This window comes from Acipenser ruthenus, chromosome 21, assembly GCF_902713425.1.
Source record: "Acipenser ruthenus chromosome 21, fAciRut3.2 maternal haplotype, whole genome shotgun sequence".
Classification (NCBI taxonomy): Eukaryota; Metazoa; Chordata; class Actinopteri; order Acipenseriformes; family Acipenseridae; genus Acipenser; species Acipenser ruthenus.
The window spans coordinates 29,701,136-29,938,933 of record NC_081209.1 but is presented as its reverse complement, the minus strand read 5'-3'; the positions used below and the strand labels follow the sequence as shown (position 1 = coordinate 29,938,933).

General features: G+C 41.2%; 7 protein-coding genes across 12 annotated transcripts; 6 read left to right on the top strand and 1 right to left on the bottom strand.

Moving 5' to 3' along the window:
- The first annotated feature begins 42,781 nt into the window (after positions 1-42,781).
- On the top strand, positions 42,782-78,217 carry LOC117427608 (ras-specific guanine nucleotide-releasing factor 1). Of its 2 annotated transcripts, XM_058995518.1 has the most exons (27): positions 42,782-43,381; positions 54,355-54,461; positions 56,694-56,841; positions 58,302-58,394; positions 59,894-60,147; positions 60,874-60,953; positions 62,021-62,214; positions 62,503-62,612; positions 63,216-63,334; positions 64,096-64,256; positions 64,753-64,816; positions 65,011-65,153; positions 65,285-65,367; positions 65,623-65,871; positions 67,029-67,399; positions 67,994-68,113; positions 69,994-70,164; positions 70,529-70,635; positions 71,227-71,339; positions 71,657-71,717; positions 72,481-72,584; positions 73,071-73,155; positions 73,472-73,669; positions 74,066-74,145; positions 74,394-74,511; positions 74,955-75,023; positions 75,252-78,217. In XM_058995518.1, exons 1-27 carry the CDS (start codon positions 43,106-43,108, stop codon positions 75,342-75,344), a joined length of 3,771 nt encoding a protein of 1,256 aa, XP_058851501.1. In that variant the 5' UTR covers positions 42,782-43,105; the 3' UTR covers positions 75,345-78,217. The 2 variants fall into 2 exon arrangements, with proteins under 2 accessions (XP_058851501.1, XP_058851503.1); XM_058995520.1 differs by lacking the exons at positions 74,066-74,145; positions 74,394-74,511; positions 74,955-75,023; positions 75,252-78,217 and having other exon boundaries at positions 73,477-73,669.
- Positions 78,218-79,508: 1,291 nt separating this feature from the next.
- Positions 79,509-84,215, top strand: LOC117427928 (pro-cathepsin H-like). Its single transcript, XM_034901668.2, has 12 exons — positions 79,509-79,917; positions 80,063-80,094; positions 80,728-80,833; positions 80,953-81,023; positions 81,207-81,311; positions 81,455-81,541; positions 81,634-81,689; positions 82,101-82,182; positions 82,377-82,445; positions 83,093-83,199; positions 83,599-83,724; positions 83,937-84,215. The coding sequence occupies exons 1-12, from the start codon at positions 79,761-79,763 to the stop codon at positions 84,010-84,012; spliced, it is 1,074 nt and encodes a 357-aa protein (XP_034757559.2). The 5' UTR covers positions 79,509-79,760; the 3' UTR covers positions 84,013-84,215.
- A 1,519-nt stretch (positions 84,216-85,734) lies between these two features.
- LOC117429717 (recQ-like DNA helicase BLM) lies at positions 85,735-97,629 on the top strand. The gene is made up of 22 exons (XM_034901582.2): positions 85,735-85,941; positions 86,401-86,499; positions 87,250-88,055; positions 88,154-88,313; positions 88,473-88,567; positions 88,819-88,951; positions 89,214-89,953; positions 90,297-90,476; positions 90,766-90,884; positions 91,024-91,137; positions 91,293-91,391; positions 92,062-92,210; positions 92,409-92,515; positions 92,811-92,971; positions 93,282-93,477; positions 93,768-93,958; positions 94,268-94,412; positions 95,253-95,452; positions 95,559-95,754; positions 95,996-96,118; positions 96,274-96,487; positions 96,828-97,629. The coding sequence occupies exons 2-22, from the start codon at positions 86,402-86,404 to the stop codon at positions 97,021-97,023; spliced, it is 4,422 nt and encodes a 1,473-aa protein (XP_034757473.2). The 5' UTR covers positions 85,735-85,941; position 86,401; the 3' UTR covers positions 97,024-97,629.
- Positions 97,630-99,153: 1,524 nt separating this feature from the next.
- On the top strand, positions 99,154-106,803 carry LOC117427966 (WD repeat-containing protein 76-like). 2 transcript variants are annotated; one of them, XM_058995515.1, is made up of 14 exons: positions 99,154-99,686; positions 100,528-100,866; positions 100,973-101,065; positions 101,393-101,454; positions 102,043-102,154; positions 102,491-102,583; positions 102,834-102,877; positions 102,987-103,140; positions 103,393-103,551; positions 103,769-103,884; positions 104,153-104,251; positions 104,470-104,622; positions 104,791-104,844; positions 106,221-106,803. In XM_058995515.1, the coding sequence occupies exons 1-14, from the start codon at positions 99,618-99,620 to the stop codon at positions 106,471-106,473; spliced, it is 1,800 nt and encodes a 599-aa protein (XP_058851498.1). In that variant the 5' UTR covers positions 99,154-99,617; the 3' UTR covers positions 106,474-106,803. The 2 variants fall into 2 exon arrangements, with proteins under 2 accessions (XP_058851498.1, XP_058851497.1); XM_058995514.1 differs by having other exon boundaries at positions 99,155-99,686; positions 100,510-100,866.
- Positions 106,804-107,944: 1,141 nt separating this feature from the next.
- On the bottom strand, positions 107,945-193,986 carry LOC117429499 (FERM domain-containing protein 5). 2 transcript variants are annotated; one of them, XM_058995517.1, is made up of 15 exons: positions 193,602-193,986; positions 132,274-132,378; positions 129,992-130,034; positions 129,288-129,366; positions 125,560-125,657; positions 124,697-124,820; positions 121,029-121,116; positions 120,671-120,759; positions 119,477-119,540; positions 119,176-119,267; positions 117,890-117,964; positions 117,164-117,232; positions 116,781-116,887; positions 112,613-112,974; positions 107,945-112,433 (listed from the first exon to the last, which is right to left on the bottom strand). In XM_058995517.1, exons 1-15 carry the CDS (start codon positions 193,701-193,703, stop codon positions 112,386-112,388), a joined length of 1,545 nt encoding a protein of 514 aa, XP_058851500.1. In that variant the 5' UTR covers positions 193,704-193,986; the 3' UTR covers positions 107,945-112,385. The 2 variants fall into 2 exon arrangements, with proteins under 2 accessions (XP_058851500.1, XP_058851499.1); XM_058995516.1 differs by having other exon boundaries at positions 107,945-112,974; positions 193,602-193,979.
- Positions 193,987-198,282: 4,296 nt separating this feature from the next.
- On the top strand, positions 198,283-218,979 carry LOC117428257 (protein GOLM2-like). 3 transcript variants are annotated; one of them, XM_058995512.1, is made up of 10 exons: positions 198,283-199,423; positions 210,838-210,892; positions 211,311-211,413; positions 211,781-211,871; positions 212,229-212,367; positions 212,973-213,056; positions 213,305-213,541; positions 214,381-214,524; positions 215,115-215,201; positions 216,534-218,979. In XM_058995512.1, exons 1-10 carry the CDS (start codon positions 199,097-199,099, stop codon positions 216,608-216,610), a joined length of 1,344 nt encoding a protein of 447 aa, XP_058851495.1. In that variant the 5' UTR covers positions 198,283-199,096; the 3' UTR covers positions 216,611-218,979. The 3 variants fall into 3 exon arrangements, with proteins under 3 accessions (XP_058851495.1, XP_034757901.2, XP_034757902.2); XM_034902010.2 differs by having other exon boundaries at positions 215,115-215,282; XM_034902011.2 differs by lacking the exon at positions 215,115-215,201 and having other exon boundaries at positions 198,285-199,423.
- A 1,960-nt stretch (positions 218,980-220,939) lies between these two features.
- Positions 220,940-231,001, top strand: LOC117427717 (CTD small phosphatase-like protein 2). Its single transcript, XM_034902468.2, has 13 exons — positions 220,940-221,185; positions 225,558-225,766; positions 226,114-226,252; positions 226,703-226,852; positions 227,235-227,450; positions 227,680-227,770; positions 227,876-227,987; positions 228,112-228,198; positions 228,773-228,835; positions 228,969-229,048; positions 229,265-229,391; positions 229,526-229,621; positions 229,850-231,001. Exons 2-13 carry the CDS (start codon positions 225,581-225,583, stop codon positions 229,928-229,930), a joined length of 1,428 nt encoding a protein of 475 aa, XP_034758359.2. The 5' UTR covers positions 220,940-221,185; positions 225,558-225,580; the 3' UTR covers positions 229,931-231,001.
- Positions 231,002-237,798: the final 6,797 nt, after the last annotated feature.

The window sequence follows — 237,798 nt, the reverse complement described above, 5'->3', positions numbered from 1 at the left end:
TTAGACCAGTGCACCTAATTGTCAATGCTTTGCACTCAGTGTCTATGTGGTATGTCAGGCCCATGTGCTGTACACAAAGCATTAGCATACACCTGCTAATACATAGCTTTAACATCCCGTCAATAAAGGACTTTATTAATCTATAGATAGGAGTTCAAGAGTGAAGCTCCCAGGTGTATCTGCTTAGAGGCAGTGGGGACCTTGGATGCTATATTTCTAATATGATTATAAAGCTTTACTTTAAATGTGCATTATAGAAAAAGCACCAGTCAGATCGAAACGTGGTGTACTGAACTGAGTTATTCTGAAGCATGAGAATTCTGGAGGCTGTTCCTTGATTGCCCTAGGAAAACTAATTACACAGTGTCAGTACATTACACCGAAACAATGAAAACGAGCAGAGATATACACATTATTAGTTTACTGGTGTGCAGTTTTGAGGGTAGTTCTATACATCTCTGTAGTGTTGAGTACAGTTCTCTTTCCTATAGATCTCTCTACAGCTCTGGAGAAATAAAAGAGTGAATCTAGGTCACTTCACCTGGATTCCTGATTATGTAGTGTTCTTCAGAATAGGGAGGGGGTGGGGCAATACTTTATTTGAGTGCATTTACAATCGGACTTTGCTGACTTAAAGCTATCCTTAAAGATTTATGTTGGAGGAAAGAAAAATAGCAAAAACATGTGCACATCTTGTGATTAATGATCCTTTAGCCCCTGTGGTGCCAAGAATAGGCAAGGAAAGAGATCTCATAATAAGCAGTGCCACTGGACCTCCAGCTGTACATTGTTTAGTTTGTTTTAAATGAAGAAGTGGAGAAGCGTTTCATTTGTACTGGGATATAATGTCTACCCCTGGAGTCTTGTGTCAATCACACAGGGCAAAAAGAACATGCGTCTTTGACAGCTAATAACAGAATGCCCATCCTCCTGCAGAGTAAGTCTGATCCAATGTGCAAGCTAAGAGTGCTGCTGTACTTTGCAAACACAGTGATCCAATGTGCTAAGAGTTAAGAGTGCTGCTGTACTTTGGAAACACAGGGATCCAATGTGCTAAGAGTTAAGAGTGCTGCTGTACTTTGCAAACACAGTGATCCAATGTGCTAAGAGCTAAGAGTGCTGCTGTACTTTTTCACTACTTCTCTTCATTCTATCACATGTGTTGTTAAAGTGCGGTTTCTGTTAAACTACATACATTTCATGAATGGGCATGTGTACATGTATGCTGTTCACTTTTTATTTTAATGTGTAAATGTGAAAATCTTTCTGCACAATATAAGCCTGACTCTAACTCTAAACCTAACCCTGACCCTAACTCTAAACCTAACCCTGACCCTAACTCTAAACCTAACCCTGACCCTAACTCTAAACCTAACCCTGACCCTAACTCTAAACCTAACCCTGACCCTAACTCTAAACCTAACCCTGTCCCTAACTCTAAACCTAACCCTGACCCTAACTCTAAACCTAACCCCTTTCTGATACAATTGTGTACTTGCATATATAGTGCACAAAGATGTCTACATTAAGTAGGATGTGACTATGCATAACAGCATTGTAATTACGTGGAAGTACACATGTATTTACTATGTAAATACACAGTAATATAGGTGAACTTTCTGCCGGTTTGGTTTCCTCAAGTCAAGGAGCTAATGTAATTCATGAAACTGGTCATTTCCATCTAAGCTGCAGTATTGCTGTATGCCCTCACTTTAAATGAGAGCAAAGAAAAAAAACTTAGGATTTTGATTACTGCTTATTTATTTGGATTACTTGCTGTAATGCAGCATATTTTAATGCAAAAGATGTTTTAAGTGCCCAAAGAATCGGGCTAAGTTAATAAATGATGTCAAACAAGGAGCTACATTTTTGACTTGCAGTCTGAGCAACATCTTCTGCTTGATTAGTAACAGAGAGTTTAAGTGTCCGTCACAGCAATAACGTTCAATAAGCCCCAGTCTTTATTTATGTGCACACATTTAATACTCAGAGGAACAGATGAGAGGTACTGAATGAAAGCGAGTTAGATTTGCACAGGGCTGTATGAAAGAGGAATGGCCCTTGAAGTCCAGTAACACGGTGCTCTGCAGAGCTGTGGCAGGGAGTCCCGAAGAATAATGTCATTCTAATTAATAAAGTGATTAAATAATCGATCATGATATCTGTCTTCTTTTGGCATTAGCCTGCATTGAATCTTAAAAATTGTACAGCTTTAGGAATTGGACAAAAAAACAAAAATAACTATTATGCAGTTATTAGGTTGTATGTGAAAGCTTCTACTGTGCACATGCTTTGCCAGTGAACACACATTTCTGATTCAATTAGGTAACAGCCAAATGCCAACGTGACTCGCTCTCCAAGGCAGGAAGCCACTAAGCCTGGTGTCTGGAGATTGAGATAAGAGGCAGGAGATACAGAGACGGAGCAGGGACTCTGCTAAGGCTACCTGTGCACAGAGAGGCTCTATGGGAGCAGGCAGCTGCAAACCTGTGCCATTAATCATCCTTCCCTGGGGAGCAGCAGAGATGAGTGTGGAATTTCAGGATCACCACATACAGTACCTGCAGCTCTTCCACTGTGCAAATCAGCTAGAAGCACAGGTTGTTTTTCTTCATCGAGTTCTTACTTTTCAATCCTGCTCCCCAGCTCATTCTTACAATTCCATTTAAAAGATGAAAATGTTCTGAACTTAATGAGGACATTAAATCAAATCCCATTATATTATGACACATGAAATTCATCTTTTAGAGAATCGCAATAGAGAATAATCGGAAACACACATAATCGGATATTACAATTCTGAAAATGTAGAAGGTATGAAGCGTGAAGTACTCAGTTCATAGTGAAACCTCTACGGTCTGTCGGTTTAGCTGTGTGTGTGTGTGTGTATGTGTCTGTCTGTCTGTCTTCATCTGTACTCTCAGTCGGGTCTATCCTCATTAATCCCTCTCCTGGTCTACGCTCGAAACAAACATTATAAATATTCATGCAGAGCAAATCAATGCAGAATTATTCTGTTCACTCCCTTGTGAGGTTTAATTTTAGAAACTCTTTTTCACTCAGTGTTGAGAGAGAGAGAGAGAGAGAGAGAGAGAGAGAGAGAGAGAGAGAGAGAGAGTGAGAGTACAGGCAGCACTTACCTGGTTTTAACTCCAGAAGAAAATCCGTCTGCAATCCATGCCAGGCATGACAATCCCGTTCCATGTAAGAGGAGTGTTAAATAGAAAGACGAGTCTGGTCCTCGTGCTCACGTTCAGATCAGAGGAGATGCTCTCAGCCCTGTTTTAAAGGATCTCAGCCACAGTAAAAGGCTTTAAGCCTTTCAGATATTTTTAGTCAGTAGACCTGCTTGTGGCAGCTGATTTTATTCTGTAATAAAAACGTTGTCCTGAATGAATTTGTTATCAAATTCCATCTTGTCTTGCAAGTAAGTGGCTTAAACATCAAACACAGAAATGAAATTGCAGGAGGGACATTTCTATTAGTGTGCCGAAATCACAGCAAGAACCTTCCAGCTTGTTTTTCTATCTTTCAAACCCATAGCATTCATTAAGTATCTGCAGCAATTTGTATTTCAAGTGCTCTCTTGTTTTTTAAATGCATTTTTCACTTTCTTGCTTAACAGACTGGGAGGTGATGGGGAACTGTGGAGGTCATACACGGTAATTCCAGACAATGTGCAGTGCTACCCACATTACGGATATAACCTAGAATCCCATTCCATGCTGACCCCTATGCTAGGTAAATGTTTTCTATTTCTAAAAGAAGCACAATTTCCAGGAACAATGCTGCTGTGAATATCCGTACTCTCCCTTTAAATAAGAGCAGGCCCCACTATGATTGGCAGTGCTTTGAGTAGAAGAGCCTCTGTGCCGGTAGACAGGTGGCCTCAATTCCTATTGGAGCCGTGCTGGAGACCATTCCCCCTGCGCGGCTCCCCCATGCTGGTATTAAAGATGCTCTCTTAATGGAATCCTCCAGTCAGGGGTTCCACATCAGCTTCCACTTTTACTAGGCATGGAGCTCTCTGTCATGTACATACTGAATGATGCATGGCTCCCATTGTCTGATTATTGACTGATTTGGAAGATGACTTCTTGTGCAGTTGCAAAGACACATGTGTTGCTTTGTTTGGGGGTGGCATTGGATATTGCTATACTGCAGAGCTTTGAGAGGACCTGGTCTTGAAAGGCACTATATAAGTGTGTTCTTGTACATTGTAGACCATTGTTTTGTATAGCTTGGAATCCTAACAATATTAGAGTCTAGAAGTGCACTCTTGTAAAAGTGTGTCGACTGCACTGAATTGAAGAGAGCGTCTTCTCCGGTGTCATTCCCTGAGGCGTGTGTGAGATGTTATGTGAGAACCCCTGGCGTGGCTCAAGAGGTGATGAGGATCTCTATAATAAGATAAGGAGCGGAGCGCTGCGTCCGGAGATTTCCACTCATTCTGCTTATCAAGCTGTAGGCACTGCAGTCTCTGCTTCCTGTTCTTTCAGGGTTGGTTGTGTGTTGGCCTTTTCTTTTATTCTCACAAAGGAATAATGATTGAATCCACTTCAAGCTGTTCCTGACTGCACCATATTATTAATCTACTTACGCTTCATCACAGCTAGTTTTTTTTTTTTTTTGCAGGCTCTCATTTCACAGTATAACTGTTGTTTTTTTTAAGAGTAATTACTAAAAGCCCCAAGTGAACTGCACCAAAAAGACACACAGATGATTTTGTATCTTATGTTAGAAGGAGCTGTTAATATTTAGAATATTTGTCTTTTTTGTGCAGAGCTCTTATATCATGTCATGTTAATGTATCGTGGGTAACACTGCACCTCTAGACTATGAGAATCTACAGAATGCACTTGTTGAAGTGGCTGTGGGTTCATGAAATCTTGTTGTTTTGAGTACAGAAGCTGGTACTGGAAAAATATACTTTTGACAAGCTGTGTCTCCAAAACTTGTTGTGTGATGAACTGCTGTTTAGGATTCTGACCCCTGTCTGGTGAAATGAGGTTAAAAGCTCTATACCGACTAAAGCAGATGCGCCTGGCTGTTTTGCATAGTGGTTAAGACACTTGTTGCTGGGGGTGTGGTCACCAGTTTGCACCCAGCCTTACAATGCGCGTTCGGACATGCAAGCTAACTTGTTATCAATGTATTTCTAAACGTGGCTCCTCTTTCACAGTTTAATAAACCTGATTAGGCCAGAAGACTTGTGGAAGGTGTTGAGAAAGGTATTGCCTCAGGCACAGAGCACGGCACACGCTGCCCAGCTGCTCGGATAATTTGCATAAAAGTGAATTTTCTAAATAAATGAGCTTGCATGTGAGAAAGCAAAACCTCCCCCAGGAAAGAATAATCTTTAGCAGACCATCAGCACATCTTCAACCCTCTGTAATAAGCATGCAGAGTAGAGGCCAGTCCAGACCTTGAAATAGATGCATTTCAATTACTCTCTTCACCGTAGACTTTAATCTGGTCTCCAAACGTAAAGCATTTCTATTACCGAGATCATCTATTGAAAGTGATGGGAGGCTTTGAGGTTTTAAACTATTGCATTCATTACGAGGGGCACTGACACAGCACTGGGGACGAGCCTGACACAGCACTGGGGATTCCATGACACAGCACTGGGGACGAGCCTGACACAGCACTGGGGATTCCTGACACAGCACTGGGGACGAGCCTGACACAGCACTGGGGACGAGCCTGACACAGCACTGGGGATTCCTGACACAGCCCTGGGGATTCCTGACACAGCACTGGGGATGAGCCTGACACAGCACTGGGGATTCCTGACACAGCCCTGGGGATTCCTGACACAGCACTGGGGATTCCCGACACAGCACTGGGGACGAGCCTGACACAGCACTGGGGATTCCTGACACAGCACTGGGGATTCCTGACACAGCACTGGGGATTCCCGACACAGCACTGGGGACGAGCCTGACACAGCACTGGGGATTCCTGACACAGCACTGGGGATTCCTGACACAGCACTGGGGATTCCTGACACAGCACTGGGGATGAGCCTGACACAGCATTGGGGATTTCTGACACAGCACTGGGGATTCCTGACACAGCACTGGGTATTCTTGACACAGCACTGGGGATGAGCCTGACACAGCACTGGGGATTCCTGACACAGCACTGGGGATTCCTGACACAGCACTGGGGATGAGCCTGACACAGCACTGGGGATGAGCCTGACACAGCACTGGGGATGGCAGGTTGGGTCACTGCATTGTTTTATTCCCCACTGAGAAACCACTGATGAGATTTTCATACCTTCAAAAACTCAAAAACAATTTGCCACTTGCTAGCTCTGTGTTGTTTGGTGCAGCCTCATACCCATCACAGGACACAAGCCTAGGAATTCATTTTCTAACAAAAGACTGCGAGAGAGCTGGATACATCCTGTTGGTAGCTGATAAAAATGTCGAAGGTGACAGCGGCAAAAAGGAATAGACTCAATTAACTCCTTATTAAAGAGGCTGTTGAGAGCCTGGGCATTATCTCTACAGTCCACTAAAGTGGATCTGGAGGTGCCCAGTCTAGAATAGTGGAGCCCTATTAACTAAGCTCACAGCTTCTTGTAATAAGACACTGGGGATAAAAAACAGCATGGTAGAATGGAGGGCTGCAATACGATTTGCAATATTACTAAAAATAGGTTTGTTATGCTATGAACTTCAGAGATTAAAAATAAGCCTGTTGGGTGTCTGAGGTTCTGACAAACAGATGTCTTGCTGGAGCTATTTTTATAAGATCATGTATAAAACATATCCTGAAGCAGTGTTTTTCCTCTACAGCCTGGATTAACCAGACTCAATTCTCCATCATCAATCGACATGTGCAGCTGGTAAACTTTAAAGGTACGTCAGATCCACAAGCTTATATGAACATACTGGTGCACTGCATAGTGTACAGTGCAGTGCAATTAATGACATACTGTATTATGGAATATTTAATTCATGCAAAATCCCACTCTGTTGAATCAATTCTTATTAACAAAGCACAGAGTCTGCAGAACACACTTTGAAATCCTGTTCCTAAGGGGTTAATAGCGAAGGCTGCTCCTCTCTTTTCTTTTCCTGACCATAGTGCAATTCTTTCATTTTCCGATTGTGTTTAGCATTCTGTTGTCATGGTGATTAGATTTGGCCTTCATTGAGCTCTCCACCTGACTGAGGATCACCATCACATCTCATCCACTCCATCCCCGCAGGAGAGCGGCTGAACAAACACACTGGCATGACCAGTGCCACTAACGGCTCACTATTCACAGGTAACACTGTGCATTCAGTGTATCGGGTACTATTCACAGGTAACACTGTGCATTCAGTGCATCGGGTACTATTCACAGGTAACACTGTGCATTCAGTGTATCGGGTACTATTCACAGGTAACACTGTGCATTCAGTGTATCTGGTACTATTCACAGGTAACACTGTGCATTCAGTGCATCTGGTACTATTCACAGGTAACACTGTGCATTCAGTGCATCGGGTACTATTCACAGGTAACACTGTGCATTCAGTGTATCTGGTACTATTCACAGGTAACACTGTGCATTCAGTGCATCGGGTACTATTCACAGGTAACACTGTGCATTCAGTGCATCGGGTACTATTCACAGGTAACACTGTGCATTCAGTGTATCTGGTACTATTCACAGGTAACACTGTGCATTCAGTGCATCGGGTACTATTCACAGGTAACACTGTGCATTCAGTGTATCTGGTTACAGTTACTTACTGAATACATGTGCACTTACACACAATTGAAACGCTTTGAAAATATGGCCCACTATGCCCTTCACATGCCCAGTACACACTTCATATAGACCACAGGCTAAAGAAACGTATTAGTAATCTGAGGCATGCCATGCCACATTTTACAAAAAAACTTACAATTGCAAGACAGTCCCTTGGTAATACAGTTTCTATGGTAACTAAGCAAAAGAAAAAAAAAGAAAGTTAGTGGGCTTGGTGGCATCTAATTTAGGCAGGGTTATAACAGGGTCTTGTTTGTCTGTGTCTCTCAAAACATACAGGCAACTGCAGAGTAACAGCCATAGAATCTCCCAGACCTGAATCCTATGGATTGATTGATGTGCAATCTGCTAGGGGAAGTAATAGTAAGGACACTACATTATTTAATTAATAATATGCCTTGACGATTTACTGTAGAGATTATACAATGAAGGTGGTTATGGGGGGTTGCTATAACTGCAAATCTGGTCCGATTTAAAAAATAATGACTGCAAATTTGTATGAATGTCAATATAATTCCATTTGAGTACCATCCTGAATTTTCTAGGGTGACTAGCTTTAAAAAGCAATGGCACCAGATGTATAATATATATTTATATTATACGAACACAGCTCTTAGAATCCATATTGGAAACACGTTTGAATGAGTAAACTACGCAGCTCCCTCATTTAAAAACTAGGCTTAAGTCAGACGTAACTGTGCTTCTGCACATAAAGAACAGCACATGAAGTGCACAGCAATACATGTGACACAACAAGCAAACTGAGGCTTTCTGATGTGGCTGCCTCATGATGAAAATGAGACAAAGAGCTGGCATATCGGTGCACACGCATATACCACAGAATGACCTCGACTAATCTCACTTTGAGTGTATCTTTAACCCCTTTCACCTGGCACTCCTACCCGGGTCCGGACCTCAGGATGTGGGTCGACGCGCTTTGACCCGGATTGAGTGAGACAAAAAGCATGACAGCCATTCGTAAGCTGAATAAAGAACACACAGCCACGTCTGCGTGAAGGCTTCACTTCCGCAAGGAACGTTTCTGTTTATTCTGTTTAGTCATATTTTTGATGATTGAGACACAGCATGATCCAGATTGCAGCAGGATCAACATTTGGGCCAACGGATCAATCCAGAGACGCTGGGATGGAAGTGTCAGTAACAAGCTGCTTCCGGGGCATTGATACGCACATTGTGTACTTGTGTCTGTCACCCAGGTCAACCCTGCTTGACACCGGGTCCTGACCCGGGTAGAGCATGCCAGTGTGAAGGGGCTTTTGGTTACTCTGAGTCATTAAATTTAGGCTACAGTATGTTAAAAGAACAGGACGGACAAAATGATGAATGCAGTGTATGATTCATTCCTATTGCGAACCACAAAATCTTCTTCTTCAAGATTAGCAACAGCAACTATTTTTGGTATTATGGATTTATGGTTGGTGATTATATATTGTATTTAAGAATCGCATCACCATAAGAATTGATTACATAAGCAAAAGGCATAGTGTTGTGTAACACCCTGCGCTAGATTTGTGCAGAAAAAAAGGTATCGTTCTCCACTGAAACATCAAATACAGGGAGCAGAACTTGATGGATTCCTGAACTTCTAAGTCATGAAAGAATTCTAAGGAGTCAAGATTCTAAGATTAGACTGTATTGCTGGGGGGGGGGGGGGGGGGGGGGGGATGATCCTGGCATCTCATTGGCTAAGACAATGCTTGAGATTTATGGGACTGGGGAGGTTTTTAAAGCATGTACTAGTTAGTGGTTTAGTGTCATCATGTGGTATACCAGTCCCTCGAACACTAAATCCGGTATCTGTTACAAACTACAATGCTGTTCTTGATCAAGGCAATTCCCCCCTCCCCTAAAAGAACCTCGTGCATTTGATTTCGTACCATGGTGAAGACTGACTAGTTTGCACGTTTTAATTATTTTTTAATAGGAAAAGCCAGGAGCCCTTGAAAACGAGCCTCCAATCTAAACGCGCTTTTCTGTAGTCAGGTTAACACATGAATAAATCTAAAGGATCAAAGGCGCATTTAAAAGTCCTCTATGAAGAGAAAGCCAGGCAGAAAAGCATCCTGCAATTACAATCAGTTCTGCCAGGGCTGAAACCAATGCCTCTCCTGAAAGAGAATGGTGATGAGCCACTGCGATATCAGTTTAGCAGAGCAATCACACAATGGAACCGTATTAGACTAATAGAAGGTTAGTCTACTACAGTCACTCAAGATCCGCGGCTCCGCTGTGAATGGTACTACACAGATCGTTTCGAGGCCACGCTTTGTTGTAGTTCAGGTTTTCATTATGAGCTGTCAGTTGCAATTTAAAAAGCATGTTGTTAATTACGCCATTACTTTTTTATATTTTTTTTAGAGATAATAACCCTGTATCATATCTGTCGTCATTGTAACATATGAATGATACTAGTATATCTTATCACACGATTCAGACAGCGTATGTGACCACCTATACGTTTTCCAATTTTAGTTAAAGTCGAAAAAGCCGCAGAACTGGTGAAATGTCAGCCTAGCAATCAGCGGCCATGACCCAGTCAGCGGGAGCACACAGCATCACAATCACATGAATGTGTAATGACCGCCCGCACGAGCTTGGAGGGAAGCTGGAACATGAAGTCCTGGGGGATGAGGCGCACGGCTGCAGCGCCTCGCTCGGGGCAGAGGTGCCTGCAGATCACTGCAGCACGTTTAGCAGCTGTTAGGTCTGTGCGCCTCTGGAGCAGACAGCACGAGGAACGCAGAGGGACGCTAATCCTGCACTGACACAGAGCTAGACTTGAGGAGGGGATCTGGGGGCTGTAACTCAGCATCTCACCCAGCCTGACCCCAGGGCTTGCAGCTGAAGCTCTGAATCCATTTCCTTTTAGCTCAGCGCCACGGAGCTGGCACCAGGGTCAGTGACAGATTCGGTAAGCAGCAAGGAGAAAACACAAGATCATTGAGTGATTTCAATCCCGAGTTGCAGATATGCACCTGGTTCAAAGCAAGTCTAACCATAATAAGCACAACATATTACAAATCACAAAACAAAGACACATGGGAAGACTGGTAGATCAAAGTCGACTTAACCACGTTTAAAAAACATGCGGACGATCTATAGGAACCCTCATAGACAAATAAAAGATTTTTTCTCAAACTTGTTTCTCTCTCTTGATAAGGGAGATAGCCTTGTTTTAAAAGGCCTCTGGATGCTGTCTTTCTTTTGCAATTACGCGGGTGCCAAAAACTTCCTCAGCTGTTCATGTGTAACCTGGCGCTTCCCACAGAGACGAGTGCCACCCAGCTCACTGTCCGTGAGTCAATTCGTTTTAATTTTTCACAGCCCGGTCTGTGAAAAGGAAGTAAAACAGCTATGCATTTAATCAACGTGAAAGGTCATTATGAAGGCGATGAACTGCTCGTGTTGTGAGTGAGCCCGGCTGGATACTGATGGAGTCAGTGGAATAAATCATATGTGATGGAGGCTGAACTGTGGGAAACACACACACACACACACACACACACACACACACACACACAGTCCAGTCAGTTTTTAGATGTAGATCAGGCTTTATTGAATGGCAATGTAGGTAACCGTTGCCATCTTGTGGCTAAAGATAGAACTAGTCTTAATGTGCAAGTGTAGCGTGAACGGGGACGGGGTCAGAGCCTGATATCTGCTCCGGATTGAGTCGTTTTTTAATCAAAGAGTTAATTCTATAGGGTGATGCAAAACTTTTGGCTATAGCTGTACATGGTTTCTGACAGATGTCGGTTCAGTGGATATAGGATTATATGAATACACTATAAAGTTCCTGGTCGTGAAATAAAACTGATGCAAGCTGACATTTTATTGTAAAAATTACAACACAAAGATCATTGAAGAACAGTATTTAAATGTGGAATTACTTTAATGACATTATTGATTTAAAATCATTAAAACTACAAATTAAAAGAAAGCTCCCCACAGTGAAAAGCAAGCTTGAATATCAGAGAAATGACACGTGTCTATGCAGTCTCCTATGAAGTCAAACACAACAGCAATTATTCCCGAGTTATTCAGATGGAATGTATTGTCAATCCGTCATCATTATTTTTAAAGCTACCTGAATTACGGAAATCAATATGGAATAAGCTAAATTAATTTTCCAATTTGAAGGAAGCTAGGAGAGGCTTGGCGATGCTCCTTTTCTGGTCCACTGTCATATTTCTTATATTTAATATGCTTAAATATTGCATTCAGAAATTCAAACAGAATTTTATCCAGCTTTTAATTTTATTTTCAGTCCAGGCATGTGGTAGAAATCACTCCACTAAAACAATATTGTTTTGGATGTTTTTTTTCTTAAAAGGAGCATACAATTGTGTTCACAGTAAAATCTGTCGTTTTTTAGGTACATGAAAAGATAATACATCCTCTAAATTAGTAGGTTTTTATCCCCAGAAAGTTAGAGAATAATAGAAGGTAGGAGTGTGTGCAATTTTCAATAAATGACAAACCAGTAAGTCTAAGTAATGGATTCAACAATCTTAAATGAAACAAAAGTGTTAATAATAATTTAAATATACAAAAGAAAAGACATGCTAAACAACTCATTTGACAACTACTGTACTGCACAGAGAGAAATCAATATGGCATGCATTAACATGTCTAATTACTGAAGAAGACATTCTCCAATTAAAAAAAAACAAAAAAGCAACATTAACAACACACTCAGCGAGTCTCTCTCCATGCTGGCAGCAAGTGTCAAGCACATGCCCTTATCAGTTCTCCGTCCAACGGATACAGGATATGAAAGCTGGGCTGGAAAAGTGATAAGGAGATGTGGGCGACTATGTCAAGAAGAAAACTCCAATAAAGTACCAACCCGAAAACTCTGGAGCTGGAAAGCACAGCTCCCTTTCTTCTCCTTTCTCTTCTCCTTCTTCTACAGGAGTTTCAGACTGCTTTGCACTGCCGAGGCGATGAGGGACTGGTATGTGTCTGACAAGTTACCTGTCCAAGCTAGAAAACTTATCACGCTGTCTTCAAAAAACTTAAAAAAAAACCAGTATTTATATCTTCTAATAATTCTTCTTTTTGAACCTCTCTCACAGGCAGGCAGTGGCATTCAGAGATCTAGTCTGAGGAGGTCACAGCATGTCAAGCACAGAGATATCCACTGACTGACTATCTGTTCTTTCGCAACTGGTAACCAACTTTGTAGACACACCCCGTTGATCAATTTTAATACACAGATGCCCCGCCCTTTTTGTGTCTCCTAAAACTTTCACTTTGTCAGTCCTATGGCCAAGATCCAATAGAGACAGAAGGGAGTGGCTCTGAGGAACACTTAATTACACAGAAAGGTGTAGGCTGTCTGCTAAGCACAGGTGTGGCATCACCTGACCAATACCTGTCAACTCGAGGGAGAACCAGAAACGTCAACATTCTGCCTGTGGGAGAAATGCAGATCAAGAGTTATGCAAGTTAAAGACACCCCTTTCAGATTTTTGGAGAAGATTTTTACCTTAATAAATGCTCAAACGATCGGCACTTGTAGGTGTTTCAAATAAAGCACTATCACAGAAAAGAAAAGCAGTAATGGAAACAAACTGGACTGTCCACAGGCTCCTGATAAAGTGAGTTCACACAAGGCTGAACAGTTATGATCCTACCTTAAAGGTACAGGCCTAATTGTTGATGTGTGCACAGTGTGCATTCGGCCACAATAGCACACATTGAAAGGTAATACAGAGCAGGGTTTTCTAGCACATTCTTTGTCATTCTTTTCTGGAATTTACTTTAAACTCGAGTGTTCTTGTTGAATTCTCTTCCGTGGAAGTTGTTGCTGGTGGAGAATGCATTTTGCATGTACAAATCCCAATAAAATCCTTTTGGAATCCATTTTGAATCCAGTCTAAAGACAAAGGTCCAACTAGAAGGATCCTGAATTAAAGGTTTGGGGTCTATGTGTTGTGGGAGTGCCCCAGCCCCCTCATCTTGAATTGAATTGCCCTTAAACAGGAACTGAAGTTTTGTTTCAACAGTAATGAAAACTAAACAACTATTCCACGGGAAGAACACATGTTTAAAATGGTGCTGCAAGAGCAGAGCCAATATTTCAATTATATAGATGGGTTGTTTGAAGCAAAAACATCATGTCCACTTGCAAAAACGAAATGACATCTCAGGTTATTGTTTAGATGAGTGTGAGACGCTGGTGCCTGCAGTGTAATGAGTTTAATGTGGTTCTGCTTCTAGTTGTATAGCTGCTGTGTGCCTTGCTATTTTGACAGCACTCTTCTTTAACACTTAGTTTTGTTTTGCTGGTGTTGGCTGCGTTTCTGCTGCTGCTGGATTCAGAGATGTGTACAGAGCATGCCCAAGGCAGATATCAGAGCACAGGTTTACAGCATTCCAGCGTTTATCTGCCTGCTTGAGTAATATGAGAGTATACAGCCAGCCCTTTCACAGGACTGGGCTTGTAGGAGGCACAGCCACACAATCATCATATGGGCTGTTATGGAGCCAATTGATACATCTGCTTTTATTACCAATACAATTTTAGCTGTATATACATATGTGCAGTGTCATTGAAAGTGAACCAGCAGCACATTCAGACAGCCAGGTGATTGATTGATTGTCTGGAGTCACAGGGAGTGACATGCACAGCCATATCTGGGAGTTTAATATGTTTGAAAGGTTGTTAGGAAACAAAAATCTGTTTTTTGCCCCAAAGGGTATTGGTCACAAGCGGCCCTGCCTTAGCAAGGCTTTCACACCTTTGCTCTTTTCAGATGTAGTTTCCAGTCTCCTTCCTCATACCTCTCTGGGCAATGTGCTTAGGAATGCTGCTGAAAGCTCCACCTAAACCACTAGTGTGTATCAGGGTCTGTTCAGATTCGAAGCCTGCCCCCTGGGTATCTCACGTCGATTGGAATGAATATGCACTGCAGCGAACATGCACACACACACACACGCACACACGCACGCACGCACACACACACACACTCACAAGAGAAAGAAATGCTGACTCTGCTGTGCACTGAGCAATCTCTGCTCACAGTGCCCCCACCCCCCACCCCCCGGGAAGAGAAATTCATACTCTTTATACACCCACGAAATGTGTGTAAAACACGTAATGAATCAGCATGAATGTCTGAATGTCTGAACTCATGTTGAAAAACACTTCTCTTCAAAACACAGAGAGCTTTTATTATTTATCTTCACTAAACAGCTATTTCCATTCAGCGGTATATTGCACTGCCTGGTTCACTGAAACGCTTTCAGCCCACAGTCACGGCACAGGAGCTAAAGCTTCACAACAACAGTTCACTTTTTTTTATGTAATGTTGGAAAAGGCAATGTTTCACACCCGGGAAGTTTATTAGAAAGAAAATGAAAAAAGAAAAAGAAAAAAGTTCATCCCAGACAGTCCCTGGTAATTCCCTTCTGCCTGACTTTGCATTTGCTCTTTGATATTTTCTGATATCTTATCCATTGTAAGTGGCAGGGCAGTGGTCTTTGCATGCTTTGTTGTCGATTATTTAGTTCAGTTGCTGTCGGCGATGTGAAAGTTCTGTGCTAAACCAACACAGCCCTCTGTCTCATTTGTGAGTTCCGGCCTTCTTCATAACATCAGACTCCAGGTCTGCTAAACACAGATCAAGAGATACATCAAACACCCAGCCCCCTTTCTGCTCTGCAGAGAAGCAGCTTGCCAACAGGCTTAACTGCATTCATATTGCTATAGAAATATGCTTTGAGAGCACGTCAATTACAGTAGAAATCTGAACGTACAATTTTAAAATACACTGGGCAGCACCAGATTATCAGATGAAGAGGGAGAGAGAAGGCGTGAAATAGGATGCAATTGCTGCAACCTTACCAAATGATCTTCACCGGCAATGCAAGGCTCTGTACTAACACAAGGGCAGCTATTATGAGCCACTGGAATGATACTGCAGTGAGAGAGCTTTTTCTGTTTTTTGACATACGCCCGAGTGGAGGCCAGGAGGAGAGTGTTGTGATAGTGCCCGCGGATGCATAAATAAAAGGACTTTCAAAGTCCTGTCACAATCTGGTATTCTACTGGTCCACTCTGTACAGTCAGCAAGTAATGAATAGGCTGTGGGAGTGTGGGCAGAGGGGTCCTCTTCGAGGATGCGTGCAGAACACTGTTGACACAGCACTGGGGCGTCTGGAGAGGATGCCTGACTGCGGATTATGTCTGATTTACTCTGTCCATGGAGTCAGCACTTTTACAAACAGCTACTGCTTTCCCGTAATCCTCCCCAGCACTCACACACACTCACTCACACACACACACACACACACACACACTCACACACACACACACACACACACACACACACACATTTTACTTACAGTACTTTTAATGACAAAAATACACTTCAGAGGCTCACACACACTGTTTGAGATGCTGGTTTTGTCCCTTTCTGTTAAATGTGACAATACTTATTTAAACCCTCCCAAATAACAAAAGAACAACGCTCCAGGCACAGTGTATCTTCATTGCAACTCTGCATGACCTCACAGCTTCTAGAATGCTTGTCGTAGCACGCACATGCTTTTTACTGCAGTCTGTCTGGGGGATATCTTTTGCCACTCTTCTCAACAGATGAGTTTCAGCTGTTCAGTACATGGAGACTCTTCTATCCACCTGCTGCCTCTCCCTCTTCATCCAGCAGAGTGTTTGATTGGACTCAGAACTGGGGAAGATCTGTGAACCACCAAGACCGAGAACCTCGATGCTTCATCGCAGTGTTAAAACATTTAGAAATCAACAAATCAGCATTCACTGCAATACTTTCAATGCGTATTGGCATACCAATGCTCCCCCCTGTCCCCCCCCCCATCCCCCCCTCAATGTAACAAGTATTGGCACCCTCTATGAATTGAAACAAATGGTTTAGAAGTACTGGTATTAAAACAATAAGTGTCAGTCCAGTTTCAGGGTGTTATCATTGGAGAACAGCAAAAGCTGTTTCATCTCATTAGAATTTAAAGCCAAACTGTTTGTTTTCTGACAACAAAAGCATCTACATACTGTGCTATACCGGTTCGTTTTGTAACTGGGAATGTCATATTTAAACAGGCTGGTTACCAGTGCAGCTCAGTATGAATAGCCATAAAAATGACAACAACTGGAGGAAAATATAATTCATCAGCTGCAATTACACGCTTCACCACAAGATGGAACTAGTAAGTTAACTTTCAAGTTAATGAGCAGTTGAATTGAGTTGGATATTAAGATGCTTACAGGTTATGGAGTGTGATTGATCTCTCATGGTACTAACAGCTGTAATGTGTAGCTGTATCCCAGTGCCTGTCCAGTACTGCCAGGGGATAGGCACTGCTTGTTATTAACACATCATGGTAGCAGGGTGGGGCTAGAGAAAGTGCTAAGACTTGGGTTGTATAAGAACCAGGGAGGCATGATATCAATTCAGCAATCTCCTTGGATTAACTCAAACTGCAGATTGCTGTATATAATAATAACAGTACGATTAAACCTGCCCATCTTGACATCATATCTATATATTGTAACACGGCCACACTCATAGGTGTTCATTTGGCCCTTTTAAAAAGAGACCCAGCACACAGAACTGGAGGTTTAGCGCTTACCAACACTTTTAATGAAAAATAAACAAAATAAACTCCTAGCTCCTTCGGAGCGCTAACGAAACGTTTGTCAGGAAGCTATTTTAATAACCCGGACAGCTAAGCTGTTTACTGGCTGAAAAAACACACAGTCTTTACAGATGAACTCATTGACTGCTTTCCTTGAATACCCTGCACCTGGCTCTAATTTACAACAATCCCTAAACATGCACAGATAGTCAACTACACGCATTTAGATTTTTTTTTTAATTATTATAAAAAAAATTTGCGAGCAGACTTCTATTAAAAAGAGTGGAATTCTATTCAGAGTCGCCTCTCGCTGAAACAAATACAGTACAGGAGTGTTTTATGCCAATGTGATCTTTACAACGCCTCCCACTGTTCAAACCTAAGGCCCCACACACAGTTCAATATAGAAATCCCAGAAGCCCAAATAGTGCATTGCATGCCCCAGTATTGACAGAAAGCACGGGTCTCCGGAGAAACAACTCCTATAAATAGCTGGGAATCTCAGGGCACATTGCAGCGTGAAATCCATCTCCCCTCCGTGATTGCATTCTCTAATTGTCAAATGATGACAGGCAATTGTGTGGGAGAGACACCGCGGACTAATCACAGCCAAACCACTCATTCTTTAAAAGTGGCAGAGAAAGGCAGTCAATCAGAGGCTTCAGGGGTGCAGGAGACTCTCTGTAATGAACACAGGACAAGTTCCACACCGGTGGTGGTCTCTGTTATGAAGGGCAGTCATTGGTAATTGAAAAGGTGCTGAGCCCATAGTACACAACCATACAGTTGGAAGCCACGGCTAGCAGTGATGTAAATATTGAGTGTGTTTATAAAGCTTTGAATTTCTTTGTATTGTTTTTATTCATATGACCAGTTTCATGTGTGTTTGCTTTGCAGACAGGAAGGTGATGTCATACCTCTCTTCCTCTTGGAGATTAAGCTGTTAATTAATATCTTCCACTAGGGGGCACTGGACCAGCTTGTGAAAATGAAAAGGTCTCTTTTCCCCCCCCCCCAAGACAAATAACGCTTTTCTGAGAAGGCCTGGTTGTGCTTTAAAAAGCAGGGCACTTGAGTTTAAAAAGCACAGAACGTGTTTTAAAAGCATGTTTGATTTATGAAGTGTTCCTGAATTGTCACATGAGAGAGAAGAGTATAAAAGCACTCACAATCACGTCAAGAAACATAACATGACAAAGGAAGCAAGCTGTACCATCGATAACATTTACATCCACCCTGCCTTTTGTTTGTCTCTAAATACTCAAAAACATGTTCCTGTCTTTTGATTGCAATTGTTAAAGACTTAATCTATCTATCTATCTATCTATCTATCTATCTATCTATCTATCTATCTATCTATGTCAACAACAAAAAAGCCCACGTAATTACTTGATGAAGTAGATTCAGTCTTGGGAAGAGATCCAATTGGTTCAGTGTAATAGCTGAGGACATAGTTGGAACAAAGACCTGGAAAGAACGACATCCGCTTTAAGATGTCTCGACTGCAGGAGTGAAATCAAATCCTGCTGTGAGCAACAGATCCACTGAAGGATAAAATCTGAGCGCTGAGGGCTGCCAGCACAGATCAGGACCCTGACATGCCATTGCAGCTCACTCGAGTGAAAAACATAAGAGTTTCTGCACAGCATGCAACACACAACGACCACAACAAGGCTGCTCTGGATTCCAGGCGGAAGGCTTCATATTCATAGTGCGTGACCTGGCTTTCCTTTGGGTAATGTCATCGTGCTGAAATCTCAGGTTTAGAGGGTGGAGTCTGGAAAGAGCATTCTGAGGTATAGTTACTGAATGCACCCATGTAAAAACTCATTTAGCAGTTTGATCATGCTCTTCTGTGCTTCTCCTGCGTACATTTACCGTGATAAACCACAGTGTAGTGCTCTTTTTACCATAGCTCTGGTACAGCTCTGCTCTTTATCAAACAAGGGGGTACACTTTACCATGCTTTCAACATGCAGCGCTGCTCTGTGTTGCTTTTAGCTGGCAAACATAAAATGGGACTTGTTGCAAACGTGTAAATTCAGGTAAACTGGATCAGATGGGAATTGATGTCAAAATTAATATTAGCTATACTGTTTAATTAATTTTATTTTGCTATATATATATATATATATATATATATATATATATATATATATATATATATACAGATAGTATAGGGTGCTGTAAGAATTTCACCCTACTTTTTAATTCTGATTTTACATCTTTTTATTGATTTGTTTATGCAGATTCAGTCAAATAAAATAATTAATAACTTTTCTGTTTTGTACAGAGCCTTTGCTCTACACAATGAACCCGACTAATATTGCAACACAAGACTGTCTCACGAGGAGTTCATGCGAGGGGATCTGCTGCCAACATACAGCGTGCGACATGAAAGGCTTATAATAGCAACACAATACGAGCAAGGGAGAGTGGTTTTGTTCACATTTCAAAAAGGCCATCAAACTTGGATGCAGCATTCAGTTATAGAACTTTGTACAAATGACCTTCAAAATAATACCCTCAATGGGAAACACACACAAAAAAGAAAAAATATCACAAGGACTTCTTCATTTTAACCAATTAGTATCTATTCACTAGTGTATACTGCACGGGGCATCAAAGCGCTAAATATTACTTGAGAGAGACCAGCAGACACAAAATTTCACACTATTGCTCAGAGATCACCATGCAAAAAGTTTGCAGCATTTTGATGTGAATCAAACTGCTAATGTTGCAGACCCAGCATGACACTAAGGGGAATGCAGGCGCTCCTAATTGAAGTGACAGAGGTATCAATCTCAAGCTTTGTGAATACTGCCCAGGATCGGATTCACTTCACAACGCTGTTTCAGACCATCCTGCCTGGGTGGGTCTGTCGGGGATCGCAGTGGGAAAAGGCCAAAGCTATAAACTGGCGCACTAATCCTCTATGCCACCTCGTCCACAGCAGAATTGAATTGCAAACCCTTCCATCTCAACTCGCTGCTCTGAAGCCAGCAGTGTGCTAATAGATGCAGACAGTGGAATGCAAGCAGAAAATATTATAAACCCATCATTAGAATGCTGACACATTGATGTGGCACATGCACTGGCCTGCAGGGAGCCGCCAAACAAAAACATCCTGATTGCACTTGACAGATTGAGAAATTATAGAATTATATATATATATAAATATTGCATTCAAAGTGCTTCACCCAGGCGCTGTGAGGACACTCTTGAGCCAGCTCATCAAGGAGGTATGATCAGTGATCAGGGTGATTATAATACAATAACAACAAGAGAAGGGTAACATTCTGCACCCTTTCTAGGATACTTGAATTGGTCATTTTTCTTTGCAGAATTAAATTTGGTGATTGTATACAATAGAACAAAGCAGCAATTGTTTAATTGCTGGATTGACAGTTTATAGAAAAAACTGCTATATATATATATATATATATATATATATATATATATATATATATACTTTCCCTTATCTTTTTGTCTCATCATTCATTGTACCAATATAAATAAACAAAAACATTATTTTTGTGATTTACATAAACAGTGTATGTATATATATATATATATATATTTTATGCAGCTTGTCCATTACAAACTTGTTGATACCAGTACTCAGAAAAAACCACACCCAACTCCCATTTCACCAAAGTATGCATGTGCCTCCCTCTCTTACCAAGAGATGGCGCTCACACTCAAACCATCCTCATCACTGCCAGAACTTTGCAGCACCATGGCCGGCATCATTATTGAAACAGATGAAACTGCACCTCATTTATAAAGCGAGATGCTGAGCAAGGGCAGAGAACACAGAGATGTGAGCCCTCTCACTAGTTGCCAAAAACACACATGCATTATAAAATAGATACATAGACAGGAAACAGCACATGGTACAATTCTGTACACAGTGACTGAAGGGGAGATGTTGTGCCCTGACTGGATCGGCACAATAGGACTACAATAGGATGGCAATATTACCCATTCATATAGGGAGAGTGTTTTCCAGAAATAGAATCAGAACAATTCAAGGCTAATTGCATGTACTTCTGGTGTATTATATGGCCACTTTCATACACGTTCATATGAGGCTAAATATATTGCATATATGCATTTACATACCCACAGTATATAAAACCACATGTGTGCATATCCAATTGAATTCGTTTTGTTTTGTATTCAAATACTCCATGTGCCCATTCTACAGTGACCACTGTATAGATTAGATGCAATCTCTCTCTCTTGCTATTCTGTCTACACACCGTATATTAGATACACAGCCAGACAGATCATTGGTAGATAGATATGCTGTATATGAATGGAGCAAGGTAGATACTAGCCTTCCAAACCATGAAAATCCAGACTCTATGATCACACAATAGACCCACTCTAGGCATTGGGAAATCAACAGGCTGCAGCATCAAGCAGGACTCTGAATTTGTTGGAATTTGAAAAAGCCCTGGTTCAAAACCCCACTACAATACAGTAAGCCTTCAGTTGAGCTACTTTTTTTGTAGTTACATGACGTTTTTGTTCCATTTTTGGTGTGCTGGCGTGTTGTTTGTGTAAGTCTATGCTTCACCACACAACGCTACCCACCTAGCTAATGAGCAGGGACAGTGCAGAGGAATGTGTGGTAGCCAGAGGTAACCAGCCAGGAGTTACTGTGTGACTGGCTTCACCTCATTATATTACCTAGCGAGCACATTGCAAGAAGGCTACAAACACTGGTCCCTTCATCACCAGTTATGGTTTCTCCAGCATGCTTTCTCAAAGCAAACACATTGCATAATGCAGAGGTCAATTTGGTTCTGTTAAATTTGGCTGGTACACAGTCAGCTTCCTTATCAAAACCTGTTTATAAGCCACTCAAGTATGTACACCAGCGCCACCTTCTGGATTATTTTTTTTTTGACGCATTGCAGCTCACTGTGAAACGTGACAGAAGAATAAATAAATAATGTATCTACCCTGAACGCAGGCTAGAGACCAGAGGCGAGTTGGCAATCCCGATGTGCAAAGACTCAATGAATCAGAGTCCCTGTTCTGTAATGTGGGCAGTAGACACAGCATTACATGTGACTCTTTGACTTCGACACACTCTTCTGATTAATATTACTCATCCTACAACAGGGCAATGGTAAACTGAAATGGAAATGTGTTCTGAAGTAGTGCTGCAGTAAGAAAGCAGGGGGAGGCGGGGGTGCATTTAGGATCACAAACTAGAATGGAGCCGCGGCTCGTTGCTATGGAGACTGCATCCTCTTGCAGGAGTGCACTTCCTGCTGATGGAAACGATGTGTTTTCTCAATACACCTCTGTCAGCAGAACACAAATAAATATTAAAAGACCTCTATGTAGCCGGGAAAATAATTGTCAGCAATCAGGAGTTATTCTAATGACTGAATGCTGAATGGGAACTTCTAAGAGCCTCTTTATTCACCACTGAATCAATGTTCAGGAGAGTGAAGTACGGCAGCAGTGACTTGTTAAGCCATTTACTTTGTTATTGTTTTATTGACTTGTGTAAAGGTGATAGTGATAGGTGTAGGCTTGTAAATCAATGTACGTATGATGCTATAAAATGAGATGAAAGACTTGGCTAATTCTTTCATCTGTGAAATTATAAAAGGTATCAGACTAATTTTGCCTATTGACTCTGTTTCTTATACAGTAGTTTTAGCATGGCATATTTAACATCACAGCTGTACTTTAATGAGATGAAGTTATGAATGAAACACTCTTTACAATAGCACAGTGGTGCTATAATTTGACATCCTTGTAATTGCATAGCATATAATGAAGTGACTCCATTCTGTAACCTATATATATATATATATATATATATATATATATATATATATATATATATATATAATGAGCCCTGGCTACTGCAGAGCATGGACCAAACGTTCTAATAATAATAATAATGTGATGTTCCCAGGACTGTGCAGTGGAATCAACCCTAAGGTAGTACGTCACATAATAAGAATGGGAATTACATGTCTAAGTGTGCAAGTGGGTCAAGAAAACATGATTGAACTGCATGCGTACTTTTGTAAATAATAGCAAATAAAAAGTCCACTATTTAGCATCCGTGTGCTTATTGGGTTTGACTTCTTGTAATTAGATTGTGTTGATTTTTGCTTTTAGATCCACACCAATAAGCCTGTGGCATTCTCAGATCTACAGGAGCATAGTGCACCCTGCACAGGCAGCACAGCATGATGTGCTAATCTGAGATGGTTTAGGTGATTAGACCCAGATTTCATCAGGCTGTCCAATGGAATTGCCTGGTACAGCAGAAGCAATGCCATGTTATACTGTACGCAATGTATATGCTCATGGGGCCACGTACTAGAAATATTTAATAGTGTCAAAACGTTCCAAGACTAGTGTGAATTCAAAGGGCATTACCTGTGAACATTAGCTTGGATTGTATTCCAATGTAATAATCCATTAATGATGAAGAAGTCGAGATTCACATGAGCAGGATTTTTTTATACAAACTGTTATGTTATTCCAAGTGTCCGTAATTTAGTCATTGCACATGAAGTAGCATATTACTTCATGTGAAATAATCACCAACTGTGCATTCGCTACTCATTCTCATTGAACCCTGATCCTATACAGAGCTTATTTTAAAGCGTCGCTGAAGTTTCTTATAATTTACATCTTCAGCAAACAAGGGAGTCTCCTGGTAGAGACATAGATAGGAAGCAAGCTCTTTATCAAGCTGCTGCACTCTGAAATATTTGTAGATATCACTAAGCCTGAGGAACAGTACCTGTTTCAGCTGATATTTGGCTCTGTATTTATTCATTGTGCTGGCTGCCGATGCTGCTGCTTCCCTGCTTATTGAAGAGAAGGCCGCATGGTCCTAATCTCTAGAATCTTCACACAGATGTTGCACATTTTGGGAACTCTGCCCTTACACCTTTATCCTGGATTCTGTTGAGGGGTTTTGTGAATGACCGGTAAGACATTTGGAAACCTAATCCAGGGGTGAAAGGTTAAGAGCATTAACCCACTGAAAGATTGTTGTGGCATTCGACACGAGCCATACTGGTTAAATGTATGACCTTGTCCGCTATTTCTGTACAGTATAGGATTGGCCTCCTACCAGTTTTCACCCAATTATAAATCTGAAATTGTAAATAGAAAATATATTCTCTACAAACCGTTATATAACGCCAGGGATCTGTGCCTTGAGAGAAATCTGCTCGTTGAACACAGTTTTCTGTGCTCGGGGTGGAGTTCAAAAAAAGTAGCAAACTCCCCCTCTTTCATTTCAGACTGGCTTGCTTTTGAAGATTCTGAATGGGAGGGCAATTGGCACAATTGCCATGGTCTGCGGCCGTGTCTGATGTCTGATTGCAGTTACTGTGTGTCGGTTTCTATTAAAGGACACCTGGTTCAGCCCAGTCCTGCCTCACATCATCCCAGTGATGTGCACCCTGCCTGCCAGTGCTCTGTCCGAGGCACGGCCGGGAAACAGGAGCTTCATTTAGCAAAGCCCAAAGCTCCAGGTGCATTGTGTCTTGGGAGAAAAATAAAACGCTGCTGTTTCTTCCTGTTTTCAGACAGACAGCAAGGTCTTTTTTATACTGCTTCATTTCAATTTAGACCGTTAGTCTTTGCAGTACTGTCCCCCAGGAGCTAAATGCACTACCTATAAAGGGAGGGGGCTGGGGTAGCATGCATTTAACAGAGTCTCCTGGGCAAAAGCAAGACAAATAATCATGCCTTGCCCTTTCCGTAAATAAAGTAAGCATCAGTGGAGATGAATCTGTGATTTTCCAGTAATGCGTGAGTGGACTGGATCAGTAAGTGTGGTGCTGTACCTACATCTCTGACACAGCTTTTGCCAAACTAGCCATAAGTTGTAATATATATCATTATAGATATAGCATGTATATAACCTCTAATACAGGAACCCTAAAATAAGATTCCGTCCCATAGTCTTACACTGAATCACTATCGCCTGTTATATTACTTACAACCATCTAGTGTGGTTTATAACATTCTAACATATTTATAGATGCATTATTTATTGTTTATAACTAAAGCATAATATGAACACCTGCCTCTTACTACAGAAGCATGGCTCTGTCTTTGCAGGGACACTGCACTTCCAATGGAAGATCATTTGGAAAGGGCAGGTGTGTCTAATAAGCTGATAGTTAAGCATGGAGTGACTCAGGGGTATACAAAGGGGATCTTATTTGTACCCCTGGATTGGTTGCAGCGGTCTGCTTGTTGTGGTCCCCCCCCCCCGTACATTTACAGTATATAGTACGAATTCTAAAACTATAAGCTATGTAGGAATAGTCTATTTGTAAACTGCCGGTTGTTCCTGTATGTTGGTTACCGTGCCCCCCCCCCCCCACACACACCCCCGCACACCCCCGCACACCTTTGTTTCTATCTGTGCATTCAAAGCCTGTTCATGAGAGCATTCCAGGCCCATGGATTATATCACAATTCCAATCAGCTGCAGCACAACGGAGGCCAGTGACAATGCCTTCCATTGTGTTTGTGGGTCCCTCTGAAGTGAGAGCTCATCTGCAGTGTAATTAACAGGTAAGCTGCGTGCACCATTTAGCTGCACATTGAATCGGAGTGCACGTCACCACCAGCGGTGACAAACACTTCAGTCAACGCAACTCGCCACCTGCATTCAGAGATTCCAGTTATCGTGGATATTGATTTGACACCTTACAAATATAGCCACCCTCTGCAGCCATTGTCTTTCCCATCAGGTCTCCTCCAACCCCGTGTAGGCGGATCAGAAGCTGTCTTCAGCTGAGAGACCAAGAGACAGATGTTTTAAGTAGTCACAGGCACTCGCTGTCACAGACCTTTCAAACTGATAAATCCCCAGTCCTACTCATTTCACACCCTACACACTGACCGCTAACTGCTGCAGATCTGTTATGCACATCCAATCTAGCACACACTGACCGCTAACTGCTGCAGATCTGTTATGCACATCCAATCTAGCACACACTGACCGCTAACTGCTGCAGATCTGTTATGCACATCCAATCTAGCACACACTGACCGCTAACTGCTGCAGATCTGTTATGCACATCCAATCTAGCACACACTGACCGCTAACTGCTGCAGATCTGTTATGCACATCCAATCTAGCACACACTGACCGCTAACTGCTGCAGATCTGTTATGCACATCCAATCTAGCACACACTGACAGCTAACTGCTGCAGATCTGTTATGCACATCCAATCTAGCACACACTGACCGCTAACTGCTGCAGATCTGATATGCACATCCAATCTAGCACACACTGACCGCTAACTGCTGCAGATCTGATATGCACATCCAATCTAGCACACACTGACCGCTAACTGCTGCAGATCTGATATGCACATCCAATCTAGCACACACTGACCGCTAACTGCTGCAGATCTGATATGCACATCCAATCTAGCACACACTGACCGCTAACTGCTGCAGATCTGATATGCACATCCAATCTAGCACACACTGACCGCTAACTGCTGCAGATCTGATATGCACATCCAATCTAGCACACACTGACCGCTAACTGCTGCAGATCTGATATGCACATCCAATCTAGCACACACTGACCGCTAACTGCTGCAGATCTGATATGCACATCCAATCTAGCATTCTGTTCAGTTTGTTTGCATTCCGCTCTTGATTGGTTATCGATTTGCTGTATAATGAAGTTTTATATATATATATATATGTTATATTTGAAGAATGAAACTAAATGGGGAAAAAAAGTTAAACAACGGAGTCCTAGTATACTAAATATGAACTTTGACCTCATTTGGGGATTTTTTTTTTCCTAGTCTCTGCCTTGTCCAAATCTATCTGTTTTTCAAAGAGTATTGTGCGCTCCAGGCAGCCTGTGTTTGGGTTTCTCGTCGCTTTGAGACTAACCAAGGCAGACTACAAGAGGCTGATTATTCCCAGCACTCCAGCCTCGGCTCCCCGGGCAATCGGAGGGAGCCTGAGCTTTAAATAGCTCTCTGAATGTGAATTCTCTGATGTATAAAACACAATAAAGACCCCCGCACTGCTTAATGAAGGGAGAAAGCATTTCATGGAAACAAAACATGACGTTTGCAGTGCTCATTATTAGCTTTTTTTATTAATTTTATTTTTTTATTTAGTTATGGTCACATACAACAATCAGCTAAGGGACATTATAAAAAAGTAGAATTGAAGACATGCCCTTTGACTGTTGGGACTGTATAGCATACAATATTAGGGTTATTTCCTGGTATTCAACATCCAAACTGATGAAATGCATCTATCTATGGTCATCATGTGTAACACTCCCAACATTGTCATTGGTGGCATCAGGGTCATTGCTTCAATTGTGCCTCCTAATCCCTGCCAGTAGAAGGCGATCTCTGCTTTGGTTCTGCAGCCTGGCTCCTGTCCTGGGTGTCTTTTACTCTCATCAAGCTACTGCAGACAGCACACACCAGTATAAAGAAGGGACTTGGTGCAGTCAGCAGACTGGCATACCTGAGAGTTATCACACTGCCTCTGTGGGCTTGCTGCTTGTGAGAGGAAGGCTGGGAGGAGAGAAGGGGGTTAGGTCACGATAACTGTTTGAAACCAGCGCCATGGTAACTGATCTCACACTTGTGCTCTTCAAGGCTGTCAGCTCTTCAGGAAGAGGCTGATGGAGCGACACTGGAGATTCTACCACTGCAATACAGTCTGAACCTGAAATGAACCTGAGAAAGGAAGTGAGAAGTGGCGGTTGAAACCCTTTGGTCCATAGGCAAAGTCTAGATTTCTCTTTTTATTATTTATTTCCAATTCTGTCCCATCTTCAGCACGTGTAAAGGCACATTTTAAGTGAAGGGAGTCGAGGGACCTTAAGCTTGGAGGTTGTGATTTGTAATTGGACGTAAATCTTCCTGTGTAACTTTCTTGTTAACATTAAAGGCCAGCTGCAGTGACATGAGCTTTTATGGCAAGTATAACCTGTAAGTGATACTGCTCTGCAAGGACATCAATGCCACAAGTCACGCTAGCCTCCACTGATGCCTGGCCCATAGATCAATCTTTAAAAGAAGGTCAATGTCTTTGTAAATGAATCTCCTGTTGGGCTCACTAAAACACTTGCATGATGAAGTAAGAAACGCTGGGTTCATGATTGTCATGCAGAGGTGCTTCTAGAATGCACAGGAGCGGATGGGTGTTTTATACATCACACAGACAGTGACAGGAACCAATAGTCCTATCTGTATGTGACTGAAGCATTACCTGAGGGCACTGGATTTATTTGGTCAGATGGACAGTTTGTGTCGATTTGTCCTAGAAGTTTTCAGACTCCTCTATTTCTTTTGCTGTGCATGCTGATCAGTAAAATAACCTGCAAACATGTAGACCTCCTATTTTGTGCAGCGTTGTTTCACATGTCTGTTTTAATGCAGATTGTTAATTCAGATAACAGACCCCCTGACTTCATGCTTGCGCGGGTCCCTTTGTGCTGCTGAAGAGGGGATGGGGAGCTGGGCCCCGGCTCCTGACTCCTACTCAGTCCTTTGTCTGCGAGTGATTGCAGAGCTTCCATTGACATCACCTGCCTGCTGGCCTGAGGTACTTGCTAGGAGGAGTATCAAAGCCCATCAAGCTACTTTGCATTTGATGAGCTTCATCCCCGGGTTCATTATCAGGAAATTAATATAAAGGAGAAACTGCTGAAAGAGAACGGATGTAGTTGAAACATGAAGGTCATTAATGAAGTTTTGGGGATCGATTTTGTCGTTTGGTTCTTACAATTGACTCAAATATTCAGATACTAGACCCCTGACTGTGTTGAGGTGCTTTTGAGCTACACTTTAGTTCTATTAACATAGGCTAGATCAGCAAAGGATGCTTTGTACTGTAGAAGAGGCAGCACTATCTAGCGATCTGCCACTTTGGATAAATGGATAGTGGCTGTTCAAAAAACAACAAGAATGCTCTACAAAAACACACTTGACTTTTCAATTGTTAATAGACTGCTAAGGAAACTTTGTTATGTTAGATTTGATTGAGATGACTCATGAAATCCTACTCCATGAGTTGCATCTTACCCCCACCACCCCAATCTTTAAGATTTCAAAAGGCAGGGCTCTCAAACCTTTTATCCCCCAATCCCAAGACCAGCAGGGTGCTTTCTGGAAATGACAGCGCCTTAGCTGACCCAAAGGAAGCACACTGAGAACGTATAATGCAATTACATTTCACAGCCCATCTTCCTGGGAAAAATCAATGTAATCTGTAATAAAATCAGATCAGCCAGCTGGAAGTGCCACTGAGCTGTCACTAAATCAGAAAGAATTCTCTCTCAAGCTGAAGGATCCTACCTGTTTCACCACACAGAGTAACTTGTCAGTTTTAGTTGGGATTACAGGAGTCTGCGCAGTCAAGCGGATGTAGTATGTTTTTTCTTCCCCTTGTGTCTCCTCTAGAAGGCCATGATATATACAGGTATGTAATATATACAGTATATATGTGTGTGTATATATATATATATATATATATATATATATATATATAACATCCCACAGCCCATATCACAAGGATTTGCTCTTAAAGAGCTACAGTGCAAGATGTCTTGGATTTAAGAAATGAAGCACCTGGCTGGAGATTTGTTTAGGAGGCCCTGCAAGGAAGACACACACACACACACACACACACACACGCAAAACAAACGTTTTCAAGAGATCATTTCATTTGTAACCCATTTGTGCTATTTTATCGCTCACTCGCGGCCCCAGGATTTGGAATTTAAATGTCGTGAATCCGTTAATCAAAACTCTCTTAGAGGATTGCAGGGAATACATTTCATTAAAAAAAACACTTCTACTTTTTTGCGCTAATTTCAGTTCAGCTAATTTCAGTTCACTGGAACAAAAGGCTCTCTATGGGATCATTACTCGGTTTTTGCCTCAGCGGTTATTGGGAGTGAAAAAAACACTTGTCGCTTCCTTGAAAATGCAACATTCCGACATTTAATATGACTGAGAACTTCAGCCCTTCGTCTCGTTATTTTTATTTAAGTAAAACATAATGTGACACAGAGTAAGAGGAGTCAATACAAGTCTGCCCCCTGTGGTTTAAATGAGGTAATGCAAACAAAGACAAGTATACCATGTCTATAACTGCCTGTGCAAGCTAGCCTGGCTCTCTTGTACAGTGGGCTGCCTTGTTCTCCTAATACTGTAATGTAGGAACCGCCTGCAGACAGACTAGTCGTCAATCTTTTCAACCTAAAAGAAGGAGGGCCTCTAAATTCAGTTTTGTGTACAAAATTAGCAGTTTCCTATTTTGCAATCTGAAAGCTCTGAAAAGGGTGTTGATAATTCATAGTTATGGTGTTCACTGGGTGTGACAGACAGACAGACAGACAGACAGACACACAGACACGATCAGTGCAGAGTAAACTCAATTACACCTATAGACAATTGACATCAATTGTTCCAGACTAGATCATCATACACAATTAAAATACATTATTCTCAATATCATATGAACAGTCATTTCTCAAATACACAAAATAGTTGCACAAGGGGAAATAATTATATCTATTACCATTTTCAAACACCCAAAAGTAAAAAAAATAAAATAAAAAAATGAATGGCAGTAACATTACAGAGATAAAAAATCTAAAAACATGAACCTTTGCATGTACAATAGCTGTTGACAAACACTGTGCTGAGCATTGCATGTATGATCCCATTAAACTGCAGAACAATCCTAACCCGACAGCTAATTAGCTCCTGACACTACTGTTTCTCATTGCTCGTCATGGAAACAGTTCAAAAGGGCAATATTTTAATATTCAGAGGTGTAGGAGCAGGCTGCGTGCTTTTGTTTGTTGTACTTCAGGTGCGTGTAGGAGTGTTACACAGAGAAGTGCTATACAGAGTCTGATAAAGAGAGGGCTTAATGTCGTAATTGGCAAGTGCCTTCGAATGCAATTCTAAAATGTATTCAAGGAATTATGCACTGCGTTTTATACAAATGACCCAGAAATCGAATACAGCCCAGGCAGAAGCACTTGAAAACCATTTCAGTTTCCTGAGTTCGGCGATTCTCAGCTTCAGCTCCTTATAAAAGTCGACTGTGGTACACTGTGGTATGAGCACAGCAAAGTGTAGTAAAGTGTAGCAGCTGTGTAGTGAAAGCATGCTAAAGTACACACACCCACACATTGTAAACCATATAAACCTTTGGTAATGCATAGTAAACCCATGCAAAGTCATGTGCAGGTAATACGGTATATGCATGGAAAACATATACCCCATGACCCTGCAACATGACGTTAATGAGAGCCCAGTACTGCATAGTATACATCCGAATGGTGTCTTCATCTGAACTGAATGACCACGTTACATAACTGCAAGACGTGTTTACACAGTGCTGCAGTATTCATGTCTGTAGAGGCTGATGGGAAGAGAAAGGCTATAGGGCACCCTGGGTATTTCAACTTTATTGATGCCACTTCACATTAATGTCTGTCTTTACACTCACCAGTGATTGGCCTATTTCGTTTTCTTTTTTTTTGTTTTTAAATACAGTATATAATCCTTAAATACAACAAAATGAAAATGTGTAATTATTGTCATCAGATCAAGGAACATTTCAAATCATTACACAAATCTGTATTCCTGCACAAATACAGACAGAGGTGGGGAGTTATAGAATATATTGAATTATGTACATATACATACAGTGCCTTGCGAAAGTATTCGGCCCCCTTGAACTTTGCGACCTTTTGCCACATTTCAGGCTTCAAACATAAAGATATGAAACTGTAATTTTTTGTGAAGAATCAACAACAAGTGGGACACAATCATGAAGTGGAACGAAATTTATTGGATATTTCAAACTTTTTTAACAAATAAAAAACTGAAAAATTGGGCGTGCAAAATTATTCAGCCCCTTTACTTTCAGTGCAGCAAACTCTCTCCAGAAGTTCAGTGAGGATCTCTGAATGATCCAATGTTGACCTAAATGACTAATGATGATAAATAGAATCCACCTGTGTGTAATCAAGTCTCCGTATAAATGCACCTGCACTGTGATAGTCTCAGAGGTCCGTTTAAAGCGCAGAGAGCATCATGAAGAACAAGGAACACACCAGGCAGGTCCGAGATACTGTTGTGGAGAAGTTTAAAGCCGGATTTGGATACAAAAAGATTTCCCAAGCTTTAAACATCCCAAGGAGCACTGTGCAAGCGATAATATTGAAATGGAAGGAGTATCAGACCACTGCAAATCTACCAAGACCTGGCCGTCCCTCTAAACTTTCAGCTCATACAAGGAGAAGACTGATCAGAGATGCAGCCAAGAGGCCCATGATCACTCTGGATGAACTGCAGAGATCTACAGCTGAGGTGGGAGACTCTGTCCATAGGACAACAATCAGTCGTATACTGCACAAATCTGGCCTTTATGGAAGAGTGGCAAGAAGAAAGCCATTTCTTAAAGATATCCATAAAAAGTGTTGTTTACAGTTTGCCACAAGCCACCTGGGAGACACACCAAACATGTGGAAGAAGGTGCTCTGGTCAGATGAAACCAAAATCGAACTTTTTGGCAACAATGCAAAACGTTATGTTTGGCGTAAAAGCAACACAGCTCATCACCCTGAACACACCATCCCCACTGTCAAACATGGTGGTGGCAGCATCATGGTTTGGGCCTGCTTTTCTTCAGCAGGGACAGGGAAGATGGTTAAAATTGATGGGAAGATGGATGGAGCCAAATACAGGACCATTCTGGAAGAAAACCTGATGGAGTCTGCAAAAGACCTGAGACTGGGACGGAGATTTGTCTTCCAACAAGACAATGATCCAAAACATAAAGCAAAATCTACAATGGAATGGTTCACAAATAAACATATCCAGGTGTTAGAATGGCCAAGTCAAAGTCCAGACCTGAATCCAATCGAGAATCTGTGGAAAGAACTGAAAAATGCTGTTCACAAATGCTCTCCATCCAACCTCACTGAGCTCGAGCTGTTTTGCAAGGAGGAATGGGCAAAAATTTCAGTCTCTCGATGTGCAAAACTGATAGAGACATACCCCAAGCGACTTACAGCTGTAATCGCAGCAAAAGGTGGCGCTACAAAGTATTAACTTAAGGGGGCTGAATAATTTTGCACGCCCAATTGTTCAGTTTTTTATTTGTTAAAAAAGTTTGAAATATCCAATAAATTTCGTTCCACTTCATGATTGTGTCCCACTTGTTGTTGATTCTTCACAAAAAATTACAGTTTCATATCTTTATGTTTGAAGCCTGAAATGTGGCAAAAGGTCGCAAAGTTCAAGGGGGCCGAATACTTTCGCAAGGCACTGTATGTGTAGAGAAAGTTACTGCAATGCTACAGAACTCAAATACCAATATAAAAAGTATAATTTATACAGCTGCACACTGGTTTGTCTCATGTAAAATACAGGAGGAATGTTAACATAATGGTTAAAGCAGAATCTAAAATATTTATTAAAAATCAGTCTTTAAGGATCAGTTCACTGAGCAGGACTAACCCCATACATGCACTGCTCATGCATGCCAATGGATCTACAGGAATGAAGAGGTTATTCATGCAGCGACTAGAAAACACTTCCAACAGACGGAGAGCAATACACTGAACTTTAACCCTCAGGCACAGCTGGGCTGAAGCCCATTGACTTCTCTCCAGGTGTAAGCATCCTGAAGTCAAAGACAGAGCCTGGATAACGCTACCAGCAGCTTAGAGAAGAAGAGCCCGGGGGACCGGCACTCGAGGGCACTTCTTTTCCTAATCCTTTATGAATTCACTTTCATCAGTTCCGAAAGGATTCTTCTTTCTTCTTTCTTTTTTTTTTTTAAAAAAGGACAAACAGTTTAGTCTGCAACCAGTTTCAATCACTATTACTGAAGTAACAGGTAAGGTTCATGAATTTGGTGGTTTTCAGAAAAGCAAACGGTAGTTAACTTCCCTCTATCTTTCGGAGATCGGTGTTTCTTATCCTTGGGCCAATTCCTGAAGCCAATTCAGTCAACACAGTAGTGGTTTGAGTTCAACTAGTTGCAGAGGTTAACTACTGCAGAGTAATGTGGATAATGCACAGAGATCTCCAAAACAAATGGGATCTTCAGATTTCCCTGGGTCTCCCTGTTATCACAGCGTGCCCATGCCACTGCTCACAGCTATCTCTGAGGTTACAGAAAAGTGCAGATAAAGGATCTGACCTTGAATAAAACACTGGCAAACGATCAAATCTAGCGCAAATCATAACTTTGATGTTTTGCAACAACTTGAGAATGCATAGAGCTTGGAGTGAAAGTAGTCTTGTAAACAGGTGTTCTATTCAGCATGAAGAGGAATAAACAAGCTAGTCAGGCTTTGAAAGATAACTGCCTAAAGGGGAAGAGATTTCAACCAGCTGCTGGCTTTTTTAAAAGCACGTCCACATTGCCTTTATTAGGGCTCCTATTCAGCTGGGCAGGCTTCTCCTGGGTCCCAGCGTGTTCACCACTGGAGAGGATGACTGACAGCCCCTCAAATGGGTCTTGACTAAACAAGGTCGACCTCAGTAGTGAAGATGCCTTTATTTATTTAGTTATTTTGATCAAACTAAAGTGTAAATGGGTTACATCAATAGAAATGCCAGAAGGAAACATGATTAACAATAAACTACTTTCTTACAGGTCTCTTTTTTAAACAACTGTTAACAAATCCACCATGGTCAAATGTAGGGGTGTGCCTGAAGCTGCAACCCAGACCATGCCGAATCTGGGTGCGTTCAGAACGAAACAGGAACTGTGAGGATTTAGTGTCTGATTCTTCTCTTACACAACACAACTGCAATCAGATAGCACAGTTATGTGACTCTGCTTTATTTGGGTTCTCACTACAGAGCTTAGTGCACTGACTGTTAATTAGAACAGGAACAAATGCAGTGCTTTCCCAGATCTGATTGACATGTCCTTGTGGCAAGACCTCCCCTCCTATTAGACAAAGAAAACTTATTTTTGTCCAAAGATGATTTAATGTAAATCCAAGCTGAGCCCTGAAAATCCATACCTCTGAACCCAAGCAGCACCAGATTATATATAATAAACCCTATGCACTCCCAGAGGAGACAGTGCAGTCCCTCCTGGTCAGGTGATGGGCTTCATCAAACTGATTTAAAAGAGCATTACCTATGTGAATGAAAATATGTAATCTCTTTCCATTAACTAAAATGCAGTTGAACAATGCTAAATTCTCCTATTAACTGATCAATCAATATCTCATCATTATCTGCATCAATATCTTGGTAACTGACTGAGAGTTGCTTATTGGCTCGGCCAGGGTTAAAACCTAAGGCTTGTAAATGAATAAGCAGGACCTCAGTGCTCTGAGATATGTGAATGGAGCAGTGGCTTCTATCAGACAATGCCGTGCTTCAGTATCTAAAACCCTTGTTGCGGGGGGGTCGACAGGGCTGTAGCGTTACCTGAAGCCATTTAATGCATCGCTTCCAAGATCTGAAGAGAACGAGCTGAGAGACAGGTTCTGATGGAAATTATTACTGCAATGCAGCTTCCTTCTCACTCCCTGGCCCCCCTCCCCTTGCTTTCCTTCTCCCTCTGAAACCTTAGTGTTGCTTTCTATTAATAATACAGTGTGATATTAGAATATAGTTCTTCATTTATTTTAATCTGGAGAAAGGAGATGCTCTTGCTTTTTAAAGCCCCTGCAGCATTCTCCACCCCTGCTGTTCTGATATGAAAAAGAAAATCAATCGGTCACACAACTGGGGAAAAAACACAAAGATACAGAAGGGAGTTTAAATAGGCAGCGTGGTAAAATGGAGGCGAAAACTGGTGCTATAAAAAGAAGGTAGCAATTAGTGGAAGTTGTCTGAGTGGAGCAGGGAAATTCTAAACCAAGCTTATCTTATAATTAGGGACAGACCTGTATCACACAGCAAAACTGGTGAGCTGAAATACCAATGCAAGTGCTGTGCATGCAGGCAAGTGTGGGCTTCATGTAGCACACAGAATCTGCTGTTTGGGGAATGCACTGCCGATGCAGCTTCTTACAGTTCTGTTGCGTGCATTTCCAGGCATACCAGTGCTCTCCAGAGCTGCTTAATTAAGGAATACAGAGGTGGTAAGGTTCAGGAAGCATTTGCAGGCTGGCACCTTGACAATCCTGCGAGTGCCTGTATTACTGCATTATACAACACATAGCAGCCCAGTCTTTGCATGCTTTACATGCGATACAGTACACACCAGAGCCTATTGAAATGATCTGCAGGGCGGCAGATCTAATGCCTACATCATTAAAATAGGGCCCTCCTAGGATCGTCCTAGGCTGCTATTGTAATGATCTAAGCAGGGCTGGTACTTAGATCTGCACTGTTTAGATCACTGGAATAGACAGACTCTTCTAGTCTGAACAGTGATTGACTATACAGTAAGTGAATCAATGCACATAACTAACCTGGTAGGATACTGATAATGGCAGATGCAACTTTCTATAGTCTATTGATTTCATATACAATATTTATTAAAGCATAAACCACATAAACATCATCCAAAATTGCAGAGGAAATCTGGATTTGTCCCGTGGGACTCCCGTGCTTGTAGGAGTCAAATACAAATCCACAAAGGGAAAGTGATTTCAGAGGCAATACCTGAGCATGGGTTACACATCTACAGTATGACTAGACACACTGAAAATTCAGAAGGGCGTCCGTGATTAAATCTGTGAGGTTTTGTTTTTTGAAACCCAAGCTGACCCGAATGCTGCTCAGATTCAGACCTTGAAGGGCATCCATGGACCTGTCCCAACTGGGTTCACCTCGACACTCTCCGGAACATCTGCACTGGCAGGGCATCGGATTCAGTGAAGAGGCACACAAAGGCTCCTCGTGGATAATTATGCAACGCACAAAGGGGCAATCAAAATGCTACCACCACACTCATTTTGTTTGGATAAGCGGATCATTGTAAGTACAACAATAACATTTAAAAAAATGCTTTCCAGCCACCTTGTTCAGTGTGATTAAAAAAGATCCTACATAATACATAACATAATAGCCCCTCTTGTCACAAACACTTTATCACGAGTGTCTGAAATTGAAACGTAATCACCTGTGAGTTAACATAGTGGTATGATTTCATATCATTGTGATTCTGAATTCACGTTGAATTCTGGTCCTTTTGGCACAACGCTCTTTCAATGAGCCTGACACAGCCTTGCTCGAGAGAGATTTCTGCAAGAAGCCCCTTAGGGTTAATAAAGACAGAGGTGTACTGTGGAGAGCTTATCAAAGGAACCCCCCAGACCCCAGCCTGCAGCCTCCCACCCCCTGGAAGAGGATCAGCAACTTTACAGAATAGTACATAAATAACCCAGGTAAACCACCCAGGCATTGCCACAGTCTGAGTGAACAGTGAACCTCTCCGAAGCTTTAGGAAAACAATAATCCTCCCCTAATATCAGGGGTTAATATCAGCACACCAGCCACATTCTTTACAAAGCAGAGTGCTGTAAAATGTTTGCCACAGTGGATGTGTTGCGGGGACACAGGCTCAGCAGTAATTACATCAAGACTAGCAGGAGATACACTCCAGACACTAACACAATTCCAGCGGCTCTGCCTAGGGGAGAGGGGCAAGGCTGATGGGAGCTTTCCAACGCTAATAGAAGGAAGAACCCGTAACCAGAGTGAAATTGAAAAGAGGCGACTCATTTAAAGTGTTCTGAACACAGATGTGCTAAACACAATGGGCTTCATTTTCGAAGCTTGTTTAAGTTCAAAGCTTGTCTCTCAGCCTAAATGCACTTAGACTAGCCTCCCTGGACTGGAGAAAAACACTGCCTGAAAGTAGGGCATACAAACTGTCAGCTTCCTTTAACCACGGTATAGCCAGGTATGATTTTCTGCGCAAAGTTATTTGATATATAACTGAGCAAACTGATCCATGTATGATACCCCCGATTGACCTCTTTATTTAGTAATATTGAACCAGAATGCTAATGAGCTGAACCATGTGGATTGAATTGTGACCGTGGAGAATTCAGTGGCTGCGTCTTTAGAAACAGTAGCATGTTACACACACTTGATGTGGTTTCTTTTCTTCTTTTTCTTCCCCATGCTGTCTGCTGTGGTGCCATCAGACTGATGCACTGAAGCATTGCCTAAAATAAGTGTCTAATTTCTACAACAATAATGCCAGCCTTGCAAGAGCCTGGCGGTGTCTGTATATGAAATCTTTAGGCAATGATGCATCTAGCAGTCCCCACTGCTGTAACTCAATTAAACACATTCAGCACCAGTGGAAGGGTTTCTGTCTGTATTCCCCTTTATGCAGGACGTTCTTGTGATATTGAGGTGAAGGAGGAAAGCTCTGGAGAAGAGACCCCATAATGAATGGAAAGGACAATGCAATTACTGTGTGAGAAAGTGCATGCAGTAGTGTGAATAGAGGCGTCCAAAGTGGTCTGTTTAAATGATCTCAACAGACTTTAATACCATTGTCTTTACATTCAGAATACCTCTCCTGCAAACTCTGACCACATTCTGTTTTGCTTCCCTAGGCTAAAACATTAAATCTCAGTCAGTTTGCAGCTTTCTCATGGTTATAATATGTATTTGCCATAGTTTACTCTGGTTTGCCATGTTTATTTAATTAAATATTTTCATTATCAGGGCATGTGTTTTAAAAAGCCAGTGTTCTGTTGTGCATTGTACTGCACAGTACAGCGTTGTGCATTGGAAAATGAAATAAATCTGGCGTTCCTTTAAAAGCTCCTTGTTAAGACAGAGCGTGTGATCCTATGCTGTCCAATCTGTGCGGATTCAGTTCCTAGAACCAAGAGGAGCAGCGCAGGGCAGCACATCTGCCCGCTGTAGCGTACACTCATTTACTGCTGGGAATACAAGAGGGGCTTGACATGCAATCTAACACAGCCGCAAATTAGGGCTCTTTAATATGTCCAGGGAGACTCAAGGGAGATGCTGTTGCATGGTATTTATTTGTTAATCTGCATACGGGTATGCATTGACTAGTTCTTTAAGAGACCGCACTGTCGTATGCAATAGCTTAGGTCATGACACTGGAATTATCACAATATGAAATGTATATATTTCAACAGGATAGAACCCTTGAGATATACATCTCAATTTCAATTTGTGTTTTAATTAGGCATCTTACACAACTTCTAAAAAGTCTCATGCATTTTACCATGTGTGGGTCTGTGCTCCTTTTCTCTCACTATTTTAAATTAATTGCATGTGAGGCCTGTTAAAGTCATCCGTTAAATCAGACAATCACTGATTTGTCTATTTTGACAATTTTCCAGGTTTTTCAGTTCCGGTGGTTTAATTTCATATGCACAGCAAATCAAAACAGCAGAAGCAGTATCGACCTCAATGTAAAATACTAAAACTGCTACAGTGTAAATAGCTAGCATGACTGTGTTTCCCTGGAGCTGGCTTCAGCAGTGATGTACATGTGATCCAGGATGAGAAGAGCCTGCAATATGTAGTGCAAGGACATGAATAGCTGCATTGTTACGTCACGACAATGACTCAAACTGTATGTTTCTAGTATAAAGAATGCTTTCCATATTATCCCATGAAGCTGTGACCTGACCGACACCTCAGTGCAGAACATTCTGTGCTTTAATATTGCAATTGAGGTTTCCGAGAAGGAGCTGAGCCTGCTGAGAAACCTTTTCAAGGTGCATAACCCCAGCTGTCTCCACGGAGAGGTGAGCGCTAATGAAGGCAGGGAGGAAACTCACTCCACACCAGCAGGAGGCTGATTAAAATCAATGTGAATACTGCTTACCCACCGGCAATCAGAGACACAAAGGATCTTCCATCTGATACATCAAATGTGCATTATACCCAAAGTCAAAATGAAGTGGACATGGACCTTTCGAGGCATACAGTACCAAGGTACCATGCAGGTGTATTTTCAAACCTACACAACATTCACCAGGACAGATCCAGGAGAAGAGTACATGTACCAGGAAATTAGCTCCCACCTCTTAAGATGTTTCACTAGTGCCCTTTTGATTTCTTTATTGACCATGGGGGCTGATTTGGGTCCAATTTGGGTTATAAGAAGAGTAAGGTTTTATATGTAGCAATGTGATAGATCAGCCTGGAACAACACTCTTAAAAACAGGATTCTTGTGCATTCTAGAACTAGAACTGCAGGGTTCCTTCAGAAGTTCCTTCAGAATGTAAAGTTCTTCTCCACAATGACGGGAGCAATGAACACTGAAAACAAAGAATCAAAGAATCTATGACTTAGCTGTGTGGCACCGGAGTTGTAGCTGACATTGCAATAAAGAAACAGATTAGCTGTGAATAGAAGAACTTCAGAACGCATCCCCATCTCTCTTATCAGGCTCTGCCAGTTTACCTGTGCAGCTGAGCAAGCTCATGAAGAAAAGAGCTTTGCCTTGAAAAACTTTAGCATTACAAGCATGGTAAATCCCAGACGTGAATGGAAAAACATGGAAAAGCAGGGCATTAAAAATACCCAAGTGCCCCTGTTTATTTGCTTTTTCCTGAAGTGGAACCAAATAGAGAAACACACGAATGCAATTGTTTGGAAGAAGGAAGCTGTTGCACTTGGGTAAACAATGGTGCATCTTAAAACAAGAGATACTAACAAACATGAAATTCAATTGAACTGTATTCAATATGATGATTCCATGAAAGCAACCCAGCAAATGTTTAAATCAAATTGCCATTCTGTGTAATAGTGCACAAATAACACTAGGAATCCTGCTTTAAACCTATCGACAATTGCTATTTTTTCTTAGAGGTCAAGTTACAGTAAATAGGAATACGAATTCAACAATGAAATCAATGTCAGGTTACAGTAAACATTAATACAAATTCAACAATGAAATCAATGTCAGGTTACAGTAAACATGAATACAAATTCAACAATGAAATCAATGTCAGGTTACAGTAAACATGAATACAAATTCAACAATGAAATCAATGTCAGGTTACAGTAAACATGAATACAAATTCAACAATGAAATCAATGTCAGGTTACAGTAAACATGAATACAAATTCAACAATGAAATCAATGTCAGGTTGACAATGTAGTGCAGGGTTACTGTTTTTTGGAGAGTTCATGGTTTGCTTGACATATCCCCAGTATGGGTAACAGTGGCTACCCTTAGCCCCATCTTAAACACCAGCAATCTTTCACACTGATGTCATCATGACGTCATCAGATTCCCAGTAAGTTGTTTCATAGTGACTGTGTGTTTTGGGCGTATGGTCGGAGATACTGTTTTGGTAAGAACTGTGGTTTCAGGTTTAAATACCTACATACGTCCTTAGGATTTTATACATGGGTGTGTGTGTGTATATATATATATATATATATATATATATATATATATATATATATATATATATATATATATATATATATATACCCATGTATAAAATCCTCTATAATATAAAACAAGACTGTCTTATGTTATATAATGCGTCCATTAAATCAACATGACGTTAGGTAATAAAATCTATGCAACTATGTGGGCGAGAGGCATCTAAAAATAAATAAATACATACATACATAGATAAATACATCTGCAGAGCTGTCCTGAAGGTTTGCAGCAGACAGCTCTTCTCTGTCAGCTCGCTGAAGCTCTCCTTTCTGTATCTGAGAATCATTTTTGTATAATTATTGGGGTTATTGATATTATTAGACACCAAAATATGTTTCGCAGTTAAAGAGCACGATACCAATAACACTATCCCGAGTCAGTCCTTTATTTTAAATAAAACAACCGCTGATCCAAGTCTTACATTGCGATTACATAAGCACATCTTTTATTGCAGTCTTTTTAACTTGTCCACTGGAACGATAATATTTTAGTTGGTAATATCTTACAAATTAATATTTAAAATATTAATATTGATTTAAAAAAAAAGAGTCCTTCTAAATTGGGCACATTGTGGTTATTGTTTGCTGTAAGTGAATAACACTTTTAAACTTGCTTCTTAAAAACTGGAACAAGATAATGACTACCTATACATGAAACAAGAGATCAGACTGGTTTCAGTTACAATAAAGTTACACGATCTGTATAGATTTCTGGTCATTCTATTACAAATTGAGTTCATTCTTAAGGTATTTTTAAAAAATACATATATTAATATTATTTTTTAGCATTATAAAAAAATGAATTCACGATCACCGTGGAAGCTATGCTTATTAGATTTTGGTCACTGGAATGCGAATGTGATTGTGCCTGTCGGTCGTGAAGTGCCTCTGTCCGAGGTGCTGAAATGTCACATGACTCCTCTTCTTCACTCACTGCAATACCGTGAGCTCCTGATTCTGTTGAGACTTTCCAACAGAACTGCAATCCACACAGCGTGTTATTCTCCTTGGTTAAAAGCGCTTTACTCATGGAACGGAAGACATAAACTGTCCAGAAATGCGGGCTCTAGAATCGAAACCAATAAAAGGCTCATATTTTGGATTATAGATTTTTAAAATATTTTTTACAGAGACAGCAGCGTGAGTGCAGTGAATGGGTGTACAGCAGCTTAGTGGTCCGGCTGATTAAGACTGCACATCTTTTGGGGGTCTGCTTGGGACTGAGAAGATGTAAGGATCAACACGCTCTCTCCTCTTGGCTTTGAAACAACCATGCAGAAAGGAATTCGACTCAATGATGGCCATGTTACCTACCTGGGTCTTTTGGCGAAAAAGGATGGCACAAGACGAGGGTATTTGAGCAAGAAGAGCTCCGACAACACAAAATGGCATACCAAGTGGTTCGCTTTGCTGCAGAATATGTTGTTTTATTTTGAGAACGACTCCAGCTCCAGACCCGCGGGATTGTACCTGTTGGAAGGATGCGCTTGTGATAGAGCACCCTCTCCTAAACCTTCTCTGTCAGCCAAGGAATGTTTAGAGAAGCAGGTAAGGGGTGGACCGGTGCCTATTCGCGCGATGTGTGTGTCTATATTCTCCAATATGCTTATTGATGTACAGGCTAATGGAATTGTTATTTCAGGAGAAATGTGCAGCTTGAATTATTTCGTTGGGGGGTTGGGGGGGGGAAGGGGGTTCGTGATGGGGTTGCATTGAAATGTGGACTGATGTTTTCAGACGCATGGAAAGCGGTCGAGAAGCAAATAGACACTTGAACGTTATAACAGAGGTGCGTTTTACAAAGTACTTGTGTTATATCTGGCATAAACATTTCGTAAGCGTGCGCTCTAATGTCATTTTGGGGAGTTTAATCTACAATATAATTGCAGTTATCTGAAATGTATACTGATATGTTTAAAGTCAGAATGCGATAGTTAACGCTGGGTATTGAAAGCAAAACAGCTATAAAAACTCCAGAATAATAAATAATTACAATTGTAATAATAATTATTATAACAATTGAAAGTTCATTAAAATAAAATATGCGCTACTTTTGTAGAGTGCTGTTGCCTAATGTCATGTTGTCTTTGAACATGTGATTATTACTCATTAAATGTTAGATATTTTAAAATGGAAATATTAAGATACATTTTCCAGTGGTCTTTAAAACCTCGTAAAAAACCACATCTATCTATCTATCTATCTATCTATCTATCTATCTATCTATCTATCTATCTATCTCTCTATCTCTCTATCTCTCTATCTCTCTCTTTACATATGGTAAAAGTCGATTGCATTTTACATTATGACATCGCCAGGCACCATAATCAGATGTTGGATAGTTGATTATGTTTCTATGCTGTGTTCTCAGGTTATATGAGTAACAAAGCTTGATTAGGTATTTTGTTCCATCTCAACTGCGCCACCTGGTGAGGAATATGTGTAGTGCCTATATAATTGATATAAATAGAATCTTACTTGACAGCTTCGTCTTTTTTGCTGGTAACCACAGTTTTAGATTGGATTTTGCAAAGGATTAAAATTATTTGGTCAATTGTAAATTGGTAAATAAACAAACTAAAAGCCCTTAATGATAAAATGGGTCATTCTGAGACTAGCTCAATTATTGACGTGTACACACCTTGTAAACACACACAATTGATGCTGTTTGTGCTTTTTTATGAAGGATAAAAACAAACAAACAAAATAGACACACCAACCAACAACTTCTTTAGTTGATTTGAACTGGATTTATTGCCTACTCTAGATCAATACTGCTCCTTGTTGCATCATCCTGATTTGTTGCAATATCTGCAGGGGGTGGAACGTGCAGGATAGACCCATCACATCCTGAAACAGCCCTTTGCTAAGTATTTCCAGGCAGGACTGTGAGCATTTTATGAGGAGCAAGCAGTAAACCTGCAAATAATATGGCGCATTTAAATACAATATCCATATATATAAAAATAACTGTCACGTGTTGTAAAAAAAACAGTACTCAAGAACACAGACCTGCAGGAGGGTCAGAGAACTGCACAGAGCTTCTGCAATGTTTAAACATACACCTCTGTTGAGTCAGTCTTGGCAAAACTAAAACTGATTTAGATTATTTTCATTTTATATGTAGGTGGATCTCTGTTAAAAGAAGAGGGAGGGCTCTTTCTTTCTTTCTTTCTTTCTTTCTTTCTTTCTTTCTTTCTTTCTTTCTACAATGTGGTCATGTGGTTTGGAAAATCATTTCACATAACACAGTACATACATTTGCATTAAAATGAACACAAAGCATGTCTGATGATAAGCAAAAAACTGTTTTGACACCCGGGTTGATGACAAGAATGCTGTACAAACACATTTTATATTGGCTTTTTGCTTTTTTTTTCAACCACTCTCTTTGAAATAATTATAAAAATAAAAACATTTTGTAAAACAACGGAACCCAATTGAGACTGGTGATACAACAAGCATCCATAATACGCGTTAATGAAAATGTAGGAAAGAAATGAGAGAGCGTAACAGGCTTCAGTTGAGTGGCAAGGGAGGGCATCGGTGGGCTAGTGATGATAAGAGCCCTTGACTGCCGTTTGAAAATCCAGGGGGCTCAAGCCCTGGCTTAGACATGCTTACTCAGCCTTCCAGCTTCAAAGGAGCTGTGAGTCTGGGGAGTGTGGAGAGGCCGAGTGGGCAGGGGGCATTGTTCCAAGAGCAAGGCCCGCTGATAAGGACCTCTCACTGAGCAGAAGCTGCTTGCATGTGGGCTTGAGGACTGACAGCATTTATAATTAAAACATCACTAATGTGGGTAGAGAATGGCCAAGGGATAATGATAGAAAATACAAGGGATAATGATAGAAAATACAAGGGATAATGGAAAGTGGTCTTGGTTTTGAAATGTAACCACAAGCTAATACTGTGGCATGTGAATGGAAAATGCAAAGAAGAAAGCATAATCGATAGAATTACAGTATACTAGGACTAGGAAGGATAATGTTAAATAAACTTGCTTTTACGTACAACAGTAATACAGAGAGCACGGTATAAATATTTAAACTAGCGTCAACAGTAAATGTATTGTGTCGCTTTTCCATGTCTAGCACAAAAGATTCCAAATGACCTGCTGAATGATTTAAGGACATTGCTGTACAGTACAGTTATATGTACAGAAGAGGCTATATTACTGTGTATTGCATATGCAAGGTATACGTCTGTCAGAAAAGGTTAAGGCATGAGTGTGCTGCTTATCCAAGCACAGGGCTCTATTGGGATCAATCTTTTTTATACATCAGTCTCTGCTACTCATTTTGAAGCGTTGCTAACCTAGAGCAGTGGTTTGTGGAATAAAATGCTGCTGAGATAGTCTCCATGTTTGGATCATAACTACTGTATAATTGTTTCCATGACACCCCTTTTCTGCAGAGTAACCTACTTATTGAAATTGCTGGTTAAACGTTGGTGGAAGCACAACTTATTACTGCAATCTATGTCTTTGTAAACTGACATATCAAGTGGGAAGGAAAGCAAAGTTGTATTGAATCTGATTGATCGGTGCCAGTAAAGCTGTGTTTCCAGCTGCACTTGAAACCAGTCTGCTCAACTCAATCCATTATTAAACTGGGGAATCTTCCGGTTCCACCTGCAGTCTGCAGTCCGATATGCAACCAAGCAATTCTTAAGGGTTCTGTATCGCCCCCACCCCTCTCCCATCCTGAGCAGTGTGTGCCTTCAGCTTCATTACTCAAACCCTTCCTTATTTTATTGACTTTGCACTGGCCTTACAGAGAAGATTACTTTTGGACAAGGAGATAAAAAAAACAAGTCAATCAAGCGGTGTTGCGGACAAGAGTTAAGACAGATGGTCCAGAAGAGCTTTGTTGATAATGGAGAACTTTCATTGCATGTTGTCTGAAAGCCACACACAAATGGATTTCCCCCATCAAGTTAATAAGGTTACATTGTTCAGCTAAACCTGAGGTTAACCATCAAACTAAAGCATAAAGCATATGGGATCATTCTGGTGCAATCATACAATATGTATTGCCAGGTACTGTTGATGGCAAAGGTTAGCTAGCCAAATAACACTGAATATCCCCATGTTAATTCTCCTTCCCAGTCTTAGTGACATATAGAGTTCACATGCTTTCAATACTGTAAGAGCACTATGTTGTAATTGCATTGCTGGAGTGTGTTATTGGTGTGGGAATGGGCCCACTTTGTGTTGTATTACTGAGTTCTAAACGATAGCTGCTTATTACACCTTGGAGACAGAGAGAGATCCATTCTGGTGCAGGATAAAGTACACTGTAATGTCAGGCTATTCGATGACATTGATTAATTAGTAAGCTATTAATTTAAACATCAAACAACAGGCATTGCATACTCTTTAAAAATACAATGCTTGGAAAAGGCATCAGGCGTATCCCTGAGTGACCCTGCATTCTTTGAAAGTGTTTCTCAACCCGCAGTATTACAGCTTCTGTGCAGGCAGATTATCAGAATGCTTGCTTCGATGCATTCATTAAACACTACAGTAAAGTGCCAAGAGGACAGGCATTTGACAGATATTATGCCACAAGTCTGTTTCACTATATCATGATGTTTAGAGACTAATTACAGACATCTACCTATCCATCTACTTGTAGTTCTTCAGAGTGGACCTGTTCTCTACGCCATATTGGGGTGCAGCGTGTCAGTATGGTGTTCAGAAGACAGTCCCAAGGCTGGTGTACCAGCCAGTAGGAGCATTATTTTGGGATCAATGCCCAGGTTAATAATGAACCACAACATGAAAGTCTAAAAACAATCGAGATTGTGTTTTAAAAGGCAGCTCACACAGGAGGCAGTACTGCATGCCTTGAGTGTCCTATAGCGCTTTCATGAATATGATTCACAATAACCTGGCTCTTGACACTTCTGTTAAGCCCCAGCAATGATGGAAAACGAGGCACACAGGGCTACACTCAACACTGCCGAGAGTACATTTAGCCTCTCAACAAGCTGTTTCAGTGCTTTGAATCATGCAGATGTGTTCCTCACAGCATTACTGTAAGAGTGGCGGATCTTTGTATCTTTGTCATACTTTGAGTTTTTCAGACAGTTTTTCTTCAACGCTGATTCCTCAATTAGGTAATTCAAGTCGTGACAGTGAAATCATAGCATTTATTAAAAGTTTTACACAAGCTAGAGATTCACGCCTGCGGTTTATCATTTCACCAGAACCCTTTACTGCTTATTATTTAGCAACATTATTATTATCATTATTGGTAGTTGAAACAAGATTTGTCTTTTCAATTATTTGGGGTTAATGAATGTCTGCCTAATTGCACTGCGTGTCTCAGAATGTAGCTAACCCTTTTAAAATGGGTCTGTACGTTCCATTACAGCAACAAGTGTCACAGTGCAACCATTTTACTGGTTTTGAATTTAAAAGAAAAGGACAGAACTGTTTGTTAATCTCCCAAAGAAAACCTGTTGCAGCTGCAAGTCTGCAAGTGTTGTTCAGTTTTCAAGAGCCTGTAATTAAGCAGTGATAAAAGGCAATAGTATCTGCGTTGGGCACCGACTGTCCCTAGTCAATAATCAATACTGGGATTGCCTGTATTTGACGACAGATGAGGGCAGGGTGCAGAGTCAGCAGGTTTGTTTCTCATCTTGAGCGTGGTTGGACGTTGCACATTCCCCCCCCCCCCCCCCCCCCCGCTTATATTTAAAAATAGCTGTATAGGTGCACATCGTTTCTATGGCAACCTCAATTAGCATTCAAGAAAAGGATGCTGCTCTGCTGGTGTATTAAGAGCAAGTGCATCGGATATGGCTTTGCATTATACTGCATCTGTAAAGGACTGGAGGGAGTCCCATGCTATTTTTAGTATTTAGATAGGTGGGTTAACAATGCAAACCTGATAAGGTTTACCACAGTGAATCTGCATAGCATTCAGTATGCATTACCATGGTTATTACAATGCCATGCATGTTGCGTTTTACATTGCCTGCCCTGATTTAGCATGCCTTTACTATGCTTTGATACAGTGCTTTACTATAGCATGCTTTTACCAGGCAGTATACCCGAATAACCTTCAGAAGGAAATTCCATCTGGACATTGCTATTGTATTTACATTTATATTTAAGCTATCAACAGCAGTCTTGTTTAAAGAACTCCCCTGTTCTTGACAGACTCTATTTTAATTCTTTGACACAGAAGGTCGTCTCTCCTATCAGGAAGTTTGAAATATTCAAACATAGTCATCCTTGTTCCAAAATCTTTGTTCAAAAGGGCCAGTCTGTAGCTTACGGGACAAACACCTTTGCAAGAGTCTACAGAAACAGTCGATTGGCTTAGGTGTACAGATTGTAATGAAACGTTTACACAGTCAATACGGACTCAGAGAAACCCAGGTCAGGGTACCAAAGAGAATACCAATTCCCTGGTACTCATGCGAAGGCATGGGCCACCGCATTCGCTTTACTGACTGGTAGCGCATACCCAACATAGCTGCTGCAACTCGCTGGACTATGACCCTGGTTTGAATTCCACTTTATAAAAGCATGTAAAACACAGGGGCGCGTAATAACACATGGTTATAAACACAGAGTATTAAACTGGGTAACACAATTATTTGTATTTGTTTTGCGTTACCTGCACAGAACCACCACATTCTCTGTTTGTTCTACTTGAAAATCATGAAAATCAGAGCTTAAACTTCCGCTGTTAAAAAGGAAGTGGAGAGCTATAATGCTTTGCCTCGATTTGCCCCAGAAACAACGTGCTGGCGGTGTGTTTGAGACGTGTTTTTCTCTGACAAGTTGCCTATCGATTTATGGAAAATCATTTGGCTTTGGAACACCCACACGCGTAGGATAAATATTTGCTGGTTTCTAATGTGTGGAGGGTTGTTATTTTTGTCTTGTCCAAAATAAACATTTTTATTTTTTTGCATCCATTTTGATAGATTTTTCCCATATTCCTTACTTTAATTCCAACCTCTTTAGGCCAAAACTTCAGTGAATAAAGTGTTGCAGTAAAATACTGTGTGCCTAAGATCTCTCGTTGACTGAGTAAGTTTCACTGAGAGAGAGAGAGGGAGCGAGAGAGAGAGAGAGAGAGAGAGAGAGAGAGAGAGAGAGAGAGAGAGAGAGAGAGAGAGAGAGCTAGCATACTATCATCCTTTATTTCATCTTTAAATGCAAATTGATAAGTGCATTGGACAGGTCTTAAAGAGGTCATTACAAACGGTCTTGAAGAAGCTGGGTTTGTACCAAGGCCAGTAATACTTAGAGGCAGGTTTGTTTGTAGGGGATGTTACAGAGTTGTTTTATTTGAACCTTATCTCTTTAGCAAGGGTCAGAATCTGTAATGTCAGTACATCATACAGCACTGCCTTTTACACAAGCGCCGCTGAGGGTAATAACAGCCCAGGAAGAGCTAACCAGCTACTAAAGATTTAGATGTGAGGGGTATTGAATAATGAGTCGGCATGCGTTAGGTTTGCAATCTCAAGAAGCACTCCGCGGTGCCGGTATCTGAAGAGATTGATGACATTGTGTTTAATGACAGACTGATAAAAGCAGACACGTGTGCGCACAAGGTATTTTATACATTCCATTCCAGGAGGAGGTATCTTCTTCATGGGAAATGGAGAAAAATGGACGGTCGGACGGAAGTCTTTTAAGCTTTGTATTGATTCCTCCTGTGAACAGCTGATCCGTATGGAAATGTAATACATTGCACAACTATAAGTGTGATAAACAGTAATTCAGCATTCATCAAATAATATTCTACCACGACATATCAGATTACAGTTATAACATTATTATGAGATACTTACGATTAAATAACAAGATATCAGGATGCCAAAAAGAAATAGACCAGCATCACTCAGTGCGAGGTTCATGTCCTTTTTACCAACAATTTATATTAATCATAGTCTATCATTGTAGGATCAATGAGGTTGGATGAAGTTCCCTGCCAAATCAAGGTATTGCTTTGTTGCAGTTTGCTGTGATGCTGCTGGGTGTGGATGTGTTTGGGTGTGGTTACCTTCAGGGACTGACACTCGTAAGGGATTTTTCCACAGCTTTTCTGGCTTCTAAGACTTAATTTCCTTCCCCAGCTGTAAACACATTCTGAGCACACAGGACCTACCCAGATGGGTTATACAAAGCAGAGGGTTTGCACATTAATAACTATTGCAGTGTGCTTTCAAACACACACACACATTATACAAAGCCAATGTTATATAGAAAATAAAGCTTACTGCAACAGAGGTAGCATTTCCATGTTTCCCTTTTTATTGTGAAGAAGAAATAATTGCAAGCCAAGGTAATTTGTATGCTACAGTGGAGGGTGCAGGGTGGGGGTGGAGAGCAGCACTCACTGCATGCTCTGTGTATATATCGCAGTGGCACGGGCTCCATTTCATGGTATAGTGTGTGTATGCTACAGTGGAGGGTGCAGGGTGGGGGTGGAGAGCAGCACTCACTGCATGCTCTGTGTATATATCGCAGTGGCACGGGCTCCATTTCATGGTATAGTGTGTGTATGCTACAGTGGAGGGTGCAGGGTGGGGGTGGAGAGCAGCACTCACTGCATGCTCTGTGTATATATCGCAGTGGCACGGGCTCCATTTCATGGTATAGTGACAGGCAATGCAGGAAAATCCAGCGGCATTATCAACCTGCTGAGGATCTGACTCGTTAAACAGGCAGACAGGAAATTGCATTTGAAATGGTTAAGATAGCCATCTGATGCGGCGCTGGAGACATGCAGGCGTAATGTCACTTAAGCAAAGTGTGGCTTGATAGCTGTAACTGATGTCGACAAGGAACCTGTTTGTCTTTGGCATGCCATGCGGCTGATGGTATACAGCTGGTATGCTAGTTTTTGAGGTTAAGGACTTGAATTTTACATCACATATTTGATAAAGCTGTAGTACCATGAAACAGCGTGTCTCTGTAGACATTAGCATGGCTATGACAGGGCTACACATGTGACCTCAGGGTTTATTAGGCTAATGATGCAGCGTAGGTCTGTGGAAGTGTAGTGTTTCTGGTAACGCTTTATATTGGGTGACATAAATTAATATTAAATAGATATGCAATTGAATATTAAATTAATATTTAATAAATATACAATAGCTGGTTTCTTGCTAAATGTTAATCAAATGTTGATTGAAAATTGCATATCACATCCGTTTATATTACGTTTTGTTACCCTTGAAAATATGTCATAATTTCCCATTGTTTGCATGTTTTTAATGAAAATACAGTTAATCTGACTTCAATGTTAATGGAAAGTATCAAGGAATAATTGAATGTAAATTTAATATCAATTGCATATCTATTAAATATTAATTTAACATTAATTTGATCTGCAATTGCGTATCTATTTAATATTAATTTATGCCACGCAATGTAAAGCGTTACCATGTTTTTAAGCTTCAGTTCAGTGGTCTTGTTTTGGACCAGTACGGTATGTGTTAATATGTGGATGCTGCTTTATTGCTGGGAATGGGAGAGCACCAGAGGACCAGGGCATGACAATGAGACACAGCAAGCTGATTTGCTTCCAACAATAAGACTGGGGGGGTCCACAAACCCATTTAACTCCAAAAGAAGGAAAGCATTAGACTTACTTACAAGTCCAGAAATCAAACATGTGAGTTGTTTATTTGTGGTTATTTGCTAATAGAGTTGGGTACTCGATTCTCTCCTGTCTGTAGATCGTATTGTATTTGACATGTTCACTTACTAGGAGTATTTCTATAGTATTCATTTAGTGATGTCAGTAAAGGATCAATAAATCACTACTTTATATCAGCATTGTCTTTTTATTTGCAATTTGCAACGCCATAAGAGATTCAGAGATAAAGGACAAACAGGACAAACGTTGCATACCGTTATGTGCAGTGCTGCAACAGTCATTGAAGTGAGCGGTTAAATGGCATCTGAATACTAGGGGAGGGGGTTACAGTCCAAGACATCAAAAACTGTGTCATGTTTGTATAACGAACAGGAGGAACTTCACAACAGCATGACCAAGGGCTGAATGATTATTAATGACAAAGGCCATTTAAAGGGGAGAAAGGCGGAAACCTTTTGCTAAAAGAGGAAAATGAGTTGCTAGGTAACAGGAAAAGCTGAGTTATGTAATTGCCACCCTGCAGGAAGAGTGAGGAGGAATATCTCTGTGGAAAATAAGGCTATAAACAGCTCTGTAGCTCAGTAGCTGGTAGAGGTTTTGTTTATTATGCTGAACTGATCAGAACTAAAAAAGCCTGAATCAGGGTCTGAATGAGGGAACCTGGGTGCTATAAATACATAGACTTGTACTGAGGGGCAGGCAGAGACCGTGAATCAAACAGGAGATATATATTCTCTAGAACGCTCATTTATTAGTTAAAGGAGCCTTCCAGTAAAACAGATATTCAAACTGGCATTCACCTTGACATCACGGCACTGTGTGTGCCAATGCATCAAAACGTAGTTCATTTTGAAACACAATGTCCAGCCGACATTGCTCTTAGTGTTCTAAAATGAAACGCTGCTCTCTTTATAACTATCTGAGGTCATGGGAGGTTATAGAAATTCAGCTTTTAGAAACAGAAACTGCTGCTGTTTCTATTATATTATTTTTGCTGTAAGCACATTGAATTCCTCCACTTGGAACCGGCATCACTTTTATGATCAAGACTAGGCTTGCATGCACATTGAATTCCTCCACTTGGAACCGGCATCACTTTTATGATCAAGACTAGGCTTGCATGCACATTGAATTCCTCCACTTGGAACCGGCATCACTTTTATGATCAAGACTAGGCTTGCATGCACATTGAATTCCTCCACTTGGAACCGGCATCACTTTTATGATCAAGACTAGGCTTGCAAGCACATTGAATTCCTCCACTTGGAACCAGCATCACTTTTATGTTCAAGACTAGGCTTGCATGCACATTGAATTCCTCCACTTGGAACTGGCATCACTTTTATGTTCAAGACTAGGCTTGCATGCACATTGAATTCCTCCACTTGGAACCAGCATCACTTTTATGATCAAGACTAGGCTTGCATGCACATTTTTATTTTTCTGATCCCTCCACCAGATGTTTAATTGCAAGATGAAGTGCAAGTTGGAATAGCTTGCAGCCTGCAGCAGCACTGACAGAAACGCTCTTCATCTCCCTGTCCTCTTAATACCTGGGGAGAGGACAGGATACTTTGAATAGTTAGCTGAGTAATCTGAACATGGGGAGCATTCCAAACACTCCACCGTGCAGGAACCCAGCGTTCTTCTGAGCACAGAACGCATGATAAAGGAGGAGAGCTCACAATCTTAGAATCGTAAGCTTGTCACCTTTCACACGGGATAAATGATTACGTTTCATGATGAATAACCATTAAGAAGTGCAGCGAGTGGTGGTTTTATAAGCTGTGGATGAACGCAGAAGTGTCGGTGACATGCACACAGCGACTGCTGGTGTCGTTATAAACCCACTGGTCTAATTCCTCATGCATTGTGTTTTCCTTACAGTACTACTTCACTGTTAACTTTAACCACGACAACCAGAAGGCACTGGAGCTGAAGACAGAGGATGTCAAAGATTGTGATGAATGGGTGGCAGCAATAACACATGCAAGGTATGTGGAGTCTGACTGTTCTATACACAGTAACACACAATTTAATGAATCTTTATGGAGAATAAATTAAACTCCCTCTGGCCCCAGTTAGCTTGGATATTTTTACTGTAAATTCAATCATCGTCTAGTAAAGCTTAGTAAAGCGCTGTAAAGTACAGGCAAGCATGATAGGTATGGTAAAGGGTTTCAAACCCCACAGAGTGAAAGCACGGTAAACTACAAAATCCCTCTCCAGATGTGAAGGGATTGCATAAGAAAAACACATGTTTGAGTTGCGTTTGTCTGGATCTGATCTGGGTACAGTTAAAAGTGTTTTGCAAAAGAAATCCATTGTTTTGTTTGGAATTTTGTTTAAAGTATTTGCAGACTGTGAGTAAACCTTAATTCAAATGTGAAGTATAGAAAGGGTCAACTAATTAGTCAAACCTTGCCATGGAGCAAAGAGATGAGTAGCTCTGGCCCCTTCTTTTCCTATTGTCTATCAATACGTTTCTAAACTTGAGGCTGAAAGAGCCCCACTCCCTCCTCACCCTGTGATCCTTGTAGGGGCTGGGTGTCTGCAGCAGACACAGCACTCTGGGCTGGCTTTAATGAATGATTTGAATGGCTAATACCAATAATACGGTGCAAAGACCTTGGTGAAAGATTGCAGGAGAGTCCATGCACAGAAACATGTGCACAGACTGTGAAGAGAGCCTCGCTGGATCAGTTATTACAGTCAAGGTTGTAAGTGTACCCAATGGAAACAGGGGGTAATGGAGCACGGCACTCTGCTGGGAGCGCAATTGAGCAAACCCTTACACACCTGAAAATATGTTTGAGGTATTTAATAATGCACAGAGTGCAGTTTGTTCATCTTCAGTTCAACCCCTGGTTACAGCAGAGTTACACTCACACGGCATTGTCTGTCTAATATTCCGTTGTACCTGTGCGTTCCGCTCTGAATGGAAAATAGCCTGCAGAATGTAGCAGCAAAAAAAAACATGAGTGCTGACATTGTCATTGAATCGCTTGAAGACTGTGCTTCTGTACACAGTCAACTAAAAGTAGTGGGGGAGCCATCCTTTGCCGTGCTTTGCTCATTATTTGTGTAGTGTAATTAGGAGAGCATTTCATACCACCCTTCAGTTCACATTAGGAGTCGTTATTTCTCGTCTGGAAACACGTCGAGGACATTATTTTAATGCAAAAGCACACACCAAAAACCGATGGTGACAGGTTCCATTCTCCCCATAATGGATGGACAATGTAATGGGATATGAATAAGCAATGAAGGGTTAACAGCATCAATACCTCCGGCAGTGAAAACATTCATCATGCAGAGCTGCTGCACAGTGACATCAGGGTTGACTGGGTCAGATAAGCAACACCAAACTGTTAACAAAGAAAACAATTCTGTTTCACTTCCATATGGCATCGGCACCTCCCTGCCACAGCGGATAGCAGCAGGAGTGGCTGTTGAGATCCCAGATTGGCAGAAGCTTGTGTGCCTGCAACTAAAACTACTGTACCGTAGGTAATGTAAACCAACTGGAAAGCCAACAATGTCTGCTTTCTGGTGTGCACAGAAGAAACTGGAAGAAAGCAGTAAATATGTCTGCTTATGGAATTGATAGGTTTGGTTTTGTGTAGCTGCGCTCTCATTTAAAGGGCTGCTGTGCTGCCAAGGAAACTGCAACCAATCTGGTTGAGCTGGTTACAGAGAGGTACTAATTAACCATGCCAGACAAGGCCTTGAAATCTTAAACTGCAGCCTCAAACCCGAATGCACTTACCGTATTTGCTCATCGTTGATATTAGCTGAATAAAGTTGACTTTCCGTCAGTGTCTGTGTGTATATTTTTTTTTATAGCACATTCCCCTGGTACTGCAGAGGTGTCTGCCTCAGTGTAAACACTGGCTATTCTGCTGTCCCTCGTAAAGCCTTCCAAAAGGATGCATCGAGCAAGGATTCATTCTACAGTCACATGTTGTGAGGATGTAAATTAGATGGGGCTTGAAGTGTTATTTAGTGTATAGCACAGTCTCCATTAGCATAAGTATATAAATGACAGGCCAGTTTAACACTGCTTTGCCCCTCCATCCCCAGCAGAAGGAGTCACACTCACTGGGTCTGTTTTTGCATGTCGATGGGGTCCGCTTGTGAACACATGGAGGTAGATATGGTGCTGTGTATGTTTCCTGCTCTCAGCACTGTGGGGCTTGTTACTCTAATGATACGTCTCCTCACAGCTACAGGAACCTTGCCACGGAGCACGAGTCACTCATGCAGAAGTACCTCCATTTGCTGCAGATTGTAGAGACAGAGAAAACAGTTGCTAAGCAACTACGACAACAGATAGAAGATGGGGAAATAGAGGTAGAACGCCTGAAAGCCGAGGTAACCTTTGTTTATTTATTTGTATGTAATTTAAATTATGCAAATCTGACTATTCCCATTGCTAACGTGCGCTACGGAGATAAAGTGTCATTAAGCTGCCATATACTGTACATTGCTTAATAATACCTGGAAAGCCCTTTTATATTATCAAGCTATTGCTTTTTATCTGTGTAATGTCTGTGTAATGTCAGTGTTAAATTATTATACATTGCAAAGAGACAAATATCTCTGCAATAACAAAATACCTAATATTATGTATCCACTTCCTGTGCAGCAGGTATTAGGACCCCACCTGACACCGCAATGGGCTGTCCACTGTGTGAGACTGATGTCGGTACCTATTACCTGCTGCACAGGAAGTTAACGTATAGAGTGGTGGAAGGCTAATTTGGCTTCATCAGAAAACAAGTGAAAAATAATAAGTAATGCTGTTGTGTTATGTAGTATTTAATGTGACTCTGTCAGAGCGGGTCATATATACTTTCACCTTTTGTACTGCAATGGAAACTCAGTCTTGCTTCACCCGTGTTGACCGGTGATATGAAGCTGGCAGGCTTAGCTAACTTTGGGTTTGAGAAGCCCCTTCTGCACCCAAACCCTTTCCCTGCTCTGCTTTATTTCCCCTTATGTATTCTTTGTAAAACAGATCAAATAGTAATTTTACTTTAATGTGCAAATGTTGAGCTGGCAATGAAACACTTTTCCTGTGCTGAATATGTATGAGCTGACAGCTATTGTACCTGGCTGTCTGTGGAGAATGATAATAACCTCTTTGTGTCAATACAAAGTAATGGGCGCACTTAGCATGAGGTGCTGGGTCTCGTGGGTTTCAGCTTGCTTACGATCCCAAATTAGGTTTGCTTGATTTTTTTAAAATCAAGCGAATCTCATTTGAACAGCATCACTACATCCTCTCATGCAAATGAGCAGAATTCGTTTTATACAGGACATGACCGCCGTGTCCCACTATTCCCTATTTTAAGAATCACAAATACAAATCAACACTTTGTTGTACAAATGCAGAGACGTGGAAATACACATCTGTGTTGTAATGGGAAAGAGTGTCACCCCAAGCATAACCCTCACCCTCACACACAGGCAGAGCTGGGGATTGCTATGGTTCTGCCCATACTATCCTTGTTAAAGGTTTCTGAGTGATAGCTATTGCACTTATATAGTGTCCTTCGCTCAAGATCTGGCTCTTTGCAAAACGTTTCATCATCCAGTTTATTTACATTAAATTAACAGCATGCTATGTGATGTGTTGATCGGTATCAGAAGGGTTATTTGAAATCTTGCAACATGAACTGTTACAAAAAGCCCATATGAAATTGCCTTTATCTGTATTTCAATCATTTGTAGTAGTAGGTTATAAATAATAACCGCAATAACGTGTCCTTGTGCTCCTGTGTGTCACAGCACCAGTACTGATGGCTTATTTCTCCATTTATCTCTTCTAGATTGGAGGTTTGCTCAAAGACAACGAGCGCATTCAGTCTGACCCGACTACTGCACCCAGCGACGATGACTCTGACATCAAGAAAATCAAAAAGGTCAGAGTCTTCAGCAAGTACTAAAACAAAAACCCTTTGACGATCAAAATCCAGAACGCTGAATTTGAATTCTCTAATCAAATCTAACTGTTGTTGCATCCATAAGAAACCATTGGGGTCTCTGTGCTTGAGCTAGACAGTGGTGGCTTGATTAATGTTCAGTACTAAAACAAAAACCCTCTGACGATCAAAATTCCACCACTGTTGAGATTGTGGGGACGGGGTTGTGAGTAAATCTGAACTATTTACTCGTGAAACTCCTGTTTCTATAATGTTTGTTTTTATTTTCCTCAACCGGTCTTAAAAAACATCACTTTTGACAATGCCATATAAAATATGTAAAAAGCAATATACATATCTGTTAAAAAATCTAAGTTAAAATGATGGTGCAGCCCTCCCTCTGTCTGTTTTACAATGGACACACCCCAAGCACTGTGGTTAGTGTCCGTCTTTAGGTGTGGGTCAAGTTATTGTTGAACCGCCTGCAACAGAGTTTCTTTCTGAGTTTGACCCGTAGTTTTGCTGGAGTGTTTTGGAATGTCAGTCTAGGGGTGACAGAGTTTCTTTCTGAGTTTGACCCGTAGTTTTGCTGGAGTGTTTTGGAATGTCAGTCTAGGGGTGACAGAGTTTCTATCTGAGTTTGACCCGTAGTTTTGCTGGAGTGTTTTGGAATTTCAGTCTAGGGGTGACTGAGTTTCTATCTGAGTTTGACCCGTAGTTTTGCTGGAGTGTTTTGGAATGTCAGTCTAGGGGTGACAGAGTTTCTTCCTGAGTTTGACCCGTAGTTTTGCTGGAGTGTTTTGGAATGTCAGTCTAGGGGTGACTGAGTTTCTTTCTGAGTTTGACCCGTAGTTTTGCTGGAGTGTTTTGGAATGTCAGTCTAGGGGTGACAGAGTTTCTTTCTGAGTTTGACCCGTAGTTTTGCTGGAGTGTTTTGGAATGTCAGTCTAGGGGTGACAGAGTTTCTTTCTGAGTTTGACCCGTAGTTTTGCTGGAGTGTTTTGGAATGTCAGTCTAGGGGTGACAGAGTTTCTTTCTGAGTTTGACCCGTAGTTTTGCTGGAGTGTTTTGGAATGTCAGTCTAGGGGTGACAGAGTTTCTTTCTGAGTTTGATCTGTAGTTTTGCTGGAGTGTTTTGGAATGTCAGTCTAGGGGTGACTGAGTTTCTTCCTGAGTTTGACCCGTAGTTTTGCTGGAGTGTTTTGGAATTTCAGTCTAGGGGTGACAGAGTTTCTTCCTGAGTTTGACCCGTAGTTTTGCTGGAGTGTTTTGGAATGTCAGTCTAGGGGTGACTGAGTTTCTATCTGAGTTTGACCCGTAGTTTTGCTGGAGTGTTTTGGAATGTCAGTCTAGGGGTGACTGAGTTTCTTTCTGAGTTTGACCCGTAGTTTTGCTGGAGTGTTTTGGAATGTCAGTCTAGGGGTGACTGAGTTTCTTTCTGAGTTTGCTGGAGTGTTTTGAAGCGAGTGCTGACACAGGAGTGCCGGCTGTCCTGACAGGTACAGAGCTTCCTGCGGGGCTGGATGTGCCGGAGGAAGTGGAAGACAATCATCCAGGACTACATCAGGTCTCCCCACGCCGAGAGCATGAGGAAGAGGAACCAGGTGGTGTTCAGCATGCTGGAGGCAGAGGCGGAGTATGTTCAGCAGCTGCACATCCTGGTCAACAACTTCCTGCGGCCGCTGCGTATGGCTGCCAGCTCCAAGAAACCTTCCATCACCCACGACGACGTCAGCAGCATATTCCTGAACAGGTAGGCGTGCTCTTCCACTTTACAGGGGGAGTATTTCAGCACACTCATCCTGGGCAGGGGGCAATGTCACAAAATGATTTAGGAAAACCCACGAAATGTAAGCATTTAGTGATGGGATGAACTTGTTTTTTTTCTTCGTGTTAAAATATTCAAATTGAAGTACATTTTAAAATATTCTTTCATTCTGAATTGAAGAAAAAAACCCTCTCAAATTATCTTATAACCAAAGGAGAGAAATACTCTTCTGCACAGTGGAATGATTCTGTGTGTGTTTATTATTTCAGATGTCATTCATTATTATTAATTATTATTATTAATTAATTAATCATTTAGCAGACACTTTTATCCAAAGCGACTTACAGAGACTGCGGGGTGAACTATGCATCATCAACAACTGCTGCTGCAGAGTCACTTACAATAGAACCTCGGTTTTCCATCTCATCCCAATCCATGCATTGGTGTCTTTTGCATGATACAGTCATTTAGAAATTCTGTTAGGAGACAACATGAACATGGTCATTTTTGCCTCATTTTCCATGCAGTGTTTGTTTGCATATTTGTAAAAGGAAATGTAAAAGCAATGTCCTTATTCAGTGGAGTGCTGTTTTGCTTATTTAGAAGCATGTGGTTGGCTCCATACTTAGGGTTTCAGTCTGGTGGTTGACATGTATCAGTCATGTTAATTATAGAATTACTTTTGACAATTCTTTCTTATCTTTCTTTCAGTGAAACAATCATGTTTTTGCACCAGATATTTTACCAAGGACTAAAAGCAAGAATAGCAAGCTGGCCAACGTTAGTACTAGGTAAGTAGACTGTGCTTCCACTGCACTCCCCTTTCCATCCACAATGTGCACTCGGAATCACAATACTGTTAATGCTGCGGAACCTTGCTGGGAAGGACTGGAGATGCAGGCAGGGGAATTTAAAAGTAACATTTTGTGATGCTAGTTTTGTAACGCGGCACTGACTCTGCACTGCAGCACAAACCTTTGGAAACGGTCCCTTGTGTGGTAGCTTTCCAAGCAGAACAGTCTCCCAGCAGGTGCAATTGGCTCACTTGTTTCCCAGGAATCGGATTTGGCGTCTGATTCTCCGAGGACGCACCTCAACCCGGAGATAACAAAGCGTTATTGACAGCTACTGCTGAGTGGAGCCTGCAGTGGCACAGACTGAGGAACACAAAGGGGCGGGGGGAATTGAATTAAGAAAAATAGATAAGTGGGGGAGGCTATATTTAGGAAGGGATACCGACATGTTGTTTATTCTGCATGGTTTTATTTTGTGTCCTTTCAATTACTTAATGAATGCATTCCTTAATGGTATTTCTGTCAACCAGAATTGATCTGCCTGTGTCTATGGATCCAATCTTTTCAAAGACCCTGGAATATACAGTAGTACTTCAGGCATCCCTGACCAATATGAACATATTTAATGTTCTGTGCTAGGATTATTATCGCACAAACGGCACTGTCAACTGTTTATTCCAAAAGACTGTGAGTTTGCTATGGGGGTGGGGTAAAACTTCTCAAGCTGGAAGCTATAAAGACATTATTTCCTGATCCAGGACCCATCGATAATAGAGTGAGATAGGATGAAATTCAGAAATTCAGACCTTTCTTTAGAAGCAGCCCCTGTTCTTGAAAAGGGATCACTAAGCCTGTTAAATAATAATCTACTCAGAACCAGCACTCGAGAATGATACATAAAACACCTAATATGTTAATAAAAAGGTACAGATATAAAGTACCCCTGGAAGCATGGCAGTAACAGACATAGCCGGCTAATATGGATCCAATCAAAGAGTGCGGTTCTGAAGGGGCTTCTTGACACTGTGCAGAAACACACTTGATTTCTGTTTCCCTGTCTCCAGCTGACCTCTTTGACATCCTGCTGCCCATGCTGAATATTTACCAGGAGTTTGTGAGAAACCACCAGTACAGCCTGCAGATCCTGGCACACTGCAAGCAGAACCGAGACTTCGACAAGCTGCTCAAGCAATATGAGGCCAAGCCCGACTGTGAGGAGAGGACTCTGGAAACCTTCCTGACCTACCCCATGTTTCAGGTGAGCGTGGACAACCGAGCTCCTTCCGTAGAGAGCCTGCTGCATCACGGCACACTGTCGTTGTAGGTTAAAGGGGCCGTTAGAGTCAGTTTGAGCTCTCTTGTTATTCACATGTTTTGTAAACAGCTCTATACTGTATTTCACAGTATAGAGTGCAATTACATAGTGCGTTTCACTGCTTAGTGCTGTTGATTCCTGCAATCAGATCAACAGAAGTGCATTAACAGCAGTGATACAGATACAGCCCGCACGGTCACTCCTCTAACTGCTTCTGGTTTCTTGGCTCAGATCCCCAGGTACATTCTGACTCTGCATGAGCTCCTGGCTCACACCCCGCATGAGCACGTAGAGAGGAACAGCCTGGAGTACGCCAAGTCTAAGCTGGAGGAGCTCTCAAGGTTCGTGCTGCTTTTGGTCTTGACATCAGATGACCTGTCCATCTGCTTGCTTTCTTACTGTGCTGTAGGCTTGTCTTTCTGGGTGGATCCCACGCGACTCTCCTCCTTGGCACTAGAGGTGCTCCAGAGCAATGATTTCTGGGAGGACTGGAGCGGCTGCAGCTTTTCTCGGTTCTCCAGTGTGCTTGTGTTGGGTGGTTTTCAGTTGAGAGGTTTTCCTGCTGCAGGGTCAAGGCATTGCCACACCAAGGGCTAGATTCTCAAAGATCCAAATAATCATCTGCTCCTTTGTTTTCAGAATGGAAAATCACACCCAATAAAGTTACCAAACCAGCAATAAACAACTTGAAGGTTTTTTTTTAAACAGACCCATGTTGTTTGTTTTAGTAGTTTTTGAATTTCAATTGGTGTTTTTTCCTTTCGGAAAACAAGTTGCGTTATGACAATTTGGAGTAAATGGCTTTAAGAATCGAGCACTACTTTTTGGGCTATTGAACCAGCAAACAACACACTTGTATTAATGTCCTGTTTTTAAAAACATCATCCAATTGGAGTATAAATCTAAAACCTTGTAAATGAGCACAACACTTCCTGTTTGTCTAGAATCATGCACGACGAAGTGAGCGAGACGGAAAACATCCGGAAGAACCTGGCCATCGAGCGAATGATCGTGGAAGGGTGCGAGATCCTCCTCGATACCAGCCAGACGTTTGTCAGACAAGGTGTCCCTTTTTCATTACTTTGAAGATGACATGAAAAGAGGCTGGTTTTGAAAGCCCATTTTGATTAGTTAAATAAAGTTTCATACTAATGAAACCTTACTGGCTTATTTACCACCAATCTTGAAATGTTTCATGAATATCACACTATTTCTAAACTCAGATTCTTTAAATCACTCCTGAGAGACTAGAGAAAACAAAATGAAACCGTTTCTTCCTGCAGCTACAGTTAGTTGTTCCTCTTCCTGTATGTCTGTGGGTCGATTGGACTGTGCCCGTTCACACACATGAAGTTTGACCTCAGACCCCTTCTCCCATTATATCTTGGGGCTGGTCTTTTAAAGCTGCTTCTGGTCAACATGAACATGTGCAAACACAATCAATGCTATCTGAGGGCACGTAGAGATACAGCGTGAGAGCGCTCTGGTACACTGATATAGATAAGAGCTTTTTCTGATTGAGGCACAGCACTGCTTCTTTAAGACTTAGTGTGCGGTCTTAATTCCCTCCTTTGAATATCCATGAGCACTAAACTGAGGAAAAACCCAAGCGTATTCTCATGTACAGTTACTTTGTTCATATTGAGAAGCCATTCTGCCAATACAGTTAAGGTCAGGATGAATTATAAGGGATTTTATTTTATAATCTGATTCAAAGTGAAATCCCAGATCAGACATGTTCAAACACAACTGGAACCACCAGTCCCGGCAGGCCTGTGTGTTCAAATGAGAACTAATTATCTTGCCATGTATTCCCCCATCCAGGTTCTCTCATCCAAATACCGATGAGCGAAAAGGGTAAAATCACCAGAGGGAGGCTGGGGTCCCTGTCTCTCAAGAAGGAAGGGGAAAGGCAGTGCTTTCTGTTCTCCAAACATTTAATCATCTGTACCAGAGGATCGGGAGGGAAACTCCACTTAACAAAGGTCCTACTGTGTTCACTTTTCAAAAAGAGAAAACAAAACTTTTCTAAAACTAGAATTAAACAGCTAAATAATATAATTCAAACTCTCCTAAGCAATCTGTCAGTTTTGTAACATTAATATTTTGTCTTCAGAAAAGTAAAAAAAAAAGACTTAAGTAAAGTCAGGAGTGAACACATGAACGTATAATACAGGAGGAGTTCTATTATTTGCATAACTTAACATATACATTAGTGTACAGTTTGAACAAGCAGTTATAGAGATTGGAGAAAATTGCTTTTAAAAACATTCAATGTGCCCAAAGTTAAAGCACGAATTCCGAAACATACCGAACATGAAGGGCTTATTCAGTTGACATCTTGTGTGTAGGAGGACTGAGCTGCTTCTCTGTTTGTTTTGTAACATTGCCAGTTTTATTTTCTCAAAAACAATGTTCACTTGACTTTAACTTTTTATCACGTAATAAGTATTAACACATCCCTTTCTTACGGAATTTTAGAACGGAGTTATCTCACTCATTGACTGCACCTTGATGGAGGAACCAGAGGGCACCGATGAGGAGTGTAAGTGTGCAGAATACAAGCATATTATTGACTAATACTGATGTCATACGAGGAGGGTTCCTTTTTTTTAAATAATGTTCGCTTTGTTTTTTAAAACAGGATGTTATGCAATTTTTACACACTGCCCTAAACTTTCCAGATAGAAAATGCAGTAGATGTATTATTTTTCTCTGTTTTTGCTTCTTCTTCTAAAGCAAAACCAGACAAATCCGGACAAGACATGGAGCACTTGGACTTCAAAATCGTTGTTGAACCAAAAGACACACAGTCGTTCACTGTCATCCTGGTAGCGTCCTCACGTCAAGAGAAATCCGCATGGACAAGCGACATCAGCCAGGCAAGCTCAGAAGGATATGTGTTTATTTATGAACTGTACCCAGAATTAGAGAATGATTTTAAAATGCAATCTGTGCATCGTTGAAGCTTTACATCTCCAAAGTAATTGTCCTTTGTATTTATTTTCTCTAGTGCATAGACAATATCCGATGCAATGGTTTGATGATGAATGCATTCGAAGAAAACTCAAAGGTGACCGTTCCACAGATGATCAAGTAAGTGGCTGAGTGTTATAAAATACTTATCTTTTTCTCACAATGAAGAGGTTGTATACTGTTGTATAGAGACATGTTTTATATATCTACGTCTTCCATGCACACTCAATGCAGGAGCATCATCAGCAGTGCATGGCAGATGAAGCAGCGTCTCTCTCGTTAAAGGTTGTGTTTTGTTTTTTCACATTGCAGGGCAGACGGTGCAGTGTCTCTCTCGTTTAAAGGTTGTGTTGTTTTGTGTCTTCTCGTTCGCAGGTCCGACACCAGTCTGTACTGCGACGACGTTGACATTCGCTTCAGCAAGATGATGAACTCCTGCAAGGTCCTGCAGATCCGCTATGCAAGCGTGGAGCGGCTTCTGGAGAGACTGACAGACCTGAGGTTTCTCAGCATAGACTTTCTCAACACCTTCCTGCATTCATACAGGGTGTTCACCACGGCCGAAGTGGTGCTGGACAAGCTCATCACCATTTACAAAAAACCCATCAGTGCAATACCTGCAAGGTGAGTCCCTTAGCTTCTAACTGACTGTACAGTGAGACTGGAATTAGAAAAGTCGTTCATTCCTTAAGACTCACAGACTCAAAGCTAGATAGATGCATATGTACTGTGTGTGTGTGTGTGTGTGTGTGTGTGTGTATATATACTGTATGTGTATTATAAATGCATTAACATTCAGTCAAGCTAATTTACATATGTCCCTCCCCTAACAGGCACTTGTAATGACAAAAGAATAAAATAATGCTTTCATCATCCTTTTTTTTTTAATACAGTTTAAATACAGAATTGAAAGTTCTTGTTAATGAATGAGTCTGAGGCTGTCACAGGTGCATTAAAAACCAGGTCCTGTATTACAGCTATGCGTCCTTGGCCCATTTCTTATTGTCTTGTCATACATCCAATTCTACTGCTTAACCAGCCACACTGCCTTCCTACACTAAGTGTAATTATAGCACTTAATTCTACCAGTCAGTACAACATCTTCTTAATACAAGAAGGGTAATATTACTGAAGCAATATATATATATATATATATATATATATATAAACTGGCTCTCTAGCTAGGTCCGCATCCTGTCTAACTTGACCACGTCCTTCTACCGCACTGCCCTGCAGCTGCCTCCTGTCGCCATGGAAACCCCTTGCTGTGCTGCAGGACCCCACCCCATTCCTCCTCCTTGGCTCTGCAGAGGATCTATAAGATTCAATATTTAGAACAACACTGTACATTTGCATTGTTTCACAGTTTCCCAGCACAGTGAAATAAAGCAATGATAAAGGCACTTGTTTGACTACAGCGTTCGGACATAGTAACCCCAGGCTGTAGTTCAGTCAATAACACTATCGCCCCTGGGATTGCACATTAACACAGTTATTAGAAAATTGCCTTTCCAGTGATGTCATTTCCACTCATTTACCAGAGTCTGGGAATTATAGTTGTTTTATAAACAGTCCCCAAAGTCGACATGACCTTGGTTTAACATCTCACCCCACATATGGCATGTCCAGTGCCCCAGTGCCCCACACACCGTGCAGGCTGAGGTGTAGCCCACTGGGGAGATCCTCCGCCCAGCCTGGAGGGAGGCTACTCTGCATCTAGAATTCATAGTAATTGTTTCTGCATGATGCATCTGTTCCCATTTTGTCTGGACTGTGTTAAGGTCTCTGGAGCTGTTTTTCGCCAGCAGTCAAAACAATAAGCTTCTGTATGGAGAGCCTCCCAAGTCCCCAAGGGCCAGCCGCAAGTTCTCCTCCCCTCCCCCTCTGTCCATCACCAAGACATCGTCCCCCAACCGCCGGAGGAAGCTCTCCCTGAACATCCCCATCATCACCGGGGGCAAGGCGCTGGACCTGGCTGCCCTGAGCTGCTCCTCCAATGGCTATGCAAGCATGTACTCTTCCATGTCCCCATTCAGCAAGACCAGCTTGGACATCAACAAGCTGTATGTGTCCAGCTCTGTCCCCAACAAGATCCCCGATGAAGCTGAAACCAAAACGGACAAGCCAGACGAGCCTTCCTGCAATAAGCAAGGTCAGCTTGGATCTGCATGTTCCTGCATGCTGCTCCTTTGACATGTTGAAATGTGTGTTTTATATAGTAGCTCCTCCATGGGCTGGATTGTAAGAACAGTTCTTCACTCCCAAACCATCATTAGCATGATTTCAGAAAGGAAAGAGTCATTGCATGAAAGTTGCCAAACTAGAAATAAAGAAATTAGAGGTTTCATTTAGTGGCTTGGGATCAGCAGGTTGTTTCTTGTTATTATTATTATTATTATTTATTTCTTAGCAGACGCCCTTATCCAGGGCGACTTACAATCGCAAGCAAATACAAATACATTCAAGTGTTACAATACAAGTAATGTTTTTTGTTGTTGTATTAGAAAGGTCATTTCTGTGTTTTTTTCATTGCTGAAGTGATGATTTAGAATAAATAGCTATGAGAATCCACATAAAACCTGCTGTTTACTCATAGTAGCCCCTATGTTGTTATGTTTTTAATAATTAGTTTTCAGTTTTAGGAACTCTAAGACACTGATTTGTTGTGAAGCACTCTGTTAGTAATTCAGGAAACAAGGCCAATGTCAGTACCAAGTGTTAACTCTCCATTTCTCTCCATGTGCAGAAGTATCGGTGAGAGAAGAATCTGATAATGACCCAATCCAGAGTGACGAAGCTGAAACAGAGACGTCACCAACAAAGTCTCCGACAACTCCCAAAAACGTCAAATGCAAAAACTCTTCAGGTACTGTATAGCAAGGAGCAACAGTCTGACAGGCTTAATGTTGCAGCTTTTCTTCTTTGCAAAATTCTAAGAATGTAACTCAAAGTGTTAATACAAAAATAATAATAATAAAATCTAAACTTGGTATTTAGAGTCCACCCCCTAACTCTTCGCAAAGCATTCTGTACTAGAAGTGCAACAGCCAATCAAAATGCAGCGTGAGTAGGTGGGTATGGAACTTGTGCCTTAGCAACCGCCCACTAGCTTAGCAACCTCTTCCACTAGTAGGTGTGTAGGACGGGCGGTCGCGTGTTGAAAAGCAAACAGTTAGGCCTACAATGTTTCTAGAAGAGGTTATTGAGTCACAGGGCCAAGTTCACATGATGAGGCTCCTATCATGAAAAACAACTGTTCTTTCTTTAATTCTTTTTTTTTTTAAACTGTATATATATATATATATATATATAAAAGCAGTGTTTTACTGGCCTTTTTCAATGTTAAGCAATCTTTTTTTTGTATTAGACTATAGTGACCTCTGCTGGCAGTAATGTGAGTAAACACAAAACTATACACGGTAATCAACATGTTGTTTAAGCACTTGCTTTTCCTATTTTAATGTTTTAGAAGAGGTATTCATTATTCTTGCTGTTATGGATGCCATTCCACATTTTAATTGAATAACTCAGTGAAAATAATAGCTTAGGTAAAATAAGAATGACCATGTGGCTCTTGGTTCAAGACTGGTTGCAATGCATTCTGGTACTTGTAGTCCTGGATCTCTTCAAGACAAGAAGACAGGTTGTTGTGCTTTTGTTATCTTTACTCTGACCCAGGTGGAACCAGTGTTACAGGGAAAAGCCCCCGTCCTGACCCCACACAACTTCCTGTGCACTATAGAGCACGAGTATGAGACTCATATTGCCTGTAACACAGGGGGTGAACCTGTAGTGTTGTGACATTAAAAATCCTATCCACCAGTTTGAAACAGAGGTCTGGGTAACAAGAAGAACAGCAAAACCATAAGGGACTTGTGAGAAATGTGTTTTGAGAGTGACGGGTGAGACAATGGGCTAGATTCTCAGAGCTATTTACTGTAAAATGTTTTTTTATTCTTCAGATTTAAAAAAAAAAGCGCAGTTTTCCTTTCAGACAAAATATTTAAGTTGTGAGAATTTAGCCCAGAGCCTTGTAAAGTCTTGGCTACCACTCTATTTCAAAGTGAAAGCTTTGAGATTCTGTACAGGTTTTCCAATCGCTGCACCAAGTACTGATGAAAGCAACCTTTACAAGTGAAAAATGAGGTCTTCATAGACAGGTGTCCTTTCCACCTGGACAGTAATAGAAAGAAATACGGTCTTTATTAAGAGGAGGCCTTCAACAAGGATTTGCACTTTCTTGCTGCCAAATTTTATTTAAAAAAATCATTCTGATGCATAGCAAAATGTGCATTGTACAGCTCAATTAATGCCATTATCAGCCCCCTTAATGCCATTATCAGCCCCCCTAATGCCATTATCAGCCCTGCATATTTAGATGTAATATCGTCAGGTTTTTGACATGCAGTACAGCTTGTTTTCTCATTTGTTTGACCTTTTCTGTAAGAATGCTGAACATCAAGCTTTATATATTTCTACTCTTATGTTTTCTTCCAAAGGGTTTCCTAGGAGCAGAAATATTTGTATTTGCATTCTTTCTACTTTCCTGTGACTCTAAATGCATATGAGTGATGCCCCCCAGCTGAGTTTTAACACAATTAGTACGTGGCTCCAAATTGACCCTCAATAGAAGAAAGAGCCTGTTAGCTGAAAGGGATCTCGACTAGTGAAGCACTTTGACAGCAGCAATAAAAGGCCTTGCAGGACTGAATGGGCTGATTCTATAGTGTGTTCCCTCCACTCCAGACTTCTCCTTGTTTTCCTATAACAATGGCGTGGTGGTGACATCCTGCCGAGAGCTCGACAACAATCGCAGTGCGCTGTCGGCTGCCTCTGCTTTCGCCATAGCAACAGCGGGGGCCAATGAAGGCACGCCCACAAAGGAAAAATACAGGAGGATGTCACTGGCAAGTACAGGTGTGTTGGCTGCAAAATAAAATCATTCAAATAGATTTGCTGAATAAGCTTCCTTTATGTTTCATTATATCAGAAATAAAGAAATAAAGTTATAATCAGCTGCTATGAACTGTACTTAACGCAGGATACCAAGTGTATAGTGCAAGCATGAAAAAGCAATCATCATCTATGCATGAGAAAAGCATGCCAAGCAGCATAGTTATTGTGAGCTTTTACCATGTTAAACTTCCACAACACGTTATTGTGGAAATGAGAACCTATGTTCTCATAAACTTTGGTCCACTTACAATCTACACATTGCACATGCCACCATGCTTTGCTTCTGTATTTTTGTAACCATTCCATTGCAATCTTCTGTCCCAAGGGTACCCCACTGACCAGAGGAACGGGGACAAGGAGTTTGTGATCAGGAGAGCTGCGACGAACCGAGTCCTGAACGTTCTGCGACACTGGGTCTCCAAACATGCACAGGTACAGCCTGGGTCTCCAAACACACAGGTACAGCCTGGGTCTCCAAACACACAGGTACAGCCTGGGTCTCCAAACATGCACATGTACAGCACAGGTCTCCAAACACACAGGTACAGCCTGGGTCTCCAAACATACAGGTACAGTCTGGATCTCCAAACACACAGGTACAGCCTGGGTCTCCAAACATGCACAGGTACAGCCTGGGTCTCCAAACACACAGGTACAGCCTGGGTCTCCAAACACACAGGTACAGCCTGGGTCTCCAAACACACAAGTACAGCCTGGGTCTCCAAACACACAGGTACAGCCTGGGTCTCCAAACACACAGGTACAGCCTGGATCTCCAAACACACAGGTACAGCCTGGGTCTCCAAACACACAGGTACAGTCTGGGTCTCCAAACACACAGGTACAGCCTGGGTCTCCAAACACACAGGTACAGCCTGGGTCTCCAAACACACAGGTACAGCCTGGGTGAAATGCACGTTTATAATTCAGATGTTCCGGTGCTTTAAGAATACAGACTATCTACTATTCATAGAATCGTATAATATATAACGATTATTTTATTTATTTTTTTTTACATTATAGGACTTTGAATCCAACAGTGAATTGAAGTTTAAGGTGATCAGTTTCCTGGAGGAGGTGATTCACGACCCCGAGCTTCTGACCCAGGAGAGGAAAGCAGCTGCCAACATCATCAGGTACAGCAGTGTGACCACAGTGCTGCCTGCCACTGCCTGAGCTCAGGGTCCCATTCAAACAGCAGTCTGATCCATTCCTGGTTTTACTATGAGTCTAACGAGACACGTGAGTTTGTTACCTATATACCCTGTGACTAATGAAGCTGTAAGAAAGCCTGGAATGGGTGAAACTGCTATGCAATAGGAATCTTATTTCGATCCATGCAGAAGACCAAAGTCTAAAATAAAACAGTTAAGGAATGTCAGGTGACACCAGTGTAACTGTTTTTTTAAATAATATTTTAATAAGTAAATACTCTAAATGGAATCTTTTACAGAACGTTAACTCAGGAAGACCCCGGAGACAATCAAATAACCCTGGAGGAGATTGTGCAGATGGTAAGATTTGCGAGGTGTATGACCTCCATTTTCCTACACCAGGACTTTTCCCATTACCCTTTTCACTGTGTGTTTAGTTGAACGTTTTATTTCTAATACAGTTTTTGCTCTCCTTAATTATTTAATTTGAAACATCTCACAGTATAGAGCACCCTTCTCCTGCAGGTATTACAGTCTTACGGTCTCGGGTTTGAAGACACTGATCAAACGTCACATCAAACCTGGTTTAGTTTCTTTACTAGCAGCACTTACTATATCCCCCTTCCTTTCTACAAAGCAGTTTTGCCTGATCACAGTGGTTTAAAGAGTTTAAACTCATCTCAAGGAGCTACTTATTCTCTTCCATGGTGTAGGATGTAAACTGGAATTGCAGTTGGTTTCTGAAGAGGCTGGCAGGGGACTAGATCAGGCATGTTTGTGAAAGGTGTAAAGGGATTACTTCTCCCTAGCCATTGACTCTGTGTTTTCTTTGCCGTGGTGTGCATCAGCATTCTCTCGCACACAGGTCATTTTATTCTCCATGTGTTCCAAATGTGTGTGTGTTGTTTTTTTTTTTTTTTTTATCAGCTGCCTCTCTAGGTTAAACGTCCCTCTCCTCTTTTTATCACTCTTGGCTCACGGGTATGGGGGCAGCAGTTAAATTGGTCCCCGGCTGCAATGACCTGTGCTACTTGGTTCCACATCTGCGACACCTGTTTGAAAGGAGCTGGTTGTGTCGCTTTTTTGATTGATCTGTTTTTTGTATTTTTTTTTTTTATTAAAGGCGGAAGGTGTTCAATCTGAACCGTTTGATAACCACTCTGCCCTGGAGATCGCTGAGCAGCTGACCCTGCTGGACCATCTCGTTTTCAAGGGGATCCCATACGAGTGAGTGCCCTGCCTGTGTGTCTGTGCTTTATTACAGCTGGCCAGCCTGGAACACCATTCCATCCTTTTGTAATCACATAGGTGCTGTATTTACATGCTTGGAGGAATTGATGCTTCTGAGCCTGGGTGCAGTTCAGTGCCAAAACAGGTAGCCAGAATCCCATTAGATTGTGCAGAGGAAAACCACACTGCATCAGATAGTCAAAATGCATTAGTGTGCCACTAGTTGTATTGAAGTCCATGTGCTTTTACTGGTATGCAAATGAATCACGAACAGGAGTGAAAACGCTACTCCAAAGCATGTTATCTCTGTTGCAACCGAACAGCATTTCATTTAGAGCTGTGTACTGTGTGTGTCAGAAATATCTGCAAAACTGACTGAGATGGTTTAGGTACTTCTTTGAGCTCTGCTCTCATCCTGTAAATGAGTGTTTCAGTGATGCACTGGGATTCTGAGGTTTTTGATTTCCTTATCTGTGCTTTTAGGGAGTTTTTCGGTCAAGGTTGGATGAAGCCTGATAAAAACGAGAGGACTCCCTACATCATGAAAACCACCAAACACTTCAATCATGTAAGTATCAAAGGTCATTTGAGTGGTCAAGGGTCATGTGAATTTCTTACTCCCATCCCTGTAACCAGTGCTATCCCCTGCAGAATGCCATAGTAAAGCATGGTTAACCAAAGCAAAGTCAAAATGTTTGTCATTGACTTTACCAAGTTTCTTTTAGTATTTCTAATCCACAGCAAAGAAAAATTAATCCCTGGTAAAAGTATAGGAAAATGTGTTGTAATAATAAAAACGGATCTTGTTATTCATGTATCTGACCTTCTTTTATTGCAATGTGTTTATATTATTAACCCCGTATTTAATGATTCTTTTTTGAAAGATCAGCAACTTGATAGCCTCAGAGATTCTGCGGTCGGAAGACGTGAACGTGCGCGTGACTGCGGTGGAGAAGTGGGTGGCCGTGGCTGATATCTGCCGCTGTCTGCACAACTACAACGCCGTGCTGGAGATCACCTCCTCATTGAACCGCAGCGCCATCTTCAGGCTGAAGAAAACCTGGCTCAAAGTCTCCAAGCAGGTAACGTAACAGGGAGGAGGCTGGGCTCGAACCGGAGACCCCACATGACGTCTAGTCATGTCATGTTGCAATGGTGTGTGTGCCAGCTGACCTGACAAATGTACCTGTACCATAGACTGTGATGGCTAAAAAATAAAATATGCAACATACAAAACGGCGTGCAAAGAGAACAACTGTATTCCTTTCTGTAGAGCCCTGACAGTATCCAAATGATTTGTACATTCATAAATGTTTCAGTGTTTTTATTCTTTTCTTTTCACAGCTGAAGCACCGTTCACTGACATGTCAAGTTCTCTCTCTCTCTCTCTCTCTCTCTCTCTCTCTCTCTCTCTCTCTCTCTCTCTCGTTTGGGTTTTAGTTCCAGTAACTGAAAGACTTGTGTGTTCTTCTTTGCAGACAAAAGCTCTGATTGACAAGTTACAGAAGTTGGTCTCATCCGAGGGCAGGTTTAAGAACCTCCGAGAGGCTTTGAAAAAGTAAGTGTTCTATTGATTTGTGTGCTGCATCGGGGCATGTTAAAGATACGTGAGGTGGTACAGTGCTGGGATTGTGCTTCATGCTTTACAGTGACTTTCCCATAGTAAAAGTATAATGGTAAAGCATTGGTAAGCGTTATAAATAAACAAGGCACTGGTAAACTCTGCACAGTATAACCATGGGGAAAGCATGGGGGGAAACTGCAGAAAGGTTTGTAAGGGCCCTTGCCTGTGCTTTGTCTTTCCAGTTGTGATCCTCCGTGTGTGCCGTACCTGGGCATGTACCTGACAGACCTGGCCTTCATCGAGGAGGGGACACCCAACTACACTGAGGACGGGCTGGTCAACTTCTCCAAAATGAGGATGGTAATTATCTAGGAATGCAGTCGTTCTCCCATGTGATCAGGACCCTGGCAGACACTGAATCTGCAGGCTAATAACATATGACTTAATTTTTGAAGTTACAATGTATGGGTTAATTGATGTAATTAATGCAATACCTGTGTGTGGCATCAATCTAATGGCATTGAGCTCTGATGTTTAAATATTGAGTCAAACCAGATACCTTCATCCCCCAGTGCCAGACCGCTGAGCCACCCAGTCACTGACCTCTTTACATTTGTTATAATGAACTTGCATGACATGCCTCAGCCCTGTATGAGGACAGTAGTGTTAGAGGGGACTGAGGATTCTCAAGATACAGTTCAGGAGATTCCACATTGACCCTCCCAGCACGGCGTCTGCTCCCAGACCCTCTTAATGTCATGAGAACTTCCAAGTGTCATTTTAAATCCTATGATTATTCACAGATCTCCCATATTATTAGAGAAATCAGGCAGTTCCAGCAGACAGCCTACAAAGTTGAACACCAGCCCAAGGTAAGCACTTCATTTTTTTTTTATATTTAAGAGCCTTTGCACTTTAAAAATGCAACTGGGTGCATTTGGCATTGTGTGTTCATTATACAATATATATACTTCCTTTTAGAGCATAAAGAAGCTGTGCTGGAACCCATTTTAGAGTAGGGGGTGGGTAACAAACTGGAAGGGGCTACAACTGGAACTCTTGCCTTATGTTGAACCTCAATTATTATTATTTTTTTTCAGACAACAGAGTATTTGCTGGACAGTAGTGCTGTGCTGGATGAAGAAAGTCTTTATGAAGCCTCCCTGAGAATAGAGCCCAAATTGCCTACCTGAAGGGAGGACGGATGATATCCCCGCAGCTAACAAACTGTACAAATACTATATGATATGTACATAATCTATTATTTGTATTAGACTGCTTAGACATATCCTTCTAGTAGGTGTTTCTGCAAGGAGCTGCGTGCTCTTGTTATTAGAAGTAAACTAGAAGCCTAACACAAACTTTATATGTATGGGTACAGAGGTTTGGGGGGAAAAATACACTTAGAAGCTTATTTGTTCTTTACTATCGTTTTGTCTGCATTTATCATATATTATCTAGTTGTTTTCTACAATAATAAAACCAGGCTACCAGGAAAAAGGAAAACGACGAGCGGTCACTGAGTCCCCAAAATTTCGAGGCTTGGCATGCATAAAGGTGTATTTAATACTAAACCATTCTGAGAGGAGGTTTCAAACTCTTTTTTGAACGTCTTTCTATAGATGAAATCCAGCACTTCCAGTAAGATTTGAAGGAGAGCACCGGGTTCAAACACACGGCCCGTTAACTAGGGAGAGTCAGGGAGGATTTACTCGTACACAGCCCGTTAACTAGGGAGAGTCAGGGAGGATTTACTCGTACACGGCCCGTTAACTAGGGAGAGTCAGGGAGGATGTACTCGTACACGGCCCGTTAACTAGGGAGAGTCAGGGAGGATTTACTCGTACACGGCCCGTTAACTAGGGAGAGTCAGGGAGGATGTACTCGTACACGGCCCGTTAACTAGGGAGAGTCAGGGAGGATGTACTCGTACACGGCCCGTTAACTAGGGAGAGTCAGGGAGGATTTACTCGTACACAGCCCGTTAACTAGGGAGAGTCAGGGAGGATTTACTCGTACACAGCCCGTTAACTAGGGAGAGTCAGGGAGGATGTACTCGTACACGGCCCGTTAACTAGGGAGAGTCAGGGAGGATTTACTCGTACACAGCCCGTTAACTAGGGAGAGTCAGGGAGGATTTACTCGTACACGGCCCGTTAACTAGGGAGAGTCAGGGAGGATGTACTCGTACACGGCCCGTTAACTAGGGAGAGTCAGGGAGGATTTACTCGTACACAGCCCGTTAACTAGGGAGAGTCAGGGAGGATTTACTCGTACACAGCCCGTTAACTAGGGAGAGTCAGGGAGGATGTACTCGTACACGGCCCGTTAACTAGGGAGAGTCAGGGAGGATTTACTCGTACACAGCCCGTTAACTAGGGAGAGTCAGGGAGGATTTACTCGTACACAGCCCGTTAACTAGGGAGAGTCAGGGAGGATTTACTCGTACACTGCCCGTTAACTAGGGAGAGTCAGGGAGGATTTATTCGTACACAGCCCGTTAACTAGGGAGAGTCAGGGAGGATGTACTCGTACACGGCCCGATAACTAGGTAGAGTAAGGGAGGATTTACTCATTCATTTCATTTGCTCCTCACAAGCGCTGCAGAAATGTAAGATTTTTTTTTTTAAAGAAGTAAAATTGAGAAGTTATATGACGGTTACCCAAAAGATCATCCGGAGAGGTCAAGACTATTTAAAGACATTCACAGCTTGATGTAATCAGATGCAAGCACAGAATTGCGACAGCAGTATATGAACTATAATCATTTCCACCATGAAGAGAATCTCACTGAAGAAAAACTAAATTTTGATGGTCCCTGGAATGTTAAAGAAGCTGTATGTGACCTGACCTGTACAGCATGGGGGGTCTATAATCATATCATTCAAATCAACTGCATTGATAATGTATTACAAAAAGGGGAAAATACTTTGTGGAGGACATGTCTAAAGACGCAGCATTTCTTGTTTTGGCAATAATGAAGTTCTTGAATGTTGATGAATTCAATATGTTATTGTGTTTTTGAGAAAAACAATAAGAATCAGCAAATCTTTCAGTAACTTTGCCACCGTATGCCATCTGGTTATTTATTTGCTATCTGTGTTTATTGATTAGTTGATTTATTTTTGTTCTTTGGTGCTGTTTCAGCAGAGCAGAATCAAATGTGCTGACAAACAGGAAGATTAATTAAGGAGTGAAGTGTTCAGAAAGGTACTGAGCTGTTCTGTTTGTGGAAGTGAATCCACTGAGACGCATTATAGTCACAGCAAATCTGTTCTTCCTAGTGTGCCAATGACCAGGAACCAGTACGACTAAATCTGTTGTACTAGCTGAAAAGAAACGGGGCAGAGCTTTGCAGCTTGCACAATTTATAAAGGTATTTTTGTAAAGTAGCCCAAACAAGAGTCTTAGCAGAAGGGATACTGCATCTTTGAGGATATATGAATATATGGGAAAATCGGTATTTTGTAGAAACTTTAACAATTCTCCTGAAGGGTGTGTATGCTGTATATTTTCTACATGCAGCCTTATCTATTACTTAATGTGTAACATTGTAAAGCACTTTCTTTACAGCATTATATCCTAGTAACAAGCTTACTTACCTAAAATTGCTAAACAATGTGTGATATTTAGTACCACAACTTTAGAAGTAGAAAATAACATAGACTGTAATTTAATTTAATTTAATAAATTACATATACTGTAATCCTGTCTGGAATCACTCTTCTAACAGGACTATAGTAATGTAGTGCTTATTCTGTGAATATTTGTATGTATTTTTACCATGTACAGTATAGAAACACACTAAATTATTAAGCGGCAGGCATGCTCCACTATATCAAACCGAAAAAAAACAACAACAAAAAAAAATAACAAAAAAAAATATATATATATATACTTTTTTTTTTGCTGTGAGCAATACCCAGTGGTATGAGAATTCTCTTTCAGTCCTGAAGTTTATTTCCACTTACAGCTCATTTGGAAAATACTTTTTGTTTTCCAGTTTTTGTATAAATATGTATGTTTCCTGATTACCTCTTGCTAATAAATCTATTCTATCTCAGGGTGACAAGTGTTTTTCTGAGTGTTTATTGTAACAGGCTACCCAGAGGTGTAAATAGAGAGGTGTGGATTCACTGCACTGCAGCGTGGACTCACACATCTGGACCCCTTCTGCTTGTTCCAGGGGTACAGGTTTCTGCAGCGGCTCAGTGTGAGCTGACCTGACAAGAGGAACAAGACAAACACTTTCCAGGAAAGGACGGCAGAACAGTTCAACCCATCACATTGGCTTCACCGGTGACTAGAAGAAACAGTGCTAGCGTAAATTAGCAAGGGCCTTAGGAAAAATCAAATATTCTGAGTCTGCACAACAGGGATGGAAATAAGACTCCCATTGCATGACAGTTTAATCCATTCCTGGTTTCACTGACTTAAATCAGACACGCCTGAGATTGTTACGTTTACGCTGTGGCTAATCAAGCTTGTAGTAAAACCTGGAATGGGTGCAACTGCTATGCAAATGGAGTCTTATTCCCATACCTGTACAGTATTCCTTTTTATGTCTAAGGGGTGGATTTGATCAATCTGTACCCCGCCGGGATAATCCACAGCAGGATTGTTTGACAGTATTTTACAGCACTGGGAAATCGCCCTGGATTGCATCACCCATCTGCAGTTATCCCAGAATTGCCCTTAAAAGATAAGTGCTGGATGCAGTCAAGGTGGACCACATGGTATTGCAAACATTCTCTAAAAAACATGAGCCTAGAAAGAAACATATGCACAATTGTATCTCATTTGAATACTACCCCTAAGCTTGTGTACCTTATGCAACCATAACTTTACATCATGCAAACAAATGTTTCAGTTATGTTTTTGCAAAAGACTCTGAGGTCTATTGTAAAGATGGCCACTCTTTAATTATATATTATATATGAATCCAGCTGGAGGGATTCACAATGAGTTGTTGTTTCTCTTTTTAAACTTCCTCTTTCTATCTGACACATTTTTTAATGTGTGTTAAGTTTTAAGACAAATAGATAACCGAAACAAGTCACCATCTGACCACCAGGCGTGACATCTGACTGTTCTTGTATCTGTCTGCTGATGTTATTAAAGCAGATTTGATGAAGCATGCATAATTCACTGCTACTGTTGTTCCACCCAAATGAGTTCAATAAAATACTCATTCCAATTTGAACTTTGCTTCACAACATACTGCTTATGTTCTGCTTGACGTGCACCTTGACCAGCAATAGTTAATGTATAACAAGAACATATATGCCAGAACACTTTGGGAAAAACAACACTCAAGACATGGTCGAGTCCCGTAGCTGACTGCAAACACACAATGTACTGTATCTGAAGGCAAGAAACTGACAGGACACCCCATAACAAGCAATGACCACATAGTAAGGTTTACTATGAGTATGTATATGAGCAAATACAACAGCTTAGCTACACAACAAAACAGTAACTGATCCTCACACAGTGGTCGCAGTAACAAATCAGGTTTGATGAAACCGAAACCGAAACCAAAAAAAAAGAGACTTGAATGAGGAACTACAGTCATGTTCATATGAGATTCTGATCTCAAGGATCATGTGATGAGTCACTTACATAGATTTGATGAAGCATGCATACTGTGCTCAGCAGCTGCACCGGACAGACACGAACTGAACATGGGACTGTGGAGCGTAACCCTGCTAACTCTCGTGGTGGTGTTGCACAGTACTTACTGCGCGCCAGCAGTCTCTGTTGAAGGTGAGTTTCTCAGTCTGTCAAGAACGACAGCATATTCTATAACATATATATAATCATTATATATGTATCGCATAAAAATAATGCCACGTACTTGCTTTTATTACTGTAAAGTTAAGTTTGTTTTTTTGTTTTTGTTTTCTTACAGAGGAATACCTGTTCAAGTTATGGAAGTCACAGGTAAATTGTGCCTTTGTACTGAATCTGTTGTAGACGTTTTATAACAGGCTTATATATATATATATATATATATATATATATATATATATATATATATATATATATATATATATATATATATATATATATATATATAAAGAGCACGTTAAGTTTCAATGTTGAGCATTTTGTACTTAATAAGCGAAGAATAATGAGCAGTGTAAACCGGCATTGCATCGTTCCTTGTTTGGTGGTGTTGCCTGGGGACTTTCCCGTTTGTTTATCGACTCGCTGCTAACGTAGCCAGCTTGTGAACAGTTCCAACTTTGTACTTGATTCTAAAATGTTTCCTCGCGTGGAAAATAAATATACAGAATTTGTGAAACAATGAAATATCCCCTTCCGTCACCGCGTGTAATTGTGTCATGTTAAGTTTCCTATCTATGAATCTATTTTATAATGCATACGGTACGTTTTTGTCAAGGTTTTGGCACGGCAACTTCTCGCACTCGTGACTGAAGGGGGTAGATATAAAGGAGGTATCGCATATGATACAACAGTGATTTTTACTGTGGCTCAGAAGAACAGAACAAACGCTATCATTTCCGTCTCATGCTTCTGTTTTTTCTATTGTTCGTTCCCACTCAATTTCAGTACAATAAGCAGTACGGGCCGGAGGAGTATTACCATCGCCTGCAGATCTTCGTGGAGAACAAAAGAAAGATTGATCATCACAATGCAGGGAATCATAAATTCACAAGTATTGTTAAATTATTATTATTATTATTATTATTATTATTATTATTATTATTATTATTATTATTATTATTATTACTGATACAGTGTATTGATGTATCTCATTTTGAATGTTTGTTTCAGTGGGTCTCAATCAGTTCTCTGACTTAACCTTCCTGGAGTTTAAAAAGCAGTACCTCTTGACGGAGCCGCAGGTAATTACAAAATTAATTACAAAATACAGTGCAAACTTCTCCGTGCTTTACCCTGCTCCCCTGTGCTCTATCCAGCTCCTCTGGTAACTATACAGGGGGGTGTTCCTTGTTCTCCAATGTCTTGTAAGGGTAACCGGGAGTAAAACTGCTACTGAAGCTAATGAACTGTATTGTTTTGTTCAGAACTGTTCTGCTACTAAAGGGAACCATGTCAGCAGCAATGGACCCTACCCAGACTCTGTGGACTGGAGAGAGAAAGGCAACTTCGTGACTCCAGTAAAGAACCAGGTAAACAACTTAGACTGGATAGATACAAGAGAGAGAGGCGGGCGGGCAGGGAGGCAGGCAGGGGGACAGGCAGGCGGGCAGGCAGGCAGGCAGGCACAGGCAGGCAGGCAGATCCCTAGTAGTAATTGCTGTTCCTATTCCAGGGCCCATGCGGAAGCTGTTGGACGTTTTCAACCACGGGATGCTTGGAGTCTGTCGTCGCCATTGCATCGGGGAAGCTTCCACTGCTGGTGAGGCGTTTCATTTCTCCTGTGTCTAATAGTCAGAGACCGGTGCCTCCCTCACTGCCGTCTAACACTGTGTCTGCTCTGTTTATTTCCAGTCGGAACAGCAGCTGGTCGACTGTGCGCAGGACTTTAACAATCACGGCTGCAAAGGGTGAGGCAAGATAACACTGCTGCAGAAATACTTCTTGTATTCATCTGCGTTTTCAGCAGCGTCTGTTACAATTCCTTGCATGGCGGTTGGTTTTTAAGAAGTTGTTTCCTACACTGTAGACTAGCTTCTTTGCCTTCTGCTGACACATTATCGGCTGATCTACTGTATTAAAGGATATATCTTGGGAACCGGTTTCCATGCATTGCCATTTGTTACGATACGTTATTGCCCACACTGTGGGTGTACAGCATGGTAACCTACTTTTCATGATACTTACACCCATCATGCATTGTTTACATATGATGTATTGTTTCATGGCACAGCTATATCACATAAGTGCATTATTTCCATTGCATTGTATTGGTTTCAACTGATATTAAAGTAAATATAACCATCTTACCACCTTTACAGCGGACTTCCAAGTCAAGCCTTTGAATACATCCAATACAACAAGGGACTCATGACTGAGGACGGCTATCCCTATACTGGACAGGTAAAAGTTATACAGTGCTATCTGTTACAAGGAGTCAGTGACAGTGTGTGGCTGTGGTTGGGTTTAACCTAAACTGTAATATATACAATATAGGTACTTTATGTACTGTAAAGCAGTTGAATTGTAGGCATAAAGGAGCAGCAGTCAGCACTGTATACAGTTTAATCCCTGGTGTGTTTCTGTTCGCTCTACAGGATGGCACATGCAAGTTCAAGCCTGAGTTGGCCGCCGCTTTTGTGAAAGAAGTTGTCAACATAACCAAAGTGAGTACTGAGTAGATTTACTATGTGCCACTGCTGTAGAAATTGCAATAATGCTCCCTTCACCTCTGACTAAAACTGATAACATTGTCCTTGTAACATCTTGCTTACCAGCTTACATGTATAAGACAGCAAAGGAAATAACACTGTTTGCACACATGTGTACCAAAAGTGACAAAGCTGCCATAGCTCTGTACGTTTTCTGTTCAGTGGTTCTTGTTTCCATAAGCTGTAAATAAACAGCGAGAATCCAGCACTGTAAATGTGGGTTCCAGTTCCCTAGTAGAACGCCAGGTGCTTTAGGAGGTCAAACAGAAGTGCCTTGGTATTTCCCAATAGCTCAGCTGCAGTAGTCTGGATGTCTGGGTGTTACACTTCTCTAAGTCATGTCTAAGAATGTGCTCCTGCACTTGCAGTATGATGAAATGAGCATGGTGGATGCAGTGGTTCTTGTTTCCATAAGCTGTAAATAAACAGCGAGAATCCAGCACTGTAAATGTGGGTTCCAGTTCCCTAGTAGAACGCCAGGTGCTTTAGGAGGTCAAACAGAAGTGCCTTGGTATTTCCCAATAGCTCAGCTGCAGTAGTCTGGATGTCTGGGTGTTACACTTCTCTAAGTCATGTCTAAGAATGTGCTCCTGCACTTGCAGTATGATGAAATGAGCATGGTGGATGCAGTGGCCAGATTCAACCCTGTCAGCATGGCATACGAAGTGACCTCTGACTTCATGCATTACCAAGACGGTGTTTACACAAGGTAGGGGAGCATCTCTTTAGAGCTGTACAGGGGCAGAGCTCTTTAATGTGGGGAAGGCAATGATGCTGGACTGCACACTATATAAAGTACTTCTGTTTCAAGCCATACTGTTCCTGTTAACTGTACTCCTGTTATCTTGCATAGCTGTATGTGTAATAAAGAACAGTAATTGATAAACTGTAAAACTTGCTATTTTAATAATTAGCTACAATATGTATATCCCATTGTAGTGGTTTATGTGCACATTCACAGGGGGTGATGGGGAATCTACTGTATCTATAAAACTGGCACTTCAAGCATATTTTAAAAAAATTATAAACTGTTAAAAAAGAGGCTCCCAAAGGGTTTACTAATAAATTAGGCTGTACCTGCTCCTGCTAAGTCTGCTCTCTCCCCTAGCACTGTCTGTCACAACACTACAGACACAGTAAACCATGCAGTCCTGGCTGTTGGATATGGAGAAGAAAGCGGCACCCCGTACTGGATTGTGAAAAACTCCTGGGGGCCGTACTGGGGAATGAAAGGGTATGTTACTACGTTTCTTGTATTAGCAGCAATTTAGCACACAGCGTGCAACGCGTATGTCTACATTACTGTGTATGTACTGCATATCAGTGTTGCATTCTTCACTGTACAGAGGTGGACTTTCAGAGCAGAGCTGTGTAACAAAGACACCTGGGCTTGTTAAATAATGAATAATGATGTGATTCTGTACATGCTCTTCTTTTGACCTGCAGGTACTTCTATATTGAGAGGGGGAGGAATATGTGTGGCCTGGCTGCTTGCTCATCTTACCCTGTTCCTCTGCTGTAACACTCCAGGAAGGCCAGGCCCATTGTGAAAGCAAGTCCCATTTAATCAAGAAGGGAAAGCATGTGCATTTCACTGATACGCATGCGACATGCACTGCACTGCATGCCATATGCATCCGGGAATCATTTTACAATTGCAATTGGGACTTGTTTATGATTAGGAGAAATGTATTCTTTAAAATAAAATTCTAAATCGAGATAGAACTCTTCTGCCTGGAACTTTTGTGCTTTGTCTGTTTTAGTGCAGGTGATAAAAAGGACGGGACTGTTACCTAAATAGTCTAGTTTAACTCTCTGAGCTCCTCTCAGTGGCTCAGTGCCTTCTACTGTGTTAGTCTCATTGTCCAGTGATCCTAAAAAAAAATAAAAAAAACTGTAACACATGAGCTCAAGTTCCTCAAACTACCACAAGCAATATTTAACTTGAGCAATATATTTCAGGTTATTAGCACTTCAGTTTTGAGTTTGTTTTTTGTTTTTTCATTGATCAGAAAGGATTTAGAATGGCCTATGGAGTTGCTAAATGGGGGGGGGGGGGCAACACTGTTTATCTGGAGAAACAAAAATGTACCTTAAATTAAAAAGGCAAAACTGTATTTTAGGCATATATGAACAACTCACGGGACATACTGTTACACAAGTCTGACAATACGTGTTTAAATTGGAGTCCTGCAATACAATAAAAGCAATGTCTTCATCGTGGAGCCCACCCCTGCCTCCGTGTTCGTGCGTCCTGCTGTACCACAGGGCATTCCCCAACAAGAATAAAGAACAGAGAATTGCTAAAGTGCATAACCCACCCTGGCCTTTCCCCTTGGACTGTCGCCCCCAAATCAAAGCATGTCTGGAGCACCAGCCGTTCTACCCATCAGCACAATCACACTACACTCCTGCACCAATTAGTTTAGGAGGTATTGACTGACCAAGACAAGAATTAGTCAGAAGAACAAGAAGAGGAACAAGAAAGAGAAGTAGAAGGCTGACAAAAACTTCCCCTAAACCTGTCACCCAAAGCAGTTCCTGTTATTCGTGCTGTAGTACAGGGAACCCCCTCAGAGCAGCCAGTGATGACAATGATGTTACACTCTGAATCCCTCATCTTGCTGTGTCAATAGCTGCTATTCATGCTGTAGTACAGGGAGCCCCCTCAGAGCAGCCAGTGATGACAGTGATGTTACACTCTGAATCCCTCATCTTGCTGTGTCAATAGCTGCTATTCATGCTGTAGTACAGGGAGCCCCCTCAGAGCAGCCAGTGATGTTACAATCTGAAATCACTCTTACACACCTTACACTCTTACCTCTTGCTGTGTCAATAGGGCTTTGAGACAATGAGGTACAAAGAGAAGGAACAAACCCTGACCCACGAACACACTTTATTTTGTAAAACGTGTATTGATTCATATGCAATATAGTGCTCTCATGCCTAATTTTAAGCATGAAGGTTGCTTTGGCATACCATAGTAAAAACATAATAAAGTGTAGTGAAACACAGTACAAGCTGCAGACAAACATGATAAAGAACACATGAGTATGGTGAAAACCATGATGAACTGCATAAACCATGACCATGATAAACCGATCAGTCCCATGCACATTTACCATGGTCATTTTTATTAGTAGTCAGAAATACTGTATACATATGTGTTTATAAAAACAGCTGCTCTAGTTTGATGCCATGCTAAATAAAATGTTTCTGTGGCGCACACATGTCAACTCGTTTGATGCCCAGCAGGTGGCGCCGAGTAGCGGATTCTACTTTGTGACCCTGAACCGGAAGTACCCCGTGCCGAAGCGGCTCATGGGAAGAACACGAGGAGGAACGCGCAAATTACAAACATCTCACGGATTAGAGGTTTGAGTTACAGACCGTAAAATAAATACAGGCTTTTGCCAAGTAATAACAATGCGGTTAGAGTCAGGGGTTTAAGGTAAGTCATTCTATTCAACCCTGTTTAAATGTTCATATTTGCGTGCGAAGTTCGTATTGTTTTTACTGTAACATAACAATGCTTCTGTACCCGTGCGCTAGCCTCATTCAAAGCGTTGTTTATATTTGGTAGAATGAGAAAGAAAACAAACATCTTGTTGACATGTAACGTTGTAATGTAAAAAAAAACCAAAAAAACAACAACCAGTCACCATATCAGATCATATATATATAATTTCCAATTCCAGACTTAGTTTTAGACCGACAAAAATATCAGTAGTTTTGTTTTATTATTACTGTGATTCACAAACAGTCCAGATGTAAGCCAGCTGCAGGCTAACAGTACCGGGTCCCACCACAGTTACAGTACCTCCCTGTCACCCCTCTGTGCTGACTCATGTAGAAATGTATTAATATTGAACGTGTATTAACAGAATGTTGTTTCTTGTGCTTTATTCAGAATGCCAGTCCTTCCCCAGAATAACCTTCAGAAACAGCTGGAGCTGCATTCCACCAAAGCTGCCCAGAACAAACTGTCACTGCCAAAACCCAAACCAGGGTAAGAGAACGCAGTCATGTTGAACTGCTCTGTACTCTGTGTTCTGCGCTGCTGTTTCATATGGTTTGATTGGACAGGCATGTGTGCAAAGAGATTTACTGTATCTCATTTACATGGCTGTGGACCTTTTTAAACAATAAGTCGTCGCATTTGAAAAAAAGTTCAGTCACTGACACCGAAGCACGTTCAGTCTAAGTGCATTCAGATTTAACCATCCTAATACACATTTGGCAGAAAAGATTTGCGTACAGCCCCTAGAAGATGAACAGTGACCACATGAAATTCAGAAAAGGCTGTACAGTATTTTAACTAGACCACCGTAACAGATTGTTATAGGTGGTGAAAGGCAGAACAATGCTGATATTGGCAAGTATTGTATGTTTTGATTCACATTACAATGTGGAGTGCTCACTGCACAAAAATTGTTTTTTTTTTGTTTTAAAAAATGTCTTGAATATTCCAGACAGTTTGTCCATTTTCTGGTAGATGGGCTACATGCACACTCTGAGGCAATGGGTGACCTGCTGGTGGCTTGGTGAACATACTTTTATAGCTGCTGTGTACGATGCCACTGGCTTATATCAAAGTCCCTCTGCACAATTTTAATTGCAGTTAATTTAAGGTAACTTACTGAATAGATTTGTCTAAGTCGGTGAATTATTTTGGATTCCTGCGTCACATGTATTTGTTTTCTTTGCTAATTAATTTGTCAATTCAGCTTTGTAGTATTATTATTATTTTTTTTGACAGGTGCTTTACCTTTAAAAAGAAGACACCATCATGTAGTACTGCAGTGTCTGTTTCTTCCAAGGTAACGTCATCTGTTTTAGTGGACAAGGATGTTAATGTTTATCATGATTGCACAGTGACTGAACCTCTGACACCTCTAATCAAGCCTAAAGAACAGCAAGCAAAAATCAACAGCTTCTTTGAGTCAAGCTCCAAGCTGCACAAACTGAAGTTTACACCAGTCGTGACTAAACCAATAGTGAACAGTACCAAGCCAGAGTGGCAAGCTGCTAAAATTGTACCAGAGACAACTAAACCAGATGAGGGAAGCAAAACACTTGAGACGGCTAAAGAGCCTGACTTTGATCAGTCCTTTGGCATTGATATCAATGAATGGGATGACCTTGAAGACTTTGACACATCTTTTAAAGACAAAAGCATTACAGCAGGTAGCCGAAACCATTCCGGGAAGAACTCTAAAACTCAGAATGAATCCAGTACAAAAAATCCAAGTTTAAAAAAAAAAGGAACATTCAAAGATTCATCTTCTAAAAACCTGGACAGCAAGGGCAGTGATGAAACCCATGAGGAAGGGCAGCTTGGCAAGAGCAGGTTTGTATCCAGTTTAGAGGATTCGGACAGGTCTTTGACGTGCCTGAGTGTTTGTACTCCCCAGAAAGACACACATGAGGGGAGTGGGGATGAAGAGGAGGATAGTCCTCTGAAAGGTACTAGGAAGCGTCACTTTGCACAACCAATAGATATTCTGAGTGACAGCGAAGAAGAACACACAGAAAAGGACATACCTGTAAATGGAAAGTGGAAAGGTGCGTCGAATTACTGAAAACGTTTTTACTTCACAAAGTATTGCAGAACACTAGAATGGATTTTGTATTTGAGCCTTGTAAAATGATGTTGTTTTCAGGTGCTCTGAGTAAACAGAGCGACACAGATATTATAGATATCGATGATCCTGAAGAGAAGCAGAATGACAGACCTGACTTTGAGGAAGAGGACATTGATTTTATTCCACCCTCTCCAGAGAGTGAAACATTCCCTTCTCCTCCTTTTCTAAAGCCCTGCAGGTAAGTTTGAGTCAAATAATATTTATTGCATAGACGCAACCAGGCTTGGTGCTGTATTATTTAAAGTAGTAACAGATTTTAAAACTTATTTTGTATCTTATTAGGTACTAAAGGGTATGTTTTGTTTGTGACTTTAATCTAATGTGTATTGAATTTCAGTGATTCAGGAAAATGTGGTTCTAGTGATAAGACACCCTTTTCGTCAAATGGATCTATTCTCAAACAAGCTGATGTGGATTGCATCCAGAACAAAGGTAAAAATAAAAACTGTGATAACCCAAACTCATACCCATATATTTTAATCTGTTTCTTTGTTTGTTGTGCAAATTATTTACAGTGGAGCGCCATTGATTGCTGCTCATTAATACATTTTGTAATTAAAAGATTCTTGGACAGCTGTATTATGGTATTCCCAGGCATGTTATCTGGAACTCAAGGACACGTTCATTTGTTGATATGATTTTGATAATTGTATTTACAATCTTTGCGTATGTCTTGTTGGCAGCCAGTGGCTTGGGATCAGAAGATCAGCTGTTTAGCGTAATGGAGGAGATTTGCAGGTTGGTTGATTCAATCCCTTCTCATGAACTGAAAGCACTGTCCTGCGGAAGCCAGCTTCTCCAGCAGAGGGATCGCAGGTAAGGTTTTTATATTCCAGACAGCAATGTGGGGCTGATCAATCCTACATGTTGTATCTTGCAACTTAAGATGCGTTTTAATCCAACTAGTGATTAGAATCTAGAATCTATTTATGTTTAGGTCACTGATGGTGAATTTAAAACCCCTTTAAAGGAAACATTGGTTCTTTCTATTGTTTTCTCAGTTCCTAACATTTTTTTTGTTGTAAGAATTCAGACTTCTTTTTGATTTGCAAGTAATTGTGTTATTCTTGTTTAATAGGAAAAAGCTTGTTGCTCAGACTTCCGATGCACAGTTGAGGTGCACCGATACCAGTTTTGGTTCTGTCACCCAGCCCTTTTCCTGTCATTCAACTCAAATTAGTACTGCTGCTAAGAATGATCAGCCTTCTACTAAGACTTTTCAGTTCAGAAAATCATCTTCAATCCCTTGCGAGGACAGTTTTTTCAGTGACTTTGAGCTGAGTGCTATAAATGGTATTCAAACCCCTGACCAGACTCCAAACATCTCCTCAAGACCAAGTGCTTCATCCTATACCAGTCTTGGTGGACAACAAAAGGGCAGACTGTCTACAAACAGTGATTATAAAGAGTCACCTTCAGCTGTCTGTTATACCAAATCTCCCTCTCCAGCGGCGGAGGAGGAACACGATTGCTGGTATTCACCTAAACCAGAAAGCAGTAGTAACAGAGCTCCAGATCAAACAAATGGCAATATAACTGAACCGGGTGATATGGGTACTTTTCTCGATGATGACGATTTTTTCTTTGACATAGATGATTTTGATGAGGGAGATATGGGTGATTATCATGATAGTGTGTCAAACACTAGTACTGCAGCTAAAAAGCTGTCTGATTCAGTGTTTCAACCAGTCAAAGAAGGTGGACCTAGCAAATCACTGTGGGAAAAGAAGGCTCCAGTGGTTAATGGAACCAATCTTGGTTTAAACCTTTCTTCAATGTCCAAGCCAACACCAACTCAGAGCAGCAGAAGTTCTTCAGGCAAGTTGGTTCAGACTTGTCCTAGTTGTTATAGTTATCCATGGAAATAAACAGAAGCAGTATTTCCATAGGATTGCAGACTACAAACTAGCATGAGAAGTAAGCGTGGAAATCAGCCTACAATTTGGTATTAGGTGCACACCGGTACTGCATTCTGCAATTTTAATAGACGATAAACAACACAGAGCTGTGTAATTAATTGTTTATTAAACAATATATATATATATATATATATATATATATATATATATATATATATATATTGTAGTCTATAGACTGTATAGTATAACTTCAGTAAAACAGGAACTATAGTTTCTTATGGTTTTCTATTATGTTCTTCTAGACCAAGCTATTAGTAAAAATCCAGCCCATGTTCGATTCCAGGGATTCAACTTCCCGCACTCCAAGGAAATGATGAAGATTTTCCACAAACGATTCGGTCTTCATCAGTTCCGAACCAATCAGCTGGAATCCATTAATGCTGCATTGCTGGGTGAAGATACTTTCATCTTGATGCCCACTGGTATGTTAGGAGTTCCTTTAACTGGAAATCATTTCCATTGTGTGTTAATACAGAACTTACCAACTACCGGCACCCTGTGTTCTTCTGTGTTCTGTAACTTCAGTTTACTGAATAGAAATACCTAGAATTGTATAGTCCAGGGTAATAGCAATCTATGTTCTGTAATATGGCATCACACCAGGAAAGGTTACTGATATCAAAAGATTCTTATATAAACCAATACCGCAATCTATTTATGATTTAGGTTATTTAATAGATGTTTGTTTTTTTTTTATGTATTTTTTTTTAGGTGGTGGTAAAAGTCTTTGCTACCAACTTCCAGCCTGTGTTTCACCAGGAGTTACTGTTGTAATCTCTCCTCTTCGGTCCCTAATAGTAGACCAGGTTCAGAAATTGACAACATTGGACGTAAGTGATTTGAAGATTTGTTGTTGGCTCGGTATTGTTACACTCTATTCGACAGCACCACAATTACTTATAAATTGCTTTCTCATGAGTATTTGGAAGGTCATCTGTTTAAGATGCATTTCGTCTTTTCTTTCTGCAGATCCCTGCTACAAATTTGACTGGGAATCAGAGTGAGGCTGAATCTGGCCGTGTTTTTATGCAGCTAGCAAAGAAAGACCCCATTATTAAGCTCTTGTATGCTACCCCTGAGAAGGTATGTAAAGTATATGTACATATTTGTTAAAGCACAGTTACAGGTTGCCCTACTTCCAATAGGCACAATCTTATTACTACTATGGAGCTATGTCCTATATTTTGGGTAGAGATACATATTGTTTTAATTCTTACATGTTGTTTTTCTTTATTTAGGTGTCTGCAAGCAACAGGCTGATCAGTACACTTCAAAATCTGTATGAAAGAAAGCTACTGGCACGATTTGTCATTGATGAAGCCCATTGTGTCAGCCAGGTCATTTTGCCTTGTTTTATTTGAGGCATAGGTCCTAGAAAAATCTAAATGCGATACACCTCCAACCCCGTTTCCCGAGCTTTTTCTGTTACCAAAAATAAAATAATAAAAAATAAATAAAAATACTACAAAGCTAGAAGATCATAAGACATTTTATGACGGGAATAAGCTATTCAGCTCACCAGAGCTCACAATATTCCTATAAACTAAGTTGTGTGTCTAGCAGCTAGAATTATGACAAGGTATTCGCTCACTTATTCCACGCATTCATATTAAATAATGGTAGATAAGTGTTGGTAGTTTTCTGGGATTTCAAACAAAAAATACAATTCTCTCTCTATATATATTTAACTTTAAAACTAAATAAACCAGCCTGCTGTGTAATTTTAACTTTTCTTACATTTCAAAAAAATACGTACCAACAGAGGTGTATTTTTTTTCCTGTAACAGCTTCTTTAAGCCATTCAATCTTGCAAGTCGTTCTTTTGAACATTGAGGTGCTGATAAATGAGGTTCTACTGTGTATATAGCAAGTGTTGAAAAAATCAGTATTGCTAAAGGTTATAGCATATGTATCATAACTCAATTTTGATGGTGTGATGTTGGCTGCATTATCTTTATTTAATCAAACTTTTTTATTTTTTTATTTCCTATTTATTTATTTCTTAAGTGGGGTCATGATTTCCGGCCAGACTTTAAGAGATTACATGAGTTGCGCGAGAAGTTTCCTAACGTTCCAATAATGGCCCTGACAGCTACAGCCAACCCCCGCGTCCAAAAGGATATTCTTAATCAACTGAAGATGTCGAAGCCACAGGTGTAAGTGTTCATCCGGATTGTTTACTCTTTGCAATTTTATTATTATTATTATTATTATTATTATTATTATTATTATTTGCTTGTAAGTGCAATCACTTTAACCCCTTTGAACACGAACATCTTCAGCTGAAGTAATAATGAACTGCAGGTTTTGCTGAATAAATGTAAAGATTAACAGACTTGGTACTGTCTTTTAAGGTTTACTATGAGCTTTAATAGGCATAACCTGAAGTACGAAGTTCTTCCAAAAAGACCAAAGAAGGTGGCTGAGGAATGCATTGACTGGATCAGAAAGCATCACCCACGTACGTAGCTCCTACAGTATCTTGCATAGAGGTGTTACTATAGACTTTGTTTGATAAGAACCATTTAGCTATGTTTTAATTCTAGTGATGGCATGACCAGAGGTGTTATCTAATTGTCATTTTAATGTTGATATTGTTATTGATTCCATGAGTACAAAACAATAAAGCATGACTACGGTCTACAATTACTACGTTAGCATTCTGTCAAAATGCATGAATACAAAAAGCATTACCTTTTGCATGCGCCTCTCAATAATAGCTTATCTGTTTCGTTTTGTGTTTTGCTTTTCTGCAGGCAACTCTGGTATTATATATTGCTTGTCTCGAAAGGATTGTGATACCCTGGCTGACAATTTACAGAAAGCAGGTATTGCTGCCTTAGCTTATCATGCTGGCCTGAAGGACAGTGAGAGAGATTTTGTACAACATAAATGGATCAATCAGGATGGCTGCCAGGTAAGGAGAGCCGTTTGTCTTGACATTTGTGATTCTGTCCTTTGTTGTTCACTTTTCTTTGTGTGTGCGGAGTTACATATTTGTATCGCACTAGAAATAGCTTCTGAAAAGGTAATATTGCTGTCATTGTGTATGTCTCCATGTATCTTGAACACTACTGTAGTTGTACTAGGAGTGTGAGTCCTGAATAGACCAAACATCAGCATAGTATCTCTTAATACATCGTGTCCTCCCTTCATTAAAACTCTTAACACACATTCAAGCCGTACTATCTTCACCGTAACTTTAACACAGTCTTTGTATTTGTCAGGTAATGTGTGCCACTATTGCATTTGGGATGGGGATTGATAAACCTGATGTGCGGTATGTGATCCACGCTAGCCTGCCAAAGTCTATAGAAGGATATTATCAGGAATCTGGACGAGCCGGAAGAGATGGTGAAATATCCCATTGCCTGCTCTTTTACTCTTACCAGGACGTTATTAGAATCAGACGACTTATAGAAAGTAAGTGCTTAAAACATGCGTGCAATTATAACCTTCCCTTTACAACATTAGATTGTTACTGCATTGAGTTCATTATGGCTTTTTCCAACCAGCTTTTACATTGCATTCTGTTTTATACAAATTGCATTTGAGTTCAAATTTAATTTTCCATGTTTTATTACACGGCTTGAACTTATTCCAAATGTCTCCTTGGAGCCTTATCATCTTAATACAACTGTCTTGTATCATATTGTGACTTGTGCATGAGAGCCATAGTTTCATTTAACCAGAATGATAAACTGTTTTTGTAGTGGAGAAAGATGGAAACAAACACACAAAGCAGACCCACTATAACAACTTGAACAGTATGGTGCATTTTTGTGAGACTGTGGTGGACTGTCGCAGAATTCAGTTGCTGGCTTATTTTGGAGAAACTACCTTCAACCCCAATTTCTGTAAGGAGCACCCGGAGGTCGTTTGTGACAACTGCTCTAGAACAAAAGTACGGTAATTGCTTTATAATACTTTGGTTTTGTGTCTTGAACGAGAGTTTAATATATATAAATATAAAATTATAAACTAAATCAGCTGGGGAAATTAGCTCTTTCAGCTCTAGTAATATAGGAAAGATAAGTACATTCAAAATAGTAGATAAAATAATCTAAGGAAGACTGCATGTTCTTATGAGGATTGAATGGGAGATGAGATTTATGGGATATATTTTTAGCCTAATTCTTTCAGAACTGACATTGAGACCATTAACTTAAATAGCTCCAGCATTTTTTTCAGCCTTCTTTGTTTACGTTATCAGCAATACAAGTCAAGGAATGTGACAGAAGATGTGAAGAGCATAGTCAGATTTGTTCAAGAAAAATGTGAAAAAGTTGGAGCAAGACAGAACAGAGGAGCACAGGGCAACAGACTCACGCTCAACATGTTGGTTGACATATTCTTAGGTAAGTTGTTGTTTTTAATTATTTATTTTTTTTAATGTATTTTTGTATAACGTAAGTAGATTAATACCGGATTCTGCGACTCATGGGAGTAGAAGAAACTGCCTAGAAGTAGTTGCTCTGTGCATTAATGATTCAGACTATCGCGTGCATCATCAATGATGAAGGTTTGGGTGTTGAAGACGTGGGGTTTGGTGGTTTCAGATCAGACTCTGCAGTCTGATTGATTATGTTTGCCTGTTACGCTACCGTCCATATTTTGGATAGACACTGCAAGCGCTTGTAACTCAGGCATTGTTATGTATTGAACATTTTAATGCTATAGTGGTACTTTGGATGTTGCGTTAATATATTATTTTTCACACTGAACACTCCAATTTCTTGCTTACAGAGATTATGTAAAGCCATTTGTTTTATTAGACAGAACATTTCATGTGTTTATATATATTTTTTTAAATGTAGCGTTTTTTCATGATGTGCTTTTGCACTGCTCATTGCAGCTTGAAAGTTGTAATGTTTGTTTTGTGAAAATATTTTAAATGACACAACAGACCTAATGTTAATAATGCCTGTAATTTCACCCCTACCTGAGTCAATGCCCACCCCCCACACTTTTAACTGGGCATTGACTCTGCAGAATCTGGTGTAATAAACATTTGTGTTGTGCAGTTAATTAGTTTGCACAAAGACTTGCCAATGTATATGTTTGTGTGTGTTTTATTTTCTTTTGTGGTTGGTATAGAACATGGCAGCGTAATGCAAGTTATTTAAAACTATTTTAATGCAGGGATCATACATATGCTAATATGTACACAGGATAATCTTCTGCTTTGAATTTTGCAGGTAGTAAAACTGCCAGAATCCAGACTGGTTTGTTTGGTAAAGGAGCAGCATATTCCAGACACAATGCTGAAAGGCTCTTTCGGAAGCTGGTTCTGGACCGGATACTGGAGGAAGATCTGTACATCACAGCTAATGGCCAGGCTGTTGCTTACACTTCTGCAGGGGAAAAAGCTATGTCTGTTCTTAATGGCTACATCCAGGTATATAAACAGCAAATTTGTCAGATACAGTTTTGTCTACATATTCTTCAGTGCAATTAAGTCAACAAATGTGTGTGCTTCTATTTTATTTTTATATCCTTCGTAGGTAGAGTTCCATGACACAGAAAATGCCTCCACTTTAAGGAAGCAAAAGGCAACAGTGGCCAAAAATGTCTCAAAGCGGGAGGAGATGGTCCAGAAATGTGTTCAGGAACTCAATGATCTATGCAAGAAGCTGGGCAAGGTCTTTGGAGTACATTACTACAACATATTTTCTACAGCCTCTATCAAGAAGATTGCTGGTAAAGCACTGGAGTTGTATCCATTAAAAGTGACTAGAGTTTGGGAATGTTGTCCCCTTATTATTTTGACTTTTGATTTTGTCTACAAGAAATTATGCCATCTGTGCTTCAAATTCGGAAACAAGATTTCAGAACACATTGCACGAGCTCAATATTATACATTTAAGAATGTTCTCTTCATGGTAACCTCTTGTGCAGGCCTTTTATTCAGTAACTAACAAGGGTTGCAATGTTGTTACAGAGACATTGTCAGCTGACCCACAAGCTCTTCTTGAGATTGATGGTGTAACTGAAGACAAGCTGGATAAGTATGGGGCAGAACTCATCGACGTCCTACAGAAGTACTCTGAATGGCAACTGCCTGGTAATTAATTGTCATGGATGATTACATTGCATGTTTGTTTTTTTAACTGTAGTCTTAGCACCCTTGTGTTACAGCAATTGCATGTTAATGTTACAGCAATGCTGTAATGATAAAAAAGAAAGGCTAAAACAAACTGTCCCTTTGTAATGTTGTAGCGGAGGACCAATTGGAGAAACCTGGTGTTTCTGATGGCTGGATTAATACCGCAAGGGATGAAGATAGAGCTGGGGGTGATGACGAAGATGGAGGATGTTCCACTTATTTCGGCAATAAAAATGCGAGGGGAGGAAAACGAAAGAAAGCGCCCTATTTCAGGAATTCCAAAAAGAGAAAAGGTGGCAATGGTGGGCAGCAGCCGGCTGCAAAAGGGTATGTTTTTTTTTTTTTTAATGCATTTATTTGTTTTTGGGTTTATACACAACAGTTGGTGTATCTTGAGCCACAACACAGTGATGCAACATTTTTGATTTACATAATGTCACATTTGGAATTTTAGCATTACCATTTCAATTGTATACATGGTGTGAATGAGAAAGAAACTTGGGAACTTACCTAACAGCAACAAATGCAATGATACAAGCATGATCTGTATGGCGTGTCCTTTCTGACTTATTCTGATAACATATTTTAATGATTAGCTGACCTTCACTTCTGTAAAGACACTTTTTTCTTTTAACATTTTTTTTTTTTTTTGTTCCTCATATTTTAGAGGCTACAAGAGTAACTATTCAAAGGCTTCAACTACCAGTTCCAGAGGTGGATATAACGCCAGACCTCAAAGTACAGCAGGTTACAACTTCAGTGCAGCAGCGGTGGCGGCAAGCAAGAGACCTGGCTTCATGGCAATGCCAATGCCAAGACCCAACCAGCGGGGCTTTCTCAAGCCTTCCTTTGCAATGGCGTAGTCCGTGGAATCCCTACTATACCATAGTCAAGGTTCTTGTAAGCAACATTAGTGTTGCTGAATATTATATTATGAAAACTTATAAAAAAGAGGAAAGGCTAGCTCATAAAATATTAGGATCACCAGTATGACATTCCACATGCTTGTAAAGGGCATGGGTGTGGAGTTTCAGATTCCTGTGTTGTTTAACACGCTCCCTCACTATACCCATAGGGAATGGAGGTTCCGCAACACAGGTGGCTTTATAGTCCTATATCTACTGTGCAGCAACATGGAAAACCAGTGTGTTGTGTTTTATTAGCTTTGTTAAAAGTATGTTCTTTCTATTTCAAGGCTTGAAATGCATGTTTTGTTCTGTATTGGGCTTTCAGCTTCTCCTTTTTAAGTTTCCATCTGCAGTAATAACTGAAATGTAGCACTCGTGACTTTGTTTTGCAGCTGGATCGGATATCTTTGTTAAAAATCTGCAGTTTCATTCCTGGCCGGTTTGCTTTATTTGTCGTCATCCCCCATGTCTTTTTTTTTTTTTTATTTAGCATTTTGTTGTTGCTCTTTTTGATGTTTTTACTTATGTAATATGTACATAATAAATTTATTTTAAAAAGCAGTATTCAAGATAAAGTTTTTAAAGGATTTTCTCACATTCTAAATTTTGTCCTATTAATATTGAATTTCCAACATCAGCAGGTAGGATATTATTTTGAGTGGAACCTCTTTTCCTGCCTGCAGTCCTCTGTTTGACCCCCTTGTTGAAATGTGCCAGCAATCAGGCCAATGCTAAATTGGGTAAACTGACACAACATATAGTTGATGCTGTATCTGTCAAAGACTTCTACCCTATCCACACAGTGCTCTATCAAAACTTCTTAAGACCACATGATCAGGCATTATTTAAGTAGTGTGAATAACAAACTTGTCTTGTGAGACTAATTCTCGGTTGGATGACTTCTGTAATAACTCATCAGTTCAGATGTAGACTGGTTGCTGGTGCCTTGCAGTAAATCTTACAGGTAGTTACAATAAACAGGACTGGGTGCTGCAGTAGTGTGGATTTTTCCAATGGTTTTGAAAGATGCTTTTCATTACATTAGGTACTGTGTTTTAATGTGACAATCTTGGCATTTTGAACTCTGCCTCCAGACAGATGAAAGAACCACACAGGGGTTGACTATGTATTGGTCTGAGAAGTCGGCTTACCCTCTGCAGTGTAAAACAGCTGCTGTGTACAATGTTTGAAGTACAGAAGAGCTCATTTAAAAATAAAACACACACAGTAACCACACACTTTCTAGTCATTTTAAATTCCAGTATGGGTTATATGGGCAGCAGGGGCAGAGCCAGGGGCCTGGGTCCACCTATTTTGCTCATGACGAAATCATCACCATCTTCAAAAGCAAACCCTGCCGTCTACTTCTGTGAAGCAGTCATCCGATTGAAATCAACTACTGTAAGTACCGACATGTCATTTTATCAACTTGAATTCAGTTGAACTAATGCAGCTGGGATGTATGTTATCCTCAACTCATGCCTCTATTCCTGTTTTTTTTTTTTGTCCCCACAAAACTGACAGTTTTTTTAAGCTCACTATAAGGGAAGTAACATGCATTTTAATAGTCACTGTTTGAGAGCTTTTTTTTTACTTTAAGCTTACTCTGGGAAGTCAAATAAATTTGAGAGCTTTTGTTAGTCATTTGCTTTGTGTGGTAATGAATCGTGGCTAGCTAACGTTATGATATTTGTGGTGAAGCCTAAGAGCTAGTGTTAAATTGGAATTTCAGACTGTCAAGATATTTTGGTGGAGTGTGTGTTCTTGGAGAATATGGTGCTAATTCTGATAGCTTCGTTTTTTTCCTATTAATATTGTTTGGCAGAAGCTGTCATTGTTATATTCTATTATTAATAACAGGTAAAAAAAATTCCATACAAGTATATGACTTATAACTTAACACCATTTACTACTACATCTGCTTTTTACATGAGCCATACACAGTGACAGTATAATTCTAGAGTGCCCTCAGTAGGTATATTAGTAATTACGTCGTTACGTTTACGTCATTACGTCATACACGGCCCGTCCCATGAAAATTTGGGCCCCAGCCAAGAATGAAATCCTGCATCCGCTACTGGGCAGTGCTGCAAGGGGCACGTCAGGAGGGCCGTCCTAGCCAAGAAATATTTGTTATAACCAGACTCTTAATTACTTAACTGAAGCGATTAAACCTCTGCTTGGACATAAGTCACTTAATTGATAACCTCTAATGTGGAATGGACATATTGTTATAAAAAAAAAAATCTCTTAAGTCTGCATACCGCGTATGTATATAAACTGTGGGTTGCAGCTGTCCCATTTAAGCGATGTAGTGTATTTGTACTGCAGTACCGTGTTCACGCACATGTCATACGCCTGCTTGCATTGAAAACGAGATTCAGCGGCTAGCAGCTTTCTATCGTCCCTGTCTGCTGAAGGCGCGGTTGTGACGTCACGTGCCATATTGTTACAAAACTAGGAAGATCTTGCAACACACGCAGAACTTTTTCAAGAGTGAAGTTGGATAAGTAGTACCTGTACATCTGCAAGAAGGTGTATCTGGAGAGATGCCCATCGATAAAGCTGAACGGCGTTACGATGTAAAAGACGCTTTCGTTAAACTGCAAAAGATACAGGTGAGCAGGTAGCGGGAGTTAAGTTGTTCTCGAAACATGTTTCTTATAATCGCTGTCTTGACAATGAAGTCATATGATGAATAAAAAACGCACCTTTTTTTTCTTATACCGGGCACTATACCTCTATTCATTTTAAACGGTTTTAAATGAAAAGGCACTTGGAAATATTGTTAAACTATAAAATGTGAAATATTTAGACTATCTGACTTGGGAAATGAGAATTCATTATGTTATGCTGCATCTTTAAATAATAATATTTTCAACTTAATGTATATTATGTACATTATCGTTCTCTTTCTCTTTTTTTCCCCCTAACGAAATATATTTCTAGTCACTTAGGCATGACTGAACTGAACGAACACACGCTCGTTTTATTGTGTATTCAGAGGTGAAAGTTACTTGAATTTCTGTACTGTATTATTAACAAGTCGTCGAATTCGCTGACGCCGTACCAAATCTGACACCGTTAAAATAACAGGATATAATAACATAGTAATAGTTTAAAAATGAAACATCGAGTATTTATTGCAGATGATAAGAACTCATTATTTTCTTTTTATCCGTAGGCTAGCCTCGTTTGTTTTATGTAAGTTTGTGTGTGCCGTATTTTCTACTTGGACTGTATGATAGTGTAAGATTTGTACAGAAAATGTTTAACATTTGTATTTTTCTACGTGCACAGTTAACATTTGTTTTTATACGGTACAGAATATGTTTGTGTGCTATAGGATGTGTGTGTAGTTTTTTATAAGGACAAAGGTACTGGATGCAGTGTGGACCAGGCCTTTCCCCTTCCATGAATGAGATGTTTATTGAATTCTAGGTGCAAACCCCATTGCAGAAGCAGGCCATTGGAAACATGAGGCGGAGGTCTGTAAGCATTGCCTGCCGCCCGCCCAGGCAACTAGTGACTGACTCTACCAACGAAAGCAGTGATTCCGAAGCCCACGTTCAAAGCAAGAAAAGGAGGTTACTTGGTGCTGGGGCAAGGGCAAGAGGACAGCTCCGAAATGTGTCGCCGAAGGCAGGGTGCAGCCCTGAAAGTGACCCCCAAAACCAGACACCGTATTCCAGCTTAAAATCCAGGACGAGGGCAGCTTGTCCAGAGAAAGCCTCAATAACCGTGGAAGTGCCTTCGGGCAGTGACAGCGAATCACACAGCAGTGAGGACGACGGGTCTGTAAGTACTAGGCTAATTGGAGAAATTTCAGTAGACAAGCAGTCCAAGCTTAAATGGCAAAAAAGCTGCCTCAGTCTATCATGCACATGTTTTCCATTTATTTCAGTTAGGACCAGGAGGTCTGTCTGCCTACGAACTGAAGCGGTTGAAGAATATCCAGCAAAATAAAGCCTTTTTCTCATTTCTTAACATTCAAGAGGTATGTAGAGGTACCATTTCTGGGCTGGTTATGTCAGCAGCTTGTCTATAATACAGGGTATGTAAGTTATGAGGGTGGAAGAGGGGGTGGGGTCAATCCAGGATAAGCTACAATACCATTGGAACATTTACAGCACCCTTGATTGTATTAACCACCCCTACCAGTGGTTATCCTGGGATTGCACCTGAAATAGGGGGGCCCCAGGTCTACTGCCTTTGGGTTTCAGGCATCATACATGCACACGCTAGGTGGTTGATGCAGTCCAGGGGTATCCAGTGGTATTGTAATCACGATGTGATTTTTTTTTTTTTTTTTTTTTTTTGGCAGACTACTGATGCCTTGCGAGCCTTCTCCCGAAAGAGCAAACCACAAACACAAGGACTCAAACGGTAACTCGACTAGAGCGGTGGCATGAGGACTTTTTTAAAAGAACGCTTTTTAAGGCCCTTTTTTTGAAGCAAGTGAAAATGCCAAAGCAAATGTTGCATTTGGGGGCCAATTACACTAAGCTTTTGGAACTTTATGCAGCTAGAGGCGCATGTCATTGCACAGGGTGGAGAGAGACTGCTGTAGGATTATGTCTGTGAGAAACAGTAATGTCTGGCTGTAAAATTCAGATGGGCTACACTGTCGACCATAAATAATACACATGAATAGATATCTGACTCGCGCCTCAAATCAAGAAATATTGAACGCAGTGAATTTGGAAGAGGGCATAATACAATCTGTACTGTCAAGATAAACTTCATAGGTGTAAAAGTCGAATTATGTAACTATACAGTAACTCAAATGGTTCAGGTCCAGTGCATTAGTAAGCACCCTACAGGCTTTTGGTGTTGGCTCACAAACGCATGTTGCAGAAGCAGCTTTTGTATGTCTTGCACTGGTGCAGCAGTTGACATTTCTGCATTAAAGAGCATTGGAGATGTGCGCGTGACCTAGTGATGGGGTGTTCAATGCTCTGTTTTGCTGGACAGACCTCAGCAAGCCCCTGTGAATGCTGTAGCGACTCGGAAGTCACTGCGTCTGCAGAGACTTGACCCGCTGGAGGCCCCTGTGCCGGAGCAGCAGGACTTTGAAGAAGAAAAAGTGAGATTTGCACGTTTACAGTTCACCAGTGAAGACGTCTGCAGAAATATCATTCTTAAAATACATTTAACAAGGCTGTAATTCTGCCTCCTGTATGGCTGTAGCGCAAGGTCTTCATTTACTGTGTCTAGATTTCTTCTCAACTGAAACTGCTTTTATTATTTTTATTTCTTCTCCAAATTCTCCTGTTGTTTCTTCTGAACTTTTATCCCAAGAGTAAATTGTGCTCAAATGATCGCTCAAATGTTTTAATTTACAGCCGTAGGAATGTCTGTTACTAACATACTTGTGTCTGGTTTTTTTTTTCTGCCCCTCAACATGGTGTTGCTCCTGCAGACCTTGAACCAATCAGGGCCTATCGAAATGGTGCCTGTCAACCTGGGAGCAAACGGCCGACTGCCTCAGAGTTTCTTGGACTGCTGGAATGAGGTAAGCCGGCTGCAGCACTTTCCCTCGTGGCATTAGTGCATTGTTCTTTGGTGGCAAGTCCATTTGATTTGGGTGGAGTGTGCCTAATATATCATTTTTATTGGGGCTTACTGTTTTCTTTTCTGGGGAAGCTATCCTGGATCCTGCTAACATTGTAACTGACTCGCTCACCCTTCACAAGCACCACATCTACCAAAAAAGTGATGCACTGTATTTATGTGACACTTACTTATTGTCTCCTTTCTTCCAGCCATACAAATGTGCAAATGTAACGCAAAAAGTCAATTTAAACGGGTAGGTCCAGTTTATTATTATTATTATTATTATTATTATTATTATTATTATTATTATTATTATTATTATTTAAAATTCCTGTTATTTTATACTGTTATCTGCTTGCCAGGTACAAGTCAAGCCTAATTGGAATGACCCTCCAGGAAGACCATGTGGCTAAAGTTGTGAAAAATAACATCTTCTCTGTGGCAGTGCATCCCTGTACCAGCACAGTGCTGGTGGCTGCTGGAGATAAGTGGGGGCGTGTGGGACTCTGGGATGTGGTGAGCAGCTTTTTACAAAGATTGACAGAATCTGGAGGCGGTTGCACTGTGTTACCTTTTTGTCTGTATTCGTCTTGTAGGTTTTTCTTTGCAGGCTTGAACCACAGAAGATATAAGCTAGTGTTCGTCTTTCGTTTTAAGACAAGGTTGACTTGTCAACGTGACGTGCAGATTTAGCTAACTGTGCTTCTGTACATGGTAGTTTTGAGAGGTTTCACTGTAGTATAACTATTCATTTTGTTTCCCAAACAGAACAGTGATTATGGTGATGATGGAGTGTACCTCTTTGAGCCCCACAGCAGGCCTGTGTGCTGCATGTACTTTTCAGCCTCCCACCCAGCCCACCTGCTCACGCTCAGCTACGACGGGACCATTCGCTGTGCCGACGTCAATAAAGCCGTCTTTGATGATGTGAGTGTACTTTATATACTACACTGAAGCCTAGCGGGTGCTGTTTACTACAAGAGCTTCTCTGAAGAGGTTGCAGAATCACACTACAGACGTAGCTTGGCTGTTCTGGAATGTAACGGTAACCATTGCCATCCAGGGTACTTGGATATTTTAGGGGCGACTCGAAAAGGGGGAGCTTTGCCTCACTTGGTTTCTTTCTTTTTGTTTTGTGTGATAGGTATACCAAAGGGAAGAAGGTTTGTCTTGCTTTGATTTCCTTTCGAAAGACGGCTCCACCCTGATAGCTGGGGCCTGTAATGGGAATGTCATGGTCGTTGACAGAAGAGCACAGAGGTGTGAACTGCCAATGAATTCATGAGTGAATGAATAATGCATTTTGCTCCACTCCTTTAGGACCATCCCACAAGCAAAACCCTTTGTGCCGACTGAAAGGTGTGAGAGTCACAAGTGCAGAAAATGCTTCTAGAGCTGCACTTGTCAGCAGGGACTTGCAACAATGTGGTTAAATATGTAAAGCAAGCATATTTTTAAAAGCTAAGCGCAGGACTCCTCTGTAATATCATTGTGTCTCCTAATCATTCCTTTGCGTGTGTTTGTTCAGCATGTCCCATGAGCTGTTGACTGAGCTTGACATCATGGTGATCAGGACTGTGCATGTGCATCCAGTGGACAACAATTATTTCATGGTTGCGGGGAAACGGTATGTTAAAAAAATATATATATATTGATTTATAAGACTTTTTATAGGAATATTACATTGTTTTCATTTGGGTGCTGATTGTTATAGTAAGAGATCTGCTTGCATGATTTTATTGACCTGGCAAAGTGGCCCATGAGCATGTGTGTGTCCCAGATTTGACTTTATATAAATTCTAGTGAGTGCGTGTGTAAAATGTTGTTTATGCTTTACCCCTAAAGGAGCGTGTGCATTTATGATGCCCGATGCCTGAAACCCAAAGGCAGCAGGTCTGTGGCCTCCCTGCAAGGACACACCAAGACTGTGAATTCAGCTTACTTCTCTCCTCTCTCTGGGAACAGAGTGCTGACCACCTGTATGGACGACCGACTCAGGTAAGCATCCCTCGAAATGCAAGAACACTACCTTGTGTGCCGTGGCGGATTTGCATAGTTCTGTTAGTCTGTATTGAAGCATTTTGCAGTGATTTGATACAAAATAAAGTTTGCATTGATATTTTAGAAAAGGTTTTCTAACATGCTTGTGTTTATTCATCATTCCAGGGTATATGATTCCACCCGGTTCTGCTTGGATGTTCCTCTTTTGGCTTCCATTAGGTAGGTGTGAAAGGAAGATCAAAGCTGTTGAAATTTGTTTGGATATTGGGTTCTTTAAAGAGTAAGTAGTGGGGTTCTGAAAAATAGAGTGTTATCCTGACAACTTTTTACACTTCAAACTTTAAAGTCTGCTTCAAAGCTATTTTTAAAATGGCCACTCTAGTGCTCTGGGTTTTGAGAGCTGTCCTAAATTACAAATGGTACGTTGAAATTTCGTTCTGTTTAATATTTTATTTTAAAACACTGAAACTCAAAATCAATTATTGTAAGGTGACATTGGTTTTAAGTTGGGAAATATTTTTAAGAAAAATAAAAAAACTGAAATATCTTGCTTGCATAAGTATTCAACCCCTGCGCTGTGGAAGCTCCCAGTTTACACCGATGAAAGAAATTGCCCTAACGAGGACACAATTACCTTACCATTGGCCTCCACCTGTGAACCATTAAAGTTGCTGTCACATTTTCTGGATAAAAACCCCACTGTTGAAGGATCATTGGTCAGGCTGTGAATCTGAAGGAAAATGAAGACCAAAGAGCATTCTACAGAAGCTAGAGATAAAGTAATACAAATGCATAGATTAGGGAAAGGGTACAAAATAATATCCAAGTGTTTGGATATCCCAGTGAGCACAGTTGGATCAATAATCAGGAAGCGGAAGATGCATCAAACCACCCAGGCACTGCCAAGAAAAGGCTGTCCCTCAAAACTCAGCGCTCAAACAAGGAGGAGACATGTGAGAGAAGCCACAGAGAGGCCAACAATCACTTTGAAGGAGCTACAGAGTTCAGTGGCTGGGAGTGGAGTAATGGTGCACCAGTCAACCATATAAAGAGCTCTGCATAGCACTGGCCTGTATGGGAGGGTGGCAAGAAAGAATCCGTTACTCAAAAAGTACCGTCTGAAAGTACGTCTGGAGTTTGCCAGAAAGCATGAGAGTGACCCAGCTGCGATGTGGGAAAAGGTTTTGTGGTCAGATGAGACCAAGATAGAGCTTTTTGGCCAAAACTCAAAGCGCTATGTGTGGCGCAAACCTAACACTGCCCATGCCTCAAGACACACCATCCCTACAGTGAAGTATGGTGGTGGCAGCATCATGCTGTGGGGATGCTTCTCATCAGCAGGGACTGGGCATCTTGTTAAAATTGAAGGAAGAATGGATGGAGGAAAATACAGGGAAATACTGCAAGAGAATCTGCTTCGGTGCAGTTTCATTGATAAACTTAAATACTGTTATTAACTATGCATGTTACAAAAATGTAATTCTTGAATCCAGTGTGATCCAGTATTTATATTGATGTACTGTATATAATGAGAAATGGAATCGATTTAAAAATCGATGTTTTGGTCTTGTTTAAAATATGTTTTGATTTAACAGGCACAACAACAACACTGGTCGCTGGTTGACCAAGTTCCGTGCCGTGTGGAACCCCACACTGGAGGACTGCTTCGTGGTTGGCAGCATGGCCCAGCCACGGCAGATTGAGATATTCCACGAGTCCGGCTCCCTGCTCCACACCTTCCGTGGGGATTGCCTTGGCTCCGTGTGCTCCATCAACGCCTTTCACCCCAGCAGGAGTGTCCTGGTCGCGGGTAACTCCAGCGGCCGGCTCCATGTCTTCATGGGCTAACTGCAGCTGTACAGCACTACACTATTGCTTTGGGTTGCTCCACTTTGAAATAATGGCTTTCTGAGTGACTTGCATGTAGTTTTTGAAGCAATAGCAGTAACTCCTTTATTTCACTTTGGGGGAGGTGTGGACCACATTTTGCACTGGAAAATGTTAGTGTTTTGCATTCTTTAAAAAAAAAAAAAAAAAGTTTTTGTAACTTTTAAAAGTGTTCTAATGTAAGCGTTTATTTCTTTAAATTATATATGCACACACATATGTACAGTAGATGCCATTTATTAACAACCCCTACCATGTGAATATTGAGAATAAAAACGTAGATGCAATGTGCATCTGTGCAGTGATATTCTTTAAATTATTTATTTTTTACTCCCTTTACATTTAAAAGAAAAACCAACAAAACGCTTGTGCTTGTTTAAAACACTGTTTTGATGTTTATTTCAAGTTTTAATATTCTCATGGAGCCAGTAACAAGGGGACTATCAAAAGAAACAATATCTTCTGCTGCTTCACATGAACCTACGAAGATGCTATTGGAATGAGTATGAATCTGAACACAGAACTTGATTTGGCACAGGAACGATTTTTTTTTCAGTATTAAAACAGCAACATGATTGGACATAACCAATCTTATATTGTTAAAAGATGCAGTCTCTCAGGATTTAGAGTAATATATATAATTTACAAGGGGGGGTATTTAACCACTTAGGATTTTTGCTGAGGCTATGCAAGAAGCCAATGTGATTACTGATCTTATTAAGAGGCTGACTTTTCTGTGACTTGGTCTCTTTCCACTTTAGTGGCCAAGTGACCCATAACCATCCAATATTTTAACCTTGAGGCACCGTGACAGCACACAGCAATGGAGTGCAACATATTTTACTGTGGACAGTTGCCTTCAATCACCAGGGCCTTGGTGCAAAGCCAGTGCTTGCTGGAGAACAGTCATTTACAGCCCACTTTCCAAATGACTTCTTTCCCAGTTTGCACTGGGCAGGAGTCCAGCAGCCTAATCCTGAGCAACCCTTAAGACCCTGGGCACTGTTGATATAGGAAGGCATAGCTGGATTTGCAAAGGGCGCTAAGGCTTTGGGATTACATTGACGGGACACGGGGAGGCTCCTGCATTCGTGCTGCCCGCTCTGCCAGCCCGTTTCATTATTAACATTAACTCCTTACAAACTGCAACCCATGTGGCTGCCCTCTGAATGAGATACCAGCAGGGGGCATGGATGAGTTCAGGAATAAGCCAACAAAAAAAACAAATTGGCTGGGATTAGACTAGTTTCATAGTTCCTGATATGTCATAATACACAAATACATGCACTAACTCAACTCAGTACCCTCGGTGTATACGCGCCTCAGGTGATTCGCTATGAAAGATCCACACAGTGCACATTATTCAGTTACAGCCCCGCTTCAGGAACTTGCATGTTTTTATTTAGTTAAGATATTGATTTGAAGTAATCAGTTGTCAATCAAGTTACTACAAATCTTTTTTTTTTTTTTGCCAATCAGATTTTAAGCTTGCAGGCTATCGACAGAAAAATATACTTTTTTTTTTTTTGGGCAGGCAAAGCTTATGACATGCACCTTGTAACTAGCCTAAGAGCCACTGCATCTTTGCTTATTGTAAGTAAACGTGTATCATGGTTTAGGGAGGATTTTTCACTCGCTGCATAGAATGGCAATTTACTACAAGCTGAGGTAGGAACACAACACCAAAAACCTGTAGTTTCAACAACAGCACAAAACAATAGTAAACTTAGGTTGCATATGTTTCTGGTAAAATACCAAACCTCAAATACAGTTTAAACCATCTTGCTAAACTATGTAAAATATAAAATGAGTGAACCGCCTCGACTGAAATCCATCAGACATCAATTGGGTGTCCAGTACGTCTCTGAAATAAACAGACAAGGTGCGAATGTGCTTTGGCATTCCAGAAGCAACACTCAGACTCATAGTGTGGTGAAGAAAACTACCTCAGATTGTTGCACAGCACAGCCTGTGTCAACCACAGCTTGAGATTTTGCTTTTTTTTTTTTTTTTTTACATCTTTATTGCTTTTTGAATAGCTCCGCCTTATGACTTAGTCCACATTTTCAGAGCAGCACAGAATGAAGTAATTTGACATTGACGCTACATGATGCTTTTTTGGAACACAATACAGAAAACTAGACCGGCGACAATCTCGGGGGTGTTTTGTTTCCTTCAGGATCCGGTCGTCTTGTGTCTTGAAATTTCACTGAGCCCAGTCATCAAACAAGAGCAGAAAGAAAATGAAACACGAACCGGGACAGCTGCTTGGCTTCTTCACATTCAGTTCATGGTTGGTTTCCATCTGTGTTTCCATTAGCATTGAATAAGAAAAGTGCCGGTCAGTTTTAAATGACATATTTTTGCTTTCAAATAATTACGTTTTCAAAGCCGTTTAACATTTTGAATGGCTGTAACATTGTTTAAGATCTAAACTTCATATTTAAATAAATCAAGGGGTTTTGTCTGTTCTTAATGGGTTATTTTTATAACCAAAGCTTTTATTTAGTCTCAACTGCATTTTCAAAATGTCCTTTGCTGTTTTGCTGTTGATATTTATCAGTTCAGTTGAATCCAATTATTTCTTACCACAACGCTATAAGTTCACTTCCTGAGTTACATATAATAGGGCCCATCTGCAGCCCATACTAAACTATATGGTCCTGTTATCTGTAACACAAGAGCAATGTGGCAGGACAAACGGGCTTCATAGGAGTCCAACTGAGTCTGGGAAACAAAAATACCAACAGTAAAATTATAAGGATCTTGTTGACACACTTAAAGGAATAGATCACTTTTTTTTAAAAAAGCCTTGGTTAGTACACCTTTAATGCCTTTTTGTCATAACCATGGGGTACACACACACACACACTGCTCATACTGCATAGAACAGCTCTGAGAGTAGAAACAGGTGCTGCAGCTCTGGTCATGTGATAAGAGAACGTTCAGGGCAGCAGACAAGCAGGTACGGCTCTACCCGATGAACTTGGTGACTTTCAACAGCGACCCTATCGATGAAGTCATGTAAAGCGGGTGTAGGATACTCAGAGACAGGCTCCCCTGGGGAGTCACAGAGTACACAGTGACCTATCATCACCCCCAAGCCCAGGCATGGAGAATAAGGGGAACTGACCAGGCTGGCTTGACCTCTGTTAGGGTGAACATCCCCAGTAAGGGATCTGTAGCACAGTGCCACCTAAACCCATGCCAGGGCATTACTGGAGCTCCTGTCCTGAGGAGAGGGGCCTCTACTGAGCTGACAACAGCACCTCTGAGCTCCAGTACTGGCCAGGGCCATCGTTGACTTTCAGAACTGACAGGCTCAGAATTGAATGCGGTCTGGCTTTAGGCAAAGGGGATTTCTGCTACATGGGGCTGTTCTATGAAATTATGAGCAACACACGTGCACATTGGACCCCATTATGAGCAACACACGTGCACATTGGACCCCATTCCAGTAGTTGCTTTTTCATATTGCCAGAATATAAGGCAGTACAACCTTCCTCGATATCCCAGAACTCCTCATCTGCCCCCCCCCCCCCCCCCACCCCCCCTTCTGCCACACTTGTTTTCTTTAAAAAATAGCACTTCCTGTAGTCATTTTAAAAATAAAAAGCTCTAATACTTCTATAAATTATTAGAAATGAACTTATCAACTTTTTTTTCATAATACACACACAAATACTTCAGGGATTTATCCAGCATTCAAAAGCTAAAATGGTTACTGCTTCCCCATGAACTGTGGGCTTGATTCTTAAAACTGCAGCACGCCTGCAGTAAGTGCACAGCAGCCCCATACCAGTTTATATAAAGTTTTCTGTTAACTGATAGAAAAACATATACTTGCATTGCATCTATCTACAGTATATGCAATTACCAGGACCCCACACAGTACTGTACGTTTTAAAAAGCAAGTGATTAAAACACTAAAACCTGCTTCATATGCACAGATTGCATTATACCCAGTTTTTATTTGCAGGGAAAGGGGCTCAGTTTAGTTGCAGTAGAGCTGAGTAACATTCTTATGCTTTGTTTTCCTCTTTCTAGGATTTGACTTTGGGTTTATTGGAGGAAATAGCCTTGCCAGACATAAAGCTTTTGTGGACTTTCAGCTGATACTGAACTCGTTATACCAGTGCAAGTTATGTCCCTTTCACTGTAAATTTAACCCAAAAACATTCCATTAACTGGCATTTGCTGTCAAACAGCTGCGGTTGCTAGTTGGTGTTGGGTGTGTTCTCATTGCTAAGTCGTGCTGGTAACCAAGTGACTGGCAGTGACTGCAATACCAGTGCTGGAACCCTGTCAGCAATGAATCTGGGTAAACCCTTGTCTCAGTTTACTCCTCTCCGTTATCAATGCTATCTCACACCTGATCCACCACTAAGAGCTAAAAACTAAGAGGCAGAATTTCATTTTGAATAACAAAATAACATTTTCAGTTAGTTAAAATATACAAGGAAAAAAAAACAGTCAATATATTACGAAACAGCTCGTTCTAGTACAAAAAGTGCAGCATTTCATTTTTTTTTTCTTTTCAATTTTTTTTAGGCAAAACTTTTCATAATTACAAACTTACAGTTGCTGTTGAGTTAAACCCCCCAGATTAAACCAATGAGTAACCACTGTACTGTATTTTATTCACTGCCTACTTTTTTAACATCTTTTTAAACAATGCACTAAACTGAAGGTTTGATTTTTTTTTTCATAGCTCTGTTATCTGCATGACAAGCTAAACTGGATCTAAATATGCCAGTGAGTGTTCGTAAGGGATTGACCGTCACCACTTTTCTACCAGTTACTGACATTGCTAGATCACACAACAGTACACCATTTTATATTATTATTATTATTATTATTATTTATTATTATTATTTATTATTAATTTATTTTTAATCTGAGTTCTACTACATAGCTTGCTACTGCCTACACATAATTGAATTCTATGAAAGTAAAGTTTAACCTCACAGTTAAAAGCCAGTGAATAGAGGACCAGTTTAAAACATCTATCGCCCCCTCCCTCCTCTAACAAGCTAACCCTGCTGTTGTAATTGATTCATTCATTAAACACATGGTATTATATACGGCGATTCTAAATGAACATATTAAGCTCAGTACCACAGCCCAGCGTTTCAGTGGGTGTAGACACCCCACCCCACGCTGCAGTCTCCTGCATCCTTCAATATTGTGTTCAATGGATCATAACTTCGTTGCAACCTTGAAAAACACCTGAAAGAAATCATGTTGGTGTTAGTAGCTTGTAACCTGAAATCTGGTCACTCTTTCAAAGCCCCCAAAAAAATCCACAGAATCACTTTAAAATGGGAGTTCCTCACTCCGCTGAAAATAAAACATGATTTTTTTTCTTTCAATTTTAAACCTCATTTTTTCCATTACTGCTCAAACCACAGTCACAACACACTTGAAATATATAAGCATCTCTGGCTCTGTTTTGTATGCTTAACATGTTGTAAAAGTAAATCACATTTTCAATCAAAATGAATAAATAGAAAATAAAGAAGGCATCTTTTTTTTTTTTCTCCAAAAAATAACAATGCTTTCAAAAGGAACTGCACCATTTTGAAAAATTAATTCCTGAAATGACCTGAAATTTGGAAAAATCGGTCAATCCATTTTTTTTCCTCTTTTAAAAATAAAAAAACAAAACGTTTTTTTTTTTTTTTTTTTTTTTTGTGGAATCGGCCCTGGACTCTTCCATGGCGAGTTGGCTTTGTTGCATCATGAAAGAAGCTGGATTCATGTTCCGATGGTGCCGCGCTCCATCGTGCTGTGGTGGAAACAGGCAGCAGTGTGTTATCTTCTTGATTTCCGATCGGGGGCAGCTGCTTTAACCCCGAGCCCTGCTTCACGTGTCAATGAGCAGGCCGGCCAGGGCGCGGAACCTGCAGGCAAACCATCGCCTGAGGGGACAAAAGTATTCGTAATGGAACTGCTCAAACTCAGGGGTCTGCCGAATATCACGTAAAAATGCAACGTCAAGGTCAGACTCGGTAAGAACGATGAGGAGAAGGAGCAAGACAAAGAGGAGTCCAATGGTCACAAGGAGTAAACGGAGGACACTTAAAACAAACGTATTCACCTGTTCCACCTCGCACGCAGACCCCGGCCCTGCCCCGCCAGCACTATCCGAGCTCAGGGCTTTGCCATCGGGCCCGAACTCGACCGCCTCCCTGACTATGGGGGTGCCGGCCTCGGACTCCTTCTCCTCCTCAATGCTGCAGGGGGCGCCGTTGATCTGCCGCGAGATGGCCAGCTCTAGGCTGTGTTCGGCCACGGGCGTGGGGAGCACGCTGTCCGAGGGGCTGTAGACCTCGTCTGAGATGATAGCCGCCCCTTCGCTGCTGTCCGTCATGAGGCTCCGGGAGCGGGGCATGAAGGAGTCTCCGTGCGAAGCCGAGCGCACCGGGGTGGAGTGGGCGCTGTCACGCAGCGATTCCAGACCTGCCGGGTCACACAGAGAAGGGAGGGGAGTAAGCAGTGTTGGAAACTGATAAGCTGATAGTCTTGACCTCACATCATAATAGCAATAGAGCCCTCAGCAGTGGGAATTAACTCAGTTGTGATGGTTAACTAGCACAGCAGTCAATTATCTAGTAGGGTATGCCCTTCAGGTATGCATTGCATAAGAGATTCGTGCCCGTTGTCCATTGTAAACCACCCACTGCGTTTTAGTGTGTTTCTACTGTCTATTGGTGTCAAGAATCTTAAACTGCATCTTAAGATTTGCAACCATAATATAATTACTTATAAAATGCATTGTTTTTTCTCTGCAGGAACATAATTCAGTCTTATTCCAAAGCATTTTAGTCTACGTAGCTTTCTTCTTCTGCCAAGAGTGTGAATTTTCAATACTGTCTGTACTGCAATACCTTTAACACTGCAATTGTGAAGTGCAGCTGCATTATAAGATACACAGTGTCTGAAATACTGCATTACACTGCAGAATTACCTGACTTAAGAAAATACTATAATACTTTATGGGAAACTGTAGCATTTTTTGGGAAGTACAATAGTATTTTTTATTTGAGTACACTGTCATGGGTAATCACAAAAATGATAAGAAGAGATATGTCTGGAAGTAACTGACTAACATACAGACTGGAGTCCATATAAGATCCTGCTTCCTTATATACTGCAGTAGTTGTAGCAGACAGCACCATGTGTTCCCTCTATAATCAGATGCCCTTGGAATTCACACTTCTTTTCAAAGATTACCCCTGGCCTCCCTCCAGTGTCTGTATAATAATAGATTTTCCTGTTGTGAGATACTATTTGCCAGTGAATAGCGGACTGTACCTTCTGCTTATTATTTTTATGCTCTCGAAATGGTCTGATTTAGCGAGACAGCTCTTGCCACTTCAGACTGCTGTATCTGAATCCCGGTATTTCACTACAGAAAGCCGTGATGCAGGGAAGCTAATAGATTTGTGCTGAGATGGTACATTTCTTTTCTGAGCAGGCAGAACATATCAATGACACTGTTCTCTGGAGATTCAATTTATATCGCAACTCGTGACAGCATGGCATCAAACAAAACAAATAAATAAATACAAAATCTGTAAAAGGAAAACACAACTATGCAGGAACACAGCGACATCCTGACTCAGGGGGTTCTGTATTCCACAAGGTTTTTTTTTTTTTTTACTGTTATTGGACACTGACAGTTGCATGATGGATACTAGAGGCAGGTATAATGTATTGGGTGCTCCGCAGGGATCACATAGTATTCCGTATTCCGGCTGCTTAATAACACCCCACAGTTCCGACACCACTGAGATAATTAAAACAAGTTCTGTGCAGATAATAGGAGTAGAGCTGGGAGAACAGGTGCAGTGACTGTCAATACCCAACACATGCGCTGCTAACATTAACACGCCTTTCACCAGTCCTCTTAGCTGCCCGCAGTCACTATCCAGTAAAACACATTGGAAGTTACAGTCACACATCTAAAAGAAACAAACTCCACAATTACAAAAACAAAGCTCCGAGCATAACCTGCAAGACAGTAACGTTGTCACCCATAATCTGCAAGACGGTAACGCTGTCACCCATAATCTGCAAGACGGTGACGCTGTCACCACCACCTTAAAGCAAGCAGGAGCAGGCTCAGAGTCTCTGTCGCATTTACAATGCAGTGCTGATGAGGGGAAGGAGTATTCTGGTGAGTGAAGTCCTGTCACTGAATTACCTGCGGAGGGCCCTGCAGAGCAGCTCGGCTCTTCAGAGCTCTGCCGGTAGCTCTGCTGCAGGCTCGCTGGCTGCTCTGCATGGCTGAAATTGGTGAGCGCTGGAAAGAGCGGCAGGGCCCCCAGAGCTTTGCCCAGGATGCGGGGTCCGAGGCTCAGCACACGCACCTTCACGTCCCGGTAGCAGTGGTTGATCATCCGTAGATGAACGTTAACCTTGGTTTTGATCTTGATCAGGCACTTCACCATGGTGGCTATCAGCAACAGCCCCTTTATTCCCTGTTCCCTTTGCTCACACAGCAGAAGCAGCTCGCTGGACTACATGAGCGGAGTTATCTCTGACAGGAATGCACAGTGTGCTCTGTGGCCTTTCTTAGCCTTACATACATGGCCAGGGTGGATATGCGACCCTGATCCTATCACTGCTGATGCTATTTACAGAGTGCTATTAATACCCGGGCAGAGGCGCAACACACCCACACACACACAGCGATGGTCTGCAGGGTATTCTTCAGCGAAACTAAAACTAAACTGATCCCAACAACAGGAACACTGCTTGCCTTACAGTTTGATAAGTAAAGCTGAGCCTGGTCGCTACAGAACATGAACTTTATCAATTGCTACTTTAAATTAAAAGAATGCATGAAGGGAATTGCATCTTTCCTTTATAATCTTTTGGTTTTTTTTGTAAACTTAACTGTGACACAAAGCCTCTGGAGTTAACAGACCAAATTAGTATTTTATTGGGGGGAAAGCCAATCACAGACAACTATAGGTTTAGTTACTTTATAGTTTATTTAGTTTCTCCCTATTTAGTCTTGCTCCAACGTCAATGCAATTAAACTCAATAAAGACCACCAGTTTAAACTGCTAAAGCTGAAAAAATTGCAAATCTTAAAATGCTTATGAAATGTAGCTGTGTTCCTTTTCTAAGAAAACTGATTGCATGTAATTCCTTTATAGTATAGTTTTTTGTAGAGGTTGACAATTCTTGTCTTACAAACGGCACCTTGGCCATTCACTTTCAAGCAGAAGAGTGCAAAGCCACTAATAAACTAAGAAAACATGAAGTCACTTCTACTGATGACAGTGCAGTGAGAGCAGGCATCTCTATAGTGCAATGAGAGCAGGCATCTCTGATGCTAGTGCAGTGCGAGTAGGCAGTTAGTGATATGTTTTTTCCTACTGGCCCATCCCTCACTTTAACACACAATGACTTTGGCAGATCATCCTCTGTGTCTCCAGAAATAGAGAGTTCTGAGTGACATAGGCACATGGGAAGTGATTCCAGTCAGCCAGCCAGAGAGTCGTGTTTCACACCTGGGAGGGGGGGATCTGCTGAGCTTTACAGTGAGGTCATCATCCTATCTGTTCAGATTCCAAGACGAGCTCATGGAAAAGGAACACTTTGCTCCCCTATCAGTGCACGTCAGTGTTGATGTTGCCAAACAGAAACCAAAGCACAGTAACAACAACAGGAATGTTAGAAACACCCCCCCCCCAACAGCACGCTGTCAATACAACACCAGAACCATCTGTGACATGAAACAGAAGATCACACTGCCCCTCCTCCACAGTATGCACAGGTGTGTTCAAATCGCTCAGCTTCAAGCAGGGCTTGTCTTTAATAGGGCTGTGTGAGAAGCCAGGCCCTTACAACTACAAGTGTGAGAGGGACAGATGGACAGACAGACAGCTTCCACCAAATATCTCTAGTCTCAATAACGAAAGAGTCTCGAGTTCCATCACAATTGGAAATGCGTGTTTTCTAGATGCTCAGTGTAAAACTCTAAAGTTTAACAAGCCGTACGCACATGCTTAGATACGACTGCCTCGATCTCACATCACTACAAACATGCAGCTGAGTAGAAATCTACTGCCGGGTTATCCATTGGGACCAGTATGTGCAATAAGCTCAATATCTTGTAACAATTGTAAGTCGCCCTGGATAAGGGCGTCTGCTAAGAAATAAATAATAATAATAATAATAATATACTGGATGGAATATCTTTAGTAAGGTTTTGCAAGCCTCTGCTGAAAGTGGTACATTAAGGCTTTTACCTTCCATGATTGAGATGTGCACAGCTCTCCTGCGAGTTCGGGGGACGCTGCTGAGCCGAGGCCCGTGAGTGATAGAGGGGCAGCTCCGACTGGGCACCAGCCCTGCCCTGGGAAAGAAAACAGCAGACATGCAATCAATCAACCAACCAATCAATCAATCAATCAACCAACAATCAACCGATCAAGCAATCAATCAATAAATCACTCAATCAACCAACCGACCAACCGACCAACCGATCAATCAATCAATCAAATCAATCTTTATTTTATATAGCGCCTTTCATAGTGGACCACCATCACAAAGCGCTTTACAAGATGCAGGCAGGATTACACACTGTAATAATAATAATAATAATAATAATAATAATAATAATTCTTGTCACCTGTGTATTTCAGGAGGCTCTCGTTTGATTTTTGCACTTTGCTCCATCACTTCTTTTGCAACTCTGCCGCTAGAAAAATGTAAAAAAAGCGACAGCTTATAAGCACACATTTATAGCATCACAATACACAGTGCGGGCCGTGCTCTGTGTCTCAATCAAATCAACATGAGAAATCTTCAAAACCAAACCAAGCTTCTTCTCACAGCAGTCACCACATGGATCCCAGCAACATTCGAGTCTGCTACAGTGCCCATGGGCAATTATCCATGAGATACGATGTTATAGCAGCCTGTTCAATTCCTTTAAATTCCACCGCTGTGTAAATCACTGTAAGAAGAGGACTTGAGGAAACCGACATCTTTAACAGTGTCTGTGAGTCTCATTAGTGTATTCTTCAATAGACACCATGTCTTTTTTTTCAAACCTCTAGATTAGTTCTGGGCAGTAACAGAGTTCAGTTACAAAATAAGTTTATCTTAATAAATACGGCAGCTCTTTATTAGAACGGAGAGATGGCACCACTGCAGTACAGCCTGTATAAATACACCAAGATAACTGCTGGCAAAATACCATGAAGCAATCTGATCATAACTCAACTGTTCCTCTGAGCTCAGCGTAGAGCAGAATGCGTAAGTTAACACTGATGAGGTCATCACTCTTAATGTAAAACACCTCTTATTTACTGGAAAATATTTTCAATGACCTCTACTTACTGTAATTATTTACCTGAATCGGAACCGACTTCCCTTAAAGAACAGGTTACTGCTGGACACCGTGCGCACCTGACTTGACTTCTCCAGCCTGCGGCAAGGGGACAGACAGGACATTGTGTAAACATCGTGCAAATAAAGCAGGTGGATAATCCTGGTAGAGGGAGTCCGATGATGCTCCTGCACGGCTCTTTACTAAACATGGGAATCACGTAGAGCATCAGAGTGCCCAGTCACACAGGGGATCTGCTGGGTGAGCACTGGATCAAAGCAAGAGGAACTCTAAATATGCACCGGGTTTCTGCGCTGAGATGTTCGAATGAAGTACTGCAGGTTTTGAAATGTGATTGCATACTGCTAGGAGAAAGGAGAGTGTCGGAAGCCACAGGTGGAGCAGGGGAGGCAGCACCAGCATTTGCTCTAGGCAGATAAAGACTTCCCGTCGAAGCAGTCGTCATAGATTTGTGTTTCTTTTTAGTAAAGGGTCAGAGAAAACAAATACATTTATTTCAGCATAACATTGCATTCAATCTAGAACAGTACAGACCAAGAGGAGACTGCAGCTTTCCACTCTCCTGTATTTCAAATCTACTTAAACCCTTTACAGCCGTGTAATGTCAGCTATAAAAACACACATAACAGCAAAAGACATAAGTATGAATCACCTGTTATATTTAAATACTTTCTGGTCTGTTTAAAACAATATATAAAGACATATGCACAGCGCATCTGAACAGCACAGTGAGTCAAGGTAATATAACAAACGCTCCTTTCTATAACAGAACAGTGACAATGTCTCAAAAGAAGAATTCTGGCCTCTTGAGCATCTCTCTCTGTGAAAGACTGCAGTGTCACTTCATTCGTGCTGTCAGATGCGGCTCACTGTCCTGTTTTATTACCCTGACTCAGGGACGGGAACAATGAATTCTGTCAGCAGTGTCTAAAAAAATGTTCTTGGAGAAAATGAACCTTCTGCATTATTCAGGGTCCTTTCTGGCTTATGCAGGCAGAGATGATAAGAACCCATTAACAATTCATTATTCTACAAGTCATTTGTCATCATTTAGCGGTCTGGAAGGTAAATATTTTGTGCCTGTTCAACAGTGTGGGTCTAAACGCGTTCACTACACTAACTCAAATGTTTCCGCTAGATCCCAAATCGCTCTCAGTTTCCATCTCATGAGTAAGTCAGTGTGACTTATCAAGGCGAACAGAACAGAGCCTCCACTGTGATGCCATGCCTACTGATGGCAGAAGGAGGGCCAGTCCAATATAATTCACCTTCTAGATTGCTTTACTTACTTGTAGAAGGCCTGGTTTTCCACTCCGCATTTCCAGAGGTGCTTGCAGGCTTCAGGTGTCGGTGCAAAGTAAGTTAAAATGATCTTTTTATCCTGGGAGAAGAATTAAAAAAAAAAAAAAATCTAATCAAAATTACAAACTTGAAAAGTCTACTAAAAAACGAATCAGAGAATGTGTTCCTGTGGTTCTTTTTCAGACGCGCTGCGTGAGCACCAGAGTTCAAATGGTAATTGATTCTTTTTTTTATTTTTTATCTCGGTGCTTTAATAAACAGAAAGGCTTTTGAATGTGTATTGCTTACCTCCCTCTGATTTGCATATATATGGAATGTCTTCCCTTCAAACTTCAGCTTCGTCACTTCGTTCCTACACACAAAAAAGATTCAATGATTGAAAAAAAACCAAAAAAAAACCATAGGGGCTGAAATAACTGTGAGGCATCAGTTCATTGTTATTACTATATTGAATTCCCCCGCGGTGATGGGAATTCAATTTAACTCCACCTTTTGATGAATCAGACCACTCTCTAATGAACTCCATGTACCGAACAGTACAGCATCCTAGAAGAGTAATGAGCTGCGTGACAGTAGACAAGAAAGAAGCATTGTGACACGCTGCAGAACCACTGTAGAATCTGAGGTCAGGGCATGGTCAAATAATGACACGCTGCAGAACCACTGTAGAATCTGAGGTCAGGGCATGGTCAAATAATGACACGCTGTAGAACCACTGTAGAATCTGAGGTCAGGGCATGGTCAAATAATGACACGCTGCAGAACCACTGTAGAATCTGAGGTCAGGGCATGGTCAAATAATGACACACTGTAGAATCTGAGGTCAGGGCATGGTCAAATAATGACACGCTGCAGAACCACTGTAGAATCTGAGGTCAGGGCATGGTCAAATAATGACACGCTGCAGAACCACTGTAGAATCTGAGGTCAGGGCATGGTCAAATAATGACACGCTGCAGAACCACTCTAGAATCTGAGGTCAGGGTGTGGTCAAATAATGACACGCTGCAGAACCACTGTAGAATCTGAGGTCAGGGCATGGTCAAATAATGACACGCTGCAGAACCACTCTAGAATCTGAGGTCAGGGTGTGGTCAAATAATGACACGCTGCAGAACCACTGTAGAATCTGAGGTCAGGGAGTGGTCAAATAATAGTCTTTAGTGATGGAAGTATATCAGGCATGGCTATTTATACAGACAACATAGGGAGAAGTTTTTTGTTGAAATGTTTCTTTTAGTATTCCTGGAAGGTGACTTTACTTCCATTTAAAAAAGATCACTTTAACTTAAGCATTACTAACTGCATGCATTAAAGGTATGCCACTCATGTTGTAGATGTAATGTTAATATCCTTGCTGAAATGCAATGGGTCCACCTGTCTGTACCAGTGCAATATATTTACCATGCTTTACCATTTTATACTTTGCTTTGTTTTCACCGTGGAGGCGCTATTGCAATGTCCTCACGGAGCTGCACTCACCACTTTAGAAAATGGATCCTTCTGTTTCCCTGCAACACTGCAAATCCAAAAGGAGTGAAGGCCAGGAAAGCTGGATTTCCCGACACGTCCTGGAAAACAAAGGAAGAAAGACACAAGAACCTTTTTTTTTTTTTTTTACCACAGCACTTCCGCAGGTTTCCCATGGTTGCACTGTGCATTAACTATAGTTTTTGAATATGGTTTTCCATATCTCACAGTTCTTACTGCACCTACGCTGTTCTTCTGGTGAAAGGAATTACAGCCACATATCTCTTGCAATCTGAGTGCATGCACATGCATGGAAAGCAGTTTGAATGGGTTAAGAGACAGCGAATGCACATTATTATCAGTTCGCTACCTTACAGGGATGGGGATCCACGCCGTACGTCTCCAGCATCTGGGCTTTCTGGAGGAAGTTGAACTCTGATGCATCAGGCGTCTGCCCGCTTAAAGAGAAATATAAAGAAATACATGAAACTTATTATTTAGATAGAGCCTTTCACCACCAAGGCTGTCTCAAAGTGCTTTGCAGGCATCAAATTCTACTTAGAAATGAAATAAAACAGGTTTCAAAACAGGCACGGTTCTGAATCCCTCATACACTGCCTCGGAGCGCAGCAGCCAAAAGCCCCCCCCCCCCCCCCCCCCCCTCTACACCTGCCTCATTGTTCTTCATTCATATATCCAACCCAGCAATGCTGTGACTAGATCCTCACGACTATGAACTGCCCTGGACTATGAACTGCCCTGGACTAAAGCCCTGGATTTCACCTGATCCCTTTCAAGCTTTTCATCAGATGACAACCCTGAGTCGTGCATGGAAGTGACATCACGTGCACCGGACGGGGCAGTTTAAAAAAAAAAATCAGAATGTTATTCACTGGAAGGTTGGAGGGCATAAAAGCTGTGACAGGAAATGGACTGACAGCATGGTGTTTTGATCCATAGTGGCGATACCCATTTGACTGATATTTGGTTTATTGCCTGTGTTTTATAGGTTCAATTACTGGGATTATTGAATGCTTGCCCAGTCTCATGCTGAGCATTATTAAAATCTGGAGTACCATAATGGAGATAGAGTGAATAAAATATTATCATTGACAAGGACTGTGAAGACAATAATCCTGCAGTTACCAAGAACTAAACACATGAGGGCAGTAGAGCATGTAGGACCTGGCCAATAAACTACAGAGTACAAAGTTCAAGCTTGTGCACCGCAGCTAGTTGTGCGTGCAGTGGACCTGCGTCAGGGTTTACCAGCTTCAAAGAGACCAAGCTTTTAACTTGGAACTTTTTTCCATTCTTATCACGAATAGTACAATCTTCAGTAACAGAAGTTTTTTTTTTTTTTTTTTACACAGACAACACAGGGAGAAGGTTTTTTGTGGAAATATGTATTTTAGTATTCCTGGAAGGTGGCTTTACTTCCATTTAAAAAGATCACTTTAACGTACCTTATTAAGCATTACTAATTGCATGCATTAAAGTTCTGAAATGCATGTTGTAGATTCTTCTAATGTTAATATCTTTGTTGAAATGCATTACGCAACTAATTACATGTTACATAACCCAATCTATATATAAAACTGTAGCACTGAAGCACTATGAGCCCGGCTGCACCATACAGTGACAGATCAGCATGCTGCAAATGTGCTAGTCTGGCACTCTTCACATTGGCATCCTGCTGAACTGCAGAGCAACACGCCAGCCATCGAACTGTGCTGTCAGGAGTTTGACAATATTGCGCTCATCACTGCCGGTATTAATCAACATTATTAATCAAGTCTCGCTCCCCGGTCCAATACTGCTTTCATTCATCATTAAAAACAACTGAAACACTACTTGATAACATATGCCTGACTGTGAATAAAGACTTCACGGACGGCAGACATAAGAGATACAGGCTTGAAGTTCACATGTTCAAACTGAAGAGGGCGATAAAGCATGCCGCACTGAATACATGGGAGACAAGTAAACAACTTTAAAATGTAAAGCTAAATTCAAAGAAAAGCTTTTGACCTTCAGTCCTGTGGGGCTTCTGCAGTGAGGAGACAAGTGCAGCATATTCCTATATTAGATTAACCCTTTCAAGAGAAACCCTATAGTAAATGCACAGTATATTCCTATATTAGATTAACCCTTGTGTTGTTTTAAAAGGGCTGAAGGAAACGAGCAACTTCGTCATGGTGTGTGATTTTTATTCAAACATTTTTAAAGTAGAAGCATCAGTCTGCAGCAATCAAGTTTTACAGGCTTGCAGATTTAGTATTTCTCTTAATGAGGTGTTCATCATGATTTAGCAAAAGTGTGAGTATGATCAGCCCCTCAGCCATTAACCACTGACGGATAAATACAGACAATGGTTGTGCTTATCATGCGAATCAGTGTGCTGTGCATTTTAATGAGCACTGGTATTGTGTTTATTGCTGGAGCTGGAGGTGACATGTAAATGGTGGGGTCTAGCTCACTGATTGAAGGAGGAGGTAAGGAAGATTCCCCCCAATCAGCTGTATTATCTGGAGTGAGAATCACTTGATGTTGCAGCTCTGCAGTAAACCCACAGTGAGATTGCACTTGATTTTTCAGACAAACCACAAAGCTGTGCAGGCGATGTACTGCCTCTACAGATTACCTTAAGCACAAAGAAGTCCCCCATCAGAATACCCTTGAACTCAACAAGAAGATATTCAGCAATAGACAAGAAAAAAAAGCTAGAAAAAACATTTCTACCAATGACTCAAACATGTCTTACAATGTACCTTACATTATACAAAGCCCTCAATATTGTCACATTACTCTACAGTTCAATATTATTCTCTGGGCTTTGCTAATGAAACAGAACAATCCTAAAATATGACTTTTCAGAAGTACTTTGCAGTCAGCATGCATCACGGCTACAAGCCTGTTTCATTATTCACAGTATTCAGTAATGATGGTATGTTTTATTTATCAATTCTCATTCACTGTATAAGAATAGGCTTCAATCCTAGGATCTCTCATCCAATCAGGCAGGATATCAATCTGGGCAACATCACAAGCGGCACGCACACATTTCTAAATTAATATTTTGTAATGCAGGGAATGAGGGGTTATTAATCCTGGACCCCACTGAAACTTGCAAGGTTGTAAATTTGCAGCCGTCTAAAACGCACTGCAGGATTAAGCATTGCAACAGGTACAGAAATCTATCCAGAGAATCATGTTTTGACTAAGATTATGCTTTGTTACTGGCAAGGAGTGTTTTTCTGGGAGCTGTGTAGAGCCCTGCGGCTCAGCTGCCCTTCACATGAGGCCACCTGTGGTTTGCAGGCAACCTTTCTGAAGCGACTCTTTGCATTAGCTCTTAACCCTTTGTCTCCTGGATCCCCCAGTGGGTTTTATCTCCATGATACAACTCTTGGTAGTTCTGACTGCTTCTCTGGAACAACCACAACTAAGGTAAGAAGTGAACAACATCTGCTTGAATTCTCCCATGCTATAGAATGTATTGCACAACTCAAAGCAACCCCTTGAGTATATAAACCCCAACACCCACACATGCATTCAGATGTTTCTTACAGACTGAACAGCTGCTGCTCTAATACATCACTCGCACATTGCAATAACCCTTAAGGACGAAACTGAATTCCAAGGGCAAATTCATTTTTATGATTGGTTGCTTTTTTCTTTTTCTTTTTTGGAGTTTATTACATCGACAGGTAGCTGGGTTAATAATCCAGGACTAGAAATATGGAACTCAGATACATTATATATCTAACACTGACTGTGACTGCTGCAGCAGACCCTGGCTACAGCCGCAGCACCGAGACGCACTTGCTATGGCAACGATTCATAAATCATGAGCTGGTGCTACCCGAGTTTCAAGAGAGACATCACAGTGAGTGCAAGCATGGAATCTATCCAGACCACAGCTCCTCTGGATCACACTCCTTCATCAGGCCAGACGAAATCAATGCAAAGACAGGCCTCAGGGATCTACCCTGTGTGCCTGCCCCCCGGGGAACAAAACAGAACCCAAAGCGTTACCTCAGTTCTGTTTTATGAACCTCCGTGATCCTCCTCTCCAGCTTCTCAGAGTGTTTGGGGAAGAACTGGAACTTAGAGCTGTAGCCCTCAGGGTGCTTCCCAGGGTCATAGTCCCCGATTTCAGCTGGAACAGAGAAAATCTTTAAGTAGATGCCAATAGCTTCAAAACACAGGGCTTATGCATCTGCAGCTAGGGGGTTAGGTACAGTACAACCAATTTCATCTGCACTCAATTTACATACATACATACAGACAAACAGTAGAAGCAGGCATTTGGATAAACAGGCGCTTATCAGAATCTACAGAGCTGTGACTTTCTTTCCTATGCACTCGGGACAGAGCTGCATTGCAGACGAGAGGCAGGTTGATATAAAGAGTTTGGATGAAGTTGGTTCTACTGTAGACTTGTAAATGTATGCAAACCGTCCCATCTACACAATCTAGTATTCCGTGCGAGGATGTCCTCCTGAAAGAGCTTCTTAAAAAGATGATAAGGTTGGCTGAAATAATGATGTCAGGACTGATTCAGCCCCCAGGCTGCCTGCCTCCGATTCAGGAGGCTCTGCTAAATTAAAGATCTGCTGGTTAATCGCTTCACTGGAGGAAATAATTGCCAGCACACCTCAAGAAGCTTGGAGCAAAGACCAATCACTCGCAAACAAGTAAACAAACTGCCTCACATCGCTCTGTCCTTCTTCATTTCAGATGGCTGCCTCACATGGTGCTATCTTTCTTCTTTTCTCTTCAGCATCACGTGTGCCTACCCTGTTTACCTATATCATGGAGGCTTCTTTAACAGGTATGACCTGTTGCAGGTGAAGTAATGTAATAAGCACTCAGTATGAATGGTTCAAACCAATTACCTTGCAGGATATGGGCGGCTAGCATCGCAGCATCGGAAGTCTTGCACAGCAGGCGACCGTGGTATAAATCTCGCTTGATCTGCAGGAAGACTAAATATCTACGCAAGAGAAACAAAAGAGAAATCTTGCTTGTAATGGATTGTAGCACAGTATGTATAGAACAGTATTTCAATAAAAAATAAAAAAAATGCAGTGGGAGAAGTGTCTCTGGTGGTGTACTGTCTGTGCAGAATCCTGCATCAGATTATTGTTCTGGAGCCTCACTATAGCATGCATGGCAGAAAGCTGTGGATAATGTCTAATAAATCAGTGTAACCTACAAGCTAAAGGCAGGAGTGTTATGCATGCCTGCCGAAACACAGTGACTCATTTCTTATTACGTCTCAGGTTTGTGCATTAATGATCCGATGTCGCAAGCCTGTGACCAGCATACATTAAATGATCTGTGTGTGTTTGACTCGTACAACACAAACAGCTCTCTCATTTATTAAGTGTGTAAGACATACTGCTTCCAGGATTGTGGTGTACTGTAGCTGCACCACCAAAGTGTAGCATTTACAAATCAATAGATATAATAATGTTGCTAAAATGCTCCCCCCACTCATCCCTGTGAAATCGTACAGTGCGATAGTCATCAGATTAAATCGCATTACAGAAAACAAAATGCAGTTTTCAAATGTACTAAAAAAAAAAAAAAAAAAAAAAAAGATTATTGTCAGACTGCGGTTAAAAATTAAGGTTGTATTGAAAACATGTTCTGCACATACAGGACAGAGCAGTGAGGTAACCTTGAAACAGTTCATTTGGACCCCCCCCCCCCCACACTCCATTATGTTTCCCTGCTAGTATGCACGCAAAGGGCCCAATTCAATTAACATTTTCCGGGGAAAAAGCGCTTGGGGAAATGATCAATTCATGCAACAGCCGGGGGAATGTTCGGAGCAATATTTATTTGTGTTGAATTCGCACAGCGTCAATGATGCGTTAATCAGATCTAAACAAATAGAAAGGCTTGTTCATCGCTTGAGCTACTAATCTCCCCAAAATTAAATACTAGAACTGGGTCCAACTGTACAAGCGGAAGCCCTTTCCTGCCTCATGTCTGTGCACATGGAATAACATACAGTCAGTTTCAGGCTTTGCTGTCTCTGAGGTGTCAGGGAGTTCCACTGTTAGCTAATTACAGAGCAGCATTGAGAGATAAGAGAACCCTGTGAGATATCCTTCACGGCCCGAGAGGAACTCCGCTGCAAAACGGCACAACGTGGTTCTGTATAGCTGTACAGCTGGTGCTGTACTTTCTGTGAAGAGTGTTTATCAAAAGGGAGATCTTTGACATGTGCAATCCCATGTTAATATAGAGAATTTCTCATCCTTTAGTTTAAAAACTCTCAAAGGCATTCTACTTGGACATCAGTCTTGTCTCAGACCATTATGCTGCACTGTTCGTCATGTGCGGTATAACTCCCTGACACTGCGGAGGCCGGCCCTTTCATCTGCACACAGTGTGTCCCAGCATGCATCAGCTCATCACCGCCAGGCTGTTGCAGGAAAGTGTTAGCTGTGAATACTGAGGGCTGCAATCTGCAAGTGACATTCTTCTATCAAATGCAGTTAAAGAAAATCAATTTAATAGGACTGTTTGCAAGATAAACTACAGGGTTAGTCATCATCATCATCCTTGAGTATCTGTAGACTAGTGTTAGGAAACTCCACATACACTGTAAGTTAGAGTCAATTACAAAAGTGTAATACATTCGTCTTTAAGGGATACAACAAAACCGTTCTGACAAGTTACAATTAATAACGTTTTAATTAAGCAGCAAAAACAACTCAACAGGCCCCTTGTGCCCTCCCACCCACAGAATCCCCCCTCCCACATACACCTGTACTGTCCTTCTTCATGTTTCACTAACCGTCTCAAATGAGACTCAATCCCTCATCTTCTTATTCCCTCAATCCTATTCATTCCATATGCACTGAGTTCATTTCACACTACAGTAAAAGGGACTCCCTGTCTGAATAGTAATTAAATACCAGTGTGGCACTCACAGCAGCTCTCAGACTACATTCTTCAGCACTGAAGTGCGTGTCAGCTCGCTGGCCTAAAAGAGCAGGCGAACGTACGAGAACAGTTTGAAACAGAACAGTTGTCAGTTCTGGTGAGTAACAGCACTTTATATGATGATGTCACAAGGAGACGCCCTGCCCTGTGAAAGTGGATAACGAGGACAGAATGCACTCTAAATTTGTTTTGGATCGAGCTGACCCAACAATTTTTGAGTGATTACACTCACTTATCAGCCCCCCTCTGCTAATATTAACTCAACTATACAGCAAGTGATCCTTGTAGCAGTAACACTGCCCCAGTCTAACAGACCACAGGGAGAACATGGGGAGTCTTAAGCTGAGAAAACACAAAGCCACTTTGTGGCTTGGAACTTGGTTTCAGGAGACTAGGTTTCAGGCCACTGCATGGCACACCAGGGGAGACTTGGGGTTTGATACAACAAAGGTGCCTCCTCAAACTAGGTCTCCTGGAACCAGGTTTCAAGCCACTGTTCCTGAAAAAGGGGCTTTGTGTTCCCTCAGCTTTAGACTATGAATGTTTGCTGAAGAACCTATTCTACTAACAGAAGCATTCAGTATCATGTAACAGAACTGTGCTACTGTCTGTGGGGCATCTGTAAACTAATCATGTATACTTTAATAAAATCCTTCGGTTTACGCTGACCTTTCTACCTTTCTAGCTATCGATTGAGTTTATATCCCGGAGAGCACAGCAGGGGAGAGGAAAGCGGGAGATATTTAAAACTTATTTTTTTGTCTCTTTGGTGACCTCTTGTTGTTTTTTTCAAGTTAATAAACCCACAGGGTACTGTACACCGCTCTGGTGCGGTTTGCTTTCTTCATTTCAAGACATTTATACAACAGTGTGATGATATACTATTGAAAGGCCTAGATATATCCAATCAGATTGTATTTAATAGTTTTGGGGCTGGGGACCAGCGAAATGTGGAATAAACGTTAATGAGATAAGAAGCACTGGTAGAATCCTATTTATTGCAACGTCGAGTCTCATATCTTTAAGGCTGGTGCAGTATTATAAATTTAATTTTGTACCAATCAAACAGGTGACTAGTCATAAGCAGCGCAGACGTGCCAAAACAAGTCTGTAAACAATGAAGAGCCTGCTGGCCTGAAACCATGTGAAATCTGCAGAGAAATGCTGTGATACAGAGTCACTGTTTAAGGGGCAAGAACAGAATAATAATTCAGAAAGTGAACACATGCATTAAAAAAGGTCTGAAAGTAGATCCATGAACAAGCAGCAGAAAAGACATTTCAAATGGACAATGTTGCCTTTTCCCATTCGTCAAATTTATAACGAGTTCTGCACCCATGTACGGTGCAGTTTTAAGATGTGCCTCTCCTTTCTATTCCATTTCTACTGAAAGGCACGTGCAGTACCCTGCATCACAGAGAGGGAATCAAATACACCATAAACAGAACAAAGATCATCTTAAACAGGTGAGCACAAGTAGAATTTCTTGATAGCTGTCAGTACAGTTCAGCTTTTTGTCATTTAAGACCATGATCATAAGTAACAAGAAACTATATGTCTCACCTGCACACCAACCGGTCGTGCCTTTCCCAGGTGAGAGTTACCTGTGATCAGTCCTAGTCTGAGCTGGCTAGTGCAATGAAGGGGGGCTGTCCAGTCTTACCTGGTTATTTCTTCTTTCAGAGTAGCTGGGTCAGGAGGGTAGAACTTGACTCGGAAACACATGGTGAACGGTGGCTGAGCTGTATAATACAACCAGAGAAAAAGTTGTGTAGTTTGACAAGCGTTAAAATAACACACAAAACATGCTTTATGTGTGTTTGAATTATTTTAAGTAGCATGGATGAGTGGGGGAAATTGCCACTATAATATCAGTCTAAAATTCCAATTATAATTATACAATTTTCAATAACATTATTTAAAATGTTACCCTCGAAGGTATACAGTATGTTTGTATTTTTAAAGATCAATATTCCATTGACATTCAATGATAAGTCTTTTCAGAAACATCTCGTGAGTCTTGATGTCCATGTCAGATAAGACTGTGGGTGTATGACCATGTCCTTCTGGACTCTGGGATGGAATTTTGTAGGGAAGCAAGTCCTTGACTAGAATTATTATTGTACCAAACAGCAGAGCCCAATCTAACCCCTTCACCTCTCCAAAGGCTGCAGATTTATACTGTATAGAAATCTCCAGCTGCTCAGGGTGGTGTGGATGCACAAGACTGCTATAGAAATCTCCTGTTTCATTCACGAGCCCAGAGAAGAATCCTGAGATCTTTGTTTTCACGTTGCAGTTATTGTACGAAAGCTCCCAGTATAAATATACCTGATCATATAAACGCTGATTCATCAGGATACTTACATTTCATTTGTTTGGCAATTGACTTTGTAAACTCCAACCAATGCTGCAATGATAAAGCAAAGATGATCAGTCAGTCTGAAGGCATTTCTTGCAAATGTACAGTAAACGTCTGTAACAGCATGACACATCCATCATTCATGAAGGCAAAAGCACATCAAACATTTCAACAAAGTGAACAACTGTACAGCCCTGCACCTGCATGTAGTCGTTGAAATTGGTTAGTAAAATAGTCTTTTCACACACAAAACACATTCAAAAGCATTTCAGATGTCAACATTATTTTGTGCTTTCACAGCAGTGTGTAAATACCCTCTGCAAGCGAAATTAAACACAGGCGCTCCGACTTTCACTAAGGACGGATTATTGTTAGGGTGCTAACAGTGTTAATTTAAATATTTACACACAAGATTAGCATTCAACAAACACAAAGTTTTAGTAGATAGCATTCAGGAGCACATGATGAATAATACAGTGAAGACCACACAGACAAACTGCAATGCACAACACACATGTTTTATTATAGCAGTCTTGTTATCTCTGACTAACGGGCAGAATTCTGTGTTTTTATTATTTATTTATTTTCTTCTGTAGACACACTTGTATTTATATTAACAGTATTTTCCCCACTGGGAGTGTTTCTGCTAGGATCAAAGACAGTGTTTTAAAACAACATGTAAAAATGTAATTTTCTGACATGTTATCAGCCATTAAAAAATAAATATCACATGTGATAAAGCGTTTCGTCTGTCTGTTCCCATATTGCTCAGCTGTGGGGATGCAAATACATACTGTATAGTGTGCCTACGTATCTCTGCTCCATCAGGGTCTAAGGGACCCTGCAGAAAATGTACCACAAACCGTGGGACTAACTGGCCCATTTCTAAGTCATTATGTTAATCATTTAGTTACATTTTACTAGTTTTGTAATTATTTATATTCATAGTCATAATTTCTTCCAAAAAAAAAAACCGGTGCATTCATTTGCTTGGTTTATTTATCCAGTTAGGTAACGCAGAGCACGTTTGGAACGTATTTGTCCACTGCTGGATTAAGTGGAGCCCAGTTTAACCAGGCCCAAGCCTCCAACCCACCACCCGAGATCAACCTTCACCTGCAAAAGGTTTCCAACACAATGGTCTATTAAAAACAAAGCTTAATCAAATCATGGGAAACGCAGTATTTCCCACCATGTAACTGCACCATGCTCTTATTAACTGGAATCTAAACCAACTCCATGGTTTGTTTTTTTAAGTTTTGTTGCCTTGTACCTGATTAACATGTCAAAACCACTGTGCCAGGCTACGACTCGAGTGCTCCAGCGTGGAGTGACTACAATTCTGCTGGCATTCTTTTCCCACATGAAGTTATGAAGAAGTTCGTTGCAGAGAAACTGAAAGATTAAAAAGCCATTTCTCCAGAAGGAAGAAAACCTGTGGGCCTTATCAGACGAGTTGCGGTCTGCATCTCTTATCATGCCGGCTAAAGCAATTTCCCTCCTCGCTGACCCTGCCCATGGCTCTACATTTGAGGCCGGCCGCTTGTCGCAACTGAATCACGCCTGCTTTTGACGAGAATGAATGTGCTTTTCTGCTGAACCTCACCGTCTCGCAGTGCCAGCATTGCAGCTTGTCTGGTTCCTTCTTTGTTCACAGATGCACAGAAGTGAAGGACTTTGCCTTTCGGGGGATGAAAGCAAATTTCAAAGGTTTGGACTTACCAAAGCATCTTTAATGGCAATGTGATGGGTCTGCATTGTAGGGCTACATAGCTACAGTGTTACCATGTTGGTAACTTTATCACAGTATGTTTTAGCATTTTGAACCAAGCTGGGTAATGTGGAAAAAAAAAAAAAAAAAACAGTCGCCAGCCATGTTGGAGAGGAGGTCAAAGTCAAGGTTACTTAACAAGATCCCCATAGATACCAACTTCTAAAACAACAACATCTAATAATACTGATAGTACTAGTAGAATGAATTGATGCTTCGACTAGAATACTGGACACTCCAGCTGGGTAGGTCAACAATGCCCTGCAATGACCTGCAATGACCTGCAATGACCTTCACAAGACCAAAGTTGGGTTTTCACTGATTTTGATTATTTTTGCTGTTTGATTTTCACTGCTTGCTACGTAAGGTTAACCCAGCAAGTACCAGCAACTGTAATAGGCCTACTGTAAATAAGACTTAAAACCGTGAAGCAGTTCCAGCTACTAGGTTTTTAACAGAAGACGCCCCTCATGCGAGTCCGTGTTGATGGGTTGTGCATTTCTCTTGAGAACCTACCCTCTGCTTGTCAGGATCCACAAATCTGATTCCAAAGTAATCCTTCTCTAACAGGTTTAGGTGATGGCAGATGAGGTCAAACAGGTAATGTCCCTTTGCATCCCGCTGCAAGGAAAAACAGCAAACTCTCATTAAAAAAAGACAGAGCAAACACATGTCATTGTCTGATCAAACAAGACCTCTCTGAAGTGCTCTTAAAGAGGCAGGAGCATGATTTCACCCAGACTGCCGGTTCCCTATTCCATTTCGGGCTGCACTTGACCCCAGGAAGTACAAGCAGTAACATGTTTCCAAAGTGAAGTTTCTGAATACAGCAGCCTGGGCTTCTCTTTTATTAATCCTCCGTCACTGAAGTTGTAGATCCCAGTTAAAGGGAAAGGCAATATGAAAAAGTTTAGAAGTAAAAGGAAAATATGAATCCAGTTTAATTACAGAAAGCATGTTTTTAGCATCTTATTTGTCAAACCTTATCATTACATCACAGTGCGAAATTGGACTCAATGTATTTTACTTACGTTGCTATTTAATAATTGCTATTTAAACATGTATTTGCAACGTCTTTGGTTTCTCCACAATGTAAGTCCAATGCTGTGCATTGATACCAATGCACTATCGGTATAGTTCTTTTTTATAATCATTACTTCAATAACATGACATGAACTGCTGCCTGGTTCAAACTGTGTGTTATATTGATCGCACGGCAAAAACATTTATGTAAAACCGACAAGACTGTGTAAAGAGCATCATATACTGCCCGAAAGGGGCAATTCAGTCTGTGTTTCTGTACTGCCTGGAACCACACAGGGGCAAAACCGTTTGTATTCCGAGTGAAGAAGACCTCTAATTGATATTCCACATATCCCTGGTGGTATCTTGGTTTCTATCAAATAACAATACACACGTTACAGCCATCTGTAGGTTTCTACAGCATGGGAAAGAAGAATCGTGGATTCTGAGGAAATCAAAATAAAGGAAATGTGCACACGTCTACAAAAACCCCACGTTTTCTGCAGCTGAATTTGTTTGCCCTAGAGGCACGCTGATATGATTCTCTCAAGCCAGCTGCACTATCGAGATACTGTATGCCTTCCACCTCCCTCCCTGGATACTGTCAGCTTGGAGGGCTTTTTTCTCTCCTTGGCATACAAGTTGGCAGCAGAATAAACTTGAGGGACTAGCAATGTTCTGGCGTGCTCTTTTACAGATGCCCTGTCAGACAGCGCCAGGGCAGGGCTTCTGCAGTCCAGCTGCACCACTGGAACCCACAACTGTGGCCTGTCGTTATCACGGAAGCTTCACAATAGGACTGCAAAGATAATGCTTTACGAATACGGAACATTTCCCAAGTTTAAACCAAACACTTTTTCACATTAGCCAGCATTAGCTATTTGAGAGCTTTTAATTACTAAGTATACTGCTGTATTGTCCCTGCACAGTACTGTAGTAGCCTCATTTTCATGGTACTGAAATGCAGCATTGTGTACGATGGTAGATCGTAACACTGTGATAATACAGAAGAAGGTGGATTCTTCTCAGCTGGGTCCACCATGCCCACATACAAACTAACCAAAACTAGACCAAGCAACACCCAATTAGAGGAGTGTCTCAGTGACTAAGCAGGGGTAGAATTCAGAATTGAACTTTGCTAGGCAATGAGATTTTTATGTCTCCAGCAGATTCACTCTGCAGCAGATGCGACACACAATTGGGGAACAAAGGATTTAGAGGCATTTAGCAGAAATCAAATAGAAACAAAAATCAGTACCAGTGAGCAGGCGTTTGGAAAGATTTCTAAATCTGCAGCGCTCACCTCCAGCAGCCTGTATCAAACAATCCTGTGGCACACTGATCTCTACAGTCCTCATGAGAATCTTAAAGACTTCAATTCTTCTCCCCGATTCTGTATGCTGCATTATGAATGACCCGAAATTAAACATCATCCAGAAAGACTGCATTCATGGAATTGATTATACTTGCTCTTCTATTCACTGGCTCACTTAGCAGAGTGCATTTTGTAATTTCTTCTTCACTGGCACCTATTGTGACAGCTAATCATTGCTGCAGCAGCGTTCATTCCTTTACACATGCAGCGTGCACGTAATTGCAGTACGGTGGATACATCCCTCCGGACCAGGCTTGCTATGAAACGACATGAACACCTGTTGAAATAACTGATTGCTTTAACTCATTGCCCTTGCATTGAATCTCACAAAGCCAAATAACGTTACTGTGATCCAGCAAGAGGCTATATAAAGTTCTAACTGTATATACATCCACAGCACCCCCTCCCCATACGCAAAGAGCTCCAGATGTGGGACCTTAGGAGCATCTCTGAATGCGCATCACTATAAAGCTTCCCTCTCTTCCATGTTGGTCCGCAGCTATTAAGTCCCCCTAAATTCTGTGCTGGAAAGAGGGTCCCTTTCAGAGAAACTCTATAAACCTGCACCAGGGTTTAAGTAAAACACAACATGGAAAACTAGACAGTGACTTCCTGTCCAGAGAAAATAGGAATCCAAACCAACATCAAACTACTCAACAGTGTTGTTTCTTCAGAGTGAAATCAATGTAAAGATGCAACCGCTGTTGTTGCCGATCCCTGAATCTCCCATGACTGTAACCAGCTTTACACAGTCAACTCCCACTGTGGAGCTGCCTCCGTTCCTGCTGTCACCAATCAGCCCACATCTGCTACCAAGCATGGAGAATATTGCGCAACACTGAGTTGATAAAAGGTGATGCCTGGTGATTAAAGATGTGTTATTTCTTTGGATACCCACAGTAAAACCCAGATTGTATTTATTTTTTTCAGAGATTTTTATTTTTATTTTTTGTTACTGAAAGCTGGCACCCCTGCTCATCAGATTAATGTGAACACGTAAAACCAGACTGCAGAAAACATGAAGCCTCATGAACTCAATTGGAAACCATAATGGGAGTAATTTGTTCTGTGATCTCTTGGACAACAGGAGTAGACAGACTATCATCATATGAGCAAACACACACATGTAGCCTTCATTTTGAAAGCTGAAAAGTTATTATTATTGATTTAATTTTTTTAATGACTAACAATATAGGCTTAGCATGAATTCACAAATGTGTTTCTTTGAACGGGATTCATCTAATGGGATTTCCCATTGTTCTGCTCTTATCTAGGCTTCGACTCCTGTTATTGCTGCTGTCCAATAGACTGTCCAATGGCTAATACCATGTGTCTGCCACTTGAACATTTTCCAATTTCAGTTCATTATGAAAAAGAAAGAAAGAATGAAGGCTAACTAAACACTTCATTAAAAGGAAAAGCAAGAAAAGAGGCAAGCTGCAGTAAAGGGGTTTTTCCGGCTCAGCGTTGGCATTAGCCGCTCCAGTTGTCTGACCTTTCCAGATTAGAACTGCATCTTGGGGCTCTCGACGAGCGTTCAGGATGTCACTTTAGAGCGTGCCTTTCAAAACATTTCCATAATGTACAGAGACATGTTTGCTTACTGGCCCCCTGCAAAAATAGACTGTACAGGCCACTGCACTTTCCAGCAGATACTGCCTTCTGACATCTGCCAAATGCACAACCGTTCCCTTTGTATCAGAGGTGACTGTGTACTTAAGAGGTTAGCAAAAAAAAAAAGTGTCATTATATTAAATGTTGAACAAAAAAATTGGGAATTACTATTATTATTATTATTATTATTATTATTTTTTAACACGTTCTCAAAGGAAACTGGCAACAAGCTTCATTCTGGTGGCAGGAATGGTTTAGTGTCAAGTTTTCAACCCTACAGTACATTAAAACCATGGGACCACCTGCACAAAATTTATAACAAGTGCTGTTCTTTCTAACATACAATCCCCACCAAAACACCATGACTAACACCTGCACTGCACAGATAAAAGTGTGGAATACAAACAGACACACTCTGTATAGCCTCGGATTCTAATATCTCCATCATTACTGTATACCATAAAGTGCCAGCCGTCATAGATATTTTCAATTGATAAAATATTAAAAAGTATGTAGAGTTCTGAAAATATAGAGTTATAGTGGACTTTATACACTTATAGCTTTAAGCTCTGTTTCAAGGCTCTTTTCAAAATGACCGCTCTGGTGCACTGATAGTGTAAGGATTATTGCACACATTGTCAAACAGGTAACACAGCAATAAGGATCCATGATGTGGTACGGAACAGAAAAGCCACAGCACCTGCAGTGATTTAGAGGACAGATCTCAAACTCCAGTGCACTAGAGCAGCCACTTTGAAAAGAGCTTTGAAACAGACTTTAAAGTTATAAGTGTAAAAAAAAATGTCAGGATGTTAACAATGAAAAGAAAAATGACAGGCACGTTATTTAAACAGTTGTAGCAACACGTGGAATGCAATCTTTTTTTGGAACCCCGCTACTTACTCTTTAAGAGACTGAAAAGGCAATACCTTTCTATTTTTAAACCGTTCACATTATTCTGACACCAGCCGTTGACACCAACTGGGAAGCGCCGATGGGTAAAATACAACTTGTTTTATTGATTAACGCACACAGGGTTGTGCTGAGAATAACAGGGCTGAAACAGTGCCAAGATGTATACTGCCAAGATGAGATAAAGATGCCCCATTATTTATGAAGAAAAAAAAGGGACCATAGCTACTCAATTGGGTTCAAGCCGTCCTTCCTATGAATTTTTCTCACTTAAGAAACTATTTTCGCCAGGCTACAACATCAAGGCTCAACGCTAAATCAATGGAAAGATCCCATTCTTCTGAGCTTTGTTTTTCCTAGAAGAATCACCTTTCATTGCAATATAAAATGTAATGATTTAGTCTGCTGCTTTTCTTATTGAAATGAATTGTGAGCCTCTTTCCCCACGCTGATATTATCAGAGTGTTGCTTCCGAAGATGTTAGCAGCATTTCTGGAAGCCATTTCGTTTGAAGTTCATTTGTTCAATACCCCTATATAGTTTGATTTATTTGGGGGAAGATGTCATCGTCAGTATTTTAATTAAAACACAAGAATGCATACAGCACAGCTCTTGCCTGTGGGGGGCCATATTTTCAAAGTGTTTACTCCAGTCTTTTAATAAACTCTCATTTCTTTAAAGGTGAACATGTTGCTATTATTTAAGAAACCTTGAATTATATCACTTAGCTGCTTGGTTCTACATTGTACAAATGAACAGTGGAGGAAATGCGGTGCTGCAATATGAATGAACCTTAGCCAACCTTATTTATACTGAACAGAACGGTAACCACTGACTTTGTTCTTTCTTCTCCAGACTACACAATTTGCTATAGAATCATGTTCAACCCCTGCTGGTAGAAAGTAGAGTCCGGTGACTACAGATGGCACTTCCATCCCAAGACATCAGTCCATGGTTGAGGATGGACGGTAGGTGGCCACAGCCTGGACGGTTAGGACATTGATTGAGAAGCTCACTCCCAGGGAGCGGGCGCTAGGAAAACAATGATTTGGAAGAGGCCCCAGGATCAATGCAGGGATTTCTGCGGGGCAGAGTGCCACGTGTCTAGGATGGTCACTCAACCTGAGCAAGGAGATTTGTCTGCTTGACAAACAGTGGGATCAATGAGGGGCATTTTATGGGGGCTTGTGGCGGAGTGTCCCGCCCCTATTTATTATTATTTGTATTTTTGTTTGCGGCGCGGGTAAAAGCGCCGCGTCTTTTATTATTATTTAAAAACCCCGTGAGGATGCATGGCTGATCAGCTACTGATTACTTAAATAGCTGACAGTCATGCATCCTTACCAAACGCGTGCAGACTCTGGCCGGGGGATAATAAGATAATTACCAACTAGTTAATCCCTCGGCCAGAGTATATAAACCTGCAGCTCTCTGCACTTGATGTTGGGGTGTTGGAGTAGAGAGTACGGGGAGCGGAGAGAAGGAATAATATTTAAAAAACAATTGCTAATACGTGCTGGATAATCCAGCACGGCACTTACTTGTTTGTTTATTTATTCGTTTGGCCCTCGTGCCCTTTTGTTTGTATTTTGTTTAAATATTTTGTTTGTTTATTATTAAATACGCTGAGTGCTTTTGCACTCAGTTTCACCCGCCCATCCACTGTTTTGGAGTCAGTTACTTCCTGGTCCGTGACGTCATCCACCACACCACTGCGAGCCAGACTGTCACATATGGTGTCAGAAGTGGGATAAAACAAACGCCTCCAATAGCCGGACCAGGAAAGAAAAGCTCGTTTTTTTGTTCGTTTTTTTTTTCTCCAAAGTGTTTTTGTGTGTTTTTGGGAAAAAAATAAAAAAAATATGGGAAGAAGCGGACGGAGGAAGCAGCAGCTACAGCAGCGTGGGGCCGGTCGCAGGTCCCACTGTAGCTCAACCATGCTGGACGTCTGCCCCACCTGCTTGCCCCTCCCACCTCCACCAGCAGAGGGTGAATGCCTGCTGGTTCCGCCTCCACCGTCGTGGGAGGACTGCTTGCCCCTCCCACCTCCACCAGCAGAGGGTGAATGCCTGCTGGTTCTGCCTCAACCGTCGTGGGAGGACTGCTTGCCCCTCCCACCTCCACCAGCAGAGGGTGAATACCTGCTGGTTCCGCCTCAGCCGCCATGGGAGGACTGCTTGCCACTCCCAGCTCCACCAGCAGAGGGTAAATACCTGCTGGTTCCGTCTCAGCCGCTGTGGGAGGACTGCTTTCCCCTCCCACCATCGCCATTGCCTGGGGATGGCTGTTCTGCATCGCCTGGGGCTGCCTTTTGTTCTCCACAGGACACAGGGTACGAGGGAGAAGTGGAGCTCCCGCTGCCGCCTCCATGGCCAGGGGCTCCCCTCCCGAGTTCGCCTCCCGAGGGTCCGCTGCGGCTGCCGTCGCCTTCCGAGGGTCCGCTGCGGCTGCCGTCGCCTTCCGAGGGTCCGCTGCTGCTGCCGTCGCCTTCCGGGGGTCCGCTGCTGCTGCCGTCGCCTTCCGAGGGTCCGCTGCTGCTGCCGTCGCCTTCCGAGGGTCCGCTGCTGCTGCCGTCGCCTTCCGAGGGTCCGCTGCTGCTGCCGTCGCCTTCCGAGGGTCCGCTGCTGCTGCCGTCGCCTGGGGTCGCCAGGGATCCTGCTTCGCCTGGGGTCGTCGAGGGTCCGGCTTTGCCTGGGGTCGCCAGGGATCCTGCTTCGCCTGGGGTCGTCGAGGGTCCGGCTTCACCTGGGGTCGCCAGGGATCCTGCTTCGCCTGGGGTCGCTACACGATGGCCGGAGCTCCATGAAAGGGAGCTGCCAGAAATGAAGAAAGGGGGGGAGGTCAGGAGACCAGCTCCCCCAGCCGCACTTTCGCGGCTGGAGATCATGTGGTCGGAGCCCCACGGAGGGGAACTGCCGGCCATGAAGAAGGGGGGAGAGGTCAGGAGACCAGCTCCCCCAGCCGCACTTTCGCGGCAGGATAGAGTGTGGCGGGAGCCCCGGAAGAGGGAGCTGCCGGCCACGAAGAATGGGGGGGTGCCAGAGATTCCACCATGGCCACCCCCCAGAAGTAACTTGCTTCCCCCTCTTCCGGGACTTTAAGACTGAGGGGGGAGGTGGCCGTTGGGGCCATGTGTGCTGCGCACAAGGGGGGGCATGTGTGGCGGAGTGTCCCGCCCCTATTTATTATTATTTGTATTTTTGTTTGCGGCGCGGGTAAAAGCGCCGCGTCTTTTATTATTATTTAAAAACCCCGTGAGGATGCATGGCTGATCAGCTACTGATTACTTAAATAGCTGACAGTCATGCATCCTTACCAAACGCGTGCAGACTCTGGCCGGGGGATAATAAGATAATTACCAACTAGTTAATCCCTCGGCCAGAGTATATAAACCTGCAGCTCTCTGCACTTGATGTTGGGGTGTTGGAGTAGAGAGTACGGGGAGCGGAGAGAAGGAATAATATTTAAAAAACAATTGCTAATACGTGCTGGATAATCCAGCACGGCACTTACTTGTTTGTTTATTTATTCGTTTGGCCCTCGTGCCCTTTTGTTTGTATTTTGTTTAAATATTTTGTTTGTTTATTATTAAATACGCTGAGTGCTTTTGCACTCAGTTTCACCCGCCCATCCACTGTTTTGGAGTCAGTTACTTCCTGGTCCGTGACGTCATCCACCACACCACTGCGAGCCAGACTGTCACAGGGCTGTCACATTAAGGATACTGGAGGAGTCTGTCCATGTTGGGCTCCAATTCAATTAACTTTTCAGCTGGTTAAAAGCATTTAGGAAATTAATGTTTGTGTAAAAAGTAAGTTATTCAGTTTAGATAAGATATATATATATATATATAAAAAAATATGAATCGTTTCTGAATTTACTCCACATGAATCTTATATAAACCGGATATTTATTGATATTAGGTTAGGAGTATATACTGCAAGTTCAAATTGAGAAACGGTTTGTAGGGATATGTAAGGGTCAATTACTGGTAAGCTTGTGCAGAACCCCATCACATAACCCCCTGCTCAAGAGGCAAAGCCATTTCCCAGCTTCATTCAGCTTACAATCTCTATCCAGGCTCTGATTAGGTATCCCAAAGGTACCACCACATTTACTACTGTAACCTTGAACAGGGTTACACACCTTAAAATACAGGAGCAGCTCCCCAGTCAAGACATCCCTTAGCTTGTTCCATGTATGTATTTATCCACCTTGTGCTATCAAACCTATACAAAGTCAAGTTTTATTTGCTAATTTCCTAAAGTTTTCTATCATGTTCAGTGAGAGGCAACATCAAGCAGACTAATTGCATTAAATTGCAGCCTAAAAGCAGAAACGGTAGAAAATTCAAATTGCAATGCAAATTAATATGTTTAAATGGGCACTACAAACAGAACCCTAAAGACAATATCCCTGGCAATGGTTTGTGTAATTATAATCTAATGAGTTTACTGAAATTGTCAGTGCTGGATATTTATATAGAAGGGGCTACGTGACTTTCCATTAGAACTGGGCTGTTACTTAATCATAAAAAAAACCCATATAATTACTGATGGATACAGACCGTGCTTCTTCAGCTAGCTTCACTCTCTAACCCTGGCTCTGAAGCTTTACTTCCACATGAATAAATAACTAATGTTCGTTATATCGAGAATGAAAAACACATCACTACTGTGATTGGGCTAGTCAGGAAAAACTGCCCTGGTGCTATATTGACAGATTCTGCCCGTTGAGCAAAATCCCACTGCTGGAAAACTACAGTATAAAAAATAATCAAAGTGGAAGTTATTGAAGTTAACTTTAAACCCAAACAATCATCAGCTTGTCTTCAGCCATTCCCATACTTAACAACTGAAGACGTCATGCAGGTGAAAGACTTCTTACCATCCCTACTAGCCTAAATATGGTTCATTGGGTACTCCGTGGAAAACATTTCAGATAAACTGTTATTAAAAGAGATTCCTCTATGTTACACAAACTGTCCAAATATTTCAATCTTAAAATAGCACTAAACAAAATTCAATGTCTTGATTGGTACGTCACAGTTATTCTGGTAAACAGAATCTACCCATCACAGCTACAATCAAATAAACTATAGAACTCCAGAATACTGAAATAAATGAAGGACTTGTCTAAGGGCAAAGACTTGCACAATCATTCATATTCCGAGTGTTTGCTGTTGGGAAATTGAGCTGAAGCAACAATATATTAGATCTGCAGGATATAGCTCTGGATATAAATAAAATGAATGTGCCCTGCACGCAGCACTGGGACAGCAATTCATATCTTTGATATCATGCATGCACCGTGGGGTATCACTTTCTGCCAGCGGCTCCCAGAGTATTCCTGCCATTCTTTCAGGGAGAGAAATCTATAAGGATTGTTCGATGCCCTAAAGCTGCTCACAGCCCTGCTCCTGTAGCTATAAGGATTATTATACCGTTCACATAATAGACATTGTCTGGGAGTATAAATAGAGCAAATGGTTTCTGTGTTGGATATTGAAACCACAGGCCTTAGGCACCGGCAAGCACTCTTCTGAACAGCCACCTCTTTGTCATTCATCCTCAATGTCTCGTTACAAAGAAAACTGAGAATGGTCTGCATCTTCCCCCACTGGCTTCTATAAGGAGATAGTGATAGTTAATAGTTGGGCCAGCTAATACACTTCACTGGGTTAACTAGGTTGTTGAAATATTTGGGGTAATAAAATTGTACCTTCACTTTCTTCTTCTTCTTCTTCTTCTTCTTCTTGTTCTGCTGCTGCTGCTGCTGCCAGGTTGTTATTCACTGGTGTTTTCTTCTGTAAAGTCTACATTTCCCCTGCATATACAAGCCTCTAGAATGAGAAAGCATTCTATTTCTTTGTGGACAGGAAGCAGCTTGTAACAGTTTATCTAATGAGCGTTCCCTTTGCAGTTATTGATTCACAGGTATTGATTATATATTTGTCTGAATATTGATGTGAGAATTTAGTGTTTGGGGAATGGGCAATTGCTTTTGACCTTCTGGACAATTAGTTGGAAGCCTTTACTGTCTCCTGGCACATGCTTTTTCACTGTGTCTCCAGTGCACTGGAGTACCATCGTCTCCACCACCACCCACTGAAAGCCTCTTTCCCTAAGAAAGAAATGAAGGTGTATGCTTTCCATTATGGCGCGAGGTTCTGGGGGTCTGAGATAAAACATAGATATCATCCATTTACCTTTAATGATATTTCTGGCGGTATTCCAAGGAAGCACAAGGTTTTCCATCAGAGATTTCTTTAGCTTTTGTACAAAACCATCTATCATGTTTTAAAATGAAAATATATTTTTAGCTTCTTTGAAAACAGCACTTTTGAGAAAGTAAGCTTATTACATTGTTTTACTGCCTGCAGTACTGTAATACCAAATAGACCATCAAATGACAGCTAGTCTGTTGTTTTCTTGTTTTTTTTTTTCCCAGTCCCCCTGAATTATACCTACACATGGCACATATACAGCATTGTGGTTCGGATTCCTATCATGTGCAGAGCTATTCGCTCAATATTCACAATCACAGCAGTTTCTGAGCAAGGTCACAGACATTTCTATGTTACCTCAAAAATCCAGCTCTAAAAGTACTCTGTCTGCATTCTAAACTGGCTACATCTGCAGCTACTGCTCGTCAAAGATCACTTGAATGTGACTACTGTACCCTAGGCCTGTAGTATGTACTGTATGTGTGTGCATGTACTGTGTGTGTGTGTGTGTGTGTGTGTGTGTGTGTGCGTGTGTATATGTGTGTGTCCGTACGTGTCTTTCCTTCAGTTCTGTTTGTCAAGACAATCTTATAAACAACCGGCACTGATGCCAGAACTCGGGTACGTTTACCCTCAAGTGTTCGCTAAGTATACCTGAAATTGTTTTTCCCCTTGGAAGGGAAAACATTTTAAAATGATGGATAAAATTGCAAGGCTATAAATGCAGTTAAAAATAATTTATGTTGTGATGAAAAAACCTGCAATGCTACCAGTCACTGCTTATTTACTGTTGGGGAAAGAATAATGGCAAACAGTGGCACTCCATTTAAAGGTTTCATCATGATAGTTTATTAGAGATGTCACCGACACATCAGGAAGCTAATTCCCCAGGGAGGCAGTGCACCCCTCAGCAGAGAAAGGCACGTCTCCGCTCGGCGTCCGTGAACTAGGCTTGGAAATGCTTGAACGGGTTAGTGTGAGAGGACTGGAGCAAGGTGAAGTAATGCCCACCTCCAACACACCAGTACCACTGCCACTGAGAACATACACAGATCACTAACCCTAACCCTAGCCCTACCCCTCCAACACACCACAGTACCACTGCCACTGAGAACATACACAGATCACTAACCCTAACCCTAACCCTAACCCTACCCCTACCCCTCCAACACACCACAGTACCACTGCCACTGAGCACATACACAGATCACTAACCCTAACCCTAACCCTAACCCTACCGCTCCAACACACTACAGTACCACTGCCACTGAGCACATACACAGATCACTAACCCTAACCCTAACCCTCCAACACACCACAGTACCACTGCCACTGAGCACATACACAGATCAGGGAATGTCAAAATGTCTTACTACACTTTACTATGCTCTTACCATGGGATACCACAGTAAACTGTAAGGGCAGCGACACCTGTAACTACTTGTAACTGCAGGTTATTTTATTTCTACCAACGCTTGACCTCCAATCAAACCAGGAGTCTCTACTGAATGATATTGATTGAGTTGTTAACCCTTTAACTCCAGGAGTAGAGAAAAGCACTGGAAGGGGGATTTTATACCAAAGCTTTCTTAGGTTTTTAATGGAAACTGCTTTTTTGGGGGGGGGGGGGGGGTTCTTGCCTGCTGTGCAAGATGGATCAGAACACTCAAAAGAACTCATGCCATCCCTTCCACATATGCCAATTGTTTCTAAGGGAGAACGCACTTCTGGCTACCCTAGTCACAATAACTGAGATCCTCCCACTGTGAAATCACCAGGGAGACCTGAGGATTCCCAGATACTGCACGGTGTCACAGACAGAGCATACTGAGTATCTAGGTCATACACAGAGTGTAAGAATAGAATACAGTATGGATTCACCCCAGAAATACAATACAAGCTTTCCAAGCACCTGATCAGACCGAGCACAGCACAGGAGCAGCCCTCTGGCTCACGTGCAAGAGACACAGCAGCGAGAGGGGCTGTCTAATTGTGCAATTACCCCGTATCATCTAATAGAATGATACGCAACACTAGGAACAAATAGCATTTCACCTGATATAGATATTTTTATGACCACCGATTAATTTTTTTATTACCTAATTTTTCCTTTTTTTTCTTTCTTATAATTCCCTCAATGTTACTGCGTGATCATCACATGCTGCATAAGTGACATTTAATATTGAACAAAACTAGATTCTGTGCGTTCATCAAACCCAACACCGGCCAGATAACCAACAGACCAACCAACCAACCAACAAAGAGCAGGATCACCTGATACACTTCAATGTAAAGAGCAGGATCACCTGATACACTTCAATGTAAAGAGCAGGATCACCTGACACACTTCAATGTAAAGAGCAGGCTTGCCCTTGAAGATCACCAATAAATATCATCTGCGAGACTGTTTTAAATAATTCATATTGTAGGGATTGCGAGCCCCAGGAGCTTCCATTAGTGTGATAACACACGACTGAAATGCTTATACCGCACGCACAAGAGAGGCAAATTGAGGCCAAATAGCTTTCTTCATTTTCATGGCTGGGTTCATAAATTGTAAGCGATCTCGGACAGCGGGCCGAGATGGGAAGGGAGTGCCAGGGAATTTCCCTCAGAGAGAGAAGAGACTGAATCCATTGAGAAGAACTAGTTCATGCTGTGTGCTGAAGAGTACTTTAGGTGGGAGCACACAATGTCCCTTAAAAGGGATACTAATGGTAGCTCCCACTCTTCTCTTGAATTTGTAATGAATTATCTCACAGTCTGCTGCTTAATGTTTAGCAGTTGAATGTGTATCAACAGAATGGCTTAGGGCTAGAGTTGGAGTTAGATCTTGGATTGGAGTTAGGGTTACGGTTCTGGCTCAGGCTTGGGTTAGGGTTAGATTTTGGATTGGAGTTACTGTAGGGTTTTAATATTCAAAAATGATTGTCTTGTCTTCTGGAGGTAAGCTAGTCCTATATGACGATTTGAAAAAATGGTTCTGGTGGCATTCCTAGAAGACTGCAGCGTTTCGCTTTAGGCTCTAAATGTGGCACTGCCTGACAGATATAAACAAAATGGTGTCTGTACAAAAACAGTGGGCTGTGCAATGAAAACAAAAGAAAGCCAGTGTAGCGTACATCAAAGCTGGGAAATGCCACCACTGTGCACACGCAAGAAAGTCTTTTACCATTTATTACAAGATGAATTCATGGTATAGAGCCTGTCTGCTCTGCAGCATCAGGTTGAGTGTTCTTTCAAAGATCTGACATTTAAAATGTGATTACAGGTGCAGGGCTAATAGACGTTACAGAAGGGGAGGGGGGTCAGCTATCCTGCTCAAAGCTGTATTGTTGACCTTCCATACATTCTGTTTCGAGTGAGTCTCAATATTACTGTGCATCAAAAGTAGTACGTTTTTATGACAAAAAAAGTTTTTAAGTTCCTATCAAGGAATACTTGGACAGCGGTGGAGGATGGAAGATGTTTACGTTTTTTTTTTATAATCCTTTTTTTCTTTGCAAACCATTGGATCTTAAAGTCTGAAGAAATAACACATTTAAACAAACCCTCCACTCCATCACACACACACAAACTAACACTGCATGATCATTTGAACACCTCAAGGGTTATTTTGGCTGCAGCTAGAATACAGAACAAACTACAATAAACTCACTGTACTGCCCTGTAACTATAAAGGGAAAGATTTTCCCAGTCTGCTACATGGAGATTGCAACGGGCTTGGCAGAGTTTACTTTGTAAACATGGAGGATAATGAAACATGAGAGGATCCCTTTCTGCACACAATTGTTTGTTTAATTCCCTGAATTGTTATATTGCTGGAATTAATGTACACCCATGCATGCAGTATGTTTCCAAGATGAACTTGTAGTTTCACGGAATCATGTCATTGAAAGTAATTTGTGTACCCCTGTAACTGGGGTTTGATGACAACTGAAAATCCATCATCACATCAGCATGGTGGGAAATGTATATAGAAAGTATGAGCCCTAATCCCAACAACACAATAAATACCAATGCTTATTCTCCCTTTTCAAAGTTTCCCATGGCACATTTACACTGCAATTTTGCAGTTTGCTTTCCTTTTGACATGCTTATAATGTACCACACATTTGTTTTATGATGGGTAACCATGCTTTACCATATGCACCTATGTTCTTACTGTGCTTCACTGCACTCTGCAATGCTTTTAGCAACGTACTGGTCAGGTTATTGGTCATGGTTAAGACGAATGACAAATGTCATTATTATTATTTCAGGTAAAGCACTATCAAATGGAAGCAAAACAACACATACCGTACAGTAAAACAAGTTGAAATGGGCGTCTTTGTCATGAACAATCAGAGCCTATTCGTTCTGAACACTGAACAGTGCATGGTTGTCTTGTTTAATACTGTAGAATTTGCGTGTTGCTTCTTGGAAAAAAGCATAAGCCCACGGCAGAGTCAGGGACCTATTTCTGTGCAGAAAAACACATTTTAATTCTGTGTTTTGTAACTTTCTGTGACAGGAAAGAGCCAGTGCACTAACATGCTTGCAAGGGAGACCCAAGGACATGTTTATTGGAGGGGACAAAATGACATCATCTTTACCCTTCAGACTCTGAGGAGCGGTACTTTTTGTTTGTTGCTTTATTGTTTCATTCTCCTGCACTGCAATCATGCTTTATTGTTTCATTCTCCTGCACTGCAATCATGCTTTATTGTTTCATTCTCCTGCACTGCAATCATGCTTTATTGTTTCATTCTCCTGCACTGCCATCATGCTTTATTGTTTCATTCTCCTGCACTGCAATCATGCTTTATTGTTTCATTCTCCTGCACTGCAATCATGCTTTATTGTTTCATTCTCCTGCACTGCAATCATGCTTTATTGTTTCATTCTCCTGCACTGCAATCATGCTTTATTGTTTCATTCTCCTGCACTGCAATCATGCTTTATTGTTTCATTCTCCTGCACTGCAATCATGCTTTATTGTTTCATTCTCCTGCACTGCAATCATGCTTTATTGTTTCATTCTCCTGCACTGCAATCATGCTTTCTCGGCTTGCCAAAGACAAGGTTAGTCTACTTGAAGATTCCACAGACTCTCCAGACACACTAGCTTATCGAATCCAGCAGGGATGGGATCTCAGGTGATGTCAATAGTGCCACAGAGCAGCTCCAAACATCAGGAACGCGGGAAAAAGCACCTTATCAAACGAGGGAAGAGTCTCGGAAATCAGGCTCATCGCATCAGCTTAGCTTCCCAAGATTACAATGCAGGGTGCTGCTGTAAGGTTACAGTCTTATTCAGGACACTGCTTGAGCAAAACCACCTCTATTCTTGTCATTTATGCTTACAATCTCAAGAAGGAGCCATGATAACTGCATTTACAAAAGCTGCCTATCTGGGTGTTTACTTTCAAAGGTTTTCAAAAATCAGTATTATTTTTCATTTCTGATTGATTCATTTGAAATGGAGAGCCAACAAACTTTGGAGTATTTAGTTTAAAAAAACCAAAAAAAACACTACTATGTTAACCAGATTTAACTTTATATACAGCACCCCCCCAGTTACAGTTAGCTTTAATTAAATACACTTTTAGAGGCCAGAGTGAAGTAGCCATTCCCTAATAAAATGCGTGACATGTTATTTCAGATGAGAGTGTGCCCAGTGTCAGCGCTGTCTTATTTCTAATGACTCTTTAGCTGTTAATTCTGCCAGGCTGAGGGAGTTAGGAGACTGATGATGCCTTCATATCTGTATTCTGTAACAGCACCTAGCAGCCCCTACGCAGCTCCGTCCTGTAATCAGTGCGTGTCACCTCGCCAAGCTGGCAATTATGCAGATGACAAACGCAAGCAGTCTGCCTGCAGGCACTCTCATCTCCCCAGACTATTCCAGCCAACAATGAATCCTTCAAGCTCTTTACTCCACACATAACAACCAATAAAGCTGTCAGGATCAAGACCCAATACTCAACGGCCGGCACAGCAGGCTGCAGCGACGGGCTCTTTCCAAATTCAATGGAACCGTTTGCGTCATTCAGTGCGCCGTGTTTTCAACTGCTGTCTGGAAGATATACGCTTGTCAGAGTCCCACCTTATGGTTTTTTGAGCTAGGGGGCAGAATTCCATTTGGGATGGAATATAAACCCGCAGGCTTTAATTAAACAAAGCACAGCTTGGAAATGCTACATTGGGTGGCCCATGATCATTTTTAATTCTTACAGATCACATGGGCCAATTTAATAAGCGTAAACAACAGTATATACCACAAACACTGAACAACATGGAACATAGGACACTAACGCAGCAGTCAGACATGCTTACCACAGGACACAAAGCCATCTTTAAAGCAATGGTTGAACAGACTTTGTAAATGAGCTCCTGTACTTGCATTAGTTCCTGCCCCTGTTAATCCAACATAAAAGCACAACTACCCAACATACCTTACCGAAAGACATCCACATGAAAGCAAAAATGGGGTGCCTGGTTTCAATGAGGTGCTACACTTTGCTGTTCATTGTAAGAAAAGAAAAAAGACCCACTCTCCTCAATAACTTCCTGGAACATTAGCCACAAGACCTGGCTCACTGCCGAACGAAGAGAGTCCAGAGTGCTGGCATGAATACAGCTTTCTGTTACCTGGTATCTTAGTATGACAGAGCGGCAGTCTTGCCCAGTACACAGACCTGCCACACTCCTGGCTGCGGGTTCACATTCCCATTTAGAGCAGTCTGTTTCCAGTCTGTCTTGCAGTTCATTACAATGCACTTTGTTAGGCTAACTCCCCTGGCAATAGTTTGCATCACAGGGCTCTAATGAACACACCATCCAAAACAGTATAGAATGCCAAGCTGGGGGGTGTGCAGCTGTGCCTCCAATCTGAACCAAGCCTTTGCCTTACAGGAGGTTGTTTTGAAGGGCTGTTAACCGACCTGTGTTGTTTTTTAACTGTGTTGTCTCTCCCATGTGTTACTCTGTTCATACCTCACTCTTGACCTGCCCTTGACTGAGCTGCAGTGATAACCTGCTGGGCTTATCCTTCACAGTACTCTATCATCTTCTCAACATCAGTGTAGCGAGCAGGAGGGAATTTTTATTTACAACAAACTGTGGTATTTGAGCAAATCAAAAGGAGTCTACACTCCTAAATAGCAGTGTATATCTGTCTAACTGCAGGTGTCATAACTGCAGTGATCAATGTAGTGTAACAGCTACACGATGCGGTCTCCTTACAGCAAGCTGTAACTGTTGATTGAAAATGCTGTGCTTTAAGTACAGTGTTTGAATAATAAAGAGCTTTAGCTGGGCTCCATTCAGGTACTTTATAACATTCTTTCTACACGATTTCAAGCATACAAACACGTAACATGTAGTAAGGTTATCTTTTACTTCAAAATTGAAATCTGGTTAATATTGTCAGTTGGTTTTGTAACTATGCAGGACTGAACAGTCTTTTAAATAAGTTCAATCTGCCAGAACTTGATAAGGCACAGTAAGTGAAGCAGACAGATGTTTAGGACGTGCCTTCACCAGTTATCGTACTGATCACCCTCTTGTGTACCCAGCCAAACGAAAAGTTCAAATATAATACTGTAGAACTTCAGAATGAAGTAAGTTCAAAAGGAACGGGTTGATTTTCGAATGGCTCAGGTAATGTGATTCATGTAAGCAGTACATCCAATATTGGTCCAATATATAATAGAGTTGTAAAAGGCTGTCACCAGGGTATTGATTGATCCGCGGTTAGACTTCTGGACATTATTAACAGCTCAGGATTGCTGTGAAGAGGGATAATGGTTTAGCACTATCTAAAATAAACAGCTGTTTCAAAGTGAACTCGCTTTCATAAAATAATCCAATAACTACATTCATCTTTCAGGTGTCTTTTTAATTATCTATTATATTTACGTTCATTTTTTTGTGCACATTTTGCTGTTTTGGGTCTTATTTACATTAAACCTAAAGAGTTTAGCTTACCTCTAGTTGAAATGCAACTATGGAAAAATAATAATAATGTCAGGCTATTTTAGAGTTTAGCAGCTCTCTTTGATAACAATCGAGGGACAGTTGCACCGAGTCGTTAAACCCTAAGAGACAAGGCTGGCTTGTGAATATGAAACACGGTTTGTCAGATGCTTCAGAACATTAGGCCTCCTTCTAATCAGCTGTCTTGTCGGCTTAGCATGCAATGTTCAGACCGGTGGAAAACTATAGCAACTTCTTTAACGGGAAAAAAAAAAAAGGAAAATTAAAAAACATGTTAAAAGCTAGCATGGTATGGAATATATCTATGCTTATAGGTGACCTGTACTTTAAATCGTTGAACTATATTTATTAAAAACGGACTGACAACACACACTCAAAAACCCAGTAAATAGTGCCTCAACAAACCTGTCCAGATTCAGGTCTGACGCCAGGATGGATCTAGGTCACTTGTCTATTCTTATCCCCACGATGGGCAAATCGTGTCACTTCAATTTTCTAATAGACAATCTTATGACAAGATGCATTCACCTGACTTCAGGCACTAACCACATACTAAGACTAGGGGTAGGCTGCAATCATTTTGTTCCATTACGTGAGCGTGCAAAAATATGTCAGACAAAGACTGAGAGGACTACCATGAGTGCACTTCCTGAGTTGATGAAAGGGGAAGCGTCTTATACTTTGTTCTGTTAATGAGGGAGTCTGACTCTTCATTAAAGTGTTTTCTGGGAGTACAGTGCAGATGGAACTTTTTATATAAGATTATCAATGGCTTTCCGATACTTGCTGATCATAGCAGTGTTTGGGAAGATGGGTGATTCCAGACGGCCTGCCATCAGTCTCCCTGCAGCATCAAACCTGTGAAATGTTTGGACTAAGCACATTTTCTAGACGTATTTCAAAAGTCATTAATACCAAATATCGTTGCAAGGCAACGGTTTCCTGGATTGACTCCTTCTAAAACACTATAAAGCAGAGACGATGAATTGTGCATGCTCTGTACAAAGTACCCGCTGTCAAACCTAAGCCTTCTGCATTGGGGGTGTCAGCCTCTATCCTGCTTGCTGCAGAATACCCTTTTTTATTGGCTACTGCTAATAAATAAAATTGCCTGGACAGATAATCTTAATTAGTAAAATGTACCCATTAATGGCAGTTCGCTCAAAACATTAAAAGAATGAAGCTAGAATGTTCCTGAAATTCCACCCTGAATTGAATCTATTCCAACAGTGACTGTTTTCTTTCATCTCAAATTCGAAATCATATTTGCAGCCTATGTAAAGTGAATAGACTTTGCCTGCTTTGGATGGTGTTTATAATTTTAGATTAGAAAGAGGAAAAAAGCAGGGATCAGACAGCCTTTAAATAATAATGCTGCTGAGGATTTTGCCTTAAAAACAAAACAAATTATTTTTAACAAACAATATGGAGTCAACTTTTAGTTACTTTTTGGCAGCAACTCACTTCCCTCCTTCTTCAGCTTCAGCTTCAGCTTCAGCTTCAGCCCCAGCCCCAGCCCCAGCTCCAGCTCCAGCTCCAGCTCCAGCTCCAGCTCCAGCCCCAGCCCCAGCCCCAGCCCCAGCCCCAGCCCCAGCCCCAGCCCCAGCCTCTACAAGACTGAACACACAGCCCAGTTGCAGCCTTTTATACACACCTGCTTCATTTAAACTAAACTGAATAATGAATTAATTGGACCACTAATCATGGCCCACAGTTTTCTCAATTCTATCCACATTCTCACAAGAAAATTAAGTATTTTAAACAAGACACAAACTTAACCATTTCCCATGTTTAGAACACACATTCACCCAAAACTACTGAACATACATACCAAAATTAAAGGAAGTGAATATGAAGAGAATACTGTTATTGATTTAGGTGGTATAATTATTGTGTGCTGCAGAACATGGGCGTGGAATTTGGAAGCGGTTTTTGCAAGTGGATGACTCACTTCATTTGAGTTCTCGCTCCTCACAGCCCCCTTGTTGATTTACTTTGGCATGTATGAATGTTTGTGGTAATGAGGCAGGAAGGCTCACTATTCACTTGTAGAGATCTCATTCAAGTGTTTTACTTCTTAATCGAATGCCCAGGAGTTATTTTACAAAACAGTTAAGTTCTCGGGCAATCTAATGCCACTGCGTTTTAAGAGATTCATGGTGGAAGAATTTCAAACTTAAGCAAATGTTTCTGTAAGGGGTTGTACTTTCACTTCCCGCACATTCTAGGAATCAAGTGAATGTTTTACGTGTTTAAACACTGGTACAGATATTTCTGAAGTGATTAACGTCTTTGCAGCTCTTCAAAATGTCACCTTGAAGACCTCACAGGCATGCAGTTTTAATTGAGGTCTTTGTGAATTTTAGCATAGCTCACTCTGCTAACCTGTGGTCAAATGCTGTAAAGGGAGGACATTCTGCATAAGGTAAGCGGAGCCGCAGAAATAACAGGTATTGTTTTCCTAATTGAAAATGTAATTTGCTGTCACTAATGGACCAAGAGACTGCATCATGCCATTCAATAATTCCAATCTGTCCTTATTAAAAATGCAATTCAAGGAACCCTGCTGACTCAGTCCGCGCTCTCAAAGTGTTTCACAATAATTGCACACGTTGCAGATCCAGGAGGGGAAAAAAATCCTCGTTATTGTTTTGGCACACACTGGTAGCAGAACTCAGCAGTCCCTGTCACCAAGTGGCCATTGAAACGAATGAGAGAGCAGTGGGATGTGATCTCCAGGGAAAACTGCAGCCGAAAATGCCAACCTAATGCATGGGACCCAAGGGATATTTTCAGACTGCAGCAATGTTTCCATTCCCTGCATTGTGAGTAAAGTATAGTTCCCGTATCAACAGCTTATCAATGCATAGTATTCAATAGTACACCATACTGAATGGCAATGGCTAATGACAATGGATTCTTCAAATATCTCTGGCTATTAAAGACTGCAGATGTGATACCCCAGCATAGTTTCCTATAAAGAACAGAGTGTGTAGCACAGTATGCAGTAGGATACTAGTTTTGTATTATTTTTTCAGGGATGTTATATTCTGAAAGTGAGACAGCAATAGACAGAAGATGATCCTAGTCTGTCAATGCAATTTCAATGAGAGTTTCAAGATACATGAAGTCTAGCCACCAGAACAATTAGACCACGTTACCGTAGTATTTGGAAGATTCTAGTTCTTAGGTTTACAAAAAAAACAAAAAGCATGGCCAAATTTATTAGAATTATAGAGAGCCATGCTTTCACCCCCAAGGTCACTTAATAAACAATTGCATTAGTTGAGATTACATTTGTCTCATGCTTCCCCAAAGCAAAGCAGGGATCGGGACTACATTATGCACACTGAAACAGGATTTTGTATTTGTAGCTCAATGGTAATAATGCAGGTTGAAATTTACTACTTGGGGCTGTATTCACAATGTGTTTGTTTTCTGGAAGATGCATATCAATGCAATACATTAAGTGGCGTGCGAATGCTTTATAAACATGACTCTTGGGCTTCTGGATTTCTCTAAACTCATAAGACACTGGAGCACATTTCATAGCATTATCTACGCGCTATTTTGCTCTGAAACATAAAAAAAAATAACATTAAATTATTTATTTTTGTATAAAAAAACAAAACAAAGACTGCAAACAGGTGGATCGGCCCTCACTGGCACTTAAAAAAAAAAACATTCATAAATGAATTAAATGGAGCTCAGAAACTTGTATTGATCAGCTGACAAATTCTATCAAAAAGGTTTAATTAGGTACAAAATGCAACAAAACTCAAAAAGCATCCTGATTATTTCTTCATGCTGATTTTCTTCCACACAGAAATGCTTGTTAGGAATATGACGGCACACCCAGCTGCCGGCACTGAATTGCTGTGCTGATTGTATCAAACATGTAGCCTAGTTTGAAAATAATGCTGAATGAAACTTGTTTCACACAGCGGAACAAGTATGAACTTATTGGCATGGAGTCCTAAAAAAAAGTATTTCCAGGGCCAAGTCTCTTAAAAACACAAGAGAGAAAATACACCGTCAATCAATCTGTGCGCAATAGAACAGCACACAGTAACACTTACAGGGGGGGGCTGGTAAAGCACTGGAAGTAACCCCAACGCTAGTGCTTATTGGGGTCTGTGAAACTAAAGCTAAAGCCACATTGTTTTCTTTCTTGCATGGATCATTTTACTCCACTGGAATTCACTATGAATGAGTGGTCTTTTAAAAAATGATCTTCACGACTAGAACTAGTCTGCCTCTTTACATCCCAGGGTCCTCTGCACTAAAGCTATGGGGAATTCGCTTACAGAAAACAGGCCGTGTTTAATGAAATCACCTGTGTTTACATAGTCATCAGAATAGGTATTTCCAATGTCAGGTCATTTCATTTGCAGCCGAAAGCAGTAAGCAACATTTTTACTTCCATCTTCAGTTGTGTTTTTTTTTTTTTTTAACGTTGGAGACTCAGCTGGATTAGCGTGACATTTAATATGCTCATTTTAATCATACGAAACCCAAGAAGAAGTCTGTGATGTTAACTTAGCATTTTGAAAACAGCCACGCTTTCACTGTACAAGCACTTAGCAGACAGAGATCACGTTAATGCCTCCAATTCCTTCTGCTTTCACTGGGGTTGAAGTTGAGAGCTGTGTTTAATGTTCAACACCCACTGCGTATTTCCTTCTTGACATTTACAAGAGATAAAATAAAACAGGGAACGTAGCAAAATTACTCCAGCCAGCCCTAATACAATCTCACTCTTTCCCATTCAATGAACATGGAAGTCTTCTAGGACTCAGTGAAAAAAAGCCTAAGAAACCGACACCACTGAAACAAACCACACTGAGTAACGCTTGACTGGCATCTCTATAATCCAAATTTGTTACGGAAAATTGGCCTGTCTTATGTTCGCTGTAATGGATATAAAATAAGCGTAAAGGTCACTGAGAACTCCAGCCTTTTAACGAACACTGTTGTATGAGTAAAGACAGTCAGGAAAGCTAATTGTATCTGCTAAAATCTCAGTGATTTTCAGAGGTGCAACCCTTACCCTTTCAGCACCAATACTAGAATTAGATTATGGCGACGCTATCCTTGTAGCAGCTTTTGAAAAAGATCCAGATCGCAGAAACAATGCTAGTAATTGCAAATTCCCTTACAGCTAGTCCAGATCATAGCCTCCTGATAGCTTATTATATGTTTAAACATATAACAAGCAGTTTTAGTTAATTTCTCCCTGCAAGTTGAAGATTTTTGTAATGGTTTAGATACATATCAATTTGCTCACTGCCTCCTGTTCCACGGGGTACCATACGTTTATGGGCTGTGTTTTGAATAGTTATTATTTTAATTACACACATTAAAAGGGGGTATTTCACCTACTTCTGAGCTATGAGTTGGTCATTTCTTAACCACCTTCTTGAAAAATAAAAGCAGGCACAGAAATACTAATAGTTTTCTGCAATATGACACAAGGTCGTCTGTTTAATTAGCTCCATGTTTTCAAATGAGCTGGAAGACCTTCCAGCAAAACGACACGCGCGCGTCACTCCTGCCCTTATCACACGGGCTGCGGTAATTCTCCTGACACGGACTTCAGCGCTGAACGCTGCCTGGCAGGCCCTGTCTCAGGGACCGGACAAACAGGACGATGCAATCCGCTGCAAGCATGATTAACGGTGAATCAGCAACTCAACCATCACTGAGGAGGGCTTGGAGAAATGCTCTCTGCCACGTCTTCCACCTGAGGCTCTGGAGAGGAAACACTGCCGGAGAAGGAAAGCTACCTTCCCCACTATTCCAGCAAGCATTAGCTGCTAGACCCCCTCCCAACTCCCTGTGATATAGTCTATCAAAGGGGTATAGAAAAAGAAAATGTAGCATAGAGTATGATTGGCCTCCCACAGTAACAGTCAAGGTCCTGAAGGAATCTGAGTGTGTAACATGCAAAGGATGCACTGATGGAAAAGAGTATAACACATCAGACATTTCCACTCAATCCATCCAACAACATTAAATCCCATTTCAATTTGAATGAGTAATGGGTAGCACATTATACAACTTTAAAGCATGCAAGAACTTCACCCCTTTCAGAAGAAATATAAAAAAGTTTAGTTAAATGAATTCCTCATTTATGACCTCCAAAGATAGACTGAGACTCTTCATAGAGATCTGTCCCTAACTGAGGGAGACTGTCTCCAAATTGCAAGGGACTGACAGTGATCTTACAGGCAGCTGTTCACTAGGAGGTAGTTTACTGTATTACAACAGGAGGAATACCCATGGTCTAGGACTCCACAGCCATTATAAACCATACTGCACTGTGCAGACTTCTGTAAAATCATACTTAAATGTAACAAAAACAGTTAGAACAGCCTTGTGAAGGTGTTCTACTTCGATTGCAAACGAAGCAGCACATCCTAAGACTTGTGTATTAGTGAAGCTCGATCACAGATCGCAGACACGTCTTGCAGCGAATTAATTAATTGACTCCAAAAACGGCTGTTTAATGAGGTTGGCAAAATGCCAATAAGAGACATTAAGAAACGCTTCTGCTCGGCTATTGATTAGGGTATATCTGCACTGCTTTATTCCTCCTATCTCCTTCTTAAAGACCTTTTCAAAGTAGACGTTCAGCAGAATTACCCTCCAGAACAGCTGATGCTGGATGGTTCTTTAATGTTGATCCGATTCATTCATATTTTAATCAACCTGCCATTGTGTATGATGTATGAACAATAGTATTTTTTTCATAGAGGGAGGGACTGTCAATTACATGATATGTTTTTTTTTTTTTAAATTTTATAACAGTATCAAGTTTCTCTGTCATTTGGAAAACCATGGTACCATTGGTAAACAGGATTGCTTCTTTCTATTTTAAATTCAACTCACACACGTTCATTTCATTTGTAGTTTCTTCATGCTTCTGCTGTGAATGCAATCAGCTGATTGCATTTAAAAAAAAAATCATTATTCAAAATCCATCTCGGCAATGGCTTTTTATAATTAGCATTTAGTCAAGTCATGATTGTGTTCTGAAATGTTCTATAGGAAGTTTGCATCCAGAGAAATAAGATTTCAAATAAAAGCATGCAAAAAATAAAACACACACACACACACACAAATCATCATCTTGCTGTGATGGTCCTTGAAAAACATTGAGTCAGGGAGAAGAGTGAGCATAACTTTCAAAATCCTCACCCAAGCACTTGCAATGTAAAACAACTGACATACTGCTCTGTATGCAATTACCAGGTCCTGCAGCAATCTTAAAAGGAACAAACAGCCAGTGCAAGTGGTACTGAACGCACTACAGTTCTTTAGCTTTGCTAGATCCTGCTCTTCGTATTGCAGCAATATATTTGTCAACATAACCCTGATTGCTTTTATTCACACATCAAGGGTCACAAAGCGCCTGGGGAGTGTGTTTCTCAACCTTTACTCAGGAGCGTTCGCCAGGAGAAGGAGTATTTCTCTTACAAATATCATTGTACATCCACAGCAAGAAAACTGTTGCTCCAGTAAAAAGCGATTTTAGCCACACATTACATTGTAACTAATTTGTAATTACGATCAGAACACACGCCCATTCCATTGTAACTGTGTAGTAAATACAATCTAATACACATTGTGTTTACTATGTAAGTATCTACGCTTGTAAAACACGGCAAATCCATTGTTGTAAGCAAATGTAAATGATCTAAATAAATGCTAGCTAGAATGTGATTGCATAGTTATAAAGGATTGTTAATGCAGGAATGTTTTTATTATAGAATTGACTTTACCCTCAAAGCCACTTGTGAGACAAAGGTTTCTTTCCAGACAATTACCTTCAAAATGTGACCCGGAGCCTTCGTGTCAGTGTTTTATGTTAGAAACAACAGCGCAGGAGTTGTGTAATGTGTGCTCGCTCATTGCTTTTCTTAATGTGAACATAATGCATTTTGTACCCTGACACCACATCTCAGAACAACAGTGAGACTGCCTTGGTTAATAATTCATAGCAATTTTCTCCGATGAAGGATGTGAAATTCATGGTAATTTAGGAGTTTAAAAGTGCTTTTGTGAATCTAAGCTGCTGTCAGACTCCTTTTCAACATGTCACCGAATCATTTGGTAACTAATAGATGCTTTTAAGAATTAGCTAGGGACGTGTCCCTTGGTAATTCTTTGTCAATTCCCTGAGCTGTATCATTCCAATCAGTCAGCCATTTGGGCATCGACAGAAACGCATGTTTAATGCATCTGTGTTTTCTTTTTTCCCCACTTTGTCGTGTTTTTTTTTTTTTTAAAGATAGCGTTGGAAAGATTACTTTGAGAGAATGTGAGACATAAACAGAGGACTAGATTCTCAAAACTATTTGCTCATTAGTATATATATATATATATTTTTTTCTTTTCAGAAAGGAGAAACAGACCCAATAAAGTTATCAAACCAGTAATAAACAGTTCAGACATTTAATGTAGTTGCTTGTAAATACTGTTAAGCTGTTTCTTTTATCTTTAAACTTTATTTGTGTCCTTTACTCTGGTGGTAGGACTGAAACTCAGGAGGTGAGAGAGAGCCTAGAGGAAAAGAATAGGCGAGGGCTTGAAGGTAAGCCTCATCACCTTGAGATCACCTTGCTGCTTGAAAATCAAGGCCATGTGAAAGTGAATGAAAAACAGGGTGACCAATGCTGCAACAGACAGATTCCCAGACTGAGCACGGGCCTGTGAGAAAATGAGTGACCCAATCAAACTAAAACAACACCTAGTGATATCTTAACATTAGGGAGTCAAATCCACCCAAGACTGCACTTAATGACCTCATTCAGCTGTGGAAATGCTTTGCTTGTTCTAAATACAGTACATGCACAAGCATTTCTCTGACTGTCGGAATCACAAGCACTGAGTTGCTCTTGTGCTCCGAGCTCTTTAGATTCTGGTCGGTCTACACACACCTTCCAGGAGCTCTTTCTGGGAAACTCCAGGACATCCCTTTAAAATTCATTACAGCAGAGATTTTCCAACGCACCGTCCGAATTACATCAAAGCCAATTCCTCTCTCCGGGCCCCTTTTTTTTTATCCTGGTACCCGTTAATTAGATTTAACAGCTTAATTTTCCCCGTGGTGGAGTTGATCGCGGCTTCTGAATCAACCTCCAAGGATTCAAACTGAAGAGGCACTCAAAGCACATCAGCAGCAATGCGGCCCAGTCAAGCATTACAAAAAAATAAATCACAAGAGAGGACAACTGAGTTATTTTAAAGAGAAAAGCGCCCAAAAGCAACAAACTGTTCACAGAGCATCAGGCAGAGATGTTACTGCTCCGAGGGTGCTTCCGTTGCGCAGGATGAACCAGAGTTAAGTTAATTTAATAGACTGTTGCAGAAGGCTCGCTTGGCTCAGGTCAGTGAGGGAACATGTTTCAGTGCTGCCGGGCCCCTCAGTCATTCTCTAGCAGTGGTGATGTCACACAGCATACGTGCTCCGCTTGAGAGATGGCTCCCCAGTGCACGTTGCACCAGGCGTGTGGAGATCATTCCCCGACCCTGCTGTTTAGCTTCCCCCTCAGACTCTGCAGCCACTGTGCAGTCACAAGCACCATGCGTTGATTAAGAATCAGATGCAGCTGGTGCTACCTATTTCATTATCCTGCAACTAGCTTCTGAAATGATCTCAGGAAACAGACCACTAGCAATACTAACATGTGAGACTTGAATAGAACTGATATATGCTGCACTTCTTCACTGCATTTCCTGAGCATTGCACTACTGCACATTGCTAGTTCAACCAATACTGGTGTGGGGGTCTGCTGCATTGAAATAAGTTTGCCAGGTATATGTTCCCTATATTGCTTCTTTCCTTATCTTGTTTCAATGCGACGTGCACCAAGCTGCCTGTCCAGCTGAATTTAGACTGCTAAAGGGGCGATATCCAAGACTTTTTAAACATCCTGTTTCCTGTCGTTAGCGTGACAACACATTTTTTTTACTTCACCTGTCAAAGTGGAAATAAAGAGGGCAGAACATTTTTTGAAAGCACTGGTTAGTGCCCTTCCAGGAGATTATTAATACACATCTCAAGAGCTGTCATGTCTGCAGGCCGTTTTAAAAGTTGTACATCTTTAAGGAATCATGTTTTTATTCCTGACACCTTCCTTGCACCACATATGACTCAATCAGACTAGGTTTTTTAAGGGCAAAAGCTTAAACAGCTCTTTAAGGTATACGCCCACAACCCATATTAACAAACTCATAAGATAATGCACGTATTGCTACAGAACATTTTGAAAACATTCACTGCTTGATGGTAAACTGGAGGCACGGCTGTCCTGAATTGTTTTTTATTTTTTATTTAAACACTTCTATAGCCACAGACCTCCTCAAAAACAAAAGCTTCCAGGTCTGTGGTTTCCTGAACACTGGAAATGAAGCTGAATGTGTTCGATTCATCAGCGCTGCGGATGGCTGCCCTCCTCCTGCAATGCGTCACGGCGAACCTAATGAATCTCAGTTTGTGAGCTGTATGGAAAGCAATGCATATTTTGAGCCGTTAAGACATCAATTCCCTGCTTTTTGAGATTGTTTTAATGAATTGAAAACAAGCCATGGTAAAAGTCCTGGGCTATTTGTGGTATTTGCTCGAGATGTGATTTACACACTGCAATTTGCAGCAAGGCATCAAAGGCACGATATGAGCATTGTAAACAAGTGTAGGCTAAATTGGAGTGGGTTTCAGAAAGCATCCATCAGAGGGTTAGGCTTCAGATAAATATCCTGGCAATGGAAGAGGCAGCTGAATGAGGGCACACCTCCACAACATGACACTATTCTCCAGAGCAAGCACCCAAGGTGGGGGGAACAAAAATAATGGGTGTCTCTTGATGCCAGACGTGTGCAATAAAAAGAACAAGACTGCTGAGCCTTGGGGTATCTGGACACAATTCCCTTGCTTTTGTCAGTATCTGTCTACTTTAAAAAAAAAAAAAAGCAAATGAGCAACGTTCTGTGAAGGAAGCTGGCATGCAAACCACAAATGAATAGTCATGCAATGAAGAGCATTTGTTATCATGCATCACCACTTCACTGAATCGCATTAGTTATATATATACACATACTGTATATACATACGGCTCCTTGTTTATCACGCATTTACACATCAAAACATAAAACAAGGGCAGCGAATTAGTGAAGGGCCCATATACAGTAAATCATTATCAATATCAATCAACGTGTCCTAAATGTGAGCTATGGAATTGATATATAACGATGGAATGCTGGGCATAAAAATCTGTTGCATGTGCTTTGGTCATGGCTAAAGCTTCATGGATTATCTTTGCCAGTGTGTTTGTATTTTGCATGAGATAAACAGTTTAGCACCATTCGCTGAGTTTATACTGTACCTGTGTTGTCTTAAGCAGGAAACACAGGCCTTAACTAGATGGTTAAAGGGGTTTTCTTTCATTACAAGTTAAAAACAATTTCTTTTCTGCTGTTGACCAATCCATCCCTGAGTGCTCTTTATGACTCGAGTTACCACAAACTGCAGACTGCTTTGGTCCTGGAAAAGCCATACAATCATTGATAGGAACAACAAATGCAGGAAAACAATTGCTGAAGCGGGTTCAAAAAGAGCAGCAAAATGCAGCACATCTCTCAGTCTCTCTCTCTCTCTCTCTCTCTCTCTCTCTCTCTCTCTCGCTTTTCAGAGGCTGTATAGAAGCACTTAATCCATAAGGCCTTGCCTTAACAATGCTAACAAAAATAGTCCTTAACAAAAGACTCCTCAAAACGGTGCTTCAAGTTTAATGAATAGATAACAATGCCGGTTATAGTTGGCTGCCTCATATATGGCCAAGAAGAACCGTGGACCTCATTGCACTGTGGACCCCTGGCTCTGTAGTCTCTAATTGAATGCATTAATAACTTGTCAGGACTCAAGGAAATTGCATTGTCAAGGGAGGACCATTCATTCTTATAACGTCTTCTCACAAGAGAAACCATATTGATCTCAGCCTGCAATTGTTTTAATGTAATCTATGAATGTTTTACCCACTTAAGCAGCTATAACTTAGTACACTCAAAGCAGCCCATAACAAAGGGTGAAGCATGTTCTTTGACTGGCTGTGAAGTATCTACACATCACTGGCTTGGATTCTGACAGTGAGGGAGGTCTGACTGCTCTATCACTTTGCTCCTTTAAGACAAGGAGTTGTTTCGAAAAAAAGGTATTGCATCACTATAGACTAATTTTGCTTCATAAAGTCGAGTGAAACCTGCTGAATAATGTTATGTCAACATATTGAATTGCATACCACTTTGAAGTTTTCCATATACTTAATGAAAAACTGACAATTGAAAAATGTGACATTTCGAAATCAAACATGAAATACTGTACTACTATTGTGGCTTCCGGTAGACTTTTGCAATATCATTTTGTAGCTTCTTTGATTACATGATGTTAAATAAAATATCTTAATTATGTTCATATAGTTGTTTTTTTTTTTAAACTATGTCTCAGTCCTACAATTCTACGTGATGCAAGCCTCTTATTTATACGTTTTTCAAGAAATTCATAATTAGACGACATAAATATCAGCAGTGAAGGTCAAACAGTAAAACCTGAATAGCACAGGATACAGTACATTGCACAGTCAGCAGCCATTCAAGTTAGTTATTTCATGGGCATTGCAAACCTAGCTAAACTACACGTTACACAAATAAAAAGAATTGCACAGGATCTGCGATACGACTGCTTAACAAGCAGGTTATAAAGTGCAGGTTATTATTATGCAGCAGTACGTGCCCCTGCTTGAAAGATGGATGCAGCTATTCTGGAACACAGGGTTCCTGAAATTGAATTACCTGTGGTAGCAGACAGTGAAGGAACGAGGTTCACATTGAACAACAAACAAGACAAGCATTGCTTGTGTTGCTGCAGAACAGAGCAGCCACCTCGTGTGTCAGTCCCTGCAGCTGAACCCGCTGTGAAATCACAGTGCCTCGTGCGTCACCAAGGCGTGGAGCAGCAGCCTCACCAGAATGACAATGGAGCAGTCAGTAATCTCACTGCTTACTCCTGAGCACTGCAGTCTCAAGGGCGATCATGTTGATTATGATCAGTGTAAGGGATTCTCGTGAAGATGATGCATACAGTACCATGGTGCTACATACATAAATCTTAACTTTAGTGGGTTGCTTGGTATTACAAAATGCTAAATAGTGCAAGTGGTACATATCACTCTGAAACTGAGTTCCATGCATGCTACATTACAAATACCACTAGAGATATTGAGTTCACTTTGTTTTATTTGAAGATGATGAAGCAAGGTATTGCTTCCTCCTTCTGAATCCAGTGACATTTCCATTTCCACCTGAAGGCACTGCCCTTTCTCTGCACTCCCCAGCCGGCACCGCTCTTCACACCTGTGCACAGGTACACAGCCTTAACACTGACTGCTGTTACTTGCAGATACTGGCAGATTCAGTTTGAGTGTGAAGTTATCCTTTTCCTCTCTCGTGCCGACACAGCACCCCTGCCTCCTCTCTACAGCCTACAGGAAGAGTGCTGACTCAAAACATTCAATAAAAAAGGGCTCAAGAGCTCTGCTGCTTCATACCTGTCAGTATCTTCCAGCAAGTGGAATGCCGCTCGGTCACCCAGGGTAATTCTGTGTGGGGAGTGCGGTGGCCCCAGTGCTTTTCACTTCTTGCTGAACGCTCATCATTTCCTAAGTACCCTTGCTATGTCCTTGCCTGTGCCTAATAGCTGATGATTTAGTTCGTAGTGACAGATCAGTTGAGAGTGAAGGCTCCAGTCAAGCGAGAAGGTCCCTTTCAATACCTGGAGGTTTGAAAACTCAGACCCCTATGGTACTTTGCTTGAGTGACAAGTTGATGAAAATCTGGTGGAAAGACTACAGCGAATGACCCTACCAAAAGAGCTTCAGCCCTGTAAATCGAGACAAGCCTACTGCAGTGCTCGGAACTGTGAGAGAGAGAGAGAGAGAGAGAGAGAGAGAGAGAGAGAGAGAGAGAGAGAGAGAGAGAGAGAGAGAGAGAGAGAAAGAAAGCTTATGGGGCTCGTGCAAACCTATTAGGACCACGATGTAAAAACTGTCAAAGTTAATACTTTTAAAATGATGCTTTCACTTCTGATAAGCTTGGCTATTAAATCCTTAATTGGCAAATGCACTTCTAATCAAGTATAACCCCTCTCAGGGGCACAGCTGAGCATCAGAAAAGCACACTTGTAGGGTTTTATTTCATGAAACATATAAACCTGCTCGCTGGGGTTGATTAAATTGATCCAAATGGTGAAGCATCTAAAAGCTGCCATCATCTAAATCAGCGTCTGTGAGTCTCTTAAGTGTGTGTCTGTCTTAAAGCAGGTAAAATGAGAGGTTTGGTAATATTTTAATAAACAGTGGAGTTTTATTTAGATCTGACCTTTGTTTTTACTTAATGCTGGAAATTGCAAACAACATGACACTTTATAACCTGCATGCACTGCACAGGATGGGTGGGTTGATAAAAACGTACCCTCAGATAGAGAGATTCATTTGGGGTAATAAGCAGTATATTACTCTGCTCCTTTTTACTTTTCTATTTGGATCTGATCAGCTACATTAAACTACAACATTATGAATCTACAGTTGGGGGCTCATGCTTAAACTTAGCGAATCAAAAAAGGCTGTCGTGATCTAGTCCCCTTCTGATTCGCCCCGTAGGTCCTGATTGGAGGGCTGTGCCGGATCGTATGCGACTGACAGACATCAACCTTGCACGCTCCCACCATCCAACCGCTCAGCCAGACACAGTTGACTGCAGCTGACTGGTTTTCACATTACGTTGCAAAGCCTCTGGAACCTGTTGCCCAATTCGCAGGTTCCACTCTGTTTCAATGAAGAACACAAGAGGTAGGTGAAATAAACAAGAACAGAAGAAATGAGACTCCACTTGAACTATGCAATGAGGAGAATGCAATGCTACAGGGAGTTACCATTCAGCCAGCCAAGTGACAGTGATTAAAATGCAGACCTTATCAGCAGCACAGTCGTTTTACAACGTAACCTTCCCCCGAGCGAGAGCGAAAGTAGGATAAAGATGCATACAGATGGATGGGGCTGGTGAAATTAACAAGAAAACATTGCCCATCATACAGCAGGAGCTCTACAATGTTATGGTGGTCTTTTCTAATGAAAGCTCTTTTATGAATAAACACTTCCATCTGATGCTTCAGTCCTAGGGGATCATGAACACCACTTTACCAGCACATCCACGAGCATAGTAACTGCACAGTGACCTACATAATTATGTGGAATTAAAAGTGCAATGGAAAGACAACCTATTTACTCCCATGTTACGCCAAGCAGCTAAGCGTTCGAACTGAAGCTTTTCTCAGTGTTACGATTAAGGTGCTGCCTGTCAGTTTTACTTCACAGCCTTGACAATTCTTATTGAAATCCATGCATGTGAACACAGAAAAAGTTAAAAAAATGACCCTGCGTTACCTGAAGACTGAGAGATGTTATCACTGCATAATGGTCTCGTTGGGGGCAGTTAAGCTTTCTGAAGTGCAGATTAGCCTGAAAACCACTGTAATTATTCTGCACGCTACAATGGTTTTGCAAGATGCATATAGCCCATTGCAATCTGATAAATGCTGCAAGCGAACCAGCTTAATTATCTGTAGGTGCGTAGATTAAGCTATCAGATGACTGCAAGGTTGTATTCAATCAAGCCCTGATGGCATCACAACCTACGTGAGTAAACCTGGAGCTGTTTTGCGAGATTTTGTAAAATCTACAGCTGAAATACAGCCTTACAGCATTCGTTTTAGCACCATCTATTCTTGGTCTCATTACTTGTAACCTAATGGGAAGGAATAGACCTGCTGAAAACATCAAATCAGTTTATTTACAGCAGTGAAAGAAGATGTGACCTGAGTCCTTAGGGGGAAGAATAAAGTTCACGATGAAGGTAAAGTCCAGTGACACACAAGGAAATGTGTGTGGATGTGTATGCGGTTAAATTAGATTAGCACTTCAGTACATTGTTCTCCAACAGGACGATAGATGCATCACATGTCATCAAGCTTCTTCTCTCAGCTTTCCAGAGATACCAGCTGGTTGCTGAGATTATTATTACATTGATTCTTTGTGGAAGTGAGTCACCCTCTCTCTACATCTTCCCCAGCATCTCTGTTGTTTAAATCACATCACGCATGGCTTTCTGTTTGAGGGAACAGGTTCAGCTGAGGAAGGAGCTTCGAGGAGGTATTTCTGTAAGAGGATCCAGCACTGGGGCCCTCAGACCAAAATGATCATTCAACAAAACATAACACAGCCAAACAGGTCTGTTGTTAGCTGGCCACCTTGTACAGAAACCTGTTCTGTAACTTCAAAACAGTAGATATTAATAAATAGTAGAAATCATTTTTGTTCTGAAAGAGTTAAGAGTGCGAGGGGCCGGCGAGACCATCTGGGGATTAAAGAAGTCTGTTGCCATGGAGATTTTAGGTACCACAGCACTACAGACACCAAGGACAGAAGAATGTCATTGACTCTGGCTAGCCTTAAAGGACACTTTCTAAAGAAGTTACAAACACAAATGAAGTTCTATTTGGCTCTGTGCGCCGTTATTTATTTATTTATTTATTTATTTCCACATTTATTTATTTCCATCATTTATTTTCATGCGTTTCGTCTTCTGTGTTGCTACTCTTTTGTTGTCTTCACATATTCCTCTGAATGTTAATAAACAAGCCCTGAGCTTTTACAGCAGTTCTGTCTATGGGGTATGCCCATCTGATTGATGCCTGTACAATGTTGGGTTCCACGATGTATAACATGTGCCAGCATAATAAATGACATTAGTTTCAAGGCGTATTGTGAGACTCATCTGGTGCATCTCAGCAGGGGTTAAAGTGATTTTCTAGAGGAGATAATCTCTTCTTTTACCACTTTTGTATAAGTGGCGTTCACTGGGAGTTTGTAGCTTTAGGGGGAAATGGTGTTTATATTAGTAAGCGCCAGCAGCATCTAGTGCACAGCTGTGTATTTCCAGCCAAACTTGATCAAAGTGTCAGATCGCTTGATGGTGCTGGCTGGAAATGTGCCTTACCCTTTTACTGAATATGACCCGTTCTCTCCGTCTTATACAATGCCTGTATGCAGGGTCTCCAGATTCAAAGAGACGACACAAGAGAAGAACAAGAAATTGTGCTTAAGATCAGTTTATAAAAAAGGGTCTTCTTTCATTCTCGTACACTTTGCTCCGCACATCAGAAAGTCAGACACTGCTATGACAGGACAGGGATCTGAAAGGGTTAACAACATACAGCACAGTCACTTCTGACAGCCTACAAAGCCTACTCTGTTCTGTTATGTAACTGGAAACAGATGCTATGGTGGTTGTTGTTTTTTTTTTTTTTTTTATTAAATCTTTCTAAATTTAGTTCCCAAGAAAGATGGACATGCATCACCCAAACTTCCCAACAAAACCGGGAAAATAAAATGTCATCTCTGCTTAGTAAATGTACAGTAAAGTTATCAAAACAAAATGAAGATGTAGGTAAATAGATAAATATGTTATTGGAATAGAAATAAAATACTTCCTTCTGGAGTTTACAAGGCAACATACAAAAGTAGAGGAAAGGTCTCTCTTTTATAATCCTCTTGTACTGACTGATGGAAGCATGTGAACAGATCACTGCAGACATGCTCAGAGGCCCAAGCGAATGTCACATGGCACTTATTCAGTAGAATCAGAACAGTGCTAGACAATCAGAAAACTGCAGGTGCTGGCCTTTTAATTGGATCCAATTCAGAACCATATGACCGCACTGCCCCAGCCGGGACTCAATGACCCGCTGTTAAATAATTGACGTTTCAAGCAGTAAAGCGGGCGTGATAGAAACAAGCACCCTCAACACCATTAGGCCAATGAGCCCTGGAGCATGCTGGGATATTTAACTTCATGGCTGGCTATTTTTCAAAGCACAAATGCAAAGCGTTCCTCAATGGTTTGTCATGTTTTCTTTTTGCACTCGAAAAGCAAACGACAGTCTTTCTTCCAAGAGGGTATGATAATACAAGGCACTGGCTGAACACCAAATAGTGCATTCCAGTCCTTATTACAAGACTTTGAAAATCATTCCGTGGTTTTCATTTTTTATTTTGCTGTAGTAATTTGAGGACCAATTTCACAGGATTCAGCAGATTGTCACAACTTGCTGTTGAATTGCACACTCAAAGTGTTCATTTGTGAGTATCATTTACCACGTTCCACGAGGAACACTCGGTTACCTTATTCAGCAGACACATTGATACTACATTTACTATGACAGCCCGCTGCCTTAAAAAAAAACATGCTCTTTTAAATTTCACTTTAGCAAGGTCTTGGTTTACCATGTTTAGTAGAGACTGATTCATTGCTGTATGGGTGTTGTCAGACAAAATGCCTCAATTTAAAACCTGAATGCCCTCCCTGTGTAGCTGTCATTGCTGTATGTTTAGTTTGTTGTCTGATAAAGTGTGTGTGTGTGTGTGTGTGCGTGTGTGTGTGTGTGCGCGTACGTGCTTTAACATGCCCATGGATCCAGAGAGGGTACCTCTGAGCAACCGATGTGCCCAAACCTGACCCATGCTGCCAGCCACTTTGCCAGCCAGACATTAATCATCCACTGACAGCAGCTGCTGGAGGCACTGTGTGTGTGTTTTTTTAGAAGGCCTGCTTTCTGTACCTCTCTCCTCATCACTCCACTGCAGTGCCACTGCCCAGCTGTACACAATGCTGCCCCTTGCATTTAGAAACATATCTTAAAGGACTTCTTTCCAAGTGCTGTAGCACAGCCTTTTCTTTACCCATTCCCCATGTTTCACAGCACTGATTAGTAGATTACTGCTTAATTATCTCTCATTATCTCTCCCAAGTTTACTCCGTAATTAACTTACATTTTATTTAATGGAATAGTCAAGTTAATCTCAGGCTATTGGCTAGCCTAGGACTCTATCCTAAAACAAAGCAGCTGAATCATCAAAAAATCTTGGGCTGGCAAGAAATGCAATTCTAATCTCTGGCTTTAGTTTTCTTTTTCTGCATGTGCTTGTGTTTTGTTCTCAGTCCTAATGGTTTGATGTATTTGTATGCAGCTAGTGAAGTTTGAATACATTTCGGAAAGTAACTTCTATGTGCGTGGATGAAACTTTTCATATCAAGTGTAAAAGTGGGGGTTTTATTAAAGGTGGAAGAATTAACATTTTATAAGGAAAGGCATGAAGAACATTATTGCTTTTCTGTAAAATAATGACAGCAAATAGCTTAGGCATTATTCAACCATCGAGGCTAACATCTTAATAATTTGTTGAATTCTTCACATATATACAATGAGGTGCCTTTTTCTTGACCACAGTTAAGTCATATATCTTTTTAACAGAACATAGTCGGTACTGTCAGGCCCAAGCCACACTGTTTCATGACTCATACAGACTATCTCTGCTTTTCTATTCTTTTGTTGTTTCAAAGGTTAATTTTAGCCTACTATTAAGGGTCACACGTGGATTGCAATACTACTCCTGTGGCTAGTAAAAAGGGGAAGCACCAATATAAGAGCTACACAATACATGGTCCCCTCTAGGTTAAGAAGGGAATCTAGTCAGGGTGTACATGTAGTATATTTATGAAAACAGGCAATTCTCCAATTGCTGTAACATCCTCGACAGTGATTTCTAGGTAATATATTTAATAATAGACCAACCCGCCAATGTCAATGCCCCGGGTAACAGCAGGCTTTAACAGAAACTCCTGCAAGTGTAAGCTTGGGAGGGGGATCCAGTCAAGGAGACAGTCTCAGTGTCACGTTCCGCAGGGTCTGATCAGCCTGTAGGTGTATGACATTACAGCTTCACTATCCCTGCATGCTTTCAACAGGACTCTGATAACACAACACCTCTTTAAAACTGTGCTTCATCTCCAGATTGCCTTCTGTTGTTGGAACCACGTTTACAATCTGGCTCTGGAAATGCTTAGGGGATTTCAGAGCTACAAGAGTATTTCAGAGTTCTGGGTAGACTAATGAGTTTCATTAATGTTTCATGTTTGGCAGAAAAAAACGACAAGGGATTGTGGGTTGTGGGCCTTACTTTTGAGGAACAGGTAAATACTGGAGCCATATGCTAGATCTACTTTACCATGTGTGTTTTCAAACTTGATTTATGTTGATGTGGGTTTGTTTGCTTCTTCTTGCCCTTCTGCGTCATTAAAAATGTAAAATATATTGCCCGGGGAAGGAAAAAGGCACCTGGTTTCTCGGATTCATTTTGGCGTGGACAAAAGGCTTGAATGCAACCCCATGAGCGAAACGGGATTGAGCTGGATACTGTCTGTGTGCCTGGTTTTCTGCCTTACTGTACTTGACAGGAACATCAGTGCAACTGTGGTCAGGTTAACTGCCTCACCCCTGAGATCTCTCGAGCCAGCAAAGCAGGGCCAGATCTTCCAGAGAAGCAGCTGAGTGTACAGAAGAGGCTGGGGATAACTGAACGTCAGCTGTGCTGCTTCTCTAGATCTGATGCTCTACCATGACAGCTGTGCAATAAAAGAAAAAAAAATACTCTTCATTTCTGCCTGCTGTGTTTGGGTGGGTAGATTCAGAATAACCAATTTGACCTGGAGTGCTGTCAATCTACACACCTGCGCAGTCCAAAATAAAAAAAGACTCCACTCTTGCCTTAATCATAATGCAATATCTGGATTTCTCAACTCGACGAATCCCTTCCATACCCAGTGGGACAGGACCATCGTGACCTGCAGATGCACATCAGAATTGTCTTTATTAGTTTTTGCTGCAGTTCTCTTCCAGTACTGGCAACGGATGATGGCTGTACAAGGTTACAAAATTCATTTTTCTTTCCTTCTACTACCTAACAAGCTGACTATCTGACATTGATCTGAGTAGAGCCCAAATCATGTACTGCATGTAGGCGATATATATATCTTTGCCTCTTTGCAGTCCAAGATTATTAACAGGACTATATTAATTTTCATAATTCTTTGGCCCAGGAAACTTTTGGAACCCCTGGTTTACAGACAGCACACCTTCATTTGACTGCAGTGTGCTCTAAATGAAAAGCATCACTGCTCTCAAAACACAGCCGATGTAAACTCCACTCGACCTCCCTGTCGGGCTCAATCTCTCCTATTCACTTCTGTTTTCAGGATCTCGGCACTTGGCTCGCGAGAGGGATGGAGTCGCGAGAGCATCAGCGTGGATTAACTGTCTGATGCAGATCATGGTTCTTAGTTTGCATAAATGTATAATTACAGGGGCTGCTGATAATGGAGGGCTTCAATTTGCGCCACCGAACCGTACACAAGGGTTTTAAAGCTCCACAGAACAGCAACGTTACATCAAATATGCAGCAAAAATGCCTGGTGTGAAGACTGGCTACTGTATGGCTTAGGGCGAGAGTAGCAGATGAGGTTTCTGTAGCACTTAATAGCAATTCTCAGCTGAACTGTAATCTCCACACACGCACGCAAGCATGCACGCACACGTGTGTGTGTGTGTTAAAACATTGCATGTAAAACATTCTATTCTGTCAATGCATTTAACTCATTAATATACCTGTTTTTTTTTAATGTTTGGAAGTAGTTTGCGGTGTTGATCTTGTTGCTCAACTTTCTGATACAAAACTACTATTAGTTGTTTGTTTTTTTCACCAGCATTTCATTCTTGACAGAATCAGTGTGTCTTGTGCTTAATATTACATTTCTAGCAGCTGCTGGGATATCAAATCCTTATTTTTGTAAGAAATGAAATGAAAGAATCAGTTTGTAACCGAACACGCAATATTTCAAAGACCTCAAATGTCTTTGTGTCTTGGCATACACAATTGTGGTTATCGAGTTTTCATGCTATCATTTGGGATTAGATAAACGAGAACTTAAAGTCTATGAAGCACACACTCTCCCAGGAAACAGACAGACTGGTGTTGTATTTTTCTGTATGTATTTTTTATTTTTATTGGCAGCATGAAACGAACATGTACAGCTGCTGCTCTCCATAGCTGCTGATCAGAAATGTTAGTGGGGTGCCCAGGAGATATACAAAAAAAGATTTGTACATGCTGCTTTAGCCTTTCGAAAGCACATCTTCTTAAAATAGCCACATCTATATAATAATCTCCCTGTACACTGCTTATCATGGAGTTCCATGTTATCAGCCTCTTGATTTAGGTTTGCTGTGCATTAGTGGATGTACACCAAGGTCTGCATTATAGAATACTAATGCAGAAATGTTATGCAACGGCTGCTTTTCTGTTCCACCCTGCCCCTGTATGTTGGTATGCTGGGATCCTTTGGTATCCTGTAGTGTGAGGTGAGAGAACATCATTGTAGCACCTTTCATTAACAGAAGTGTTGATGACAGGAAGAGTTTACATGCCTCCAAGCCAGACAGACACACTGCCATTGCTGCACAGCAGGTAAAGAGCCTGCGTCTGTAAACTATATAAAGTGTGTCTTAATTAATTAGCTAGTTTGTCATTGAATTTATTTCAAGCTACTAACCCCCTCCCCTTGCAGTCTGGTTCAAGACAATGTTCAGAGTAATTTAGGGAAGCTGGAATTATCCATGTGTTCCATGTTAAGCCTGTTTGCACTGGACACAAGAAAGAATGTATTGTTCCACCCCTGCAAACCCCTGGTTATAAATAAGCCCAATCTTCATGTTCCTGTTTTCCCTCGCGGCCATCCTGTTTATTTTTCACTAACTCAAAAGCCTGATGCGAGTCGTGTCCAGCGAATCTGACTAATCCGTTATGTGTGGGAGCGAGCCTTCACCATGTCAGGAGCACATTCAGGCAGTGTGTTTCTTGTGATGCGAGCGAGCCTTCACCATGTCAGGAGCACATTCAGGCAGTGTGTTTTTTGTGATGCGAGCGAGCCTTCACCATGTCAGGAGCACATTCAGGCAGTGTGTTTCTTGTGATGAGAGCGAGCCTTCACCATGTCAGGAGCACATTCAGGCAGTGTGTTTCTTGTGATGAGAGCGAGCCTTCACCATGTCAGGAGCACACTCAGGCAGTGTGTTTCTTGTGATGCGAGCGAGCCTTCATCATGTCAGGAGCACATTCAGGCAGTGTGTTTCTTGTGATGAGAACGAGCCTTCACCATGTCAGGAGCACATTCAGGCAGTGTGTTTCTTGTGATGAGAGTGAGCCTTCGCCATGTCAGGAGCACACTCAGGCAGTGTGTTTCTTGTGATGAGAGTGAGCCTTCGCCATGTCAGGAGCACACTCAGGCAGTGTGTTTCTTGTGATGAGAGTGAGCCTTCGCCATGTCAGGAGCACATTCAGGCAGTGTGTTTCTTGTGATGAGAGCGAGCCTTCGCCATGTCAGGAGCACATTCAGGCAGTGTGTTTCTTGTGATGAGAGTGTGATGAGATCTGTAGATCAGAATGCTTCCCAGCGCAGACCACATTCAAACTCAGGATCAGTCAAGTCAGAACCCTCTGCTGAGTCGTTTGTGTGTTGGAAATCTGCTTATTTAGGGCTTCTTTTTTTTTAAAGCATACAATAAGCCTGTATATTAAATTTGCCCAGAAAAAAAGAGATGAGTACCCAACTAGAATTCTGAAAGTGTTTTATTATTATTATTATTATTATTATTATTATTATTATTATTATTATTATTATTATTAGGTGACTGAAATAACCAACAATGTATCATTCCAGTCGTTGCTTATCACTGCGAGTCCAGTCTAGACACCTGAATTCAGAGCCTTCTCTTCATTCAGACTGCAGCTATATTGTCAGCAACACTTAGCAACACCAATAAATCACCAGGGGGAAATGCTGCCGCAGCAAAGTGAAGGACACAGCGCACCTATCAGAGCTCCCTTCACTGTGACTCCTGCACCTGCCACCCCTACCAATACAGAACTTGTAATCGCTCATTTGCATTTCATTTATCACAAAACTGTTTCCTACACTGCTCGAAAAGAGTATGTGTTACAGATAGATCTCAGGTTCTACCCATCCGGAGCCTCATTCAAAAGAAACACTGTGGCAGCACAGACTGAAATTCCACTGCAGAATGCTCAGTACAGATAGATCTCAGGTTCCACCCACTCGGAGCCTCATTCAGAAGAAACACTGTGGCAGCACAGACTGAAATTCCACTGCAGAATGCTCAGTACAGATAGATCTCAGGTTCCACCCACTCGGAGCCTCATTCAGAAGAAACACTGTGGCAGCACACACTGAAATTCGCACATGTCCACTGCAGAATGCTCAGGTCAGCAGTGCAGGAGGATTCACAGGTGATTTGAACCCTTCCAGTTTCTTTTACCCCACAGCCTGAGCTTCAGTACCCCCAGACTACAGGGTTTACTACACAGTCCCTGCATTTATTACAGTCACAGGCATACCTTTGAAACAGCTCCCTCTGGCTGTTGTAAACGCTCAGAGCTGCTGTCTACTGTATGAACTACAGTGTTAGGAACTTAACCAGGCCTCTAGAAAGCTTCCTATCATTTTGTCCTGCAATCAGTTGTAGGAAATAAGGCGAGCGTGAGGAAAGAACAAACCCAAAAAGAAAGAGCCGTGTCCGAGAGGCTGCCTCCCTCCTTCCCTCCCTCCTGCTCACAGTCTCATTTCTCTTGAGCTTTACGCTGCTTCCAGACGCCACATACAGCTCTGCCACAGGACTCTAGCATGATTGTTCATCAGTGGCATGAGAAGGTCTTTAACCCCAGACTGCACATTCCTGCTAAAATCAATACCCTTCTTCCAGAGAAACTCGTCAAGGTGCAGGAACTTCAGAGCAGCGCGTGACATCAGAGAATTTCTGTTTTATTTCAAATGAGCACACAATAGTGCTGCAGCAGTCACTCTTCATAGTTATACAGAGTTTTATGCAAAGCCTTAAACGTCATCATCAAGATCTTGTAGTTTATTCTGAATGGTAGCCAATGCAATGATGCTGATGTGAAGAACCCAATAGCATGACCTCTGTCTTGCTACAGTTTAACTGCAAGAAATTTTGCTGCATCCATGTTTTTATATCAGTCAGACAGTTATTAAGTACAGAAACAGCCAAAGAAACACCTGGTTTAGTCTGAAAATAGATTTGTGTATCATCAGGGCAGCAGTGTGGAGTAGTGGTTAGAGCTCTGGACTTCTGACCGGAGGGTCGTGGGTTCAATCCCTTGTGGGGGACACTGCTGCTGTACCCTTGAGCAAGGTACTTTACCTAGATTGCTCCAGTAAAAACCCAACTGTATAAATGGGTAATTGTATGTAAAAATAATGTGATATCTTGTAACAACTGTAAGTCGCCCTGGATAAGGGCGTCTGCTAAGAAATAAATAATAATAATAATAATAATAATAATCAGCATAGCAATGAAATAGAACCCACCTGTCAACCAATCAGAACACAGAAAAAAACAGGAGGTGGAAATGTATTACATTAGCATTAGCAATACATTTCCATCTCATTGTGTTACAAGGGGAACTGACACTACGGTATATGCTGATAATAAACCAAGGGTTCAAAATGACCCTCATGATTACCTACATGCTGGTACACTGAATGAGCAGCTGGGACTCCACTGGGAGTATTACACAGTAGTGCAATGCCCATTGTTCAACATTGTTCTTGCAGTAACAATGGTGTCATATATTTGACATGGATGTCTCTGTGTCAGTTTAACTTCAGATTCTTTACGTGTTCTCTTTTTCCAGGACTCTGGAATCTGCACTGCTTGGTGAGTTCTCCTACATTTATGAATCCTTTCAGAATTTTGCACTAGTGATAAATCCCATTGTCTGCTGTACGTGGGTCATAAAGCAACAACTGAGAAGCTTAATTTACCAGAACTGTTTCTCCTAACAGTGCCACCGCTAAACAAACAGCATCTGCTGCAATGCTACTGTCCCTGTCTCAAACTTGTCTTTTAATGCTGAGCAACCTTAGCTTCAAATTAAGATTTTCTACATACAGTAGACATTTTCCATAAGGATACAGGTAATGTAGATGCTGGCAATAGAATCAGTGTAAACAAAATGATAGTGCAGCCCAAGATTGAACTGTCCCTGGAACAGCTTAATAAAAAAAAATCACAAATACATTCTAATGACACGCATGTGGCTCTGCACCCGGTTCAGGTATAAGAATGCGAGTTCAGGGGTACTGCAGACGTCCTAGTGCTGTTTTCTGCTTATTTGGTTGTTTTTCTGCAGATATGCAGCACAACTTAATCCCAAACAGCAGAGCACAGTATCCGGTGCGTTTGCTACAGACAATCTGTAGAAATGGCAGTTCACGGCGTGTGCATTTTCCAATGCTACTCAAGCGTTGTGTTGCTTTCCAGTCCCAGAGCAGAACTGCTCCCGTGGTACGAGTGCTGTGAAACACAAGTAAGGAACAAGATGGAATGAATGAAGGGTTATCCGATAATAACTAAGCAATCAGCAATCTGAGAGTCGTGTTTGAGAGAAGGGAAGAGTCTCGGGAGAACTTCAGCAAACGGGGGGAGGGGGGGGGGCTGTTTCAAAATGGAAAACGAATCACTCCCACACTGTCACGATCATACACCCCCGCTGGGGCTGACAATATACAATTTAAATGCAGATTGAAGATTGCGTCAGTGAGTCTCACTGTTTTGTTAGGTGGAATACACTTTTAAGAAGTATGTCACCTTAGTACACACACACATGCAAACACACACACACACACACGCACGCGGACGTCTGAGCTGTGCTGTCCCTCTCCAGTCCCTGCTCCTGACTGTGCACGCTTTGTTACCTCTATATTCTGTACCCTATAGGGCACTTCAGTAAAACCTTAGCTTGTCAATACAATGATGTGTTCACAGACATGCTGGTAATGCTATGAACACAGTGTTATTAACTCCTGATACACCTCACAGTTCTACATTGCTAAATAATATGCCACCTTAGAACCTTAAATGACTAGAGATATTTTAAAAGAACACGGGAGTATTATTTGGCTGCACTGCAGCAAAAGCTTAGCAAAGCATTTTTCTTTTTTCTTTCTCACAAATATCCATGCACTGTAGATTTGAATGCGGCATGTATTACATCGGGATGTAATATTTTACTTTCGGATCATCTGTTTTCAGAATCCTTACGTTGGCAAAGGAGGAAAGCGCCTGCGTCAGACACCTGCTCCCGTGTTGCTGCAGCAGGAAGATTAGTGCTGAGCTGCAATCCAGCTCTGCTCAGAATGTATCTTATCTGCGGTTCATTGTGGCCGTCTTCTAAAATCTAAGAGGCATTTTATAAGGTCTTCCCTGATCCCCTTTTACTGCTGATTCACCAGTCTGGTACTATAGCACTGGGCTTCTCTTTTTATGCCTCTCAGGAAAGACCGTTGCATTTCGAATTGTGTCACAGTGATAGCGAGCCGCTACAGCACTTGTAAAAACAGCTCAATGAACCTGTTTTGTTCTTCTGGTTTTGTAACATAAACTGGAAAAGCACAGATGCAACAATGACCCTTGGATTGCTGTTAACAGCACAACTGCAGGTGCAGGTCACCTGTGCTGTGTGTCTTTAATTGCACAGCATATGTAGTTTGTTGCTGACAGCAAGTATTGCAATACCAAGGGACACTTACAGTTCAGTGTAAAAACACACACACACACAGCTTGTACAATGCATGAGCCTGAAACAAAAAACAAAACAGCTTTCTAATGAATACAATGAAATGCATTGATGGGAACGATACTTAAGCCGTAAAGCATTTTCACTGTTACTAAACAAACGGCGAACGTAATTCTTTTTGAATTATTCAGAATCATTCCAGTGTTCTACGCCCACTGGGCAATAGTTCTTTTGTATGGCCCTCATCGGCCTGTGTGTGCTTGATTGTGCTGCTTGAAAGGGACCCATTTTGAGTCCGATGTTCCTCGCGGTTTCCATTCCATTTTCTTATCAGAACAGAATACTCCAAAGCGCTTTGTGTTATTGCTTCAGCCCTTATTCGGAGGTAATAACTCGTGACACAATAAAGGCAGGAATATAGAAAGTGGAAGCTATCCTTTCTAATAGTACGTTACCATTGGCGGTTTGGGTAAATAAATGGCTGAGCAGAGGGCTTGTTTTCTAATGAGCCTCAGATAGGGGAGTCAATGGAGCTCTAAGGGGATGTCAATGGCAATCAAACGCGCTGGGACTTTTCATTTCACACAGAACAGATCTGCCTGAACACCATCCCTCGGGTGCTCATAATCCCAGCAGTGTTTGCAATTTTGTACAAGGGTTGCAGCAAACAGACACAGTCGGACGTTGCTCAGAAATAATGCATGAATGATAATGGGGTCAGGTGTGGTCAACCCCCAATACAGAGTGAAATGAGGAATACTTTGTTCTAATTCCATTCTAACCTGAAGAAAACTGAAGAGAGCCATTATCAAACCCCAGGTAGACCCATTGCTGGGATCCTATGCCAGACAAACCATTTACGTTTCAGGTTTGTCAGGCACCGGGGATCAAAGTGTTAAAGCTGACGTTGAATGAAAAATAAACCACATTTCCAGCTGTCACTGAGATCGACTTGAAGAGGGAATAGAAAGCAGGCTGGTTCATTTCCACCAGCAGCAGATCGAGATCAAACTGATTTCAGCTGAGACTCTGTCAGCTCCTGTTCGCTTTGAAAGTTACCTAATGCAGGTCCGATGCACAGGATGCGAGAAGCAGGTTATAAATCTGGAATGCAGAAAAATAATATGCAGTCTAAAGACGAAGGCTGTTTATTATGTCATACTGAGAGGGTAATATTGGTAATTGGTGAATTCATTTATAAATTGCAATTATACGAAATAGTGATGCATACAGGTGATTTTTGACTTTTGCTGCAGATTGGACTGCAGATTCAGTTTAATCTTGGAAACGAGAGGAGATCATTAGAGACTAGTGCAGATGGAATTGTGTCCATACAGACTCCAGTCTTACTGAATTGGGAGTGTAATATAGCCTACAGTAACACTCCCTCACCAGGGCACCAAGACTTTGTATCTATAGGTCCCCAATGGGCCTCTTTAAGAAGAAAGAGCAAAGTGAATAATAAATGACCTGCACATTACCACGCTACTTAAGGTGCTTCATTTGCTCTGAAATGTTTAATTAACAGAGAAAACAGGGTCTTCTCTTGAATCCATACAGTTATATCACAAAAGGGGGTGCACATGTGTTTGTATTCTGCATCAAATAAACTAGGGATGCAGCTTCTTACCTGGTAGAAAACCCTTCGCTAGAACACTCTGGGAGCATGGCGCTATTAAATCTGGAGATTCTTCTTCTGACCTCCAACCATGCAGAATGAGGGGTAGAGGAGAGTCAAGGGAGCCCAGAGAAAATGGACAGAGATGAGAGAGAAAGCAGTCTCCACTCCCAGCTGTCACCCAATCTCCGCTTGGAAAATCAATGTGTGTTACATGTAAGCCACAAATATCTGTATTGTGCCTTGTATAAACCCATCTTAAAACGGAGTCCGTACAGGACACTGTTAGGGGGGTGATGGTGTATGCACAGCGAGCCCCGACACTGGTCTGAAAGTAGGGCATGCAAAGTGACCCCCAGCTGCCACAAGTGACCTGCCCTTCAAGGTCACTCGACAAGTCCAGCAGGGTCTGGCCTCAAGCATCCCTGTGCTCTACACATTACAGCACACTGCCTCCCAATAAGGACAATGAAAATGGGGATTCCGCAGCATTAAACTGTGATTCTCCACAGGCTTTTGCTCCTTTTAAAAAGACTGAACAAACTATGTATGCAAAACGATTTAGCGGGAGTAATGAGCTGTTTCTGAATCATGAGAAGAAAGACTGAAAAGCCATTTTATAGCCATTTGTAAACTTGGGAGTTCTATTTTGATCCCAGTGACGTCTTTTAATACATTATTAAACCAGCATTATTCAGGTTAGTTCATGACTGTGTGGAAGATGAATCAACATAGCAAGAGGATTGTATTACAATGCTAGAGTGCATATAAGATCAGTGGCAAAGTTGTAACTGTATTTACTGTAAATGTCCCCACAACTGGATCGCTCTGGAATCCATCCATTTTCTTCCCCCACAGTTTTCAAGAATAAAGTTGCATCAATTAGGGCAATCTGCACAGCTCAGGGTCCATCTGTGCACACATAGTAAAGACTGAGCCAGCACCATTCCCCCTCATACCAGCTCGCATGGGTCACTTCACAGCAAAGAGACTGAAGCTGCTCTGTCAAATGAAGTGCTAAACGACCCACTCGCAGCCAGATGAACACCAGGCTTTTAATTGTAATAATAAATGCCCACAAGTAAGGCCCTTCATCAGTTAAAGGGGCAGGCTATGTGAAAACAGGGTTTGTTGTTTATACTCATTTCCCCTTCAGAAATGCAAATAAAGCACACCATTTTTACAAACCTATTTAAACAGACAAATAAACAAAAAAAAAAAACACCAATTTGGATTTTTAATCTATTTCAGACAGCTGTTCTGCGACTGAAGTCACTAGAAGTATTATCGGGAGAATAATGAAACTACATTTTTTAACTCAAAGTCTGCTGTTGTATGGAGTTGTATGCTAAGAATCTGATTTACATCGCCTTCGTTCTAAAACAACGCTCTTCAGAAGGGTTTACTGCGCCCACAGGTGTGGCTTATACGATGCACTGCTGTTTTTTACCAAAGTCCTCTGTGACTTATTATGCTGGCCTGTGTCTTATCATGCTTTTGCTATGCTTTTTCACACAGTGTACTGCAATCCACTTGCATGTTCAGCTGTATAGTGGCAAGGTGATTTGAACACATGCCTCCCTGCACCCAGTACAGATCCTCTCTCTCTGAGCTTTCCTGCACACAGGACGTTTCAATCACAGACCCACGATTAGGTCTGGTAGTATCTACACTGTACATGTCCGATAAGATATTTATAATGCAGAGAGCCCCTTAACACACCTCCAGTTTAATGTATCTGACAGGGTGTTGACAGAAGAAGTCAGATGAAAGGGGACAGTAATGGACTGAACTGGGAATCGAAACTAGAAGACTTGGGATTAAATCCCAGTCCAGCCCTTGCTGCTGTATCGTTTCCTTTCACACGTTCTGCCAGCAGAAGCATCACATTATTGGCATCTCTATTAAAGTTGCAGGCAATGTAATAAATGTAAAAATTGTTGTCAGTTATTGCAGATTCAGCTACAGCACAAAAGGGTCTATTTTAATCATCTAAACAGCATCAGATCTTGATATCATTGCTATGGTATCACTATCAGCAGCAGATATATATACAGATATATATACAGTATATAAAAACATCATTAAAAGCAGTCCTCTTATAGCGTTTGGTTTTCAAGCTGCGTTTTGTGCTTTGTTTATACAGTATCACCATCACTCAGTAAATTCCCTCTTTTAACAGCTCCAATTGCTCTTTCAGTGTAGCTTACACAGCTCCTTCAAGGCTTTCTGCGCACCCAGTGAAATGCTACGCAATGCCACTCGAGCATGTAATAAATATGACAACCCATCTGTGCAATCTGGATAAATTGCAATAGCAGCCTGCCTGTGGCACTAATTATTTATTGCACCCGAGTGCAGGGTGTGCTGCTGGTCTAGCAGTACCGGTCCTCTAGCGGGTCGGGCCCCCGGATCCCTGCTCTCTGATACAGCTCAGGCAGGGTTTGTGTGACTGGAATATCAGAGCTCACATTTCACAGAAATAGACACCCCATCAGACGCAATCTCATCCTTCCTTTTCTTTCTGTGTGTTTTTGTATTTACCCTGAAACTTACACTGTTGATCCCCTGGGCAGTTTGTATACCAAAGAAACAATGTCAACTTGTTCTAGTGTGTTGCTCCAGATGTTTCAGATTGCAAAGCCTGTTGGGTTATAGAAGTATTAAAAGGTATATCATGTTACATTGTGTGCGGTTCAGATAGGTGTAAGTATTGACTCCCATTGGACTGTTTGTCTGTATTTCAATTACAAGGAGATACTTCCAATGAGAACTCATTTTTGACAGGGAACCCTGTCTGGGATACAATACTATACAAAACCATACATATTAATAGAGTACCTTTCATGCTGTTATACAGAAGTATTAAAATAATGTAGTTACATTTGCTGATGATTTCTCTGTTAAGCATCCAAAAGCACTGTTTGCTTTTCAAACTGTAACACAGTGGGCTCAATTCTCAGAGCCATTTACTCCACATCGTCATTAGCAAAAAAACAATTCTGAATGGAAAAAAAACACCAAAGAAACATCTAAAACGAAGAAGAAACAACATAATACTTCATTCAAGCCTCTGAATTAAAAGTCTAAGTTGTTTATTTTTGGTGTGGCAACTTTATTGGGTGCGTTTCTCCTTTTTGTAAAGAATTATACGAATGACGAACTGGAGTAAATAGATTAGAGAATTTAGCCCAGTATCTCTATAGCTGTGATTTATTTTGTAATCTTTTACCTACAGAAAAAAAAAAAAAAAACTAATATCAACTTTTAGGAATGGCTTGACAATCTCTAGACACCAATACAGGTTAAAAATATATATATATTGGCAACAAGTTATAGGAAGAATTGCCAGGACTGCACTCCGCTGTTCCACATGATCATTCACTGCCCCATCTATCCACTTACTTCCAGACTGTGAAAACAACCCGCCGCAGCCTTCATTTAATAGACTGGAAATGATTGATCTTAATAACTCAATCTCCTCTTGCTGATGGAAACAGAACAAGCCTATCCTGGTCTCCAGCTTCCACCTGGTTTTACATTTTTAACCACAATTTGCAATACTATCGATGATGTCATTGAATAAGGTTGGCTGAAGCAGCAGGTAAAGCAGGCAGGCAGGCAGGCAGAGTACGACAGCATTAGCCTGTGCTGCAACACTGCAGTACCAGCTGCTTCCTGAGTTGTACTGCAGTGCACTGAAATAACTCCTCGTGAAATATTAAGGCCTGGCACACATTTTAAACTTTTATAGCAAGCACAGCAACAGTGTGGCTGTTTGATCTCCAAACATACACAGTGTCAAAGAAAACCCCTTCATCAGAACTGATAAAAGCTCCTTCAAGAAAACCCATTGATGCTCTCACTGCATCAGCTGATGGGAGACAAAAAGACTGGGCCTCCCTTTAACCAACAGGATGTGATGCCTTTCCTGTCAACTGTCTCCTGTCTCCTGTCTTCCATGTCCAACTCAGATGAGATCCTCCAGGCAATGACTGCTTTATTAATTCAATACTAAACCTGTCTGTCTCTGGGTTTTGTTGCATTGGCAGAAAGCACAACTGACAAGTGATGACAAAGCTGAAACTGGCAAGTAAAGTTGACCAATGGCCAATGAGTTCCATCGACAAGGTGGCCAGTGACAGAGCTTCAATTTAATAAACTCATTCTCATCAACGGAGCTCTGCAGGCAAACACATCCAAACAAAATGCAAAGGCACACTTTCTGTAAAAGCAAGACGATATCGGCATCGGTATTAAAAACCGAAATGCTGGAACTGAAAAGGCCCTGAAATTCTTGTTTTACTGCCGCCATGTATTGAGATGCTGTCGGTGTTGGCAGCAGGTGCTGCTGTCACTCCCGAGTGATTCTAGTGCTTTTAATGTAGTTCATCGAGGTGAATTAACAAGGTTGCATGTAGTTGTTGTATATTTAAGAGTTCACAGTCTACAGGTTTTATTGGAGTTGGATGCAACTGCCGACACGCCCATTGCTTCTTACCCCCAAATCTCCCAATGGGAAAAGTCAATGTAATCAATCCAAAACGTTATTCCATATGACACAAGCTAGAGGGAAAGCTTAAAAAAAGACAAATCAGAAAACATCGAGGGATTCCACTTCCAGAGATCGCTCACAGAAGAACAGAACAGAACAGACTAGCAAGGACTCCATGGATTTGATTCTTTAATGCAGTTGGAACTAACAGAACAACGACACCAATCTGTTGTGCCCTCTTCCATTCGCTCTGTAGGTGCCAAATGGGCCGTTTTCAAAGAAGCACATTTTACAGCAAACATTTTCATTTTAAAAGCATGATATACGATGCAACATTGGGTTAAAGAAAGCTCTCAGTTTGCTCGTCTTACTTGCCTCGTATTTCTGAATTTAAAGTAATGACCCAATATAAAGAAGTTCATTAAAACAGTTGATTTCTGTGTTCTGTTTTGCTCTTTTAGATTCCTGTGTTTTGTTTTGCTTTTGTGTCCAGGGGTGGGTGTGTGTGTGTGTGTGTGTGTAGTAATCAAAGCAGCTACTATATCCCTCTTTTACAGAATGTTGCCTGGGAATCACCGCGGCAAAAACAGAAGTTTCACAAGTCTTTATGTGCACTCCGCTGTCACCTAGGAGATGCCCTCGACAGTGAGTATAGGGCAACCTGCTTCCTGAGACATTGTGCCCCAATGTTTCCAATAGCATTCCCAGCCTACACCTCATCTTCACCACCAATGGAGCTAGTATCACCAAGGGAATGGCATTCAGGGGATTCTTTTAAGCTTTCGTTTCCATTGTTCTTTAAAAAAAAAAAAAAAAAAAGGATTTATCAAACTTCAGGCAATATCAGCACAATTGTTTAAAGTGGTGTTCATTCCTTTTAGAATGAAATGCAAACTGCACACGGCTGTTTTTGATCAGTTCCCATGTGAAACCTGCAAAATATTTCAGGCAGTTTTTTATTTCTTTTAGTCTTTTTGTTTCCGTTGATACCAGAAGGCAGAAGAAACTATTTCTGCGTGCACACCACAAGGACGAATATATTTATATATATAACAACTTGTATTGATTAGCAGTAACGGTGGGTCAGCAAATCTAAAGTTAATATGCTTACTATACTAAACTGTGGGATGTCTTTAATAATACAAATCCTGCTCATATGGACTGGAGATGTTATCAGTCAGCAGGGCAGAGCTATTAACACTGAATTTGGCAGTGCGTTCAGGTACATGAAGCAGTCTGACTCTAATAAGAAATACTGAAACAGAGGAAGCAGTTTACGTGTCCGTTTTAGACTTCAAATATTATTTGACAATGAGGTGCATTTAATGGGATTTGAAGAAGCCAAGTTCTGCACAAACACCTGAACCATCAACATCATCACGCTATTATCACGTTTCGTAGCAGTGTGACAGCGTGGCTAAACCTGACAGCGGCTTAGCGAAATATTTCTTCTCATATGGATTAAGCAAGATGAAGATTTCTTTCCCAGGGTCCCTAATAATCAGACAGCCATTTCTTTCAGAAATGCAGCTCTGGCGTATTATTATAGAAGCTGATATGCACTGGAGCCCTGCTGATGACACAGCCTGCTTGTATTCTAAATGAAGCCTGAGCCTTTTCAAATACACCTGCTTAAATGGGGCAAAAGACCCTTTTTGAGGATTAAGACTAATGTAAGCCCCAGAAAAAATGAAACCATGCCCTTCTCTTTGTTTTCAACAGCCTTCAATTCCTTTAAATATGCAGGGCAAATACAGTCAGCCAAAACCTGGCGTGGAATAAAACCCTTCCTAACTGACCAGAAGGCTTACAGCACTATGTCCCTTTGAAATGCTGCATTTGGCTGTTTGGGTTGACCAATCTTCACCAAACTTGCATCACATAGTCCTAGCCTCGGAGAGACGCTGCAGGTTCCACTTGGCTACAATCCGTGAAGCTCTCCACTTTATACCGAGATGCTGAACCTGTGCATTCATTCTTTCACATTCTTACTGTACCTTTGTGCTGACAGTCACTGCTGTTACAGCTCCTCATCTCTATTCAAAATCTGCCTCACTGAGCAACAGTTAATGCATGTGTCAATGTACCAGGCACTGCTGTGCCACGCACTGCTGCTACCCATTCTGCCCCCTGTCGGTGATAGAAGGGTAATTGCTTGTGCAAACTCTGTACAGTGCTACTGTTTGGATCCTGTAGGTTAATGCATCCTATCCTTCCACCTCTGAAAGTCAGGGTTTGAACACAGCTTAAACCACAAGCAAAGGGAACTGAGTCGTCTGTGTAGATCTGCTAGTTATCAGTCATTAAATATCCCACTACCCAAGGGCTGTAATACCTTCATCAGCTGACACTGGTGTTCATGCAGTTGAATGCATTGATCTTGTATTCCCAGATTCTGCCATGCATCTAAACTCGGTATACAGTGGTAACCTTTCTGACTAGAGAACATGCGGTGCTTGAATTGCGCAGTAATCATTCTTGGGTGTAACATCATATAAGCTGCTGGAAATCTCAAATGCAAATCAATGATGCTCCATCAGTAATAACACCTTTCTGCTGACCTGCGTATTGATAACCTGCTGCTGACTGAACTGAACTCTGATAACAAAGCAGAAAGGTGGGCCACTGAAGTCTGTGCATCACGGACTCTGCATGGAAATCTGATCCATTGTATTCAGATACATCCCAATATCAAAACGGGTCCCAGTAATGAAATCACAGCCCCAAAATAACCTTGAAAAAATAGCCAAGGTACATGTCCTTTAATATACATGCAGTGCTAATATTTGATAAGTAACGTAGTGTCTGTCTAGGAATGAGAAGTTAGAATGAGGTGATCGATTGCCATCTTATGAAACGTGAAGAGTGAAATGTGAGAATGGCAGGGTCTTGTTAAGATTTTAAAATCTTTAGAAATTGACATTCAGTGCTGTATTCCACGCTATCACGTTTCTTCAGTGCTGTATTCCACGCTATCCACTGAAAACCACACAGTACAAGGAACGAGACGGCTGACATTTCTGTCCTTTTCAGGAGAGCATCCATCAACAGTTCCCTGAAGCAAATTCATTTTAAAAGTTAAATATTTAAGTGCAATCTGTTTAAGCTTTACCCAGCAGGACATATGAGGAGAAGCCTCAGCTTTCAATATCAGTTAGCTGGAGTTAACTTGCTCAGGTCTCTTGTTGCTGGATGGTTGGTCGGTGCTCTTGCTCAGGTCGCTTGTTGCTGGATGGTTGGTCGGTGCTCTTGCTCAGGTCGCTTGTTGCTGGATGGTTGGTCGGTGCTCTTGCTCAGGTCGCTTGTTGCTGGATGGTTGGTCGGTGCTCTTGCTCAGGTCGCTTGTTGCTGGATGGTTGGTCGGTGCTCTTGCTCAGGTCGCTTGTTGCTGGATGGTTGGTCGGTGCTCTTGCTCAGGTCGCTTGTTGCTGGATGGTTGGTCGGTGCTCTTGCTCAGGTCTCTTGTTGCTGGATGGTTGGTCGGTGCTCTTGCTCAGGTCGCTTGTTGCTGGATGGTTGGTCGGTGCTCTTGCTCAGGTCGCTTGTTGCTGGATGGTTGATCGGTGCTCTTGCTCAGGTCGCTTGTTGCTGGATGGTTAGTCGGTGCTCTTGCTAAGGTCACTTGTTGCTGGATGGTTAGTCGGTGCTCTTGCTCAGGCTTGGGGAAAGGAGCATGACGTCTTGACATCTGGTGTGAATTAATGAAGGCAGCGATCCCTGCATGCTGGGACAGGGCTCAAGGGAGAGATGCAGCAGCAAGGACACAGCGGAGACAATGGGAGCCTCTAGACAGCCACCGGGCTGAGCGGGAGGGACGTGGGAGACACAAAACCCTCTTTCAGAGCACGGTTACGTATTCACCACATGCTCCGCGAAAAAACAAACAGTAGAGGTCCGATCCCACAGCGTAAAACACATAATCCCCTAATGTAATACACAGGAAAGGCTTTGCCAGATGCATGTTATAAAGCTTGCACTGAGTGTTGGATAATATGTATTTCCAAAGCTGTAAATAATGTTAATGAATGTGTATTGACAGGCATCATCATTAATCTGTAGTCCTTATGTTCTTTTCACAGGTCTACTAGTTAAATACAGGAATCTGCAGTGCTTAAAATAGGCTAGCATTCACCAGCACAGGAAGGATATTTCTGAATTGACAGATAAAGCTTACATATTTTGTGCACATTGACAATGTGGGCACAATGCTTTTTTATTTTGTATTATTGTACAGTCTGTTACTTTTTAAGCACTGGCCATCAATATAAAATAATGCTACTGAACTCATTTTTGTTAATCAGGAATAATACAGATTGCTACTATAGATTGTCAGAGCCTTTCAGTAAGACCCTGCGTCTTGGGTCTAACACTCTGCAATCTTCACAAAGGCTGTCTGACTGTCAAAGTGACTCAACAAAGCCCTTCTCGTGCTGGTGAGGTCATCGCACAGCAGTTCCAGTGGTCAGCCTACGATTTCAATGTGACCTCGAGACGTGAGGAGTGTTTTAATATTCTACACTCACAGACTGTGGTGGGGACGGGGGGGGGAGGGCAATCACTCTGTGATTAATCGAGCAGCATCCCCAGGGAGGAATAATAATAATAATAAGAGCTGGAGTTTCATTCCGTAAACACAGTACAGCCATTTCAAGCCAACAAATCCATATATTTAAAAAGGTTACAGTGCATTAAGGCAGAACTGAATATGATGCCCTGTATTAAGGCTATTACAATTACCACTCCCACTAGCCCCTCCTGCATTGTAATTCAGTGCCTGGGTTCATTTAGACATCAAAACTAAATGGTGCGCCTTGAATGTGTTCTCGACTGTGTCTTAACCCTTTAAAAACCAATGGCACGGGCACTCTATACTGTAGACTTCTGGATTAGCTTGTGGTTGTCACTGTTAGACATACTGCAGGGATCCAAGGTACTTGCATATTCCCTCAGTTAAACTTGGAATCTGCTAAGCAATGGGAGTCTGATTTCCAGCCCTGAACTTCCTTGTGTAGCTTAATTTCTATATAATCTAAATGAAAAATACAAATAAATAAATAACAAAATAACTGCTCTAATTTCAATCCATTTGAATTTTATTTTGCACATACAAGCCTGGTTCCTACGCGCTGAAACTACAGCGAAAGATTTAGAAGGAACCGTTAAAAAAGTTTAGAAAAACAGAGAGGGATGTAATGAAAACAGAGAGGGATGTAATGAAAACAGAAAAAGATGTAATGAAAACAGATCCTGTGGGGATTGAGTCGTAGCACATGGTGGAAATAAAATGTCTAGGAGAGAAAGTGTGACCTAGATGTGTTATTAACTCCTCGGCTAGGTGTGCCATGCTTCAGGGGCTGTCCTGCATGGGGTCTGCCCAGCTACAGCACTAAATAAACCACACGTGGGGTCTGTCCAGCTACAGCACTAAATAAACCACACGTGGGGTCTGTCCAGCTACAGCACTAAATAAACCACACGTGGGGTCTGCCCAGCTACAGCTCTAAATAAACCACATGTGGTGTCTGCCCAGCTACAGCACTAAATAAACCACACGTGGGGTCTGCCCAGCTACAGCTCTAAATAAACCACACGTGGGGTCTGCCCAGCTACAGCACTAAATAAACCACACGTGGGGTCTGCCCAGCCACAGCACTAAATAAACCACACGTGGGGTCTGCCCAGCTACAGCACTAAATAAACCACACGTGGGGTCTGTCCAGCTACAGCACTAAATAAACCACACGTGGGGTCTGTCCAGCTACAGCTCTAAATAAACCACACGTGGGGTCTGCCCAGCTACAGCACTAAATAAACCACACGTGGGGTCTGCCCAGCTACAGCTCTAAATAAACCACACGTGGGGTCTGCCCAGCTACAGCACTAAATAAACCACACGTGGGGTCTGTCCAGCTACAGCACTAAATAAACCACACGTGGGGTCTGTCCAGCTACAGCACTAAATAAACCACACGTGGGGTCTGTCCAGCTACAGCTCTAAATAAACCACACGTGGGGTCTGCCCAGCTACAGCACTAAATAAACCACACGTGGGGTCTAGATCCAGGGATCTGTACACTGCATTGTATTTCAATGAGGCTAATAAGCAGGTCGATAAACCATCCCACTGGGAGAACGGCCGAGGCTGTGTTACAGAGGCTGCATATTTAGATAGTCACATATTTCAATTTAACAGGCAAAGAATATGCACAGCAACTTCACTACACACCTTGAGTTCACATGTTATCAAGCTTCTTGTACTTCGCTGGTTCCCGGCATCTCAAGGGTCAATTCAGCCTGCCTGGGAATCGCCAGAAACACGTGACCAATAAGTCTGGTTTTCAATTTAAAACAGAAGGGAATCCACTCACTTGCAATGCGTGTTTGTGACTGGTGAATAAGGTAATGTTGCATTGTACTCACCCAAAATACATTTGACTCACATAGTGGCTAAATTGGAGTGCAAATTACTCAATGACCCAAACCCTTATCTGGAGCGCTGCCAGGAGGTTTTCGTGTGCAAGAAAAATGATTTTAAAAAAGGGTGTAAAAAGTCTTCAGAAAAAAAAAAAAATCACCTGAGCTTTTGCTTTTAAAAATTCATATTCATACCCCAGTGGTTTTGGTAATATAACCCAACACTGAGATTTATTATGCATTTTTAATATATATTTCGAAATAGTAGGGCATGCTTCTTTACATTTGCAAAGAAGAAAAAACAACATGAAATCCAGTCAAACTTCATCCGAAGTTCCTTTGGCTTGGCCTAAATGCATTTCATTTGATATTATTCCAGTTTCATTCCAATACACTCTAAAACTATCCCCATGCTGCCATTCTGAAGCACAGCCTACACGCCTATAAACACATTCCCTGTGCACTGAGAACATTTCTCTTGTGTTTTTTTAGTTAGGTGGTCTGCTTCTTGAGGTATTCCTTTATTTTTAAAAGCTATGCCATTTCAAAGTTCCCACATCATTAGCATTCCCGGTCTGCCTTCGATCCTGCCAGCTTACCCTCCGCATGCATTAATCTATGGGCCTGGAACGGAGGGACCATATTATTAGATCTGTGTGCCCAGGGCAATCCATCTGAGTGTAGCAGCCAGGCAAAGATAACACTGAACAGCAAACATTTCTATTGTGACTGTCACTCCACCTACCACGGGAAGAGATCACAGATCAGAACTATTCTTACTAATATTATTTCAAGCATCATTTTAAAACAGTTAGAGTACACTGTATATGCATGCAAAGTTGATTCACAGTGTCCAAACCACAAGTTCAGCTCAGCCTATACGTCAGCAACATTGTTCTGTAAATCAACGGGCTCCCGTCTGCACAGCACAGTGAGACTGATCCAAGGAGTGTATGGGCAGAAGTTCTACCACTGTGATGGGACTCCTGTACAACTCCATTTCTAAACAGATCACTAGCAGTCACTAATGCAATCCTTTTCATACTAGTCTGGACGCAACCTTCAAAACAATCAGAACGACGCACATTATTGTAACAGAGTATTGCTCTTAACAGAGCGCTGTATTTAACAACCTTTAAATACAATAAGCACAGCTTTTACAGCCGTGCCTTACATATACTGTAGTACTGCTTGTTCCACAGGTAAAGCAGAACGTGTTTGATACTCTGTGTGCACAACTCACTGCAGAATCACACAAGTAAAGGAATGCAGATGATGGTGAAAGTGTCACCGTTTCAAAGTTTGCATGAGAGAGCCTCCCCTCTAAAGTGCAGCTGGAATGGTATGAAAAAGCAGTCTCCAGCATGCAATATATTAATATGATTAATCAAAGGTAGGTGCACTCGTTGTTTTTATGAATTAGAAATAGTATTATTAGTATTATTATTTATGAATTACCTGCACACTTCTAAATTGTAATGACAGATAAAGGAACAGCATGATAATACAGTACTACCTCAATGCTCACCTTCCTGGTAATCGTCATAATAATGAAGCCTTTTGAAAAGATCAGACTCCAAGTCAACATGAGACAATGGCTCAGCTGAGTACAGACTAATGCATTGTAACTTCAGTCATTTATATAACGGAGAGTGCATTTTTCACTATCCGTTTCATGAAGTGCCACGTTTAACTGTGCACTTGTGCAGCCTGGGGGACACTTACAGAATAATAAACACAACATTACACGAGGCAATCAAACACACAGGCTGTGCACAACTATACACACGCCAAAGCTGCTGGGGGCTCTTCGAATCAAAGCACAGATTCAGGGCAATTATTCTTAATTGTTGCACTGCTGCAGTAACCCCATTTATGTGTGTCGGTGTTTTGGTGTGATAACCGCAACTGGTTGCATTGTTCTGGTTTACCGCTGTATATCCAGACAGCCTCGGGACCTCCGCGCCTAACCTTGCCCGGGTATCGTTTTTCATCGAGGATATACCTATGATATTCACTTACAAAACAGACGATGATACGTCGTTCTAGTAGCATATGAAATATAATGCATGCAGGGCTGTTTGCAATGTGTTGCTGCGCCGCAAAAGTTAGCAGCTCCACTTACTTCACCAACGACTTGTAGCAAGCAGAGCCTGCGTGTAATTCCCAACTGCACTGGTCTAGAGTACCCAAGCCCGCGTCTGCTAACACGACGTGACTCCTTCCTTGCTCACAATTCAGAACCACGGACATCCATATCGACACTCACTATACTAGCCGCACATGTCCACTATCACCCAACACCACACTACAGAAGTTACATCAGCATCTTTACGGCTGTCATTATCATCATCTGCCTGGCACCCATTAATCAATGGTGGTCACGCAAGGATTTATCAATGACAGCGACATGGACGGAAGCACGGACCTGCACGATGCAGGTGGGGTTTTGTTTTGTTCGTTTTTGTAGTGGAGCCCTGCACGCTGTGCATTTAACAAAGGTCGGCTGTGTTTCAGCATCGTTGTAGAAACCGGCTACATATACAGCAGTAATACGTAAGACTGACCTGAATGGTGCAGGTGTATTCTGTATCATCCAACAGCCTAACTGTACAACTGTATTCTCTGTCCAGGGTCCTCATGCTGCCGCTCATCAATCGACTCAGCATCTTCGTGCAGAATTACGAGGCTGCAGCTCCTGAGACCAGAACGAGAGAATCGTGTCGAGTGGACTGAAAAAGAAAGGTCACAAAGACCACCTCCTCCAGCTCTCCAGCACAGAGGCAGTAGTAGATGTGTTTCCAGCAGCTGGGATGCAAGACATGAGCATCGTTAGCCGGCAGTTGTGAATGCTCTGCTCGCTCGGCGCCTGTGCAACCACACAAAACTCAGTGATTGTGAATCGTAGCAGTGCTGTGCAGTCAGGGTATAGGCGAAGCGCCGCGGATCGTTCACCATTCACCGCTTGCTGCTTGAGAAGGTGGGCGGGTCAAGCAGTCGCGAGTGACAGACAGCGTCAAGCACCAATAGAAAATCGGACCTATTAAAGGGCATACAGAGAAGGCAATCGGGGATTAGAATACCCCCGGCTAAGGGTTGTGTTGTAGCCAATAGGAGGAAGCATAGACGGTTTACTGACGTCATTTTTTTGGTATATTTTTTCTGTTCGTTTCTAAGCCAAAGGGTATGTTGTGTAGAGTGATATGCGACAACTGATGAGCGGCGTTTGTCATGCTGCAAATAATTAGTGTGTGAAAATGCATTAAGCTAAATGTAGAGGAGTATACATGAGTCACCGGTGGTGTAATTGTTGCAGTACTGTAATTGATTTTTTTTTAAATTTTACGATGCAGTTGCATTTTAAGCTTGCTGTGGCGTGAACGAAAGATTATTCTTAACAAAAAACACCTGCATCGTGCACGTCTGTGCTTCCGTCCATATCGTTGTCATTGATAAATCCTGTGTGTATGTGTGTGCGTGTGTGTGCGTGCGTGTGTGTAGAATGAGAGAGAGTGACAGTACACACGTAATCAACTCTTTATGCATATATGCTTTGTTCTAGTGTCTGTTTGGTAGGCTGCAAAAAGAACCTAGACATTAGTTTCGTGCAGCATGTTGAAAACTTGTATTTATTTTTTGATTGTAATAATGTAAGTCGCATGTAGCCCCTATGCAGGGTGCCGCTTTGTTTGCAGTCCTGCATAAACGCCACACGACTGCCACTTTGAAGGACGTATTGTGTATCAGATATATTTGGAAATATATAAATTGGCAAGTCTCTAAAAATAACTACTGCAATATTGTACACTATACCTCTGCAAAAAAATACAATTGCGATAGGTAGGATTCTGTCAAAACAGTAGCATTCTACACTGCAAGGGTAGGCAAGTCCGGTCCTGGAATTCCACTCCAGGTTTTATAGGTAGAATCTAATTACTAGGTCAGTAAGGACCTGTTCAGAGGTTTCATTGGTCCAATGTGAGTATTAAGGGACATGGCTGGAGGGAAGACCTGGCCTGGGAGTACAGCATGCTGTACCCCTACTGCACTGGTTATGGTTTCACATTAGAGTATGAGAGCAGCTCTTTAATTTCCTGAAGTGTGTGTTTTAGACTCTGGGGGGAGCCTCAGTGCACACACTGCTGAAGGTAAACGAAGAATAGGCTGCTCAATTCGGGGAGAGGTATAGGCTTTTAGTGTCTGTGCCTGGAGCAATTCCTTTTAACACAGCACACTCGTAATAAAACATCTATTAAGCTGCAGTTGTTACATTTAATGGGTTCCTTATTTACTAAGTGCCTCCCGTTTGCAAAACGGTCTTTGCTTAAGATAGCATTGTTATAGTAGTTAGGTAGTTGAAAACACATTGAGCGGAGTTACGTCGAGTCATTCAGATCTGCAATTCCAAAGCAGCTACATTAAGGAGCGGGCAGTGCCTGCTAGGTCACAGACAGCAGCTTTGTGCTCTCCACAACAATTCCATAAGGAATGAATAGCAGGCACACCTTTACATACGATCCTGCTAATGATACAGAACAGTGGGCTAAAACGTGTTGAAGCTTTTTTTTTTTTTTTTACTTACGCAAAGCAAGTGCGCCCTCTGCTGGTATTTCCACTGTACTTTCATTTTTCAAACGGATGTAAGTAATGTCAATAGACGTATACAGTGTAAGCTGTGGATAATGTTGGTTCGGTATTTGCGTTGAGTATTCAATGAAAAGCAAATGATGAAGACAGCTAAAGTCATGTACAGTCCATTGCAAAGATTGACTCTCCTATACTGAATCTCCTGTATCGAATCTTATAATTGTACAACACAGGTACCAGGCTGTGTCATTTTGACTTTGGTGAGACTAGAGGGCATCTCTGTTATTTTTGCCCAATCGCATCACCCCTCCTTTATCAACAGAATAAAAACAAGAAATATAATGTGCATTTGATGTGGTGCGTTCTCCACTTGTGGTGTACAGGCAAGCTCCTACCCATTTCAGTGAATGTGCAAATCTGCAGAACAGAGCAAACATGTGCCTGCATTCTGCCTTCATCAAGGTACCCTGATGACCTCAGACAGAAATGTTATCGATAGATGATCAAATAATACTAGTTCCTCTGCCTCTTCCCTCCTCCTTTGTGTGGTAGATCACAGGACACTTTTTCACGTGTCTCAATGTCATTTATTTTGGAATTATGTAATAAAATGAATTGCGTAATAAAATAAACCATACATATTTTTTCATTGCCATACCAAATTGAAAAGGAATGCTGTAGTTCCCAAAATAAATATTTCGTTTCACTTCTCCTAAATAACCACTAGGTGTCACTGCTATGCGTTATGTTTGCGCATCTTAATTTTGGAACGATCATGCGGTCAAGCTTCTTTAGAGTAATCCACTCATATTTCATGCAATTGAAATGATTGGTTATCACGTCTTTGCATATTTATATTGGTCTAGAAGGTATTTTAAATAGGGACATTCAATCCCCTTTTTGTAAGTAACACACAAGTAAACGCTTTGCGCATACATCCATTGGAATTCATTATTTAAAATACACATTACATTGCTAAATACTAGAGTGGACTTCCTGAATAAGTGCAGGGAAGGCAATAAGACTCTCCTTGCATAGCAGCTTGATCCATTCCTGGTTTTACTACGAGTTTAATAAGACACACCTGAGCTTGTTACCTGTACACTGGGGCTAATCAAGCTCGTTGCAAAACCTGGAATGGGTTAAACTGCTGTGCAATAGGACACTGGAGTGTCCTGCAGTAGCATGTCCCAATGATGATTTTGTCCATTCTGGGCACTCCTTGTCAGTCTGATCAAAGGGACTCGTGGATACACTACAGTTGGGTTTTTACTGGAGCAATCTAGGTAAAGTACCTTGCTCAAGGGTACAACAGCAGTGTCCCCTAACTGGGATTGAACCCACGACCCTCCGGTCAGGAGTCCAGAGCCCTAACCACTACTCCACACTGCAGGAATATGTTTTCTTTGTGTATGCTGATGGCTTAATAGAATATTTTGTTGTATTAGAAGTCAAGATCAAAGACGGTTAACACTGCATCTGTGGATGTGTTGTTTCTCCACCTCAGGCAAAACCCTTGAAATCTTTCACGTGGGTTGATCTCCCTTCCATGAGTGAGTTCTGGTTTCTCACTGTGAACGGACTACTCTTGGCTTTTAAACTTCTTTCTAGTAATCCCCAGATTAAATAACTTTCTTGGCAGCCAGCAGCCCTTCTGAAGTGGCTGGCATAATGTTGGAATAGGAGCCGATACTGAGTTTATACAATTAAACAACGACAGCAGCACCCAGCAATGACGTTCAGTATAGAAATACAAATCTAACATGCTTTATTTCCCTCTTCCATAAACTGACATACTGAATATCTTATTTAGAAATTGTCTCTTGGACATGAAATATGGACAGCAGTTTGTTTGTTTGTTTGTTTGTTTGTTTTAGTTTATAAACGAGTTTACAGCAGTCCTAGTCACTGTACAAGATGTTCTGTTACTCCTGGTAGAATTGTGAAAATCGACTTTTTTGAGAGCTTGATAAACTTTAGTCAGAATGTCATTTAAAAAAGAGAGTGCAATTGCAGAGTTGCTTCATGAACAAACACACGTGCCACTGCAGAATGAATGACTCACTGCTGAACAGGGTTGCGGTTTAAAGTTAATAAACGTTATGATTTATTTAGCGGAGATGTCTATGTGTGTCAATTTAAAGGTTATTTCACAAGCCTTCCTTTGAGCGAATGGTATAACAATAAAGACCGTGTCATTGTTTGCTGCGTTGTATTGTTGCTCCTTAAGAATACAGTACAAAAAAAGAACATTGAAGAAATTAAGTTATCTTGAATTAACTCTTAAACTGATGTCTGTATTTACAATGCAATCACAATTACACCGACGGTATTGCACAACTGCTGAGGCTTTCAGGTTCAATTAAAATCCTGTATACTGAACCAGTCCTTCTGGGATTACAGTTTTAGGGTTTGTCTCTGAATTCATTAATTTAATAACTGGCTGCACCACTTCCTCCAGCTGCCTAAAATACACGTAGACTATGCAACCACAGGACGCAGGAATACGAATGCGGAACTCAAACGCGCCTGCGCCCAAGCTTCTCACTCAAACTTGCACCTCCAAACTCCGCCCACTATGAAAATGCTCTCCAATGAGAAACATCTATGTCGTCGGTAGGCGGTCCTTGATTGGCGAACCGCCCTATCATGTCCTTCTGGTTGACACAGCAGTATCACTTCTGACTCCTGATATCAAGCCTACACTGCAGCAGCTGAAGATTATAAGAAGATACAACGAAATTGGAAATTGGAATTTAGACGAGGGCGTTACATATCATTACTTTATATTAGCATTTTCAGCAGGTTGTTTTAAATACGTTAGCAGCTCACTGAGCAGTAGATGAAGATCTGTCGAGCACAACGAACTGAGACTCGGGTCTGAATAGACACAGGGAAATGCTGCGAGGAGATCGATAGGGTGCACATACTGTTCCTATCCGTGAGATTTGTAGACACGTATGAAAGAGCAATGTTTAACAGCTAAAGGTGAGGAAGCCAGGTGGTGACGATGAGCAGGTTTGTGCTGACACCACACTGAAAACACACGCATTACTTTTTTTTTTTTTTTTTAATCAGGCTCAAAGATTTTATTTTTTAACTTGCAATAAAGTAAATCTTCACGATCTTGGTTTTATTGTGCTGTTACCTGCGGTGATCTCGCAGAATCGCGTTCGCTTTTAAACTGTTCGTGTGTTGGGTTTGTTGTTGTCAGTCCGCTGTAGGCAGTCGCAGCAGTACAATATATATTTATTCTGAGAACAGATCGTTTTGATGAAAACCTGATCTGTTTGAATTAGTACTGGGCCATGCGTTTAGTTATTTACATTCTTGGCAGGCTCAATTAATCTAAAATCGGAAACGTAGTCCTCTGAATTAAAATCTCCAATCACACGTCTCTTAGTAATAGTAGCGCACCCAGGCAACCTCTGCCAGTTCTGCTTGGATTTCGTGTTGTTGTCGATCGGGTTTCCCAATGGTTGGGTTCGGTGCTAACCGGAGGGGAGGTCGCCTGCCTTCCTTCATCCTCGTCGCCCTCCTCGTGGTCATCGGCATCCTGTCGTTTAATTACTGGAGCCTGCTGAACAGACACTCCCGGGTTCAAGAGGAGCTGGCCGAGGTGCAGGTGCAGGTGACGCGCACGGAGACGGCCCGGGGCCGGCTGGAGAAGCGCAACTCGGAGCTCATGGTGCAGGTGGACACGCATAAGAAGCAACTCGACCAGAAAGAAGGCGATTACCTTTCCCTGGAGGGAAAGCTGCAGGCCAAAGATGCCCTGATCAGGAAATGCACGGATGACAAGGTAGACATTGAATTCAGTTCTTGTGTATATTTAAAGAGAGACACCCCAGTGAGGGGTCCTTGCTCTGTAATGTGTGGGTTGAATGTCAGGGTGCCAAGTTCACGCAGTCAGACATGTTGCATGCAATTGAGTGGTGCAGTGTTTGTTTTTTAATTGTACTATAATGGTTTGATGTAATTGCGTGCTTTTTACAAAGTTTCATGTTACAACAATTCACCCAATTTGTTTTTTGATTTGGAACAGTGCTAGTGCTGGTGCTGCATTACCCACAATTGAACTCTGCTCCTAATACAGCTACTGTATTAAAATAGGTTCCTGTAGTAGAAATATGTTTTGACATCTGCAGATGTAAACTGTCTCGGGTATGAAGCTACTGTACTTGAAGTCTCTTGCTCCAGAGTTGGAGAATCTGTATTTCTCACACAGTATCTTCGATTATTAAGCACCTCACCTTTTCTTTTTCCAAAGCTTTCCATTCAATCAGGACCAGCTCTGGAGATGACATTGCTATCTAATCAGGGACAGCAATAAGACTCCCATTGCAATGGATTCTGAGCCATTCCATTGAGCTTCATGATACACAGTGTAAAGCTCAGATGGGTTTGATTAACTCGCAGTAAAACCTGGAATGGATCGAAGTGCTTTGTATTGGGAGCTATTTCCATCCCTGCACATGCGTTCCTTGGGTCTAATAAATCCTTTTTCTATAGATATGAACACAGTGTGCACACGCGGTTCTGAATTGACATGTTTATGAAAGTTCTACACAGTGCATCCTGAGCTGCAACAGAGCTAGTCATTCAATCATAGCATTGTTCTTTTTTTTTGCTACAAGCAATAGGGCATGTTTGTGCTAAAGTATGTTTCAGATAGAAAGGAAGCTTGTGTCCTTGCAGCTGACAGACTGCCTGTGTGAAATGCAATCAATCTGGGCACCAAGGTCTTCACATTAAACTAGGAAGATTCTTGTCTAGAATTGAGCAGAGTTGTTGGAAAGCGGGGCTCTAATGGCTCTGCACAGTCTTGTGTGTCGGTCTGTCACATCTTGTAAAAGCAGTAAAAAACTGTTTTAAATTGCTTAGTGTCTGGGAGGGGGAGCATGTCCTTTGTGTGGTAGCTTTTGTATTTATGATTGCACAGTTTGACAGTTTCTTCTGTTGGCTGCACTGTGTTTTTTTTTTTAGCACTTGTCCTGGATTTATAAGTCACTTAACAGGTATGATGCAGTTCTGTGTACAGTAGCTATGGTAACCAGAGGATTGGTTAAGATGATGATCTGTCACATGTTTAAATATAGTTCCTTATTTGTTGAGAGGAGCAGAAGATTACCAGGAGATCTGAAGCTCAGGTGCTCAATACATTTTATGTTGCATCAGCCTCAGTGTTTGATATGTTTACTGTACAGCTTTTGTTCTTCTGCAGCTACTGTACTGTAGCCTAGAACAATAGAGAGCGGCTTGATGAACGATAACTTTGAAGTCCCAGTTCCATCAATATGTAATCGTTTTAGATGAGGCATGTGCTCATGAACTCTCTGCACGCTGACAGCCCGATCTTAAGACACGTCTTCTGTGTGAAATTGTTTTTTTCAATGTTAAACGATTCTTAGATGTTGAAGTTGTAAATTGCTTGCTGGTTGTGGCTCAAGTGTTTTTAGTACAGCAGGTGACGCCCCCTCCAGTGCTCTTGTGAGGGTTGCCTTTTCACATGCAGTCCAGTTCACATGGATTCCCTCTGAGGCAACAATTCACAGTGTACTCGTAAGTATGATTATACACACAGCTCACCTGGCACTGGCACTGCAGCTGAGGACACAGGAACTTCGGATTTTGATCGTTTCTGAGTCGTGTGTTAATATAAGCAGTCCCACTGCAGTGAGCATTATCAAGGTTACGGTCCACTGAGTAGGCTGCTGTATATACAGTCCCTTGTTCTGCGCACTGAATTCCCTCAACAGGTGAAAAACAAGTAGCACCAAGTGAATCATTTTCCATTACCTTGGGTAGGGCACTAAGACAACATGAGCTGCTCCTCAATCATGTGTTCATTAGTTTCCATTTAAACGTTTGCAAACAGTAAGTGCTTCCACGTGTGTTACTCAGTCTCTCTGACGGGTTTACACACTGCGTTTTCTTTAGCAGAGCATACATATCGCAGTGTGTGCCTTGGTGCAGTGCCTGTGAATTTGTTAGAAGGTCAGTTTTCTGCAGCTTTGTGGTCAGTATGGCTGTCTAACAGCCATCTACACAAAATACAGTATCACCTTTGTCTGTTTAAAACCTAATGGCAGGTTTTGCTTTAGTAAAAGGAATATGCTATTGTTTGCTTCTCCTTGAAATATGCAATATCTGCATCTATTGCAGTGTTGGAATATACACAGTTTAGCATAGGGATGGTATTCTACCCACATTCAGAAACAAAACCCTTATAAAACGTAACCTTACTCTGTATTATACAAAAAGTTCTTTAAAAAAAGTATCATTGTGTAGTCGTGTACTGTATTTATGTAGTTTGATTTTAATTGGTGTTTAAGGCACGTTTCTACTTTATTGTACATGATATCACATGAATTGTTGCTTTTAATAACAGTAGATTTGTGTTTGTTTTTATGGCAGTAGCGCCTAGGCTTTCTAGCGAGTTGCTTCTCATGGAAATGAAGAAGGTGACAGGTCTTTTGGCTGCTCCAGTGCTTTCACATTCAGAAAGTGTTCTCTCATCACAAGCTGCCACTTTCATCTCTGCCATTTTACCTCTGCTGGCATTGATCGCGTTTGGCATCATGCTGAAAGACAGGAGTTTTAAGAAAGAATTGAGAATGGGCTGTCGGACACATTGTGGAAAAGAAGCATTTGCTGTCTAGCTGAACTGCATAAGCATCCTTTTGTACTGAGCGTTTCCATAGCCCTCGTGAAAACCTTTTTAATTGCATTTTGAAATTGCATGGTCTGAACAGTGACACTCGCAACACTGCGGTTCACTGTACAAAAGTCAAGGAAGAATAGAAATCGCACAACAATACAGATCCAATACAATTTCACCTGCTACTGTACGAGTCATGTTAAAGGTTTTTACACCACAGCTACTGTACTGTAACACATAATAGTGGGCATTCACACAGGTCCCAAACCACAGAGACAGTATTGATACAATGAGCCATTCCAGGCTTTACTCTGATACTGAGCAGTGTCACGAACATGCCTCTACTGCCCACGGCAATAAAAAGAGAAAGAGGTTATTTGTTCATGAGGCGCTGTGATTGAATTGAGGAGCTGCTCTTCAGTGCTGGGTGCATTCCACAGACAGAATGTTAGCCAGATCATCCAAGCGGTTTTAGTGTCAGCAGCATCTAGAGAGTGGCTGTGGCTGATCTAGCCTGTGTTACACGTGTGGAAGGCAGGCAGGTAGAGCAGAAGAGCAGCTCCTGAGCTAGGTTAAAAGAACGCACCATGAACAAGCACTTTCCCTCTTCAGTGCAAACGAGGGTCAGGCTCCTGAGCTAGGTTAAAAGCACACACCATGAACAAGCTCGTTCCCTCTTCAGTGCAAACGAGGGTCAGGCTCCTGAGCTAGGTTAAAAGAACGCACCATGAACAAGCACGTTCCCTCTTCAGTGCAAATAAGGATGTAAAGCGATGCCTCGCATTGTTCTGGCGTCTCCCACACACCCTTGTTTAAAAGGCGTTGGTGTTTACATTGCAAGTACTTTAGAACCTCCTGTTAAGGCATGGCAGCTGGCACTGTATTCCAGTTAAGGCATTTCTTTTCCTAGCTGTTTCTACAGTAGCTTCTACAGAATGGGGGGCAAAACATGTTGGCTAAGTTCACAAATTGTCATTGGCACATTTCTTCCAGAAAGTAATAGCTCGTCCCAACTGTGTTAAACCAAAAATAAACAACCGTTTATAGGGGGTTTAAGTAGTCTCTTGTTTTCTTCTGTTTTCCAAAACAAATTATGCTGAAACAGCATTTGAATTGTCATTAACAGGGAGGGAGTACTGCTAAAGCATGCTTGTTACCCAGTCTTCTCGGTATGGCGCAGGTTAACAGTTCTCACTGGAAGATGTTATTAGGACAAGATCAGGTCTTCCAAGCTGTCCTTAAGCATCCAAGAGTAAACTGTGTACAAATCACATGCAGAGCTGACCTTTAAGGATACGGGGGAGGAGGGAATATACAGGTATTTATGTGTGTGCATGCGTGTGTGTGTGCGTGTGCGCATGCAAAGAAAAACGAAATCAGATTAAACAAGGTTGTGGGACAATGCTAATCAAACTAAAGAACAACCAGTCATTGCACAAATACTGATATATTTAGGAAAAACTGTGCAAAACGTAAATGATCTTGAGTGCTTGATTTATAAGCAGCGTTCTCTTCTAGTACTGAAGAGAAAAGTGTTTGTCGGAGGGAAGGGTCATGTTGGTTTACAAGTGCTTGGAAATGTGAGCTTGCGAGCAGCGATGGTAATAGAGGTATTGATTAAGCCCCAGATTGATGTCAAAGCCCAGTGGGGGATCTGTGAGCTTGTAGTGTAGAAGTGCTATTACTCCACTCCTCTGTCATGTAATCCCAACACTTTGGATTTATTTGAATGTTGATCTCTCCTAGGTAATGAAAGCACTCTGCTATAGGATTGTGTTTCAGATCCAACGTACAGTTTCTCAGATTCTAATGTTGTGTTTTATGCTCCTAAATTAGTTTTTGTTGGTGCTGATTTTTGGACAAGCACAATCGGTGCCACATCCAAAAAGACTGGAGCGGGAGGGGTTTGATTTAAACTCTTCATTTGTGTTTCAATGCAGATGTGGAATGTCAGCTGCCACAGAAAAGCTAAGTTAATAAGCAGCTGCTACTGATGGTGTAGCGGAGAGGTGAAGGAATTTCTCATTTTGCAACGTGGATCACATCTATTCATGCCCAGGTTGTGTGAAGGTTGGGTTACAGTAGTTGTTTTTGTCATTTTCAATTCAAATGTAGCCTCTTTTTTTTTTTTCTTTCCTTTTCACTGGAGTTTTTTTTTTTTTTTTTTAGTGCATTGGGATAAACGACACCACACACCTCCACGGTATGAGGAGAAGTGCAGTATGGAGCAGACTTTTACCAATACCCAACAGGAATGGGGTATAGGGTCAGCACTGAGACCTGTGAGGGGCTGCACAGTTTGGATCGCATATTAAAAGAAAATGTGAACCTCAAACTGGAACTGGAACTGGCCTGACATGTCAGTTTTATGTTCTTGATGAAGTTCATCTGCAGGGATTAGCCTTTGGGACAGCTGGTGCTGCTGGAAAGGGATGACAGCTACTGCATGTCAATAAAGGAGCTTGTGAGAGACCATGACATGCCTCGCTCGTCCTGTGACTGATCTGCACAAATTACCTTGAACTGTGCAGGGCCTCCTTTCCACACAATCAGCACTGGTTGTGACAGCCTCCCTCCACCCCATTTTTAATGTAATAACAACATTTAAATATCTAACATGACGGCACATGCTGGGAAAAGGGATCCCAATTGCCTGCCCTCCATACCTAGCTATTCGCCCCATACCGTTTTCAGCAGTGATCAGCACAGACACTCATACAAGCACAGCATTCATTTAGCAGACTGGTAAGACCTGTGCCTGTATATACTGGTAAATGCAGGCACCCATCTCTCAACACTCCTGAATTGTTCAGCGCAGTCTGTTTGCAAACACATTAAGTACAGGTCTGATGAAAGATTATGGTAACCCCTTATATTCCTTATAATATAATTTTTTTATTTTATTTATTTTTTAATAAAAATGTAGTCGTCGCCAATGGTTTTTTACCCCAGTTTTCTCCCAAATTTGGAATGCCCAATTATTATTTGTATCCCGGTTCACCTCTGCAACCCCCCGGCGACTCGGGGAAATGGAGGTCGAAACACACGTCCTCCGAAACGTGTTCCTGCCAATCGGGCATTTTTCACACTGCGGATCCACAGCGAAGCCAGAACTATAGTGCCGGAGGACAACACAAATCTGAATGGCTCCACTGCGCCTTTACTGGATGCACCACTCGGGAGCCCCATATTCCTTATATTTAAAGTATGTATAGTTTAGTAGAACCACACCTCCCTGATCTGCTGAAGCACAATGCATTTGAATAGTCAAGTGTGTGTTTTCTTGAAAGTGACCAAGGTACAGTAACTGATTGAAACATTCAGTTTGATTTGACCTTTAATGGTGAAATCTGTAGCTTCTAGTTTATTCTCCCAGCTAGTATACTGTACTGTATGTCCTGGTATTCTAACCAGCTCTCTGGGGTGAGTTTTAATCTTATTGGAAGCAATTGCACATGTGTCTGTTTTGCATTAGAAATTCCTGTATTGAATAATGCAAAGCTCATAGCAATCCTGAGCACTCGTTTCCCCAGCGTTTAGAATTACAATGAGTGTGCAGAATCGCCACCTCCTCTGCTAGAAGTTGATTGTTTTAGAGACTGAGTGATCAGACGTTTAAGGAAACCGGCAGCACTGTTGTGTTTGCTCTTAGTGGTTGGGATCGTTATCACTTTTGACTGATGAGCTGTACAATTCCTTTTAAAAGCTTTAATCAGACATCAGTAACCTGCAAAGCGCCGTCCCAGATGAGAACAAGCCCAGCTGCAGTGCAGTCCCTGGTGGTACAGTATTGCCTTGTTGTCTCACACGGAGCTGGCTCTCTTGTTGTTACTGTTTGCATTCTTGTGTCTCACAGAGTTGTTTCCGTCATGCTCCTCCTGTAGGTGAAGACATTCTCTGCTGGATTCATATTAAGCTTTCAGATGATATTTCCTGTTGCCCTCATGAAAAGATATAGCAAGCTTTTATTTCAATTCCATTAATAAGTTTGAAGATTTGAATAAAATCCAGGGATGGGATGCATTGTAAATTTAGGAGCTTTTAATTGCACCCGCATTTCGTGTGTTGGTTTGTTTATGATCTACTTTAGGGTTTGTTTTTGAGTTGGAATGCGGAGTGCATTTTTGTTAAGCACTGGAAATGTTCCAGTGAGGCGGTGCACTATGCCCTCTGTTTGTTTCTCATATATAGTCTAGCTATGTATCAGGATGTTCTGTCCCTACTGCATGATGAAGCTGGCCCTATAAGGCATGTAGCTCTGTCACTGTGATTTATTATGAAGCTCCCTTCCATTGTACTGTAATTAGCTGATACAAGCGCTGATCAGAGATGATCTAGCAGCAGAACACACGAACGGTCTAATATACTGTACGTTCACATTGAAGGCCACCTTTCTCCTTCCAAAAGTGAACTTGCTTTTCTCTCCCAGTCAAGGCATTGGAAAACAGGAACAATGAATGGAGTCCTGGGTTAACTAATCTGTGCAGAGCATTCCTCATCGTTAGATGATGGCTTGCTGAACCAGAAACGAGCGATTTCTCAGTGCTACACTATGAACAGTAGTCTATAAGTATCCCCGAAAGCCTGGGTCCGTATGTAATTATACTGATGAAAACAGTCTGGACTGCAGGATCAGTATCTAATTCAGCGTTTAACAGTGAGGCATGGTAACAGATCACAATGCTTCGACTGTGATCTGTACTGTGAATGCAGTCAATTTCAGCTTTAATCATACAGTTTCCAATAACACTGAAGACATCCAAAGTCTGCAGCAATTGTTTGATGCCTCACCGTTTTTTAAATTGAATTTGAATTCCAAGCAGTAAGATTCAGGCAGTGCTAGAATGGGAACATAATTCTGAATGATTAAAAAAACGCCTGCGGGGTACAGTTAAGTAAAAAGTGACTTTCTTTTCATAAACTTAAACCCAGAAGTACAGTTATTATTTGTCCTTTTTTTAAGATCAGTTATGAACTCTATTTTAATTGAGCAGTGCACATCTTGGATGTAGATAAGGAGGTTATATTGGAAGCCCTTATGTTAGTATAGAGAGGGGAAGTTGACAATGTTGGCTTAATCGAAGAGCTTTCATCTAATGGATTTGTGACATTTATTTATTGGGTCATAACGCTTTCATTAAGGGCTGCAAACTGTGATTGCTCAAAGCATTCATTTACTCTTACAGAGGACTTGCCCTTTAAGTGCAGCACTCTAATTTGACCTTCAAAACGAGTGGTTTAAAGAAAAAAAAGAAAGACAAGGAAATGATTGTAGTCCTAATTCTGAAAGAATGGAAGTACCTGTGTGGTGGTGGTGGTTGTTCTTTTTTTTTTTTTTTTAAAGCAAAATGAAGTGAATGCTTTTAAAATGCCATTACTGTAGACTGACATTTCTGCACTGACTGAACTAATTCATATTTCAGTTAGAAAAACAAAGGATTAGTGAATTGAAATATTATACAGACCTTCAAATCAGGACACAGAAGGTAGGCTTACAAGTCAATTAATGGAAAGGTATTGAATTGATAAAGATAGGAACAATTACAAATGTATTATTTATTTGACATTTTAAATAGTTTAATCAGGGTGTAAACTACCATTTTATTTTCGCCTGTTACTGTGAAAAGTGACATTGAGTACTCTGCGATATTGATGAAGTATGATTCTGCCGTCTCAAGCAGTGCTGCTGAGTCCTTACTGTGCAAGACTCTGACCGGATTCACACACCATCAAGACCACCACCCCTCTGTCCCGTCAGCACGACACCCGTCCTGCCCACACTGGGGATCAGAATTACTTTCTGTATCTGCAGTGATAATGTTACTGCTGTATTTGCTTCACAGCTTTTTCCTTGGTGCTTTCATGTAAATCACTTCCCTGTGATGTTCTGATGGGAGGGAGGAGCATTAGTGAGTCCTTGCTAATGCACCTGTCTCAAAGATCTTGATATAGGTGGCAGATGCACTGTAATGCCTCCGTGCTACAAATGCATTAGAAGAATCGTTGTTTTATAGCCTGATCTTCACCTTCAAAATGCCCTGTTTTTTGTTTTTTTTTAAACTGTATGATTGTTGTGTTTTATAACCTATTGCAGGTCCTTCTTTTCCAGGTTGTGAATCGTACTGCAAACCTGCCTGGCATGCTAAACACAGTCACAAAGGACTCATTACGTTTGCAACCCCATCCCGCTACCCCCTACTGTAGCTCGCGAGATGGAAAAACACACAGAGCCACAGTGCCAGGGGTGGTGAGAGGCAGTGCAATACAGAAAAAGGATTTCAAATGGGTAGGGCAGGTCTCTCACCAAGCCAGGTCATATTGCTGGAGGACTTTAAATTGTTCCTCTAAAAGTACTGTATGCTGGGTGGCTGAATGTAAGCAGTGCGAGCACTCGATTATATTTCATAGCTGTCTTCCTGTGGCCGTAGTGCTGTAGGTTAGTCATTTCAGTTTCTCTTGGCTCCCATCTGTAGGTCAGATTGTGCTGTGTGCAGTCTGCTACACATCGAGACATTAAATACATCCTGCAGCGAATTGGGGCTTAAATCATTTTGGAAGCTGCTGCGTATGGCACAGTTTGCTGCTGCTTTAATCTTATTTATTGAATTTTCCGTTTCGGTTTTATTAGTGGCATTTGCGCAATAGACAGAGAAAAAAAAATGGAGCTGTGTTGGGTGTTTCTGAACTGCGAATGTTGCAGGATGGAAAGCTTCTGTCTAATGCAGTAGTGTAGTTGATCTGCTTAGTAGCAGTGTGGTTAATACACATCTGGCTCCTTCTGCTCATTCTGTTGCTCATCCATCATGACAATTACTATACAAAGCAGTATTAATTAAAAATATATATATAATACTGAATCTGACCATTTTATTATGTGCCCATTCCCAATTAACCCCAAATCCGATCTTTCTGCATCTGTTTGCAAAACGTGCCCATCTTTTAAAGGTCAGGCTTCTCGGTCTTGATGATGAATAATGACCATTCTGTCCTCTTTAACGGGAGTGTGTAACACACAGGTTCTCAGTGCAAGACATTCTGTCCTCTTTAACGGGAGTGTGTAACACACAGGTTCTCAGTGCAAGACATTCTGTCCTTCCCCTGTTCCCAGTATAGGTTGGAAATAACAAATCAAATACAAGGTATAAACACTGCCCTTGTGGCCGGGCTAGCAGATGGTAAGATGCGACACGATGTCTTTCATTGTCCTTCTCTTCCTCAGTGTGTCATGCTGTTTCTGAAATGCTTACCATCCAAACAATAGATACATTGTAGACCTCGGCACCAACTTGGACTGATAGTTCTGTTTTCAAAATTCAAAGGAATATTTACATTTTCTTTAAATTAATGCAATAAATAAATAAATAAATAATATATACAATGTGGCTACTTTTTTGGCTGGTTACTGTAAAACAAGAACATTTCGGGAGCAAGAAATGTTTGCTAATTTAGTGTTTATTAAAAATCAGTGAAATATATTATTCATACATGTGCCGTACATTAAAAAAAAAAAGAAGCACAAACATTTATTGCAGCAAAAACGGACCTGGAAGGCCATTAGCGAAATTAAATCCTGTTTTACACTAATTCCAAAAAGTGGAGTTTCTGGCCACAGTCGTAGGATGCACATTTACTGTCTTAGTCTCTTTTAACCACCTTAAACTTTAGTACTGTAGTTTCTAATAGAAGTTCCTAATGTTTTCTTCATTGCATCACAGGACGACTGAAGTTGTATTGTAAACAGCAAGCAAAGCTAAGATTGTCACCAGGAGACGGGGTTTACCTGTCTGGTGTGCTGGAGAGACGGGGTTTGCCTGTCTGGTGTGCTGGAGAGACGGGGTTTGCCTGGGTGGTGTGCTGGAGAGATGGGGTTTACCTGTGTGGTGTGCTGGAGAGACGGGGTTTGCCTGCCTGGTGTGCTGGAGAGACGGGGTTTGCCTGCCTGGTGTGCTGGAGAGACGGGGTTTGCCTGCCTGGTGTGCTGGAGAGACGGGGTTTGCCTGCCTGGTGTGCTGGAGAGACGGGGTTTGCCTGTCTGGTGTGCTGGAGAGACTGGGTTTGCCTGTCTTTTATGAAGATCTGTGTATTTTTTGTCACATTGCTATTTGGAATTGTATTTCCTCCCGTCCAGCTGATTTGAAGAGACAGAAAGTTGTATGAAAATGAGTTTCCGGATATCGACTTGTTTTCCTGACTTGCTGCAGTTGCATTATGTGGTACTGTGCATTGTGCTCGCTGACGGCACTGTACCCTTGAGCATCGTAGTGTGTAAGCTGCAGCCAGGGAGATTAAGAGTACTTGTCATTCCCTTGCTGTCTCAAGCTGTGCTCTTTGTTGTAGGAAGATTTCATTTGCTTCTGCTCCCGTCTGTCTTGGTCACATTGTAAAATTAATTTAGCCAGTGCCTTCCAGTTTGAATCCCTGGATTCCCTGGAACTTTACAGAATATAGGCAGTGTACAGCATGTCTGTATATAACAGGAAGGTGCACTCAAAGTATGAATATCTGAATTAAAGAGCACTTTTTTTTAATAGCCTGTCTCTGTGTTTTCTTCTCAGATGAAGCTACTGAACGATGCTTCTGAGCAGCAGGCTGAAACTCGTCATTTCCAAGGTAAGAAGAGACCCCTCATACCCCTGGTATTCACAGTGTAGCATTTAGAAGCATGTAGTACAATTTATATACGTGTAAGCTATGACCAAATATAAGGGAAGGCTGTTCCATTTACTGGACATGTACAAAAAGACTTTCCCCTTTTAAGATAGTGGTGTTTACTTTTGAATCAAATAGATTTCTAATCTAGGCCTCCACCTGGTGGCTAAACGGCATAATTGCGCTGTGGTTTGTAAGAAGGGGCTTCCAGTGTTTTCTCTTTAAATGAACACTGGTGCTCCCTCCCTGCACACGACCAGTCAGTCATTGAAACGAGCGAGCAGAGGATTGAAATCCGAAGGGAATTATTCCGCTCAAAAAGGGATTGAAAACGAGAAGCAAAAAAAAAGTGCTCTTGTGTGTGTCTGTGTGCTTCCAGAGCAGCTGACTGAACTGCGTCAGGAGTTTGTAAAACAGGAGGCTCAGATCAATGAGTACAAGAGGAATAGCTCCTCCCTGGAGAAGAAGGTGGCGTACGAGAGGTAGGTGCACTCGCCACAATCGACGGCTTATATAAATATATATATATATATATATATAATATATATATATATAATATATATTGTACCGTAACGACGCTCAAAGGTAAACGTGTGCTGTTTTTTATGAAGATGATTTAATTTGGCCCTGCTGGGGAACTAATAATGCAGCATTGTTGCGGCAGGACAAAGCTTGGGCTTGTATTGTATGGTATAAACGTCATCTTGACTGAACGGGAGCTTAACTGGATTTTCACTGTCCCTGTACAATTGTGTAAGTGCTGCAGCCAATTCCTAAACAAGCTTTTGTGGCTCAGGCTTTGTACATTTTGGACACTTTGTGGTATTGTCTCTCTCTTTGTAATTTCAGTCTACAGTGTAGCCAGCAAATAGCACAGCTAAAAGAGCAGTACGAGGAGAGCATGAAGAAACTCACCCAGGAAGTTGCTGAGCTGAAACAGGTAGAGTGATGTGGTTGCATGTTCTTGAAAACTGCCTCTCCCAGCTACAGACTGCAGAGATTCCCATGTATGGTTCAGCTGCATTTTTAATCTTGTACAACTCAAACACCCCTTACTGATTAGAGGAACCACCAGATTTCAAAGGTTTGAATGGGTGTGTTGCTGCAAAAATTTCACTGGCCAACTATTCACTTCTGCACAACTGTGACTTGGTTCGTGGCCATACAGTGTTGGTTAAAACTTGACATGGGGTAAGCTAAGCTTTGTCTGAACTATTCTGCCACTGTGCTGGCAAGTGGAGGAGAGGCGTGGGATTTAGATGATTTTATTTTGGTTATTTTTTTTTTTTTTCTGCAGCTGAAATTCATTGAAAGTGTTGTAAAAGAAGATAAATCTGCAGTTAACAATGCTGGCGATGTGAAGCCTGCAGGAAAGGAAACAGACTTGGAAAAACAAGACAGCACCCAGAAACTGGACAGTAAGGAAGGAAAAGATGGTGAGGGAATGTTTTAATAGATATATATACATGAAGTCTTATGTATTTAAATGTGAACAAGGCAGAGATTTGTTACGTTAACAAGATGCCAATAATGTTCTATAGCTCTGGTTCTAACCCCTTCAGGGATATTTCGTTTTCTCATGAATGTGTAGCAGTTCATGCACATCTGTAGTTTATCCTTTGATAAGGATTCTGTTTATTTAATGATCTGTTTGGATACTCCATGCGCTCGACTCGGTGAACTCCAGTATAGGCTGGAGACAGAGTGAATGCAGGAGTCCCTTTGTATCTGTACAACAGCATCCACTGCTGCACCGCCTCTACTGGTCATCCTTTTACAGTGATATTAATTGAATGGGGGCTTGAGTCTATATTGAGTGTAATGAGAATATGTGTCACTTGCAAACTGACGATGTAAATAGCTTTTATAGATTTGCTAGAATTTATTTCTTTATTTCTTTATTAATGTATTTATTTATTTGTCCACACACTAATGCATATTAAATCAGATTCTCATTAAGCTAGCACATTCCCAGAACACACACTCTACCGTATTTAATGAATGTGACCTGCTGATGGAGCTGTACTCCTTCTCTCTCTAGGTGATTTGGTGAAACCCGGGGGAGATGCTGGCATGCCAGGGATAGAGGACACAGAAGTTGGGAAAGTTGAGGATACACTTTTCAGTAAGCAACTTTTACAATGCAATACAAATCAATTTTATATAGCACCCTTCACGCCATGGCATCCCAGAGAGCTGTACAAAATTAAAAACAAAACAAGAGAGCTCACGTGTACAGTACACTCCAGCTACAACCCATTGTATAGAAGCACATTCATTTAGACTGAAAGTATCGCCACGTGGTAGTGTAGTACTAGTTTAAACCACATTGATTGATTGTATTTATTTCTTTATTTGTGTTCTTGTGTACAGACCTGAAGAAGCCTGCTGTTACACTCATTAAAAAGGACAGCGACACCCTCTTGACAGCAGTCAGATCGCTGGGGGGGGTTCGGAAGATCCCTCTCGCACTCGCTCAGGAAGACAACCCAGCTGAGCAGCTCGAACCAAACCAGGTGCATCTCGATGCAGGTAGAGCCAACCTGCTACACTTGCAGAACCCCATCCCTGGGAACGAGGAGCTGGGAGAGCAACCCAAACAACTGGAAGGTACGAAACCGCTGGGCTGGGCTGGGCTGGGCTGGGCAGGGCTGGGCAGCGCAGCCTCCATCTGTTTAACAGGGATCAAAGGAATTAGAATTCAATAGCTTGCATCTGATGCCTTTGGGATCTGTTGACAGTAAGTGTGTGCTGTCTTCTAGAGTTAGCATTGCTGTGTCTGAGATGTACTGTATTGTATTGTATTGTGTTGCATTGAATAGGCAGTACACATATCGTATAACAATTGGTAAGGGCAGAAAGCCAGTAGTTCACTCTCTGGGATAAAATGCTAGCAGAATAATATGGAGCCCCACTGAAGGATCAACATTGGCATAATTTTCTCCTATTTCTTATAGTGCTATGCATAGAGATACAGATATATAGATAGAATTTCATACAGGACTGAATGTATTCTATAGGGAACGAATTATTTAACAGCAAAAACTGTTCTGATTCCATTGGCAATCCCAATACAGAGGTTGTGTTTTTGTGCTTTTAGATAGCAGTTGAGATCCACAAGCAGGTACTCAAATGTCTCCTCAGAATAACTATTAAACAGCTTGGACTTGGTTAATGACTCTGGCAATAGTAGAGCAAATGTGCTATTTCTTACATGAGCTCCGGAGTACCTGATGTGTTTAGACACGATTCTGAGAGCTCTGCAGGGTTTTCTTAAGTGTTAAGACTTTGTTTAAACGGTTTCCTTGGGAATGTACAAAATCCTACTTTAGTTCCTAATTCAGGCGTGTCATTCATCTGTCTTGTCTTTAGCGCTTCTTTCATTTCAGGTGTATGTTTGGGGACTGAAATATTTCTCTGTTTAACTCGAGTGATTTTCTAACCTGCAGCACCTGACAATAATATGATTCCTGAGCAGCAGCTTCCCAAGAACATCGCCCCACAGCTGCCACTGGACCAAGCCCAGGTGCTGCCCAACCCCATTGAACACGTCAGACAGCCTGCTGCAGGAGAGCTGCACAAGCACAGGCAAAGTAAGAGCAGCTCCCTTTCACCACAGCCTTGACGATGGTGACAATGAAAGGGAAAAGGCGTCACATGCTTTATTATTTATTTAGATATTTAGACAGGGTTTTTTTTTCAGCAGTTCACTGCAAGCAGCTTTACAGGACAAGAGAAGACTTGCACCAGCGTGTTCCAGCAGCCCGACCAATTGCTTTTTTATATTGGCATGAAATAAATGTGCTTTCTTTTTAACCTATCTTATGGCGACATGCACTGGCTTTTGGCATTTTTTTGCGTTAGAAACTGCATTTTGAAAAGATTGCCAACGCTCTGGTTGGCTTAAATTAAGCCCAAAAGCGTGTCCCTTTTGCTTTTTGCTTTAATCTTCCAATCTGTTGGCGCTTTTAACAGTTTCCCACCTTCATCTTTAACCAGCTTCTGAGTAATCTAACCCATGACTTTATCTGCTCTGGTGCTGAAGATACTGAACACTCTCTGTTCAGTGGTGTTGGGTGCATAGAGGAGTCCTCTCTGCAGTGGTCAGGGTGATTTTCCTATCTCCGCCTTTCCTTTCCTTTCCTTTCCTCTGTTCCTGACGGGGACTTCTCTGCCTTCGCAGGCCGGTTCTTTGACGAGAACGAGTCCCCTGTAGACCCGCAGCATGGCTCTAAGCTTGCAGATTATAATGGGGATGATGGTAACGTGGGTGAGTATGAGGCTGACAAGCAGGCTGAGCTGGCTTACAATGAGGAAGAGGATGGTGATGGTGGGGAAGAAGACGTCCAAGGTGAGCTTGGGCCTTGTCTCCATGCCACTGAGTCTCGCTCAATCCACCGTTGAGTTATCTGCGCCCCAATGCTGCTAACTTCAAAATGCAGACTTTTTTTTTTTTTTTTAGATATGTTTTGTTTTTATTTCGGTCAGAACTTGCAGCAAGAGCCATTGCTAGGTACTCGTTGAATTGTAATGCCACAGGACTCTCTGTGTTCCTGTGTTTCCGAACGTCGCATTTAAAAACAGCTTTTACATTTTTTGGTGTGTGTTTTGTGTAATATTTTCCCATTCAAGTCAGCTCAAAATCTGTAGCATTCAACATATTTAAAAAAAATAAAATAAATAGAAGGGAGAATGGAAGCTTGAGAATTGTGTGCCTGCCCTGTACATACCACAGAGTACAAGCCAGGTTTAGCTTTAATAATAGTAATAATCCAGGGAGTTCCTCTGTGCCGAGTACATGTAATGCATTGCAGATAACTCGGGTGGATCTGTTGCCCCTTGTCTGCATGCTTCCATCCAGCTGTGTGCGTGCGTTTGTTGCTGGCCTCGCTCCCTGCATTGTGCTCGCCTTGTGATGTGTCCCTGTGTGTGTTATTACACCTGCCTGTTCATATCTATAGTCTCATAGCTCATGCTGTGTTCTAGAATGTAGTCTTACATGTAACATGCATGGTGTGTATGTTGTTCTAAATATTGCCAGCATCTTTTTACTACTTTGAGTGAAAAACAAACTTATTGTGAGTTCAATCCAGACACGCAGTTCTGCATTTTATTATTGATAACGTTTCCACTGAAATGGTCTGGTCATGTGCTTTTTGTTTTTATCATTGTGTGAATGCTTGACTGAGGTTAAATGTTTTATATAGTTTTACTGTTCTAAAGAGTGGATGAATGCCAATTTGCTTTTTTGTACTATTAACTACAGCACTATCTGACGCTTAATTCTGCGTGATTTCATTTGTATCCTACATTACTGTAGAGTTTTAAACGTAGATCAGCAACAGTCCCAGTATGAGTGAATGAGTATTGTGTTTAGATGACAACACTTCTGTCATATTCTGTGCTGCTGATGTTCAAATAAGCTGTTCAGATATTGTTTAGGAGTTTGCATGTGTTGGGATGGGGTTTGTTGTTATGCCCCCAACTACTCAACAGTTGCCTGGATCAGTTGCAGTAATCGGTTCCATTTTAAATGATTTGTAACCTTTTTTTTATTAAATTATATATTTTTGTTTGTTTTTTTTTTGTTTTTTTGTTCTAGATGATGATGAAAGAGACGCTCAGGGGGACAATCCTATGGAATATGGAAAACGACACCCAGCGAATGACATCTTATAAACCTGGGACTGGAAAATTACTTGCAAGAAAGAAAGAGAAGAACAAAAAATGTGATCCTTACCTGGCCTTTTATTTCACTGGTGCTTTAGGTCTCAACTTTAGGAGAATGTGAGTTCATGAATTTGCTTCGAAATGGAACAGTGGCAGCGTAGATTCCCTTTTTCTTTTTTAAAGGTCAGTATAGGCTGTACTGTAGGTGGTGGTCAATGAAGACATTGTGTAGGACCTGATATTTCCTCTGTATATTCTTGAATATTTTGTACTTTGTTGGGTTTATGATTAAAAGTATAGAATATACATTTTAAATGTAAATTATTTCTGATTTGAGATGTTTTCTTTAACAAAATCAACAGGAAAAAAAACAACCGAATATAGTAAGAATGTATCCAATTTGTGTTCATGCGAGTCTGTTTTTGTAAAAACTAAATTGTAGAATTATTTGTAATGCTTAATTTTTACAGGACATTTTTCTGCGTTTTGTCTGTCGGTTTGCTGGTTAAGGAACCTGTATTGTTCTCTTAGATTAATGGGCTGTTTCTAAGAGTATGCTTGTGCACTATCTTCACAAAGTGGAGGGGAAAGATGGAACCTGGCATTTGGATCTTATCCAGCAGTGGCTCTGTTTTTAACGCTGGTGTAGACATACAGGAGAGATGTCCAAAGGTCAAGAGGAGTATGGCTTTATTGTGCTTTTCTTTTTCTTTATCATGCCACGGTATCCATTTCAACACGCTTACTGAACAGAGCAAGAAAATTAACATGTTTTCTCGAACTGCAAGAAGAAAAAAATAAATAAATTCTCAAACCGGACATTTCTCAGAACGCTTCCTTTTGCCCATATCAGAGTTGTTCCGCAGCTCCGCTCACACATGGTGCTTTTACCCATGAAGAGCACATCTGAACACAGACAGCAAGGAACTCTATATACACGGCTGAAGGCTGAGTCCAAGTCTGAGGTCCGTTTCCTTTTTGAGCCAACATGTTTTGTCTGGACGTTTTGGGCCGTGGTCGTGGTGCGCATTTTTCCTGAGCAAGGATGCTATAGCATGCGATGATATGAATCTGTAAATCCATCTGCTAGGTGAGCTCTTACAAATACAGCAATATTAGTAAATTAGAATTAGAAATTCTAATGTGAACCCCGCACCTCACACCTCCGACACCAGTGTTGAGTTTAATAACGACGTGGGCCAGAGAAGGGCAGGAATCTCTTGCTTTTACGTACCAAGGCAGATTTTGGGTGTGGAAATAATGTTCGTTTGTGATGTAAATAGAGGCGGGAAGGTGTTCAGTTTAAGATTTTTAGATAATTAATAATTGTTTTCTCTTTGTAGGATTAGGCAATGGATTTGAGTGGGGGATGTCAAAAAGGGAAAGGGATTACAGTGTAAACCATTCATATTTTAACAAGATCAACCTATTGATTTGATTTTTTGTTAAAAAAAAAAAAAAGTTAAAACTGTCTCAAACAGTGTACCAGTGTATTAAACCATCATAAAGTACAATAAAAAAAAAAATGACTGTAGTAACCATTCTTCAAAGCTTACCGTAAACAATATCCTTAGCCGTCTCGGAAAATGGATGTGCATGCTTCTGAATTGTGTTACCAATATGCGGTTTACACACAAGACTGACCAGATCACTGCGACAGGAACTACAGCACAGTAATGGGAGGTGTAGGGGTCTGTTTCTGTATGGCAGTTAACCTAGAAAGCTAAATGTCACTTGTAAATCTGTGCAAAGGTCAGGGGAGTTCCAGGTATGACTGTTTAAAATTCCAGGTTTTATACATTATGTGTCGTGATGTATAGTTATTTAAGCCATGGAAACAATCCCAGCTCCCAGGTCGAGAAGCCAGAGAGCAACATTGATTCGTGTGCTGAGATGTGGGTTTTAAATACTGCAATGCTAGAGTGACCTGCAAAGTGTCTTTTCTAGGGGTTGACTGGGAAGGAAAGTCCATGTAAGAAATGGCATGCACCTTAATATTTGATCTTACCTGGGATTCCATGTGAAAGCATATTTTATTCCATTTAGAAGGAAACTCGCCCACAGTATACAGTGCACTGTTTTTAACTTGTCAAACTCGGATTAGAGATTGCATTTGCGATATGAGCGAGAAAGCCATCTATTGTAAGGGATCATTGTAGAGAGCTGGCTGCTGCACATGGATTTGCACAGGCTGTCGCGTTGTCTTGTTCTCAGATATATCTATAGCTTTCCCAGACATATAGAAGTATTTTAGGACTGATTTGAAGCTGTCCCAACATTACTGGCACTGTAAGGATACTGCATGAATTCGTTGTTGATGTTCCTGTGCTGTTTACAAGATTTTTTTGAATAAAGATGATTTTTTTTTCCCCCCTGAATGGAAGTGGTTGTGTGTTTTTTTTTTTTCTTCCACAGTTTCAAGACAAGATGAGAAACAGCACCTCTTGATGTAGTTATGTTTGACTAGCTCCATTTTTAACACTTAAAAGTGGATGATTTCAATAAAACAAATATTTATTGTAATTTTTAGTAGCGACGTGTGGTTTACAATTCGTTAAAGAAAAAATATATCTAATTTACATTAAAAAAAAAAAAAAAAAACTTGGTGAACATCATGCATGACTTCATTGGCTCTGTCACACACACACCACAGAGCAGACACGCTGTATCAATGGGAAGTGTGGCTTCGGAAGCACAGTACTAATGAATCCGTCTTGCTCTGTGAGTGTTTGAATTCTTTAGAAGAGGCCGTTTTACAAGTTTTCTGTAGTATATCACAACCTTTTGCTTACACTATTATTTTATTATCTGTACCTTTATTATTATTATGATCTGTAACAGCAGTGGTAGTTGATCTCAGAATGCCTGCTGTAGTGTTTAGAGGGAGCGGCTCAACCAATAACACATTGAAACCGCAATTTCTACAGTATAAGGTAATATACCGGTAATAGTTTTATTTATATATATCTATATCTATATCTATCTCTATCTCTATCTATCTATCTATCTATATATATATATATATATATAATTTGGCATATTCTAAAACAAGATGTACACAACATCTTTAAGCTGTTTATTAGATAATTTGTGGATTTCGGTGCACTCGTCCCTGATCCAGCCAGCTGTAGCTTTCATAATACATTACCATTGCATGGGCGCTGCATGTTTTAAATTTAAGTGCAACACCAGCACTCCGTTTGCTTCTGCTGCCGCGAGCGCACGCCCAGCAGCAGCACTCCGAGGAACCTCAGAGTGAAAAGAAGCGTTATTCTTTCCTGGAATACTGGGCGTGTGTTTTAAATGAGGAGTTTAAACCTTGATTTCGCTTGTTTAACTTGCACCTGATATGGAATTGTAGTATATGAGTAGTAATCTACACAAAGACAAGCTGTAAAGCAGCTGTGTGTCAAATGATGGGCTGTCAATGAAGCCTGGAATATCTTAGTGAATATGTTCACATGTACTCTAAAGTTTGAGGTACCGTGTCATCCATGTCCAAATGAAACGTCTTCAAAATACAGAATTATACATCTAATAACAAACCTAACTGTTCTGCTAAAATGGCTCTTTGTCAAAAAAAAAAAAAAAAACCTTTTTGGCCATACTAACACGGTTAATATTAAAAACGTATATTTGTAGTGCCTTAAACTTCACTTCGTGCGCTAGCTTTTTAATTAATGTTGTGGAAATGTCCAGATTTTACTGGGGCAACTGAAAACCATCCTTCGGTGCATAGCTCTGTTCTGTGATTCTATTAGGTCAAATTCCATCACTGCCATACGGTCCTCACAACACTGTCCCTACTCTGTAGCGCTGTGTTAACCTGGTATCCTGGTGGCTTTGTAAAGAACACCCCCAACGATCTGCTTTTGCGCATATTTGAAATAAAATAAATATACAGGATAATTGGTTACCGGCAAAAGGTAGCGTACACAACACGGCGGGTACCACCACATACGGTATCCCTTGCCGCATATAAAGTATGTTCTTCTATGTCATTTGTCTGGGTTTATCAAACAGCTACACCACGGTTATTTTGAGGGCGTCACAGTCTGAAGTTAATGCCAAATGCGACCTGCCACACATCTATTTTTACGTACAGTGTATAGAAAAGTGCCTATTTTAATACTGAACTGGGGTGCACCAGGTGTTGAGAGCATCAGTAACATCCTGTACCATCATCCCCATGTCCAAAAACGGTTACTATGACCCAAACCGCAACACAATAATATACACAAGCACAGTGAAGAATGCAGCATCACTGCAACATCACAAGCGTGTTGCAATCCACCCCACGCCGCTTTCGGGTTTGCTTGTGTATAAAGCAAGCAGAGCGGGATGACGGGAGCCGCTTGGTATGCGCTTGCGCGGGATTGCTTTCCATCCGGGTCTCTGCCATTGAGAGTGTCTGCGCTGCAGGTCGGTAAGGAGGCGGGAAATGGCGACTGGAGGACCAGCGGAGGATCGGAGAGACTGTCACTAAGCACGGCGAGTCAGAGAACACGCCAGGTCTCTGCTACGAGGTTTAGCGGTCTAGCTAATACAACCACCGCGGGGACGAGACGCACTAGCTCTGGGCAAGTAAGTGCGTGCCAGTGCCGCGGCGTTTAGGGTTTCTCTGCTTGTACATATTTACCTTGACAGGCAGTACAGGCAGATCTGTGGAGTGTTTAAATCTCTGCCTTTTCACGATTTGTTTCAGCTGTAACCATTTTTTTTACACTCCTGGACCCTGCTGTTTCAGGAGGAAGACGCGGGGAATCCGCGTTATCGTTTAAATTACAAGACCGGTGTTTGTTTTTTGTTTTTTGTTCTCTCGTTGACATTTTTTTTGGTGTATTTACTATATTTAATATGTATAAACAAGTTCCTGTTTGGAGTAAATACAGCCTACGGCGAAGACAGCCACTTGTTTAATCTCATGGGGTTTGTATGTACTGTATGACTCCCGTGACGCGGTGAAGTTGTCTTTAATAACTACGTGTTAAGATTTTATATATAAAAAAAAAAAGAAACGGCGCTTTTTTTTTTTTTTTTTTTTTTTTTTTGGTCTAGGCCGTGGCCTGTTTTTTCATCTCCCGCCCCGGGCTTGAGTCTGAAGTCCTACCGGTATCCCCTTCACATTTTTCGCCCATCTCTTTTGTAGCGTTTGGGTCTCGTGTGTGTGTTTATTTTAATATATATATATATAAAGTAAAAGACCATTAAAACCCAGTATGTAGTATTGGATATTTCATATTAACAGTCGATGCTTCTGAGTTGCGAAAATGCAATAATAATCCATGTTTTATGCTAATCCTGTTTAGTTTCTCTCCAGCGCTGCATTCACAGGGTTTCGTGTTTGGTTTGTTTAGGGGGCGTGGCTCACAGCGCGCTGCTCCGCTGGACTCTACAATTAGAGCGTGCCAGCGCTTTATTCTGGACGACTCGACGCTGTATTGACAAGATTACTAAACTGTGACTAACTTAGTTTTATTCCTTATGACGGGGTCCTTCTTACTTTTAATTTTTGCAGTACATTATAAGTTATATCCACTTGCCTTACGTTTGTATACGTTTTATTGTAGACATGACACAAGTTCTAGCACCTAGATGCACGTTTGTAAACGTATATTGTCTGTCAGATATTTCAGGACTGCACAGTGGTTTTGAAGACATGGGCTAGTCAGTTAGTCGAAACAAATATGTGCATTCTTTCATAAACAATTAATCTGGATGCTTTTTGCACTGGTAACGTTACCTAGTTTGTAACAGGTGTCCATACCTTGAATGTAGTTCATCAAGGTTATGTGTTTCATTGTAGCTTGTATACATTTTTCAATCCTAATGGCATGTTCTTAAAGTTTAGCATTGTCTAAGAGCAAAATTCTTTATGCACAGTTTGTCGTTAATAAATAGAAAGGTTACAAAGTTTGTTCATGACAGAAAAATCTATTGCTTGGTGCTGATGAATATTTCTGCCCCTCACCCCATCAGCAATAACTTTTCACTTGTGTTTAAGCATGCATTCAATGTCACAGCTCAGTCAGGAGTTTGAGGAAGATCAGCTTTACTGTTGTACTTGTTGAACACCTACTGTTACTTCTCTACTGCTGGTTAATTATAGCAGTGTACAGTTCTGTTCTGAAGCATGATCCTCACCTGGGACAAATACTGCCTGGTTATCTCATGGAACACATATTGGCAAGACAACTTTTGGGACACTTGAGTTATAAAACTTTGAGACTTCATGTATGCCCCCATTTTGGGTAAAAATCAGTTAGTCTGACCTCACAGATTTGCTTTCCTGATCTTGGAGCCTCAGATACTGGGTGGTCAAGAGAGGTTTTCACAACACATCTTGTTGATCTGGAAGGCATTAATAGCAGCTTCCTATTCTCAGTATGCCTGTGATTTTTTTATATGCAGATTTCTCACCTATGGCACACGACCAACGCAATACCGTTCCAATAAGTTTAATATTTTATAGGTTTGAAATACACTTCTTCCAAGGTGACCATTTAAAACTGCTGATAAGATTATCTTTTTTTAGCTGTAGAATGGTATCTGAAGTGGTGGTTAGTTTCTGATAAATACTGTTTATGTAATTTTAATGTTAAAGATTAGGGGGTAGTGTATGTGTTGGAGAGGCAGGATAAAGCTTTCATTGAAATGCCAAAGATTTAGGTAGAGTATTGGAGTTTGGAGTTCAGAGTTGCACCACCAGTAATGCTGCCGTTATTGTGCATGGCTCAAACCATCTATAATACTGTTTAAGGGTTGCTACATGCAGGTTTAGATAAGTGTGTGAATCATCAGCTATGCTTCAGAAGTATGCTGCAGTTACTGGCATGAGGTTTGAATAAAGGAGTTTTTTTTTTCTAATTTATTCCACACCATTAATTAGGCTGGGGGCTGGGGGGTGTTTGTCAGACCTGAAAGTTTTTTCTTGGTATGAATTTGTTGCAGAGATTCATTCTAATCTCCTGCAATGCAAGAGGAACAGTAAAAAATGTAGTGTGGCAAGTTTTTTTTTTTGGTGCAAATTGAGTTTAGTGAGCATAGTTTTAAAGTATAATGACGCTGCTCATAATTTGACAGTATAGCTGAGACTGGTAGATGAGTCATGCTTTTGTCTCAGTAAATCGGCTGTAGTGTTTGACTGTCCTCGCTGGGGAGATTGGTAGTAGCAATGGAGCATAATGACCGCATGTACTTGCCAGGTTTAAATGTGTTTCAGGGCTTCATCTAAAGTTGTTTCATTTTTGAAATCTATTCACTAACTATTAAAATCCTAGTACATCTGTTACACTTGCATCCCCTTGGATGGTGATGGACTCTTCCCCACCCTCCCTTCTTTTGAACTGCGCTCATGCTGTTCCATTGTTCACACAATGAGTTGCATTGCCTATTTCTGGCGCTTCGCTTTGAGCCTGTAGATTTTAGTTTAAATGAAATAGTGAACACCGTGTGGATGTTGGATGACTTATTACATGGTATTTTATCAGATTCCTTTTTTTTAGTTTAAACCCTACCCCCTTCAAAAAGTGGTTAATACTGTTTTCTTATATATATCATAAAAATCATAACCAAGTCATCCACTGTTTTTTCATGAGACAAAATTATAAAATGATGTAGTGACACATCATGCAAAGTATGAAGTATTAGAGTAGTGGTGTGCTAGGGATTGTAGACACACATGGTTATACTGTAATTATGATTGCATGACTGGTATGCATATAACCCTATAAAAAGTACTTGCATTAATACTTAAGATTGGCAGTCTGACAACCCCTGAACATGTCTGGGCAGATTTCAATACCAAGTGACCTGAGGAAAATTTGAATTTGTTTTACTTTTCAAACTTTTAGGTGCTTTCTAAAAAAAGTCTGAGGTCCATTACTTTAGGGTATAACTGATCTTAAGCATTTATAGCATTTAGTAAGAGGTATTTTTAGTGCAGATGCAGATATTTCTGATTGCTAAATCTGGTGTACTGCAGAAAAACGTGGCTTCCATTCACATACATGTGCTGCAGTTTTAACAACTGAAAAAAGCTTGTCAGGCCCACTTTGGGGATGGGAGATATGGGTGTGCTCTGGCTGTACTCCTTTACACTTGTTGATGACTACAGCTGCACAACCTAGGTTTGCAAGCAAGTGTAAGTCCTCACTTGTATCATTTCTCTCCTCAAACAGTCTTGCCTTCGGCACTTAGCAGGACAGAAAGACCGTTGGACTTAAAGCTGTTTCATATTTCCTTGTTGGCATCAGAGTTTTTTTTTTTTTTTTTTTTGTCTTGACGAGGAAGTTGTTCACTAGATACATAATCTCAGTTTTTGGAGGCCACAATAAGAGCTTGTGGTTTGGGGTTGGGGTTTCGGGGGGGGGGGGGGGGGGTCTTGACTACAACCAGATGTTGTACAGGGGCTCTGTATGCATTCTTCAGAGTTTGAAATTAAAACCGTAACTTGGAGTTTGTCAGACAGAAAGTATGCTCAGTCAAAAGAGTTGGTTTAGAACCTCATTTACTACAGTGGAGGTTCTTTTTATATCTTGATCGTTTTGTCTATCTACTGCATAAACAAACTAATACCAGTAACCAAGGGCAGCATTCATTATCTAACCCTTACATCAGCAGGAGGGACTTTAGCTCTTCCCACAAGGTCCCAAATCCTTGTAGTGTGATTTAATTGTTGTGGTTTTCTTGGGTTTGAACAATAATGGCTTTGCCATTTTAACAATGGAGCTCAAAGGACAAGTGGCAAAGAAATCCCCTAACATAAAACTGATTGACCTTAACGGGTTACAGTACTCTGCTTGCTGTTGAATGTATTATGTTTAGGCAGCTTTGAGGACTGTTTGGTGTTTTATGTTGTGAGTGGGGCCCTCGGGACAATCCGCAAGGTCAAGAGACCACATGTATAGTAATTGTGTTGCTGAATTGATTTGATTTCTTTCTCCCTCCCTTGTAGTTTTACATGTGACACTTAAGAAGATGAGGCTGAGAATGCGGAAGACTTCTCAGCAGTCAAACCCTGTTCTCACGCCCCATACTTCGAGAACCAAGCGAAAACACTCGGAGGTTGAAGACAGTGTGCAAGAGGGGGGAGGGAAACCACAGAAAAATGATACAGGCTTGCTTTCTTCAATCAAAAAATTTATCAGAGGAAATGCTGCAAAGGTACGTTGAACACTTACTGACTTCATCTGATCATGTGTGTTTAAAAGAGTACCACTCTACTCTACACAGTTTGTTTCAGGTGACTACCTTCAGTGAAACCTGATGAGTGTTTCTGCAACAGGAAACCTTGCCCTTCCCTTCTTTCTGCCTTGAGCATCCTGTGACTGTTTTTATATATAATGGGAGTTAGTTGTATCTTGTTTTTTGTTTTAATCAGTTTTAGATTCAAATTTTGGGTCCAGTTTGATGCTTTAAGCATTTTTGTGGGGGATTTCTTGGCTACTTTCTGTAGTAAACCAGGTTGTATTGTGGTTTTAGTTTTTAATTTTATTTGCTGGCGTTTTCAGGTTGAGCAAGAAAATCCTTCAAAGAAGAGCCGACTTGAGCATGACCTGGATAATAACTTGATATCGTCAACCCCACAGGCTGGTGACTTGCCCAGCAAACAGCTTTCCAGGGTTCGACGGAAAAGCCCAGTAAATGGAGGCAAGTGCTGTACTGTAAACGTGTCCTACAGTCCCTGCTGTATACTTTTGATTGACAGATGGAGTAGGAGTTCTGACCTTTTAAAATGTCTGTAGTGAGGACATTTTATACTGTGCCTCTTGCTTCACGCCCCCCCTTGCAATACTAGTAGACTGTATCCTGAGTTCAAAAACTTGGTGGGTTTGAAAACAAGCAAAAAATAATGCATGCTCTTGAAAGCAAGCGTGAGGCAAGATGTTAACAATATCTGTAATGGCAAACGCTTTCTCTTGCTTAAATTTAATGTAATGGCAAAAATACTTTGACGTAAAAAGTGTGTCTACTTGATTTTTTATTGAAGGTGAATTTTGTTGGTAAACTCTCTCTCAAATACAGATTAGCTTTGTCTGCCTTCCTGTCTGTGTCTCTTAAATTGTAAAACTTTTTGTTTTCATTCATTTCTGTTTTTAGAAGCTACAAATCACAACGCAAACAAGCACATCAAGCCTAACGGGAAGTTGGATGACCCCCCTGACACAGTGGGGAGTCCCCCGAGGACTACGCTGCTGGGGACCATCTTCTCGCCTGTGTTTAACTTCTTCTCATCCGCAAATAAAAATGGTAAGAAACATATAAAAATAATGGACATTATTAATTTAATTACATTTAGAACCATGGGTATATAGAAAATGTAATTTAAATTAATAATGTTCATGTTTAAGGCTGCTGTCATCCTTAAATGTGTAGGGACAGTTTTGGTTTTTTTTGTTTGTTTTTTTTACACCAAGTTAAATGTTTATTTTCAGTTTCCTTCAACAATTTTTGGGGTGGGTAGTAGAAAATAATTGTGCATTGGTTCTCTTAAACTGGCCATCTGCCGAATTACTGTGTCCATGTCGATGTTTGTAAAGTGTGGTTTCCACTGTAGTTGGTTTACAGTTGTGGGTGAGTTGGAGAACCCTTAAGCTTACAGCAGTTGTTCCTTACTCTCTCTTTCTCCCAGGAACATCTGGTTCCGACTCCCCGGGGCAAGCTGTGGAAGCTGAAGAGATTGTTAAGCAGTTGGATATGGAGCAGGTAGAGGAGATCCCTGCCAGCACAGCAACCTCAACAGAAGGAGCCGTATTCTCCAACCAGACTGTACCCTTGAGGTCCACTACAGACGATGCTTCAGAAGAGGGGGAGATAGCATCTGACGCTGACCTCCCCCCATTAACAGGTCTGGAGCATGTATGAGATTGCTAGTGCAGTAATTTAAGGCCAGCTCTGAGGGTTGACTTAAACAAAACCAAAAAAAACAAATGTTTTATAGCTTGTTAAACCATTGAACCACAAGATGGGTCAGTCCATTCAAACTTCCCAAGTGAAACATGACAGTTGTTTTTTCTCAAATTCTTGCTTGTTCTAATTTAACTAAACACATGCTTTCTTTTTATTTCTTTCGTTAGCACCAGGATCGACTCCGGACGGTGGCTACTCTGAAGCATCCACAGCTCCCCCTGAAGGAACGTACGAGGAGGACTGGGAGGTCTTTGACCCGTAAGTGTGCAGTGCACAAAGACTTTTGGTTGACCATCTTGGTGCTTATTTTGAAAATCGTCCTTTTTAAAATATATTCCTATGCCTTCTGGTCTCGTTCTGTAGGTATTTCTTCATCAAGCATGTCCCACCGCTGACTGAAGAACAGTTGAACCGGAAGCCAGCTCTTCCTCTGAAGACCAGAAGCACACCCGAGTTCTCTTTAGTCTTGGACTTGGTAAGTATTGGTGACAGATGTGTGAAATGCATTACTGCTCAAAACCAACAAGACCTATTTTGTGACAAAATATTCTGTGCCATACAGTATTCTGTTTTATAGTTACAATTATCTTCCTCTCCAGGATGAAACTTTGGTGCATTGTAGCTTGAATGAGCTTGAAGATGCAGCTCTCACTTTCCCAGTCCTTTTCCAAGATGTTATATACCAGGTACTATGAAGACTTTAGATGCATGTATTTTAAGTAGAATTACAAAGTTAATTGCGGTTCTGTTGAATGAAACAGTGATAATTTGAAGGGTCTGTTAACGGGTGTAGAAAGGCAGTGCATAGTTATTCCATTTAATAATCCTGTATGTAATTAGTATAAACTAGTCACAAGATTCCATATCTCTTGATTTTTATGTTTAAGTGAGTGCTGGTGATTCTTCTGACAGGCTTATAATACAGCCACTAGATGGTGCAAGCATGTAGCTTGTGTTGCATAGATGCATTGACAGACTTGCACAAATTAAGGTAAGTATGACGGATTTAGGAGGTTGACTTTATCTAGTTCCTTAACTTACACATAACATCTTTTGTTTTGCAGCCTGAGACTTTGTTACATTTGTGTTGGTGAATTTCATCACGTGTTCAATGTAACTGACTATTTTAATAAAAGATACTTTCCAAAGCATCTACATTTTGAACGCCTTATATTTTGGAACGGAAGATTTAAAATAATTGAAGTCGGTGGTTCTTTTTTTTTTTTTTTTTTTTTAAATTTCACTTTTCAACTTGACTAGGTGTACGTGCGGTTGAGGCCATTCTTCAGGGAATTCCTTGAGCGCATGTCCCAGATATATGAGGTAAGACTACGAAACTACTCCATGCTCGTCATTTCTGTGAAGTATTGCTGTTTAAAACCACCTTAGGTATGCCCTAAAAGTGCTATGATCAGTGCATTTAAATGTGATTTGTTTCCCTCTGACTTATTAACAGATCATCCTCTTCACTGCCTCCAAGAAGGTATATGCAGATAAATTGCTCAACATCCTGGACCCTAAAAAGCAGTTGGTCAGGTAAATATTGTAATGCATATCAAGACTTGAGTGGCTTTATTTTTCCAGAAAACAAAGATTTTACTTTAACATTGCATATACATTTTTATTTTTTATAATTAATAGGAACTATGTAGTAGAGCCAGTATAAGCATTTCAGTCATGCTAGCTGTCTATGTACTTGCCTTGTCTGTAGAGAACAGTTAACAGATGTGTGTTTTTTTTTTTACCCAACAGGCACAGACTTTTCCGTGAACATTGTGTTTGTGTTCAAGGAAATTATATCAAGGATTTAAATATTCTTGGACGGGATCTGTCAAAAACGATTATTATTGACAATTCACCACAGGCCTTTGCATACCAGGTAATTATAAATTATATAATTTGATTGGCTGAGAGGGGTCGAATTTGTTTTTTTTAAATGCACACCAGTTATGTGATTGCATTTGAAATATTAAATACATCGGTGGAGAAAGTAATTCTTGTGTGTTCCTATAGCTTTCCAATGGAATTCCTATAGAGAGTTGGTTTATGGATAGAAATGACAACGAGCTCCTGAAATTGGTTCCTTTCCTGGATAAACTCGTGGAACTAGTAAGTTTTGACTTTAACCTTGTTTGTTCTGGTTAATGTACAATTGCACTTTTCTTTTTCTACAAAACACTTAAGGGCTTGTGCAAAAGTTTATATTGGGGTGTGTAACAATAAAACTAGCAATTTGTATCAACTGAATGAGATGCCGATACCGTGGTTTTGTTTTGTGTGCATTTCCAGAGTTGTGTCACTCTTTTTTAAATATTGGACCATTCAACTTTGTTTCAGAATGAGGATGTTCGACCTCACATCAGAGAGCGGTTTCGCTTGCATGATTTGCTACCCCCAGACGGAGTGCCAGGACAATAAAAATCACTGACTGGGGACGGAAATGCAGGACCCTTTTTGGACTACAACTAGAGGATTGCCATTACTGTTGAAATTCATTTTGTACCCCCGTATTGCTGATTTTTAAATGGCAATTAAGGGTTATGGAGAGACAAAATCTCACAATAGAGAAATACAAATATATATACATATGATAGGCCAGAACAGAAAGGATCAATTAGCAGATAGCGCAACCTTATTTTTATGTTTTTGACAAAGTTTCAGAAGTGTTCTGTTTCGGCCACCAGCAGTTTCAGACTATTATATGAAGATTTCTTGATGTTGCAATGAAGAGAAGGACTATTCCCTCAGTTTGGTGCTCAACGTAAGTTTGTTGCCACATGATGACTTCAGACTCTCATTTCAACAGGAATGGCCAGTATTTTTTTTTTTTTTTTCCCTGTTCAGGTTTTTAAACTTTTTACATTTTACTTGTATTAGACTAGAATTTCATTATGCATTCCTTTTTAGTGGAGTCGCTTTATAGAAAGTCTGGTAATAGCCAGTGTTTTATCTCACTCCCCCATATGTATTGATGGCTGTTTTTCTGCTTTGTCTGCCTGCATATTGTATATTTGTTTAAAAAAAATAAATAAATCTATAGTTTTAGTCCCACGACATGCATTTATATTGTTTCTGCAGTATTCTACTGTAGTTTTAATTATGTATAAAAAAAATATTGTATAGGTAACAAAAAGCAGTTTAAACCATGGTGATGGCTTGTATACTGGGGCAGAAGGCAGTATTATGGGCACGATCTGTTGCCAAAACCCAGAATTTTAAAAAAAACTTGGTAACTTCTAAAACAGACACTTTCAATATATGGTAACATACATATATAATTTTTTTTTTTTTAAAGTTCTAGTAACCAAAAAGAGGAAATGGGTAGTGTAGGACTACCACAATGTTTTCTCTTGTCTGTGTGTTGTTGGTTGTTTTTTTTTTTTCTTTAAACCTTATTTTTAGAATTGTCTGTATTTTATCATAACTGGTCTTTCCTGCTATTAAAATGTTCTCATTAAGAAACAAATATAATAAATGGGCTCTGATGTGCTCTGCTGCTTTTTATTTACCAGTCTTTTGCTTTCACCTTAATTTCCACCTGCTCCTAGCCTCATTCAGTGCCGTAAACCCTGCCTGTAAATTCACTTGCAATGTAATGCATGCGAAAGCTGCCATTATCCTCCACACAACCTCATTTGCAGTGACACTAGATGAGGGTCTGAAACCTGGTGTCTATTCCGTCATCCATACCAGAAATGCAATTGGAACTTTTATTTTTATAGAACACAAGAATTCACTGTAATGTAGATTGTGACACCCATTGGTCATTAGAAAATCAGTGCAATGATCAAGAGAAGAGTATTTAAGGTTTGAGACACTAAATAAACTATTAACAAAAATATATATTGACAAAAATGTAATGCAGGTTTTGTCACTGCTGGCCAGCCTGTTTTTGAAACCCGTAAGAAGCTGCTCTAAAGTAAAAGCGAAGGAGCTGGCTTCCCAGTTCACACCAGTGCAGCGAGTGTTATCACTGTGGTTTTAAACCTCTTTAGAGCCTTGGTCCGGATGCAGTGGAAACATGGACCCGGGGGGGGGGGATTTGTTTATTTCACTGTGTAATGTCTACCTAATTTGTATTGGGAAAAATGCTATCCCTAGAACAGTTCTTGTTCAATTTTTCCAAACAGTTCCAGGAATATATTTAAAAACAATGCGTCTCTGATGAAGCTTTTAAAAGGTCGTTTGCACATTGCTTCTGTTGACTGTTAATGTGCTACAGACCTGGACTGTTAGGTTTGTATTTGTATTGTACACCCCTCCCTCCCCCAGTGAATATAGATGAAACAGAACTTTTCTAAAGCGCTTTCTTTTGTATGATTGTTAAAGAACTAAGATTTTTATGGCAAAGATTGGGAAGTTAATATGTACACCAGTTAATGTTATGTGTATTACCAGTTTTCTTGTACAAAATACATGCAGCTTCACTTTAAAAATCCTTTTAAAATAAGGGAAACCTTTAGAAGAAAATGTTTCATTTTTGTATTTTTAATTGAGGCATGACTTGTCTTTTTTTTCAGTGTATTAATGAAGATTTTTACTTTTCATCAGGTGTTGTATTATAATCTGTGTAGGTAGCACATTGTGTCACTGAACTGTTTAAAATTCTAGCATGTAGAAATGAGCCTGTTTTTTGTGGGGAATTCCTTCTGCAGAAAGACAGCAATTGCATTTCAGAATTCAGATTTTTCCTTTTTAAAATAGGGTATTTTGCTTGCAAGAATTACTAAAGTTGTCTATCTTTAAAATAAAAAATGTGAAAGATGTATTGGGCCATTCAAAGCATCTTAGAGTAAGTAGCGGGGTTCTGAAATAGTGTTCCACGTTCCCATGTGTTGCTACAACTGTTTAAATAACATACCTGTCATTGTTCTTTTCATTAACATCCTGATAACTGTTCACACGTAACCTTTTAAAGTCTGTTTCAAAGAGATTTGTTAAATGGCTGTAGTGCACTGATAGTATAAGGATTATTGCCCACATTTTCAGACGGGTAACGAGCCATCATGTGGAATGGAACAGAAAAGCCGGAGTACTTGTGCTTATTTATTTGTTGGTTTTTTTTTTGTTTTTTTTAATCGCTCATCCAGCAGTGATTTAGATAGAGGGCAGATCTCAAACCCCAGTGCACTAGAGCAGCCATTTTGAAAAGAGCTTTGAAACCCTTTAAAGTTTTAGAATAAAGTTGTCAGGATGTTAATGAAAAGAAAAATGACAGGTATGTTATTTAAACAGTTATGCAACATGTGGGGATGTATAATGCTGTATTTTTCAGAACCCCGCTACTTGTCAGTATTCTGTGAATTGTAAAATGTACATAACATGACCTTTTTAAATTGCTATACAACTTTGTAACCCATATTTCCTTCTTTCTGTTATATCTATATATATATATATATATATTTTTTTTTTTTTGGGGGGGGGGGGGGGGGGGGTAACTGCTACAGAATTCTGTCGCCAGCACTTCTGTCTCCCATAGTTATGTCTCTTCCAAGTAGAAAGATTACAAAATGTATCTGGTCGGTGGATAGTGTACACTGCATTGAATATCTCTAGGGGCTAGGGCTGGCCTGGGAGACTAAGGCCATTTTACCGTTCTCTAACCCTTTGTACCAAACGCACTGTTCAAATGAATGAAACTTGTTTTAATGAATAAAGATCACAAGATCAGTGTTACCCCAAATGTATCTAATTGCAGGAACACGGTTGTCATTCCTAGAGCAGAAAATTATCTGGAAGAGATTTGGTTATAAAAAGTTCTGAGAAACGGACAAAAATTGAACTACAAAGCCAAGCAAGCTTGTACATGTTTTATTTGTGTGGCTTTTAATGTAATAGTGTTGCATCTCTTCAAGTGGATTGGTGGTATTTGACTGATCTTTTGGTTTATCTCCTCCACCCCCCAAACAACTAAACTTGGATAGTGGACAGTGATGACACTCTACTTGTTTTATTGTAGCCAAACTGACTTGTAAAATCAAAAACTTAGCATATTTTTTTTGTATATTTTTGATATTCACTGATAAATTCTTTAGACAATTTATAGCTGCCGTCGCTCCCGACCCCCCCCCCCCCCTTTATTTTTTTTTTTGGTACAAAGCTACCTTTTCTTTTAATGCAAGGACCTGAGGCTAGATGCAAGTGTAAGACGTTCTGGAACAATGCTTGGTCATGTTTCTGGATGTATTGTCTGCCCCTTTCGTTCACTGTACCTTTATATTGATTTTTTGTCTTTTAAGTAAAGGGTTTTTTTCATCCCCAATGTTTCTTTGCAGCAATTTCTAGTTTTGTTTTTTTGTTGTGACTAAATTTATATTTTGGTGAGCTGCTCAAAAAGCAACATGTAATTAAACGTTTCAAATGTTATATTACCCAAAAGGTTTCTACTGCTTGGATGAACATGTGTGGAAAAATCAAATACAGTGCGATTCCTGTTTCTTTGAACAGGTTTCAATACATGATGGTGCCCAGGACTGCATTCTCACCAGTCAGGCGTGTGACCCAATAAGAAATGCACTCCAGATGTCTGTACAGTATCACTGTTCTGTGTTCATTTGACAGTGTTTTTATTCTAACGATTTTAAACGTTGTTTAGTTGTCGTTGAGCACAATCTGCAATAAAGAAGAGAGAAAGAAGGGGATGACATTTTCTCAATTTGTTTTCTATCTCCTGCAGAAATGCAAGTTTTAAAACTAATAGAACTATGTTGGATTCTACCTGTCATTTTGGCTAATGTGATATTCTAGGAACGTTCTAGCAGTCAAAAGGTATCTTATACCAAACAGTAATGGTGCTACATTAAAAAAGCCTTTGAAAGATGTAAACCTTGAATACAGTTATTAACAAGTCCGCACACCTTGGCTTTTGAAACTCGCGTGTAAGTGGTGTCCTTATGGTTACTATTAGGCGAAGCATAGTTTTAAGTTACGCTGTATACCAATTGATTGCTGTTTAGTACAACATAGTAGCAGATCAGAGTACAAAAACATTTTAATTGGATATCGCGTGACTGTCGGAAAATGATACAAGTGACCTGATACGGCTGTCGGTGGTATTAACGTGTTCAGCAGGACAGGAGGTGACGTGCACACTGCCAGGGCAACTCTTTAAATTTGTGACTTTTTTTTCCCATGCAAATAAATACAGGTGTGGCAGGTAAACAAACAGCTGTTAACCACTAATGTCAGATTAGTGAACTATTTAGTCAAACTCTCTGTTAACATTTCCAACCGCTGACAAGCAGATTGTCGGAACTATAGAGTCCAAAATATGTATATTACTTTAATTTCTACTGGTCCAGGTCTGTCTAGAGCAGGGGCACCAGATCCAGTGCAAAGTTTAGTGCCGCTGTCCTTAGTTAAATCTGTGTAGACTGTACACGTTTTTCATTGCAAGCTGCAACAACTAAACCCAATGAAAATGTAACCCTAGTTCCGTGTTTCTGTTTTAGATTTAAAAACACCACACTAGCATCGAATGCAAATGAAATGAACGAGAACACGAATAACACAGTTTGTGCTGAAGGCTACTTTATCAGACATTTTACACGGGGTTTTCCATAGACAACGTTTCTTAATTGCAACGCATGCGTGTTAAGTGTAAGAAGTCATCTTCGCGAAATAGGCATGCGAGCTTCAGAACACAATTAAACATGTTTCAATATTAGACAGCCAGAGCTGTACTCTGCGGTGCATTGACACGTGTGTATGGCTGTACTGTATAGCCGCACAATGCACACCGCATTGGAAAAGCGCATTCTCTCAGTCCCGAGCGATTCCTCAAATGGGCGTCGTGGAAATTCTAAAATAAAAATAAGCAGAACTGTATTTCACGTGCTTGACATGTACTGTATGTTAAATGCATGCAAAGTGTGTGTGTGTGTGTGTGTGTGTGTGTGTGGTGTTTGTTTATTTATTTTTTTACTAACATTATAACATCTCAAATTAAATAAACATCTTCAACAAAAGTACACAAGATTTGCTTAACTCACAGACGTTTTTAGACTTTGCACTTATACATCAAGGAAAAGAAGGGAACTTCGTGGAAAATGCAAAGATTGTGACATTTCCAAAAAGTTTTCTACTTATTCTGTACTGACAAAATGCGCATGAGGCTGGATTCTGAAGTGTAGAGTTAATTTATTGATTTTACACCTATTAAAAGGTGTAGTCCCCCAGTACTTGGTGCCTACAGAGAAAACAGCGTTTGGGTATTGTAAACATCTTTAAATTTACACTATTAGACAACGGTTTCTGCAACCAGTCTTCAAAATGATTTCCTGTTATTGTTATAACGAACAACGGAAGCAAACATCTGAGTTATGTTCTTATTTCTTATAAGCCATATATATATATATATATATATATATATATATATATATATATATATATATATATATATGTGTGTGTGTGTGTGTGTGTGTGTGTGTGTGTGTGTGTGTGTGTGTGTGTGTGTGTGTGTGTGAATAGAATACAAAACTAACGAATAATTCCACTCTTAGTCCTGGCACGGAGCAGTCCTTTAGCGTCGTTTCCAGAAACTCAGGTGTAAGTTGCGACTCTCCGTTATAAAGGGCAGGTGTGTATTACAGATTCATTATTTAAAGCGCTCCGTGTTTATCAGCTAACTCGTCCTGTGTATTTTACAGAGCCTTTCGGCACCTATTTTTCTGCTGTGTTTTAATTACCTGAGGATAATGTTACACGAGATATACCGCTACTGGAGACGAGAGCGCACAAAGCGCCCAATCCGCTAATCGATGCGCGACGGGGAGGGTGTGTGCATCGCGGCTCCCAGCCAAGCTCTTGTGTATAGGGTGTCCACAACATTTTTCCTGAACATAAGCATGTTTTACACAAGCTAAACGAGATCTTAAAAAGGGCTGACCTTTGGAAACTTCTGAGGCAAATACCTTTCGCGTAAAAGCAGAAGTGAGGCGATCACTGTTTTAAGAAAAATGATGATAAAATCCAGTATTTTTTTTTTTATACTGTCCAGTTGGAAGAATATTATAACGCATACCTAGTTTAGTTTTGTTTCTGTTGAATTTTGAACTAAAACATACTTTTCAACATTGTATACATGAAAGGCGCACATTAGGTTTATCATAGAATTTGTGTTCTGCTTTGCCGGTGATTCACTGGAGGTTAGTGCTGCATTAGGATGGGGAGAACGGGTTTCATTCTCTTCTGCTTATGCATTCTTTCAGGTAAGGTTCAGAAGAACTGATATTCTTGTCGGCAATTTTAAAAGACGATATTTTTCACAAAACAAATATGCATAATAATATGTGTCCAAAATATGTATGTATCCGAAGAACACATGCATAGAACTACATACGTGTTCCAACAGTAATATCATTTGTTATCATTATTCATTACACTAAACCCTGCTCAAATGTAGGCCTACTGTACACTAATATTACGAGTCCATACACAAAAAAACATTGAGTCTAATTCAAACAATAACAAACATAAGTAAAGAAAAATACAATATACTGCAAAAAATTATACTCTATTTTCGGATTACTGCAATAAACTGTAGTCTAGTATTTTGCAATGACGAGCCTAGTATCTGCAGACTTTGTGTTGGGCTGTACTGTCAGATACAATTATATAGCAAATTATTGCTTGACAATGATAAAGCAGATTTAGACTTTCAACATTGTAACATATTTCTGTATGTCATTTGTGTAAATCAACTATGTGTTTTCTTTGTCCTCGTTTTAGGTTCATTTTGCAGTAATTCAAACCATGTTAGTGATTCGAGAAGGACGCGCTCTGCGAATATTATTACCAGAAAACACAACTCTCAGTCTGCTGTGGAGGAGAATGAAACCGAATTCGAGGAAAAACTCAAAACGCTCTTTGAGAAATTTAACCCATCGAATCCCGCATCCAGATCCAACATCACCAGCGACTCCGTCAAGAGTCGAATGTTTCTGAACCCAACCAACCCAACACAGACCACAGCAGAGCTACTCAAAGCCATCGTGGCAACGATAATTCAGGGAACCGAACTGGAAACGCAATACGACTTTCTAAAAAACACGTTTGCAATTTACACGCCCTTTATTACACAGGATTCCTGGGATCGGCTGCCCGGGGCTCTCCTGTGCATTCTGCAGGATAAGAAAGACTGCGGCATTATTTCTAGTTTTGTGAGGCGTTTTTCCGGTCAGATTGGGGGTAGCCTGCAAGATATGTCGGACGCATTGAAAAGACAAGCCTGCAGCACGACCTCGGCTAATATGAACATCTTTGGAAGATCTGCAGTCACAAGTCTT

What these genes read in the sequence shown, in the direction of transcription:
- LOC117427608 (XM_058995518.1), top strand. Translation starts at nt 43,106, where the DNA reads ATGCAGAAAGGAATTCGACTCAATGATGGCCATGTTACCTACCTGGGT. An exon ending in TGACCTACCCCATGTTTCAG is followed by an intron (nt 62,215 to 62,502) that starts GTGAGCGTGGAC and finishes TTCTTGGCTCAG; the next exon opens with ATCCCCAGGTACATTCTGAC. An exon ending in GGAAACTCCACTTAACAAAG is followed by an intron (nt 64,257 to 64,752) that starts GTCCTACTGTGT and finishes ACGGAATTTTAG; the next exon opens with AACGGAGTTATCTCACTCAT.
- LOC117427928 (XM_034901668.2), top strand. Translation starts at nt 79,761, where the DNA reads ATGAGTCACTTACATAGATTTGATGAAGCATGCATACTGTGCTCAGCA. An exon ending in GCCAGCAGTCTCTGTTGAAG is followed by an intron (nt 79,918 to 80,062) that starts GTGAGTTTCTCA and finishes GTTTTCTTACAG; the next exon opens with AGGAATACCTGTTCAAGTTA. An exon ending in CAAGACGGTGTTTACACAAG is followed by an intron (nt 83,200 to 83,598) that starts GTAGGGGAGCAT and finishes TCTCTCCCCTAG; the next exon opens with CACTGTCTGTCACAACACTA.
- LOC117429717 (XM_034901582.2), top strand. Translation starts at nt 86,402, where the DNA reads ATGCCAGTCCTTCCCCAGAATAACCTTCAGAAACAGCTGGAGCTGCAT. An exon ending in CTCCAGCAGAGGGATCGCAG is followed by an intron (nt 88,952 to 89,213) that starts GTAAGGTTTTTA and finishes CTTGTTTAATAG; the next exon opens with GAAAAAGCTTGTTGCTCAGA. An exon ending in GATCAGAAAGCATCACCCAC is followed by an intron (nt 92,516 to 92,810) that starts GTACGTAGCTCC and finishes GCTTTTCTGCAG; the next exon opens with GCAACTCTGGTATTATATAT.
- LOC117427966 (XM_058995514.1), top strand. Translation starts at nt 99,618, where the DNA reads ATGCCCATCGATAAAGCTGAACGGCGTTACGATGTAAAAGACGCTTTC. An exon ending in ATAAAGCCGTCTTTGATGAT is followed by an intron (nt 103,552 to 103,768) that starts GTGAGTGTACTT and finishes TTTGTGTGATAG; the next exon opens with GTATACCAAAGGGAAGAAGG. An exon ending in TTCATGGTTGCGGGGAAACG is followed by an intron (nt 104,252 to 104,469) that starts GTATGTTAAAAA and finishes TTACCCCTAAAG; the next exon opens with GAGCGTGTGCATTTATGATG.
- LOC117429499 (XM_058995516.1), bottom strand. Translation starts at nt 193,703, where the DNA reads ATGCTGAGTCGATTGATGAGCGGCAGCATGAGGACCCTGGACAGAGAA. An exon ending in TGGATCCTGACAAGCAGAGG is followed by an intron (nt 130,035 to 132,273) that starts GTAGGTTCTCAA and finishes TTATCATTGCAG; the next exon opens with CATTGGTTGGAGTTTACAAA. An exon ending in AGGATCCATTTTCTAAAGTG is followed by an intron (nt 119,541 to 120,670) that starts GTGAGTGCAGCT and finishes TTTTGTGTGTAG; the next exon opens with GAACGAAGTGACGAAGCTGA.
- LOC117428257 (XM_034902010.2), top strand. Translation starts at nt 199,097, where the DNA reads ATGGTTGGGTTCGGTGCTAACCGGAGGGGAGGTCGCCTGCCTTCCTTC. An exon ending in AAGAAGGTGGCGTACGAGAG is followed by an intron (nt 211,414 to 211,780) that starts GTAGGTGCACTC and finishes TTGTAATTTCAG; the next exon opens with TCTACAGTGTAGCCAGCAAA. An exon ending in AAGTTGCTGAGCTGAAACAG is followed by an intron (nt 211,872 to 212,228) that starts GTAGAGTGATGT and finishes TTTTTTCTGCAG; the next exon opens with CTGAAATTCATTGAAAGTGT.
- LOC117427717 (XM_034902468.2), top strand. Translation starts at nt 225,581, where the DNA reads ATGAGGCTGAGAATGCGGAAGACTTCTCAGCAGTCAAACCCTGTTCTC. An exon ending in GAAAAGCCCAGTAAATGGAG is followed by an intron (nt 226,253 to 226,702) that starts GCAAGTGCTGTA and finishes TTCTGTTTTTAG; the next exon opens with AAGCTACAAATCACAACGCA. An exon ending in CTCATCCGCAAATAAAAATG is followed by an intron (nt 226,853 to 227,234) that starts GTAAGAAACATA and finishes TCTTTCTCCCAG; the next exon opens with GAACATCTGGTTCCGACTCC.